This window comes from Vulpes vulpes, chromosome 14 (assembly GCF_048418805.1).
Source record: "Vulpes vulpes isolate BD-2025 chromosome 14, VulVul3, whole genome shotgun sequence".
NCBI classification, from domain to species: domain Eukaryota; kingdom Metazoa; phylum Chordata; class Mammalia; order Carnivora; family Canidae; genus Vulpes; species Vulpes vulpes.
The window spans coordinates 120,561,108-120,804,900 of record NC_132793.1 but is presented as its reverse complement, the minus strand read 5'-3'; the positions used below and the strand labels follow the sequence as shown (position 1 = coordinate 120,804,900).

Sequence of the window (243,793 nt, the reverse complement as noted above, 5' to 3'; positions counted from 1 at the left end):
TTATAAGCCATGCCAAAGATAATCAGGCAATTTATGGACAAAATTTGGTAACAAGACATCTAAATAGCCAAACAGAAATGTAAAGTGTCTCAACCCCCAAAAGATTTGGGTGATTCTGGTGATCTCAGGATTTTAGGCTTCTGTGAAAGGCAGGGGAAGGGCTATTCTAAGAAATGACTTGAAAAAAAGGAAGGTGAATTGAGTGTAACAAAGCTCCATTTATAAGGGTTGTGTCTTGTATTTTCCTTTCTTTCCTACTTTGCCTTCCCATATTTCATATATGTACCTTTTCAAGTATCAAATATTTGAGGGGCACCTGGGTGACTCAGTGTTTGAGCATCTATCTTTGGCTCTGGTCGTGGTTCCGGGGTCCTGGGATAAGTCCTACATCAGGTTCCCCGTAGGGAGCCTGCTTCTCTCTGCTGATGTCTGCCTTTCTCTCTGTTTCTCTCATAAATCAATCAATCAATCAATCAATCAATCTTTTTTAAATTTTTGAGACAAGTTTTTTTTTTTTTTTTAAGATTTTTATTCATGGGGATCTCTGGGTGGCGCAGCGGTTTAGCTCCTGCCTTTGGCCCAGGGCGCGATCCTGGAGACCCAGGATCGAGTCCCATGTCAGGCTCCCGGTGCATGGAGCCTGCTTCTCCCTCTGCCTGTGTCTCTGCCTCTTTCTCTGTGTGACTATCATAAATAAATAAAAAATTTAAAAAAAAGATTTTTATTCATGAGAAACAGAGAGAGAGGCAGAGACACAGGCAGAGGGAAAAGCAGGCTCCATGCAGGGAGCCCAATGTAGGACTCGATTTCGGGACTCTGGGATCACACCCTGAACCAAAGGCAGACGCTCAACCGCTGAGCCACCCAGGTGTCCCTTGAGGCAAGTTTTTTTTTTTTTTTAATATTTTATTTATTCATGAGAGACAGAGAGAGGCAGAGGGAGAAGTAGGCTCCATGCAAGGAGCCCGACGCGGGACTCGATCCCCGGTCTACAGGATCACATCCTGGACTGAAGGTGGCGCTAAACCGCTGAGCCCCTGGGGCTGCCGCCTTGAGGCAAATTTTAAGAGCAAGAGAATTGTATTAGGTTCATGGACCAGAAGACTATGCAAGCATGAAATTGTTATATATCCTAAGTGTTTATGTCCTCTTAAAGGGGGCCAAATCAAATATCATTAGTACTGTGTCCTGGCCCAAGTCTAGGATCTCTGGGTAATAATGTGTTTCTCTTCTTACTCTGATCCTGCCTAGATATTATGTAACCTGTGGGCTAATTTTAAAACTTAATTGCAAAACATACTCTATATAAAATAGTGCAGAGAAGTGGAAAATAACTCAAAATATGTAAATAGATATATAAAACACTTAAATTTTATATAAATTACTAAAATATGTAAATGTTCAAATAATAGAGCAAAAAACCATTGTTCATTGTTGCTTATATCTGCAGCTGGTCAATGACAGTAGCTGACAAGTGTCACCATTATGATTACCATTTATTACAAATTCACCTTCCATTAGCTAACACCTCAATAGATTGAGCAGCTTTTTATAGAACAGTAGTTTCCCTAGATTCCCACATACCCCTTCTTCCCACTATTGTGGAACAGTGACATATTTCCCTATTTGATAATATAGATAATTCGCCCCAATCAATCCTGTAACAGATCCCAGGGGCACCTGGGTGACTCAGGGTTTGACTGTCTGCCTTTGACTCAGGGTGTGATCCCGGGATTCTGGGATCAAGTCCTGCATCAGGCTCCCTGTGGGGAACCCGCTTCTCCTTCTGCTTGTATCTCTGCCTCTCTCTCTCTCTCTCTCTCTGTCTCTCATGAATGAATAAAATAAAATCTTTTTTTTTTAAGATTTTATTTATTTATTCATGAGAGAGAGAGAGAGGCAGAGACACAGGCAGAGAGACAAGCAGGCACTATGCAAAGAGCCTGACATGGGACTCGATCCAGGGTCTTCAGGATCACGCCCTGGACTGCAGGCGGCGCTAAACCACTGTGCCACCGGGGCTTCCCATGAATGAATAAAATAAAATCTTAAAAAATTTTTTTTGCAGTTCAAAAGAGGAAGAGTAGTAGACTAATGATTACAAATTACACTAGTATCTTTTGAGAGGAGAATCTACCTATTAGTCTATTGCACAGTGAATAATGTTGCAATCTCTATTTTTGCTCGTATGTTTTAAAGACTTATTTCTTTTAGAGAGAGAGGGAGAGCATGAGTGGGAAGGGCAGAGGGAAAGAGAGAGATAGTCCCAAGCAGACTTGGAGCTGACTCTGGAGCCCTGTGCAGGGCTCAATCCCATGACCCTGAGATCACAACCTGAGTCAAAATCAAGAGTCAGGACACTTAACCGACTGTTCCACCCAGGAGCCCCTCTATTTCTATTTTATTTTATTTTATTTTTGTCTGATTTCCCATCTATTTGTTTTGCAGTTTCTTTTCATTAAAAAAATTTTCAATTCTAGTGTAATTAACAGTGTTATATTAATTTCAGGTGTGCAATTTAGTGACTCAGCAATTCTATGCATTAATTAGTGCTCAGCATGATAAGTATCCTTTTAATCTTCACCTGTTTCTCTTTGCCCCCACCCATTTCCTCTCTGGTAATCATTAGTTTGTTCTCTATAGTTTGTTTGTTTGTTTGTTTGTTTGTTTGTTTGTTTGTTTAAGAGAGAGAGTGTGTGAGCAGGGGAAGGGACAGAGGGAAGGTAGGGGAAAGAATCTCAAGCAGACTCCCTGCTGAGTGCAGAGTCCCATGTGGGCCTCTATCTTATGATCCTAAGATCATGACTCTAACTGAAACCAAGAGTGGGACACACGACTGAGCCACGCAGGTGCCCCAGTTCTCTAGAGTTTAAAGTGTCTATTTTTCATTTTGTCTCTTTTCTTCATTTGTTTCTTAAGTTCCACATGTGAGTGAAATCCTATGTTGTCTTTCTCTGACTTATTTCACTTAGCATTATGCCCTCTAGATTCAACCATGTTGTTGCAAATGGCAAGATTTCATTCTTTTTTGTGTCTGAGAAATAAATATACACACACACACACATATATACACAAACGCACACACACACATATAATAGCATATATTGATATATAGCATATCTGGTTTATTCATTCATCAGTCAGTGGACACTTGGGCTGCTTCCCTAACTTGGGTATTGTAAATGTTGCGGTAAACTTACAGGTTTATCTATCTTTTCTTTTTTTAAGATTTTGTTTATTTCTTTGAGACAGAGGCAGAGACACAGGCAGAGGGAGAAGCAGGCTCCATGCAGGGAGCCTCATGCAGGACTTGATCCTTGGACCCCAGGATCTTGGTCTGGACCAAAGGCAGGCGCTAAACTGCTGAGCCACCCAAGTGTCCCACACATATCTTTGCAAATTAGTGTTTTTGTACTCTTTGGGTAAATACCCAGTAGTGGAATTGCTAGATATAGAGTAGTTCTATTTTTAATTTTTAGAGGAAACTTCATACTGTTTCTCACAGTGACTGTACAAGTTTGCATTCCCACTAAACTGTGTGAGGGTTCCCTTTTGTCCACATTCTCACCAACCCTTGTTCTTTCTAGTGTTTTGTGTTCTAGTCCTTTTGACAGGTGTTAGGTGATATGGTAGTTTTGATTTGCATTTCCCTGATGGTTAGTGATGTTGAACATTTTTTCATGTGTTTTTTGGCCATCCATGTCTTCTTTGGAGAAATACCTGTTCATGTCTTCTGCCCATTTTTAATTAATTAATTAATTTTAGAGAGAAGATAGTGGAGAGGGGCAGAGAGAGAGGAAGAAAGAATCTCAAGCAGACTCTGCATTCAGCGCAGAGCCCAATGAAGAGCTTGATCTCATGCCCTCAAGATCATGACCCAAACTGAAATCAAGAGTCACTCAGCTGACTGAGCTACCCAGGCACCCGTCTTCTGCTCATTTTTAAATTAGAGTATTTGTTATTTTGGTGTTGAGTTGTATAAGTTCTTCTTTTTTTTTTTTAATTTTTATTTATTTATGATAGTAACACACACACAGAGAGAGAGAGAGAGGCAGAGACACAGGCAGAGGGAGAAGCAGGCTCCATGCACCGGGAGCCTGATGTGGGATTCAATCCCGGGTCTCCAGGATCGCGCCCTGGGCCAAAGGCAGGCGCCAAACCGCTGCGCCACCCAGGGATCCCGTATAAGTTCTTAATATGTTTTGATACTCTCTATCAGAGATGTCATTTTCAAATATGTTTTCCCATTCAGTAGGTTGTCCTTTAGATTTGTTGATTGTTTCCTTTGCTGTGCAGAAACTTTTTTTTTTTTTTTTTTAGGATTTTATTTATTTGTTCATGAGAAACACAGAGAGGCAAGAGACCTAGGCAGAGGGAGAAGCAGCCTGATGGATCTGGGGACTCCATCCCCAGATCTCGGGATCACGCCCTGAGCTGAAGGCAGACACTCAACTGCTGAGCCACTCAGGCATCCCTGTGCAGAAGCTTTTTATTTTAATGTATTTCCAATAGTTTATTTTTGCTTTTGTTTCCCTTGCCTCAGGAGACCTATCTAGAAAAATGTTGCTGTAGCCAGTGCCAGAGAAATTAATACCTGGGCTGTCTTCTAGGATTTTTATGGTTCAGGCCTCACAGTTTTAGGTCATTCATCCATTTTGAGTTTATTTTTGTGTATGGTGTAAGAATATTGTCAGGTTTCATTCTTTTGCCTGCAGCTGTCCAGTTTTCCCAACACCATTTGATGGAGAGACTTTTTCCCATTGCATGTTCTTGCTGCCTTTATTGAAGATTATTTGACCATGTAATCATGGGTTTATTTCTGAGCTCTCTGTTCTGTTCTGTTGATTTTGGTATCTTTTTTATTTTTATTTATTTATTTATTTATTTTAGGTATTGGTATCTGTTTTTATGCCAGTACCATACTGTTCTGATTACTACAGCTTTGTAGTGTATCCTGAAATCTGGAATTTTGATACCTCCAGTTACTTTTTCAAGATCGCTTTGGCTATTTGGGGTCTTTTGTGGTTCCATATACATTTTAGGATTCTTTGTTCTAGTTTTTTTTTTTTTAAGATTTTATTTATTTATTTATGAGAGACAGAGATAGAGAGAGAGGCAGAGACACAGGCAGAGGGAGAAGCAGGCTCCGTGCAGGGAGCCTGACATGGGACTCGATCCTGGGTCTCCAGGATCAGGCCCTGGGCTGAAGGTGGTGCTAAACCACTGAGCCACCCGGGCTGCCCTTTGTTCTAGTTCTGTAGAAAATACTGTTGATATTTGGTAGAGATTGTATTAAATATGCAGATTGCTTTGGGTAGCATGGACATTTTAATATTCTTCCAATCCATGAGCATGTCAAGTCTTTCCATTTGTGCCATCATTGTTTCTTTCATCAGTGTTTTGTAGTTTTCAGAGGATAAGTCTATTAGTGTATAGAAATACAGTGAATTTCTGTGTATTGATGTTTTATCCTGTGACCCTACTGAATTCATTTATCAATTCTAATAGTTTCTTGGTAGAGTCTTTAGGTTTTCCTTTTTCTTTCTTTTTTTTTTTTTTTTAAAGATTTTATTCATTCACCTATGAGAGACACAGAGAAAGAGAGGCAGAGACACAGGCAGAGGGAGAAGTAGGCCCCATGCAGAAAGCCCGATGCGGGACTAGATCCTGGGTCTCCAGGATCACACCCTGGGCTGAAGGCGGCGCTAAACCGCTGAGCCACCCAGGCTGCCCCTTTTTCTTTTTTGTTTTAAGATTTTATTTATTTATTTAACAGAGACTGAGAGAGCATGAGTAAGGGGAGAGGCAGAGGGAGATGGAGAGGACAAGTAGACTCCCCACTGAGTGCAGAGACCAACATAGGGCTCAATCCCAAGACCCTGAGATCATGACCCGAGCTGGAGTCAGATGCCTAACTGACTGAGCCACCCAGGAACCCACTAGATTTTTATATATATAGTATCATGTCACTACAAACAATGAATATTTTACTTCTTCCTTAGCAATTTGGATACCTTTTAATCCTATCTCTTAACTGATTGCTATGGCTAGGACTTCCAGTATTCTGTTGAATAAAAGTGGTGAGAATGGACATCCTTGTCATGTTCCACATCTTAGGGCGAAAGTTCTCAGTTTTTCACTATTATCATTTTAATTGTGGGTTTTTCATAGATGGCCTTTATTATGTTGAGGTATGTTCTGTCTAGACCTATTTTATTGAGTTTTTTTTTTTTTTTTTGATGAATGGATGTTGTCCTTTGTCAGATGCTGTTTCTGCATCTATTAGTGTGATCATATGGTTTTTATTCTTTCTCTTAAGAAATGTGATGTATCACGTTGATTGATTTGCAGGTGTTGAACCTTACTTGCATCCAAGGAATAAATCCCATGTGATTGTGTTGAATCATTTTTGTAATGTATTGCTTGATTTAGTTTGCTAATATTTTTTGAGGATTTTTGTATCTATTTTTCTTTTTTTTTTAATTTTTATTTATTTATGACAGTCACACACACAGAGAGAGAGGCAGAGACACAGGCAGAGGGAGAAGCAGGCTCCATGCACCAGGAGCCCAAGGTGGGATTCAATCCCGGGTCTCCAGGATCACACCCTAGGCCAAAGGCAGGCGCTAAACCGCTGCGCCACCCAGGGATCCCTGTATCTATTTTTCTGAGAAATTGGCCAAAGTTCTCTTTTGTGTGTGTGTTCTATCTGGTTTGGTATCAGGGCTGGCTGCTGCCTTCATAGAATGAATTTGTGAGCTTTCCTTCCTCTTCTGTTTTTTGGAATAGTTTGAGAAAAGTAAGTGTTAACTCTTCTTTAAATATTTGGTAAGGGGCAGCCCCGGTGGCTGGGATCAAGCCCATGTTGGGCTCCCTGCTCAGTGGGGAATCTGCTTCTCACCCCTCCACATGCCCCTCCCTGCTGCCTGTGATTTCTCTCAAATACATAAAATCTTTTTAAAAAAATATTCTCATAAAAAAAATATTCTCATATAATCATTTATATTTCTATGAGTTGGTTATTTTTCCTCTTTCATTTCTGATTTTATTTGAGTCCTCTCTTTTTTGTTCTTGCTGCTGTTGTCTGTTTCTGTTTTGATAAATCTGGCTAAGGGTTAATCACTTTTGTTCTCTTTTTTAAGATTTTTAAGATTTATTTATTTATTTTAGAGAGAGAGAGTGTGAGTGGAGGCAGGGGAGAGAGAGAGAAGCAGACTCCCCACTGAATGTGTAGCTTGATGCAGGGCTTGATCTCAGAGCCCTGAGATCATGACCTGAGTTGAAATCAGAGTCAAATACTTAACCTACTGAGCCACCCAGTGCCCCCCTTGTTGATCTTTTCAAAGAACCAGCTCCTGGTTTCATTAATCTGGTCTAATTTCTTAGTTTCTAATTCATTTATTTCTGCTTTGATCTTTATTCTTTCTTTCTTTCTCAGGTTTGTTCTTTTCTTTTCTAGCTCCTTTAGGTGTTAGATTAGGTTGTTTATGGTGTTTTCTTGTTTGTTTGTTTGTTTTTGCTTTTTTTCCTTTTTTTAAAGATTTTATTTATTCATGAAAGACAGACAGAAAGAGAAGCAGAGACACAGGCAGAGGGAGAAGCAGTCTTCATACAAGGAGCCCGATGTGGGATTCGATCCTGGTACTCCAGGATCACGCCCTGGGCTGAAGGCAGGCACTAAACCACTGAGCCACCCGGGGATCCCCCCCCCCCCCGCTTTTTTTTAATTTTTGCTTCTTGGGGTAGGCCTGTAATGCTATAAACTTCCATCTTTCTTTTTTTTTTTTTTAAGATTTTATTTATTTATTCATGAGGGACACACAAAGAGAAGCAGAGACATAGGCAGAGGGAGAAGCAGGTTCCCCGCAAGGAGCTCTATACGGGACTTTATCCCAGGACCCTGGGATCATGCCCTGAGCCGAAGGCAGATGCTCAACCACAGAGCCACCCAGGTGCCCCAAACTTCTCTCTTAGAACAGCTTTTGCTGCATCCCAATAATTTTGGACTGTTGTGTTTTCATTTTCATTGGTCTTCATGTGTTTTTTTTTTTTTTTTTTTTGTCTTTGATTTCTTGGTTTACCCATTCATTGTTTAGTAGCATGTTATTTAACCTCCATGTCTGTTTTTTCCAGATTTTTTTTCCTTGTGATTTCTAGTTTCATAGTATTATGGACAGAAAAGATGCATGGTATGACTTTACTCTTTTTTAATTTGTTGAGACTTCTTTTGTGAATCTATTCTGGAGAGTGTTTCATGTGTACTTGAAAAGAATGTGTATTGTGCTGCTTTAGGATAAAATGTTCTGAATATGTTAGATCCATCTGTTCCAATATGTCTTTCAAAGCCACTGTTTTCTTGTTGATTTTGTTTGGATGATATATGCATTGATGTAAGTGGGATGTTAAAGCCCCTACTGTTATTATATTACTATTGATAACTTCCTTTATGTTTGTTATTAGCTGTTTTATGTATTTGGGTGCATAAGTGTTTACAATGGTTATACCTTCTTGTATTGTTCTTTTTTTTTTTGGTATTGTTCTTATTATGAATTTATAGTATTCTTTTTTGTCTCTTGTTACAATCTTTATTTTATTTTAAAGATTTTATGTGTTTATTCATGAGAGACACGCTGAGAGAGGCAGAGACACAGGCAGAGGGAGCAGCAGGCTCCTCACAGGGAACCTGATGCAAGACTCGATCCCAGGACCCCAGGATCACACCCTGAGTCAAAGGCAGATGCTCAACTGCTGACCTACCAGATGTCTCCAGTCTTTTTTTTTATAAAAATTTCTTTTTTTAAAATTTTTTTATTATTATTTTTATTTATGATAGTCACACAGAGAGAGAGAGAGGCAGAGACACAGGCAGAGGGAGAAGCAGGCTCCATGCACTGGGAGCCCAACGTGGGACTCGATCCCGGGACTCCAGGATCGCGCCCTGGGCCAAAGACAGGCGCCAAACCACTGCACCACCCAGGGATCCCCAGTCTTTGTTTTAAAGTCTATTTTGTCACATAGAAGTATTGCCACCCTGGCTTTTTTTTTTTTTCATTTCCATTTGCACACTTCTCCACCCCCTCATTTTCAATCTGCATGTGTCTTTAGGTCTGAGATGAGTCACTTACATGCAGCATGTAGATGAGTCTTGCTCTTTTATCCATTCCATCACCCTATGTCTTTTGATTGAAGCATTTAGTCTGTTTACACTGAAAGTAGTTATTGATAGGGCACCTGGATGGCTCAGTTGGTTAAGTATCTGCCTTTAGCTCAGGTCATGATCCCAGAGTTCCAGGATCAAGCCCTGCATTGGAGTCCCTGCTCAGTATGAAGTCTGCATCTTACTCTGCCCCTCACCCTGTTGGTATGCTCTTGCCCACTCTCTTTCTCTCTCTCAAATAAATAAAATATTTTTTAAAAAGAAAGTAATTATTGATAGATATGTATTTATTGCCATTTTGTTATTTGTTTTATGGTTGTTTTTTAGTGTTTTTTTTTTTTTTTTTTCTGTACCTTCTTTCTCTTGCTCTCTCATGGCTGACTGGCTTTCTTTAATGATATAGTTGGATTCCTTTCTTTTTCTTTTTCCATATCACTGATTTTTTATTTGTGATTACCATTAGGTTTATATATAATAGCTTATGCATATAACAGTCTGTATTAAGTTGATGGTTCCTTAAATTTGAACCCATTTGAAAAGCACTAAATTTGTACTCTTCTTCCTTCCACCATGTTTTAGGTATAAATTGTCATACTTTATATTCTATTATTTTGTGAACCCCTTGACTGATTTTTATTTTATTTTTTAATTTTTATTTTTTATTTTTAAAAAAAGATTTTATTTATTCATGAGACAGAGAGAGAGAGAGAGAGAGAGAGAGAGAGAGAAAGGCAGAAACACACAGAGGGAGAAGCAGGCTCCCTGCAGGGAGCCCAATGTGGGACTCAATCCCAGGACTCCAGGATCACACCCTGAGCCAAGGCAAACACTCAACCGCTGAGCCACTCAGGCGTTCCCCACCTTGAGTGGTTTTAATAGAGATACTTAATTTTATTGCTTTTGTGCTTCCTTACTTTTCTTACTCCTGCTTATGATCTTTCCTTTCCACTCAAGAGTCCCCTTTAACATTTCTTGTAGGACTGATTTAGTGGTGATGAATACTTTTTGTTTTTGGTGATGAATACTTTTAACTTCTGTTTGTATGGAAAGCTTCTTTTTTTAAGATTAAAAAACAACAACAAGGGCAGCCTGGGTGGCTCAGCGGTTTGGCACCTGCCTTCAGCCCAGGGTGTGATCCTGGAAACCTGGGGTCCAGTCCCGCATCGGGCTCCCTGCATGGAGCCTGCTTCTCCCTCTGCTTGTGTCTCTGCCTTTATCTCTGTCTCTCATGAATAAATAAATAAAATCTTTAAAAACAACAACAACAACTTTTAAGTAATTTCCATATCCAATGTAGGGCTTGAATTTATGACCCTGATATCAAGAGTCATATGCCATCAACTTACCCAGCCAGGTGCCTCTTGTCTAGGAAACTCTATCTTCTTTATTCTGAATGATATCTCTGCTGGATAGAGAATTCTTGGTTGCAGGTTTTTTACTTTCAGCACTTTGAATATATCATGCCACTACCTCTGGCCTGTAAAATTTATGCTGAAATCATAAGCTGATAGTGTTATGGAATTTCCCTTGTATGTAACTGTTTTCTTTTTTTCTTGCTGCCTTTAATAGTCTCTATCACTGTTTTTTTTTTTTTTGTCATTTCAATTCCTGTGTATCTTAATGTGGACCTCTTTGGGTTGGTTTTGTTGGAGGCTCTCTGTATCTCCTGGATCCTTATTTCTGTTTCCTTCATTATTTAGGAAGTTTTCAGCTATTATTTATTTCTTCAAGTAAATTTTCTGCACCGCTTTTTGTCTCTTCATCTTCTGAAATCCCTATAATAAGCACATTATGCTTATTTTAAAAAAATATTTATTTACTCATGAGAGAAACAGAGAGAGAGAGAGAGAGAGAGGCATAGACACAGGCAGAGGGAGAAGCAGGCTCCATGCAGGGAGCCCGATGTGGGACTTGATCCCGGGATGTGAGATCATGCCTTGAGCTGAAGTCAGGTGCTCAACCACTGAGCCACCCAGGTGTCCTCAAACTACTGCTTCTATGCTCTATCTCAGTGGGGCTGTTTGTTGTGCTCTCTCTTTAAGGGTGGGGACTCAGTTTCCTCTCACTCCCCTGTCTCTCCAAGAGCCAAACCCAGTGATTTTAAAGTTCCAGGTGTTAAGCCCCACTGATCATAAGAACTGGAAGTTAGGCCTCTCTGGTTTTCAAAGCCAAATGTTAGAAGAGATTCATCTTCCAAGTGCGGATATCTAGTACCCAGGGTGCTTGATGTGGTGAGGTCTGCTCCTGTCCACTCCACATTCGAGGAGTCCCCCCCCCCCTTCCCACAGATAGGCCTGTGGGTCCATTTGGCTCCTGACTCTGTCTCCACCCTCCCTACTCTCTTTGATGTAGCCTCTTAGCCACATTTAACTGTGTAGGATCTGTTCTGCTAATCTTCAGGTCATTTCCTGGGTTATTTACACTGATGTGGGGGCTATCTAGGTGAGTCTGTGGGACGAGGTGAGGTTAGGGGGAGCCTCCTACTCTTCTTCCCTGAAGTTCTCTTGCAATTTCTGTTTTTTGAGCCTAAGTTCTTCAAATTTATTAATGGTATTGTCAGAGTCTTTTTTTTTTTTAAAGATTTATTTATTTACTCATGAGAGACACAGAGAGAGAGAGAGAGAGAGAGAGAAAGGGCGGGGGGCAGAGACACAGGCAGAGGGGAGAAGCAGACTCCATGCAGGGAGCCTGATGCGGGACTCGATCCCAGATCTAGGGATCACGACCTGAGCCAAAGGCAGGCGCTAAACTGCTGAGCCACCCAGGCGTCCCATGTCAAAGTCTTTTTAATTGTTAAAAAAAGACTGTACTCAGATTTGTTATCTATCCTCACTCACAGTTAAGCAAAGAACACTATTTTAATTTTGAAAAGAATTGCATGAAGCAAGAGACCAACAAATTACAGGGAATCTTTTTTTTTTTTTAAGATTCTATTTATTTATTCATGAGAGGCACACACAGAGAGGCAGAGACAGAGGCAGAGGGAGAAGCAGGCTCCATGCAAGGAGCCCGATGTGGGACTCGATCCCAGGACCCCGGGATCATGACCTGAGCCAAAGGCAGATGCTCAACCACTGAGCCACCCAGGTGTCCCACAGGAAAATTCTTAAGGATAAGTTAATGTGTGTTAGAATTTCATAAAAATCCCATGTCACAGTATATTCCTGAAATTATTTTGCTTTTCAGGATTGAGTCTAGCGATTTCAATAGAGAAGAATTCAAACACAAAACCTCCCAGGTTGTCATGTAGAATGAAGAGACTGATATAACTGAAGTATAGTTTCTTTACCTGAGTATTTTGAATCTAGGGGCTTCTGTCTTCTGCCTAGAAGGTGCAGAAAGCTGTAAAGAGGGTAGTTACTACCCTAACAGGAAAAAGCAAGATAATCCACAAAGTCATTTTCTTGAACCCATCGGAAAATTGATGTAACCAGTTTAAGCGAAGGTGCCTCAGACACAAGGAGATTTCTCATCTACTTATGAATTCTTTTACATGGTCATTCATCAACACTCACAAGGACTAGTGGGCCCAGGTGGAGACCAGAGACAAGCCCTTCTTGGTAACACAGGCTGGGGAGGTGAGCAGTTGCTGCTGTGTGAAAGAAACCAAGCCCTGCCTGGACTCCTCTTCCCTACATAACAAAACTTGTAGCTGCTGGAGAAGGAAAGCAACCTCAGAGTATAGATGAAGATCAGATAAGGTTGGGGAAAGAAAAAGAAATCCTTGTCCCATAGAGAAGGGGGCAGAAAACCATCGTGAACCAGATCGTTAGAGGCTCCTACTGCTGGGAGATCAGAGGAAGCCCCATCCCTTAGATGGTTTGTTACCAGCAGATCCATTTTCTGGTGAGGCTTCTCTTTCTGGATCACAGCTGGCCATCTTCTCATTCTGTCCTTAACATGGTCTTTCCTCCATGTGTACAGCTGGAGAGAGAGTGCACAAGTGAGTTCTCTAATATCTCATAAGGACAGGAATTCAGAGGAGAAGAAAGTGATCAGTCATAGTGCATATGTTGGCCCCTTGCTTACAGATACAGTCTTTTGTATCTTTGGTTAGTGAAGTCAGTTGTGGCAGGACTATAGTGGAGAAAACGTTTTCTAGGCCTGCCTAGCTGAGAACCAGAATCATTCCAGCATGTAACCCTGTAAGGAGTGGAATTCACTGATGAGAAGGGTGGTTTGCCTGCAAATTCAGTTATTGTTAATAATGGTGTTTTTGATATGATTTGGATTTGACAGTCTGGTACTTAAGCAGACGCGCATTGTTTGGCATAAAGATTTTTTGAAGATGTCTCATTTATCTATTAAGTAATCTCTACGCCCAATGTGGGGCTTGAACTTAGACCCAGAAATCAAGAATCTCATGTCAACCAACTGAGCCAACCAGGTGCCTCATGTCTCATTTATCTTAAAATTTGTTAAGGTATAACTTACCATAAAATATAATTCAATGATTTTTAATAAACTTATTGAGTTTTAGAACATTTCCATCACTCTGATAAGATCACATGAGCCCACTTACAGCTAATCCTGGCTCTTAGACCTAGTCTCAGGCAACCACTATTCTACTTTATGTCTATAGATTTGGCTTCTCTGGATATTTTATATACATGGCAGCATATAATATGTAGTTCTTTAGGTCTGGCTTTTTTCACAAAGTATACTGTTTCTAGGATTGATCTATGTTGTAGCATGAGTAGTATTTCCTTCCTTTCTATTGCTTAGTATTCCATTGTATATACACTTTTTGTTTGCAAATTTGATATTTTTATATAGATCACATTATTTTTAAAGATTTTATTTATCTATTCATGAGACACACAGAGAGAGACAGGCAGAGGGAGAAGCAGGCTCCATGCAGGGAGCCTGATGCAGGACTTGATCCTGGGACTCCAGGATCACGCCCTAGGCAGAAGGCAGGCACTAAACCACTGAGCCACCCAGGGATCCCAGTATAGATCATTCACCAGTTGACGGAGTCACATCTTCATTTGCTTAGGATGTTTGCTGAAGGTGTATATGGAGGCAATAGAATCTAATAGGTAGGGATCCCTGGGTGGTGCAGCGTTTTAGCGTCTGCCTTTGGCCCAGGGCGCGATCCTGGAGACCCGGGATCGAATCCCACATCGGGTTCCCAGTGCATGGAGCCTGCTTCTCCCTCTGCCTGTGTCTCTGCCTCTCTCTCTCTCTCTGTGACTATCATAAATAAATAAAAATTGAAAAAAAAATTTATAAAAAAAAAAAAGAATCTAATAGGTAGTATCATCTCAGCTTCTCCCCAGTGTCTTATATTCAGTATCTGTTTCCTTCTGTGCCCTTATTTCTGGCCTATTGTTGGCATCTGGTGGAAAAGCCTAAGCAAGCAGTGCTGAGGGGCACCTGGTAGGCTCAGTCTGTAGAGCATGCATGCAACTCTCCATCTCATAGTTGTGAGTCTGAGTCCCACATTGGGCATAGAGTTTCTTCTTAAAAAACATTTATTTATTTATTCATTCATTCATTCACTCATTCATTCGTTCATTCATGAGAGACACACAGAGAGAGGCAGAGACATAGGAAGAGGGAGAGAAGCAGGCTTCTTACAGGGAGCCAGATGTGGGACTTGATCCCCGGACCTGGGATCATGCCCTAACCTAAGCTGAAGGCAGACGCTCAACCACTGAGCCACCCAGGGGTCCCTAGAGTTTACTTTAAACAAAAAACAGGGCACCTGGGTCATCTCACTTGACTTATCATCCGACTCTTGGTTTTAGCTTGGATCTCATTTGTGGTATCGAGCACCGTATTGGGGTCTGTGCTCAGCATGGAGTCTGCTTCAGATATTCTCTCTCTCTCTCTCTCAAATAAATGAATAAATAAAAGTCTTTTTGAAAAAGAAGAGTTGGGGATCCCTGGGTTGCTCAGCGGTTTAGCGCCTGCCTTTGGCCCAGGGCGCGATCCTGGAGTCCCGGGATCGAGTCCCATGTTGGGCTCCCGGCATGGAGCCTGCTTCTCCCTCTGCCTGTGTCTCTGCCTTTCTCTCTCTCTCTGTTTGTGTCTCATGAATAAATAAATAAAATCTTTTTTAAAAAAAGTAACTGAATTGTGTAGTCAGATTGTTTAGATTTAAACTCCTGGTTTTTTAAACTGCCCCATTCTTAACTGAGGAGACTTAGTTGGGGTTATTGTTTAACTTCTTTGAGCTTCAATGGGGTTTATAAAATAGAGATGATATAGTAGCTACTTTATGGCTTATTGTGAGTATTAAATATGCCAGTATATGTACAGTGCTAAGCTTTTGATAAAAGTCACTTTTTATTAGCTCTGAGTATGGGAGAGGGAACTAGATCTTAGGGTAGAACAAATATCTTCTGTGCTTCATTTTCTTTATAGTTAAAACACAGCCAGGGCAGAGTAGGCAATCAAGGACTGGTACTCTCTGATTTTTTGGTTAGGGTGGGAAAAGTGCTTAGTGGCCATTTTCAAGAAGCGTGACTGATCCTTGCCCCATGAAAGGGGGGGGGGGGTGTTCATGAAGTGAGGTAAATGAAAAGCATCTCGGTGTTTCCTAAGTAGGAAAATATTCAGATTTCCTCCACACAGTCAACCAGTGCCAATACAGATGAAGGCCCACGTGGCAGTCTTGACAGCCTACAATGCTGAGTCCCCTTCATAGCCTCTAGAACTCCCTGACTGGGCTTCCCTTGGCATTGCCCTTCTGAGTAACTAGGAGATACTCAGGAGGAACCCTGATATGCTTCTGAGGAACCCATTCTCCAGCAGTCAGGTTTGGCCTCCTAAACTCTGCATTATTTTAAGGTACCTTTCCATCACCACCTCGTTGCTTTGAGGTACTCAACCCAACCTTTCCAGGATTCCTGTCTGAATTCACAGAGCAAATGTGTTCTTTGCATGTCACCAATGTGTGCTCTCAGAATTCAGCTTTTCTAGGAGCAGATAGAGATTCTAGTTGCAATACCAGCCCTTTCTGAGCCTCTTTGCTCAATTATTATTGTTGAAAAATATTAATCACAAGCAGGTATATTAAAATGGATGTGAACTAAGGCAGAAATCTTTCCAGTCTGTTCCTTCCCATATTCAGAACTCTGTTCTCCCCAAAGCCAAAAGGCAATGAAGGCCATGTTTGCACCATTGCTTGCTTCTTGTCTCTACTAATTATTATGGAATATTTGTAATTGCTCCATCCTTCCATAGGCACTGTAATATTTAGGTAGTTTTCACCCTCAAAACACAATGCCAAAATTATCAGTAAGATAGAAATGCATCAGTGAAGATCAGGTGTTTAGATAACAAGCACTTTGTTGCCATTTATGTTACTATTGTCACAAAAAGAATTAGCAGGAGACTAGACACGATTTGGATTATAAAATATTTGTGAAAGTTTTTCTCTGACTCAGCTTTGGAGACTGGGACCTGCTTGACTATCATGGTATGGTCGATGCCTTGTGATTAATAAAAGATCCTACTTGGGAGTATGTGTGGAAAGCAATGGGATCTGTCTACTTTTGATCCCAGTGATCTACGACTTCTCAAAAGAGGCAGGCCCTGCTGCTCATAATGATGAGATTCCATGGGCAGACCAAGCTGCCCAGTGGTCAAAAAATGCAGACCTGCACCTTCTGGGCCTATTCTACATAGGACATTTAAAAGAACCTCTGTAAAATGGTTACAAGTAAAGCAGTTTTAGGGGTACCAGCCTTCTGCCTTTCAGTTCTTAGTCTGAGGTAGGTTGCAAGGGGGCAGGTTCCTCTTGTGTTCTGAAGCTGGTCTATCTCTTGAAGGGTGCACTCCATTGTAAGCTAGGTGAAACCAGATGGCAAAACTAACACTTTTGAAGAAAATGGTCTCAGCAACTTTTTTGGGATGAGGGTTGTATGGCTATCGGGGCAAATCTTTTAAGAAGGCTGAGAACAAACCTAAAAGGCGCTTCAAGGGGACACTGTCTGGGTCTCCATCAGAATTTGCTTTTTTGGAGAAGTATAGTAAGGCCCTGTGGTTACAGAGAGTTTGTGCAGAGAGGCGACAGGAACTGTCAGCACACTCAAATTTGTGTTTGGAAAGGGAGTGCACTCAGGATAGCGGGTGAGCAAGGTTTGGGGGCTGGGATGAGATCTTCCATAGTTTGCAGATGGAGTAATGCTTCATGCATGGGAAGTGCTCAGGCAGTGTTTGCCCTGCTGAACTAGCAGGCTTCTTTCTGTTCCTTCCCAGCTGGAGTTTGTTCTTCTTTATGATCACCTCTGCCTGGGGATTCCTCAACCTGAAGAACCGGGTTCAGCATCAGATCCAGCTTACTGTGCGTGCGGCAGTGGCTTGTTCAGCTAAATCCCTTTTTTGAGTTCTCTCTATACAAAGGGTAGGTTTTCTGCTTCTACAGCATCTCTCAGGGCTCTGAAGTTCAGACAACATATCACCTAAAACAGTCACATCTGCCTATGTCGTGCTGTTTTATATTGCTAGTTCTTCTAACAGCTCAAAATAGTTTTTCCAGTGTGAGCCCCTGCCATATTGTGTACCCTTCAATGTTCTGATTGGCTTCCAGACTTGGACCTTGTTCCTTGTATGTATAAATGACCTCCAGTTGATTGCTTTCCAAGCTTCTCCCATAATTGGACACAATGTTATTTCCTAAAAGGAATGGATTTTATTCAAAATGCATGGTCTTTGCTAGAGAACAGGAGTAACTAGAGAATGAGGGGAAGTAAAGGGCCTTCAGCTGGCGATCAGGATTGATAAATATTATTTGAAAAAGACCCCCAAATTGAAATCCTGATCACATCTGGTCCATATGCCTTAGAAATGGGACTCACATGTTCCTGTTGGCCTTTCATTTCTTTTTTTGAGAGAGAAAGTGCATGCACAAGGGGGCGGGGGGTGGACACAAGGCGGAGGGAGATGGACAAGTAGACTCCGCGTGCAGTGTGACGCAGGGCTTAATTCCAAGACCCCAAGATCATGACCTGAACCGAAGTCAGATGCTTAACCCACTGAGCCACCCAATCGTGCCACTGGCCTTTCAAATAAGACACAAAATGAAGTAAAGAAGGTTTATTACTCTTATGAAATTGAAAATTTAAAGCTCTGGTTTACAGGCTGAGGAGGTGTGTGATTATGCACATTCATTTCCATTGTTCTACAGTGTTACTGTCTTACAGCGAACTTCTTGTGAGCAATGCCATCATTGTTGAGGCAGGCTGCAAAGCTTGTTTTCAGACTGTTAGAGACTTGTTGGTCTCCACTGGTTTCTATGAACAGTTTATCCACTTGAATAGTGAAGACAGAAACGTCTTGACAGTACAAATATCAAGGTGTAGAATGATAATCCCATGGAGGGTGAAATACAGAACCAGGCAGGATAGCTAGCTTTCTTATTTCTCATTCTGTCCATTTCTTATTTCCGATACATGTAATCTGCTTGCTGTCCATCAGTTTTTAAACTAAATGTGCATGTCCAAAATTTGCAATAAATAGATGTTATCATAGTATAAATGAAAGGCCACTTTTAAGTTCTTGGGTTAAAAAGGAACTTCTAAAGTTTCCCAAATGCTTATCAGAATTTATCATCCATTATGCTCTCCCTCAGTCACTGTAGGTCAGATCAGAGTATGTAGCCAAGAAGTTTGAAGGTTTTTTTTTGACTTATGATTACATTTGATTTCTCATGAGGATATGCAGACTCCAGATTTCAAACAGAAAATATGCAGATATTTTATCAACTTGTGACATACCAGGGGGTACATGAATATTCAGGGTTCCACACTACTATATAATGCTGCATTTCTTGGTTTTATTTGAAACAATGCATATTTTTAGCATTTTATGGTAGGATTTTACACTCATCATTTACACAAATTACAAGGTTCTGCTTCAAGTCTTTAAAAAAATTTTTAAAAATTCAGCCCATGTGCAGCACAAGAATATGCAAAACTACTTTACATTATACACACTTTTTATCAAAGGAGATACAAAATTCTGGCTTGTAGTTTTAGACAAATACAAGAAGCTTCAAACTAGACACAAAGGGTTAACATTAATTCTCAAATATAAGTCTGCACTTTGTGTTGTATTTCTCTGAGATGTGAATATCAAATTCCTAAGGGATTTAACATTTTCCTTTTTCAAAGGAAAACTGACAAATGTCCCTTAAGTCCCTCCCCATCATCTCAATCTTTGTATCATCCTACTCTCCCTTCCCTTAGTGCCAGATGCTTGCATCACATTATGAAACCAGAGGGGCCATTTACATACACCTGCGGACCAGATCCTTTTAGCTAAACTCCTCTCCTGCAAAAATCGATGCAGCCACAAACAGATGCAAATGGGTCTGCTACATTGTTAAATAGCACTAGGTAATCTAGTCAGCTGTGATGCTGAGTAATCAAAAGGAGTTGAAAAAGAAGGTCCCTACCAGTGTGCTTTTTTTTTTATTGGTGACAGGTCAGTGGCCTTGTGAATCAAGTTGTCTGATGCTAAGAGCACTTTAAAATCTTTCTAAATATACACGTCCACTGTTTGCTTGAGGGACTTCTCTGATGCTTATGCATAGATATTCTTTTTCAGCATGTTGGAGGCAATATTTTATACTTCTAAAGGGTAATGAAGAGGCAATAAGAAGAGCAGGGCTTTTCTTGCCCTTTTAAAAAGGTATCGTTTTCTATCACTTGTATTCACTGTTCCCTAACCATCATCTGATACTTACATGTGTGTACATGCATATTTGAAAGTTACCCATCTTTCACTGAGTCAATATACAGCCAACTCTTGATTATCTAGGCGATCATACGTGACATTTACTACTAGCAGATTTCACATTTAACATAATCTTTTATTTTGACATTACTCACATTCGCTGTTTTACATGCCTGTGGACTATAGCGTCTCAAGACGGTTCTAGTGCACGTGTCGTTTATGTCTTCTGACCCTCCTAGGAACGTGCAAGGCAGCTGAGTGAGCACATTCAGTTATGGTTTTGAGAAAGAGCCTCAAATGAAGACTGGGGGGCAACAACTCTTGAGCATGAGAAAGGATCAATTACAAGTTCCTCCTGAATCAGCTCTTGTAACATACTTGCTTTCATTCAGTTTACAATTTAAATTATGACTGCAACTCAAAATCTGAGGCACAGTCACTGTTTTATATAGATAATGGAGAGTTGACTGTAATCATGTTCTTTATGACTTTAGCCCTTTCACATAAAAAGAAACAAAACATAATATGATAAAGAGATTAAAAAAGACTACCATATGACCTCTAGAAGCATTTATTTTATGCAAAAAACTTAAATATGATTATGTGTACACAAAAAGTGCACACATCACCTATGCTGAACAATGCCAAGAAACAATATATCGATGCAACAGTTGTCTTCTAAAATAAACATAAAAACTGAGCCCAGACTGGCAGACAAAAAGCAAAATACTTAATTCCCAATAGCACAATGCTGAAAATTGATGGCAATCCTAAACACCTCCAACTTTCCTTACAAAGCTGCCAAAGTCCAACTATTTAAAAAAATTGACTTTTTTCTTTACATCAATAATAAAAATCTGGTGACAAACATTATAAAACCAAATGCTGGGCAGTCTTTACTCCTTTAAAATTCCAAATATTCCAACATAATCACAGGAGTAAAAACCTTTTTAAAGTGATATGCTTTATGAAACAAACAACAATATGTACATTTATTGCAAATTATATTAAACTAAAATGGAGGGGAAATCAAAATATGAAGTGATATGAAATCAATAATAATCTTAATTATTTTCTCACTCTGATAAAAATCAGAAAGCAACATTTATAAAATTGCCACCACATCACTTTTCATAGCAGGGAACTGAAATCTGTACATCTCATTTTTGCAGAAAAGTAGGCAGGCAGAAAGAATTATACATAAAAGTTTCCAAAAGGAAAAACAAAGAAATATTTAATCTGATCTCTTTTCTTCTAAAAAATTAATTCAGTAGACTTCTATTTTTTTTTTCTTGTGTAACACGGGAATTCCTGGCTCTAAAATTGATGAATTTTCAGTGTCAGTGTAAGGACATCCTGTTACTTTCCTTAAAATAAAAACTGCAGCATGGAAATTAATGGTATATTATGCCTTTAAACTCCAGATATGCAGGAACTGGAACCAAGTGTTAAGCAATTTGCTTAATTATTGACTTTTCGTAAGAAAAGTCTAGGGGGAAGGGTAGAATAGAGTTGCTTTTAGCCTCTCTCTCTCTCTCTCTCTCTCAAGAGTTTCTCTGTACATTTCCATCAAAGGACTTGTGGTCATGTGAAAAGGAAGTAATAGTTTCTTTCAGTTTTCAAGGCAGAAAGTGTGTTCTGAAGTTAACTTCATTTTCTGTTCAGGGACATTGTGAATCCAAGTTCTTGCAGAAGCTGGAGCCTGTGCTTCTGTTTGGCCTTCATTTTCTCCCTTTGCAAATGAGTTTTCTTTTTACCTTGGGGATGGGAATAGAAGAAAGCAAAGTTAGAAAAGATGCAAACAGGAAAACAAACCAAACCAGAATTACTTCATTTCTACAGTTATTATCTAAAAATCTCAAAATAGGGCAGCCCGGGTAGCTCAGGGGTTTAGCGCCGCCTTCAGCCCAGGGCCTGATCCTGGAGACCGGGAATCGAGTCCCACGTCGGGCTTCCTGCATGGAGCCTGCTTCTCCTTCTGCCTGTGTCTCTGCCTCTCTCTCTCTCTCTCTCTGTCTCTCATAGATTAAAAAACAAAGCAAAACAAAACAAAACAAAAAAAAAACCTCAAAATATTTTTTCCAGTTTTCACCTGAGACCTTTACTTATTTTAAGGAATCTTTCTCTAAACTACATATAAACACAATATACCAATGAAGTTTTTATTTTCAACCATTAGGTGCTGCTATCCAATGGCAGATTTGCTTACCATAATAAAACAATAGAAGCTATTTATTTGAAATAACTGTAATTTGTTATTACAATTATTTCAAAATGGTATTACAGAAAAAAAGGTACTGGGCAATTATGGCAAAATGAATTTATATAAATAGCAAAAGAAGTTCTAACTTCCAAACCAGGTAAACACATACATTTTACTTTCCTTAAAAGCTTCTGAGAGAGACAGAGCACAAATGGAGGGAGGGGCAGAGAAAGAAAAACTGAAGGAGAAGCAGACTCCCTGCCGAGCACAGAGATCTCAGGACCTTGAGATCATGACCTGAGCCGAAGGCAGGCGCTCAACCGAGCCACCCAGGTGCCCCAAACACATATATTTTAATATGCTTAAAACAAACAAACAAACAACAACAAGGAGGAAAATTTACTTTAATCCTGTGAAGACGTTAGAGGAATGAAATCCCCACTGGTCCCGTTTTCCTAGTAAGGAGAGAGAGTCTGATCTCTGGAAGCATAAGCATGGGAATGTGGTCTCTTCTTTCCTCTAATTCCTCTTTGGAAAGAGAATAATCCATCGAATAGGTGAGGGGCGAGGGGTGGGAGGAACTAAGCATGCTGGACTTGTCTTCTCCTAGATTTGTATCTTTTGCTTCCAAAAGGGCCATTCTGGTTTGCCTGTGGTTCAATTTAGAGGCAAGGCATTTGTAGCCACCTGGCCTGTCATTTCCACATTTTTTGTCAGCCGTATCAGTATTAAAACTGTGTCTCCGGGACACCTGGGTGGCTCAGTGGTTGAGCGTCTGCCTTCAGCTCAGGGAGTGATCCTGGGTCCAGGGATTGAGTCCTGCACTGGGCTCCCTGAGAGGAGCCTGCTTCTCCTGTGTCTCTCATGGATAAATAAAATCTTAAAAACCACCTCAAAACCAAAAAAACTGTGTCTCCTCCTCAACAATTTCAAACTTGGGAGAAATACAAGGGAGATATTTACCTGTATTCCACTACATATATATTTTATTAAGATGACAATGCTTAAAAACAAGCTAAGTGATTAAGATCTTATAGAGACTTAATTTGTTATGATATATAAAGCAGATTTAATAATATGATATCAAAGAATACTCTATAAGTTGCTGTTGCACCTTTGGAAAGCTTCCATTTACCTCATACCTCAGTATGTTCCGGGCTGCTCTCACAGACTTTTAAATGATCTAGATCACTGAAAGAATTTGCTGGATTTGATTCTGTGTCACAAAGTGAACTGCCATCACATCAAGTACCTGGCTTCTAAAAGATGTCATACTAGTTTGATAAAATTCACCTGCTACTGAAACTGAATAAGTATTCATATCAAACTAATATATGATTAACATATGAGGATACATATTTAGGGGTTCCTATAATTTGAAGATATGAATCTATTACATGGTTACATGGTACCTATGTACCATGGTACATATGATTAACATATGAGGATACATACTTAGGGGTTCCTATAAGTTGAAGATATGAATCCATGTAATGACAGGAAACTTTCTGAGTATACAAATCAGCACAGGAAATAGGAAATTCTTTGCTTATAAAATAGAAATTCCAAAATTCTTGAACACTCCCACACCAAGCATACCGAACAAAACATATATATTTTTTAAACATTTTATTTATTCATTCATGAGAGACACAGGGAAGCAGAGACACAGGCAGAGGGAGAAGCAGGCTCCATGCAAGGAGCCCGATGCAGGACTCGATTCCAGGACCCTGGGATCATGTCCTGAGCCGAAGGCAGACATTCAACCACTGAGCCACCCAGGTGTCCCAGTGAACAAAATATATTCATCAAAGATGGGAAAATAATAGTCTGTTTTCCTATAGATAATTTCCTTATATTTAGTTTCCCCAGAAGTCCCAAATTTAAGCACTGTTTCTCCACTGGTGTTTCCTGATAATTTCCTTGTAACAACTTTAAGGCCTTAAGTCTAATAAAACATACTGGTGAATCAGCAGACCTATGCAGACACTTTTTCTTTTTCTTTTTCTTTTTTTTTAAATTTTTTATTTATTTATGATAGTTACAGAGAGAGAGAGAGAGGCAGAGACACAGGCAGAGGGAGAAGCAGGCTCCATGCACCGGGGGCCTGATGTGGGCTTCGATCCCGGGGTCTCCAGGAACGCGCCCTGGGCCAAAGGCAGGCGCCAAACCGCTGCGCCACCCAGGGATCCCGCAGACACATTTTCAATGCAAAATGTTTGGAATTGTTTGACATCTGGATAATAGCTCAAAAACAAAAAGGAAAAACAAATTAACTTAATAATTGAAATGATGATCTATCCTTCACTCAAAACTCAGAAAGCCAATGTTAATTATCCGGTTGTCAGATACTGTTTCCTGACCATAATACACAAATGGCTAATTATTATAAATAGGGTAAATTCCAGGAGTTTTCTCAAAAGTAGTAACAATTCCAAATATAGCCTCTGAAAGGTGATGCTAGCATAGCTATAGATTGGCTACCTTGAGGAGATTCCTACTCAGAAGGACAAAGGAATACATGGAGTTAAGAAGATCAGGGTAATGTCAGGGGGGAGAGGCTCTTTTCAGCTGTTACTGTGAAAACCTGTGGCCAGAGCAGGACTGGACCATCTGAGAAGTGAGAAATTATGCAAGTGAAAAGTTATGAAGAATAATGCAAGGTTAAGAAAAAGACTGAAGTGGCATGTGAAATTAGAGAGCAGGGGCAGAGAGAAGCACTAGGGGTACTGGGCCTTATTTATCAAAGTCTTACACTCAAGCTTTGAGTCCAGGGGTGAACAACTTCAGTGCAGCAATTTAGATCTCACTCCACAATGCAAAGCCTTTAGGCTAGGCTTTGAGTTACCAAGGCAATGAGTATCATTCTGGAGTCATCCTTGGCTCACAGATTTAGTGTTTGATGGCTCTCAGGTTTGGCAACCCCATTTCTTTTAGTAATTAGTTGGTTGAAATTTTAATGACAACATTAACAGGATGATTCAAGGTGTTGTCCTAGTTTTATGAGAATTTAATCGTATGACTTTAATCTGTATGTGATCATCACTAGGTCTCAGGAAAATTCAGGTGGGATGTCAAATCAATCACAGGTACTACCTGCAGTTAATGAAAAGTATGTTTACTTTTATTTATCTTTTAAGTAAACTCTATGCCCAACGTAGGGCTCGGCCTCATGATCCCGAGATCAAGAGTGGCATGCATTACCGCCTGAGCCAGCCACGTGCCTCAATGAGAAGTATGTTTAGAGTCTTATAGGAAAGTGAAAGCTACAGTCCCACCATGAAATAAAAATAAAGCTGGTACTGTCAGGATTTTGATGGTTTAACATTTCTCTTAAGTTGAGATAGTTAAAATATCAGCTGAATCACAAATAAGGAACTTTTGTTTTGATGTATCTACTCCATGATTTGGTGGTAACTACACAGTATCTTTTATATTATTACACAGTATCTTTTACATATTAAGAGGAAAAACAGGGACTCCTGGGTGGCTCAGTGGTTAAGCATCTGCCTTCCGCCCAGGGCGTGATCCTGGGGTCCAGGATCGGGTCCCACATCAGGCTTCCTGCATGGAGCATGCTTCTCTGCCTGTGTGTCTTTCATGAATGAATAAATAAAATATTTAAAAAAAAAAAAAAAAAGAAAAATAGAGTTCTGAATGTTCACAGTTTAAAAATGTTCCAAAATGCTGTGTAAATTAAGAGAACCCACCACACTGAGGTGGTTACTAAGGGATGCGCCTGGATTCGAAGCTTTGCTCTGCAGGACACTGGCCAGGTGCCCTGAGACAGTAGTCTGTTTGGGTCTCCTTATCTTTAATATAGGGTTATACTTACTTCAAACTGACTGCTGGCAAGGCAAATATATAGTTAACAACCTTTCCCTATCATTACTATTATTTATGTTGATATATAGGCCAAGGACTACCCCAATTATCTTCTACACATTATTGTACCTAACTTTCATCAGTCTGACAATGTTGTTAGCATTAGGTGCTTCATTTACTTTAAGTGTGCCGTTTTCAAGAATATCTGATCTACTGCTTGGTTTGTTCCTCTCTGATGCTAAATGCAGGGGCTCTCATTTGCACATACTCTGAAAGAGGTTAAAAAGAGGACTACAGTTGGTCTGTTTGGCTTAACCTGTACTTTTTTTTTTTTTTTTTTAAAGATTTTATTTATTTATTCATAGAGACAGAGAGAGAGAGAGGCAGAGACACGGAGAAGCAGGCATCATACAGAGAGCCTGATGTGGGACTCGATCCTGGGTCTCCAGGATCACACCCTGGGCTGAAGGCGGCGCTGAACCGCTGCGCCACCGGGGCTGCCCTTAACCTGTACTTTTTTTACGTGAATCTGAGCCCCATGATGGGTACAGAGGTTACTTAAATAAATAAACTTAAAAAAATAAACAAGCTACCTTTTTACATAAGAGTTAAAAAACTCCATTACGGAAACTATTACTCATATGAACTACATTAGCTATTTAAGATATATAAGAATATAAAGTACACAAGAATTTTCAAAGCACTCTCTCTTACACCAGTTTTGTGTACACATGCAGTGCCTTAGAATTAAGATTTAATTTTATCTTACAAGGACAATATAGCATGGCAGTTACAAACTCTGGAGTAATATTGCCTGGGTTTAATCCTGGCTGCACTATTCATATAAGCAGAGATGAAAAGCTGTATGGGGCCTCTATGCCTGGGTATCGTCCTTTTTGTAAGCTGAGAATGATACAACTTACCACAAAGAGGGGTTTTAAGGATTTAATACATTAACAAGGAGCTTAGAATGGAGCCTGGCTTATAATAAGTACTATATTAGTGTTAGCGATCATTATTCCTATGTAGCAGTTTTTTGGTGTAAAATTTATATGACCTAATATTTATCATTTTAACCATTTCTTTTTAAGATTTTATTTCTTTATTGGTGAGAGACACACAGAGAGAAGCAGAGACACAGGCAGAAGGAGAAGCAGGCTCTTTGCAGGGAGCCTGATGCGGGACTCGATCCCAGGACCCTGGGATCACGACCTGAGTCAAAGGCCGACGCTCAACCACTGGGCCACCCAGGTGTCCCATTTTGACCATTTTAAAGGACATGGTTCAGTGGCATTAAGTACATGCACAATGTTGTACAATCATAGCCATTTATTTCTAGAATGTTTTCATCTTCCCCAAATGAAACTCTGTACACCTACTGAACACTAAAACCTACCCCTCCTCGTCCTGGCAACCACCATTCTACTGTCTGTCTCTCTGAATGTGATGGCTCTAGGTACCTCATATAAATGGAATCGTATAGTATCTATCCTTTGGGGTCTGGCTTATTTCACTTAGCATCATGTCCTTAACAGGTGTCGGAATTTCACTCGGTTTTATGTAGTACTTAAAAAAAAATTCTTATAATTTCCTGTATCAATCAACAGACCTAATGTGAAACTTTTTTGGAGTTGACAAGCTAGGGAAATAAACTCTGTGAGGGCAAGAACCTCAAAACTATCATTTTGGATACATCTGTATTGTCAACACCCAGCATGATGCGAGCATTCTTATCAGTTGAGTATTTGTTGAAAGAACGAATGAGAAGTACCAGGAGCAATACTGATGGTGCCTATAAGGCATTCAATTCTATGCAAGAGGTGATCATGAGCAGTGATCTTTGACTTTCAGTGATCTTTCAGTGAGTGAGCTTTCACTGAATAGTTCATCAGGATTCCAAGCTGAAGTCATAATGCTAGAATGAGAGGGCAGAGTTGTATATTAGGTTTAGGAAAAGGTAAAAGGAAACTTGGGAGGAAGTTTCAGAATGTACTTCTATGTTTTGTTCAATTAGTAGCAGACAGTTCAAGCAGAAGTTTCTGAAGTATGTGTGCAAAATATCTGATCTATTCTACTGAATTAACACAGTAAACATTGTCATGAACATCTAATTTAACCATCTAACTTCACTGAGAATATAAAACCATCACAGAACTTGTTTTGACTAACATAGTCCCCCCACCCCTCTCAACCTAACAGCCAGCATACTTGAGACTTCTTTTTTTTTTTAATTTTTATTTATTTATTTATTTTTTTATACTTGAGACTTCTAAGGTGCTTTTTCACTGAAGACATTTTTAGATTTTCAAGAAGGCTCAATGCTATTTTTAACCAGTCCCTGGCATGTAAACCATTTTTGTTGGTTTAACGATACTGAGGTACATGGTGTAGCAAAAGCAGAGCAATGGGTTTTACAATGCCCTAATCAGAGACAAGGTCTGGTTGCTATTGAAAACATTTTCAGGGACCAAGTAAGTAACTAGATATTTTGCTTAGAAGGCAAAAAGACAGTAAATGAGAGGTAAGGTAAGGTGGCTCAAGTGGCCTATGTGTGATGATCAGTACTAATAATGGAATGGCTAAAACAGAATTTCAGAAATCCTTTAGAAAATTCTGGCCATCTTGAAGGAAACTGTTCAACTTTTGTGTAACTGAAAAGTGTATTAAGGGGTAGAGAAACTAGAATTCAATGATTACAATGATGACTACTTATTCTGTGAAAGGCACTTTTTTAAGTGCTTTACGTTTACTGATCCACAGTCCTTTGAAGAAGGTATTATTATACTGTCTTACTGAAGACAAAGAGGAGGTTGAGGTTAAATAAGACATTCTAGGTCAAAGATCCAGATCTGAGGAGAAAAATAATACATTTGCCCCCAACTGCTTTCAGTACTACACTTATTAGTCCATAAAACTACAAGTGAGTAGGAGAAACATCCATTACTTAGATCAGGTTTGGGTCTGGATCTGCTCCCATGAGATGTTGTAAAAGGTAGCTAGAGACACTTAAAATGTAAGAAAATTTAACGTGAATGGTAATTTAAAAAAAAAAATGTACTTGTTAACACATATGCTTCAGGCAACACTGTACTTTATAAAAATACTGAAGCAGGATGGTAAGATCATCCTGAGATGATCAAAACTCTTTCCTAGAAGAAATTCAGATGTTTGTCATCTAAGCTCAAGGGGAGATGAGTTAGGTACAGATATACAAGGAAAAAAGCAGAGGGCAGGCCAAGTGTGAAAGGAGCCAAGTTCCAGGTCTCCCGCTGGAACACGACCATTACACGGTAGAGAAGCTGAAGTCTCAGCCTAGGAATGATCAAAGATGAGCAGCTGTGAGGTTGTTTCACTGGAGATTGGGGGTGGGGTGGGGTAAATTGTTGATTTATATTAAAATTAACTCTAACAAGAGCAATTGAAGAGTAGGATATACCTGTTTGTGTGTCATGACTTCTGTCTTATGCTTTCTGAGACCTTTTTACCCAAAAAGGTAGCCCTTTAAATTAAGTAAAGCCCATGTAACTATGTGAAGGATACCAAGCAAAATATAATACCATCCTTGCTAGTAAGCAGAAATATCACAACACGATATCCTAATTAAAAATTAACCAAAAGAAATAAGACCTCTCTTCAAACTGGCTTCCCGGAGGTTATGAGATCAAAATAAATGCCACTATAACCTACTCAGGAAAACCAAGGGCAGTTTTCAGTCTCAAATACCTAGGTGTGGGGGTAACCGGCACAAACTAAAAATAAAACACAATGTCTAAATTAACAGTTCAGAAAGAATGGTGTCCATTACCTTTGTAAGTCAATCTGTCTTTCTGCTGGTACTGCCTTTTTGGCTACATCTTGCAGTTTGGGTGCTTTGGCATTACCTGCTTCCAGACCCCCAGGGCTTTCCTGACTGACCACAGCTCTCTTTCTTCCCTTGCCAAGAGGTTTGTTTATGTCATCATTTTTGGTTGCATTGCCCTGAGATTCAGACTTGGGTCGGCGTCCTCTCCTGGGTTTTGAAGGGGCAGGTGGTCCTGATTCGTCTACTTTCTCATCTGTTTTTTGTTGAATGTTCTCTGTACCAGCTGCTGCTACACTTCTCTTCTTTCCTCGGTCACTGCTGATGTTGCCCTGGGTAGTCTGATCAGAATTAATCTCCTAAAAGAGCACAAAAGAATTCTGTAAATGCAAATTGCTTAAATATCAATAATCTGTACTGGAAAGTAGTATTTTTTTGAAAGTATTTTTGAGTAGCTGGAATTCTAAGGCTTCTAATGAACTGCTTGCTTATAGAGTCCCTTGTAGAATGCAAACTCCTTGAGGGTAGGGCCTGAGAGCGGTGCCAATCATGGGGCTTGGCACATATAATCTATCTAATAAATGCTTATTGAAATGTATGGTGGTATACATACTCAGTTTTGCTACCACATTCATTCTACATAAAAAGGTCCTTTTAATCGGTGGTATGCTCTATATTTATCTAAACTTTTTTTTTTTCTTTTAAAGATTTTATTTATTCATGAGAGACACAGGGAGAGAGGCAGAGACCTAGGCAGAGAAAGAAGCTGGCTTCCCGCAAGGAGCCCAATGTGGGACTCATTCCCGGACCCCGGGATCACGCCCTGAGCTTCAGCTGCTCAACCAATGAGCCACGCAGGCGCCCCTAAATTTATCTAAACATTTTAAAAAGGGGGAGTATGTTTGCATAATTGAATATGCTCTTTACCTATGATGCTTTTTTGTCTAGAATAACTTCTGTAATTCTATGACACAAAGTTCTTCAATTTCTCACTCTACTCATACATTCTAATTTTTGTCATTTTTGCTGTAATCATTAACCTTCTACTGTTTTCTGAACATTTTTTCTTTTTAGTTTACTAAATATACATATTAATTCAACATGTTCTAGTCAAAGATCCAAATCTGGGTCTTTGTTCAAAATAATAAAATCCCATTTTAATATGATAGATATAATGGACTTCAATAGTTTTTAGAATCAAAAGTGACTTTTATACAAAGGTTATTTAGGAATAATAATTTTAACTGATTAAAGGAAAACAAACAAGCACTATCATTATCCAAAAAATCAGTCTATATCTTTTCCAATTAATTAATTTCCATTTCCCCCAGAAAATCTTTTCAGAACATCTGAGTAAAAATGATAAATCTTTTATGTTTCATGAAAACTCATGAAAGTAGTAATTTCAGTGAAAAAATTTCACAAATCAGTGTTTTACTTTAGGGTTTATTTTACTGTGTGTGGTTTTTTTCTAAGATTTTATTTATTTATTTGAGAGAGAGCGAGAAAGCACAAACAGGGGAAGCAGCAGAGGGAGAGGGAGAAGTAGGCTCCCCACCGAGCAGGGAACCCAACATGGAGCTTGATCCCAGGACCCTGGGAACATGACCTGAACCAAAGAAGCCCAACCGACTGAGCCACCCAGGTGCCCCTTATTTTAATTATTTATCTTACTGTTAATCTTCATTTTAAGAGAAAGGATAATACCTGAAGGAGTAAGAATAAGGTCATCCACCAGAATTAAACTGTAAAACACCACAGAATGGGTCAGAGAAGAAAGAGGCAAAGCGTCAGCCTGGGGAAAGACAGTGATTCTAGGATGACAGGAGGGTTAACAGGATGACCGGAGGGTTAACAGGATGACCAACTATTATTAACCCTGCAGTTGGAAGCATTCATTCAACTGAATGCCTAGCAGGTGCAGTGGCTGCTGAACACAGATCAGGGAAGAAAACTGACAGTGTTTTTGTCCTTATGGAGATTAGCATGGTAGTTGCTAATTTTTAAAAAAGTAAACAAACATTCAAGTACAAAATATCCCAAGTGCTCAGAGATCAAAGAACAGGGCATTGATTTTTCAGGGCATGAAAAAAATCAGAGGGAGCCTCAATTCTAATTGGCTTTTAAGGAATATTTTTTAAAAATATAAAAGCAGGACATTCATCACGTGAGAAGTGCTGTATGCTATACAGAGAAAAGAGGACCATTAAAGTATCCGAAGAGGGAAAGAACTTGGAAGAGACAAGGAACGTGAATTATGAGGGGTGATAGGAGAGGGATTCAAGATAAGGTAGGAGAAGAGCACAAATGCCTTACAGGACAGGTGAAGAAATCTGATTTCATTCTAAGTGCTCATGTAAGTCACCAAAGGACTTTCAATAGAGGACAAATTTAATCCAAATTACATTTTTAAAAGATAAAATTGGCTGCTGTATCGTGAATGGATTGGAAGGGAGCAAGAATATTAACAAGAAGGTAAAACTACTACAGCCATCAGAAGTTAAGTTACGTAAGAAAAAGATTATTTAAAAATGGGTAGATCTCAGGTGTAATTCACAAGGTAGTCAACAAAAATACTGGTATAAAAATGTAAATTAATATAGTGGGGCATTAGATTAGTTTTGATTTTTGGGACTGAAAGAAATGAAAAAGAACCCTAAAATTTGTTATTGGTGGGCATATAGAGAAAAAAGCACTTACACCTTGATGAATAGCAATGTCAGGTGTTCCACTTTTTCAAGGAAGCAATACAGAAATATCTAAAATCTGTAATACATTTTACTCTTTGACTCAGCAATCCCACTACTAGGAATTAAGTCCATAGAAATAAAAATCACCAGGTAAATGTCTGATGCACATTTAATTTTTAATGTAATATTGTTTGTAGTGGCAAAAAAGGGGAAAGGAAATATATACACATACACACACACAAAGTGTAAATGCTAAAATGGGGGAAAAAGACTTTTTAAAAGTAAAAAGACTAAAAAGTAAAAATGACTTTTTAAAAGTAAAAAGATTGCATTAAAAATCCTGCACATAACTGTATTTACACATTTATGAATATTATGTGAATATAAAATTAAAGAACTCATGTATAAGGCAAAGGAAAGGGGAAACTCATTGGGCAGCCACGGGTAGGAAGAAAAAGAAGATTCCTTAAGGACAACACTGGCAACACTGCTTGCCTGAATCCATGGGATATGTTTTGTTTCTTTTTCCCTTACCCATCCTTCATATTACAATTTGATTTCTCTCACAGTGTAAATAACAGGAGAGAATGTCTCAATTTTTTTTTTTAAACATTTTATTTATTTATTCATGACAGACAGAGACAGAGGCAGAGACAGAGGCAGAGGGAGAGAAGCAGGCTCCATGCAGGGAGCCTGACGCGGGACTCGATCCTGGGTCTCCAGGATCACAGCCCAGGCCGAAGGCGGCGCCAAATCGCTGGGCCACCGGGGCTGCCCCCAATTTTTTTTTTTTTTGAGAGAGAGGGGGAAGGCAGTGGAAGGGGGGGGGGAGAGAGAGCTTAAACAGGCTCCACACCTAGCCCAGAGGCCAATGTGAGGCTTGACCTCACAACCCCGAGATCATGACCCGAGCTGAAATCAAGAGTCAGACCCTTAACTGACTGGGCCAGCCAGGTGCCCTAAGAATGTCCTGATTGTAAACACCCACATCTAGTTTGCTGGGTAATTTTGATTTTTACCATATTTTTAAAAAGATTTCATTTATTTATTCATGAGAGACAGAGAGAGAGAGAGAGAAGCAGAGACAAAGGCAGAAGGAGAAGCAGGCTCCATGCAGGGAGCCCAAATGTGGGACTCGATCCTGGGACTCCAGGATCACGCCCTGGGCCGATGGCAGGTGCTAAACTGCTGAGCCACCCAGGGATCCCCAAGACTGTTTAATTCTATACAAGAATCCCACAATAGTCAAGTCTATTGGTTTCTGAATTCCAGAGTTTGGTAGTGAGAGGCTCCCTGTTAGCTGAATCTACTGACATACTGAAGTTCAGATAACAAGCAGCAAGAGGTTGAATAGTGAGAGACTGATCTAAAAATATATCCTCATCTATTCAGTTTGAATTCAGATAATAAGTTTGCAGAGCTGAGCTATTGCGGGGTAACTGTACAGTCCTGTGTTTATGTACCCGAGGGTGATTCCTAAAACATTTGATGAATATTATAAATATATGGTGGGCAATAAAAACACAAGTATATCAAGAATATGATTCTGTGGAAAAAGAACAATAGTATTTCCATACCATCCCTACTAAGATAAGTTACCAGTTTCATTCTATAGTTAAACAGAAGCTTAGAGAAGTCAAGCAACCTGCCTAAGTAAACACACAGCCAACGAGTGGCAGAGCTAGGATTCAGACTCAGGTTTGTAATTCTCCTACCAAGCTTTCTCTCCCGCCACAAAATTAAGAAATTAGATGCCATAATTATAAGGTCAACAATAAAGAATGTGGCTATTAAACAAAAAAATATATTTTAAAAGCTTAACTCATAAATTTAACTTTTAAATTAAAAATATAATAGAAATCAAACTGTTCACATCCCTTAGTGGAGTCAATAAACTTTGAAAGATCTCAAAAACTCTCAATTCCTAGTCTTTCAAGTTTTGGGAGTATTAGTGTGGAAGAAGGGAAACTGTTAAGGGGTGTGGGTGACCACCTAAACTCTTGAAATGAGTAGTGATATAGGCTGAATCATTTGTTAGAGAGTGGAAGCATAAACTATAGTGAGAGGTGGTACATGCAAATATAGAATATGTAGTATTTATCAACTTGTCAACTGTGGGCTTCTTACATCTACCATGAAACTTTGGGAGAAATCCATTTGTTAAATTTTACCTTATTCTTTACTGGGTCAATATTTTTTACAGGTGTGACAGAAATAATTCTCACAGGGTTCTCTTCATTTTCACTAACTCCAGTTTCTACTGCCTCTGAACTTTGTTCCCTGTTGAAGAAAAACAAACCAAAGCTTCATTATTTCACCAAATGGACAGAGAGCCTATCCTTTCACTATACCAATAAGGAAACAAACAGAAGCTCAGGCTAGTTTAGAAGTCCAGCCAAGTGAAGCAACATTAGCAAGATTCAGATCTTCTGTGGTTATAGATCATTGCTAAATTATACCGTGTTATTGATTCCCTTTAGCCTTACTAATATAAGGCACAAATGACTGCCTAAAACTATCTGATAAGATTAGCTGTCAAGAAACAAAATCATACAATCATTTTTAAGACTTTCTCTTGGGGGTAGGAAACTCTAAAACAAACTAAAAATACAATGATAAAGTGAGTGTATAGTATAGTTGTTTCCAGTCTGTGTGTTTTTTTTTAAGATTTTATTTTTAAGTAATCTCTGTGCCCAACAATGGGGCTTGGACTCAAACCCCAGAGATCAAGAGTGCTTCACTAACGGAGCCAACCAAGGAGCCCCTCCAGTCTGTGTTCTTAATGCTCTGCAAGGGAGGGGGCAGCTGTTTGAGACCTACTATTTCTGTAAACCACATATGCTCCATGTTAATTTATCTTATATTTTGGGGTTCTATTGCTAAGAATGTGTTTAAAACAACACCAACTGAGTTTATACTTAAAAATTCATGAGTAAGAAAAAAAATCTTTAAAAGCTTCAATTTTTAATGTTGATAAAAGTAGGGTCAGGTGAAAATTTTTATGCAGTGGCTACCATGGTAAAGACTTGTTAAAATACACATGGAATATTCTTGTAAGTAGAAATGCTACAACAATGTTATCTTAACTCATGTTATACTAATTTGATTGGAATAAAACTTAAAAAATATATAAAATTTTTTTTTTAAGATTTAATTTATTTATTCATGAGAGACAACAGAGACAGAGAGAGAAGCAAGCTCCATCCATGCAGGGAGCCCGATGTGGGACTCGATCCCGGGTCTCCAGCAGCATACTCTGGGCTGAAGGCGGCACTAAACCGCTGAGCCACCCGGGTTGCCCTATAAATTCTATTTCTTTAAAAGAACTAATGTGTTGTTTCCTAATTGTTAACTTTTCTTTTTTTTTTTAATTTTTATTTATTTATGATAGTCACAGAGAGGAAGAGAGAGAGACAGAGACACAGGCAGAGGGAGAAGCAGGCTCCATGCACTGGAAGCCCGACGTGGGATTCGATCCCGGGTCTCCAGGATCGCGCCCTGGGCCAAAGGCAGGCGCCAAACCGCTGTGCCACCCAGGGATCCCAAGTGTTAACTTTTCTTTCATAAACACTTCCATGTAAATTAATTATATTAGAAATTCTTACATCTGTTTCATTTAACTTTTTTATATGTTTGCAACGTTAAATGGGTACAAAATGGAATTGTGCACTCTGAATTTCCATCATTATTTATATTTAAACCCATTGCTTTTATATTTTACAAAAATGTTTCCTAAATTCTATTTTTGTGATCTAGTGCTTTAGGCAAAAAATAAAAGATGAACCAAGTAATGAGTGATAGTAACAAAAATAAGTGGAGAAAAAAATTGCCTTGATCGATTTCCGGTTGAAGGGTTCAGCTCTGAATTTACATTAATATTGCTTCCAGTCTCAGCTCCAGTGCTTCTTACATATGGTTTCCTTCCTGTTGCTGATAAAGGCTTGTTTACTGCACCTAGTACTCCAGCAGGTTTTGGCTAAAAATTACACATATGCATGTTATTTTATACCTTACTGTAAGGAATTCATATAAAATTAGATACATGTAAAAGATACTGTTTAGCCTAAGCCAAGGAACTGCTGTTACGTTGGGAAGTTAAATTCTAAATTTATTAGAAATTAGAATTCTGAAAAATCAAGTTGGTCTAAATACAATTACAAGTCATAGGCATTACTTCTATTTAAAAACAACTTGGCAGTATTTAATTATTCCTTATTGTTCAATCAAAATAAAAAGTGCCTCTGAAACACACTGAAATACATAACAAATAAGATATAATAAAATGTCTTACAAATAAACTATTAAATGTATGTAGTAATAGACACATTTTTTTTTATCAAAAATTACTTTTGCTCTTTTAAGGGTTATAGAATACAAATTATCTAACTCATTAATACTTTAAAATCATTTCTTTTTTTAATCTTACATATCTAAACTTATTATACCATTTTTTGAGAAAATCTGCTTTGTGGATTCTGAGTACTTTTAAGCTTACTAGTACTGATAAGAACACATGGTCTTATTCAAGAGTCATTTATGGCAGAAAAAAGCCTGAGAGAACAATGCTTTAGATGCTACAAACCACAACACATCCCTAAGAATCAGGAACTATAAAATCCATGGGACATTTAAAGGTTATTTCTAAGAAGAGAAGTAATATACACATGAGATAAAGATTTCCGAATTATCTAGTACATAATACCTTTCCTGTTAACAGAAGTACTCTGGTCTCTTCTGAAATATAACTCTTGTCATTACAGAAATCCTGTCCAAGAAAAAAAAAAAAAAAAAAAAAAGAAAGAAAGAAAGAAAGAAAAAAAATCAAGTGAACACGTGTATTTTTTTACTGTCTAAGTGAGACTTTTCAGGCACTGTGCTTACAATAACAATTATATTTGAGCTAGCATAACATATTAATTCCTCATATAAAGCAAATTTAATGAACCATATTATTAAGTGTAGCTTTAACTCAATGGCACATAAGACTTGGCAAATACCAGAACTCAATTAAGTTATTTAAGTTAATCACATTTTATTTATTTACTTTTTAAATATTTTATTTGTTTATTTGAGAGGAGACACCACAGAGGGAAAGGGAGGAGAAAAGGCTCCCTGCTGAGGAGAGAGCCCAACTTGGGGCTTGATCCCAGGACCCAAGGATCATGACTGGGGCCAAAGGCAGACAACCAACGGACTGAGCCACCCAGGTGCCCTTAAATCACATTTTAAATAAAACACATTCCTATTTTTTTCATATAGTTCAGGGCAGTCAGTCTCCAGGTTATTCACTGAACTACTTTCTCTACTGTATAAAATCTACTTCATTTGGAATTCCAAAGCATCCAAAATGGTACAGTGCATATATTAGGCACTCAATATTCACTAAAATAACTCCACACTGGATCTCAAGCAAATTATTCCCATTGAAAAATTGTAACTTTAATTAAAAATATTATATTTCTTAGAACCATAAGCAGACTGTCCAAATCATATAGGTAAATACACTGCCAAAATATAATTAAATGAATTATAATGTTCTTTGGCAGCAGTGATGTTTACGTTAATAGAGTTAATGTGGACACTGATGGTACTTTCTTGAAAGTTTCATCTATATGAAACTTAAGAATTCTTTGAAATTTCTGTTAAGTATCCGGGTAATAGCACACAGATAAATCATGACAGTGTCACATAAGTATTCACTATGACCAATAAGTTTATTAATTTCAAAAAAAAAAAGTTTATTAATTTCAGTAATCTCACTTAAAAAATAATTTTTTCTTTTCTCTTATTAAATTTATCTTCACACTGTTGTTATAGGAAAGAACAGAAGGCTTAAATTTGCCCATCAAGAAATCACAAAAAAAGAAGAAAGAAAGAAAGAAAGAAAGAAAGAAAGAAAGAAAGAAAGAGAAAAAGAAAAGAAAAAAGAAAAGAAAAGAAAAGAAAAGAAAAGAAAAGAAAAGAAAAGAAAAATAAATAAATCACAGTTTTGGCATGTGTTCCAGGCACAGCTGTATCTTTTTTGGGGGGTGGGGGACAAACACTTTTATGAAGCTAAAATAAATGTCACAAAGCCTGGGTACTAAAGTTCATTCACTTTATTCATTGAGATATATTATGGCCTCACTAGGCTCATTATCTTAAATACTTAGTTTCCTAGAGTTTAAATTTATATCTTTTTTTTTAAGATTTTATTTATTCATTCATGAGAAACACGGAGAGAGAGCGGTATAGACACAGGCAGAAGGAGAAGCAGGTTCCCTGCAAGGAGCCTGATGTGGCACTTGATCACGGATCGTGGGATCACGCTCTGAGTCGAAGGCAGATGCTCAACCACTGAGCCACCCAGGTGTCCCTAAATTTGTATCAGATTAAAAGCAACATATCAGAAAAGGAAATGAAGAAAGGCATTCACTGAAAACAGAAAAAAGTAGTTCTTAAGAAGGATAAAAACACTGTTTCAGGGCAGCCAGGGTGGCTCAGTGGTTCAGCACCGCGTTTATCCCAGGGCATGATCCTGGAGACCCGGGAGCGAGTCCCATGTCAGGCTACATGCATGGAGCCTGCTTTTCCCTATGCCTGTGTCTCTGCCTCTTTCTCTGCGTCTCTCATGAACAAATAAATTTTAAAAATCTAAAAGAAAAAAAAACACCAAAAACACTGTTTCAGATATCAAAACAAATCCAACTAAAATTAGGTTCTAGTGACAAAGAGCAATTTAAATTATTTTTTAAATAGGCTTCACACCCAATGTGGGGCTTGAATTCACAACTCTGACATCAAGAATCCCCTGAGAATGAGAGTCACATGCTTTACTGACTGGGCCAACCGGATACACCACATCAATTTAATTCCTGATGATGGGATCACTGTTTTTTTTTTAAGATTTTATTTATTTATTCATGAGAGTCACACAGAGAGAGGCAGAGACACAGGCAGAGGAGGAAGCAGGCTTCCCGCAGGGAGCCTGATGCTGGACTTGATCCCAGGACCCCAGGATCATGCCCTGAACCAAAGACAGATGCTCAACCACTAAGCCACCCAGGTGCCCCTGGGATCTTATATGAAGATTCTATCTGGGTACTTAACTATTCTGGTCACGGTAACCCTAGATCAACAATAAAGTAAATTTAAATTTAATTCAAGAGGGATCGCTGGGTGGCTCAGCGGTTTAGCATCTGCCTTCGGCCCGGGGTATGATCCTGGAGTCCCACATTGGGCTCCCTGCATGGAGCCTGCTTCTTCCTCTGCCTATGTCTCTGACTCTCTCTCCCTGTGTCTTTCATGAATAAATAAATAAAATCTTTAAAAATAAATAAATTTAATTCAAGAGCTCAGGTAGGACTATTTACATAAACCAGTATATACTCAAGTAGAAGGCAAAGAACTTTGAATCTTTATTATCAAAAACTAGGGGCGCCTGGGTGGCTCAGTGGTTGAGCATCTGCCTTTGGCTCAGGGCATGATCCCGAGGTCCTGGGATTAAGTCCTGGATCAGGCTCCCCACAGGGAACCTGCTTCTCCCTCTGCCTATGTCTCTACCTCTCTTTGTGTCTTTCCATAAATAAATGGATAAAATCTTAAAAAATAAACAAAAAAATCAGGCACAGTAAGTGCTGAATATCAAATAAAGAAAATCTATTTAAAATTTTTGTCAAAGTATGGCACTGAAAGTAGGAAGCTCCATTTCCTGGTATGTTTTTTTTTTCCCCCTGGTATGTTCTTTTGTAAAATACTCTAAAAGGGAGATTATTACCCTGAATGTTCTGAAGTGTATCTTCAGGTTTGAAAATGTATAGAATTAAAAAAAAAATTTTACAATTAAGGGCGACCCGGGTGGCTCAGCGGTTTAGCGCCGCCTTCAGCCCAGCGCGTGATTCTGGGGACCCAGGATTGAGTCCTATGTAAGGCTCCCTGCTTGGAGCCAGCTTCTCCCTCTGCCTGTGTCTCTGTCTCTCTGTGGGTGTTCTTGTGAATAAATATATAAAATCTTTAAAAAATTTTTTTTCCCCAATTAAAAACATATTTTTATTCTGGGGGTGCTTGGCTGGCTCACTTGGTAGAGCCTGTGACTCTTGGATCTCAGGGTCCCGCGTTCAAGCCCCATTTGGGTGTGGAGCCTACTTAAAAAAAAAAAATTAGGATTCTGTTTTTTAAACAAAGCACAGGAAGGTTAAACTTCCAAATACTTCCTCAAAGCCAGAAATAAATACAAAAATTTTTTAAAAAAGGTTTTATTTATTTATTTGACAGAGAGAGAGAGAGAGAGAGAATATGCACAAGCAAGGGGAGCAGGCACTCCTAAAAAAAGTTTTTAAATTCTGATTAGTTGGAAAAACAAAGAGCTTTAGTTAGCTGGTAGGTAAACTTACTTACGTGGAAAACTTAATTTGCTGATAGCAGAACAAATATATGATGTATTAATTATTACTACCATACACTGAATACTTACTAAATGACAAACTGTTATAAAATTATAGACATAATATTAGTAATTGTTCATAGGTATTATCACTTGGATTTTAGGGAGATAGAAACTGAGGCTTGGAAGAGTTAACTCGTCTAAAGTCTCTTAAGTTATAAGCAGTTGATTAGAATACAGGTTTATCGGGGCAGCCCAGGTGGCTCAGCAGTTTAGCGCCACCTTCAGCCTAGGGCCTGATCCTGGAGACCTGGGATTGAGTTCCATGTCAGGCTCCCTGGGTGGAGCCTGCTTCTCCCTCTGCCTGTGTGTGTCTCTGTGCCTCTCTCTCTCTCTCTCTGTGTCTCTATGAATAAATAAATAAAATCTTAAAAAAGAATACAGGGTTATCATTTGGTAAGACCAATGTTAATTCTAACATTATTTCATACATATTATATATTTTATATATATTTACACTGTACCAAACATTTATTTCTTGCCTGATAAAATACACTGTTTTAATAAAGTGAGATTAACACGTTCCTGGGTAGCTCTCTGTCGGTTAAGCGTCTGCCTTCAGCTCAGGTCATGATCCCAGGGTCCTGGGATTGAGCCCTGCATGAGGCTCCCTGCTCAACAGGGAGTCTGTTTCTCCCTCTCCCTCTGCCTGCAGCTCTCCCTGTTTGTGCTGTCAAATAAATGAATACAATCTTTTTAATAAATAAATAATGTGATATTAAAATAATTTAAGAAATCAAAAACTCTTACATACTAGAAATATTGAGAAGGAATAGTTACATAAGAACATCAACTTTGATTTGCATTCTACTCTGTAAGGTGAAAATGACATTTTTTTTTTTAAAGATTTTATTTATTTGTTCATGAGAGACACAGAGAGAGAGAGAGAGAGAGAAAGAGAGGGGGGGAGAGAGAGAGGCAGAGACACAGGCAGAGAGAGGCAGGCTCCATACAGGGAGCCCGACTTGGGACTCGATCCTGGATCTCCAGGATCAGGCCCTGGGCTGAAGGCGGCGCTAAACCGCTGAGCCACCTGGGCTGTCTGAGAATGACATTTGTTCAGGGAGACAATCTCCCATTCCTTGATACAAATACAAGGAGGTATTTCTTACTCCGTAGTCAAGACAATCCACTATTTGCCACTCAGGTTGATGGTAAGTGAAATTTAAATCAGTTTAGTGTGGTGGTAGAACAATGAAGAAAAAATATTACCTTTTCAGGTTGTGTAAAAAATTTCATTGGAAGGACTGGATCCTTTGGTGAATCTGCATTGCACAAAGCACTTTTACTATTTATAACACACAGAGCCACATCACATACTGTATAAAGTTTCTAGGGAAGAAAGAAAGAAAGATCTTATATAACTTTCAGTAGCACAAAGTAACCACAAGTACCAATTCTACCGGATGCATAAAATGAAATCAAAAGGTTATGTGGGTATTCCTTGAACATTTCACATTTATGTTTACATTTCTTCTTTATGTGCAGCCTCCTGGTAAGCAATAACAAAAAACCCTTTACCTAATTAACATGAATGCCAAGTATGCACTAAAAACAAATAAACCAAACTAAACCAAGGGAAACATACAAAAAGGAATATTTACTTCTCTGTGTAACTTACTAAAAGTTCGTAAGACAGCAGAGTAGTAAATTTTATTAGTTTTTATCTTCTTGCTCTGTAGAAGTTTTAAAGTCCTTTTCCAGGTAATAAACATTCCTCAAATAATAGAATTCAATTATAATAAAATACAATCAAACTGACCATAAATACATTTTTACAAACATTCTGTAATCTAATTTATTATGTAATGGGAAGAACAAGTGGGACAAGGATTGTAATATTTTTTCCTGTAATTATCTTAATACAGACTGGCCTAATACATATCTTACTTCATTCATCTTGGATTCATCTGGAGACTGGGCATCTTTTGTTAACTTGATGTTCTCTGCCATCTTCTTCATAAATGCATGGCTATTGTTTTCATTCTTTGTCATTAAAACTTCAAGCATGAACCATAGGCACCTAAATGATAAACATACTTGCCTATAAAAAGAGGCTAAACGTAGGTGCTTTGCTTAAAATGAATTAAGTATCTTATTAGGAAGGTCTGTTGTCTGGATATAACAAAATAAGAGAAAATATAAACTAAATCATAAAATATTAAAAATAAAAAAATAGCTTAATACAAGAAAGTCTGACAGTTTCATGAGGCACATAAAGATTCATTCTATAGGTATTCAATAGACATTTAGATGATTCGACATGTATCATCATTGCCCAGCAATGGTGAGAAAACCAGCAGGCAGCAAAGTCTTTCCATTTTGACTCTGCAAACTATGTAGGTCTAGGTAGGGCCTGTTTATATTAAGTTTCCAGGATAAATCTCAGGCACCCATGGGACTTACTGCTTTACTGCATCAACAGAGGACAAACCATTTGATGATAATGTATGCATACCTCTTTGCCTATATTCTATGTAAATGTTTTAAAAGACTATTGTGAAGGGGAAATTCAGCACTAGGTTAGTGGAGTTCATTTTTAAAAGAACCATGTTTTAAAAGAACCATTAAATGGAGTCCTTCAGGCTGAAATACAAGGACAAGACTAGACTGTTAACTAAAACCATAAGAAGAAATAAAGAACATTAGCAAATAGTAAAGATAACCACATAAGTAAATATAAAAGCCAGCATTATTGTACTTTCAATGTAATTATTACTCAATGTATTTGCCTTTAAATACATAAAGTAATAATTACATCTATATAAAAGGAAATAATGTAAAAAGATATAATTTCTACCACAATTACAATACTAAAGGAAAGGAGTAGAGATGTAAAGGACAAAGTGTAACTCTTGAAACTAAGCTACTTTTATTCAGTCTAGGTTGTTACAAGTATTATTTGGAATCTCTAAGAAAATAACTAAAAATATACAGAAAAGAGGGGAATCAAAAAGGCTCATTATAAAAAAAATCTAGATATAAAAAAGAGAAGCTGTAATGAAGGAAATTAAGTAACATATATAAGGCAGAGAAAGCAAACAGCTATATCGCAGAAATAACTCTTTATCAGTAATTACTTCAAATGAAAATAGATTAAAGCCCCCAGTTAAAAGGCAGAGGTAAGAAGAATGGAAAAAGAAGGGAGGAAAAAAAAGAAAGATCTATCTATATCTATCTACAAGAGATTGTTTTTTTTTTTTAAGATTTAAAAAAAATTTATTTATTCATGAGACACAGACACAGAGGCAGAGATACAGGTAGAGGGAGAAGCAGGCTCCCTGCATGGATAAATAAATATCTCTCATGAATAAATAAATAAAAATCTTAAAAAAAAAAAAGAAACCCAAACCATAAAGCATCTGAAAGTAAAAGGATAAGAAAAAAATTTTTTTCCATGCAAATAGTAACCAAAAGAGGGCTGGTAGCTATTTTATGATCAGACAAAATAGACTTAAAGTAAAAAAGGATTATAAGAGACCCAGAAGTACTACACTGATAAATGGTTCAATTCAGCAAGAAGATACTATCATAAAACACATACAAACCTAACAGAGTCCCAAAATTACATGAGGTAAAAATTGACAGAATTAAAGAGAGAAATAGATAATTCTGTGAAAATAACCAGAGATTTCAATACCTTATTTTCTTCCTTCCTTTCTTTCTTTCTTTAAAAGATTTTATTTATTCATTCATGAGAGACACAAAGTGAGGCAGAGACAGAAGGCGGCTCCATGCAGGGAGCCCTCATGCGGGACTCGATCCTGGAACTCCAGATCACACCCCAGGCAGAAGCTCAACCACTGAGTCACTTGGGTGTCCCTATTTTTTTTTTCAAGACTTATTTCAGAGAGAGAGTGTACACGTTTGAGAGAGTACAAATGGAGGGAGGGGCAGAGGGAGAGAATCCAACTCCTTGCTGAGTGTGGGGCCTGATGCGGGGCTCGTTCCCACAACCCCAAGATCATGACCCATGCACAAACCAAGAGTTGGATGCCTTGGGCCACCCAGGTGCCCCTTCAATACCTTACTTTCAATAATGGATAGAAAAGCCAGAAAGAAGATCAGTAAGAAACAGAGAACTTGGTCTGATTCAAGATGATGATGTAGTAAGAACCTGAACTCATCACCCTCAGGAACATAGTGCCCCTACAGCTACATATGGAACCAATTTCCTCTTAAAAAAACCTAAAGGCTAACTGAGTGATGACTATACATTCAGCAAACAAGAAAAAACCACATCAAAGTGGGTAGGAGAGGCCGGGACACAATCTAACCATGAACCCCCACCCCTGGTGCTGTGAACCACAACTTGGAGAGAACTTAAATACCTGAAACTTCTTCCTAAGGAGTGAAAGGTTCAAACCCCACACTGGGCACCCTAACTTTTAAGATAGGAACATAAGAGATGAGTCCCCCTAGTGGGTCCCACAAGTCTGTAGCAATCTGAGAAATGCCTCTAAAAAGGGTTTGTGTACTGGAACTGACTTGCCCCTGGGCCCAGCTCAGAAGAAGCTTAAAGTGGAGAACATTAACCTGCTTAAAGCCTCCACCTGAAGGGCAGGCAGCTAAATTAACTTACACATCTAGAAGCCTGCTGGAACACTCTCCAGGGATGAAGCATTCTCCCTTTGCCGTTTCCCAGAAGGGAACCTTTACATGTGTCTGGTGCCCTGACTTTTGTGGGTGTTGCCCAAGAGGACATCTCTTAAACACCTGTCTCTAGAGAACAGAGGTGTTTGCGTTTCTGGTCACATGGGAGCATAATAATCACCTAGACAGGAGTTCATAACCCTCCCCTGGTGCCCCAATTTTTGTGACTGCTGCCAAGGAATACTTCTACATCACCTGACACTGGTGGCCAATGGGGCGTACATTCATGAGTCCCCAAGGACTGTAACCAATGCACAAAGAGTGCCTAAACAGCTACCAGCTACCATCCCTCCCGGGCACAGCAAGAGGCAATTGACCCAGGAGCTTAGTCTTTCTGTGCAGGAGGCCTATTAGCTAATCATCAGAATCTGAGGGGCAGACTTCTAATGATAACAATCATCTGGAGGTTGACTGATATCCTTTCCAGAGACCTCTGAGGGCAGGCACTAATTTTCATGCTCACCCTCTGCCATGCTCCAGAGGGCCAGTGTCTCCTGGAAGGGGGCTTTCCATCTGGTGCCTGATGCTCAGGGGGCACCCCTTAATCACTTGGCTCTGGTGGCTGAAGGAGCTTGCATCCTGGATTTTCCAGGGACTGTGTTCATCAGAGGGATGGCCCTTGGCAGGCTACCACCCTCAGGATGCTGCACAGACAATAGACTAAGGCATACCTTGAGTTTCCTGTGAAAAGGCCAATTGGTCCTGGAGCTTTGGACTAAGGGCAGGACTCAGGTTTCACAAACATTTAGTGGCTTCTGGTGCTTCCTTAAAGAACACAGGCTATAAATGCCATCTTGGTGCTCTTGGTCTTTCTCCAGTTTGTTGGTATCTCCCAGAATGGAGGCCATATACTTGTCCGGAACCTCTATTTTTATGAATGCCACCAGGGGGACATACCATACCTGCCTGGCTCTGGTGGTCAGTGAGGCTTATGCTTGTGGCCCCTGAGAACTGTATGTATCTCCATACTTTTAAAAGCAGCTGCCTAAAGGTCTGGGTTCCAGTCAGCCTGAATGTAGATGCAGAGATCCTCCATTATGGGACACTGACACCTCTTGCCACATCCTTAACTACTGAGAACTATTAAAAATAAAACAGGCTGCTTGACACACTCAAAGCTTTGAGGGATGACTGAGAGCTGGGGAAGGACCAAATGAGAAGGTTCAACTCCTGTACAAGGTCATTCCTTCAAGACTAGAAAAGATGTTCCATCTACTGTACAGAAACCAATACAGAGGGTCAAGCAAAATGAAGAAACAGGAATATGTTCCAAGTGAAAGATAAGCTAAAACCTCATAAAAAAAGCCTTAAGGAGGGACGACACCTGAGTGAGTCAGTGGTTGAGTGTCTGCCTTTGGCTCAGGGTGTAATCCTGGGTCCAGAGATCGAGTCCCACATCAGGCTCCCTGCATGGGGCCTGCTTCTCCCTCTGCCTCTATGTGTCTCTCATGAATAAATAAAATCTTAAAAAAAAACCACACACACACACACACACACACACAAAACCCTTAAGGAACCTAAGAAAATGTATTAAGAGTTCAAAGTAATGGTCATAAAATGCTCACTAAACTGGGGAGGAGACTGGATGAACAGAGTGAGAACTTCAACAGGGAAGAAATTATAACAAAGTGCCAACCAGAAATCATAGAGCTGAAGAATATAATAATGGAACTAAACAATATAATAAGGGGGTTCAATAGCAGACTAGATATGAAACATAAATTAAGGATCAGTCAACCTAAGGATAAGGCAGTGGAATTCACCCAATCAGAGCAGCAAAAGAAAAATAATGATATAAAAGGTGAAAATAGCTTCAGGAAGTGAAAGGATATCAAATGGACTCATATTTGAACTGCAAGCTTCCAGAAGAGCTGCTTCTTCCAGAAGAGCTTCCAGAAGGAAAGGAAGAGGCAGAATTATTATTTGAAGAAATATGCCTGAAAACTTCCTAAATGTAGGGAAGGAGATATACACCAGATTCAGGAGGCCCAGAGAGTTCCAAAATAGATGAACCCAAAGAGACCTACACTAAGACACATTACAATTAAAATGTCAAAAGTTAAAGACAAGGAGAGAATATTATAAGCAACAAGAGAAAAAAATTGTTACATATAAGAGAATCCCCAAGGACTATCAACAGATTTTTCAGCACAACCTTTACAGGCCAAGAAGATATAGCACAATATATTCAAAGTGCTAAAAGAAAACAACCAAGAATACTCTACCTTCCAAGATTATCTTCCAGAATGGAAAGAGAAAGAGTTTTCCAGAAAAGTAAAAGCTAAAGGAGTTCATCACCACTAAACTGGTTGTAGGAAAGATGTCAAAGGGACTTCTTCAGGCGAATAAGGGCCCTAATTGGTAACAAGAACACATGTGAAACTGGAAAGGTAAATATATAGGATAGTAAAGGTAGGGAATTACTTATAAAGCTAGTATGAAGGTTAAAAGACAAACGTAATAAAAATAACTTTGATTCAATAATTAGTTAAGGGAAATACAAGATAAAAAGATGCAAAATGTAAAATCAACACCATAAAACGTGGGGAGGAGAGTTAAAATGTTGAGACTTAGAATGGGATCAAACAAGTTGTTAGCAACTTAAAATAGACTGCTATAAGTTGTTATAGGTAAGCATCATGGTAACCATAAATAAAAACCTATAGTAAATACCCAAAAGATAAAGAGGAAGGAATATAAGCATACCACTAAAGGAAGTCATCAAACCACAAAGCAAGTGAACAAAAGACTAAAGGAACAGAGGAGAACTACAAAAACAGCCACAAAACAATGAGCAAAATGGCAATAAGCACATACATATCAATAATTACCTTGAAAGTAAATAGATTAAATTCTGTAATAATAATAAAAAAAAGAATGGCTGGCTGGATAAAAAACAAGACTCATCTATATGCTGCCTGCAAGAGAGACACCCAATGAAGAAATGGAAAAAGAGGGCAGCCCGGGTGGCCCAGCGGTTTAGCGCCGCCTTCAGCCCAGGGTGTGATCCTGGAGACCCAGGATCGAGTCCCACGTCAGGCTCCCTGCATGGAGCCTGCCTGTGTCTCTGCCTCTCTCTCTCTCTTTCTGTGTTTCTCATGAACAAATACATAAAGTCTTTAAAAAGAAAAAAAAGAAGTGGAAAAAGATATTACAAGCAAATACAAACCAAAATAAAACTCTGGTAGCTACACTTGTATCAGACAAAATACTTTAAACAATGACTTGTAATAAAACACAAAATAAAACACAAAAAAGAGTGTTATATAATGAGAAAGGGAACAACAAAGAGGTAGATTTAACTTTTGTAAATATTTATGCACCCGACAGAGGAGCACCTAACATATAAGCACCAGACCTAAAAGGAGAAATACAATAATAGTATTTAGATAATTATTATAATTTATTATATATAGGGACTCTAATGCCTCTATTAGTTCAATGAACAAATCATCTAGACAGAAAAATCAATAAGGAAACATTGATCTGGACAGCTCTGATGGGTCAGCGGTTTAGCACTGCCTTCAGCCTAGGGTGTAATCCTGGAGACCCGCGATCGAGTCCCACATTGGGCTCCCTGCATGGAGCCTGCTTCTCCCTCTGCCTGTGTCTCTGCCTCTTTCTCTCTGTGTCTCTTGTGAATAAATAAATGAAATCTTAAAAAAAAAAAAAAAAAAAAAGAAAGAAAACATTGATTAAACGATGTGTTAGACCAGATGGACTTAATAGATATTTACAGAACATTCCATACAAAAGCAACAAATATGTTTTTCTTTTTTTTAAAATACATGTTTTTCTAAAAAAAAAACAAAACATGTTTTTCTTAAGTGCACATGGAACATTTCTAAGATAGATCATATGTTAGGCCACAAAACAAAGTCCTAGTGATTTTAAGACTGAAATAATATCAGGCATCTTTTTCGACTATAATGGTATGAAACCAGAAATTAACTATACAAAGAACACTAAAAAATTCACAAGTATGTAGAGATTAAACAACATCCAACCAGTGGATCAGGAAAAAAAATCAAAAGAGAAATAAAGGATATACCTTGAGACAAAGATAGAAATGTAACATAACAAAATTTACAGGATGCAGCAAAAGCATCTAACAGGGAAGTTCTAACAGTGAAGTTGATAGCAATAAATGCCTACCTCCAGGAACAAACTAAGTTTACACCTTAAAGAAGGGGGAAAAAGAGAACAAACGAAGGCCAAAGTTAGTAGAAGTAAGGAAATAACAAAATTTAGGGAAGAAATAAATGAAATAGACTAAAATAACAATAGGAAAAAAATCAATCTCTTGATGAGACTAAGAACTGTTTCTTTGAAAAACTGAGCCAGACTGACCAGAAAAAAAAGACTACTCAAAGTTATGACTGATATCACAGAATACAAAGGATCATAACAGAATGCTATGAAAACTCATATGCAAACAAATGGAACAACCTAGAAGAAATGGATAACTTCCTAGAAATATGTAAATTAACCAAGACTGGATCATGGAGAAATACAAAATCTGAAAGACCAATTACTAGTAAGAAGATGGAAACAGTACTTGAAAACCACCCAAAAAACAAAAGTCTAGAACCATATGGTTTCCCTGGTGAATTCTACCAACGCTCAAGGAAGAATTAATACCAATCCTCAAATTCATCCAGAAAAGAGGAGGAAACTCTTCCAAAACATGTCACAAGGCCAGCACTACCCTGTTACCAAAACCAGACAAGGATGCCACAAAAAAGAAAAGCTAGAGGCCAATATCCCTGATGAACACAGACGTAAAAATTCTCTCCAAAATATTAGCGAACTGAATTCAACAGTACATTAAAAGAATCATATACCATGACTTAGTGGGATTAATTACAGAGATTCAAGGATAGTTCAGCATCCACAAATGAATCAATGTAGTATATACCACGTTAACAAAATGAAGGGTAAAAATTATACAATGATCTCAATAGATGCAGAAAAAGTAAATGACAAAATTCAGTATCATTTTATGATAAAAACTCTCAACAAAGTGGGTATAGAGGGAACATACATCAAGATAATAAAGAGCACATATAACATACTCAATGGTAAAGAGCTGAAAGCTTTTCCTCTAAGATCAGAAGTAAGACAAGAATGTCTGTTTTTTTCCACTCTTTACCACTTTACCACTTTTATTCAACAGAGTATTAGAAATCTCAGCCAGAACAATCAGGCAAGTAAAAAAAAAAAAAAAAAAAGCATCCAAATTGGAAAGAAGTAAAACTGTCATTATTTGCAGATGAGATATTACATACAAAAAATACTCAAGACTTCATAAAAAAAACTGTTAGAACTATTAAATTCAATAAAGTTGCAGAATACAAAATACACAAAAATATATTGTATTTTTTACACTAATAATTATCAGAAGAGAAATTAAGAAAATATTCCCATTTATAAGTACACCCAGAATTCCTAACATCTAGGAATATAGTTAGCCAAGAAGATGAAAGATTTATATATTATAAACTGTAAGACATTAATGAAAGATACTGAAAAATGCAAAAATGGAAAGATATTCTATGTTCATGGGTGGGAAGAATATTGTTAAAATATCCAGGGATCCCTGGGTGGCGCAGCAGTTTGGTGCCTGCCTTTGGCCCAGGGCACGCTCCGGGAGACCCTGGATCGAATCCCACGTCGGGCTCCCAGTGCATGGAGCCTGCTTCTCCCTCTGCCTGTGTCTCTGCCTCTCTCTCTCTCTCTGTGTGTGACTATCATAAATAAATAAAAATTAAATAAAATAAAATAAAATAAAATATCCATACTATTTCAAAGCAATGTGTAGAAAAATGCAAAAATGGAAAGATATTCTATGTTCTTGGGTGGGAAGAATATTGTTAAAATATCCATACTATTTCAAAGCAATGTGTAGATTCAATGCAATTCTGCATTTTTTAGGGGACACCTGGGTGGCTCAGTGGTTTAGCGCCTGCCTTTGGCCCAGGGTGTGATCCTGGAGTCCTGGAATCGAGTACCACATCAGGCTCCCTGCATGGAACCTGTTTCTCTCTCTGCCTCTCTCACTCGCTCATGAATAAATAAATAAAATCTTAAAAAAAAATTCTGCATTTTTCACAGAACTTGAAGAAATAATTCTAAAAATTTATGTAAAAGACTCTGAAGCCAAAGCAAATAGTGACACAATATTAAGTTAATAACTTCCACAATGTTAAAGACCAGTTTGAAAAAATATTATTTAATACTTCAAATGACATGGTAACTTAAAAATAACTGTTTAAAGATACTAAAAAATGTTGCTCGCTAGACAGAACAAAAAAATATGTGCCAGTGATTTCAATTCTAACTCCAATGACTTCTTTTACGTCAATATTCTTTTCACAACAGTTATCTTAATTTTAATCCTACTTCCATGACTGCTTTGAATCTGAAATATGCTGAAATGTCCTCTAACATAGACTTTGTGGCAAAGTCAAACATCATGTTTTCATTTTATGGAAGTGCTTTCTGGGATACCCCCAACTAAAGGTTTTTAATGAAAAAAATTTGTAAATACAAATGTAAATATTTACAAAATAAACATGAAGAACTGGAAGACATTATGGGAATTAACTATTTTATCTCCTGCATTTTATAGGTACAAATGAGGGCCAGAGAAGTATTTAATTACACAGCTGGGACTAGAACCTAATTATGTGGCTTCCTAAAATACAGATCAACTAAAAACCTTAAAGAAAATTATTTTTAAAAATGCAGACTTGGGGATCCCTGGGTGGCTCAGTGGTTTAGCGCCTGCCTTTGGCCTAGGGCGTGATCCTGGAGTCCCAGGATCGAGTCCCACGTCAGGCTCCCGGCATGGAGCCTGCTTCTCCTCCTCCTGTCTGTCTGTCTGTCTGTCTGTCTCTCTATCACAAATAAATAAATAAATCTTAAAAAAAAAAATGCAGACTTGGGGATCCCTGGGTGGCTCAGCAGTTTAGTGCCTGCCTTTGGCCCAGAGCACAATCCTGAAGTCCCGGGATCGAGTCCCGCATCGAACTCCCAGCATGGAGCCTGATTCTCCCTCTGCCTGTGTCTCTGCGTCTCTCTCTCTCTCTATGTCTATCATGAATAAATAAATAAAATCTTTTTAAAAAAATAAAAAGATAAAATAAAAATGCAGACTTATTTTCAAGCATTTGGAATAGACAATACTACTAGAATGATGTATTGGAAATAACAATGAAATGACAAGACTTCAAAATGTAAGGAGCATGACCCAGTGCTTAACAGTAATGTTGGACAAGATATAACATCTCTTTCAATGAAGATATTGACACATTTTGGGACACCTGGGTGGCTCAGTGGTTGCGCATCTGCCTTAGGCCCAGGGCGTGATCCTGGAGACCCTGGGTTGAGTCCCTCATCAGGTTCCCTGCATGGAGCCCTGCTTCTCCCTCTGCCTGTGTCTCTGCCTCTTTCTCTTTGTGCCTCTCATGAATAAATAAATAAAATCTTAAAAAAAAAAAGATATTGACATGTTTTCAGTAATGAAAGCTGCAGGAGGCAGAGATAAATGTTGATTATATCCTTAAATAAGATCAGGAATAAGGTCACACATACAAAAATCTTAATACTTTTAAATACAAGTTGAAGCTTACAATTTAAGAGTACAAAGCAAAATCATAGTAACAGAAGAGAAAGTAAATATTGGTTTAAAGTTTCTTGAAGGTTGGAGGCAAGGCAATCAATGCGGTCGCTGCTGGGCACAACTGTTCCACCTTGTCTTCCTCAGTGCAACCCATTACTCAGCAAATCTCTGAGTAATGAAGAAAACCTGAAAACATTTGGGAAATTAAACAATCCAAATGACTATGGGCACAATTATAAAGACTGATCAAATTACAGGAATGGTTATGAATTTGACCGACCTCAAAGAGTACATGGAGGAGACAATTATGAAGGCCCTTGATCATTAGAATCTGGATCTGGATGTGCCATGCTTTGCAGATGCTGTAAGCACGACAGAAAATATAGCTATATATATCTGGGAAAACCTCCAGAAATTTCTTCCTCTGGGAGTTCTTTATAAAGTAGAAGTATATGAAACTGACAATAATGTTGTCATCTATAAAGGAGAATAGCTTTTTGGAGTTAATACTGTAGAAAAACTAATTTCTTTCAAAGGTCTTTATACCCTTGGACTATTAAGAAGTCATTGCAAAAAAAAAAAAAAAGTCATCACATAATTGTTACACTTCCACATTGTGTTCTGGAGTGCCTGATTTTTTGAAATCACTGTAGGACCTGTTGTGAATTCAAATCTATTTTAAAATTAAACTTGTAAAAAATATTCTGAGTATCACTTAGTCTTTGTATCTGTAGATTAAAATCACTTCACTTCAGTAAAATGTTGTGGTGTGGGATTTAAAAGGAAAATAAATCAATCCTTGTTTTTCCGTAAAAAAAAAAAAAAAAAAAGTCTCTTGGAGGTCATTTGTAGGCAAACTTAGGCTGCCTCTCACTCTTTCACTCTATCATGTAAAGTCCTATTTTACATAAATAACACTTCTTCAACAGTGTTTTTTAATTATTGTTTACTTGCCGTCTTTCTACTAGATACAAATCTGTGACTGGTGTTAACAAACTTCATTTTGTATTACCATAATCTTGCCACAGAATATGTATATATATTTTTGTACATGTATATTTTTAAGGCATTATCTTTTGAGTTTGAAAGTTCAGTTTCAAGGAGAAAAATTTTACTACGTGGCTTTCTAAATTATTGAAATGAGGTAACTTAAAACCATCTTAATACAAATAGTAAAAATAATATAAAAACTAAAATAACCAAACCAACCTATTTCAAAGACTCAGCTAATTGCAAACAGGAAACAAAAGAATCAAAAAGAACTTGTCAGGTGAGAAAAATTTTGTAAGATGAAACTTATAATAAATAAACTACAGAGGAGTTTTTATTCTAATGGGAATAGTAATACAAAAAAATTATCTTTTCAATAAGTAAAAATAATTTTTAAAATTCTTGAAAATCAATACGACTTACTCTTTAATATCACGAAGCTGATCAACATCTTGTGATCTTGTAAAATCTGGATCATGGGCTAGCAGGTGAATCATGTATGGAACTACATATTCAGGCAACAGTGATAGTAATTTCTCTAAAGTGAAAACATTATTATTAACAATAATAATAACAGCTGTTATAAAATCCCTCTCTAGTTTGCAATCTACTTCAGTTTCCATCTTTTTCCTCAATTATTTAAAATTAGAGGCAACATGCTATCCAGATGATACTGAAATACATGTCAGTGTTGAAAGCTATTAAAGCCAAAAGGATAATTTGAGATTATACAGTGGGACCTTGGTAAAGCTGGGAAAATACTTCTTTATTCTCTGACACCCGAGCAAAGTATTTAAATCAAGCCACACTGCTGATTCCCTAAGAAAAATGCAATTTCCCTAAACAGTGTTTTTACACCATAAATAGGACTGAGAAACCAGGATTTTAGACATTAAGTATATCACAACTACAGGAATAGCATTCTACAAAAATTATGGTGTTATTATAAATACACTACAATGGAAATATATGAAATAAACCCCACCTACAAACTGATATACTGACAAGATACACTGGCACACTGGGAACTTTCAAAATTACTTACCAGTAGCCATGGGGTTCTGTTTAATGTACTCCCTGCGTATACTGATATTTTTTAGTAAACACTGTCGTGCATGTGCTCTTCTCTCCTTCACAGGATCTTTGGCACACAAGGCAAAGATCGCCATATATTCCAATGGCAGCAGTAACTTCACGAGAGCTTTATGCAACTTCTGGGCAAATATCTGCCTTACTTGGTAGCACTCATCCTACAGCAGCACAAAACCATAAATACTTGAATAAAAATGTTAGTACTTTTAAAATCATGACAAAATAACCTAGTTAAGAAAAAAACTGGCAAACATTAAAGAGCAGTTTGTTTCAAATGTCTTCATTTAAAAAATAATGGTAATTATACTGGAGAATAAAAAACAATACTTAGAAGATACTTAGAATAGTTGTAATAGCAATTCCTTTTGTGCACACAGCAAATGGATCTGTATCCACAGAAAGTAAATGTATTTAACTTTGAAGGCCAAGTGATTGACAAAAATAAGAGGAGTACTTACGTTAATAACAAGTGCACAGAGCTGAAACTGTTCTGGAGTTATAATTTCATGGTAACAAGGTTCCTGAGCAAGCTTCATTATGGCACTACCAGCAGCTAATCGCAAGCGAGACATATCAGATTTACTATAAACAAACAAAAAAGAAATAAACATTTCCTATAACCATTATCATTCACAACAATGTTTTGATCCCTTTTTGTGTGTTAATGTCTTTAGCATAATTTATGCTTAAGTTGACATAATGTACAAATATCTGGGAAAACTACTTTGAGTCCTTGAACTCAACGCAAGGAAAAAGGTTCAAATCATTGTGACTAACGACAAATTTATTTATCTTCATTTTTAGTTATGTTCTAGTGTAGATCCTCTACCACAGCCAAGCAGCTCCGCTTAGGATCACAACTTAACACTAATTCCAATGTCAGTAAGAACCATTTACATCAGGAACGGTATTCCTCATTTTAAGAGGAATACACATCCATTGTAGAAAACTTGATTAAATCATCCATATTTCCTAGTTTTTAAATGCATGTACATACACATGCATATGCATATACACACATACACTCACCCCCCCCCCCCCCCCAGAAATCTAGCTTAAGCCTACACGTCTGATGAAATAGAGGGGCTAGCAATTAGGAGTTGATTTACACTACAGAAGGGGAGGTATCAGAAAAATATCTAAAAGGAAAGAATATGGGAATGAGAGCCAGTATCTATCTGGGCTACTAGTCTCTGGGGCAGACTTTGTAGCAAAAAAAAAAAAAAAAAAAAAAAAAGGAAGTCCAGCATTCCCAGTCCGGCCCAGTATGCCCAGTAGTTTATTACCTAAATGGTAAAATGTGACAATGAATGGGATGAAAGGACAGTTTTATTTCAACTTCTATGTGAAACATACTATGGTTATGACATTTTGAAGACTTCAGGAAATGTGGAAAGCTGTCGGAGTCCACCATTAGCATACAAGAGGAGAAAACATGGCACTCTTGGACAATAGGATTATCAAAGTGAACATTGATATTCTTGAGGGAACTTCAAATGGCTTCTAAGACAAATAATTCAGGAATTTAAATAAAAGTAACTACCATCTGGGTGCTTAAGTCTGTGCTAGTCAGTGTGTGAAACTGTCACAGGCTTTTTCTCATTTAATTTTCACTCTGTAGGATGAGGAAATTGAGGCTTAGAAAAGTGGTTTATATAAGTTCACACAGCTAGTAAATGGGAGTGTAGAGTTGTAGAAGTTTCTGATTCTAGAGCCCAAGTTAAACCATGGGATATGTAATACCTAATTAAGACTTGCCTAATTATTTCATGATTTATGTGTGTTCCACAATTAACCATTTGCCTATTTTCTATGATGATAAACAATGATGAAAAGAACATGTCCGTATATATGTATTCGTAAGATTCCTTTATTTCATGAGTATAAAAATAGTCAAAATGGTAACATTTATAAGGATCTAGACACAAAATACCAAACTATCCAGCCAAGATTGTGCCAATTTATGTTCAAAGGAGTAATGAGGAGACCCATTACTCTGAACCCATAAAAAAAAAAGTGATTACTTTAAAAAATATTTTTGCTGATTTGAGAGGCAGGAGGTATTGCTAAGTTTAAGCTGTATTTAATGTATTTAGTGATGCTAAACATTTTTTAAAAGGTAAACTGATAATTTATAGTCTCTATCTCTATTGGAGATCCTGCCTATTTATCACTGATTTCTAAGAGCTCATTATTAAGCCTTTGCCATAGTTTCCCCAAATATAAAACTTCTCATTATCCCTAACTCGGCTCTAATCTTCTAATCTGTTCCTACAAAAACTACCCTTGGCTTATTCTATGATTAAGATAATTTTCCATGGTTTTCTTCAGTTTATCAAAGCATTCATCATCTCTACTATAATTTGCTCAATTCCAAATCTCCTCACTGAATGCATATTCTTGGAAGGAGAGATTTTATACCTTTAAATAAAGCACAGCAGTACCTAGGATGACAGTGCTCAATAAATAATGAACGCATAAATTTAAATTTATGTTAAATGTAACCTGTAATAACACATTTTAGAGGAGGAACACATCACAAGCAGAATTCTATAGTTTTATCTGTTGGTACTCCTGGACCCTTAAGTCAAGAATTTGAAACAAATACGATCATGAAAAATTTGTTTTTATTTTCATCTTAAAATGAATAGAAAGAAGAAATGGTGATTTCCAAAACAGTGAAAATGTGTAGAAATGGAAACAATTTGTTTTTCTCATTCACAGAACCCTGTTTTAATCTTTTGCAAACCACCAGAAAGGCTGTAACTTTTCCTCCTTTAAACCCCTCCACTGAAGCTTGTATTCCTTTCATAGTACCAAGTCACTCCACTTATTCAATCACTATACTACAGGGGCAAAAGGTAGGAACTGAATCTTACTTGTTTTCGCTGCAATGCCTTTCATGGTGTTTTGAAAAGAGTAGTATTTCAACAGATATTTGCTTAAGTAAACTAAATTTTGAAGCCAACTGTAACATATAATGATTACAACTAAACATTTACTAGAAAAATCTGGTCTTTAAAAGTGAAAAGAAACATTCCATCATTGAGATGAAAACCCCAAGTGAGTATATTAGATCTGATCCTGAGTGTTGGCAAACTGAATTTAAATAAAATATTAAAAAAAAAAATTCTGATCCTGAAGCATATGGTACAAGATTCAATATTAATTAGGTAAATAGTTCCTATGTAAGTTCTACCAACATTTTGAGCTGTAAAAATTGGAAAGGAAGAAAGATCTCACCTGATCCTCTTTTGCTCTGTCAGGTCACCCTCACTAACCAACATCGCTGATAATAATCGAAGAGTTGAATTGGCAGATTTAGACTGGTTGTTTTTCATACCCAACAGCCACCTTACCAGAAGTTTAATTGCCTGTACCTATAAAATATTAACATGCTAAAAAAAGAAAGGAACTTAAAATTCCAATTAGATGGAAGATTAATTTATGTCAAATAGATTAGTGAGGTTGCTTAATTGCTGGTAGACATGTTTTATTAAAAATGTCTGTGGGATAATGATAACAGTAAGAATATTTATTCTTTTAATCTATAATATGCACTTTTCCCAGAACTGTACATTAACTTATTTGATGTCCCAAGCAAGCTTACAAGGCAAGTGTTTTTATTTCCAATAGATAAGGCAACGAGACACATTACTACGATGGATAATTTGCCTAAACTCTGGCTTGTGAACCCAGGCTTTTCACACTTGCCCAAGATTTTCAAATTATTTGAAAATACATTGTTTAAAAGTAACTTTTTAAACTATACCTAGTATAGTGATTAAAATGAGCTATTTAGATAGATGTTAATTTTTTTATAAGTACTGCAAGAAGTATCTTGAAGAAATCATTAAGTCTGATTCTATCTGACTATCCTGATTTAAAAACTAGAAGATTGCATAATTATTTGTGGTCATAATTACTTGGAAGTTTATACTCAAAAGAACGCTACCAATACACATGAAAGAACTAGCGAAAGGATCTAGGTGCTATTTACGATATTTATCATAAAAAGGAAAAAGGAATTGATGGAACACGACTAGGAAGCTACAAAGGGTGAAAAATATTATCAATGAAGATGGTAACAAATGAGTCTTGCTTCAATCCCAATATTACACTTTAAAAATTACCTTTACTGAAGTAATTTTGTATGTATCTAAAGTTACCAATTTGATGACAAGCATCTGTTTTGCCAAGTTAATATTCCTATTTTTGTAGAGTTGTAGTGAGGTTAGATCTGAGATGCTTCTGAGCATCAACATTCCACAAATTTCTGTGTAAAACAGCCTCACTGAAATTTAGCAAGCAGGAAGTTCTACAGAAGATGCTGACATGTATCTATATGTAAACAACTCAATGAGGACTACAATTTCTTTGAGAAACATAACTTTTGATTTAAAAATAAGTACTTCATGCAACACAAAAGTTATCAAGGCCTATACAAATTTACCTTTGCTAGTACTTCGGGGGAAACCTCTTCATCTGGAGACCATAATTTTCCATTCTTCTCACCTGTTGACTATAGACAATTGAATATATTTAACTCTTAAAAACAAAAGCAATTTTAAGGTTTCCTTCATTAAGTTTTTCATGCCGAACAATGCAGTGCTCTAGGAAACCTAGCGGAAAGTCACCAGAACTTGAAAAAAGAAGAACAAAGTTGGAGGACTTGATCTCCCTGATTTCAAAACTTACTACAAACTTATAGTAATTAAGACAAAATGGATGGTACTGACATATATGGCCATATAGACCAATGGAATGAAACAGAGAACCCAGAAAACCCTCACATATATGGCCAATTGATTTTTAACAAGGTTAAGACCAATTACTTCAACAAATGGTACTGGAAAAACTGGATATCCACAAGCCAAAAAAAAAAAAAAAAAAAAAGATGAACTTCTAACACATAAAAATTAACTCAATATAGAGCTATAGATCAAAGATCTATTAATTTAAGAGCTAAAACTATTAAAATCCTAAGAAGATGATACAGGGGAAAATCTTCATGATCTTTGATTTGACAAATATCTGACAAGGGTTTAATACTCAAAATATACAAAAAATTCTGACAACTCAGCAACAATAAACAACCCAATTAAAAGCATGCAAAGGACTTTAAATGTCCAAAGAAGATACACAAATGCATAAAAGCACATGGGAAAACAAAAACAAAAACAACCTTCTACATTGTTAGTCATTAGGGAAAGAAACACAAACCCTAACCACAAGATACTACTTCACATCCACTAGAAAGGCCATTATCAAAAACACAGAAAAGAGTAAGTATTGGCAAAGACGTGAAGAAATTGGAAGACTTGTGCCTTGATAGTGGGAATGCAAAATGGTACAGTCACTGTGGAAGATAGTTTGGTGGTCCCTCAAAAAGTTTAACAAAGAATGACCAAGTGACTCAGCAATTCCATTCCTTAGTATATACCAAAAAGATCTGAAAACAAGGTCACAAATGTTCAGATCAGCATTATTTGTAAAAGTCAAAAGGTGGGAAGAAACCCAACTGTCCATCAACAGATGAATAAACAAAATGTAGGCTATACATACATCATTTTGCATAAAATGAACTTCTGATACATAATACAAATGAACTTTGAAGTCATGATGCTAAGTGAAATATGCCAGGCACAAAAGGACAAATATTGTATGATAAGAGGCATCCAGAAGAGGCAAATTCAAAGTCAGAAGTACAACAGACGTTACCAGAGGCTGTGGGAAGGAGACCATGGGGATTACTGGTTAATGAATACAGAGTCTCTGTCTGAGATTGAAATGTTTTGAGGAAAAAAAAAAAAAAAGGTTTTGAGAAAATGGTGGTGACAGTTTCACAACAATGTGGGTACATATTTTAGGTGGTGGTTTGGGTCATTTTGGAGAGCTGTTTGGCTTTCCTGGGTATACAGTAGGCGTACACGGTATTAAACTTGTTTTTTAAAAAACAAAACAAAACAAAACAAAAACACCAACCCAACAACAAATATAGGAATGCTGGTGTATTAGTGTAAGTGAACTGTACACTTTAAAATGGCAAAAATGCCAAAAGTTTATATTATATATAAAATTTTACCACGCAAACAAAAAAGAGCCACCTTAAACTACAATCTAGGTATTTAAGAGGTGTCTTAAATTTCACGTTTGTTGCTATTCACATCTATCAACAGTGCAATGAACAGCGAAAATGTTAAGTGGGAAATGACACTTAAGCCATGCTCTTCCATTCTTGTCTATTACATCCAAATCGGGGAAGTTAAAGAGAATGGAATGCATTGGCAAATGTCTTTCTAAGTTTGGATATCAAAGGCTTCAAGACTATTGGATCATGTGGAAGGAATAGGTAAGCTGGACAAATTGGCACTGCATTGAATGTCATCCACTCCTTGACCAAGTAGGCCATAAACTTCATTACATCTATTTGGTAAAGCAGTGATTCTTAATCAGAAGTGTATTTCAGGAATCACTTGGGGAGCCTTTTCAAGCTATAAATTCCCAGGCTCCAACCCAGGGCTAATAAATTAGCATGCGCGCACATACACGTGCACATACCCACCAACCCACACACTTCAATAACTAAAATAGAATATGGGCCTCATGCCAAAAATGCAATGTCATTATATTTCAAAACATTAGTTAAAAATCCACTTATATTTTTAACAACATCTGATAAAATAAAATTCTAGCATTCCAGTAAATTGTCCTTCAAATGTTAGGATAATAGCATTTGACTTATATTTTTTACTTCATGATTCATCCATCTCATGTTCTCATTTTTATTTTCTTAAATGTTAAGTTCTTGTAATAGCTACATGAAGTTAGGATGTCATTTGGAAATTTAAATAAATAAATAAGGAATGAAAACATAATAATTGAAAAGGAAAATAAGAGAAGCAGAAATGTTTCTGTAATAAAGATATAAACAGTTTTAGCCTCATTATTCTAAATTTAATTAAATTATAAACTTACCCTGTCATTCATTAGCAGATCTTTCACAATAAAATTTGCTACTACAGATTTCATTGGGGAAGCAAATTGATCTGGTGCTAACATAGAAATGTGGCCCAATGAAACTAACGGAGTAATAAGTTGTTCTGGTACATCAGCATTCAGACTCCTACTGAGTGGCTATAAAAATAAAATAGTCAAAATTACCAGTTTTGTCTTATAAAAATCTAGACATTCTATGGAAACAGTAAATGTTCCTGACATTCTTAAATTTATTGTGCTCAAACAAATCTGTTGTAATGATATGATCAAAAGTAACTTCAGCCATATTAGATGCTTGATTCTTAGTTCAACTACTGAAATTCAGGGAGATTGAAAGAATCCAGAAAGGGGGAAAAATAAAGAACATATCAAAGGCAGAAGTAAAAACAAGAACATTTCTGTATCATCAAATTAGCATTAAAAGCCTACATTAATAGGCTTGTTTTATTATTGGATTTCTTATCCTGTAGGGACATTTTAAATGACCACAGACCATAAATAAGCATTCACTGGGTCCTGTTGATACTATATCCAATTTATAATAACACATAAGAGTACTAATTGATCTTACTTACTCTTAGTACCTTTCTAGTAGTGGAATCAGGCCAAGGATTATACATAAGAAAAGACAAACAGGACTAATTTTCAGGTAGCGTTGTCAGGTACTTTAAACTGGGTAGTTCAAAGTTACCTACTTATACTTTCTGAGGTTATGTGGACCACTGAGCCAATAAAGCTAAAATTAAGTAAAATATTCTAACACAAACACACAAAATATTCTTCTATATGTAGTACTTGAACACATAATGTGATCTAGAGGCTGAGAATACAGTACTTAAAAAAAAAGAGAAAGAGAATCCCTACTCATAGAATTTATAGACTAGGGTGAGATTAAATAGCTTAAAAAAAAAAAACTACCTTCTATCTTGGTCAAACCACACAGCATAAAAATAAAAATCAACACAAACACATCCTATATATTATATATACCTCAAAAATCTGTGCAAGCTGGACTTCTTTATTTGTGAATATGGCATGTATACAGTGAACAGCCTGTTTTGCTTGATGTGGAGTACCTCTCTTTGCTTTCTGATGTAAAATGGGAATTAAGGTTCTGTAAAAAATAATATCATAGTTAAAAAAAAAAACAAACCATATACCACAAGTAGTTCTTTTGGTTTCTCCTTCTTCCTTTCCCATAACTGTTTGGATGTATGCTAATAGAGAAGCCTCTCTTATTTTTTTTTTAAGTTTATTTATTTAAGTAATCTACACCCAAAGTGGAACTCAAATTCCTGACCCTGAGATTAAGACTTGCATGCTCCATCAGCTGAGCTAGCCAGGCACTCTGAGCAGACTCTTAAAAATTACTTCATCTATAGAAAGATTTAAAGCTCCTTATCTGTCCCCAACTATAATCCAAGAAACACAATGTCTCGAGAAAAGGCCTACTCCAGGAGACAATTTTTGTTTTAGAGACACCTCATGAACATGGAGAAATAAACAAGCCATCCTTAATTTATAGTCTAAAACTTGCCACATGCTATTTTTATATTCACCTTCTAAGTACATACTCCTAATTTTCCGCTTTACTTCCACAATCCCATTCAGTTATTTTACAGCAGTCATGGAAAAAAGTAGTAAAAGGTCGAGTTTTATTAAAAAACTGAAATGATACCAGTGGAACACAGTATGCAAGGATACAGACATACATATATTGGTAGAGGAGTAATAAAAGCATTGAATGATTATTGAGAGCTTGTGCCAAGCACCATTTTAAGTGTTTTTACCTGGATTAATTCAATTAGTCCTCATAATCACCCAAAGAGGACTATTATATTAAACAGATAAGAAAACCAAAGCACAAAAATATTATTTATTTAAACTTAAGTTAATAGAGTTAGGATTTGGTGGAGTTGGGGTGTGAAGAGGTGTACTTCTGTTCCAAAATTCATGCACTTAACCTCCATATTGACATTGAAGATCAAAGTAAAACAATCTTTCCATAAGGCAATATGAATATACACATTAAAGTATTAAATGCTGATATGGGAAAACACTGTATGAAGAAAACAGCATGTGTGTATCAACTTATAAAAGAACAGGTATACACATCAAGCAGATAAAATACTCCTAAAAAATATTGAAGTGTTAATAGTGACTCTTTTTCTCCTTTACATTTCCTAAAGTTTAAGCTTTTTACAATGAACATATATGTATTTTTTTTTAATCAAAAGAAAATCTAAAGCAAGAAAATTTAAGAAAAGATACTTGTCATACATTTACTGTAGTGGTCCTATTTTCTAGATTATTAGGTCATTGGCGTCAAATACAATGGTGACAAAGGGTCCTCTTATGAAAACAGGAGGCTAGACATTAAGAGCAATACCCCAGATCCTGGGTCATGCACCTCAACCAAAAAAACTGGAACGTATGTTAGTCAGTATAAATCTAATTTGACATTTATGAGTATTCCACATTTCTTTGTATGCAGGTTTAGAATGGTAAGGTAGGGATTTCCATACCCAACTAGTCTCCCTAACTGAGCACTGTTTAATTCTTTTTTTTTTCCCCCACAGACTCATTTATAAGTAACAGTTCTTATAAATAACACAAGTAACAAAGGAAGACATATTATTAATCAAATTGTTGTTAAACATATTATTAATTCTTAGCCTAATGAAATGATGACACATAACAACTTTAACCTTTTTCCTTGTTAGTCTAGTGTGCTATAATCCAAAGATGCCATCAAGATTGTTGAAGCCTGCACTGTCATGCTTCTCTGCTCTTAAATGATTCTCTCCTTCCTTTCTTCATTATTCTTAAGAACAAGAGGTTTTATTCCTCGTCTCCAAAGTTAACTATTCTATCTATTCCCATCTTACCACTGTTTCATTTGGGATGGAATTCCTTTAAGAATAAATCCTTTACCTTAAAAAAGGTTTCTCTACATTGAAAAACTCACCAGAAACTTTATCCTGCTATGCCAATTATTTTTTTCAATGTACAAATATAAAGATTATCATCTCTAGGCTATAAACTCTTTGAAAACAGGGACTGATTGTGGTAATTCTTTTATGTTAGCCAGTACAGTTCTGAGAATGAAGAGAATGTACAATAAATATTGACTTATTTTTCTCAAATTAAACTGTTAGCTCACAAATTTAATAAAAACTTTAGAAGTCAGGAGTCTTCTTGTCCTATTATTACCCTGTGAAGAAAAACTGGTTTGATTTGGATATATCCAGAACTATTTGCATATACCCTGAACATCTGATTCAACAGCTATCAGCAATGTGATTTTCCTCCAAAAGACATCTCCCACATCTTTTGTCTAAATATAAACTCTCAGCACAAGTTTGATCCTAAGGCAACCTCTTTAAGATGCCAAAGTAAAAGTATAAAAATGTATTTCATTCTTATGATGAAAGGGGAAAGGTAATCTTGAGGGAGAGATTAAAATTATAAAAGCACCACTGCAAACAACCAAGCAACTAATAAGATACACGATTAAAGCACACTACTTGATTATCCCATTCTTTGATGAGACATGAAGGTAGCAGCTATTGAATTTACATAAGCGGGAGGAAAAAAAAACGAACATTCATAGATAAGGAAGATGTTATTAATCACAAATTCTAAGTTCTGTGAAAACTCTTGATTATTAGTATTTAAAAATAATCCTGTTATAGACAAAATTTCAGTTTGTTCTTTTGCCTAATTTCTTCTTCTGTTTGTTCTTCTAATGGTAGAGGCGGAGCACAAAGCAGAGAAAAGATGAAACAAAGAATACAGAAAAGTAGCTTTTTTTTTAAAAAAGTAAGCTCCAAGCCCAATATGGAACTTAAAAGTCATGACCTTGAGATCAAGAATTGCTCTACTGATTGAGTCACCCAGTTGCAACCAGAAAAGTAGCTTCTGAGTAAAAGTTCTCTTTCCTCTCTTCTATCTTCCTCCATGAAAGGGGAAAATGACTGTATGGCTCCCACTCTTAAAACACTTTTGTGTTTACCATGAGAAAAAATATACTCACGATCGTATCTGGGGTAGGTCTGTTTCTATTTTGTGGCCTGTATTTCTAAAAATTTGTATAGCAGCTTCTGCTACCTTGTCATCTTCCATTCTGAGGCACTGTAACAGGGACTCATATGTCTCTGCAGAGTGGAACGAGGTAGGATGTGTGAAAGACAGAACCTAGAGGAATAGATACAGCTTTAGAAGTATAGACAATGGTTTTAATCCATTAAAAGAAGAGAATTATTTTCTAATATGAATACAATTCAAAATACTGGGCTGTATATGCTAGCATACGGAATGAAGATTTTATTTCATAGCCTCCTTTGCAACTTATTACATTTAATGAGACATTAATAAAAATATTGTGAAGATTTTTTAAGAGAGCTGATTTATAGCCCTTGCCTTATTTTCTTCTTCACCTTATCTATTCTGATACTGGGAATGCAGAAAATGTGGCTCCATTCTTATGGATTGTGGTATTGTGATGTGAACAAAATATTAACACAGAGCTTTATTTCGCTGGCAAAAAGATACTCCATAAGGGGTATTTTAAGTGGAATCCATCACAAAAAGTTCACTTGTTACACCTATAAACAAGCCATAATTGTGAACTTTTATCATGATTACAAACATAAATAATTATTCCCTTATTTATTCCTACATAAGTCCCAGTACTAAGACATTTACAGCAATTTAGACACAACATGTCTACAAAGTTTACTTTCCAAGAAGTGGAAAAAATTTAGTTAGCATAGTATCAGAAATAAGGGCTAAAAGTAGAGAGAGAAGTCGGGGGCAGGGGGTGCAGTATTTAGTCTTCATCAACTATTCAATTAGCATTTATTTACTGGGTTATAAAGTATAGAGATTGTCTCATTTGGTGAGGTTCTTGTCCATAATATTTAGAAAACATATTGACATGTTACTAATAAGTTGATAATATAATACCTTATAAAAGTTTTAATTACTTACAGAAAGAAAATGGAGAATCAAATCTGAAAACCTGAATCAACCCATTAAAGATGTTTCTTAAAGATGATTTCATTTCACTCTTAAAAACTACTTAAAAATATAATCTCATTATTAAAAATATACTTAAAATACTTCTCATTAAGCATCATATCAATTCTTCCCATAACATTATATTTAAGACCATTCCAATACAATCCCATCACTCTTTTCTATATCATGTCCACTGCATTGGTTAGTCTCTTCTCCTTCAGTTTACATATTGTAATCATCTAAATATTTCTTTGCCTTCAATTTCCTCTCCTCTTTACTCTGTCAAGTGCTGTTATCATATTAAAAGCCCGAATGAAAGACCCTGATAATACCTTTCTGCTCCAATAGCATTCCACAATCTCCAATTACTCCCCAAAGCAATCTTTTTCTCTAGTCAGGCTAGATTCCCAACAATTCCTAATATATGCCAAGAATGATTTTCTTTGATGATACAGCACTTCCCTTAGACTAAATCATATCTTGTCCACAAAGTCTTGTCTGACCCAGTCTTACTAATTGCTCTATTCTCTGAATTCCTTGGCATAAGAATATAAATATGATTAGCAATTGTTTAAAAATTCTCTGATCAGACAGATGCTGTCATAAAATTTCTGTGAGCGATCCTACTACTCCAGATGAAAGGTAAGACTAGATCCTTTAAAACATACTGTTACAAGCACATGTTGTTAAAATACAGGCATGCAAATGATGAATGAAACAGCAAACCCCCCAAACATTATTATTTTAAAATGTGAAACAATTACATTATTGTAATGTAAAAAAATACATTTTTATAAAATATTATTTCTGCCACAAATGTTTAATCTTTCAAATAGTTCCCAATGAAATTAAGTCCTACTCTTGCATATCCTTTTTTTTTCTTGCATATCCTCAAGGGAGTTCAAATTAAAACTGTGGAAATGCATGGAGACAAAATTATCTCAAAAGTACCTTAAGAAGTTCAAGTCCCGAACGAATAGCTGTATCTGGACTTACACCCTCCTCTTCATCATCTGCTGTCCCTTCTATTGATTTATTCATCAGTTTTACCAGTGCACTATAAAAACAAGAAAATCTAAATTAGAAACCATACTAGATTAGTAACTATATCCTAATTGCATCATGGCAGGATACATATAGCATCTAAACATCAGACACAAATATGTTCCTAGAGAAAAAAGTTATTTTGTGACTTTTCAACTTTTTCCCTATTTGACAGCTGAGCTTACTTTCAGTTTATCTCCCCAGAACTCTGCCCAAACTCCATTTGTAACTCTACTGAAAACCAACAAAATTGAAATGAAACAACACATACTGGAAATAGAATTTGATATTGATTTCTATATATAAAGAAATCATTTACAATCTTAGGAAAAACAATAAATAGATGGAAGTTGAAAAAAAAAATAGATGGAAGTTGTTAAATTGACAAATAAGGGATCCCTGGGTGGCGCAGCGGTTTGGCGCCTGCCTTTGGCCCAGGGCGCGATCCTGGAGACCCGGGATCGAATCCCACGTCGGGCTCCCCGTGCATGGAGCCTGCTTCTCCTCCCTCTGCCTGTGTCTCTGCCTCTCTCTCTTCTCTATCATAAATAAATTAAAATAAAAAAAAAATTCAAAAAAAAAAAATAAATTGACAAATAAGTCACTAAAAGAAAAAAGCAAATAATTAACAAAAATCATGGACAAAGACATTTAAATTAATCTCTGGTAATCAACTTACTGAATCAGTAATTCCATTACTAGAAATTTATAACAAGAAGCAGTTCATCAAAGGCATCATGTTATATTCATAAATAGATTAATCAGTTAAAAACCATTTAATTACAAAAATACAGATTCTAAAGGGCACATGAACCCTGATGTTTATAGCAGTATTATCAACAATAGTCTAATTATGGAGAGAGCCCAAATGTCCGTTGAATGATGAATGGATAAAGAAGTGATACATATATATGTTCCATAATATACATATACTCAGTCACCAAATAAATAAATAACATCTTGGCATTTGTAACAATGTGGATGGAGCTAGAGGTTAATTATTATTACTTTATTAGGCTAATAAGTCAGTCATACCATATGACTTCACTCACATGTGGAATTTAAGAAACAAAAGATGAACATATGGGAAGGTGAAAAAGGAAAGAAAAAGAAAGAGAAGGAAACATACAGTAAGACATTTAACAATAAAAACAAACTAGGGTTGATGAGGGAGGTGGGTGTGTTGGGTGTTGAGGGCACTTATCATGATGAGCACTGGGTGTTGTATATAAGTGATGAAACACTAAATTCTACTCCTGGAACCGATACTAACCAATGTTAACTAGAATTTAAATAAAAATTTTAAAAAACATTTAATTGTCCAACATTATAGAATTATTTCTTCAAGTACACCTAAACACCACAAAGTAGAGTATTACCTGGTCAATAAAAATCAGGCTATGTTGCAATATGGTACTATAAGTATAAACAGATGTGATTTTTGGTTTTGAGACTGCTTCCTTATCAATGAACTGAGAAATAATACTACCTTATTTTGAGGACACTGATTTTTTACAGCAAATGGCCTAATACATAGCAAATATTTAACAAATGGAAGCTAATCATAAAAGCTTTAGGTTAAAACTTTTTCTCTGGAAAAATATGCTTATTTTAGTCAAGTTATTAAAAAATGTAAGTATAGGGCTGCCCGGGTGGTTCAGCAGTTTAGCACCGCCTTCGGCCCAGGGCTTGATCCTGGAAACCCAGGATCGAGTCCCATGTCGGGCTCTCTGCATGGAGCCTGCTTCTCCCTCTGCCTGTGTCTCTGCCTCTCTCTCTCTCTCTCTCTCTCTCTCTCTCTCTCTCTCTCTTTCTCGTCTCTCATGAAAAAATAAAATTTAAAAAAAAAAGTAAGTATAAAACATAAGATACACATATATCTATATAATTTAAAGCAATTTTAGTACTTTTCTTTCCTTTTTAACATCATAAGAATAATTTCAAAATCTTAGTATCTTTAATTGATAAAACTTTATTTTTTTGGAAAACAAATTAGGGATATGTATATAAACATTAGCCTGAAATAAAACTTATCATATAATTCACCTATTTAAAATGTGTAATTCAATGGTTTTTAGTGTTTATTCACAGAGTTGTATTACCACAATCTAAATGAATTCTCCCGTCCTTTTCCAATTTATTTATTTATTCATGAGAGACACAGACTGAGAGAGAGAGGCAGAGACACAGGCAGAGGGAGAAGCAGGCTCCTCGCAGAGAGCCTGATGCAGAACTCAATCCCGGATCCCAGGATCATGACCTGAGCTGAAGACAGGTGCCCAACTACTGAGCCACCCAGTCGACCCTCAAAGGTATTTCAATATTTAAAATTCCTTCATTAAAAACAACAAAAGAGCCTTTTTCAAGTTTACTCCCTTCCAATTTAATTTTTCTCCTTTTTTTTATTTTTATTTTTTTAAGATTTTATTTATTTACTCATGAAACACACAGAGAGAGAGAGGCAGAGGCAGAGGGAGAAGCAGGCTCTAAGCAGGGAACTCGATGTGGGACTCAATCCCAGACCTCCAGGATCATGCCCTGGGCTGAAGGTGGTGCTAAACCACTGAGCCACTGGGGCTGTCCCTCCCCTTTAAAGATTTTATTTATTTATTCATAAGAGACACACAGAGAGAGGCAGAGACATAGGCAGAGGGAGAAGTAGGCTTCCTGCAGGGATCCCAATGCAAGACTCGATCCCAGGACCCCAGGATCACACCCTGAGCCAAAGGCAGATACTTGACTGCTGAGCGACCCAGGCATCCCTCTTCTTTACTTTTTATAGCTAATCTGTCCACAATGGCTGTCCCACATCCAATTTATTTCCTAAAGCAGAGTTTACATTAGAAGTGTGACAGGGTATTTACCCCTTTGATTTTCTCATACCTAAAGGTGGCTGAGTGAGAACCTAGTGGGAACCTGTTGAGCTAAACCAGTCACTTCTGGGCATCAGCAATTTTCTCTGCTCAAATATTATCATTTTCTTCGTGTATCATGGTATTGTGTTGTGAAGAACTATGTTAAGCTCTTCTTAATCGTTTGTCATCTGGGTTTGCCCTTGCTACCCCCAAACTATTCTGGCCACTGTGATGTTTTTCCTTTTTCTAAATCCAATGGATGCTTTTAGTATCTATTTTACTTCTGGGGAACATATGACCCCTCCATCTTTTAGTCCGTCTGACCTGTTCTCACTCTTTCCTGATTTTCCTTCCACTTTTGACCATGCCTCCTTAAAAAAAATCTTTTTAATTGAAGAACTGTCATGGTAATATATTGGTTACAGGTATAGAGCACAGTGATTTGGTATTTATAAACATTATGAAATAGTCACCACAATAAGTGTAGTTACCATCTGTCACCATTACCACATTGTTAAAATTTTTAAAAATTCAATGAATTCTTTATCTTCTCCTAGCCTCTTAATTTTCCTTAGGGTTCAGTCCTCGCCTTTTTCTTTTTAAATTTTACTCTCTTCCTGAGGTTTCAACCATTATTACAATCACTACTTCCTTTTCAACCACTATCTAAAGACAACTAACTGGAGCATGCATATGTGTATCTGTATCTATATAAACACAAGGCTGGAGAAAATATACTAAAGAAAAATTGGTTATATTTAGGATGATTTTCTACTACCCTCATTCCTTTATTCCAAAATCCTTCATTATGGTGAAAGTACATGCAATTTTCTAACTACTTTTTGATTCCTTCTGCCTTTGTCTATTTTTTCTTTCTGGAATAGATCCTAATGTTCATTTGGTAATTACTATGTGTAAGGCATTGTGCTAAGTGTTTTATATATCCATGTCATTTAAGCCTCTCAACAATTCCAGTTGTTATTGTATTGTAATATACTATTTTTATTTTAAAGGTAAGGAAATTAAAGTTCAGAGTAGCATAAAAAATCTACAGGGCTAGTGGCCTGGGTTGCTTCTTCCTCTGCAATATTCATCTGGCTACCCTACATAATTCCTACTGATCTTTCACTACCCATTTTATGTGTGATCTATTTCAGAGCCTTCCCTAACAACAAATCTATCCCACACAATTTGGGTTATGTAACTATCCTTCTCCAGTTACCCAATGTATTTTATAAACTGCTCCATTAAACATACATTAAATGAGTAAATAAACCCTCTATTTGCAAATTAATAGTCCATGAAGATTTAGTTACACAGAAAGAATATTATATGACATATATATTTGTCATTAAAATAAATTGGAATTTTGCATAAAATTAGTCTCTCAGAAATTCTAACCATAAGTTGATTTTTCTAAGCTAAACATTCATGATGTTACTGAAAAAAAATGAATTTTTGGTCTTTTAACACTGGAGATCAACCATTAGCGTATTATAATTTACTAATAAAATCCCGTAAAGCCTCATGGAAACAAACAGCAAATGCACTATATGTCTCTTTCAAAGTCAATATGCAAAAGCAAGAGTACTAGTACATGTACTTTATCCTTGATTTATCCTATTAATATCAAATGGCATAGGGACACCTGGGTGGCTCAGCAGTTGAGCACCTGCCTTCAGCCCAGGGTGTGATCCCGGAGTCCTGGGATCGAGTCCCACATGATTCATGAGAGACAAAGAGAGAGACAGGCAGAGGGAAAAGCAGGCTCCATGCTGGGAGCCCAATGTGGGACTCAATCCCAGGACTCTGGGATCATGCTTTGAGTTGAAGGCAAACACTCAACTGCTGAGCCACTGAGGGGTCCCGATAAAAAAAAATCTTAAAAAAAAAAAAAAATCAAATGGCATTGAGCAAAGAACACTGATATTAAAAATAAATCTACTGGTGGGAGTGTAAATAGTATAGCCACTGTGGGAAACAGGATGGAGGTTCCTCAAAAAATTAAAAATAGAAATACCATATGATCTGATAATTCCACTACTGGGTATTTACCCAAAGAAAAAAAATACTAATTTGAAAATATATATGCACCCCTAGGTTTACTGCAGCATTATTTATAACAGTCAAGACACAAAAGCAACCTAAGTGTCCACTGATAGATGAATGGATAAAGAAGATGTGGGGTGTACACACACACACACACACACACACACAGAGGAATATTATGCAGCCATAAAAAGGGATGAGGTCTTGTCATTTGCAACACAGGTTGACCTAGAGGGTATTATGCTAAGTGAAATAAGTCAGACTGAGAAAGACAAACACCATATGACACTTACATGTAGAATCTAACAAAACAAAACAAATGAATAAACAAGCAGAATCAGACCTATAAATACAGAGAATTGATGGGTGCCAGAGGGAAGAAGGATGTAGAGATAGGCAAATGGGTAGATATAGAAGAGTGGGAGATATAGGCTTCTAATTATGGAATAAGTTACAGGAATAAGAGGTACAGCATAGGGAATATAGTTAATGATATTGTAATATCATTGTATGGTGACACATGGGAGCTATATTTGTGATGCACTACAGCATACGGTGATGTTGAATCACTATGCTGTACACCTGAACTAATGTAACATTGTGTATGAAGTATATACCCCAAATCAATCAATCAATCAATCAATCTATGGTTTTTGCCCAGCTATGAATAAACCACTTACTCTCTGAAAACCTTAGTTTTCTTATTTGCAAATAAGGAAATTAAATAAAAAGGAACTCTTAGTCAAAAAAGAAAAAAAGCAGACTAACGTTATTAGCTGAATTGTGTACCCCCAAATTCATTTGGTGAAGTTTAACCTCCAGTATCTGATGTGATTGTACTTGAAACCAGGGCCTTAAGATAATTAAGGTAAAATGAGGTGAAATGTGTGGGGCATTATCCATTATGACTATTGTCCTTATATGAAGGAAGATTAGGGCACAATGTGAGACCTTGTGAGTAGACAGCAAGAAGGAGGCTATCTGCAAGTCAAGGAAAGAGGCTTCAGAAGAAATCAAACTTGCTTACACCTCTATCTTGGACTTCAAGCCTCCAAAACTGTCAGAAAATTAATTTCTGTTGTTTAAGTCACTCAGTCTGTGGTATCTTATTATGGTAGCCCTAGAAAACCAACAGAGTTGGCATTTCAATACAACCACGCAGTAATTCACATATGGTGAAATAAGTAATAGCTAGAATCAGCTCTCCTAACCCAAGGCTGTTTAAAAAGAGAACCAATTAAAAAAAAAAATCAAAACAAAAAACCCCCCAAAGATAGAGAACTAGTAAATGCTATGCAGCAACCCACCATGAAAAGGAAGACATATAGCTTATCAAAAAAATGATTAGTGCAAGGGAAAAGTATTCACAGATGTTTACAATAGAAAATCATAAAAAACAACTAAAATGTATGAAATTACAGAAAATACTTAATAAAAAATAGCTGTCAATATCTATTATGCCAGGTTGCTTAGTTTTTATATTATCTCTAATTCTCACAACCATCTAACAGGGAGATGTTACACACATATTGAAGTTAAAAATAAAATGAGAAACTCAGATAAATTACTGGGCTTCTTCCAAAGCCACAAAACTGGTATGCAGTAGACACATGTTATGAAACCAGATTAGTCTAATGGCAACTTGTGCTCTTTTCAAAGTACTATTCTGTTTTCACATATCTCAAGTGAACAGTGATATAATACATAGTAAAAGAATGTCGTGTGGCCATCAAAATAGTTAAGAAAATTCAAAGTCTGATCGATAGTCTATAGATATAATTCTGCTTTCTCCATTCTTAATGTTCTAGGTTTTAATGAGCACATATAGGCTAAAGATAAAACACAAGGACCTTTAAAAAATAAAAAGCAGTGAAGTAAGCCAAAAACTAGAAAACAAGCAGGCCCTTCATTCAAGTTGAATGATATGTGCTTCTGCCATTAAAAAAGTATACAGGAAACCTTTTTAGGTTTTCTTAGGGACCCAGAATTTAAACTTACAATACTGTGGTTAAAGATTATATTCCATTTTTGAGTGAATTTATTTCCTAGCTTACCTTATGGCTTCTGAATCAATGTGCACAGGTGCAATTCTTTCCAACAGAAATTTGACCATCTCTAGAAAAGGATTTGTTGGCTGCTTAGGATTTGCAAGTTTTCGAGCTATTTCTCTCTATAGAAAGGAAAGATTTTACCATAAGTAAAATTTACTTTCATATTTCTCAAAATAAAAATGATTATATGTATCAAAAGCACTTAACGATTCAAAACCAAAAGAATCTGCTTTAGACCTGACCAAATCTCTGCTCTAAACCCTGACTAAAATTATATACTCATGGGATACTCACTGCAAAATATGGACTATGAGGAACAGAAAGGGGATGACATGGTATGGTTTTGTTTTGTTTTGTTTTTTTTTTTAAAGATTTTATTTACTTATGATAGACACAGAGAGAGGCAGAGACACAGGCAGAGGGAGAGGCAGGCTCCATGCCGGGAGCCCGATGTGGGACTCGATCCCAGGACTCCAGGATCGCACCCTGGGCCAAAGGCAGGCACTAAACCGCTGAGCCACCCAGGGATCCCCCGACATGGTATGATTTATGCCTCCTGTCTTGTATTTCTTCCATGAAGTTATTGCTTAGTAAATAATCTTTTTCAACTGCTCTACTTTCAAAAAGTTAACAATTTATACTTTCATGGGTATGTCATATTAGTTTATTTCATAATAATTAGTTTATTTCATAATATTGTAATTTATTTCAGTTAATAATTTTTTCTTAAAGAGGGGAAGATTCATTCATTGTGTATTTATAAAGTGTTTTTAGGAAGAGCATATTTGATTTCAAAGATGATGACATATCAAATAGCTCCTACAAAGAAAACACATTATTGATGGAATTTCTAAAGAATATATTAGTATTTAATGACTAAGAGCCTGATTTTACCAAAGACAAGGTTAAATTTACAAAATGCTGGGTTATTGGGAAAAGAAGTTTAATAATGAGCCTTTTAATTGAATATCTCTGATGAGTAAATGTAAATTTTGGCTGAGAAGATAATACATATTAAAAACGCTTTCCAAACTATAAAGCAATTAACAATAGTCACTTTATATATTTTTTTCATAAAAAAAGAAGAAAAATCAGTGATATACATTCAGAGTGACAAGGGAGAAAAAAATTTCTACTGTAGTTTCAGTGACATCTTGACACAAATTAATTATAAAGACAATATTAGATACCATCCATGTTTAAGCAGTGTCTCAGGAAAACATTAATCATTACAAGATGCCAGATATATTTTGCAAGCTGTAATTAGCAAAATTTTAGAAAATAAAAATATTTTAGTCGTGCTCAGTCCTTATTACATACTTTGCTTTAACTCATAGGTAAACATTTTAAATCTGAATTTAAGTATGTTACTATCTTTTGAAATCAAACTTATTTTCTGTGGGTCTCTCCCAAAGAGGATTTTTTTTTTTTATCCGTAGTATAAAATTTAACCTAAGATGAAGTCAGTGATCATTTAATACGAAATCTACTGGAAAATTGCTAGACAAAGTATACAGTCAGTTCTTTGGAATACATTACTAAAAAAGGAAAAACTAGGAGAGACAGTTAATGGTAGAAAAAATAAAGGGAATATTAAAGGAAAAAAGAATAATTCACGATTATCTAAATCCAGTAAAAACACTATATAAAATATACCTATGTATAAACAATAACACTAGACACAATTAACTTCTATTTTATTTTACTTTTAAGTAGGCTCCATGCTCAGTGCATTGTGAGGCCTGAATTCACGACCCTGAGATTAAGACCTGAGCTGATGCTTACCTGACTGAACTACCCAAGTGCTCAACATAATCAACTTTTAAGACCTGATATTTAAAAAAAAAAAAGACTTGATGTTTTTGTATTCCAATATAACCTTACATTTAAGTAATTCCTCATAAAAATATTTTATGTATGTAATATTTAGGTACTGTCTCATAACAATTATATGTGATAATCTTAAGTGATACTGTGGGTAATCAGCAAGCCAAATTAGTGGCAACAAAAGCCAACTAATTAGTTTGAACCAACAAATAGTTTCCTTGTTCTTTCCATAAGAAAAAAAATACCCACACATACACCCAAGGCACAAAGAGAAACATCTAAGACCAACATGAAATTTTATAACTGAAGAGTAGTTGACAAAACTTCAAACAGAAGTAATCATTTATGACGGCAGAAAGAATTAAAAAAAAAAAGAATTCTTTCTGCATCCCCGACAATGTTTCCAAAATTTCTCATCAACTATGCAGCTTGATACTACTACTGATATTTACAAATTACATAAATTGTTTAGTATATTAAGCAACCTTAGGGAATATAAAAAACATAAAGAAATAGTCCCTGTTTTCTTTAGGATTTTTTATTTGAGAGAGAACGCATGTGCACACATGCACAGCAATGGGGGAGGGGCAAAAGGCTAAGCAGACTCCTTACGTGACAAAGGAGCCAGGGGTAGGGTTCAATTCCAGGACCCCTGAGATCATGACCAGAACCAAAGTCAGACGCTTAATGGACTGAGCCACCCAGGTGCCCCAATCCCTATTTTCAACAAGACTATATATACATATTAATCTTGTTATTATAAAAATAAAGTTTAAAAATTCTGCATTTAGACGTTCTCTTTGTTCCTTTTTTTAAAATTATTTATTCATTTCAGAGACAGAGAGTATGAGCGGGGGAGGAGGAATAAGGGCAGATGGAGAGGGAGAAACAGACTCCGCACTGAGCAGGGAGCATGACTCAGGGCTCCAATCCCAGGACCCTGAGATTTTTTTTTTTTTTTTTTTTTTTTTAGGACCCTGAGATTATGACCTGAATTGAAGGCAGATGCTCAACTGACTGAGCAACTCAGGTCCCCCTCCTTCCTCTTTGTTCTTCATACATTTTTTTCCTTTCTCATTTTGACAATAAAAAAAAGTTTGTTAAAAAAACAGCATTCTCTCTATACACATTTGTTGTCCTAATCAAAATGGCTCCTAAAGGGATCTAACATTAACAATATTTTTTGCAGTTAGAATCAGTAAACTAGACAAAGCAATTTCTCACAAGAAGCAGTTTCTAAAGGTTTAACTTTCATGTTATAGTAGCCTATTGTTTTTGGTTCCAGGATATAATTCAGTGTGTGTATGTGGCGAGGATCTCCCCACCAACAAACAATTCTCTGGACCCCAGCAGGATGTCCTACAATTCAACTCAATTCTGACACTGTCTATCCTGAGACAGCATCGGTTCCCACTGGTTAAGGGTTCAGTCTTAAGCGACTGCCTCCCCTCTCCCCACCAGACCTCAGTTGTAAGCCCAGGTTGTTACCTATTCTTCTGACCAACTGGCTACCCCCTCCTTTCTTGGGTCTGATGAACTTGCTAGAGCAACTCACAGAACTCAGAGCAATATTTTACTTAGCAGATTACTGGTTTATTATGAAAGGATATATAACTAAGGAATAGCTGGATGGAAGAGATACACAGGACAAGGTATGTGGAAAGGACAGGGAGCTCCTGTTCTGTGAGCTTGCCACTCTCCCTAAATCTTCACATGTCCATCAACCTGTAAGTCTCTCTGAAACTTGTCTTTTTTCAGTTTTTAATGGAGGCTTCCTTACAGAAGTTTGACAGATCAAATCACTGGTCACTGGTGACTGAACTCAATTTCCAGTCCCTCTCTCCTTTCCAGAGGTCAGAGGATAGTTCCAATCCTCTAATCATGTGATTGGCTCCACAAAGAACCAGTCCTACCCTTAGGGGAGGTCCAAAAGGCACCTCATTAACATAACAAAAACAAAACAAAAACATCTTTGCAGCTCTTAGCACTTAGGGAAATTTAAAGGGTTTTAGTTCTGTGCCAGAAATGGGGGACAAAGACCCAATATATATTTCTTATGTTAATCAGGTTACACCTTCTATCATTCTCACTGAACTATAGAAAAGTTAAATTAAAATAGGAAGCATTTGATGATTGTTACTGAATAGCATCTTTCTCTCCCCTTTCTTCTTTTCTTCTTTTACCTCCTCCAGGAACTATACCTATGCTAATATATACCAACCAGCCTTGAATTTCAGACTTCTAAACACAACTGCTGAGAGGCCACACACCATTGTTTTCCTACCCTTCTCTTGGCTATCCAATCACTCAAGTTAGAAATACAGCAGTCATTCTTGATGTAGTGGTCTAATCCCTATTCGTCCTTTAAGATTCAATTCAGGAATCACTTATTCTAGAATAAGGTATTCCCATTTCCACTCCTGCCTGGGATGGCTGCTTTTTTGTGTGTGTTACCAAAGCATATGATTCTATCAGAATACTTACGATACCATGTTCTTGACCGAAATACTTGTCTGCCTCTGTCACCTAATTGCAACCTCAGTGAGAGACCACATATAATACAATTTACTAAATTATGCAGTGAATTATAATGGTGTAAGCTTGATCAAGGGACAACCCAAAATTTAGCCTTCAGAAGATATAATGTATATTTGGATAACTCTGTAGGGAAGGTTAATTAAGGTGCAGTCCATGAACGACTCATATCTGAATCACTTTGTTAAAAAGAGAGATTCAGGATCCCTCTCCACTTATTTTAAGAATTCCTTGTGTTTGTCATAAATACGTAATACCGTAAGAATTACTTTTCATTTACATCTTATAGGGCAGTGCAAGGGGTCTTGTATTAGGTCATATTTAAAATTTCATTTTATCTTATTCTAACAATCATGAGGTAGATAAAACTTAAAGATGAAGAAAAGGAAGCTCAGAAATATTGAGTAAGTTACTAACAGTCAAAATGGTAGTAAATAGCATACTGAAATTCAAACCTAAGACTGTCTCAAATGCTCAATGAGTAAGCTTCCTGGAAAATCTTGACATTCAAGTCATAGGGAGGGGTGCTAGGGCATAAAATAGCAACCAGAGCTCATGCTATGCCAAATATGTGATCCTTCTCTAGAACCAAGGTACAGAAACTCAAAACCTAAAGTCCAAAGGGAAAGCAAACCTATACAGCATATATCCTAATGCCATTGCTCATGCTTTCTCACTCACTATAGCATCATCTATATATGTATTAATCCACAGTATGTGTCTATTGTTATTCCTTGCTCAAAGTATTAGATCTCCATTCCCACAAATTCTGTTACTGAGTAATGCTACTGTTACTGAGTAATGTTACTGAGTAAGAAGTGATTGTCATTTAGAAAAAAAGGAAGTGGTAGTATATACATATAAGCAGGGACACAGCTCTATGTAGCTCTCAGAATGAAAACTACATAAAATGACAGAAACTAAATTTTATATTTGTGTATTTTTTTATTCTTTTCTTCTATTCTAGAATGAAACTATCAGGAAAAAAGGAATGTGATACTAGAAGGTATATATAACTAGTACCAGTAGCCCTTAGGGAGAAAAACTAAATGATATAGATATAGATATTCTGAAAAATAGCAAAAACTTTATGAACAGCAGTCATTTTCCTGAGTGTTTATTTTTTTTTCCTGAGTGTTTAAAGGGTATTATAAATCCTATTTTTAGATGAAAGAATATGTAGATAAGTTAAATAATATGCTCAGAATACACAAAGCTAATGTAAAAGCCAGAAAATATATTACTGTGAAAAATTCACCAAAGAAAATAAAGAATATGAATAGCAGAAATCTTTTCTTCCAGAATAGAGTTCTATTAGCTATTGCATGGACCATTACTTAAAATATCCTCAGAATAATTTCCCTTCCAAAAAGCACCATTACCATGCTCTTTCCAGGGCAACTGCTGTGCTCATCTCTACTTTCCTGGTTGCTAAAATCAGGAGTGCTGATTGGCTATACTGCATGGCTGTGGTATTCATCCTGAGATATTTTGGTTACAAACATCTGTTTTGCATATACTTTTTGGATTTGGAAACTTAGATATTTATGGTCTGACAAATAGTAGGAATTCATGTTACTGCCATTTTTTCAAAGTCAAGCTCAATTTCTGTTTTCTTAGACCAAAAACACCACTTGATTATTCTTTCTCAAGGTCATTTGTTGAGCAGTAGTAAGTTTGTACTGGCTCTTCCGGCAAACAATGGAATGTATAGAAAGAACACTATTTAGGACCTATGAGATCTAGACTCTACCTGCAGCTCAGCCACAATCACCAGCTATAAAATACTGGACAAGAAACCTTAAAATTCAATGTCTTTATTTGTAAAATGAAGTGGTTAAACCAACTCTTTATTTGTAAAATGAAGTAGTTAAACCAACTCTCTTTCTTTTTAAAGATTTTATTTATCTGAGAGAGTGAGAGCAAGTGAGCCCACATGTGCAAGCCAGAAGAGGGGCAAAGGGAGGAGAAAGAATCTCCAGCAGACCCTAGTTGAGCATGGAACCTGATGCAGGGCTCCATCTCATAACTCTGAGATTGTGACCTGAGCTGAAATCAAGAGTTGGGTGTTTAATCAACTGGAGCCTCTAAACCAAGTATTTCTAAGGTCCTTTAAAGATATTTCTTTCTTTTATATATTTTTTTTAAGAATTTATTTATTTATTAATGAAAGAGAGGGGGAGAGGCAGAGACACAGGCAGAGGGAGAAGCAGGCTCCATGCAGGATCCTCTCCAGGATCAGGCCCTGGGCCGAAGGTGGCGCTAAACCGCTGAGTCACCTGGGCTGCCCAAAGATATTTCATTCTAGGATCCAATTATATTAGCAGATACCCTGCAGGTCATAGTATTCTGAAACTATAATTCTAGATGCCAAAGAAATTAATGAAATCTTTAAACATTTGCAGCAAACTACTCAAAAGTACAAAGGCTGAGGAAGTCTGGGCACGTGGCATATCCTTATCCCTAGGACCAAGAGGAGTCCACTGTTCTCTTCCCTAAATTAGCTTCTCCTTAGCTCTTCCTAATTCCGGGTCTTTTTAGATCTACTTAGGTAACTAATATCCCTAGAATGAATGAAAAATACCTATTCTATGCTCTCAGACCACGTTGTATATACATCTATTATAGCCCTTATCCCTTTATCACATAAATAATTATGACACTCTATTTCTTTCTACAACAAACTATACATAAATATCTGAAATAATTTTCTTTTCTCTTATTCTTTCTTTTCATTCATTCATCTCTTATGTAAGCCTCGTCCCAAACATAGCAGTTATGACATACGTGTAATACCACAGAAATACAATTTATTTAAGTCCTAAAGGGCATCACAGGGCCAGGTATTAGGATATATATACACACATACACATGCAAAATCTTCTAACAACCCTATGAGGTCTTTAACATTTAAACATAAGAAAAATGAGGCTGCAAAATATTGAAGAACTTACTAAAGGTCACACTGGTAGTAAATGGTATAGCTGAAATTCAAACACAAAACTCTCATAAAATGCTGAATAAATGAATGGATCAAGTTTTCCTTCCTGGTATTTTCAACGAATATTGGTTTTCTATAAAATAAAGAATCCAGGAATAGAATGTAGACAAAAGCCTAAAAAGGGATTATCTCATCTATAAATGCATATATGGTGATATAACCATTACTAAATTTTTGATAAGGTTTACTTCCATGTTAACACATGAGTGAAGAAAATGCATACATACATAAGGATTTAGAAAATTCTATTTACTTAACAACTGTCTACTAAATACAAACGTACTGTCTTTCTCAATTCCTAGCAGCAACCTCCCTGGCTTAGTTCTCTAGGGGTTTTCCTGGAATGTGGCTAAACAGTGGTAAGAGAACTAAGCTGACCACAGATATACTCCTGGGTAATTTAGGGTTCGCTAAATTGTTAAATAACACAAATAATTTATGCAAAGCAGACTTTAGTAAAATATAAATTTCAACAAGCAAAGCTAAAAGAACACATGTCGAAGTATCATTTACTAACCACACAAACATCTGCCTGTTTGCATGAACAGGTTGGGCTGATTAGTAACTCCAGCTGAGACCGCAATTTCTCATCATCACCAAGGACCTGGTTAAATTTCTTCACAAAATCTTGTGCTTTCCCAGGGTCAGGCAAATTCTCTATAAAATTGAAAGAGAATCAGTATTATAAAGAAAAACTACTAAACCAAAAGTAAGCTTTCTAAAAAATAATATGGAGCTATCAAAAGACATCAGCTTAATTGGTTCTCAGAAATAAAATTAAGAGGATTATTTTCTCTTACTTGGTATTAAATTGATAGTTCCAGTGTGTAAATTATTTGTTTTGATGTTTACACACACACGCACACACACACAAAGAGAGTGAATAAACAAACTCACTTGCTATGGTCATCAGTTTTCCAAACATGGCAGAACAGTTAGCCTCTGACTGAAATTTAAAACAAAAACAAAAGAAGTCAAATGTGCTACCAAATTTCTGTAAGAAAATCCAAAATTACAAATTTAAAGCAAAACAAAACAAAAAACAAAAAACATCACAAACCAGCCACAAGAAAATCTACACCCTAAATTGATAACAAAGAATTATGGAGTAGCTAGTTACAACAAGCAGAAGGAAAGGTGAGGTCAGAAGGAAGTTCTTTAAAAACTAAAAAAGAGTACATAACTTCCATAGGAAAAACATTTTGCCAGAAGACTGAACTGAAGATAATCAAAACAATTATCATATCAAAATTATTGTGAAACCATACATCAAAGAAAATTAAAAATGTGAAGAGTAGAGAAAAATTTCTTCCTGAATAGTTCTATTAACTATTTTGTGGCCTATTACTTGAGAATATCACCTCGCTTCCAAAAAGTAATTCCATATAGTCCAACACAATAAAGTATTACTTTATTACTAAATTTGTATGGAATTTTAGTAATTTGAATTAGAAATTGGTAAACTATGGTCCTATGGACCATCTGTTTTTGTTAAAGGTTTGCTGAAACACAGTCACATTCATTCATTTACAGATGGTCTATGACTGCTTTTGTAATTTTATAAAGGCAGAGTTGAGCATTTCACCAGAGACTTTATGGCTAGGAAAGCCTAGATTTTTACAATCTGATCATTTACAAAAAAAGTTTGCCAACCCTTGCTTTAGCATCAATAGACCCTTGAAGAATCTCTAAGATTCCCTAGTTAAGAACATCTCTTCTAGCAAACACATTTAGAAGTATATTAGAAAGTATACTAAGAAATTATACAAGTTTCTTTCCCTCATCTTCCAGAAGACTTATTTTGTTAATTTGACTTTGCCATATTTATAAGATTGGTACCTGATATGATACTGACTCTACACTGAGGGACCCAAAATCATGGAGTAAAAAAAAAAATCATGATTTCTCATAACATTTTATCTTGAGGTTTAATTATAATTATTTGAAAATTAATGAACAATGTATAAATTCTTAGTATCTAAAATGATAAACTAGAAATTATCATTTCTTTGTTCATGCTACAAAGTAAGATTTTGTTATATTCTCTACAGTGAAAATTTAACTTGGAAAACTACAGAATTTATGCATTACTGACATTTGGAAAACAGAATAGTTTTTACCTGCTTCATAGTAGGTACAGAAAAACTGAATAATGACATAACAAACTATTAATTTAAACAAATCTTGAACCTACTGTAGGTTGCTTGTGCAAATCCAAGAGTTCTCGTACATGACTTCGAAGCATGTTCTGACATTTCCACATTTCATTGAGAGCTCTGTTAATAAAGTTACAAATATGAAAAAATATGTAATATAACAATTCTGGTAATTATTCAACTTTACTACTTTTCTTGTTGCATGGTATATATCTATACCATGCTTCTACATCTACCTAAAATTTTAAACACCAGTACCAATAAATTTTTATTTATAGGATTAAGTAAGGCAGGTTAGTTTAAAATGGTAAATAAAAGGATTCTTATGAGAAAAAATATTTGAGAAGTTTAGAAAGATGAAGAGGATCTTTCTAGGTAAATGAAGGGACTGAAAAGACCTTTTTTTTTTTGTTTTTTAAAGATTTTATTTATGTATTTGAAAGAGAGTGGGAGCAAGTGAGCACAAGCTGGGGGTAGTGGCAAAAGGAGAGGGAAAAGCAGACTCCCCTCTGAGCAGGGAGCCAGACCTGGAGCTCCAACTCAGGATCCAGAGCCAAAGGCAGAGGCATAACCGACTAAGGCACCCAGGTGCCCAGGGACTAAAAGACATTCTAAGCAGAATCAGAATGTTATAGTACCAAAAAAGACAAAATGTCATCAAAATGGTTGGGATAGAAAACTTTATTTATTTATTATTTTTTAAAGATTTATTTATTCATGAGAGACACACACAGAGAGAGCCAGAGACACAGTGGGAGAAGCAGGCTCCATGCAGGAAGCCCGACGCGGGACCCGATCTCAGGTCTTCAGGATTACACCCTGGGCAGGCCTAAGCCCTGGCAGGCTAAGAGATACTTATGCATAAAGAGCTGCAGAAATGAACTTCTTAGAAATGATGTAGATTCAAGACATCAAATTTAACTTGAGTGTCCTTATTCTTCTAGCTTCCTTTCTTTCCATGAAAGCAGATTTTCTTCTTTCACAAACCCAGTCCATAATTCCAGGTGCCCAGAAGGATCTCTGAGACATTAGTCTATATTAGAGTATTATTTGCCAATATTTTGAACTATAAAGAGACCAAAACTTTAGGCCAGGGATTTACTACCCAAGGTGAGCATTAGGAATCATTTGTAAATTTAAAAAAAAAAAAAAAAAAAAAGGCTAATGGCTCCTAATGTAATACACTAATGTTATAACATGACCTCTGTAGAATTTCTGCTGAAAATGCATAATCTCAGTCGAATAATGAGGAAACCATGGATGAAACCAAATCGAGGGACTATTCTACAAAACTAGACTGGACCATGCATACTCTTCCCCGATCATCAAAGTTATCAAAGACAAAGAAAGACCAAGGAATAGCTCCAAATTAAGAAACTAGTGACCTGACAACCAAATATGCAATCTGCAATCCTAAAAAGGGGGGGAAAAACCCCATAAAGCACACTATTGGAACAACTGAGGAAACTTAAATACACATTAGGTTAGACAGTTATATCAGTGTTAAACCTCTGGATTTTGATAAGAGTTACATAAGAAAATATCCTTGTTCTTAGGGAATATACACTGAAATATTTAGAGCTAAAGGAATCTAATGTCTGCAAATTACCCCCAAATGGCTCAGAAGAAAATATTTATGTAGAGATAAAGAAAAAGTATATGCAAATCGCAAATGATAGCGCATATGATGAATCAGGATAAAAGGGATATCATAATGTTTTGTACTATTCCCACAACTTTTCTCTAAGTTTGAAATTATATGGAAGTTAAAAGACAAATACATAAGATATCATATACAAATATTATAAGTATAATAATACACACATACACACAAGCTGAGGTTCTTTTCAGAAGAATCAGAATTCTCAACAGGACATTTTTACTTTTTAAAAAGCTTTATTACTGTGGAGGACCACACATCCTAGCAAGCCTTGGACAGCTGAAGTTTATGCCAATTGCCTGATCAAAAATATTAATAGTGCCTTTCAGTTTAAAAAATATCCCAGTTCAAACAATCAATCATGTGGTCATTCTACATAGAGGTGATTTTGATATGCTTTCCTAAAAAAGAAGCAGTATTAAGTTCTTAGAATTAGTACTGTAAAGCTCCAATAGTGTAATTTAGATCCCCTTCAACAGGTAGGGGAGTAATTTTGATATGGGGATTTCTTTGAATCCCTGAAACTATATTACCAACCCAGTTTCTAAATATGTCTACACATTTGGGAATATTTTTTGCTTTTAATTTATCTGAACTTATAAAATGTTTCTCTATAAATATTTATCTGAAGCTCTCTTTTTTGTCTTAAAAGAGTGTGCGCAAGTGTGCGAGGGTAGGGCGCAAAGGGAGACAAAGAATTGTAAGCAAGCTCTACACCCATCATGGAGTCCTACCCAGGGCTGGATCTCATGACCCTGAGTATCATGATCTGAGCCAAAACCAAGAGTTGGATACTTAACTGAGATACCCCTGAGGTTCTTGATTCAACCAGAAGAAGCAACAACCCTATCAATAATTAGATAAGGTGAAGTCGTTTTTACAAAATTGTTAACTCCAATCATTTAAAAAGTAACTTACTTAAAAAAATAATAATGAAATAAAATAAATAAAAAGTAACTTACTTGACAGCATTTGGATCCAAACTAGCGTATAAATAATACAAGCATTTCATCCTCTCTTCTGTTTCCAGGTTGTGGGGGACAAGATACTGAGCAAAGATTTTCTCTACCAACAGTCTATGAAACAAAAAATTCCAGTAACATAATTATTGTTTTTCAGAAGGAACAGCCCTTTTATATTTTAACCATCTCCTGCAAAGATACCAGACTTATGTGTACAAATACAAAGGAAAAGATTAATAGGTGACCAGACCCTTGCCTTCAAGTATGGTTTTTATTTGGTGGTGGTTGTTTTCTTGAGAAAACTCTATTCTCAACATGGGGCTTGAACTCACGAAATTAAGAGTTGCATGCTCTACTGACTAAGACAGGCAGGAACCCCGGAATACAGTTATTTTTAAAGCTGGAGCAATGGTTGCTATTTGTGGCTTTACTTTTTAATTTGTCAGTATGGGACATTTGTTCTACAAGGGTTATATGTTATTACTAAACACAGGGTTGCTAGGCTGTTCCAGCTCTTCTTCACCAGTCCTGAGATACAGGAAATTACTTAACACTACATATAAAGCTATGATCAAGAACAGCTAATTCTCAAAAACAAAACAAAACCCCAACAACACACAAAAACAAACAAAACACTAATTTCTTCCAATTACAGTCCAATTCTTTTCTCATGTTGTCATTTAAAAAAAAAAAAAAATCAAGGGGATCTCCCTTCATATTACTTCCTGAAAATTTAGCTTTTCCTGTGTACATCTGATCTCCTCTCCACAGTCTAAATCCCTTATTGATACTGGAATAACCTTCTTGCTAAGCTAATATTTATTATTCAATATCACTAGAATGAGACAATATAAGAAATCCTCATTAATCAATGAAATACACAGCCAGTGATACTAAAGTAATCAAATTCTATAAAACATTGCAAAGTATTTTGCAAAAACTAAAATCATTACAACCCAATACAGAATTATAAGTAACATTAAAAAGTTGAAAACAACATAAGTCCTTATCAGAAGAAAAAAAAAAATTTGTAACTAAGTATGGGGATGGATGTTAAGTTGACATACCCTGGTGATCTTTTCCAAGTATATACAAATACAGAATCATTACGTTGCATACCTAAAACCAATGTAATGTTATATGTCGACTATACCTTCAGCATCATTATGTTCCATACCTGAAACTAATGTGTTATATGTAGACTATACCTTAATAAAAAAACATCACTGCTTCTATTGATACCTACAGTGTTGCAAAAAAGTAAAAATAATAACTAACAGTTACTGAATAGTCCCATATTGCCAGGCATTGGGCTAGGAACATTTAGGTTCATTTTTAAATTTAATACACGTAACCACCTTGTAAGGGAAGCTTTATTATTACATTTTAGATAAAACTAAGATGCACAAGAAGTCAGCTGTGCAGAAGCACATGTCTAATAAGGGGCAGAATGAATATCTGGTCTCTGGTCTGCCTCCAAAGCCCATAGATATTTCACTAATTATGCTACTTAACAATTTCTGCCAGAGTCTTATTTAAACATAGTATGTATAAATACATAGAAAATAATTTCTTAATCTAGAAATAATTTAAAAACTAAAAAGTAAATTGTTTAAAAAATTAAAAGCACTTTTATATTCGACCATTCTACCAATGTCAGACTCACTTGTCATCGATGCTATTTTGATAATAAATATGCAAAAGTTTGTCCTTTATCCAGCTGACTTTCTCTGCAGCTTCCTTTCCTGCTTCACCATGAAGACAGTATTTCTTATAGAGCTGAGCCAGACCCATCATAGCTTCTTTTCTTACTCGCCACTAAAAAGTATAAAGTTCATTGGATAAGTGAGATACCAAACTTCAGTATAATAATCTGCAAAAATTGGCATTTCTTCACTAGGCTGTATAATCAGACTTATACATACATAAACTGGCATAATATTTATTTTCCTAAGAAGCAACATATTGCTTTATCAACAACTTTGAATACATTCCTATTTATAAATCAGACTATTTTAAAAATTGCCTAAATACTAACTCACCAATTTTTTATTTCCCTCATAGCCAAGCAATCAGTAGTAAATCTTAGAGATGATTTCATTAGATTCCATCTAAAAAAATTTGCCCAAGTTTTAGCAGTGATGAAATGGTAAAGAAGAAAGAAGAAAGTACAGATTTACTCTGTAACCAAAAGCCCTATCATCTGGAATGTTTTATCCTAATTACATTCCTTTTGATATTAACTTAGAATAAGAAGAATAGAATTTAGTATCAAGATCCTAGAATTACAAAGTTGGAAAGCACGTAATTATTATTTTTTTAAGATTTTATTTATTTATTCATTCATGAGAGATACAGAGAGAGAGAGAGAGAGAGAGAGAGAGGCAGAGACACAGGCAGAGGGACAAGCAGGCTCCATGCAGGGAGCCTCGCGTGGGACTCGATCCTGGGTCTCCAGGATCACACCCTGGGCTGAAGGCAGCACTAAACCACTGAGCCACTCAGGCTACCCTAATGATTATTTTTTTCGTAAGAGTTGACTTATTTATTTGAGAGAGAAGCACGAATTAAAAAAGAGAGAGGATGGTCAGAGGGAAAAGCAGACTCCCAGCTGAGGTGGAGACCCAGGGCTGAATCCTGTGACTCCTGGATCATGACCTGAGCCAAAGGCAGACGCTTAATCAACTGAGCCACCCAGGTGCCTCCTTAGTGATCATTTTAAGTGGACCTTACTTTATAGATTAAAGGGGCAAATGATTTACCTAGCCACATACTAGTTAGTGGAAGAAGACTCTTTGGGACTTCTAAAGACTGGAAGAGTTTACTAGGAGAAAAGAAAGGTGGCAGGAGGAAGGCAGGAAAAAAAGGAGACCATAAAAACCTACAGTTAGAACCACGACAGTGAGACAGAATTAAAAAATAACCAAGAAAAATATTTGTCTCAATAACAAATCAGAGTATATAATCTTTGTTTATTTACATTAATATAACTTTATAATTTTTTGTATAATTTCCTCTTAGGCAAGATGAATGAAACTATGAAACTTTGAATGAAACAAATGAAACCAAAAAATGTAAGCAATGCAATCTAAGATTAATTCCTGTCCCCATATTTTATACAGGAGAAACAAATTTCAGAAAGGCTATACCTAAGATCATCTAATTTATTACACCAAAATCTGGGACCTAAAATGTCCAGTAGAAGCTATTTAACCACATCATGCAGCCTCAGGAAGACTCATGTATTCAACTATTTCAGAAACTATAAACAAACATAAGCAGAATCAGGAGTGAAAAATGTTTCTAAAAGGAGGAAATAACACAAAAGGTTAAATCTTAAATCAAGTGTGTGTATGGAGGTGGGGGCAAGCAGGGGGGTTACCAGCTAACCATTAGTAGAGCATCATTTCATTTAAATTAAACTTTTAAATTTAAATAATTTAAATTATTAAAGTCAAGAGGAAAAACTTGTTCAAAGTTATAATTACTGATACAGCTGAACATATTAAACACTGCTCATTTGACGTTATCTGCCTCTGCTAACAAAAGTTATTAGACTTAAAAACTATCTCTTGCTATATTTTATAACCAAGAAATACAATTTTATTCTGAGACTATTGGTAAACGACACTAGTTTTAGGAGGACAGTGTGTTTTCAACCTATACCTCAAATAAAACAGCACACTACAAAAGTAACTTTTGTTGAAGACATTAATACATTTAATCAGCCTGCCCTGCATGTTCTCTTGCTTACAGTTGACACTATTCCTTAGCAACTGCTTTTGTTGTTCTCAGTACTACTCTTCCTTTTCAACTCATGTTTTTAACTAACCACAGAAAGGAAATCACACAAAAAAGTAAATGAACATACATTCTGCCCTTAGCTGGGCATGGAAATATAGAAATATCACTCTCATATAAAGTATGCTATTCTTTTAGTTCAATGAATGACAGATCCAGCTAAGTATATACAACATGATCACTTTTGAAAATGCTAACTATAAGAAAAAAACATAGGTGATCAATCTTTTGAAATTCATCATATAAGTGAAAAGGTAAAATAAGACTTTAGAAATCATTTAATAATTTTACTTATTTAGCACTTTAAATTTAGTAAATTACAAAAGAATAAAATTCCTCAGATCTTACCCGTTTATCCAGTGTTCTTTCTCTTACAAAGCCAAGTAGTTGATCATTTACTAAGGCAAGGTCTCTTTTGGCAGCTGTTATTATAGTAACAATGACATCATGACGAATAGCCTCTTCGGGATCATGGGATCTAACTTTCAAATATTCTGTAAGAAGAGAAAAAAAAACTAAAGCTAAATGTTAGCTATGTTAGCTATGTTATGTTAGTTGTCATGTTCAGAATGACAGAAAAGACTAATGTTTTAGGCTTCTATCCATAGTGAAACAATGTTTGTAAAAAGCGGCATGAATTAAAATCATTTTTGAGGTGGCAATACCCTACATAATCAATCACAAAATAAACTATACCTCATTATTTGCTACTGAAGAGTCATACATCTTTTTTTTTTTTTTTTAAAGATATTATTCATGAGAGACACAGAGAGAGGGGCAGAGACATAGGCAGAGGGAGAAGCAGGCTCCCCGTGGGGAGCCTGATGCGGGCCTCAATCCCAGGACCCTGGGCCAAAGGCAGACACGCAACAACTGAGGCATCCCAAGGGTCATACATCTTAATAAAATAATGTATTTTTACCTCAACAATTCTGGAAAAGTTAAAGCACAACACATTAACTGATTTATATATTCAGAACTTAAGATATAATACAAATTAAAAGAAAAATAGTAAAAAATGCTTATAGCAAGGTTGCTGACAGGTATATTTCTGTACATTACACAATATGAAATATAGAATAACATTCTATGATCTCTAAAAAAGATTCCTAAATAATTATAATACAAACAAAACCAAAACAAAAAGTGTTTCTTTTCTTGGTAAACAATATTTTGATAAAAGCATTTATTTGCTAATACCAAATAAGCAGGTTCAAACGCTCTATGTTCAAGTGGAGAGTGAGAAATTCTAGTGTACTCCAGGAGATAATCGCTTTCTGGCTTATTAAAATAGATTATGTTACTATATTTAATTACCTCATAGGTATAATGATTTGTGCCCAAACCACATGTGTACCTCTTCAAACTCTGATTTCCAAAAAATTCTAAAAGATTACAGTATGAAGATTTCAAATGTAATTTTACTGTATAAATATGAAATCATTTGTTAGCCCAGCACAGATAAAAATCTGAAATAGTGCCAGAGTAAAAACCTATTGAGATACTAAATTTAGGTCAAAGGCTACATCTAAAATATATTTGTGTGATTATTCTCATATTTGTAATAAATTAGCCAGCTTACCTGTGAGATCCTTTGCTAAATCTGGGTGATTCATTAAACAGTGACTGGCAAATTTCACACTTTCTAATCTCACAGGAACATGAATGTCATTAAATCTACATGGAAAAAGTTGCTAAAGATTAGTTTTAAGGCAAAATAATCATTTTTTATTAAGGCACATTATTATGTAAGGGCCAATAAACAACAGTTACTGAATAGAAAGAGTGTTATCATTAAAACATTTTCAAAAACGTTTACCATTCTAAGATAAATGAAAGTATATGAACACATCCCCCAATCCAAATGACACACTTCGTAGAGCCCCAAATTTAAGAGCTAATTATGATGCAAAAAATAAATATTTAAAACTTATAAAATCTACTTGAAAAAAATTTATAGGGGGAAAATGCTGGAGGAATAAGAGGTAGGAAGCAAATCATAGGAGAGTTAGAGCCAGAAGTTCAAAGATGCATGTGTCATACTGCTTTACAACAAAAAAACGTTTCATATCCTGGGATGACTTGTATTAAAGTACTCTTTTAAAGGTCGAGTATATTATAAAAATGCAATAAATATGAAACACCACATGGAGATCCAAAACTGCACATGATAAAGGTAAACTTAACTCTCAAATTTAAAATGGGCTATTCATTCATTCATTCATTCATTCATGACACAGACAGAGAGGCAGAACCACAGGCAGAGGGAGAAACAGGCTCCCCACACGGAGCCCAATGCGGGACTCTATCCCTGACCCCGGGATCATGACCTGAGCAGAAGGCAGGCACAGAACTGTTGAGTCACGCAGGCATCCCTTATTTATTTATTTGAGAGCTAGAGTGAGTAAGAACGCAAGCCAGAGATGAGGCAGAGGGAGGAGCAGACTCCTCAATAAGCAGGGAGCCTTATGTGGGGCTTGATCCCAGGACCCTGGGATTATGACCTGAGCAGAAGGCAGCCACTTACTGACTGAACCACCAGGGGCCCCTATTATGGGCAATTTTAAAAACATTTGTTAATCACAAATAATCTGTTTTTAAATAGCAAGAATTATTTTTATTTTTGAGTTAATCTCATAAAATAACCAGTTAAAGTCATTTAATAAATGTCTCTCTCTGGGATGCCTAGGTGGCTCAGCAGTTGAACACCTGCCTTCGGCTCAGGGCATGATCCTGGAGTCCCGGGTCTAGGTCCCATATAGGGCTCTTTGTGTGGAGCCTGCTTCTCCCTCTGCCTGTATCTCTGCCTCTCTTTCTGTCAGTCATGAATAAATTAATAAAATCTTTTAAAAAAAATGAATGTCTTTCTTTTTTAAAACATTCCATTTATTTGAGAGAGAAAGAGTGAGCACGAGCAGGGGGAGGGCAGAGGGAAAAGGAGAAGCAGACTCCCTGCTGAGCAGGGAGCCCACCTTGGGGCCTGATCCTAGGATCATGACCCCTGCTAAAGACTGCCACTTAACCAACTGAGCCACCCACATGCCCCAAAAATGTCTTAATAAATAAAAATTTAAAAATATATTTTCTTTCCTATGTAAAGATAAAAATTACAATAATTTTATTTTAATAAATCTTGGATTTAGGATTTATAAATTTTCTAACAGCCAGAGAAAAATGAAAATATTACCATTTATGATCAAGTAAATTACAAAGTATCAAAACACTTATTGCTAAATAATTAAGGAAAATAATACAGTGAAACATTATATATTATATACATTATACATTAGTAATACATTAGTAACACTTCAATGAATCAGAGACTGATTATTAGAAAAAGCAGTGAATGTAAAATTTTGAATATAAAAAGCCTCTTATGGTTGACTTACTTTTTACCGGTAATTGTTTTGCTCTAAACATTGAGGCAATCACAAGGACAAGACCACTTCTCTGTTTATTGACAAGTACAGTTGCTTCATTCTAAGTTCTCATAAGATCAAGTTTAATTATTCAAAATAGTCAGCATTTATAGACCTTCAAAATGGTCTGTTCTGAGCAAATTAAGATGGTGTCAGAGGTTTCTCAAATATTAAAATATAACTGACAAATCTAACTTGGAATTATTATAATGAATTTACTTTAAGAGCATTTCTAAGCCCACCTTCTAAATCAGTTGAATTAAACAAGATGAATCTAAAATATTCTCCAGAAAAAATAAAACAAGACAAAATCAGAGAGGGAGACAAACCATAAGAGACTCTTAATCATAGGAAACAAACTGAGGGTCGCTGGAGTGGAGGAGGGTAACTGAGTGACGGATATTAAGGAGGGCACATGATGTAATGAGCACTGGGTGTTATATAAGACTGATCAGTCACTGATCTCTACCTCTGAAACAATACATTATTTGTTAATTAACTGAATTTAAATAAAATTTAAAAATAAAAAAATAAACTTAAAAATAAAATATAAATGTTTTCCAGAATACTAACAGTAAAACTGACTTTTCATGCTTTGAAGCAAAGAAACATGTAAATGGAATGCAAGAGCAAAGATGATAAATTTCAGATTTTTCAACCTTACCATCAAGTTGAATAGATTCTAATAATTCAAAGTTCTTGAGATAGAACATTAAAAGTTATCTGAATGAAGACCAATGTCATTTTCAATTTCAAAATCATACAATACCATATTAGTTCACAACATACATCATTCCATTAAATAAGCTATAGACCTAAAAAAATAAACACTAGTAAATGAATACATTACTAGACAGAAGAATGGCATGGAATGGGTCATTATATCTTCAGTTTCATGATTTAAAACTCTTTTAATTTAAAACTCTTAAGATGGAACATTCTCAATCTTGCCTATTTTTCTAATGACATTATTTTAGCACTGAAAGATTAAAAAGTGTTACATGTTAAATAATAAGCACCTTCATAAAAAAATCTGATCTATAATTTGTTTTCCAAGAAAGACAGCAACACAGATACTAAAAAACACCTACCAATTAAAGTTTTGATATGTGTGATTTTAATCAAATGGACCATATTGACTGGCCTCCAAAACATAAGTTAAAATCCATGGAATTGTATGTTCCTTACCGTCCAAGAAAACACTGCCAAAGAGGACGATTCTGTGTTGCCAAATCAGAATCTTTAGAACCAAACAATTTAGCTAAAAGTCGAACAACAGCTAATCGCTCTTCTCCATCATTGCTCTAAGGAAAAAGAGAAAATAAATGAAGCCAAGGGTTTATTCATCAGATTACAAAAAACAACGTAATACATTCCTGAGAAGCTATTTCATATTTCCACTTACAATGATGAGAACTTTAAAATATCATATGCTCACATTTACTATGTGGAAATTAATGTGATTCCATGTAGACTGGTTCTTTGTTCTTCTTTCACAACCCCTCCAACTGCTAATTTATGCCTACTTCACTGTTTGTCTGCAATCTATACAGACATTGTAGAAAAATGAAGATAATCATTCAATTCTTTTTTTAAAAAAAATTTATTTATTTTTTCATGATAGACATAGAGAGAGAGAGAGAGAGAGGCAGAGACACAGGAGGAGGGAGAAGCAGGCTCCACGCTGGGAGTCCAACGCGGGACTCGATCCGGGGACTCCAGGGTCGTGCCCTGGGCCAAAGGCAGGCGCTAAACCCCTGAGCCACCCAGGGATCCCCTAATCATTCAATTCTAACATTCCCCTAGGAGTCTCAGAAAAAATTCTGTGAAGGACAAAGCTACAAATAATTCCCACCCTAATAAATTTTTCCTCTTTTTTTTTTTTTAAGTAGGCTACATGTCCATTGTGGAGCCCAATGCATGGTGTGAACTCACACCTTGAGATGAAGACTTGAATGCTTAACCAACTGAGCCACCCAGGTACCCCCTGCCATAGTAAATTTTCTTAGCTCCAACATAAACTCTATCAGTTAAGATTTTGGTATAAGAAATTTTAATCAAGGATCCCCTAACTTACTGGAGAACCCAACACTGAAGAATGTCATGATTCAAGAAAACTCATTTTAAAAGAAGAACAAGGGATCCCTGGGTGGCGCAGCGGTTTGGCGCCTGCCTTTGGCCCAGAGCGCGATCCTGGAGACTCGGGTCGAATCCCACATCGGGCTCCCGGTGCATGGAGCCTGCTTCTCCCTCTGCCTGCGTGTGTGTGTGTGTGTGTGTGTGTGTGTGTGTGTGTCTATCATAAATAATAAATAAAAATTTTAAAAAAAATAAAATAAAAGAAGAACAAGAATGGTAAGAAGATTTAAAAGATCAGGTAAATCGAACACTATAAAAAATCCAAATTTAGTTTGAGGTTGGTTTTTTTTGATAAAGGCCTCAAATTTTCTTATCCTGAATCAAAATATGCTATGAATTGTTTCAGTTTCACTAGTGATGTCACATCTTAATATAAATTATTCTGAAACCATATGGTGTGTGAAACTTTAAAAATCACATATCACTAGCAAAATAAAGGCAGTAACAAAAAGCAATTGGTAACTTTTTCAAGGATTCATATAAAGAGTAATACCAGAATGCTAATAAAGAAATATTTATGGAAAAAGACAGCAAGTTAAAAAAACAAAGACTACAAATAGCTATGAATAGCTTATCTTTCAGGAATAGGAGTTTTGTGGGCTAAAATAGGCAAACTTATCAAACAGAGGTAAAAATGAAAACTGTCTCAAGGTTTAACAATAATAATTACAAAAATGATTTTTTCTGACAAAGTTTTTCTCAAGTAATGAGAGAACAATGTAGATTTGGACCTTTTTAGTTCAATCAACAAACCAATATGAGTTATTTTTTTTTATTTTTTTTTTTTTATTTTTTTTTTATATATATATATATTTTTTAATTTTTATTTACTTATGATAGTCACAGAGAGAGAGAGAGAGAGGCAGAGACACAGGCAGAGGGAGAAGCAGGCTCCATGCACCGGGAGCCCGACATGGGATTCGATCCCGGGTCTCCAGGATCTCGCCCTGGGCCAAAGGCAGGCGCCAAACCGCTGCGCCACCCAGGGATCCCGAGTTATTTTTTTTTAAAGAAAAATGTCAAAAACTAAAATAAGTGGAAGTTTTCTTCTATTTACAAGTGACTATTTCAGTGGCTTAGTGATTATTTCAAATGATGTAACATTTTTAACCTATATTTTTAACTACTGAAACTGAGTAAAAACTCACCCCACCTTTTTAAAATTTAAAATATACTCCTTGAGTAAGACTGAAATATGATTATAATAATGGTAAATTGTTTTTGGTGCAAAAATCATTTGATGTCTTTGAGGTGGTATCTCCCTCAGTTTACTTTTAGTCCACACATAGAAACCTACAAATCTAGTTCTTAATTGCTTCCCACCAACTATCATGTTTAAAGGACTGAAGAGGCATGACTTTTCATACTCAGAGTCTATGAAGAGATTGAGAGAAAATATTTTAATGCCTTATACCTAGAAATAATTTGGTATGGAAATATCTTTAGGCTGTTGTTAAAATAAACTTTTAATATTAAAAATAAAACAAAATCTTGTTATCCATATAATATTTTTCATGTAATAGAGTTTCTTAGCTTGATACAATATTCTCTTATACTACAATAACAAATGTTTATAATGAAGACAATACGGACAATATTTTTTCCATTTTTTTGGAGAGGGAGGGAGGGGGAGAGGGAGACATACACTCTTAAGCAGGTCCCATACCCAGTGTTCATGAGTGGAGGCGACAGAGGAGTGAGGGAGACAAGCATACTCCACACTGAGCACTAAGTCCAATGGGGGTTGGCAACAATGAGATCATGACCTGAGCCAAAAGCAAGAGTGGGATACTTAATACCAACTGAATCACCCAGGTGCCCCCAGTATGGATAATTCCTAACCATCACGTATGTATGCTGAAAGAGTCTGAAAATTGGAGTTCTAATCCTAAGTCTGTTTTAACTGTGCAACTTGGCAAAATATTTCATCTTAAGTTTTTCATCTAAAAATCAGAACTATAAATAAATAAATAAATGAATGAATGAATGAATAAATAAATAAATAAATAAAAATAAAAAACAAAAATAAAAATCAGAACTATAATGTTGGTCCTAACTACACCACAGTTTGACTTAAGGATCAAATAAGATACTGGATATCAAAAACCTTTCATAAAGCCTAGAATATTAAGCAAATGTAAGCTGTTATCACCCATAGTTCAACTGGGATAGGGGATTGAGGGTCAAGACTTTATGTTTTTTTGGGAGTTATAAATCCCTTACTTAGTTGGCTATACAAAATAAGATATGCCCCAAGTCATACAGTAAAACTTTTGTCCTTGATCTATACTATGGAAGATTCATACAGTTGTGACTAAGACCCTTTGAGCACTCAATCTGAAAGCTTTTGATGTTCTAAGACATACCTACCTAATAATAGTATTTAATAAAATATGTATTATAACGGATAATGCCACTTTTCATATCTATTATTTGTATCACTGTGTTTATCAGATATTCCATAACTAGGACACTTAGAATTTTCACATGTAATTCTCCTATCACACCCAGATTAGAGACTGTTTACTGAAATTAAAAATGTAACTAAATGTAAGAAGATAAACTGAACTCACATTTTATTCTTTTTAAAGAGGAAAACAATATTTATATCTTTTACAATTCTATATAAATTTTTCTCTTAAAGCTTAAAGGACTTAAAAATTATAGTCAGTCCTACCTTTAGTTTGAATTCAAGCTGCGGCATGACAGACAATAATAAATGAGGATCTATTGCAAAAAGTTCCTGAATCAGATCAAATACATGTTCTGACAAATCACTTACGGACGATCTTCCCAGCACCAGGACTTGATTGAAAAACTAAAGGAGATTTAAACAAAAATAAAACATTCTTTTCACTTAAAAACGGACAGACTTTTAATAAATGTGAGTCTAAAAAAGATATAATTAGGCATTACATATACAAGTGAAAGGGATGAAACAAAACAGACATTTCAACTACTAATATATAATGGAATAAGTCACTAAAACAGAATAAATTTCTAAATATCTAGCTATGAATGTTACAGCGAAAAAGGTAAAAATGAATTTGTTAGCTTTTTCCAAATTGAGATGGTATTTCTAGAAATCTTGACTTTCATAAAAACAAAAGAGCTTAAAGAATTTTATAGAGAAATTTCCTTCTAACAGAAAAACTTTAAAGTCTCAATCTTTTTGCATTTTACTTAAGTCTGATTAATTAATCATGAGTGTAGTAATAAAGACTATGTAAAGGTGGGGGCTAAGTTTTTTTTTTAATACCCAGAGAAAATAAAATAACATTTAACTCAGAAGACCAATAGAATAAAAAAGTGATAATTTAAAAGAATGCTAGAATAATCAAAAGCTCCTCCCTGCCAACACATACACACCTAGAAAAAAGATATTTAATTTAAAAAAAATTAAAAATGCTAAAGAGGTAGTTCTATACAACTTAGATAGTACATATTTCTGGCAGTATCATCAAACAATGTATTTCCTTTGAAAAGGAACACACATTAGAAGTTAGAAAATATTTATACTGACTATGCAGACCCTGGAAAATATTTTTTTTAAAGTTTTAACAAGATTAAATAATGTACTTATGAAAAATGAATACCAACAGAACACTAATTCTGGAAGGATAAATGAAAGTCTGTTGGCAATGATTATTTCTGAGAAGTGAGAACAGGGTATTCAGAGTTGAAGAAAAGACACCATTCACAGTATATTCTTTTGTGAAAAGAAACTTTCCTTTCACCATGTTTAAATATTAACTTGGTAACAAAAATAATACTAATACTTCATACCATTAAATTAATATACTCTCACTTAGGTTTTTAATATGTGGAAAATAATTCAACCATAGATAAATGCTACATTCACAAAGATAATCAACTACTAAAGGAAAAAAAACTGCTAAAGGAAAACAATGAAAACTCTAAATGTAAGATAATAAGGAAATGGTTAGGTAAACTACGTATATATGTCAACTGAAAGAAACATTTATAGTCATTTATATTATAAAGAAATAATTTCAAAATACAGAAATATATATTAATATAGATAATTCAAAATTTATATAGAGTGTGAAAAAGTTATGATGTGAGCAAATGTGCAACAGAATGAACTGTTACATTAGGAAGAATCATAAATTATTCTAGATTATTGATTTTTAAGTAGAAAAAAACCTTGAATACAGTAAAAAAAATGTATTTTTGTTAATATATAACTACCTAAGAAAAGATTTCATAGGAAAGACTTAGAAAAATAAAGATACAAAAAAAGGAGAAAGTGAAAGATATCAGCATAATCAGGAGATAAAATAAACACAAAGGCAGCAAAAGGGATGAGTTAAAGGTAATTTTTTTTTTTTTTTTTTTTTTTTTTTTAGTTTTTATTTATTCATGAGAGACAGAAAGAGAGAGAGGCAGAGACACAGGCAGAGGGAGAAGCAGGCTCCATGCAAGGAGCCTGACATGGGACTCGATCCCTGGTCTCTAGGATCAGGCCCTGGGCTGAAGGTGGTGCTAAACCACTGAGCCACCCAGGCTGCCCCTATAGGTAAATTTTTATAAAATATCCTCTATTTTATGCCATCTAAAAATAATGTCAAAGCTTATACTTTATGCTGCTTTTGGGCACATCTGGATATATCAGTTCTTTCACGTATTTGTTTTAAATAGATGAAATCGTTTATACACTAAGGAAAACTATATGTGAAAGGCCTCAATAAATTAATACAATGGATTAAGAATTATATAATTATGGAATAAATATGAACAGAAATACATACATTGGCAATGCATGCCTCAATGGTCTGGACTGTCCTTTTCAATAAGACTTTTGCAAGGTCAAAGGACTGTTTATTTAAGTTCTGAAACACAATAAAAATACACAAAGTTACAAATGAATTCGTGAATTTATGAGACAACCATGACAGTACTATAATTTTCAAATCTACAAACCATAAAGCAAAATATATCACTGAATCCCATTCAAGGTTTTATTCGATATTCTTTAGTCAAGTGGTCTTAAATGCAAAAGTTGCAAATACTACAACTCTAAATCAAAAACTAAAATATATTACACAGCCAAAAGCCAAACCCTATATCATGTTTAGTTTTATTAAACTGAAAATGGACCCAAGGCTTTTTGGGTTAACCAATTTGAACTGCCAATTATGCCCCCATATCTAAATGAATTTACACACATATACCCTGTCTAACCCACCATCCAAAGTACTTCATTGTCTAATCAATGTGTGATCTAAGAAAGAGTACACCTAGAAAATGTTAAGAAAAATACTTGGTCAACTAGATACTTTTGAAACCTGAAAGTTATGTTTACTCTTCAAGATTCCCAGTGTACTGTAACAAATTAAAGGGTCTGAGAAAGGCCATGGAAAAGACATATTTAATTTTTAAAAACTTATTTGGAAATGGATTTCTTATTTTAAAAAGTACCTGTCAACACCTCTATACTTTGATGTTTTGGACAAAAATGAGATTTATTCACCATCATCTTGCACCTTTCCCAAAAAAGGCTAGGAAACCCTATACTCTAGGTGAGTAATCAGCAAACTTCTCTTGTAAAAACCCAGATGGTAAATATTTTAGGCTTTTTGCATCCTATAGTTACTGCTGCAACTACACAATTCTGCTGATGAGTGTGAAATAGCCAGAGACAAAATGAAAATGAGTGTGGTTGAGTTCAAATAAATCTTTATTTACATAAACAGGTAGTGGACTAGATTTGGTCCACAAGCCATAGCTTCTTAACTTTTTTTCCATTGGCAAAAGGATAAAATTAGTTCAAAATTAAGCTTTCTATTTCCTGAAATGGTAAATTTTACCATTCTATTTCCTAAAATGGTAAATTCCTAATCATAAAAATATTGTGAATAAAAAAAACATATATATTTTCTGACTAGAATATAAACACCAAATATGTTATCTATTCCTCTAGTTTTTCCTCTCTTATTTTGCCTGACATATACGCTGCCCCCCCCTTTGTCATACTCTCAAAATTTTGGCCAATTATAGATTTATTTGAATTAATAAAATGCAAATAATACTTGGAGGCAGGAGAACTTCTAATTAATTGCCAGTGTAACTGGATACATTGTTCATACATCTGATAACAGGTCACTGAACCATTAGAGGAAAAGAGCAAGAGGGTAAATATCAACAGTAAGGTAGGACTGAGTACAGCCCTGTGGTAGGGCTTGTGGAAAGCTAAGTCCTTCAGTTCCTTAGGAAGAAGTAGCAGAGAGGAACAGAAAGAAGAAACAGGGAGAAACATACAGCTGTGAATCATCTCTTTGCCTTTAACAGTAATCATACAGTTCCAGCTTCTGCCCTAATCTTTTTCTGAAAATGTTCAAGAAAAATGGATTCTGAAAAGAAATACAATCCCTATGTTCCACCATCTGTGTTACAGAGGAGGAAATACATTTTCCTTCCCGCCAAAACCAACATAAAACCCCAACAAAACAAAACACCTAACCAAAACAGTACTCTCTCTCCTTCTAATTCCCACATTACGTATGAGTGGTGAATGTGAAGGATTTTTGTGTTTCAGGAAATCGGCAGTACTTCACTGAATGAAAATCTTCTATAATACATGTTAATAAATCTTCTAAAAACAACAGCTATAAAACTGATGTGTTATACTATTTTATTGGGGCTAGAAGTGATAGTGGGAATAATTATGTGAAATCATAAATGGTGGAAAACAATTATTTTTCATGTGTCTAGTACTATCTTTAAACATTAACCCTTAATATCTTCATATTATACAGACCTTATGTGCAGGAATGAGGTTAATAAGAATGGAGTCCAGTAATTCTTGAGTAACTCCATCACCTTCCATGATGATAGAACTCATCAAGTCTAACATGTGCATTTGTACCTTCTTATTGTGGCTATTGCTTTACAAAAAAAAAAAAGGAAGAAGAAGAAAAGGAAATAAAATCAGGCTTACAAAAATAAAATTATACTTCCCAGTTTAAAACAACTACCTCAGATAAATAATTTCATTTGAAAAAACCATGCCATTTAATGGCAAAGAAATTTTGACTGCTCTATTTACTTTCTCCCTCTGCTGACTATAACAACAGCTGTAAGGTATTGTTGTAAAGTATCTTACAAAACCAAAGTCCTCGAAAATGAATTAAGTCACTACACAATTAGAATTCAAAGGTGAGTTAAAGTCAACCAAATGAAAACATCAACTTCAAAGGACATCTTTGCTTACATGTCCCCAGATTTTAAAAAGTGATAAAATGTTAATTAACAATCAAAAAAAAAGCACAAGATAATGAAAGTAGACAGTTTTTCATCCTTTTTATCCTTTTAGATCTTAATACATTCCCCAAAATAAAATTATAAACACCAAAAAACCCCTCACCTAATATAAGTAATTTCTGCTATAAAATCTTTGTCACTAGAGGTTTTAGTTCACCGATTCTGAAAATCCAAAATCGGATATAAAATGTTTACCAGAATTTATGACTAGGAGGTTCTGAAAATATCATTTCAATATCTCACAAAGAATTTCAAACAAATGGGGTAGCTCTGGTGGCTCAGAGGTTTAGCACCACCTTCAGCCCAGGGCCTAATCCTGGAGACCTGGGATCGAGTCCCACATCAGGTTCCCTGCATGGAGCCTGCTTGTCCCTCTGCCTGTGTCCCTGCCAATCTCTCTCTCTCATAAATAAATAAAATCTTAAAAAAAAAAATCTTAAGAAAAAAAGTTTAAATCAAGACAAAATTTTAACATCACTTATGTATCTCTTAATTTTAAAAAAATAAACCTGAAATAAAAATAATGTATGAGACCTGTTGAGCACTTGATGATAAAATGCAGACAAAAACTTAAGTGGGTGGAAAAATTCCCACATTAGATAACCCTGTTTCTCACAACTTTTAGAAAGATACTCCCATTGCATGTCCTCTTCCAAATATCCTATTTTACCTTACTAAAAGCCAAAGTTATGAAGGATCAGCTATGTAGTGTTAGAGAGAGTGTATATGGGGGAAAAAATAGAAATACTCAGCTTGATGCAAAAAAACTGAAGAGAGCATTTAACTCTCAGACACAAATGTACTTGGGGATGGGAAAGAACCAAAGTGAAGAGACACAGAAACAGACTTAAAATGGTTTCTACAGGTTGCAGTTAAGATACAATAACTGTGAAAGGATTTATCTTCCTACCTGAAACTAAAAAACTGAACAAAATATATGAAATGACAGTTTTTAGACACTGAACATCATGCACATGTGGCTGAGAGAGGGAAACATTTTCCCAACTTAGTGGCTGGTAAGTTTCCCCGCTGCAGTGTGGGGAAGGAAGATCCTGACAGAACCTAGAGGCTGAATGTGGAAAGACTAGAGTTCACAGGGCAGAACGTCAGAAGGGAGAGACCTTCTGACAGTAGGTTTGTAAAGGGTATCTGAGTCTTCAAGTGCTCGCTTACTGATCAGCACATGCACGTGAGGAAAAGTCTTGCGTTTGGTAAGGGCACCACCTGAAAGGAGCAGAGGGAATAATCCCTGGAACAAGGGTCTTAGAATAGTGCATGTTCCAACCACAGAGAATATCTCACAACTCATAGGGCATCTTGTAATCAGATTGGTAAACCCACATACCCAAGCTCAACAAGCCCCAAGCACAAGAAAAAGAAAGAAAACTTCACCATGGTCATAATTAAATTGTTTAAAACCAGTAACAAAGAGAAAATCTTCAAAGTGGGTAGAGAAAGAAAAAACGATACATCATGTACAGAGGAACACAGATTAAAAATGATAAAAACTTTTCATTAGAAACAGTGAAAACCAGAAGATGGAATAGCATCTTTAAAAGTACTGAAAGAGGGATCCCTGGGTGGCTCAGCGGTTTAGCGCCTGCCTTTGGCCCAGGGCGCGATCCTGGAGTCTCGGGATGGAGTCCCGCATCTGGCTCCCGGCATGAAGCCTGCTTCTCCCTCCTCCTGTGTCTCGGCCTCTCTCTCTTTCTGTGTCTATCATAAATAAATAAATAAATCTTTAAAAAAAAAAAAGTACTGAAAGAGAAAAAGGAAAAGAAAAAAGCCTATCAACCTAGAACTTTTTTTTTTAAGATTTTATTTATTTATTCATGAGAGACACACAGAGAGGCAGAGACATAGGCAGAGGGAGAAGCAGGCTCCATGCAGGGAGCTCGATGCAAGCCAGACTCAATTTGACCTGAGCCAAAGGCAGACAGACAGACACTCAGCTAAGCCACCCAGGTGCCCCTCAATCTAGAACTTTTACCATGAAAACAACCTTCAAAAATGAAAGTGGAATAAAGACATTTTTAGACACATAAAACTGAAGAATTCTATCGGCACCAAACCTGAACTATAAAAATGTTCTGTTTTTTAATATTGTATTTATTTATTTTACAGCGAGACAGAGAGAAAGAGAGCACACGCACAAGCAGGGGGAGCAGAGAAGGGAGAGGGAGAAGCAGGCTCTCTGCTGACCTGAGCCAAAGGTAGTCACTTAACCAACCATGCCACCCAGGTGCCCCTGAACTATAGAAATATTAAAGGAAGTCCTTCAGACTGAAGAAAAAGACCATCACATAAAAACCTGCATTGACACAAAAAAATGAAGAACACCAAATATAAATCAGTGAGCTCCTCTTTCAAAAGGCAAATCTTCTATTTATTTATTTATTTATTTATTTATTTATTTATGCAATTCTTTTTTTTTTTTTTTTTTGCAAATCTTTTTTTTAAAGATTTATTTACTTATTTGAGAGAGCACGGGCACGATCGCGCATGAGCAGGGGAGGGGCAGAGGGAGAGGGAGAATCTTCAGACTCTCTTGGGAGCAGGGAGCATAATGCAGAGCTAAACCCCAGAACCCCGAGATCATGACCTGAGCCAAAATCAAGAGCTGGCTGCTGAGTAACCCAGGTGTCCCCAAAAGGCAAGCCTTTTATTTACATATAGCTTGTTGTGAATTAATTAGATAATTAAGTCAATAATAAACTTAGATCTTTAGATTCAGGAAATAAAAATATTAACGGATCAAAGAAAGGTGTGTGCATATACAAGTAATTGTGAGAAGAAAGAAGTATAACGGCTGAATGGAAGTGGACTTAAGTGGATAGTTAAGGTCTACTACTGGGGCAGCATGATGACAATTTTAAAAGTTTTAAAATTTTGTTGGTGATTCTAATTTTAAAAGAAATTCTCTTCTCTATATTCATATGTCTTTAAAACGCTGTTCTTCCATGAAGATATGGAATCTATCTAACCCAATCTCCAAATATATCTAACCCAATCTCCAAATCTGGACTTAATTATGTGCCTTCCCTGGCCAATGAAATGTAAGTAAACATAAAGTGAGTAGAGGTTTAAAAAGTGCTTGTGAGAGAAAGCATGCTTTTTCTTGCTACTGTTGAAACTCAGTCAGCATTTGAGAAGGCCTGGGTTAGCCAGCTGGATGATGACAGTGTGAGAGAGACACACACACACACACATGACCTTACTTGTCCTATTACTTCAGCCAATTGCCAGATGTCCTGCCAAATGACTGCATATACAGGAGTGAGTTCAGCCCAGACAAAAAGAACTGCTAAACAGAATCAGGAGTTAAATAAAATGGGGTCTATTTTAAGCTAACAATTTTGGGGTTGTTTTATCATGCAGCAAAAGCTAACTAATACAAAAGGTAAAGTTTATATATTTTATCATTTTTTATAGGCCTCTAATAAGTTGTCAAAGGAAGCTTTTTTTTTCATGTAGTCTCTTTATAAGCTTCTATTTCTATACCAATTCAGTCTAGTTCTTTCCTGTTTATTCCAGGTTAAATTCTATTCCTACCATTCTAAGGAAACAGAAAACATGACAGCATAGAATTCGTAAAAAGTCTATAGAAAACTCTAAATGTGTGCTGCCAAAATTTACCATTAGTCAATAGTAATTTGGCCATCGAACACCTGTAGAATGGATAGAGCCACAAGTTGAAATACTAATGCTTTTGGGGGTGCCTGTGTGGCTCAGCTGATTGAGCACTGGACTCTTGTTTTTGGCTCAGGTCATGATCTCAGGGCCGTGAGACTGAGCATCATGAAAGGCTCCATGCTCAGTGGGGAGGCTGTTTGAGACTTCTCTCTCCCTCTGCCCCTCCCACTGCACCTACATTCATGCTCATGCTCTCTCTCTAAAATAAATAAATCTTAAAAAAATATATATATAATAATAATAATAGTGCTTTTGGATATTGTGAGATAAAGTATTATCAAAATAAATTTCATTTGTTTTTTTTTTAACCTTTCTTAATGTGGCTACTAGAAAATTTAAAATTAATGTAAGATATATTATGTTTGTATATAGTGCAATGCTACAGAACACATCTCATAATAATGCTTGGTTTAGTATACAAAAAACCAAACCACAACAAAACACTGAACTGAAATCAGAGTTTAGGCTCTTCTGTTCAGTGATTTGTCCTTGGACAAGCCACCATACTCCTTTTCCTTATGCATTAATTTCTCTATTTCTATAAAGAAAGAGCAATGCTCAAGGTTTTTTCTAACTTGAAAATGAGAAGTCAGTAAGCTTAACCACTGAGGTACTATGATTTACAGCACTCACTAATGGTACTTAAAATACTTAAAATTTCCACTTCATAATTTAGTATTTCATTACATAAGGTTTCACACCATTTTCTTTTTTAAGAGTCAACTAATATAATTGATATCTAACTTGAAACCGTAGTATAAAGGCAGCTTTCAGACAACAGATTTGCTTATTTTCCTTTTCATGTCAAGTCTAAGGAAAACATTTCATTATAAATCTAAAAGATCTTAGTTATAGTACATGATGCTTCACTATGCACAGCAAGAAAAAGAGACAAACAGAAATGCTTAAAAAATAACTTACTTGATCACTGAGAAGAGAGTCCTAAAAAGCTGAATAAAAATTTCATTGCAATCTTCCAATTCGAAGCAGATGTTATAGGATTTAACCCAAGCTAAGTTCTTAAATAAATAAATAAATAAATAAATAGATTATTTATACTTGCACAGAATGGTTACACAAAAGCAAACTCATTACTATAATTTAATTTTTAGAATTACAAATTTATATTAAAGCTTATAAAGGTCCAACTATATAAAGCTGTTAAAGTTGTTATATACTCTGACCTTTAAAAAGACATATATGTGTTGGCATTAACCTACTCTAATGAAAAAATATTAAACTGTTAAGAGATTAGTAGACATATATACATACTAAATATAAGGACTGGTGAAAATTAATTCAACTTAAACCCTCTTCACATTAGAAAAGAATAAAAACAAAAAGATGAAAACAGACGTTCAAATAACATAACAGATTTTCCAGTGGAATGTATTTTATCTTAAAAGATATTTTATTAAGTGGGATTTGTATAGAACAAAAAAATTCATCTTACATTATAAAGTTTCTGTAAGGAATTTTCTATTACATGAGTAGTGTGATATTTATTAAATTTTTTTTTACCTCTAATAAATAAAAGTATCTATTAAACTGTGGACTCTTTGTATCCTCCAAACCTTTTAATTGTCTGGTAATAAACAAAAATATGTCCTGTTAAAAAAAATGATAAAATTAATTTAGATACAAATACTTATCATTCACAATATACTAATAATAGTCTCTCTATACATATTCTCCATTACATACTACAATAAAAGAAAATTCTCCTTAGCCAAATGACTTGGGATTGGCTTAGTCTGTTATTCCAAATAATGAGAATAGAGCAAATTATATAAAATTATATCTTTCAGAAATGATAATAAAAATTATTACTGCCATAAATTTCTAGGCTTTCTCATTCTCAAAAAACCATAAGTTCTACATCTTGTTGTCCTTTCTTCTATTACAGAACTTCCACTTTACTATCTTCATTCACCTTGCAGCATGGTAAACAATTATCTTCATTTTAAGGACCTGGACAAGAGTTTTTCCATTACTACTTCCTATATGAAAATAGTAATTTTCAGTATGTAGTTTGAATTTGATGTGTAGTTATAAATTTGTGTGGAACAAAAACAATAACAGACTAGTTGAAGAGTCATACTTTTCATGACAATAGTGTGCCATTTCTTTCTTTTTTTTTTTTTTTTTTTTTTTAGTGTGCCATTTCTTAATAAGCTTTCTTTAGAAGTTTTAACCCAAAATAGAATCAATATGCAAAAAAATGACTTTAGGACAACTGAAAAGAAAGAAGTTCAAAATATTAAAATTTATCAAGAAGAAAATTATTCAGAATATGAAGTCAGCTCAAAAGATCAATTCAAAAGAGTTCCTTGAACATTTCAAACAAAGGCAGAAACCTCCAAGATAAGCATAATATAATTCTGCATGTAATGTGCAAGGGGAAATAATCATTTGAATATATAAATTCCGTTACACTATTGTTTTAAAAAAAAAAGTGTCACTAAATCCACTTCTATCTCTTCAATTCATCCATCTGGGCTTTGTGATGGGTTATCATGAGGGTCACCTATGAGCAGACAGGGACTAATTTTAATTTTGATCTATACCTTTCAATGCCTCAATAAAAATACCAGTCATTTTTGTAGATATGTAATAAATTTTAACTGAATGAATTCATTTTTATGAATAATAAAAGCTATGTTCCTAAAGGTAAGCTGAACTATAAAAGTGAACTAATTCTATAAAGATTATATTTACCTTAAGTTTATCATGGGAAGTATATGGAGCTTCTGGGGCATAGATTCGAAAAATGTCGGCCAAACAACATGCTACAAGGAGACGCACATCTTTATTGGGATTCCTGAGGAAAAATTCAGATGCAAGATGCAAGGCTAGTGGGAGATACTGCTGTTTTTCATCTTCTGAGTCCTGATCCATATCCATAAAAGTTTTTACTACCATCTGTAAAAATATATATATAAAAAAAACATACTCAACTCCTGATACTTAGAAATTAGTAGTAGACATATGTTTTTAAAAACTCATGTCCATTAAAACACAAACTAGTAATCAGTTACTATCAAAGGATTCACAATCAGTTTGTGTAAATCTTCAATTAAGACTCTAATCATTTTACATCTAGTCCAGGTAAAAAATTCTTAGCCTCATACATACAATCAAATTCATCTGATATTTGCAACATCATCATCAATTATGTTTCTTTTATATTTTATTATCAAAGCTGCCTTGATTTCACACTTTAATAGGTTTTGCATTTCAGAGAAAACCATGTTCAAGCATTTTTATGTAGTTTATGATTAAAAGCTGTAATTATAAAATAACCTGTTACTTACAACTACAAAATTAACAAGTGTACATTTTAGAATCACTATAAAACAAAAAGGTCCATGCTCGTGAACTGGAAGAATGTTGTTAAAATGTACATACTACAAAGCAATCTACAGATTCAATGCAATTCCCATCAAAATACCAATAGTATTTTTTCACAGAACTACAACAAAGAATCCTAAAATTTGTAATGAACCACGAAGTACCCAAATTGGCAGAGCACTTCTGAGAAAGAACAACAAAGCTCGAAGTATCACATCCCAGATTTCAAGGTATACTACAAACTAAGGTAATTAAAACAATATGATTACTAGGGGATGGGGAAAATGAGTGAAGGGGAGTTGGAAGTACAGGCTTCCACTTACGGAATGAATAAGTCATGGGGATGAAAGGGAATACAGTACAGGGAATATAGTCAGCGGTATGGTAACAGATGGTAGCCACACTTGTGGTAAGGACAACATAATGCATACAGCTGTGGAATCACTATGTTGTACACATGAAACTAATATAACATTGTGTGTCAACTATACCTCAATAAAAAGAAAAAAGAATTTAAAAAAAAAACCCAGTATGGTACAGGCACAAAACAGGCCAAAAATAAACCTGTGCTTCTATGGTCCATTAACCCACCACAAAGGAGGCAAGAATATATATTGGGGAAATGACAGTCTCTTTAATAAATGGTTCTGGGAAAACTGGACAGCTACATGCAGAAGAGTAAAACTGAACTACTTTCTTATAACATATACAAAAATAACATGGATTAAAGACCTAAATGTAATACTGAAAACCATAAAATTCCTAAAGGAAAACTATAAGCAGTAATCTCTTAAACATCGACCTTAAGCAGTATTTTTCTGGATCTGTCTCCACAGGCAAGGAAACAAAAGCAAAAATAAACTGAGACTACATCAAACTAAAAGGCTTTTTACACAGCAAAAGAAACCATCAATAAAACAAAAAGGCAACCTACTAAATAGAAGATATTTACAAATGATATATCTGGTAAGGGGTTAATATCCAAAATATATAAAGAACCCATGAACTCAACACCAAAAAACCCCAAATAATCCAATTTTTTAAAGTGAACAGAGGACCTAAATAGACATTTTCCAAAGAAGATATACAGATTGCCAAAAGACACATGAAAAGGTGCTCAACTAATCACTAATCATCAGGAAAATGCAAATGAATAAAATGTAAAAAAAAAAAAAAAAAAAAGGGCAGCCCTGGTGGCTCAGCAGGTTTAGCGCTGCCTCCAGCCCAGGGCGTGATCTAGGAGACCCAGGAGGATCCAGTCCCACATCAGGCTCCCTGCATGGAGCCTGCTTCTCCCTCTGCCTGTGTCTCTGCCTCTCTCTCTGTGTCTCTATAAATAAATAAAATGTTTAAAAAAAAAAAAAAAAAGAAAATGCAAAGAACAAGGCAGTATTATCTCATACCAGTCAGAATGGCTAGTATCAAAATGGCAAGAAACAAGTGTTGGAGAGAATGTGGGGAAAAGGAATCCTCGTGCATTGTTGGTGGGAATGTAAATAGGTGCAACCACTGTGGAAAACAGTGCTGAGGTTCCTCAAGAAATTAAAAATAGAAATAACATATGCCCCAGTAATTCCACTTCTGGGAATTTACCTGAAGAAAATAAAAACACTAATTAGAAAAGATATAGGCACCCCTATGTTTACTGCCACATTATTTATAATAGCCAAGATACGGAAGCAACCTTAATGTCTACAATAGATAAGTGAATTAAAGAGATATACAAACATACATGCACACTTAAACACTAGAATATTAATCAACCATAAAAAATGAAATCTTGCCATTCATGGAAGCATGGGTGATCCTACAGGATATTATGCAAGGTGAAAGAAATCACACAGAAGACAATCTTATATGTATTGAATTTTGTCATTTTTTTCTGTGCCTGCTGAGGTGATCATATTTTCTTCCTAATTCTGTAAATAGAGTAAATCTCACAGACTGGTCTTCTAATTTTAATCCAAGTTTCTATTCCTAAAACTAATTCTAGATCTAAGTTTCCATTTTAAAATAATGCCAACTAGGTCATAACACTTGTGCATTGCTAGATTTTTTTTTTAATTTTATTTATTTATTCATAGAGTCACACAGAGAGAGGCAGAGACACAGGCAGAGGGAGAAGCAGGCTCCATGCAGAGCCTGACATGGGACTCGATCCACGGTCTCCAGGATCACACCCTGGGCTGCAGGCAGCGCTAAACCGCTGAGCCACTGGGGCTGCCCTGCATTGCTAGATTTGATTTGCTATTATATTGCTTCAATTTTTACATTTACATTCATGAAAGAAATTGGCTTATAACTTTAAGACAACTTTGCCCACGGTTTTTTTTTCAAATATTTAAAAATTTATTTTATTTTAGAGAGTGTATCTGAGAAGGGGAACAGGGAGAAGGAAAAGAATCTCAAGCAGAGTGCACTGAATTTGGAGCCTAACACAGGGCTCAATTCCATGACCCCAAGATCATGACCTAAGCCAAACCAAGAGTTGGACACTTAATCAACTGAGCCATCCAAACACCCCCAACCTTGTCCATTTTAGAAATGAAGTTATACTGACTTAAATTAATAAGTGATCCCTTTCCTTCTATTATACAGAAAGTTTATAGTAATACTGGTTTTATCTTTCTTCCTTAGTGAAGCTCAACTGATCAAAGAAGGAATCATAATGGAATTTAGAAAATATTCTGAACTGAATGACAATGAAAATATAAACTATCAATACTTGTGGGATGCAGATGAAGTTGTACTTATAGGAAATTTATAACATTAAATGTATACGTTACAATAGAAGAATGAAAATTCAGTGATTTATATTTCCATCCCAAGCAGTGAGAAAAATAGCAAATTAAATAAAAAGGAGGTAAAATGAAAGGGGGAAAAATTAAAACAGATATCAATGAACTGGAAAACAAACATACAAAAGAAAAAAACCAAACAATGACAAATGCTGACTGTTGAAAAGACTAAAAGAATTGACATGCTTCGGGATCCCTGGGTGGTGCAGTGGTTTAGCCCCTGCCTTTGGCCCAGGGCGTGATCCTGGAGACCCAGGATCGAATCCCACGTCGGGCTCCCGGTGCATGGAGCCTGCTTCTCCCTCTGCCTATGTCTCTGCCTCTCTCTCTCTCTCTGTGACTATCATAAATAAAAAAAAAAAAAATTAAAAAAAAAAAAAAAAGAATTGACATGCTTCTATAAGAATTAATCAAGGAGAGAAAGGCGGCACAAATTATCATTGTCAGGAATTAAAAAGAGGACATATAGATAAACCATTAGCCAACCTTATTAAAAAGAAGAGAGAGAAGACTCAAATTAATAAAATCATGAATGAGAAAGGAGAGATCACTACCAACACCAAGGAAATACAAACGATTTTAAAAACATATTATGAACAGCTGTACGCCAATAAATTAGGAAATCTAGAAGAAATGGACGCATTCCTGGAAAGCCACAAACTACCAAAACTGGAGCAGGAAGAAATAGAAAACCTGAACTGGCCAATAACCAGGGAGGAAATTGAAGCAGTCATCAAAAACCTCCCAAGACACAAGAGTCCAGGGCCAGATGGCTTCCCAGGGGAATTCTATCAAACGTTTAAAGAAGAAATCATACCTATTCTACTAAAGCTGTTTGGAAAGATAGAAAGAGATGGAGTACTTCCAAATTCATTCTACGAGGCCAGCATCACCTTAATTCCGAAACCAGACAAAGACCCCACCAAAAAGGAGAATTACAGACCAATATCCCTGATGAACATGGATGCAAAAATTCTCAACAAGATACTAGCCAATAGGATCCAACAACACACTAAGAAAATTATTCACCATGACCAAGTAGGATTTATCCCTGGGACACAAGGCTGGTTCAACACTCGGAAAACAATCAATGTGATTCATCATATCAGCAAGCGAAAAACCAAGAACCATATGATACTCTCATTAGATGCAGAGAAAGCATTTGACAAAATACAGCATCCATTCCTGATCAAAACCCTTCAGAGTGTTGGGATAGAGGGAACTTTCCTCGACATCTTAAAGGCCATTTACGAAAAGCCCACAGCAAATATCATTCTCAATGGGGAAGCACTGGGAGCCTTTCCCCTAAGATCAGGAACAAGACAGGGATGTCCACTCTCACCACTGCTGTTCAACATAGTTCTGGAAGTCCTTGCCTCAGCAATCAGACAACAAAAAGACATTAAAGGCATTCAAATTGGCAAAGAAGAAGTCAAACTCTCCCTCTTCGCCGATGACATGATACTCTACATAGAAAACCCAAAAGCCTCCACCCCAAGATTGCTAGAACTCATACAGCAATTTGGTAGTGTGGCAGGATACAAAATCAATGCCCAGAAATCAATGGCATTTCTATACACTAACAATGAGACTGAAGAAAGAGAAATTAAGGAGTCAATCCCATTTACAATTGCACCCAAAAGCATAAGATACCTAGGAATAAACCTAACCAAAGAGGTAAAAGATCTATATCCTAAAAACTATAGAACACTTCTGAAAGAAATTGAGGAAGACACAAAGAGATGGAAAAATATTCCATGCTCATGGATTGGCAGAATTAATATTGTAAAAATGTCAATGTTACCCAGGGCAATTTATACGTTTAATGCAATCCCTATCAAAATACCATGGACTTTCTTCAGAGAGTTAGAACAAATTATTTTAAGATTTGTGTGGAATCAGAAAAGACCCCGAATAGCCAGGGGAATTTTAAAAAAGAAAACCATAGCTGGGGGCATCACAATGCCAGATTTCAGGTTGTACTACAAAGCTGTGGTCATCAAGACAGTGTGGTACTGGCACAAAAACAGACACATAGATCAATGGAACAGAATAGAGAACCCAGAAGTGGATCCTGAAATGTATGGTCATCTAATATTCGATAAAGGAGGAAAGACTATCCATTGGAAGAAAGACAGTCTCTTCAATAAATGGTGCTGGGAAAATTGGACATCCACATGCAGAAGAATGAAACTGGACCACTCTCTTTCACCATACACAAAGATAAACTCAAAATGGATGAGAGATCTAAATGTGAGACAAGAGTCCATCAAAATCATAGAAGAGAACACAGGCAACACCCTCTTTGAACTCGGCCACAGTAACTTCTTGCAAGATACATCCACAAAGGCAAAAGAAACAAAAGCAAAAATGAACTACTGGGACTTCATCAAGATAAGAAGCTTTTGCACAGCAAAGGATACAGTCAACAAAACTAAAAGACAACCTACAGAATGGGAGAAGATATTTGCAAATGACATATCAGATAAAGGGCTAGTTTCCAAAATCTATAAAGAACTTATTAAACTCAACACCAAAGAAACAAACAATCCAATCATGAAATGGGCAAAAGGCATGAAGAGAAATCTCACAGAGGAAGACATGGACATGGCCATCATGCACATGAGAAAATGCTCTGCATCACTTGCCATCAGGGAAATACAAATCAAAACCACAATGAGATACCACCTCACACCAGTGAGAATGGGGAAAATTAACAAGGCAGGAAACAACAAATGTTGGAGAGGATGCGGAAAAAAGAAACCCTCTTACACTGTTGGTGGGAATGTGAACTGGTGCAGCCACTCTGGAAAACTGTGTGGAGGTTCCTCAAAGAGTTAAAAATAGACCTGCCCTACGACCCAGCAATTGCACTGTTGGGGATTTACCCCAAAGATTCAGATGCAATGAAACGTCGGGACACCTGCACCCCGATGTTTCTATCAGCAATGGCCACGATAGCCAAACTGTGGAAGGAGCCTCGGTGTCCATCGAAAGATGAATGGATAAAGAAGATGTGGTTTATGTATACAATGGAATATTACTCAGCAATTAGAAACGACAAATACCCACCATTTGCTTCAACGTGGATGGAACTGGAGGGTATTATGCTGAGTGAAATAAGTCAATCGGAGAAGGACAAACAGTGTATGTTCTCATTCATTTGGGGAATATGAATAATAGTGAAAGGGAATATAAAGGAAGGGAAAAGAAATGTTGGGAAATATCAGGAAGGGAGACAGAACATAAAGACTCCTAACTTGGGGAAACGAACTAGGGGTGGTGGAAGGGGAGGAGGGCGGGTGTTGGAGGGGAATGGGTGACGGGCACTGAGGTGGACACTTGATGGGATGAGCACTGGGTGTTTTTCTGTATGTTGGTAAATTGAACACCAATAAAAATTAATTAAAAAAAAATAAAATAAAAAGAGGACATATTATCCATCCTAATAATACATGGGGAGAGGAAGGGGCTGGCACTGAAAAATACTCTCTGAATAATCCTACTTCTATGGAAAGAAACTGAATCTGAAATTTAAAACCTTCCCACAAAAAAAATACCCAATGTTAGATGGCTTCACTTATGAAAAGTCCCAATCAAGACAACTATGTATAGACAGGCATACGACTGGTTACTCTGCTCAGTATACCAAGCTTCTCCTGACATTCTGTTGTTAGCTTTGTATCTTGGTTTGATTATGCAGTCTGTAACTAGTCAGTGACAGTCTATTTACTGTTAAGTACAAACATCTCTGTGAGATATTAAGCCTTATTTCTTGCTTATCTATTAACATTTTGGTAGAAATTGTTATCTAGTTGGAATTAATGATACAATACATTAATATGCATTATTATAATAATACATTAATAATATAAACACCGGGATCCCTGGGTGGCGCAGTGGTTTGGCGCCTGCCTTTGGCCCAGGGCACAATCCTGGAGACCTGGGATAGAGTCCCACGTCGGGCTCCCGGTGCATGGAGCCTGCTTCTCCCTCTGCCTGTGTCTCTGCCTCTCTCTCTCTCTCTCTATCATAAATAAATAAAATTAAAAAAAAATATAAACACCTGAAGTTTAGGGATTCTTAAAGATAAAGAACACCAAATGTGAGTTGTGAAAGGATCAAAGAAAATCTTAACATTAACTTAAAGTAGGACTAGCCAGGTCTCCTGAAATTATCTGATTAGGCTCCCTTTCACATAAGTCATCTAATCTCAACCAACAAAATACTCAAAACTTTTATTTATGGATGAGTAAACTAAGGAACAGTTTAAATCCTCATGCAAGCTGACAAAAGCCAAAGGAGAGAACATGCAAACCATAGATATTTTGAAGGCCACTGAAGTGTTTGAGCAACAGCATAATATGGTTAGATTTGCATTCCATGAAAATATCTTTTTAGTTACGAGGTAGCCAGAAAATGAATGTCCCACTCAAGGTGGATGAATCCATCAAAGCTAACTCAGCCAAACTCTGAAGTCACTAGTGACATCTTACAGAGTATTTTGAAGCAATCTGAGCACATTCAGTGAGATCAAGAAAGATAAAGTAAGAAGGGTAAACTATACTCCTAAATGCCATAACTAAGGCCCTTAAATTTTATAGGAAAATTATACAGGACATGGGAGTCATCAAAAATATTTCTCAGTAGTAAAGTCTATGTATTTGCCATCTATTGCTATGTGACAAAATACCCCCACACTCTGTACCTTAAAACAATAAATATTTCTTTGTCACAATTTATATGGAAGCAGAATCAGAGAGTAACTTAGCTAGATGGTTTTGTTTGAATTCTCTAATGAAACTCTAGTCAAAGTTATAATCATCTGAAGGTCTGATGAGCCTACCAGATATGCTATGAAGGTAGTAGCTCATTCCATGATTGTAAGACAGCACTGGATTTTGGCAAACGACATCAATTCCTCTCTTTGGGGGCTCTCTCCATGGACAGCTGCTTGAGTGTCCTCATGGAATGGCAGCTGGCTTTCTCCCAGTGAGTGATCCCAGAGCGCCAAGTCATTAATAACAATCTTTTATGACTAACCTCAAAAAACATACACTGTCACTTCTACAATAGCCTAATTAGTTACTCAGGACAGCCCTTCTGATTAGAATATAAGGGAATGAGGATCATTCAGGGCCATGTTGGAGGCTAACTACCATATTATGTCTCCTCATATTTACATCTTGTTTAGTCCTCTCTCAAAAAGACACCGGGTTTGGTCATGTGGCTTATTTTGACCAGTGGGACATTAGAAAGAGTAACGCAAGGAGAGGCCTGATAACTACATACATATAGATGCTGGAATGCTCCCTACTGGAACCCAGCTACCACAGTGTTAGGAAGACTGGACTATCCAAGAAAGAAGAGACCATGCACAGAATCCTAGAAAATGAGACAACACACAGAGGCAGACTGCATAGAGAACTCAGAGTCCTAGTTGAGCTCCCAGCTAAATTTAGCTTGTAAGAGTAACCCAGGCTGACACCATATGGAGCAGTAATATCACAGAACTATGAGAAATAATAAATAATTTTAACCAGCTAGATTCTGTTTTACTATATAGCCAACAATGAACTGAAACCACATCCATTCTGCAGTTTTTAAAACATGCCTTTCTGTACTGCAGAGGCAGGAAAGCTGAAAATTATATATCCTGAGCCACCTTACAATAAAGGTCATACTTGTAATTTGGTTTAGATAATCAGAAGCACTTATTCATGATTTGGAAAATGGAAATGTGGAAAAGGTTGTGTTGCTATTCTTTCTGCCCTCTTTTTGGCTGGCAGCTATGGAATGAAGGCATTTTGTGGTATGTGGTAGCAGGAGCATTAACCTTTGTGAAGACTTACAGGAAGGATATATCCATTTTGTGCTGGTATTGATCTATTAGATGTGTGAGGTTCTGGAGTAATTATTATGGCAATGGTTTACTCATGACAATACTTCCAAGAGATAGGTACTATTATCATCCTTTCCTTATGGATAAGGAAAGTTGTGCACATCTAGGTCCTGGGTCACATAGTCTCAGAACAAGATCAATACCAGCACAGAAGGGAAGGAAGAAAGTAAAAGAAAATATTAGAATGCACCACATATGATAAGGGTATAAATATAGTTGAAATTTGGTTTCACATACATGACTGACCTGGGGAGCACAGTATGAAGTATGTTTCTCAGCATGGGTTGTGGTTCTGGAGATGGATGGTGCGGATAGTTGCACAACAATGTGAATGAACTTAATACCACTCAACTGTATGCTTAAAAATGGTTAAAATTTTTTAACATAAAATACATCTATGTTATGTATATTTTACCATAATTTAAAAAATCAGTACAAATGACTTCTAAAACTGGGGAGATATTTTTCTTAGCTACACGTTAAGTAATGTTACAACCAAGTGAAATAAACACAAATACATCAAAACATGTTAAAAAATAAAGTTCAGGATGAAGTAATAATAGTGTAATAAAAAATAAAATTTAAAAATCTGATCCTTTGGAACCAGCTAGTTTTTTAAAACTTTCTGAAAGGAACGCTATCACATCACACAGAGAATCATAAAATATAGAAAAGTATAGCATGCATGACCTAACCGGGCATAAACACAGAAGAGGAGCACTATTACTGTCCCCATGAGCCCAAACACAAGCATCAAAAATGGAATCTTAAAGAACTATTCAGTGTTTTTGTTACAAATGACTTTGCATTTATATAGGACACTAGAGTAGGCAGAGAGGAAAAGAGTAAAAGTGGAAAAAGTTAACATCTGAAGAACACAGGAGGCTCTTTTTACTATTCCTGCAGCTTTTCTAAGTCTGCAATTATATCAAACTAAAAAACTGAAATTAAATTCATTTGCCAAAGTATAAGACAAACATACATATATTAATAGTTGCAATGAAAGTTTCACCAAACAAGACTTGCCTTAAAAAGAAGTTTCTGGTTTTAATAAAATGTATTTATCACTTCATCATTAGCTTGATATAGAGATGTTACAGATATGAAAATACAATGATACAAAATATTCTAATTCTACTTTCATTAAAAAATAAATTACAGGTTTCTTTTACCTAAGTTTCGTCAGGAAAATAATTTTTGTCTGTTATCAGCTGTATCCTCAATGATGAGAACAGTGATTGGAACAAAGTACGTGGGGCATACACTTATTTTTTTTTTTTAAAGAACACTAAAATTCACAAAATGCCTCTTTAACATATACTCTGATTACATATATACATGAATGTTAACAATATATACATTATGACCCATGATATATATTCCTACCATTCTGGCTTAAAACTTACTCAGTTATAGATTATTAATCAGTAAGTTAACATCTGTTTCCCAGAAGTTTATTTAGAGTTTTAAAGTAAATATAATCCTAAACATGGGTCAATAGCAAGGGTCACAGCTGGAGGGGAGTGACATGGAAATAAGGATTGAGGAGAAATGGAGAGCCCATGCCCAACTAAAGACAGAGCTGGCTTTAGCTAATTACTGCCAGGTGACAATGCAGTAAAATATTGCAAATTCATCCAGGTGATCATGACACACAAAATCTTAAGAGAAACATTTGAGAATTTGAGCAACTCCAAAAAGTTCAAACTATCACAAAGGAAAAGCAAAACATGTCTACATGCTCTATGTGGTCCTCAAATCAACAATCTACAAATTGTTGGAAATATTTTAAAGGAAAAATGTTCAGGGGCCTGGGTGGGTCAGTTAGTTAATTGACCCCTTGAGCCCTGCACTGGGCTCCATGCTCAGCAAGGGGTCTGCTTGAGATTCCTTCTCCCTCTGCCCCTCTCCCTAACTTGCATGCGTGCACAGTTTCTCTCTAAAATAAATAAATAAGGGATCTCTGGGTGGCTCAGCGATTAAGCGCCTGCCTTCAGCCCACAGGGCGTGATCCTGGAGTCCCAGGATCGAGTCCCACATCAGGCTCCCTGCATGGAGCCTGCTTCTCTCTCTGTCTGTGTCTCTGCCTCTCTCATGAATAAATAAATAAAATATTTATAAATAAATAAATAAACAAACAAATAAATAAATAAATAAATCTTTTAAAAATGTATTTATGACATTCAATAGAAAGGATTCCTTAAGACACAAAAAGCACTAACAATAAAAACTGATTCTTTTGGGACACCTGTGTGGCTCAGCGGTTGTACGTCTGCGTTCACTTCGGGGCATGATTCCGGGATTTGGGACAGAGTGCCACATCGAGCTCCTTATGGGGAGCGTGCCCTTCCCTCTGCCTATGTCTCTGCCTCTCTCTCTCCCTCTCATAAATGACTGTCTCTCATGAATGAATAAAATCTTAAAAAAAAGAACAACACTGATTCTTTCTATAAAACTAAAATTAATGCATTATTTATTGAAAGGCATCACTAAAAAATTTTTAAAAGATATGCTACCAAATGGAAGCAGGTATTTGTGAAAGGCGTAACAAAGAACCAGTCTAGTACATTAAAGAATTCCTAGAATTCAGTAAGAAAAAGAAAACCCAAAGGTAAAATGGACAAATGACTTGCTAGACTAAGCACTTCTTGAAAGAAACCCAAATAGTCAATATAATGATGGACTAAATCCCATTCATGGCCAAGGAAATGTCAAGTAAAATGACAGTAAGAGAACTGACATTTTAGGGACACCTGGGCGGCAGTTGTTTAAGCATCTGACTCTTGATCTCAGCTCAGGTCTTAATCTCAGGATGGTGGACCAGCCTAATCAGAGTATAGCCAGGCTACTTTTAAAAAGAAAGAGAGAGACCTAACTAACATTTTAATAATACCAAGTTCTCTGATCTGAGAATATAGATTTCTCCAATAATTTAGGTTTTAAAATCTTCTCTTCCAGCATTATTTTGTAGTTTTTAGTACACAAGTCTTGCACGTTTTGTTACTCCAAGTATTTTATCTTTTCAGATGCTACTATAAATTTAAAATTTTTTTCATTTTTCCAACTGTTGGTTCCTAATACATAAACAATTTTTGTATGTTGGGCTTATATCCTATCATACTGGTACACAGCTCTACTGGTTCTGGTGGCTTGTTTCTGCATTTCTTAGGGATTTCCTATAAACACAGTAATATCACTCACAAATAAGAACACTTTTTATTTTGTCTTTTCTAATCTGTATGCCTTTCCTTTCCTTACTGCACCAGCAAAACCACCAGAGGGGTGGCTGGGTGGTTCAGTTTGTTAAGCATTGGACACTTAGCTCGGGTTTCAATCTTGATCTCCAGATTGAGTTCAAGCCCCATGTGGGGCTCCACACTGGGCATGGAGCCTACTTTATTTTTATTTTTATTTTTTTTTTTTTTTGGAGCCTACTTTAATAAAAAAAAACAAAACAGGAGCACCTGGGTGGCTCAGCTGGTTAAGCATTTGCCTTTAGCTCATGATCCCAGGATCCTGGGATTGAGCCCTGCTGAATAGGGAATCTGTTTCTCTCTCTCCCTCAGCCCCCTATTCATGTTCTCTCTCTCTCTCTCTCATAAATAAATAAATAAATAAATAAATAAATAAATAAATAAATAAATAAATAAATAAAGATATCTTAAAGACAAAATAAGAAAAACAAAACCAAAACCCATCAGAATATTGAAAAAAAATGCTAAGAGTAGACATTTTTGCCTCTTTCCAGAGCTTAGAAAGCACTTGGTCTTTCATCATAAAGTATTATATTAACTGGTGTTTTCTGTAGATGCCTTTTATCAACTTGAAAAAGCTATCTTTTATTCCTAAAGTGCTGTTAGTTTTTATAATAAATGTGTTGGATTTGTTTGCTCAAATACTTTTTCTACAGTTACTGAAATAATAACATGGGTTTTCCATTTTATAATGTTAATATGTTGAACTACATTAATACTCAAAGTTTAAGCCAAGTTTGCACTCCTGGAATAAGCCTGACATTGCAGTCATTAGATCGTTGTGTTATGTGTGGTTTTTTCTTGTTTTTTTCCTTCTTCTGGTTTTTATTTGGCTGGCTGGATCTGCTCTAATACTTTGTTGTTCATTAAGGCTCTTGATCTGTAGTTTTCTTGTAAAGCATGTTTTGTTTTGATATTAAGTTAATATCAGCCTTATTAAGTCAGAAGTGTTTAATCTATTTTCTGAGTTTTTGTAGGGTTGGTATGATTTTTCCCTAAATGTTTAATAGAATTTGTCAATGAAGTCATCTGGGTCTTTATTTTTTTTTTTATTTTTTATTTTTTTATTCTTCTGGTTTTATTTTTATTTTTTTTTTAAATTAATTTTTATTGGTGTTCAATTTACCAACATACAGAAAAACACCCAGTGCTCATCCCATCAAGTGTCCACCTCAGTGCCCGTCACCCATTCCCCTCCAACACCCGCCCTCCTCCCCTTCCACCACCCCTAGTTCGTTTCCCCAAGTTAGGAGTCTTTATGTTCTGTCTCCCTTCCTGATATTTCCCAACATTTCTTTTCCCTTCCTTTATATTCCCTTTCACTATTATTCATATTCCCCAAATGAATGAGAACATACACTGTTTGTCCTTCTCCGATTGACTTATTTCACTCAGCATAATACCCTCCAGTTCCATCCACGTTGAAGCAAATGGTGGGTATTTGTCGTTTCTAATTGCTGAGTAATATTCCATTGTATACATAAACCACATCTTCTTTATCCATTCATCTTTCGATGGACACCGAGGCTCCTTCCACAGTTTGGCTATCGTGGCCATTGCTGATAGAAACATCGGGGTGCAGGTGTCCCGACGTTTCATTGCATCTGAATCTTTGGGGTAAATCCCCAACAGTGCAATTGCTGGGTCGTAGGGCAGGTCTATTTTTAACTCTTTGAGGAACCTCCACACAGTTTTCCAGCATCTGGGTCTTTATGGCAAATTTTAGCTGCAAATTCAGTTTATAAAGCTATCAGGTTTTCTATTTCATCTTAAGTCAATTTTGGTAATTTGCATTTTCCAGAAATATATCCATTTTATTTAGGATATTGAATTTACTGGCATAAACCTGCTCATAATATGCCTTTATTTTCCTTTTAATGCCTATACTGTACCTTTTAAAATCTACACTGACACCTTGTTTTGTCACTGACTGCTATTTTTTGTCGTATTTTCTTTTTTTCCTTGATTGGTCTAATGTAGTGGTCCCAAGAAAAGAGGAATGAATTTGCCATTCACCTTCAGGGGACATCAGATGGTGTCTAGAGACACATTTCTTAGTTGTAACATAGGGAAAGGGAGTTCTATTGGCATGTAGTAGGTAGAGGCCAAGGATGCTGTTAAACAATGCATAGACAGTTCCCCACAACAACCAATTACAGGATAAAAGAGTCAATAGGGCCGTGGTTGAAGAACATGATCTAACAAGAGGTTTGGCAATTTTATTGCTCTTTTCAAAGAATCAACTTTTGGCATTACTGTTTCTCCCCACTGTTTGTCTATTTTCTTTCTTTTTCTCAGCATTGAGCCTTGAACTCATGACCCTAAGATCAAGACCTGGAGCTGAGATCAAGAGTTAGACACTTAACAGACTGAGCCACCCAGATGCCCCTGTTTGTCCATTTTCTTTTTTCTTTTCTTTTTTTAAAAATTTATTTGCGAGAGTGAGTGCAAGAGAGAGAAGAGCAGGGGAAAGGGCAGAAGCAGACACCCCATTAACCAGAGAACCCAATGCAGGGTTTGACCCCAGGCCTCTGGGTTCATCACGTGATCCAAAGGCAGACACTCAACTGACTGAACCACCGAGGCACTCCTGTTTGTCCATTTTCTATCTAATTGGTCTTCATTCTTTATTAAGTTCTTCTTTCTTCAGATGTAATCTGATGTTCTTTTCCAGGTTCTAGGATTAGAAGCATATCACTGATTTTTTTGTTTGTTTGTTTAAGACTTATTTATTTATTCATGAGAGACACACAGAGAGAGGGAGAGAGAGAAGCAGGCTCCCTACAGGAGCCTGATGCGGAACTCGATCCTCGAACTCCAGGATCATGCCCTGGGCTGAAGGCAGATGCTCAACTGCTGAGCCACCCATTTTAGACTGTTCTTTTTTTTTTTTTAATTCATTCATGAGAGACACAGGGAGAGAGAGAGAGAGAGAGAGGCAGAGGGAGAAGCAGGCTCCATGCAGGAAGCCTGACGTGGGACTCGATCCCGGGACTCCAGGATCACACCCTGGGCTGAAGGCAGGTGCTAAACCACTGAGCCACCCACGGATCCCCTAGACTGTTCTTATATAAGCATTTAAAAGCATATCAGAATAAACTTCTCAAAGAGAACTGCTTTAGCTATATCCTAACAATTTTTCTTTAAAAGAAGAAAATTAAATTTAATAGTCTACCTTACAGGAAATCTACAGACATGGAAATTCCCTATCATAACAAATCATGATATCATTTTCATTAAGCTCAAAATATTTTCCAGGGACACCTGGGTGGTTCAATTGGTTAAGCATTTGCTTTCACCTGTCAAGATCCTGCGGCCTGGGCATCAAGTCAGATGGGCTTCCTGCCCAGCACAGACTCTACCTGCCTCTACCCCTGCTAGTGCTCTTCCTCTCAATGACAGATAAATAAAATCTTGAGGGGAAAAAAAAGTTCAAAAGATTTTCCAATTTTCTTTGTGATTTCTTCTTTTATTATTTTATGTTACTTAGAAGTATACTGCTTAGGGGTGCCTGGGTAGCATAGTCTGTTAAGTGTCTGACTCTTGGTTTTGGCTTAAGTTATGACTCAGGGGTGTGAGATGGAGCCCCACATGGGCTCCAAACTGAGCATGGAGTCTGCCTGAGTTTCTCTCTCCCTCTGACCCTTGCCCCAATGCTCTTGTGTTTTCTTCTCTCTCAAATTAATAAATCTATATAAAAAAAAGGAAGTATACTGCTTAAATTCCAAATACTTGGGTATTTTCTGGATTTTTCTTATTAATTTCTCATTTAACTATCTGTGTTATCCCTATGTATAATATGAATCAAATTAAATATACCGAAATTTCTTTAATGGTCTATCTTAGTGAATAATTCATATGCACTTAAAGAAAATGTAGAGTTCTGCTGTCATTGAATGTGATGTTCTATAAATATCAATTAGGTCAAATTCATTGGTATGTTAACTCTTAGACAGCCCTATTAATTGCTGTCTACTTCTTTAATAAGTTATTGAAAAAGGAATGTTGATATTTCCATGTATAATTGTAGATTTAATTATTTTTTGAAGTAATCTCTTACCCCTCAATGTAGGTTTTGAACTTATGACACCAAGATCAAGAGTCACATGTTCTATGGACTGAGCCAACCAGGCACCCCTATTTCTCCTTTTCAGTTTCCATCAGTTCCTATTTCATAAATGTGGAAGCTGTTTTAGGTAAATATATATTTAGGACTGTTGTTTTCTTAGTGCAATGATCCCTTTATTAATAACATTATGAAATATTCTTCCTTATCCTTGGTAGTACTATTTCAAAGTTTACTTTGTTTCAAATATTGTCATTGTAAATTCCTTATGATCTGCATTATCATGGTGTATCTTCTTCCAATCCTTTTTTTTTTTTCTTTTTTTAAAGACTTATTTATTTGAGGGATGCCTAGGTGGTTCAGTGGTTGAGCATCTGCCTTTGGCTCAGGTCATGATCCTGGAGTCCCACACCAGGCTCCTCGCTTCTCCTTCTGCCTATGTCTCTGCCTCTCTGCGTCTCTCATGAATAAATAAAATATATTTTTTAAATTATTTATTTGAGAGAGAGCAGGCATACGAGTGAGTGCATGTGAGGAAAAGGGCAGAGGGAGAGAAGAGAAAGAATTCTTAAGCAGACTCCCCACTGAGTGTGGAGCCCAACATGGGGCTCAATTCCAAGACCCTGAGATCATGACCTGATCAAGAGTCAGCCACTCAACTGAGCCACTGAGGTATCCTACTTCTTCCAACCCTTTTACCGTGGAAAACAAAAACAAAAATACCACAGGTTTACTGAGGTATAATTTATAAACACTTCATGTTTTTTGGTGTCCGTTTCTATGAGTTTTGACAAGTACACAGTTCTACGGCCATCACCACCATCAACACACAGACTATTTTCCAACACCCTAACACCTTCCTTTTTGTCCCTCAGAAGTCAATTCTTAACTTCTTCCTTAGCCCTTGACAATCCCTTCTACTGCTGTCCCCATAGTTTTACCTTTTCCAGAATGTCTATAAATGGAATTACATGTATGTTGTTGTTTAAGACTCAGCTACCTTCCCTTTTTAAAAAAAAAAAAAAAATTATTTATTTATTCATGAGAGACACACACACACAGAGGCAGAGACACAGGCAGAGGGAGAAGCAGGCTCCGTGCAGGGAGCCTGACGTGGGACTCAATCCCAGGTCTCCAGGATCACTCTCTGGGCTGAAGGCTGCGCTAAACCGCTGGGCCACCCAAGCTGCCCCAGCTATCTTCACTTTGCAAACTGCATCTGAGATCCATCCATGCTGTTGCATGTAGCAGTTAATTTGTTCCTTTTACGCAAGAAGTATTCCTTTAGAAATACAATTGAAATACACTGTATACACAGAACATATTTTATAGGATTTCAATCATTTCAATTTTTTTGCGGCATGCTGGCCTAGTATTCAGACCGTTTTGACAATTATGAAAGGAGCCACTATAGGTATTTATGTATAGGCTTTTTTGTAAATGCATTTATATTACATCTCTGGGGTAAAAACCTAAAAGTTAGATTGCTGGGTTACAAACTAACTGCATAATCACTTTTATATTCATAACAAATCAACAAAACATTTTCCATGGTCACTGTATTATTTTCCATTCCTATGAGCAGTGATGAGAGGGGCAATTGCTCAGCAATCTTGCTGAGTCAGCTTTAGTTTTCTGTTTATTCTTAGCTATACTAGTAGGGGTTTAGTAGTATCTCATCGTGGTTCTAATTTGTATTTTCTTTCCTTTTTTTTTTTTTTTTTTAAGACGTCAGAGGAGGGAGTCAATCTCACAACCCTGAGACTATGATCTGAGCTGAAATCAAGAGTTTGATGCTTAACTGATTGTGCCATCCAGGTGCCCCTTAATTTGTTTTCTAATGAAATTAGACTAATGGAATTCAAAACTGAGCATCTTTATTTGCTGTTTAGACATTTACTTGGTGAAGTGTCTTGTCAAATCTTTTATTTTATTTTTTTAAGATTTTATTTTATTTATTCATGAGAGACACGGAGAGAGAGGCAGAGACACAGGCAGAAGGAGAAGCAGGCTCCATGCAGGGAGCCTGACGTGGGACTAGATCCCGGGTTTCCAGGATCACACCCCGGGCTAAAGGCAGCGCTAAACCACTAAGCCACTGGGGCTGCCCTATTCTTTTTTTTTTTTCTATTACTTAAGTTTTGAGAGTTCTTTATATATTCTGGATACCAATTTTTTTTTTTTTTAAGATTTTGTTTATTTAGTCATGAGAGACACAGAAAGAGAGAGGGGTAGAGACATAGGCAGAGGGAGAAGCACGCTCCACACAGGGAGACGGATGTGGGACTTGATCACCAGACTCCAGGATCATGCCCTGACCTAAAGGCAGACGCTCAACCACTGAACTACCCAAGCATCCCTGGATACCAATTCTTTATGTATTTTGCAAATATTTTCTTTCAATGTTTGGCTCACCATTTTAAGTTTCTCAACAATATAGAATGCTTTAATTTAAGGACGATTTAACTAAGGAAGTCCAATTTATCAATTTTTTCTTTTATGGTTTGTGCTTTTTGTATCTGACCGAAGATATATTTGCCTAAACAAAGGTTACAAAGATTTCCTACTAAATTTTTTGTAGATGTTCTGTAGGTTTTAGGTTTTTACATTTATGTCTATAATTTATTTTGAACTAATTTTTTTAAATTTATTTAATTTATTTATGATAGTCACAGAGAGAGAGAGAGAGAGAGAGAGAGAGAGAGGCAGAGACACAGGCAGAGGGAGAAGCAGGCTCCATGCACCGGGAGCCCGATGCGGGATTTGATCCCGGGTCTCCAGGATCGCGCCGTGGGCCAAAGGCAGGCGCCAAACCGCTGCGCCACCCAGGGATCCCTATTCTGAACTAATTTCTATATGTGTTCTAAGTTTTATGTAAAAGTATTCAGGCGTCATTTGCATAAAAGGCTATTCTTTCTCCATTAAATTGTATTGGCAGGGATCCCTGGGTGGCGCAGCGGTTTGGCGCCTGCCTTTGGCCCAGGGCGCGATCCTGGAGACCCGGGATCGAATCCCACATCGGGCTCCCGGTGCATGGAGCCTGCTTCTCCCTCTGCCTGTGTCTCTGCCTCTCTCTCTCTCTCTGTGACTATCATAAATAAATAAATAAAAATTTAAAATAAATAAATAAATAAATTGTATTGGCATCTCTGTTGAAAATAAAATTGACTGTAATGTGTAGGTCTGTTTCTGGACTCTATTATGTTCCACTGATCTATATTTCTATCCTTTACTACTATCATATAGGTTTGATTACTGTAGCTTCACATTATTAAATTTTGAAATCTAGTAGTGTGTGAGTCCTCTAACATAGCATAAAAATAGGAAGAATATATGGACACTTTACAAAAAAAAATTTATACAATGCTGGCAGGAATCTAGAATGGTGCAACCACTTTGGAAAACCAGTCATTTTTCATAAAGTTAAAGATACACTTAAAATCAAAGACAAAAACTCAACCCTAAGATTTGTATGGAACCTGAAAAGACCCCAAATAGCCAGAAGAATGTTGAAAAAGGAAACCAAAGCTGGTGGCATCACAATGCCTGACTTCAAGCTATATTACAAAGCTGTAATCACGAAGACAGCATGGTACTGGCACAAAAACAGACACATAAATCAATGGAACAGGAATAGAGAACCCAGAAATGGAACCTCAACTCTATGGCCAACTAATCTTCAACAAAGCAGGAAAGTATTCAGGTGTCATTACCCAATGGAAAAACAGTCTCTTCAGTAAATGGTGATGGGAAATTGGACAGCCACATGCAGAAGAATGTAACTGGACATTCTCTTATACCATACACAAAGATAAATTCAAAATGGATCAAAGACCTAAATGTAAGACAGGAATCCATCAAAATCCTAGAGAAGAACAGAAGCAGCAACCTTTTTGAACTCGGCCCCAGTAACTTCTTGCAAGACACATATATAAAGGCAAGGGAGACAAAAGCAATAATGAACTATTGGGACTTAAACAAGATGAAAGACTTCTGCACATTAAGTAAACAATCAACAAAACTAAAAGGCAACCTAAAAAAATGGGAGAAGATGTTTGCAAATGACATATCAGATAAAGAGCTAATATCAAAGATCCATAAAGAACTTATCAGGGACGCCTGGGTTGCCCAGTGGTTGGGTGTCTGCCTTCGGCCCAGGGCGAGATCCTGGAGACCTGGGATCGAGTCCCTCATAGGGCTCCCTGCATGGAGCCTGCTTCTCCCTCTGCCTGTGTCTCTGCCTCTCTCTTTCTCTGTGTGTTCTCATGAATGAATAAATAAAATCTTAGGGAAAAAAAAAAAAAGGAAGTACAATTCCTGTTTAAAAAAAAAAAAAAGAACTTACCAAACTCAACACCCAAAAACAAACAGCCCAGTCAAGAAATGCGCAGAAGATAGGAATAGACATTTCTCCAAAGAAGACATACACATGGCCAACAAGCACCAGAAAAAATGCTCCACATCACTTGTCATCAGGGAAATACAAATCAAAACCACAATGAGATACCACTTTATACCAGGCAGAATGGTTAAATTAACAAGACAGGAAACAACAAATGGTGGGAATGCAAGCTGGTGCCGCCACTTTGGAAAACATTGTGGAGGTTCCTCAAGAAGTTGAAAATAGAGCCACCCTAGATCCAGCAATTGCACTACTGGGTATTTACCCCAAAGATATAGATGTAGTGAAATGAAGGGGCACCTGCACCCCAATGTTTATATATACCAGCAATGTCCACAATAGCCAAACTGTGAAAGGAGCTGAGATATCCTTAGATGAATGGATAAAGAATATACATTGTACATATACAATGGAATATTACTCAGCCATCAAAAAGGATGGATACCAACCATTTACATTGACATAGATGGAACTGGAGAGTACTATGCTGAATAAAATAAGTCAACTGGAGAAAGACAATTATCATATGATTTCACTCCTAAGTGGAATATAAGAAATAGTGAAAGGGATCATAAGGGAAGGCAGGGAAACTGAGTGGGGAAAAATGAAAGACGAAGACAAACCACGAGACTCTTGACTCTAGGAAACAAAGGGTTATGGAAGGGGAGGTTGGTGGGGGGGGATGGAGTAACTGGATAATGGGAATTAAGGAGGGCACATGATGTGCTGAGCAAATTATATGTTGGCAAATTCAATTTAAATTAAGAAATTAATAAAGTAAAATAAATTCCACCCTTAAGTACTTACTGAAAACAAAGTTCACACAAATACAATGTTCATAAAAGCTCTATTCAGAATGCCCCAAATTGTAAATAACCAACTATCTATTAACAGGTAAATGAATGAATCCATTGTGGTATACACAAAGGACTACTAATAACAATAAAAAGGACCTCATATAGGCAATACCATAAATAAATCTCAAAAATATGCTAAGACAAGATAGCCAGACACAAACAGGGAACAGAGTGGGATTTAAAAGAACTGGAGGAAACATTTGGGAGTGATACCTATGTTATCTTGATTGTGATGATAGTTTCAAGGCTGTATATATATATATTGATGTCAAAACTTGTCAAGCTTTCACCTTGAGAGCAATTCGCTGACTAGGTGTACTACATTTCAGTTCAGTTCTGACAGTAACTACCTGGTATTAGCACAAATCCCACAAGTTAAAGGACAAAATCCTTCACAACACTGCCCCACTTCTGGTGCCACCTACAAGTCCTGGAGGCCACTTATATATCTTTGAGGTTCCTACATACCCTTCAGGTTCAATAATTTGCCTGAACACCTCACAGAATTCATCAAAAGCACAATGCTTATAATTACAGCTTTACTATAAAGGATGCAACTCAAGAACAGCCCAATGAAAAAGACATTTGGGGAGGAAAGAGAAAGACAAAGAGCTTCCATGCCCTCTTCTGGTGGAGTCCAACACACCAATGTGTTCACCAACCAGTAAGCTCCCCTGAGCTTTGGTATCCAGAGGTTTATTGGGGTTTTAGTATATGTGCTGCCGAAGCGAGCACTACTGGAGTTTTAATACAGGATTAAATTATTGTCATATGGGGCAGCCCCGGTGGCTCAGTGGTTTAGCGCCGCCTTCAGCCCAGAGTGTGGTCCTAGAGACCCTGGATCAAGTCCCAAGTCGGGATCCCTGCGCGGAGCCTGCTTCTCCCTCTGCCTGCCTCTCTCTCTCTCTCTCTCTCTCTCTCTCTCTCTGTCATGAATAAATAAATAAAAACCTTAAAAAAAAAAAAACTATTGTCATATGACTGAACTCAAACTCTAGCCTCCCATCTCTTCCAGGAGCTCAGGTGGCATAAAGTTCCATCTCTAACCATGTGCTTGGACTTTCAGTGACCCTATTAAATTAATAGTTTAGGGGCAGGCCAGGAGTTGCTTAATTAGCATAACAAAGATATTCACTTGACTCAGGAAATTCCAACCATTTTTGAATCTCTGTGTTAAGAACTGGTAACAAAGACTAGATGTATTATTATATCATATTGTATACTTTATTGTATTTCTCAATTATGAATCAATATAGCTGGTTTTTTAAAGTCCTTGCCTTGGGGAAAGAGTAAAGTAAAAGATCTTTTAGCTTCCTCACTGGTAAAAATTAAATCAACATTTTAAAAGTCCAACAAAGAAAATGAGAGCTCTCATTCACTGTCAATTAGAATGTAAACTGGTACAACCACTTTGGTGTTTTCAGTGAAGTACAAGACATGCATATCCAATGACACAACAATTTCACCTATGTAGGTCTATGTCTATGCCCTAAAGCAGGTTGTACACATGTATACAACATATGCATACAAGTATATTCATAGCAAAATTATTTGTAAATGCCAAAAAAACTAGAAATTGAATGTCAACAGAAGACTGGATAAGTAGTACAACAGAGTACTATACAGCAATAAAAATAATTGAAAAACCAATATAAGTAATAACATGGACGGAGCTCAAACACAGTACTAAATAAGATGTATACCACAAGGAACTAGATGATGTGATTCCATTTACATTAAATTCAAAAACTAAAACTAGAAAAAAAATCAAACTATATTTTTAGAGATGTGTACATAGACAATGACACCATAAGCAAACCAGAAGACCACACTGATATAGAGCTTATAAAGTTCCTGTGTATTGATATTCTATTTCCTTCCTTCTTGATTTCTTTTTTTAAAATAGGCTCTAGGCCCAGTGTGGAGACCAATGCGGAACTTGAACTCACAACTCTAAGATCAAGACCTGAGGTAGTATCAAGAGTTGGACACTTAACTGAGTGAGCCAACTGAGTGCCCCAATATTCTACTTTATTTATAGGTTCACTTTATAGTTACTTATTAAACTACAGTCTGTGTATTTTTGTTTGCTATATTTCATACATAAGAGATACACCATAACAAATGTATATACCTTCAGTAAAATAGTTAATAGCTATTTTTAATTACATAAATAGTTAATAACAAATTTTTAAGTGTTAGTCATTGTTATTTTAAAAATTATTCTTTTTTTAGGAATGTATTTTGAAATAATGAAATGATATAATATTTGAGGTTTGCTTCAGAAATTCACTATTCTATTTTGTCCATTTGTGGTTTTGATTGTCCCATAATGAAGAGTGACAAAGTTTAAAAAGTAATATTACATGTACCACAAGAATCTCAGATTTCCTTTAAAGTAACTAACCTTTTATTTTTATATTTTTTATTTTTTATTTTTTAAAAAGTTTATTTATTTATTTTTTTTTAAATTTTATTTTGTTTATTTATGATAGGCACACAGTGAGAGAGAGAGAGGCAGAGACACAGGCAGAGAGAGAAGCAGGCTCCATGCACCGGGAGCCTGACGTGGGATTCGATCCTGAGTCTCCATGATCGCGCCCTGGGCTAAAGGCAGGCACCAAACCGCTGCGCCACCCAGGGATCCCATATTTTTTATTTTTTAAAAGATTTTATTTATCCATTCATGAGAGACACAGACAGAGAGGCAGAGACACAGGCAGAGGGAGAAGCAGGCTCCACGCAGGGATCCTGATGTGGGACTTGATCCCGGGTCTCCAGAATCAGGCCCTGGGCCAAAGGCAGGCGCTAAAATGCTGAGCCACCCGGGCTGCCCAGTAACTAACCTTTTAGATAATAAATAAGGACTTCAAAAATTTCAACCCCATTAAAAATGAGAGGAATACTAGGATAAGAAGAGAGAAAGAGGTATAGAGGGAGAAATGGAGACCAAGAGTTAACGGCAGTTTTAGGACTAAAAAATAAAACCTGCACCTCAGGATTACTAATCTAATAATACTTTTCTGAAAACTATTTTAATTCTCATATGCCAGGCGTTTAAGTTTTCAACACTTTCTTTTCATTTATTATTCTCTGTCTTTTCTGCACTAGGACTTTTAAATTCTGAAAAGCAGTAAATGTATTCATTTGTGCAGTACAGAATCTATAAAACTGTACTGATACACAGCACTCTATTTGTTGGATTATGAAACAGTTCACACAATCTCTACATGTACACCATCTTTAACAAATCAAATCTATCTTTCAAGAATGAAAACATGTAAGCTTGGGAGTTAAAACTTAATGGTTTTTATATTAATATGGTGACTCACTAAGTATATACATGGACTGCTAGATGTGAATGAGTACTGAGTTGTTGGCCAGCATGTACTCCTGTTCACTTTCATATAATTATTTGTAACATAAATCCTTCTATCTAATGCACATTTGAGGTGAAACCTGAGAGAAGCAGGTGAGGCAGGGGCACAGTTAATGAATGCATAAACCATCAGAACTACAAAAATAGTCTATCTAATACACATTCTGATTTTGGAGTTAAACAGATTAGAGTAACTTTTAGGTCTAGTGCTCAAAGTTTAAGTGACATATTGACCAAATTTATCACATTATTATTATTATTGTCTTTTCTCTGCACCTAGATTTTATATGTCTTTCAAGAAAACTTCAGTATTCTTAAGATCCCTGACTGCTTATCTCAAAAGTGAGTTACCTTCATACTGAATACAGTTTATAAAACTTACATTCCTTTTTACACCCTTCTTACACAATACCCTATTTTAGTCTAATTCTCAAAATCAAACTCAGTGATTCTAAGTTATTCTTAAAGCATCTATTTTGTTACAATTCAAATAATGGATCCCAATGACCAATAACTTCTGACATTTAAAACATAATTTACACTCTTACCTTACTTTTATGCATGTATATATGCATACACACATGTGTGTATATATGTATATAACCATGTAAATATCCATACACTTATTAATATAAAACGTTATACTGATTTCAACTCTCCACTCTAGTCAAACTACGTTTGTTCATTATTTTCCAAAAACAAAAACATCTGAGCATCTTTTTTTCTTTTTTTTTTTTAAAGATTTGATTTACTTGAGAGGGAGTGAGCACACACTTGCATACACATGTGCTTGACTGGAGGGGAGAAGAGAGGGAGAGAGTATTTGAAGCAGACTCCATGCTGAGTGCAAAGCCCAACCTGGGCTCAATCTGACCACCACAAGATCATGACCTGAGCTGAAACCAAGAGGTGGACACATACCACGGAGCCACCTAGATGCTCCCATCCTAAGCATCTTTAAGGCTTTGCACAGAAAAAAGAAAGAGCTCGTGATGAAAGTGCAACACTTACTGAAGAAATACACGAATATGCTCTCAAACCGCTTTTACCCTAACTCTACTCCTCACTTCAAAATACACTCTTGAGGGCAGCCCGGGTGGCTCAGTGGTTTAGCGCCACCTTCAGTCCAGGGCCTGATCCTGGAGACCTGGGATCGAGTCCCACATCGGGCTCCCTGCATGGAGCCTGCTTCTCCTTCTGCCTGTGTCTCTGCCTCTCTCTGCGTGTCTCTCATGAATGAATAAATAAAATCTTTATAAAAAAAAATACACTCTTGATTAAAATATCACCCACTCTAAAAGTTTATGCCCAAATTCTACTTCCTCTTCTTCTTCTTCTTCTTCTTCTTTTTTTTTTTTTTAGAGAGAGAGGGAGAGAGAGCTTAGCTTGTACACGGGTAGGGGGGAAAGGCAGAGGGAGAGTAAAAGACAGTATCTTACGCAGGCTCTATGCCCAGCATGGAGCCCCACACAGGTCTCAATCTCACAACTGTGAGATCATGACCCAAGCCAAAATCAAGAGCTGGATGCTTAACCCAGAGGCACCCAGGTGCTCCTCTACTTCCTTTCTTGAAGCCCATTTGACTATCTTTGTCCGAATGGATCACTGACTCAAACTGAAAACGAAGTCCAATTACAAAGCAAATTACATTACGGTGTCCCCTTGCTGTGCTTATTAACATAAAAATCATGTATCCTCAAGAAGATTTTTATCTCCAGTAAGATAGAAGTGTATATTTTTGAAGCAAGGAAATGTACTAGTATACTTTTGACATGCTCTAGACTTTAGTGGTGGACCAAGTCTAAGAATGGAAATCTCTGAAATTTTTATTTGTCAATAACGATACAATTGGGATCCCTGGGTGGCGCAGCGGTTTGGCGCCTGCCTTTGGCCCAGGGCGCGATCCTGGAGACCCGGGATGGAATCCCACATCAGGCTCCCGGTGCACGGAGCCTGCTTCTCCCTCTGCCTGTGTCTCTGCCTCTCTCTCTCTCTGTGTGACTATCATAAATAAATAAATTTTTAAAAAATAACGATACAATCAATATAGATTTTAAGACTAAGTGCTAACATTAAGACAAAACAAAACATTAAAAATAGAACTACCATATGATCCAGCAGTTCTACCTCTGGATATTTATCTGAAAAAAACAAAAACACTTACTTGAAAAGATATCTACACCTTCATGTTCACTGGACCATTATTTACAACACTCAAAAGATATGGAAACAACTTAAGTGTCCACAGAAGAATGGAAAAAGAAATTGTGTTTTTTAAACACACACACACATACACTCTCTCACACCAGAGTGTTATTCAGCTATAAAAAAGAATGAAATATTGCCATTTGCAAAAACATGGATGAACCTTAAGAACATTATGCTAAGTAAAGTAAGTCAGAGAAAGACAAATACCATATAATCCCTCTTATATGTGGAATCTTTAAAACAAAACAAAACAAAAACAAACTACAAACTCAGTGACACAGAAAACAAACTAGTGGTTGCCAGCGATGGGGGGTGAGAAGTGGGAGAAATGGGTGAAAAAAAAAATTTTTTTTTTTTAGTTTAAGTTGAATAATTTCCAATTTAAAAAGAAGAAAAGCAAAAAATCCTGCATCTGGGCAAGAAGGAAAAAAACCTACAACAAAAAAGCATTACTATAGCTATTTCATTCAATTTCAACAAATTAAGTTATTCCCCAGAAAAAACTCACTAAGCTGTTTTACTAATAATAAGCAGAGATTACCTGATGACACTATTTGTTTTGTTACTAATATGTTTAGTCGATGTTAGTATTCTTTAATGAGCAAGGTTATTATTTCATATCTAAATTGAGTGGTATACAAAAGTTAGATGCTACATATACCACCACTATCCTCTTGAACTCCAACCCCAAATCTATTCTTTAGGCCCATTCTATTAGTCCCAAACCATTTCATAAGCATATACTATAAAATTACACTTTCAATAATTCCTGAAAGTTTCTAAATTAACTGAAATGTTTTATTACATTTATTTCCACTTTTAAGATAACCCAGTACTATTAGTGTTCTAAAAATAACCTGAATACTGACTGTAACAGAGACAGTCATCACAGAAGCTATTTTAGACTCAAGGGACATTTACAAGGTCTAAAATATAAGTAGCCTTAAAGTCTAAGAGTTTCACACTTGTATTGAGGCTTCAGAGGTTTTGACTTTGGTTTTAACATAATCTTAGATATGCTTGGGGTCCTTTTGAGGTTGAAGGATAAATTGAGTGAAGGTAACATTATACAAACTAATTAATTATTCTATAGTTTGATCCTCATATAATAAAGAAAATTCTCAATGAAAGCATATTTTTTATAGAAAAAGTAGCTCTAATAGTACTACCAGCTATCATTTATTGAGTTTTTGCTCTGTGTAGGCATATTTTAAGTAATTTAAATGTACTATTAACTCCTCTAATACAATAATTACTTATGGGAGGGCATTATTATTAACATCTCCATTTAACAGATGAGGACACTGAGGCTAAGTAATTTGTTCAAGAAAATAAAAATTCAAATCCAAGCAGAGTGGCTTAACATTCTCATGTACCTCTTACCACTCAATCTATACATCATATATAGTATAGTATAGCAAGACAAGTGGTTATCCAAAATAACTACAAAAAAATAAAATATGTATACATACAGAGAGTATGTTATAGAAACTACACTATTAGAGTGTTAGAAGTACTAAGTGGTTATATTCCCAAACCAACTCAAAAAAGCCTATTTTTCTCACAACTTAGTTAGGTGAAGACTATAGTAGAGAATTTAGATGGGAGCAGATGGCCACTTAATACATGCTATTAATATTTTAACTTCAAGTTTTCTAGCTTTCCTTTTCCTAAAGGTGGATTATTTGCCTTATTCCTAAAATGATCAATCATTTGATTGCTCAAAAACATAATAATAAGTAGCTGGCTTATCCTAAGGTTAAGTGGATTAAAATTTGGCAGAAAGAAGAAGAAAAATGAGGTTCAAGCAGATAAGTGTATATATGTGGGAAAAAAACAGATGGAATTAATTATGGCACAGAAGTGAAAGCCAGAGAATAAGCAATAGTAAGCACAGGGAAATTCGCTTAGGGGCAAAATGAAAAGGGAATGGTGGAAAAAGAGTAGACAGTGGCAGGGAAGCAGAACTGGGCAAAAGCTTCCTCTATCAGTTGCCAAAAACTACTTCTGCCCAGAAGAACTTGATGATTGCTACAGAAAGGGAAAATCAAAAGCTAGTTCTTTGGAAAGGTCAACAAAATGGACAAACCTTTAGCTAGAAGACTAAGAAAAAAGAAAACTCAAATGACTGGAATCAGAAATGAAAGAAGGGATATTACTATTTACCAAACCGAAATAAAAAGGGTTATAAAGGAATATTATGAAGAACTGTATGTTAATAAATTAGACAACTTAGAAGAAAAGCATAAATTCCTAGACAAACACAAGCAACTCAAGAAAAAAATAGAAAATCTGAATAAACCTATAACAAATGAAGAGACTGAATTGGCAATCAAAAATACACACAAAGAGGGATGCCTGGGTGGCTCAGCGGTTGAGCATCTGCCTTCGGCCCAGAGTGTGATCCTTGGAATCCCAGGACTGAGTCCCATGTCCGGTTCCCTGCAGGGAGCCTGCTTCTCCATCTGCCCGTGTCTCTGCCTATCTCTCTGTGTCTCTCATAAATAAATTTAAAAAATCTTAAAAAAAAAAAAAATACACACAAAGAAAAGCCTAGGCCCAGATGCCTTTACTGCTAAAGTCTACTGATCATTTAAATAATTAATACTAATTTCTCCCACCAAACTCTTGCAAAAAATAAAAGATGGTGAAACACTTCCAACTCATTTTATTAAGTCAATATTAACCTAATTCCAAAACTAGACAAAAATATCCCAAAAGGGATGCCTGGGTGGCTTAGTGGTTGAGTGTCTGCCTTCAGCTCAGGGCATGATCCCAGGGTCCTGGGATGGATTCCCACATCTGGCTCCCCACAGGGAGCCTGCTTCTCCCTCTGCCTATGTCTCTACCTCTCTCTCTTTCTCTCTCTGTGACTATCATAAATAAATAAAAATTAAAAAAAAAAATATGGATGCAGGGCAGCCTGCATGGTTCAGCGGTTTAGCACTGCCTTCAGCCCAGGGCCTAATCCTGGAGACCCGGGATAGAGTCCTGCGTCGGGCTCCCTGCATGGAGCCTGCTTCTCCCTCTGCCAGTGTCTCTGCCTCTCACTCTCTCTGTCTCTCTCATGAATGAATAAATAAAACCTTAAAAAAATATATATGGATGCAAAAATCTTCAAGAAAATACCAGCAAACAAAATCCAGCAAAATATAAATGGAATTATATATTATGATTGAGTGGGATTTATGCCAGGAATACAAGGTTGGTATATCATTTGAAAATCAATTAATGTAATACATTATATCAATAGAATAAAAAAATCATATTATCATATTAATAGATGCAGAAAAAGCATTTCACAAAATCCAACACCCTTTGATGATAAAAATACTCATGAAACTAGAAGGGAAATTCCTCAATATGATAAAGGGTATTTATAAGAAATGCACAGCCAACATGATTCTTAATGGTGGAAAACTGGATATTTTCCCACTAAGATTAGGAAGAAGGCAAAGATGTCAGCTTTTATCACTTCTATTTAACATTATACTGAAGGTTCTAGCCAGGACATACAGGCAAGATAAGACATAAAAGCATCCACATTAGAAAAGAAGTACAATTATCTTTCTTAAAGATTACATGATCTTCTATACAAAAATGCCTAAGGAATTCATTATAATCAATTAGAATAAAGAAGTTTAGCCAAGTTGCAGGATCCAAGATCAGTGTACAAAAATAAATCAAATTTCTAAATACGTGGAATAAACAATCTGAAAATATTAAGAAAACAATTCCACTTACAGTAGTATCAAAAGAATAAATTATATTTAGCATTTAAGAAAGAGAGTGTACAACATATAATCTGAAAATTACAAAATACTGTTGGAAGAAATCAAATATCTAACTAAATGGAGAAACATCCCATGTTCATGGATGGGAAGAATTAAGCACTGTTAAGATGGCAATAGTTTCCAAATGGATAAACACATTCAATGAAATTTCTCATCAGAATTCAAGCTGATTTCTTTGCAGAAACTGACATGCCAATGTAAAATTTACGTGGAAGTGCTAAAAAATGCTAAAGAACAACTACTTATTATAAAGCAACAGTAATCATGATGGTATATAAAGTTCTCATCAGAAGGAAAAAAATTTAATATTTTTTAAGAGATCTGAGGGAGAGAGAGAGCATGCTTGAAAGAGCGTGCAGGCACAGAACAGGGGCAGAGGAGAGTCCCAAGCCGACTCCCACGTGGGGCTCAATCTTATGATCAGGACCAAAACTAAGAGTTGGTCACTCAATCAACACAGAGCCTCCCAGGTGCCCCCCTACTTCCAAAAAACATTTTTACATCTACACAAGATGACAGATATTAAACTTATTGTAGTTATCATTTCACAATACATGTAAGTCTAGTTATTATGTGGTACACCTCAAATTTATACAGTGTTGTACATAAATTATATCTCAATAAAACTGAGGTAGGGTGAAGGGCAGTGAGGTACTGGCACAAGGAGAGACAAACAAATCAAGAGGAATAGAATTAAGAGTTCAGAAATAAACCCATAGATTAATGACGCCAAAACCATCCAATGGGGAAAGAATTGCATTTTCAATAAATGATGCTAGGAAAAGAACAATTTTTTCAACAAATGGTGCTGGGACAACTGAACACTCACTTGCAAGAGAATAAATGTGGACCTGCACACAATGTTAAAAAATTAACAATTTTTTTTTTTTTTTACCAATTTCAGTTTCTTGAATACTTTGATCAAAACAGTTCAAAGACCTACATATAAGAACTAACACTATAAAACTCTTTAGGGAAAAAAAAAAAGGCATAAATCTTTGTGACCTTAGTTTGGCCAATGATTTTTAGATGACACCAAAGTGTTAAAATTGACAAAAGAAAAAAAAACTGTAGTCTTCATCAAGATGAGATATTTGTACTTCCAAAGATATCATCAATAAAGTGAAAAGACAACCCACAGAATAGGAGAAAATTTCTGCAAATCATATGCCTGATAAGGAGCCTATATCCAAAAAATATATATAAGAACTCTTACAATTCAACAATAAAAAGACAAAAAACCCAATTTAAAAATGGGCACAGGACCTGAAGATATCTCTCCAAAGAAGATACATAAATGGCTAATAAACACATTAAAATATTCTTGATATCATTAGGTATCAGGAAAATGAAAATCGAAACTACAAAGAAGAATGCCTGGGTGGCTCAGTTGGTCAAATGTCCAACTCTTAATTTCAGCTCAGGTCTCATCTCAGGGTTGTGAGAGTTCAAGGCCTACATTGAGATACCACTTCACATCTACAAAGTTAGAAAGAATCAAAAAGTCAGATAATTACAAGGGTTGAAAAGGACATGGAGAAACTGGAAAACTGGAACCCTCATATACTGGTGAAAACATAAAATGGTATTCAAACTTCGGAAAAGTTTGTCATTTCCTCAAAATGACTAAACAGTTACTATATGACCCAAAATTCCACCTTTAAAAGCAAAAAAAGTAAAAATGTATGTCTACAGAACAATTTGTACACAGATGTTTAGAGCCAAAAGGTAGTATCAGCCCAAATGTCCATCAACTGACAAACGGATAAACAAGATTTGATATATTCACACAATGGAATATTTGGCCATAAAAAGGAATGAAGTACTGACGCTACAAAATGGAGGAACCCTGAAACCATTATGCTAAGTTAAAGAAACCACTTATGACAGACTACTATGATTGTTATATGAACCATCTGAAACGTACAGAGACGGAAAGTAAATTAGTGATTGCTTAGGGCTGGAGGGCCATATGGAAGTGACAGCTAAAGATATACGGTTCCTTTCTGAGGTGATAAAACTGCTCTAAAATTGACTGTGGTGATGGCTGCACATATCTGTAAATATACTAAAACCAGTGATTGTACACTTTAAATGGGTGACTTGTATGTGAATTCTATCTCAATAAAGCTGTTTAAAAAGAAAATACAGATGGATAAAAATGAACTGGAGAGATCTCCTAAAATCCTCATATTTTTCTACAAAAATATTACTATAAATGTTAAATGTGTAGTTCCTTTAAGGCAATGAAAAAGGCTCAACTGACAAATCAATGGTTCATAAGTCACCTTCCAACATTAGGAAAGAAAGTGACTAGAAGGGAATAATTGCCCTAGATCATGTAAGCCAAATAAACTAACCACAGCTTTTCCTATATAACCACTGGAGATTGACATCTATACCATTTATTACTCTTCCCTAACAAGTTCTAAACAATTTGGAGGGGGGTGAGGAAAGGACAATAAAGTCACCTAGACAAACTATGAAACATCATCAAGGCTCAAAGACAGCACAATCTGCAAGGTACAGTGCTTTCCTTCTATAAAGTAAAAAAAAAAAAGCCCAGGGAATCATCAGTACTGTGATATCACAAAATTAAAGCGGGAGTGGGGAGAAGAACACATTAAATTGTAGTGTATATACTATATTATCCTTTACTATAAATGTAATGGAGAGAGAAATAGACTAAATTGCCTGTTTTCAACAGAAGAAAAATTTAATTCAGAGAAAAGACTTTATATACATCACTTGTTGGTAGAGTATCCAAGAGTTAGACATAAATCTACAGATTCTCTGTAGAGAACTCCCAGACTAAGTTTAAACTTACAATTCACTCTAGATCAAATCTAGTTATACCCTGGTATTATAGTTCCTGATTCATAAAGGGACCATATATCCCAATTTGCCTCAGATAGCCCTAGTTCACACCTGTTATCTCAGCATAATTACTAAAACCTCCTGTCATCAATTTATTTCATCAATGTTTTTCCTTTTTATCCTGCTTGATCCATATCTGGAACCCCCTCATTAGAAACTTTTACTTCCAGTATCCTTGACTGTAAAATTTTCTTTTCAAAACAAAATATTCTGTCTCCCAACTTCTCCATTTTTTAGTTTTATTAAATCTACCATTTGCCTTTAATCTGAACACTAAATCTTCTATCATACTCTATAGCCAACTCCCTCACACCCTTACTTATCTCTGTTGGCCCCCACACACAAATACATCATTTCAATCATGCTATAAGAATACTACACACACCTCCTGGATTTGGTAATTCCTGACTTTCAATCTCCAATCCAGAGTGGTTTCTACTGGCTGAGTCCACCAGATAAGCAATGCTAACAACTGATGAACATATACATCCATTCTACCTTGAAATCTGAAACAGATCTCTTCCTTACTGCAGAGAAAGAATACAAATTAAATTTGAATTTATTCAGACCACAGGTGTGAATTCCATTCTGCCTCCTAATAGGTATGTGATCTGAATAAATTACTTTCTATGCCTGTAAAACAAAAACAAGAATACAACCCTAAAAGACTGTGATATTTAGAGATAGTGAACATGAAGTTCCCAGTGTTTGGCATGTATTGGTCTGTAATAAATAAAAATTACCGTATTTTACTAATCCTAGGACCCATTTATTAACATGTTTGATACTGAAATGTGTCTTAAAATCAGTGGTCTTATGAAAAGTGACAGCCAGAAATAATTGTAAAAGAACTGTTGTCTGCACTTATACAAACTTCAGTTTGAAAACCTTGGGCTGATAATGCCTGATAAAATCTACAAAACACTAGCACCAAATCTTGCAGCATTAAGTGTTAATACCTTGGAAGAACATCTCAGAAACAAAAATGGAGCACTTCATAAAGATATTCTGGGGGTGCACAGATGGCTCAGTCGGTTAAGCATCTCATCTGCCTTTGGCTCAGGTCATGATCTCAGGGTCCTAGGACTGGCTCCTTGTCGGGCTCCTTGCTTGGCAGGGAGTCTTGCTTCTCCTTCTCCCTCTGCCCCTCCCCATTTGTGCTTTCTCTCTCACTTGCTCGCTGTCTCTCAAATAAATAAATACAATCTTTAAAAAAAAAAAAAAACACAGACTTTATCAAGTTCTTCTCTTCCTCTTCCTCCTCCTTCCCCAGCGATTCCTTACTCCTCCTCCTCCCTATTCCTCCATTTCCTCTTCCATCTTTAAAAAAAAAAAAAGATATTCTACATTACTAATACTTTTGATGAAAACAACACAATAAGGAAAAACATAAATGTCAGTATCTAGTCAAAAGTAAGATTTAAAAGGGTCAAAAATCTGAATGCGAAGATTTTCAGAATGACAGCCAATTTATTTCATTTTCCTTGGTGTATGTAAAAATGTGAAAAAATTTTGTATAAGTTATCTATATGAGCTCTTCCAACAAGATAAAAATTTCCATGTGTTTAAAAAAATCATCAGGGCAGCCCAGGTGGCTCAGCGGTTTAGCACCACCTTCAGCCCAGGGCATGATCCTGGAGACCCAGGATTGAGTCCCGCGTGGGGCTCCCTGCATGGAGCCTGCTTCTCCCTCTGCCTCTCTCTCTGTGCCTAAATAAAATCTTTAAAAAAAAAAACAATAAATCATCAGATCATAATTTATTTGGTAATCTTTTTGATAGTGGACTCATATCTATGGAATTGACTGGTTTTCTGCCTGTCACATCACTAAAGGCTAGCCTGATAGTGCAGTGGAATGGTTCACTGTTACAATAGCATTTGAGAAGACAATGCTCTGAAATGGTGAGGTTCTATTTTATAAGATGTGACATATGCTCTTAATTTGTGACCGATAAATTATGCTATTTCTACAGTACATGGGCCTGGAAATTGAAGGCTGGAAATTAGAGTGCCTCTTCCATTATATCTAATACCCATACTCAAAAGACTTTTTGCTTCTATCCCTAAACCTTTTGGTCTGCTAGTTAGAGATTTTGGTTTCCATGAGAAGAATGCTTGTATTATAGGACAGAATGGTTACACTAAACTAAAGCTGAGACTGTCACCTGCCTGTTTGGACTATTCAAACCACTGCAACAATCCGTAAAGAAGTTTACTATGATGACTAGTGTGACAGATCCCAAATTACTATGGGAAAACTGGCTGCTACTATGCAATTGGTGCAGGGACAAACAGGTTTGGAATTTAGCAGATGGGCTAGATAGTGTTGTCAAACTAGTGGTGTGTGAATAACCAATCAGGTACTGCTCTTAAAAAAAAAATTCCAATACAATTGTAAAATACAAAATAATGCACTTAGATGTTGCAGCAATAGCAAACTGCCTATCAAAGTACGTTAACCCTCAATTTCTGCCTTTATCCTGTTGTGCAGAGGTAACATACCCCTCAATAGCTAAGGCACTTCTTAGGATTTCTGTATGCAATATTAAAAGTTCATAAGAAACTACAGTGTCCTAATAAGTCAATCCCTAAGGGTTTCAGTCAGACCCTTTGAGAATGAAGTTTAAGGACAATCTACCAAGTTAAAAATAAAACCAGAGCAACCCCAGCTGAGGTACTGGGTGAAGGCAAAAGAAACAGAATTGGTTATGGAAGAAGGAAGTTAATTAAGGCTCTATGGCAAGTACAAAAATGAGGGCTAAAACAGCTATGCAATGCTGGTGTCCCTGCTTGTTAACATCTGTGAACTGTTGTATTAACTACTTTTCTTTTCCTTCTCTTTAATTATTTTAGACAAGGACTGTCAGTGGTTTCTAATATATGTTTAGGGGACTAACTTTCTGTAAAGGACAAGTAAATATTTTAGGCACCTGGGGGGCTCAGTTGGTTAAGCGAATGATCCCTGATTTTGGCTCAGGTCATGATCTCAGGGTTGTTAGACAGAGCCCTGCATCTATGACCAGCATGGAGCCTGCCTAAGATTCTCTCTCTCCCTCTCCTTCTGCCACTCCCCTGCCCATTCTCTTTCTTAAAAAAAAAAAAAAAAAGTAAATGTTTTTAGGTTGTGCAGGCCATAAGGTCTCTGTCATAACTACTTAACTGCTGTATCAGTATGAACGCAGCTATAGACAATATGTAAACGAATGAGTATAGCTGTATTCCAAAGAAACTTTACTTATAGACTTTGAAATTAGTATTCCATATAATTTTCAGGTATCATGAAATATTCTTTTGATCCCTCCTCAACCACTTAATAATGTAAAAATAATGAAATTAGTATTCCATATAATTTTCAGGTATCATGAAATATTATTCTTTTGAACCCTCCCCAACCACTTGATAATATAAAAATAATTCTTTGCTTCCAAGCCTACAGAAATAAGCAGCAGATCAGATATGACGAACTCCACTCAGGCTATTCACGTAGAATAGTGTTTTAACTAAAAAAGCAGTTACCACCCAGAATTGGGTATGTTATCACTTAGAAATTGGCCCATGTGACTATTGAGAGTATCTGGAAAGAGAAGAGAGCATCTTCATTTTTAAAAGAAGAATAGGTGTACCTTGTTAGATGAAAACATGAAATTATTATTCTTGTTCTGTGCAAGTTCAAATCATCAGAACAGTGTGCTAATTATTTACATAGCTAACTCCAAATTCACCCTTCTATACTCTGTGATCTGATGCTGAGACTGGGATTCTGGAAAATGCATTGCACAGACTTCTTTGACAGGAAGCAAACTGATAAAGAGGGCAGGAAGAGAGAAAGAGGACTTCTTTCTTGTTTTTCTTGCTATTATTGCCAATGTCACTCCAGTAGTCTTTAGCTTCTTTTAGCACTCAATAGCTCAATAGCCCTTAATTGATAGTATTTATTATTTTTAAACACTGAATAGCTTCAGAAAGTAGCTTTGACTACAGACTTGGTAATGTTTCTCAATGAATTCAGCTGTAACTACAGAACTGTTATGCACTTATATGTGAAACTTACACATTATAGTAAAGTTATTTCAACAAATAACATTAGCTGAATCACAAGAAATGTCAAGCTCCTTCTTATAACTGCCAAAAATTATAACAAAAAGTGAGATCTTCATTTCCAAGCTCAAATTCCAATTCCACCAGCATTTTTAGGACCTTAATGCACAAGCCAAGGAAACTTCCATATTTCAAAGGCCATTTCGTTTTTTTTTTTTAATTTTTATTTATTTATGATAGTCACACAACACACACACAGAGAGAGAGAGAGAGAGAGAGAGAGAGAGAGAGAGAGAGAGGCAGACACAGGCAGAGGGAGAAGCAGGCTCCATGCACCGGGAGCCTGACGTGGGATTCGATCCTGCGTCTCCAGGATCGCGCCCTGGGCCAAAGGCAGGCACTAAACCACTGTGCCACCCAGGGATCCCCAAAGGCCATTTCAAACTGCAATTGAGGAGCTTCCATCTACCCTTCAATTGTAAGCAGTTAATCTGCAAGTTAATGACACGCTAAAAGGCAATTATCATGAAAAAAAATCAAAGAATTCTAATTCTGTAAATGCCTCCCAAGCAATGAATATGTTAAAATCATATACTCATAAATGGGTATCAATATTTGGGAATATCTAGCTCTGTGAAAAAACTTTCAAATGAAATACACAAAACTTCATTATAGATTAGCATTAAGGGACGCCAGGGTGGCTCAGTGTTTGAGCAACTGCCTTTGGCTCAGGTCGTGATCCCAGGGTTCTGGAATCGAGTCCGAAGTTGGCTCCCCATAGGGAGCCTGCTTCTCCCTCTGCCTATGTCTCTGCCTCTCTGTCTCTCATGACTAAATAAACAAAATCTTAAAAAAAAAAAAAAAGATTAGCATTAATAGGTGAACACCTGAAATCAATTTTGGTGATAGGGAACACAAACTTTAAACTTCAATTCAGTGAATGTTAGTCCCACACACCACCCCCCAGAATCCTATTCTTCTCATTAATAGTCTGTGTTACCAAAAAATGTACTGAATCATTATTATGTTTTGAATTTTGTTCAAAAAAATTGTGGAAATTTGTCCTCCTTTGTGTAAGTACATACACAGCATCTTTTTGACTCACAAAGCATAAAATATTTACTATCTGGCCCTTCAAAAAGTATACCTACCCAAGATACATGAGTCCTTGACTCTACCTAAAAAACCTCACACAATGTTAAAGTGTTATTCAGAAAGCAAAAAACTATTAACCGAAACACCCATTAACAATAGTTCAGATAAATAAATTTTGGTATATTCATATAGTAAAAAATTATTACTGCACCCCATAACAATAAGGTTGAATCTCTGACATGGATGTTTTAATAAATGGCCAGACATAAAAATACATACCACATGATTCTATTTGTACTAAGTATGATGGCAAAACTTTCAATAAGAGATTAGAAGAGTGTCTATCTCTAGGGAGGAAACATAAGTCAGCCTGCTGGGGTGCCAGAAATGTTCTGCATCTGGTCTGAATTGTGATTGCATGTAAATACATATAAAAATTAGCAGAATGTTACCTTTAAGGTTTATGTATTTTACTATATGATCTATATGATCACGTCCTAAATCTCTATGACTTTGTATTTTTTTAGGCTGTATGTGCAGCTGAAGATGACATCAGAAAAAGTAGGGAAGCTTGAAAATAAATCAACAGGAATTATCAAATTTGAAGAACACAAAGAGAAATGACTGAAAAAAGGTAAAGAGCCCCATTAATCTGAGGGCAATATTAAAAAATCTAATATGTGTGTAATTGGATCCTAGGAAAGAGAAATGACCAAAAATTTTCCAGATCTGCTGAAAGACATAAATTTACAGATCCAGGAAGCTCAGTGATTCCAAGACAGGACAAGTACAGGAGAAACACGCCCCTTGTAACACAATAGTGAAACTGCTGAAAATCAAGAAAAGAGAAGTATCTTGAAAGTAGCTAAAAACTGCAGATTACATACAATGAACAAAAATACATATAATCACTGACTTCTCATCTGAAAAACTAGAGAACACAAGATAGCGGAATTACATCTTTAAAGCACTGAATCTGTCCACCCAGAATTTTATATCCAAAAATATCCTTCAAAAAAAAAAAAGGTAAAATAGACATTTTCAAATAAATAAAAACTACTAAAATTACCTCAGCAAATCCTCACTAAAATATACGCTAAAGGGAAGTTCCTCAAACTGAAGGGATATTATAATCAGGTGGAAAATCCAGCGTTTGGGAAGGTGCAAGAAAGCAAGAAACGGTAGTAACGGTAGTAAGTGCTCAAATAGGAAAGACTATTTCCCCCTGCAACTTATTTAAAATACTCAACTGTTTAATGTTGGGCTTATAAATATATCTGTGACATAAAGGGAGGAGGATAAATGGACCTATACTGATAAAAGATGATTACATTTTACATGCAGTATAAAAATAAAAATGTAAGTCTATAAAAGTTAAGGATGAGTTATTGCAGGGCACTGGGTGGCTCAGTCAGTTGAGCATTTGCCTTCAGCTCCGGTCATGGTATTAGAGTTCTGGAATGGAGGTCCCCATCAGGCTCTCTGCTCAGCGGGGAGTTTGCTTCTCTCTGCCCTCACGCTGCTTGTATGCTCTCTCTCTCAAATAAATAAATAAAATCGTTTTAAAAAGGTATGTATTGCAATCCCTGTGCAACCACACACAGACACACAGAGCAAAAAGGTCTGCCTAGGGCAGCCCCAGCAGCCCAGCGGTTTAGCACCGCCTTCAGCCTGGGGTATGATCCTGGAGACCCAGGGTTGAGTCCCACATCAGGCTGTCTGCATGGAACCTGCTTCTCCCTCTGCCTGTGTCTGTGCCTCTCTCTGTGTGTCTGTCATGAATAAATAAATAAAATCTAAAAAAAGGGGGGGGGGGAGTCTGCCTACAAAACCAATAATCAGAATTCTAAAAAAATAGCAAATTAAGATAAAAGACAGGAAAGAAGGGAAAAATAGATGAGACAAATAGAAAAAGTACAAAATGGTAGACATATATCCAACCACATCAATTAAATGTGACTTACTCCAATCTAAATGCAAAAATTGCTACAATGGATAAAAACAGGGATGCCTGAATGGCTCAGAGGTTTAGCATCTGCCTTCAGCCCACGGCATGATCCTGGAGTTCCGGGATTGAGTCCCACATCGGGTCTCGGGTGAAGTCTGCGTTTCCCTCTGCCTCTCTGTCTCTGTCTTTCATGAATAAATAAATAAAATCTTAAAAAAAAAAAAAAGATTAAAAAATAAATAAATAAAATGGATAAAAACAGTAATAAAAAAATTTTTAAGAGCATGAACTAACCATACTCTGGATGCATGTTAAATATAAAGACACATAGGTTAAAAGAAAAAAGTGTAGAACATATAATGCAGACAAAAACTATAAAAAGGGTGTTTAGACATTACGAACATTTTATAATGAATGCTAAAATGGCCAACCTATTAGAAAGATCTAACAATTATAATTCCAACAATATTTGCCTTACAACAGAATTAAAAAACAAATGAAAGAATAATCAACAGGATTAAGAGAGAAATATACAATTCCACAATCACAGTTTGAGGTTTTATCACTCTTTCTCAGCAGCAGAATGAGGCCAACATTTTTAAAAAATCAGTGAAGACTTAGATGATGAATAACAATCTCAATCCCCTGACAAAATGGACACTAAATGACCACACAGAACACTGTATCCAATGAACAAATTACACATTCTTTCCAGGTGCACATGATATGCTTACCAAGAGATGCCATACATGAAGCCAAAAAACCAAATCTTAACAGATTTCAAAAGACTATAATCTTACAGAATGTTTTCTAATCATAGAACTAAATTAGAAATCATTAACAATCATATATTTACAAATACTCCAAATATCTGGAAATTAAATCACACATTTCTGAAGAACTCATAGGTTAAAAAAAAAATCACAAAGAAAATTAAAAAAAAAACATTTGTAACTGAATGGTAATGAAAATGTCAAAACTAGTGAGATGCAATTAAAACAGTGTTTTGAAAAAAATATTATATAGCTTTAAAAAGCTTGTCAGGACAGTGATTCTCCACCAAAGTGGTTTTGCCCCAAGGAGACATTTGGCAACATCTGAAAACATTTTCAGATGACAAAACTGGAAGGATGGAGCCTGCAACTGGCCTCTAGTAGGTACATTTGAAGGATAGTACTAGATGCCCTACAATGCACAAGACAGCTCTCCAAAACAAAGAATTACCTGATCTAAATTGTCAAGAGTGCAGAGGTTGAGAAAATTCTCTATATGAAATAGAGAAAACAGAAATCAATAGAAAACAATAGAGAAAATGAGCAAAACCAAAAGTGAGATCTTTGAAGAGTACCAGATTTGACAAACCTCTTGCTAAACATATCAATTTAAAAAAGAAAACCAACATGAGGAATGCAACAGGGAGAATATCACCACAGACCCTACAGACATTAAAAGGATAATATTATAATATCTACTTTACGTGGACAGAACTTAGAAGAAATGGACAAATTCCTTGACAATAAATACAGCATTACCATACATTGTTGGTGAAGCTGTAAAATAGGACAATCACTCCTGTGATTGACTAGCAGCTGCTCACTAAATTAAACATTATCTTATGATCCAACAACTGCACACCTAGGTACTTACCCAATATAAATAAAACCATATGTCCAAAAAACACTTGTACACCAATGTTTATAGCACCTTCATAATGGCCTAAAGCATAAACAGTCCAAATTTTCATCAATACAAGAATGGTAAAACAAATTGTGATATTCATACAACGGAATAATATGGAGACATGAAAAGGTACAAATAATACATGCAATAACATGGGTGAATGTCAAAAACCCTATGATAGGGATCTCTGGGTGGCACAGCAGTCTGGCGCCTGCCTTTGGCCCAGGGCGCGATCCTGGAGACCCGGGATTGAATCCCACATTGGGCTCCCAGTGCATGGAGCCTGCTTCTCCCTCTGCCTGTGTCTCTGCCTCTCTCTCTCTCTCTCTCTGTGACTATCATAAATAAATAAAAAACAAACAAAAAAACAAAAAACAAAAAACAAAAAACACTATGATACATGATAGAGGACTTGCACAAAAATATATAGTACTATACAGCTCTATTTACATGAAGTTTTAGAAGAAGCAAAACCAGGGGATCCCTGGGTGGCTGAGTTTAGTGCCCGCCTTTGGCCCAGGTCGTGATCCTGGAGTCCCGGGATCAAGTCCCACGTTGGGTTCCCTACACAGGGCCTGCTTCTCCCTCTGCCTATGTCTCTGCCCCTCTCTCTTTGTGTCTCTCATGAATAAATCAATAAAATCTTAAAAAAAAAAAATTTAAGCGGGGACAGCTGGGTGGCTCAGCAGTTTACTGCCTGTCTTCCGCCCAGGGCATGGTCCTGGAGTCCCGGGATCCAGTCCAGTGTCAGGTTCCCTGCACGGAGCCTGCATCTCCCTCTGCCTGTGTCTCTGCCTCTCTCTGTATGTCTCATGAATAAAATGAGAGACAAATACAATAAATAAAATCTTTTAAAAATAAAATAAAAAATTATAAGTGTGGGGCACCTGGGTGGCTCAGTGGTTGAGCATCTGCCTTTGGCTCAGGTTGTGATCCCAGGGTCCTGGGATCGAGTTCCGAATCAGGCTCCCTATGGGGAGCTTGCTTCTTCCTCTGCCTATGTCTCTGCCTCTCTGTATCTTTCATGAATAAGTAAATAAAATCTTTAAAAAAATTTTTAAGTGTGATTACCACTATGAGGCTGGTGGAGGGGCAGGGACTACCTAAAGGGGGCATGAGAGAACTTTCTATGTTGATTGTAATGTTCTGAATCATGAGAAGAGTTTGGGTTGTACATGAGTAAGCATCGGTTAAAACTCATCAAACAGTACAATTTTTTTTTTTTTCAAACAGTACAATTAAGATATGTACATTACCCTCCAACACAGAAAAACTATACCATGAATTCCAATTAATGATGTTTGTGCTAAAGTGTTTCAGGGTAAAGTATACTGATGAAACAGATGTACTTATTCATACATACACACGCACACAATAAAACAAAATATAGCAAATGCAGTTCAACCAGATAAGAACTAATTCAATCTCTCACACTAATAACCTGACAAAAGAGATGTTTACTGCTGTGCACAATTATTATTTACCGCAGTCCGTATTTTTATACATCATGTCCAGCATTCAATCAAAAACAGGAGGGTAGGAGAGAGAAACCTACTGCCAAGAGATAAACAAACAACAGAAGCATACCCAGAAATGACACAAATGCTTAAGCTATCAGAGAGGAACTTAAAATAATTAAAATTAGTATGTTCAAAGATATAGTTGAGGGCATCTATAACCAACTGGGTGGCTCAGTCAGTTAAGCATCTGCCTTTGGCTCAGATCATGATCCAGGATCCTGGATCAAGTCCCATGTTGGGCTCCCTGCTCAGTAGGGGGGAGTCTGCTTCTCCCTCTGCCCCTCCCTGCTGCTCATGATCTCTTTCCTCTCTCACTCTCTGAAGTGCTCTCGCTCTCCCAAATAAAAAAAATCTTAAAAAGAAAAACAAAAAACAAATCCAAAGATATAGTAGATAAGGGGGACAACATCTAATAACAATGGGGAATTTCAGCTTGTAAACAAAAACTGTATCAAACTGCTGAATATTGTCAGACTGGAGACTCAGTAGGAAAAGAGAAAAAAAATGGGGAAGAAATATTTGAAGAGATAACAGTCAAATACTCTTCAACAGTAACTAAAACTGAATTATACACATCTAAGAAACTCCAAGAACCCTAAATCGGATATACACAGAGAAATACACAAAAGACACATAATGGTCAGAAAAAGGAAAAAAAAATCCTGAGGGCACCCCTCTTACGAAGGGATAGGGCAATTTACTATTTCAAATACTTTAATCACCATCATATATTTCAAGCACTGCCAATTTGAAAATAAAGTGAAGTGATAAGTAATAAAACCAAATTCTTAATATTGATGATTCAGGAGTCCCACAGGCAAAAAAAGAAAAAAAAAAAGTCCCACAGGGATCGTATCACATACGTCAATAAAAATTATTAGATTTGGAATGCCACACACTTGAAAATGCAAAATAGCACAATCAATGCTTACTGACTCTTCTATTTTGGAAAAAAATCCAACTCCTTTTAGTAAAATCTATACAAACTAATAAATTTTTTTACAACTCTAATATGCTATATTTGTAGCTGTCAGCTCAAATTAAGAAGACTAGGATGCAATGAGATTTCATTTGGAAACCTAGAATGTCTGCTTTCATAAGTAAACAATCCCATCAAATGACCCTATTTGCTAATTACGCTTGGGGATTATTTTGTTAAAATTACATTTGAATAACTACTAGTAAAATCATACCAAAAAAATGTAGATTGAGGTGCCTGGGTGGCTAAGTTGGTTAAGCATTCAACTCTTGATTTTGGTTCAGGTAATGATCTCAGGGTTGTGAGATCAAGCCCAACATCTGTCTCTGTGCTGGGCATACAGCCTGCTTAGGATTCTCCCTCTCCTCTGCCACTCCTCTCCCCTTTCTCACACTCTTCCTCTTTCCTTCCCTCTCAAAAAAAAAAAAAAAAATTTAAAAAGGTAGATTAATAGAGTTCTAAATAACAGACTAACATCATATAACGTACAAGAGATCATGGTATACATCATTGCATGCCTTCCAAATAAATTTAAATGTTTTCAGGATATAGCTAAATTTAAAATAATTAGGGAGTGAAGTTTGTTTCTGGGCACAATTTAAACTTAATGTAAAAATCCCAAAACTAAATTTAAAGATATTTTTTAGACAAAATATTTGAGAATAGTTAATATGAAATTTAGCAATAAGGAAAGTAAAATAGGAGCAGCCCCGGTGGCGCAGCGGTTTGGCGCCGCCTGCAGCCCCGGGCGTGATCCTGGAGACCCTGGATTGAGTCCCGCGTCGGGCTCTCTGCATGGAGCCTGCTTCTCCCTTTGCCTGTGTCTCTGCCTCACTCTCTCTCTCTGTGTCTCTATGAGAAAATAAATAAAATTCTTTAAAAAAAAAATAGAAATAAAAAATAAAAAAAGGAAAGTAAAATATAGTGGGGTTCTCAGAGTATATATATTCCCTGTATCAAGAACACCAGAGTGGCTTAATGAAAATGCAGGGGGAAAAATGCAGAAAATTGAGACTACCCCTAAACTACTAAATTGGGGGTAAATGGGTGGGAGATTACCAAGTATCTAATTTTTTTTAACTAAGTGTCTAATTCTTAAAAGGCACCAGGTGATATTTAAAAACTCTAAAAATCTGAGAACCACTAATCTAGATTAATTAAAGCATTCTGATTATGTCCAACATTTAAAATCTTCTGCATCCGGAGTCGGTGCGCATAGGACGTTTCTCGCACCCTGACTCTGGCCCCCCGCGAGAGCCTGTTTGTGCTTTAGTGTCCTGTGCACACCTTGCAAGCGACGGCGCCACGAGTCTGACTTCCAGCGTACGAACTGAATGGATCGCAGCAGTTACTATTGCTGCTGGGACAGCTGCAATTGGTTATCTAGCTTACAGAAGGTTTTATGTTAAAGATCATAGCAACAAATCTATGGTAAACCTTCACATCCAGAAAGACAACCCCAAGATAGTACATGCTTATGACATGGAGGATTTGGGAGATAAAGCTGTGTACTGTCGTTGTTGGAGGTCCAAAAAGTTTCCATTCTGTGATGGATCTCACACAAAACACAATGAAGAGACTGGAGACAACGTGGGACCTCTGATCATTAAGAAAAAGGAAACTTAAATGGACAGTTTTGATGCTGCAAACCAACTTGTCATGATGTCATCTGACTGTCTAATTAGAATGACTACCACCTCTGTCTGTTCACCTCCCCTGGGTTCTAGATGTGATGTATTGCAAATTGCAGCTTTCGTATTCACAGCATTTGCCTTATTTGTTGAACCATCGTGGTGCACATTTGTTTAAACAAAAAAAGGAAAAAGTAAAAACCAAAAAATAAAAAAATAAAAATAAAAAATAAAAAATAAAAAATAAAATCTTCTGCATCCAGTTAAAACCAGAAAACGTGGCACTTAAAGCTCCACTTTGGCCAAATAAAAAAAGTCAAAATTAGGAATATTCAGAGGACAATAAATTCAACTTAGATAAAAAAAATAAGTAACACTAAGTAATGAACATTTCAGATTTTCCACGGTAAAAAGCATACAAGAAGGGAGGAGGGAGATACAGGCAGAGCAGAGACAATTTTTAGGTCACTGAAAATACCGTAGATGTTTTATAAAGATGGATATATGTCAATATATGTTTGTCCAAACCCAAAGAATGTGCAAGACCAAGAATAAACCTAAGGTAACCTATGGACTTTGGGTGATTATGTATGTGTCAACATAGATTCATTGTTGGTAAGAAGCATAACATTCTGGTGAGTGGTTCTGATAATGGGGGAAGCCATGCATGTGTGGGAAAGAGAGATATATGGGAAATGTCTATACCTTCTATTCAATTTTGTTCTGAAACAAAATTGCCCTAAAGAATAAATTCTTTAAAAAAAATCATGTTTTGGGACACCTGGGTGGCTCGGCGGTTGAGCGTCTGCCTTTGGCTCAGGGCGTGATCCTGCAGTCCTGGTCCCGGGATCGAGCCCCACATCGGGCTCCCCACATGGACCCTGCTTCTCCCTCTGCCTACGTCTCTGCTCTCTCTGTGTGTCTCTCACGAATAAATAAAATCTTAAAATTTTTTTTTTAATTTTAAAAGTTAAAAATCATGTTTTAGAGATTATTTAATGATATGGATATATTCATGCTATACTGTCTCACGAAAATCAAAATAATACACTTATAATTATAAATTTCTTTAAAAAATTTTTTAAAAAGGAATATGGACTTTGGGTGATGATGATATGTATTAATGTCCACTGACTATAACAAAAATACTACTCTGGAGCTAGATATAATGGGGAGGGAGGGTCGAGAGGGGAGACAGAGTTGCTGGAACTCTGTACTTTCTACTTACTTTTGCTAAGAAGTAAAATTACTATAAAAAGGAGCATCTAGGGGATCCCTGGGTGGCGCAGCAGTTTAGCGCCTGCCTTTGGCCCAGGGCGTGATCCTGGAGACCCAGGATCGAATCCCACGTCGGGCTCCCGGTGCATGGAGCCTGCTTCTCCCTCTGCCTATGTCTCTGCCTCTCTCTCTCTCTCTCTGTGACTATCATAAATAAATAAAAAATTTAAAAAAAATAATAATAAAAAAAATAAAAAGGAGCATCTATTAAAAAAAGCATTAAGTGAATAATAAAGTATAGAAAATATAAAGAACAAGTGAGACAATGGTATATTATAATCTAAAAAATGTGGTAAAATATCAACTAAAGGATGAGAAATTAATAAAATAGACAAAATCACATAGCATTACTTCTAAGAGATCTAAAATCAATTTTATCTTATTACTGCCTGATGATTTTATTTAGTTTTTTCAAAACTATTTAGGTATATGCTTCAAGAAGAAAACCATCTTCTAAACATTTGCCAAAAATAAACTAGTCCTCTTATACATGCTGAACCAATCATTAAACATTTTTTTATTCAATGATTTTTTTGTACAATGAAAAATTTACCTCTACTTATTTTATAATGGCTAGATGAAGGATATTCAATTCAAGTATTTGAAATTATAGGACAATTATACATGGCCACTGAACTTAATTTTCAAGTATTAAACTTAACAATTTGGCATCAGTTTATTAAAATTTACTTAAATTCCTACCACAAAAATTACAAAAAATTTTGAAAAAAACACAAAATGTTATAAAAATCCAATTCATATGATAGTCTAGTACATAACATTCTACTAACCACTCAAAATTTTACTCATCCACAGTCTTCACACCTAGTGTCATATGACTAAACTCTCACCAACTAACAGATTTATTCAGACAATATCAATTAGAAATGGATTACTATTCAACCAAAGATGCTATCTGGTCTGGAAATGAGGACAAAAAGACCACAAATCAGCAACAAAGGTGGTATTCATGTGTAAACAAACTGCTTGGTCACTTAGCTTTGTTAATCATGCAAAACTAGGACTTAGACACCAGACTCTTGCTCAAATGTGTGAGAGTTAGTTTGTGCTTTTTTTTTTTTTTAAACTCAAATTCCTTTCTTTGGCATTTAAGGATTTTAACAATTTCAAGAGGTACCTTCCTCTTTTTTTCTCCCAACTACTCTTTTTTAAGATGCGTTAGCTCTAGCAAAACTATTCTCATTTTCTTCAAACACACCAAGTATACTTCTGCCGCTCTGTTTTTGTCTCTATTTGTCTGGAATCTGTTACCACATCAAAGTCCGAGTCTTCATATTCCAGTCCAACTATCACCTTTTCCATGAAACTTTTCTTGACTATCAAAATTCATAGTATCTCTTCATCCAAAGAAACAAATGCAATCCTAGCACATAATTTGTATTTAATTTATAAATTATATATGATAATCTTAAATATTCTTTCTTCATATAAGTGGAAATCCATTCCAGTGTTATTCTAGAATAAATCTAGTTTCCCTCAGTGGACTAATGCCATTCAAGGGCTGATTTTAACAGCACCAATCACAGTGCTCCTACCTTGGTAGGAAGTTTTCAATGTTTGATCTTAATGATAATTTTAAAACATGAAAAATAAAACATATTATAGCAGTTCCCAACTTTTAAAATATCATAGGGGCATCTAGCTAGTTGAGTCTGCAGAGCATGTGACTCTTATCTTGGGGTGGAGTTCAAGCCCCATGTTGGGGGTAGAGAAGAAAGGAAAAATTAGAATATCATATCATATACAAAAAAAAAACACATCAATATTTGTAACCTCCAAATATGGAGTCCTTCCAATTCCTGTATTAAGGCACACCTGTAACTGTGTAAAACCACACCTGGGGGGGGGGGGGGGGGGTGAATGGGTAACAGGCACTGAGGGGGGCACTTGACGGGATGAGCACTGGGTGTTATTCTGTATGTTGGCAAATTGAATACCAATAAAAAATAAATTTATTATTAAAAAAAAAAGCACACCTGTAGGGAAACCCTGCATTAATTTAATAAATTAAATGCAAACAAGATGATTAGTAAATTCCTTGGTTATTTTTGTGTTCAGCTTTCTATTTCAACCATTACCTAGAAACCTCTTGATTTGTTGTCTTTAGTAAATAAAAACTTATTAGGCTTTTATACAATGTATAAACTCTACTCATTTTATCTTTCTGAACAGGGTATTCAGCTGGACATATTTCCATGTACCAACAACCTCAGCCAAGTAATGTTTAACTTAAACATTAGTTCTGAAAATAGAAGCTAATAGAAACAAAATTCATTAATGACCTTAAACTGAACTACTCTCCTACTGTGATAACGCATCAGTTTTTTTCCTTGGTGCTAATATTCTACATACCAATGCACCTTATTTTATATATGATTTTTAACATATCTTCACCTAATTTCTACTTAATTTAAGGTTTTGAATTAAGACCTAAGTGAGACTTGATGATTTCAATACCACCTTTGTTACTAACATTTGTCTCCATCTCCACCCATCCTCACTTCTTTAAACAAACTAAAAAACCTAGAAACTAAAAAAGTCACTCCATTCTGAGCTTTTAAGGAGCTCTAGATAGGGTTCTTTACCCCTCTGAACTCAATGTGACATGTAAGTTTAATCATTCCCATAAAGAACTCTTGTTGCCAGGAGTTATTAAGACAGCTTTTTTGTAACATTAATTTGCCAATTTGCTAATTTAAAAGTAGGCATTACTTTAAATGAATGAATGAATGAATGTAAACATTACTTGAGAATACATTATGAGACTGAGCATTCTTATACTAGTTGGTAGAAGTCCAAAATGCTACAACCCCGTATGGAGAGGAATTTGACCACCCAAAACAAAACACAACATTCATAAATGTACTGTTTAACTCAACAATTCCACTCCTAGAAATTTACCCTGAAGATACACTTCTACAGATACAGAACACGTGAACAAGGTTAGCATTAGCATTATTTGTAATAGTAAAATATCAGAAACAACCTCAAATGCAACAAGACTAGCTGAATAAACTATGGCACATTAACAGAGTACTAAAACAACATGAAAAAGAATTTAAAAAAGATTTCCAGATAAGGAAATTTCCAAGTGAAATGAGTGATTTCCAAGTGGGAAAAAGCAAAGTACAAGAGAGTACAATCAGCAATCTACGTTTTGAATAAAAAGGGAGAAAACAAAGAAAGGAGAGACCACAAACTGATGAAAATGATTGGATTTATTTATTTTTATTTTAGAGAAAATACACACTTGCATGAGTAGGAGGAGGGGCAAGGGAAAAGAAAGAGAAAGCCTCCAGCAGACTCCCTGCTAATAAGCATGGAGCTGCCAATGGGGTTGGGGGGGGAGGGACACGGACAGTGCGTGGTAGGAAGCCTTGGATCCCAGGTCCCCAAGATCATGACCTGAGCTGAAATCAAGAGTTGGTCACTCAATTGAGTGAGCCACCCAGGAACCCCCAAAATGATTACCTATAGTGGGTGTGTACATAGAAATGAAATGGACGGGGACACCTGGGTGGCTCAGCCGTTGAGCGTCTGCCTTTCGCTCAGGGTGTGATCCCGGGATCCAGGATCAAGTCCCATATTGGGCTCCTTGTGGGAAGGAGCTTCTCCCTCTGCCTGTGTTTCTGCCTCTCTCTCTCTCTCTTTCTCTGTGTCTCTCATGAATGAATAAATAAAATCTTATAAAAAGAAAAGAAATGAAATGAAATGGAAAGGATAAAGATGGGAGTAAGGCTTCTGAAAAATATGTTTTTTTAAGGTATGTTTTTATATAGTACTGACTCTTGAATTATGTAAAATTAAATAAAAAGAAGAAAATAATCCTTAAAACTGAAATATAAATATTCCTATAACTCAGCAACCAAAAAACCCCAAATAAACCAATTAAAAAATGGGCAAAGGGCTTAAACAGACATTTCTCCAAAGAAGATACACAAATGGCCAAAAAGAATAAAAACATGCTTAACATCACTCATCAAGAAACTGCAAATGAAAACCACAATGAGACATCACCTTATACCTGTTAAGACAGCCACTATCAAAAACACAGAAAATAACAAGCACTGGTGAGGATCTGGAGAAATTGGAATCCTTGTACACTACTGGTGGAAATGTAAAATGGTACAGATACAGCTGCTATGGCAAAAAGTATGGGGGGAGGGTCCTCAAAAAAATTAGAAATGGAATTATCATATGATCCAACAGATATATTCTGGGTATATATACAAAAGAATTGAAAACAGGATCTCAAAAATTTGTATGCATACCCATGTTCACTGCAGTATTATTCACAATAGCCAAGCAGAAGCAACCTTTAAATATCCATCAACAGATTACTGTATAAAGAAAATGTGGTATATACACATAACAAATTATAATACTGCCTTTAAAAAGAAGAAAATTATGTCATATATTACAAAATGGATAAGCCTTGAGAACCTTAAGCTAAGTGAAATAAACCACTCACAAAAAGATACTTTGTGATTCCTTTTATAAGCTATCTAAAGTAGTCAAACCCCTAGAAACAGAAACTAGAATGGTAGTTGCCAGGGGCTGGGAAGGATGGGGAAAGGAGAAGCTTTTCGGTGGGTACAGAGTTTCAGTTTTGCAAGATGAAAAAGTTATAGAGATCTGTTGTATTAACAATGTGAACGTGAGGGATGCCTGAGTGGCTCAGCGGTTGTGCATCTGCGGGCGTGGGCCTTCAGCTCAGGGGGTGATCCTGGAGTCCCGGGATCCAGTCCCACATTGGGCTCCCTGCAAGGAGCCTGCTTCTCCCTCTGCCTATGTCTCTGCCTCTCTCATGAATAAATAAATGAAATCTTTAAAAAAAACCACAATGTGTACATGAAAAGGGGCAGAGGGAGAGACCCACAATGCACATAGTTAACAGAGCTGTACTATAGACTTAAAAATGATTAAGATGGTAAATTTCATGTTATGTGTTTTTTAGCACAAATAAAAAAAATCAAGCAAGAATCACATTTATTAGTGGAAATAAAAAGTATTCTGTGTGTATAAAAATTGGGATACAAACAAACCACTTGTATACAAATTTCATAACAACAGACAAAAGAATTCAAATTCAAGTAACTAACAAATAGGCACTCTATACAACCTTAGGGGGACAACAACAAAAAAAAATTCTTGCAAGGGATACTGGTAGAGTATTGAATTTTTTTGAGCTTATAGCAGGGTAGTACAAGAAATAAATTTCTCAAAGTTAAGGGAAAACAGGGTTTATACTGTAGGAGAAGGATGATACAAACATGGAATGCAGGAAGTTTAGGAAAAACTGTGGTGTAAGCTCTGCCCCCAACATGGGGCTTAAACTCACAAACCCAAGATTAAGAGTCACATGCATGGGCGCCTGGGTGACTCAATTGGTTAAGGGTCTAAACTCCTGATTTGGGCTCGGTCGTGGGATCCAGCCTCAGGACAGGCTCTGGGCTCCAGGCTCTGGGCTCAATGCAGAGTCAGCTTGTCCCGTTCCCTCTGTTCCTCCTTCCTGCACCCTATCCCTTTAAAATAAATTAAAAAAAAAAAAAAAGAGCTGCATGCTCTGTTGACTCAGCCACCCAGGTGCCCTTGTGGTGCTGGATTTTAACTGAACAGAATGAACTCATGATTTAAAGTATATATGTACATTTCCTAGCTCTATACACTGAAAGGGCCTGAAAAATTACACTTTACTACCAATGCGAACACAAAGCGTATGCCCAAACCTTGGTTTATAAACACCACTCTCTAACTAAAATGCAAATAAGGCTTTCTGGTAAAAATGACCTATCCAAATCTGGGTCAAGAAAGCACAAAGTGAACATCTTGCACCAGAAACCAAAGAAGTGCTCAAAGACTCAGACATGTCTAAAAGACACTAGATGTTTCAAAAGGACACCAAAGCCAGAACGATCATTTTGTGATAATTAGACTCTCAAAGGGAATAAAGACAGTAGATTATAAAACACTGAATGAAGAATCCATGAATAAATCCAGAGTCCAAATACCCTGTGAGAGAGCCCATGTAGAGAAGCCCTCATAGATAGGAAAAAAGGCCCAGAGGAGTTCAACCTTACAGCTGTTCAAGTGTTTGAGAGAAAATAGCGTGGATCTTCTAGACCAGTTTAGACACCAGCTAAATACTACTGAATGAGCACAGTAAGGAATATGGAGAAGAATAATCAAATCAAGCCAAGCCAGCCCAAATTCCCAAGTCACAAAATTATGAGATAGAGAAGAAATGTTACTGACGGATGTCAAAAGGTAGAAGCAACCCAAGTGTCCGTTGACAAATGAATGGATAAACAAAAGATGTTTTATATATACACAGTGGAATTTTATCTAGCCTTAAAAAGTAAATTCTGGGGCAGCCTGGGTGGCTCAGCGGTTTAGCACTGCCTTCAGTCCAGGGCATGATCCTGGAGACCTGGGATCGAGTCCCACATCAGGCTCCCTGCATGGAGCCTGCTTCTCCCTCTGCCTGTGTCTCTGCCCCCCCCCCTCTCTCTCTCTCTCTCTCTCACTCTCACTCTTTCTCGTGTCTGTCATGAACAAATAAATAAAATCTTTAAGAAAAAAAAAAGTAAATTCTGACACATATCATATGGATTAACCTTGAAGACGTGCTAAGTGACACAAGCCAGTCACAAAATAACAAATGTTATATGGTTCTACTTATACTAAGCTCCTACAGTAGTTAGACTCAGAGATACAAAGTAGAAGGTGATTGCCACTGCTGGGGGAAAGGGGAATCAGAGTTACTATTTTAAAAAAAATTTTTTTTAATACTTTATTTATTCATTTGAGAAAGAGAGAGAAAGAATGAGCACAAGCAGAGGGGCAGAGGGAGAAGCGGACTCCAGTTGAGCAGGGAGCCCAATGCTGGGCTCAATCCCAGAACCCTGAGCTAGAGGCGGACCCTTAACCACTTGACCTACTGAGACACCCAGGTGCCCTAAGAGTTACTGTTTAGTGAGTACAAAATTTCAGTTGGGTAATATGAAAAAGTTTTGGAGATGAATGGTAGTGATGGTTCTACAATAATGTAAATGTGCTTGATACCACAAAACCTCTTACAAATGATTAAAATGGTAAAATTTATGTTATATATATTTTGCCATAATAAAATTTTTTTTTAAACTTGCTGTTTTCAACCACTAGGTAGTTTGTTACACAGCAACCAATGAGCAGAATAGTTCCTCTACACAAATGCAAGTCTAAAATAAAAACTGCTACAGTTAGCATTAAATACAATATTGGCTATATTTTAAGGCTTCCTTTTTTTTTTTTTTTTAAAGATTTATTTATTCATGAGAGACATACACACAGAGAGAGGCAGAGACACAGGCAGAGGGAGAAGCAGGCTCCTCACAGGGAGTCCGACGTGGGGCCCGTCCTGGATCCCGGGATCACTTAGGGCTTCATTTTAAGGAATCTTGCCTATTTAATATTTTTAATTTCCTAGCAGAATCTTCCACAAAGAAGATTTAATATAAATACTAAAATAAGATATATGGACAGATTTTAGACTGGAGGTTACATACTGAATTATATATAAAATGAACATCCTATGTGGCATTTAGGGATAAATAAAAATCTTTCATGGAAGTGAAAATAATTATAACCAAAGTAGGTACTTTTGGGGTCCACCTGGAAAAAAAGAAGGGAAAGAATTCATGGCTTTCCTGCCCCTAATCTATTCTTCCCCTCTCACAACCTATTTTTGATGAGAAAAGAGATGCCCTACTTTAAATCAAGCCCACCATATCCTAAATCCTAACTTATATCAAACAAACCATTCTATAGAAAGCAGAAGTGAGAGTGTGGGGCAGAGGGAATGGTTGACACCAAGAGAAAGGTGACAGAAAAATACAAAGAAAACACAGAAATAACACCTAGTGGGAGAAAAATGGGGGACATATTCAGAACAAAACCTTATTTAATCTCTCCTAGGTCTTAGCACCAAAGTAATAAGAATTTTGATTCTGTGACTGAATGAATGTGGCAGATTTAGGTATAAAGTTAATAGCCAGAGAACTGTCTGGGGTACTGAACTCTGAGACCAGGTAATAAGAAGTGGATATAAGAAACAATCTTCAGGGCCCCTGGTGAACTCAGTCAGAGTGTGGAACTCTTGATCTCAGGGTTATGAGTTTGAGCCCCATGTTGGGTGCAGACATTACTTAAATAAATAAGCACTTAAAAAAAAATCTCTGGGGACGCCTGGGTGGCTTAGCGATTGAGCGTCTTGCCTTTGGCTCAGGGTGCAATCCCAGCTCAAGGTGCAATCCCAGGATCCAGGATCGAGTCCCGCATCGGGTTCCTTGCGGGGAGCCTGCTTCTCCCTCTACCTATGTCTCTTGTCTCTGCCTCTCTCTCATGAATAAATAAAATCTTAAAAAAAAAAAAAAAAGTCTTTGGTCTGTCCCTCTCCCTAAAACTCAAGGCTTATCAAGGACCCTCTAGAGTGACAGAACACGAGAGACTCCTAACTCTGGGAAACAAACAAGGGGTGGTGGAAAGGGAGGTGGGCGGGGGGTGGGGGTGACTGGGTGATGGGCACTGAGGGGGGCACTTGATGGGATGAGCACTGGGTGTTATGCTATATGTTGGCAAATTGAACTCCAATAAACAAACAAACAAACAAAAAGGACCTTCCAGGGTGTCATTCTGGTTAAGCATCTGCCTTCAGCTCAGGTCACAATCCCAGGGTTCTAGGATCAAGCCCCACATGGTGCTCCCTGCTTCTCCCTCTGCCCCTCCCCCTGCCTATGCTCTCTCATTGGCATGCTCACTCTGTCTCTCTCTCAAATAAACAAATCTTAAAAAAAAGAAAGAAGAAAGAAGAAAGAAACTTCCACTTTCAAAATAGCAAGAAAGGAAGGAATGTGAGTGGCATGTAGTTCTATAGTAATACATGATCTGAAACAGACTGTATATAACAAACTGGGCAGAAGTACTTAATGGAACTTTGTACAACATTGTTTGTGTCATAAAAATTAACAACATGACTGGCACATTAGTTTCAGAATCCTTAACTATATAGAAAGAAGGCTATTTGTGAACTATAGATCTTAACGCTTAATGTAACACTGGTAGTAAACAATCCTCTGCCCTTTCCAACAAATAACTAACTTATCTAAGTAACAAAACTGTCTACTTATTTATTTTTAAAAGTAGGCTGCATGCCCAACATGGGGCCTGAACTCAGGACACGGAGATCCGAGTCACATGCTCTAACAACTACGCCAGCCAGGCAATCCTAAGCAACAAAATTGTTAATGATAATTTTCAGCTTTCTGTAACTAGGGTTAGTCACAACATCTGAAACTCCAATTTCTTCATCTGGAAAATTAGAACAGAACCAAATAACCTTTAAGCTACCTTTTGGTTCTAAAATTCTAAATACCCAAGTTATCATCTCTGGTATTTAGTCTCAGGTAAAGACTTAGTTGCAATTCAAAATATTTTCAAATTATCCTTCATTTTCAAAAATAAAAATATTTCTCTAATCCAACATTATTTTTTCTAATCCAATATTAATACAAAGTATTTATTCATCCATTGAATAAATATTTGTTGGGCACCTAACTATGTGTCAGGCACTAAACTTGGTGTTGGCAGTGTACAAAAGTAAACAAAAAGAGACATTGTACCTGTATTCATGAAGCTTACATAGAAGTTGGGGAGACAAACCAAATAAACATGTATAAATGTAATATCATATCTGTAATAAATAATATGAAAGGGTTAAAAGAACATGTAATGAGGAATCTAAGAGATTTTCCCTAAAAAGAACAAATGAATGACAAAGATGAACAAATGAATGACAAACGAAGTTGAGAAAGAGTACACATATAGGTTACATAACGTGTAATCTGTCTAGGCAGAAATGAACATGGCATCCTGAAGGAACTGACCAATGGCCAGTATGACTGGACATAAACATATTTAGAGTAACTTCTTGGAAACTGAAATTAAAACCTATCATACATATATAAAAGTGTATCTTAGCTGTTTAAGAACTATTTTCAAAAAAAAAAAAAGAACTATTTTCAAGAAAGCCTCAAAGCATTACAATTGTTCCTAATGTTAAAAAAAAAAAAAAAGTGCCCTATATCTCCTTGAAAAGAGCAAATTAACTCATTGATTTCCTTCTCTTTTCACTTCACCGCTTTCAATTGCATAATAAAAATCACAACTTCTTAGTTCTACTTAGTTTAGATTCCTCTGAAGAAAGTCAGTTATAAGAATGAAAATAAATATGATACCATTGCCCTGGATCTGCCACTATCACTCTATAACTGATCTTGGTACATGTTAGTTGGCTACTCTGGGCCTAAATTTTCTCATCTGTGAAATACAGGGAGTTCTAGAATTTAAGATTCTTCTAACTCTAAAATTATGGTTCTATTATAAAAATGTTTGTGCCATTCTTGAAAACCGAAGGGAGTGGACCAAACATCTCTGCATTCCATGGACTAAGATACAGCATTTGAACACTGTCGCTATGTTATAATAAAAAAACTATTGAATTTATAAAATTTGCCCATTATTAAGGATCTAATAACACAAAAACTTATCAAAACTAGTTAAACATTGTTAAAAATCTATGCTTCCAATGAGACAGTACTACTTTAACTAACCAGGGATCCCTAGAAATCACAAAATCAAAACACTTAGAAAAACAGGAGCAGGGCAGCCCGGGGGCTCAGCGGTTTAGCACTGCCTTCTGCCCAGGGTGTGATCCTGGGGACTGCTTCTCCCTCTGCCTGTGTCTCTGACTCTCTCTGTCTCTCATGAATAAACAAATAAAATCTTAAAAAACAAAACAAAACAAAAAAAAACGGGCAAAACAAAATCATAAGATTCTTGAGAAAAGCAAAATTTTAGCAAGACATTCAAACTGGTTAATATGCATGATATGCATGTTAATTTTAACTTCCAAAAGAACTCATAACAAAGGATATCCTAATCAAAGCTCATTCTAGATTTGGTTATATGTCCATTTATATAACAGCATTTCTGATATAGGGTGGTAACTTTTTAACCAGATTATCCCATCACTAGAATTTAAGATTTCATATTCTTGATATGAAAATAAAAATTAAAAGATCTATAAATTGTTTACTTAACAGCTTTGTATTTCACAATTTTTCAGCATCTCCAAACATTCAATATAGCCTTAAGAAGCATCAATTAGGGGATCCCTCGGTGGCTCAGGGGTTTGGCGCCTGCCTTTGGCCCGGGGCGCGATCCTGGAGTTCGGGGATCGAGCCCCACATCGGGCTCCCTGCATGGAGCCTGCTTCTCCCTCCTCCTGTGTCTCTGCCCCTCTCTCTCTCTAGGTCTATCATAAATAAATAAATCTTTAAAAAAAAAAAAAAAAAAAAGAAGCATCAATTAAGCACCGCACTTCACATATAACCTTTAGTATCAGGTTTATTTTAATGGAAGGTATTGTGTGTCCTTTTCCCTCAAAAGAGGCAACAAATTGCAGAATCTAATTAGATTTTTTAAAAGCTAAGTTAAGGAATACTTTAAATACTCATTAAGCTCTCATAACATCATAAAAATTTACTAGGCACTATACTAACCTTTAGGAACAAAGGAGCAAGATCATACCCTAAAAATACTTTTATCAAGTTGCCTAAGGTAGAAACCCTGTCAACATTGTTTCTTCCCTCACCTCCCACCAAGTCTGATTGATTCTAACGCTGAAACATTTCTTGGATCCTTCCCTACCTCTCTTCCACTACCATAGCCCAACCTCAAGATTTCAGCATCTTTCACCTATACTACTACCATTAGCAGTTTCCTAGTTGGACTCCCTGCCTCAAGTCTTTCCCTTTCCTTGCCTCAATCTAGCCCCAATTGTGACAACCAAAATATTTTCAGCGCTGACAAATGTTCCCTGGGAGTCAAAGATGCCCTGGCTGAGGGACACCTGGGTGGCTCAGTCCGTTAAGTGCTGGGACTCGATCTCAGGGTCATGAGTTAAGCATGACAGCCAGTGTGGAGCCACTTAAAAAAAAAAAAAAAAAAGGGAAAAAAAGAAAAGAAAAAAAAATGAAGATGCCCTGTCTGAGAAATACTCCATCAAGTTGCTCTCTTAACAAGAACAGCACTTATCCTGTAAGGCTGTAGGCATAATCAATGTCCATGCAACAAAGCAAAAAGCTGATCAACATAAAGCTGAAACTTACAACCCTGATCTTAGGATCACCATGGTTTAAATAAGCTAACTAAAAAAAGAGCTAAAATATTCTCTCTTAAAAACCCCTTTGAATATGCAGACATAAATCATCACCTTACTTCAAGTCTGAATTGTGAAGTCAGTACATTCTGTGAAAGTTCAACCATATTAAATTCATATTTAAGCTTCCGGATATTAGAAAATTGTGACAATTTAATAAAAATGCTTTTGTGATTGGTCTCCTCGGAAAGTGATGGAAATAGGACCCTTCCTAGGCAGCTATTGCCTAAACTTAAGATTGTAAGCTACTTTGAACAGTATTCTCATAAATATTTCTAGAAAAAGTTATATATATATATATATATACACACACATATATATATCAAAAAAAAAAAAAAAAAGCACATTCTTAGGTTTGAAAAAACAGATACACTGCTTTTAATTTTCCATGATTATGTCCCTACAGAACCAAAGATACAACCAAGATCATACCTCTCAGAGGGGGTAAAAAAAGGAGATGATAAGATACCTAAAACAAACAAACAAAAAACCCTGGTAGGTGAAACTGTAAAGGCCAGGCCTAGCAGTGCAGTAATAATACCACGGTAGGATGAGAGAGCACCTCCTACCACAAACGTCTCAAGTGTGAACACTGTCCAGACGCTTACCTTCAGTCGCTTGATCATTTCATCGGTGGTGATCTTGTCGGTGATCTCCTTTACCCCCGGGGGGTAAGCGATCTTCCCGTCTGCACTCACGACGCCACAGAGGGCAGTGGCAGGCTTGGGCTGCGCGGTGAAGTCCATCCTGGGGGACAACTTTTCTTTCACAGTCCTCTACCGGCCTCTATCGGTCAGAAAACAAAAGTTCAGCGAGAAAGGGGAGACTTTGTAACCTCTTTTTTCATTTCAAAAATCTCTAATCTGCAAAGGGCCCTTTCTCCACGGAGGCCGGGGACTCGGCGGCGGCCCCGCCACTCGCCCCTCCCCGGGCCCAGCCCCCGGCGGCCGCCCCGCCACCCCCACTCACGCGGGCCCCGCCGGCCCCGGGCCCCAGGGGCTCTCCGGCACCAGCCGCCGCGGCCGCGGGGAGCGCCGAGCTGCAGCAGGAGTTTCCCATTCCGCCTCTCACAATGAAACCCACCCCGGAGCACCGAGGTCCGGAGTTCGGCAGCCGCCCGAGCCCGGCGAGGCCCTCACGGCCCCCGCTCGGTCGGAGAGAAGCCCCGAGTCCCCGCCCGGCCGGTCCCCTCCGGGAGAGGAGACGCGAGGCCTATAGGGCTCGGCTTAGGCCGCAAAACTAGGGACCCGAACGGACCCGCACGCAGCGGCGGCTCCGGGAGACGAACGCCTCTGCCGGGCCGCGCCTCAGGACCCCCGGCGTCCCCGCCACGCTCCCGCCCCTCCCCTGTCCCGCGGGAGGGGAAAACAAGCCGCCCTCCACCCCAAACCCCACGCCAGGAAGCGGCTGACGCGGCTCCGCACTTCACATTTTGTTCCTTCAACTTCGGCTGAGGGACCCCGGCGGCTTCTCTCGCCCCCGACCGCTCGGCGCCGTCCAGCGCTGCCGAGGCCTGACTGGCACCTCGGGCAGCCCCGCCGGGCCTCGGTCCCGCGCCCCCCCCTCCGGTCTCCCCTTCCGTCCCCTCCCTCCACCAACCGAGGGCGGGAGCCGAGCCGCCGCCGCCTTTACCTCCTCCTCCTCATGCGGGCGGAAGGTGCATCGAGCGCCCGAGCCTCTGTCAGGTGGTTGTGCCGCCGCCCCTCGTCGGGCTGCACACAAAGCGGCTCCGCGGGTCCCGCCGCCGCCGCCGCCGCCGCCCGCCCCGGAGCGGCGCTGGGGCTGGCGGTGCCGAGGAGGAGCAGCCGCCGCGGGGGGAGACGCGGGGCGAGTGTGCGCTGGGCGGGGAGACACTGCCGCTCTCCGTCTGGCCGAGGAAGAGCAGCCTCGGAGAAGGCTCCTCCGGGAGCGGGAGCGGGAGCGCCCGCGTCCGCCCGGGACCCCCGCGGCCCGCCGAGCCCCCCGCACCTCGCGCCGGCCGGGTCCGCCGACCGGGACCCGGACGCCCCTCGCAGCGGCGCGCGCCCGGCCGTCCGTGCCCCCGGGAGCCGGCCCCTCGCGCACACACCAGCCGGTCACGCGAGCGGCGCGAGAGCACGCGAGAGCAGGGAGCGCGCCTCGCTCCCTCCCCTTCCTCCGCCGGCCGAGCCTCCGCCTCCCTCGGGCCCGAGGCGGCCGCGCGCGGGGCGGACAGCGCCGCCACCCGGTTGGCGCCAAGACTCGCCGCGCAGAGCGCCTCTGGGAGCTTTGGACCCGAAGGGCGAGCGGAGGAGGGGCCCCTGTGGCGGGAAGCGGACCGGGTCCCGGAGGCCCGTGTGAGGGCAGGCAGGGCGACCCGAGCCGTACGTTACGCCGCGAAGAGGAGTTCAAGACTTTTCGGGGTCATCCTGAGGAGCCGGGGCGGAGCTGCTTGCAAGACGGTTAATTACTCGATGAAAATGAACTGATTTCCTCCCCGGGGACAGAAGAGCTGCGAACTGAGGAAAAAGTTTTACCACATGGCACAACGTGAGCTGCTCGTTCCTGTTCAGACAACCACCGGGGTTTTTGCCTTCTCCTCTTTGGATTTCTAAAGTCGATATTTTGAAAGCTGCAAAATATGAAGGTAGCTTTTTTTTTTTTTTTTTTTTTTTTTTTTTGAGTCCAGTAGTTCTCCAAGAAGGGTCTGAAACGTAGGTTCCTGGGCTCCACTCCCAAACCTAGAGAATGAAGGAAGATCTCTGAAGGACACCCAGAAGGAAGCATGTTTACAAAGTAGCTGGATGAATATGGAAATAATAATAATTTTTTGAGGTTTTAAATACACCCGGAACAACTTTAACTTTCATCCATAGGAAAACCCAATGCACCGGGTTTCAGCAGTTTAATATTAAAAAATAATAATAATAAAGAAGAAGCAAATGAACCTCAGATGCACATGTATGGGAAGATGAAGTCGGAAAAAAAAGAATACAATAGTGTGAAATAGCATTCCGCTCTTGAAACTGACCACTACCGTAGTTTAAAATTATATTCGATTATTATTCTTGATGAATGAATATCCATTGGTCTTTTTTCCACATCCTTTACTTGGTCAGAAAAATATTAAAGGTACTGTACTCACTGAATTGTTTTCCTGCTATTACACAAGGGAGCAATCATCTTGGAATGGACCTGGCCATAGCTGCTGATTGGCTAGAACTGCCCAAAAGTCAGTGCTTTGTTCTGGGGCATTTATAGGAGCAGACAATCCATTTAAGTTGGTCTTCATCCAGACAATTAAACCGACCAAAACCTTCTCTCTCTTAGGTGCTCCCTCTCAAGGTGTTTTCTTCTTTAATCTGTCATACTAAAATAACAAAAGAGTGATGCTTTTCGTTGTCATTTTTTTCCCTGAGTGATTTACCCACTATTAAATGGAATGTTGTATATGCTCAAAAATTTTAATTTTACAATTTATGACTTTGTTAATATTGTTTGACTTTATAAACACAAGATTAGTAAACCCTAAGGATTACAGCACAAATTGAATTCAGGGGCGCCTCGGTGGCTCAGTTGGCTAAGGGATTGAGTCTGGATTTCAGCTCAGGTCATGATCTCCGGGTTGTGAGATCAAGCCTCCTGTTGGTCTCTGCCCTGGGCATGAAGCCTGTTTCAGATTCTCCATTCACTCTCTCCCTCTCCCTCTGCTCCTCACCCCCCCCCCCTTAAAAAATTAAAATATAAATAAATGGAATGTATACAAATTTCAGGAATTCTGAAATCTCTGCTTTTAGCCTCCTTTCTTAAACATTTGTTTCCACTTGCAGTAAATGAGAAGGGATATATTTATTTGTGCTACAATTATTTAGAGTGCCTGTTTAGGTGGGCACCTGAGCAGTTCTTCCAGTTAAATGTCTGCCTTCAGCTCAGGTTGTGATCCCAGGGTCCTGAAATGGAATCCCATATGGAACTCCCTTCTCAGCAGGGAGTTTGCTTCTCCCTATGCCCACTTCCTCACACTCCTTCTCTCTTGCAAAAATAAATAAATAAATAAAATCTTAAAAAAAAAAAAAAAAAAAAGAGTGCCTGCTATGCTAGGCATTGTTTTGGGCACTTAGAAAAAATTGGTAGTGGAGAAGGGGACAGAAATCTCCATCCACCCTGGTGGAATTTAATTTGGGGAAAAATAGATAAGAAAATAAATAAATTGCTATGGAGGAAAATGGAGTAGAAGAGGAATGCAAATCACATGTAGACTTTTAGGCCCTTGGTCTTTGGAAGGACTTTGGCTTATACTATGACTGAAATGGGGAATTATTGAAGTATTTTAAAGAGAGAAGTGACATGATATAATTTATGTTCCATGAGCCAGGCAACCTTAGGCAAATTACTTAGTCTTTCTGTGTATTATTTTCCTCCTCTGCAAAACAGGGATAATAGTTTCTCTGAGGTTCATTATGAGAAATAAATAAGTTGACATTTGTAAAGTGCCTAGAATAGTAACTGGCACATACTAGGCTCTACATAAGTTTATATATATATATATGTATACATATATATATATAATGAAAGAACCATTCTAGCTTCTGGGTTGAAAACAATATAAAAGTGCAAGTATAGAATTAGATTAACCAAGTGTAAGACAACTATAAAAATCCCAAGGAGAGATAACAATAAGGACCACGTAATAACAGTGAAGATGATGAAAAATGTGACTATGAAAAAAAGGAAGAAAAGAAAAATGTGACTATGTAACACTTGAAAATGACTACTGCAACCAGGAACTGAATTTTTAATTTAATTTAATTTTAAAATTAGTCACTTATAGCTAGGTGACTATTGGACAGTGAAGTTCTAGAGTATAGAGTTTGGAGGAATGATAGACCAGATGAGGGTAGAAGATAAACTGTTCATACTGAATGCTACAAATGTGAGCAGAGTGATAGTTTAAAAGGATGAATTGGGATAATAGGAGACTAAAGCTGTGTACAGTGAAAGTGGACTAAAGTAAAGCTATAATCAAACAGATAAAAATGCAAAAATATTTAGGATATTTAAGGCAGTTTTTGCAGGTAAGTCTATTCTGTTTATCTGAAATTATTTATTTGCTTTTCAATTTGAAATATAACAAGCTAAATCTGTCCTGAGGATTTTCACAAATTATACATATGAATCATCCATTTACCTCTGGTCATAGAGAATTAACCATCTGTCATAATCACTATGGGACTTGAAAAAATGGTGCTTTATTTTAGTGTCTTTCCAAATACCACTGACATTTTGGCTTAGATTCGCTAAAATTTAAATATATTTAGGCATATAATAATTATCTATCTGTAGTGAGCTAAATAAGTTTGACATGTCTCACTAATGACTGATAAAGACAAAAAATATGAAGTCTGAATCATTTTGCTCTAGTATGACCAAGACATAGATGGTTAACTTGTTTGTCATAGTAATTTAAAGATTTTATTTGAAAAAAAATAAATAAATAAAGATTTTATTTGAATTCTAATATCTTAGTCTCCATGCACTCTCACTTCAGTTTTTTTTTTTTTTTTAAGATTTATTGATTTATTTATTTAAGATAGACAGAGAGAGAGAGGCAGAGACACAGGCAGAGGGAGAAGCAGGCTCCATGTCGGGAGCCCAACGTTGGACTCGATCCCGGGACTCCAGGATCGCGCCCTGGGCCAAAGGCAGGCGCCAAACCGCTGAGCCACCCAGGGATCCCCTCACTTCAGTTTAAAGTGTGATGTCTGGCCCACACCATTAGTTATATCAGCTTTCTTAAAGTTGTTTACTCAAAATTATTATTTAACTAGTAGGGAAAACAAACGAAAACTAAATATTTTCAAAATATAAAAGAAATAACAGGTATAAACAACGCGAGTAAATCTTAGTGGCCTAATATAACTTGTTTATGACATTCAAAAGCAAAGCGCAGGGTAGTGGTTACCCCTGGAGTACAAAGGGAAGGAAGGAACACAAGGGGCCAAGATGGGATAAAAAAAAAAAAAAAAAGATGGGAGAATGAGTACACACGTAGATATATTCCTGTTAAAGCTTTAGTCTTGGGCAGAGTGGTGGCTTCACATACATTCATTAAATGATATGTGAATGAATGTGTGAATGAATAAGGGTAATCCATGCACTGATAAGGGATGTTTTTACAACCCAAGGTTTACGATTAAACCAACTCAGGGCATCTGAGTTCCAGAAGAGAAAAAAAAAAAAAAAAAATCATAGGATGACAAACTCAAGAAATTTTTAAAATTTTATAATTTAATAGTTCTGGAAAGTATATCCCCCAAAGTCAAAGAAATTCTGCCCTCTTCGGATAATTTTTTTCTAATAGTGATGGTAAAATGAGAAATTTTTTGGAGTTATGTTTTCTCAAATTGCTTGCTTCCTCAAGTTGCTAGTATTAGGCCAATAAATGATTATAAGACTGAAAGAATTTTCACGGTAATTAAACTTTGAACAATCACATTACAGTGTGTTTTTATTATGAAGCTTGGGATGTCAGACTCCTATTGTTTTATATGATTAAAATAATTAAGAAAATAAACTTATGACAAATACTTCTTCATTACAGTAAGGGCAGAAGAGATTCATTTATCGAAACTATTGAGAGGATAATAATTGCCTCCCCTCCTGCAAACTCTTTTAAGAGAGTGGTTTGTATCCCAGCCCTACATATTCTCTCTCTCTCTCTCTCACACACACACACACACACACACACACATACACACACACCTGACTGAGCATGCAGTGGCACCGGAAACAAGAAAATGCAGTCCACAAGCTGAGCTGAGCCAAACAAAATATCATGAGACAGGCTGCGAATGAAAACTCAGCAACAGATAAAATTTTAGCTCAATTATATCCGTACAAAACAGTAGCAGTCTTTATCTACTTATGTGTAGGCTAAGGAAACCTGACATACCCTAATTTTTGTCCCAATGGTTCTGTTTTCCTGGGACTCCCCATAAGAGTTGTTTCCTTACAGTAAAATCCCTTTTATCCAAGATAATTTGACTGAATTTCTGATCTTTCACCACTAAATATGACTTGATTTAGAATTGACAACTGGACTTCATGAAATCTTTTTTTTTTTTTTTTTTTTAAGATTTTATTCATTTACTCATGAGAGACACAGAGAGAGGGGCACAGACACAGGCAGAGGGAGAAGCAGGCTCCATGCAGGGAGCCCGATGTGGGATCGATCCTGGATCTCCAGGATCACAACCTGGGGGCGCGAAACTACTGAGCCACCCAGGCTGCCCTGGACTTCATGAAATCTTTTTTTTTTTTTTTAATCTTTTTTTTTTTTTTAAAGAATTTTATTTTATTTTATTTATGATAGTCACAGAGAGAGAGAGAGGCAGAGACACAGGCAGAGGGAGAAGAAGCAGGCTCCATGCACCGGGAGCCCGACGTGGGATTCGATCCGGGGTCTCCAGGATCGCGCCCTGGGCCAACGGAAGGCGCCAAACCGCTGCGCCACCCAGGGATCCCGACTTCATGAAATCTTAATCATGATCCATGAACCCAGCTTTACTGAGTCAAACAGTACCCCCCAAATTCTTGTCCACCTGGAACTTCAAAATGTGATCTTATTTGGAAAGTAGGTTCTTTGCAGATATAATTAGTTAAAATGAAGTAATACTGGATTAGGGTGGGACCTAAATCCAATGACTGGTATTCTCATAAGAAGATATGCAGGGAGGAAAGCCCGGTGACAACAGAGATTGGCATGATGTAGCTGCAAGCCAAGGAATGCCGAGAATGACCAGCAAGCACCAGAAGCAAGGAAAGAAGCAGTGAAGGATTCTTTTCTTGAGCCTTCAAAGTGATTATGGCCTTACTAACATCTTGATTTTGGACTTCTGGCCTCTAAAACAGTAAGAGAATGAATTTCTGTTCTAAACTTTTACTTGTTATAACAGCTCTAGAAAACTAATACATCAGCCATGTGTAAAATCTGTCTTAAAGTAGATTGGTTAGCAGCTGTATGAAAGCAAAAGCATGGGGTGCCTGGGTGGCTCAGTTGGTTAAGCATCTCTCTTCCACTTGGATCACGATCCTGGGGTCCTGCTTAGCAGCAAGCCTGCTTCTCCCTCTGCCTCTCCCCCTGCTCATGCTCTCTGTCTTGTTCTTTCTTTCTTTCTTTCTTTCTTTCTTTCTTTCTTTCTTTCTTTCTTTCTTTCTATAAATAAATAAATAAATAATAAATAAATAATCTTTTTTTGTTTTGTTTTGTTTTGTTTTATAAATAAACAATCTTAAAAAGAAAGGAAGAAAGGAAGCAAAAACATTTTACCTCCTGAGAGACAAATTTCATCACTTTCATTTTTGGACCTAACCCTTTGCTTTTGAAAGAGACCTATAGAACATTTATAAAGCTGTGACCAACAGTTTATCTTATTTCTACATTTTTTTCAGTCATACTAAGCTTGTAAGCCTCAATTTATCTCCAGAATCTGCATTTTAATTTTTCCATTTTCTCACATTCTTAGAAATAAGAACAATATGCAAGCAAATATTTAAATAATTACAAAACTACGATGGAGAAACTGCAAAAATGGAACTGTTGGTTGGCAACCAGCTTCACCAAGCTTTGGCTCAAAGTGTTCATTTGTCATCTTATATGCAAAAGTCTAAAATTGGAATTTTGAAAGCAGTTTAGAAATGACAATATATAATGTTCTAAATGAGGCTGTGTAAAATTGAGTGAAGTCATAGCCTGTTTAATAATAAAATCTTTTGTGTTCACTTTATTAATTAAAAATTTTTATAAATGGAATATTTTCTATGACTTATAACCATCAAGTGTCATTATAATAATAAATGTGGCAGACTGGAGGAATAAATAGCTGAATTTCAAATTTCTGGTTTAACTGGAAATGTAACCACATTAGAACTGGTAGCCAGAACTATCTGACTTGTCCAAGGAATGTGCCAAGAATTTGCACAACTTTGCCTTCTGAATTTTTTTCAAGTAATTCCAGAAACTGAATAGTTCTTGGACTCTGGGCTACCTAGATAGATACTGTTTTGGAAAAACTCTTCAGAGTTCAATTATGTCTAGACTTGTCTAGCTAAAGAAAATTAAGCAGGGAATCTGCAGAAAAGTTAGTAAGAGCTGTTTCACCTTTTTTTTTTTTTTTTTTTAAAGTAAGCATGGAGCCCAACACAGGGCTTGAACTCATGACCCTAAGATCAAGATCTGAGCTGAGATTAAGAGTCAAACACTTAACCAACTGAGCCACCCGGGTGCCCCAAGAACTATTCTACCTTCTAATCATACCTGAGATTTACCATGATTTTCAGGGGATAGTACGTTTCCTATTAATTGGATCCTTTTTTTTTTTTTTTAAGATTTTATTCATTTACTCATGAGAGACACAGAGAGGCAGAGACATAGGCAGATGGAGAAGCCACCTCTCTGCAGGAAGTCGGCTGCAGGGCTAAATCTGGGACCCTGGGATCATGCCCTGAGCCAAAGGCAGACCCTCAACCACTGAACCACTCAGGTGTTCCTAACTGAATTCTTTGACAAATAGGTCAGTTATCTTTTCAGTCTTTAGAAAACACAGGATAGTGACCATAATGGGGAATCTTTTGGTGTTTGAACATAACCCAAATGCCTCAGGGCTGTCAATCTGAAAACCACTTTAAATTTCAAAACTGTAGAGGCACCTGGGTAGTTCAGTGGTTGAGCGTTTGCAGTTGGCTCAGGTTATGATCCTAGGGTCTTGGGATCGAGTCTAGACTCCCTACAGAAAGCCTGCTTCTCCCTCTATGTCTCTGCCTATCTCTCTGTGTCTCTCATGAATAATAAATAAATAATTAAAAAATACAAATAATAAATTTCAAAACTATAGATATAGAATCAGTGATTTATTGAGCCAAACACATACTGAGACTAGAACTTTCCATGAAAGTTAGATGAAATTTAATCTCTATGTGTATTTTAAAAAATTCAGTGGGAAGTGGCAAGTTAAGAACCTTTGGGTTTTGATACATTAAACTAGTTAGCACTTACTACTTGGCAGATGAATGTTGAGGATGCAGAGGTGACAAGATATTATCCCTGAATTCAGCAGGCAATTTGAAGTTTTCTTGTGTTTTTAGTACTATATTATCATATATTTGTGCTATCCTAACTTACTAATTTGAAAAGCAGAAGTCTGGATAGAAGATAGTGGAATTGGGATGAGGATGGGGAAGTAAGAATTGTCTTAGGTGTAAACAAGGAGAAAATGGTAACCATTTCTCTCTCCTGTTAATGAGGTTATGGGATATGCTTTTCTCTTTCTTCATACTTTCATGTATTTTCCAAGCTGTCTGCAAAAAAATTGTTCAGAAAAAAATGGTTGCAAAATATTTAAAATTGAAAAACAAATTTATTTTTTTTTAAATGTGACAGACAAAATCTATATCTAATGACATATCTAAAGTCTTACCATAATCCCTAGCACCTAACAGAGGCTTAATAAATATTGGCATTATTATAATTGCTGTTAGTTCTCTTTGGTTGCAAGGAACAAATAAACTAAAAGTAGCTTAAGCAAAAGATAGATAGATAGATAGATAGATAGATAGATAGATAGATAGAATAGATGGGTAGATAGAATAGATGGGTAGATAGGTAGATAGATAAACAAGGTAATATCTCAGGGAACCCAAGAGCAAAAATTATAGCTATACCTTAAGAAAGGAATGGAAGTAAGAACTGAAAAGTCATCAGGATACAGTCTACTTCCTTCCCAACACCTGCTTCGTTCTTTGCTCTTCGAAGAGACTTCCTTCTTTGCTTTTCAGTTCACATGGCGTGCAGAAGAGAACTACCTCTCATCTTCTGACTCTAGAACTCCTTCATCTTTGATTGGCTTAGACTAAACTAGAATTTCTTAGGCTAAATCCCAAATGCTAAAGACAACAAATTTAAATGTTTTTTTTTTTCTGTAGGGTTTATCATCAAGTATACTAATAATTTACTTATTTATTATCTTTAGTGCTTATAGTTTGTCTTTCCAGGAGCCCATACCTAGTGTAATCAACTAGGGCCAGAATGGCATGTCTAAAATGCACTCCTAGGTGAGCCATTGCTAATAATTGGGAGTCCAACAGCAATTTCAAGGTTAAGGAAGGATACTGGGTCATGGACCAGGCATATCCTTCAAAAGATCTCCACCAGTTTTATCTCTCTTAAAGTAGTACCAAAACAATGGTCTTTGTATTTACACACACACACACACACACACACACACACACAAAGTTCCTTATGTAAAAAAAAAATTTCCATGAGCATTGTTTAATTATTCAAATGTGATTTTCAGAGTTTTGACTTCTGTAATTTAAAAAATTGGATATATTATTCACATTTTAATAAATAATACTTAATATGTATTAATGAGTTCAAAATTTATAACACAATCTTTTTTTTCATAAAGTGAAACAGAAAACTATTATCTACAGGAAACGCCATTTCTGTACTCTGATCTGCGTCCCTAATTCTTTCGCTGTTATTGTGGCAGGACAGACATTCTTTTCCTCTCTGTATGTGCTTCCCTTCCTGGAGCATAGCACATACCATGAGAACCAGAAGGGCATTTGGCAATGTGACTGAATGATGAGGAAGGGACAGAGACCCCTTTAGAATATTAACACATTGGGAGAGGTCAATCTTGTAATGTGAAACGGCTGATTGTATGTACTCCATTAGTGGGATCTGACACACACCAGGTCTCATCTAGAGTAGAATAGAGCTTACAGCCTGTGCCAGAGGTGAAAAGACCTAGGATTCTGGGGAAGGGATGCAGGTGTCATGGAGAGAGAAGAAAAGAAAGGGAGGGGCCAAAGGTGAGGTTGCTTTTTCTTTGTTGGCAGTGAAAGAGATAGTCAATTAGGGCAGCACAGTAGGCCTAGATGGCAGGACCCAGGCCCATTGATGGTTTGGCAGGCTTTTATGAAAAGAGTAAAGGGACCCTTTCCAAACCCTTATTCCCTTGTGGCTCTGAGTTAGGAGATTCCACACTAAATTGGAGCCAGGCACTATTGTGTAGATTCTGCTACAACATAAGTTGTGTGAGCTCAAGGATCTTTTTTTTGTTCACAGTTGTGTGCCAAACACCTAAAACAGTGCCTGGCACCTATAGGCACTCAATAAATATTTGTTCAATTGAATCAAAACACCTTGGGCTATGTATACATGTATGACTGGCTAAGAATATGGTTGTTTGATATTGGATGTACCTCTCCTTCTTTCCCTATTCAAAACATAGTTCTAGTATTTCATTAGAAATGAAGTAGGGGTGCTTGGCTGGCTCAATCAGTAGAGCATGTGACTCTGGATATTGGGGTTGTGAGTTTGAGCCCCACATTAGGGATAGAGATTACTTTTAAAAAAACTTCCCTTGGGCCGCCTGGGTGGCTCAGTGGTTTAGCACCGCCTTCAGCCAAGGGTGTGATCCTGGAGACCCGGGATCAAGTCCCACATCAGGCTCCCTGCATGGAGCCTGCTTCTCCCTCTGCCTGTGTCTCTGCCTCTCTCTGTCTCATGAATAAGTAAATAAAATCTTTAAAAAAATAAAAAGTTTTAATAAAAATACCATAGCTTTACTAATGTATAACAATATAGAAATTCATGTAAATAAGTATCTTCTGATCATATTTGTACATGGAACTGCCTAGACAGGATCAGGGGTAGTTTATTATTCAGTCAAGTGAACTGTTCTAAGGTGTGAGTCTATCACTCTGGCTTAAGAAGTTTTAAAATGGAATTTTGGAAAGTTTTCCTAAAAAATTTCCTTGGCCAAATGACTTAAAAGGTTATTCAATGACATGTTATTTTAGTGTCTATTGCACTATGCACTATGCACTCCTCAGCTGACTCCCATGAAAGGATGAGAGACATGGTCCATGGAGGGCTTGGTTGGAAAAAAGTCATCTCATCCTGTCTACACCAAGGGTTTGTTACTGAGTCAGATGTGTCAATCCTGGCTGTACTCTTAGGATAAACTTTCTCACCAGGCGCTCCATTTTCTTGCAAATAGAATTCCTTTAGCTTTTCCCATCAGTTTACTAGGTGTCTCCATACATATACACAGTGGACAAAACTTGAACTGAGGCTGGAAACCCATCATCATCATCACTATCGTCTTACCTCTGTATAATTCTTTAGAGCTTAAAAAGTGCTTTCACATTTAGTATATTGTTTAATGCTATCAACAACCCAGTGAGGTAGGCAGAGATAGATTTACCATGAAGGTAATGAAGTTCAAGTTTAGCACCCTCGGGGAAGGACCTTAGCAGAGTCACACTGTTGTAAGATTTTGGAAATTTTGGAAAATTTTTAACAAGAGATTAAGACTACTGTCACTATCCACTCTGACTACCCTCCTTAGCACCTCCCTCATGTTGGGAGGCACTGGCGTGCCCTTAGGCATTTTTGGAATCCAGCTGAGTTTGGATACACTTAGTTTCGATCTAGTGGAATGTAGTCATGTAGTTTGAAATCACTTTTGAGCTAAGTTATTGCCAGTTGTCTCAATGTGGAAATGGTTTCCAGGAACTCTTCTACTGCAAGCTATAAATGAATGCTGACAATGCAGAATATTAAGATTTGTCACTGAACAAGACATCTTCAGATGCCTTGTAATGTTTGTACCTCATACATGAAATAAACTTGTTAGGGATTTCCCAAATGTAACGACAATCCTAAAACTTTATAAGACATTACTAGAACACATTGTGGAGCCAAAATAAATGTTTTAAAACTAGCAAAGGTAAAAAAACAAAAAAACAAAAACAAAACAAAACAAAAAAAAAACTTGAATACTTAAATTAGAGATAAGACTAGATAACTTTTCATTCACTATATAGAAAATAATATTACAAACATGATGAACACCAGGTGATATAAGGAATTGTTGAATCACTATATTGTACTCCTGAAACTAATTTAACACTATATGTTAACTAACCAGAATTAAAATAAAAACTTTCTTTTTTAAAGATTTTATTTATTTATTCATGAGAGACATACAGATAGAGAGAGGCAGAGACACAGGCAGAGAGAGAGAAGCAGGCTCCATGCAGGGAGCCCAAATGTGGGACTCGATCCCGGGACTCCAGGATCACGTCCTGGGCGGAAGGCCGGTGCCAAACCACTGAGCCGCCCAGTGATCCCCAAATAAAAACTTTTTTAAAAAGGAAAATAATATAAACATTATAAAACCATTGTCATATAAGAAGGTGATCAACGATCACTAAGTGTTTGGAAAATGAGTATATGGAAATATTCATTCCTTTGGCTGATTGTTTAATCCACAAACATTTATGATTTGCCTACTACGTTTTGAAGAATGGTAATGGGGAGTGGAAATAGAGCAGTGAACAGACACAAATAGTCCCTGACATTGATATAGTCATAATTTAAGGTGGAGAAGGCCCCTAAGCAGTAATAATATCAATAATTGTTTATTTATGACTAGGATAATTGTGAAAAAGGGAAGTATTAGATGTTCTGAAAACTAACCTAAGTCTAGGTAGGTTTCCTTGGAAAAAAAGAATATGTAAACTGTAAGATTTAGTTTGGATTTGGTGGAATGTATTTATGTAGTTGGGTTTTTTTTAAGATTTTATTTATTTATTCATGAGAGACACAGAGAGGCAGAAGCACAGGCAGAGGGAGAAGCAGGCTCCATGCCCGTTGTGGGATTCAATCCTGGGAATCTGGGATCACTAGCAAAGGCAGAGGCTCCCCATATTTATGTAGTTATGTAGTTTGAAATCACGTGCTAAGTCGTACCTTAGCAGGCGTCCCCATATTTATGTAGTTATGTAGTTTGAAATCACGTGCTAAGTCGTTGCCAGTTGTCTCAATGTAGGAATGGAAGACAGAATGTCTTGATGTAGGGGAAGATAGAATATCCTACTGGGGGGAAGAAGAGGAATAAAGACTGGAGTGGAAAGGTACAGTACTTGTTGATGTCAAAGAACCAAAAGAATGCCAGTGTAGCTAGCTTGTCATAACAGTGGGGAGAGTGATGAATGAGTCCTACAAATTAGTTTTCTTATTCTAAAACTTAGCAGAAGTGAAACTTAGAGTATATAATGTATATGCTATGCTTTCGTATAAGGCTTCTTTAACTCAGAATAAAGTTCTTAAATTTGATCCATGCTGTTGCATATATTTGTAGGTATTTGTTGCTGAACATTATTCTGTTATATACTAAAATGTATCCATTGACCTGTTGATGAACACTTTAGTTATTTATAGCTTTTGGCCATTAAGAAGGGAACTGCTCTGAACATTTTTGTATGAGATGTGGTATTTCTAGTCCACTGTTTTTCTCTTCACTGTGGTAAAAACACAAGAATATGCTATGTGTTGCACAGAAGTTTTAATGAAAGTGCAAAGAACAGTTTAATACCTATCTGTTCCTTTTGTTGACCTTATGAAGGTACTTGGGTTCTAGAGTCTACAGATTAGAAGATCTAGGTCAGGTAATTCAACACGGACGTGGCAGCAGCTTGGCCTGAGTTCCACATTAACAACATTTGATACGTGAACCATACTTTGAGAGGGAGGATGTCCATATAGGAAAATATTCTCGGGCAGCCCCAGTGGCGCAGCGGTTTAGCGCCGCCTGCAGCCCAGGGCATGATCCTGGAGACCCTGGATGGAGTCCCACGTCAGGCTCTCTGCATGGAGCCTGCTTCTCCCTCTGCCTGTGTCTCTGCCTCTCTCTCTCTCTCTCTCTGCATCTCTATGAATAAATAAAGAAAATCTTTAAAAAAAAAAAAAAAAAAAGGAAAATATTCTCACTGATGCCTGAAGGTGGGGAACCTATCTTGTCAACACACCCTCCAGTCTAAACAGGAATCCATAACTACCTGAGAGACTCTTTATCCCCTGCCAAGTGATTTAAGCTCCTTTCCCCTTGACCCTTTCCTACTTCCCCTAAAGGACTGACCTAATAATAATGATCTGTAACTCTAGCTTTTCTGAATGCTTTCCTGTGATGCTTTTAGCTAGCGTATCTGCATATTCAGCAGAAGCAGTCCCAGCAGTAAAACAATTCCTGTGCTGAGGCCTGCTATGGAAAGTCAACTGCTATTCTCTAGTGCCTCTCTGACCAATTGTTCCAATTTTAGTCACTGATCTGTGACTTTATTTTAATTTTTTAAAAAGATTTTATTTATTTGAGAGAGAGAGATAGAGCGAGCACATGAGCAGGGGTGGGATGGGGTGGGGGAGGGGCAGAAGGAGAGAGAGAGGCAGACTCCCCACTGAGCCGAGAACCTGACACAGGGCTCCATCCCATGAACCTGAGATCATGACCTGAGCTGAAGGCAGATGTCTAACGGACTGAGCCACACAGGTGCCCCTGATCTGTGATTTAAATTGAAGTACAGGGGTGTCATGGCTCTGTTGGTTAAGCTCTTTGGTCTTTCAGCTCGTGTCTGTGATCCCTGGGTCCTGGGAAATCCCTGCTCAGTGGGAAATCTGTTTTTGCTCCTCTGCCAGCACCTGTGCATGCTCTTTCTCTCTCAAATAAATAAATAAAATCTTTATTTTATTTATTTATTTTTTTAAGATTTTATTTATTTATTCACAAGAGACACAGAGAGAGAAGCAGAGACACAGGCAGAGGCAGAAGCAGGCTCCATGCAGGGAGTCTGATGTGGGACTCGATTCTGGGTCTCCAGGATCACATCCTGGGCTGAAGGTAGCGCTAAACCGCTGAGCCACCCGGGCTGCCCTATAAATAAAATCTTTAAAAAAAATAAATTGAAGTACAACCATGAAAGTATTAAGAATATCAGTTTTTGGTAACTTTATTTTTGTAGTTAACAAACAAAGATGGTATTTTGAAGCAATTTTTTTTCCTTGAGAAGAAACCTCTTTCTTGCAGGAATTTTCTTTCCAGAGAGTATTTCTATGCTCTTTTAATACTTTACATTCTATTTGTTTCTGCTGGATTTCTATTATATTTTATACTTTTTTTTTTAGCTCAAAGTCAACACCCACCCCAGCCTCCTAGATAATTAATCGTTTTCCCACATTTAACTAGTGCAGCCTATCCCATTATCTTCTATATTCTCTGGATTTCTCTCAAATGGATCTTTATGTGCTACTGAAAGAGTTCTTCCTTTCAGCCTTTCTTTTTTAACCTCTAACTACCCACTTTAGTGTGTATAGTAAGTAATAAGGAGAGCTTCTTTATCTGGTAATATGGTGAACTGATAACTGGGAAAAATCTCCCTACAAAACATCTAGAAGTGCTGGATAAAATATAACATTCTTTTAAATGAAGAGCTAAACTAGCAAGAAAGTAGGTGTAATAAACTTGCATAATGGCCAGAAATCACTCCCGCTCCAGTATGCATGTGCCTTTGCAGTGTGACTTTGCTGCTTGTCTCAAGACATAGTCTCTACTTCCCTCACCCTTTAAACCTGGACTGCCCTTGAATTCTGACACCAGCTAGTGTGCTGCAATACAATTCTATCCTAACGTTAACCATCTAGAGTTACTATCAGAATCCACAGGTGAGAGGGCACAATTTCCAACAAGATTACTCCACTTTCTAAAGTGGATGCCAGCTTCAAGTGGAGTCCCCCAGCCACCTGCTCCTGTGACCAACTAGCTATGAATCTGGGAGGGTTCCCATGACCCCTTCTCCCAATCAAGTTTGGTAATTCATCAGTATGATTTACAGAACTTAGGAAAGTGCTATACTTAACAATAACAGTTTTGTTATAAAGGATACAAATCAAGGCCAGCCAAATGAAGAGACACATTAGTTCAGTTACAGTAATGGGTAACTGATACTTGAGAGCCAAAAACAAAGACGGTAAAGTCAGAGCAGTAGGCAAGTGAGCTCTCAGATACCCCTGCACCAAGGTTAGATGGAGTTTTCCCATCATGATAACAACAGGACTTATATTTTAACAAGGCTGTGACATCTCATGACATAGGAAACTGGAATAAAGTCCCCTTAATAAAGTTGATGCTTTGAAAAGCTACTCTAAATGATAGGTAGACTAAGAGAAATTCTGTTCCCTGGCAAAGGGAAAGGATAAAAAAGCTTGTCTGTCTTAGTCTGGGATTTAGACAATAAAAAGGAAGTATTCTGACTGAATTTATAGCTATTAACCTTATTTGTCCACAACTAAATTTGGATTTTGAACGTATATCATCAGTGTATTATTATCAGTCTGGGAACTTCCAGTTAGAATTTAACATAAAAAGTGTCCTGTGGAGGCACCTGGGTAGCACAGTTGGTTAGGTGGCCAACTCTTGGTTTTGGCTCAGGTCATCATCTCAGGGCCCTGCATCCGACTTCCTACTCAGCAGAGTTTGCTTCAGGATTTTCTTTCCCTCTGGATCTTGGGATCAAGTTCCACATCAGGCTTCCCATAGGGAGCCTACTTCTACCTCTGCCTTTGTCTCTGCCTCTCTCTCTGTGTCTCTCATAAATAAAGAAAAAAATTTTTTTTGTATAATATAAGGATAAAGCTTTATTTTTGCTTATGGATATCCAACTGTTCCACCCCATTTGTTGAAAAGATTACCCTGTCTCCATTAAATTATCTTGGGACATTGACCATATATATGTGAGTCTATCTTTGGAATCTCTATTCTGTTCTATTGATCTACATGTCAATCCTATACCAATATTATACTCTCTTGATTACTGTAGCTTGACAGTAAATCTTATAATCATGTTGTATGAATTTTTCCAATTTTGTTTTTTTTACAATACTGTTTTGGGCTATTCTGGGTCCTTTACATTTTTATATAAATTTTATTTACTTATGTATTTAAGTAGGCTCCATGCCGATAGGGCACAGAAAACACACCCCATGAAAGAAAACATTTTTTATAATAATTAGAAATTATTGCTCTTTGAAAAACACTGTTAAGAAAATGAAAGACAAACCACATACTGAAAGAAGATATTTGCAAAACACGTATATGATAAAGCACTTGTATCTAGAATACATTTTTAAAAATATTTTATTTACTTATTTTAGAGAGAGAGAGAGAGAGAGGGCACGTGAATGGGGGGAGGAGCAGAGGGAGAGGGACAAACAGATGCTGAGCTTGTGGCATATCCGGACTGCCTGGGTGGCTCAGCAGTTGAGTGTCTCCTTGGGCTCAGGCGGTGATCCCGGATCTGGAGTCCCTGGATTGAGTCTTGCATCAGGCTTTCTGGGAGGAGCCTGCCTCTCCATCTACCTATGTCTCTGCCTCTCTCTGTGTGTCTCTCGTGAATGAATAAATAAAATCTTAAAAAAAAAAAAAATTGTGGCATGTCAATAAAATGAATAAATCACTGATACACTTAACAGAGTATTAGAAAAATTATGCCAAATAAAAGGATCAGAAACAAGACTGATTATATGATTCCATTTATATGAAATTCTATAGGAATCAAAAGTGTAATTACATAAAGCAAATCAGCGGTTGCCTGGATGACAGAAGAGGATTAACTACAAGGAGGCACAAAGGAACTTTTTAGGGTGATAGAAATATTCAATATCTTAATTATGGTTGCAGTTCCATGTCTGTTTACATTTATCAAAACTCATTGAATTGTATGTACACTTTAAGTTAGTGAATTTTATTGGAAGTAAATTATACCTCGGTAAAGCTGATGAAGAAAAGTGACTTGATGTCAGTAAAAACTTCTACAGAGAGACATATTCTTAACTCAGGCTTCACAAGATTCCCGAAGGTAAAACCTAGCTGAACATGAGGTTTCCATACAGAAATTTCAAAACATAGAGGGAAGCTCTAGCCTCCATAAATAAAGAGAGACACAATAATCATCAAAGCAAGGCACCCAAAGATGGCAGATACCTATTCAGTAGAGAGCATAAATATAATTATTTAATATATATTATATATAATAAGGAATTGAAAATTTCAGAACAAAAACAAGACATCAAAAAAAGACCAGAGCATTGAAAGCATTCTTTCCTCCAAGAAAAAGAAATAGAATTTCTTCAAAAATATAATTTCTAAAAAGGAAAAGGTAAACATTGAAATTTTAAAAATTATGGTCAAGTCTAATAGCTGACTAAACTAGCTAAAAAGACAGTTAAGGAATTAGAAAATTAATCTAGGGAAAATATATAGAATATAGTATACAGAGGTAAAGAAACAAAAAAACATAAAAAGAAACATGGCAAATAGAGCAAGAAGACCTCAATATATTCGTAATATGGGTTCAGAAGCAAAGACTATAGTGAAACAGAATAGCCAATGAGAAAATGACTCAGAATTTTCCCAAATTAATGGATGACGGTGAATAAAGAGTAACATGGCTTACAAGACTTCAAATGATAGCCCTTCTTAACTTTTTAATTTCTTTCTATCATTACTCCTTTAACTTTACACTTCACTTATATGCTAGGATAAACAATACAAGAGGAAGAGCAGCTTGCTTGTGGAAATAGCAGAATATTGTTTGTGTAATCCATTTCAAATTAGTGTTTTTCCTTGCACCCTGAACTTTGTGCATATTGTTCTTTCTATCTAAAATACAATGTTTAGTTGATGTGCCATTACACAGATCACACCTCCCCCCTCCACTCCACTATTCTGATTAAACAGCTGGAGTCTTCATTTTGTGGTTAAGGGACAGGTTATCTTCTTCCAAGAGTTTCTTTACTCCTGATAAATCCAATAACCCCAGGCGTTTACTCAGGCCTGTGAATAATGACCTTAAAGAAACCAGAGAGTCTGTTCCATTTGCTCTTTATGGATTGCTGGGCCAGCCATGTCAAGATCCTGACCACTGAACTTTCCAAGGAACCTTGGGGGCTGAAGCTCAAATGTCTACCTCTGAAACTGAGAGTATGCCACTGCTGCCATAGCTACCTTTCTACCACTATAGCAGGAAGACGCTGGAGGCTCAATATGGTATTTGTCTAAGCCTATGCCCAAGGATGTGTCACCACTACCTGTCCTCCCACAATCTCAACAACTGCTCTCCACAAACTCCCTGTGCATTTCCTGTATGACCCCTGCACATATGAAAGTTGACAACAAAGTGAGAAGTCTCTTTGGCTTTTCACTATACTTGACCCAAATCACCACAGACCCCAAATCCCAACACTTAGTTCTTCACATACACACAGAGCACAGAACCAATCCTTGTCCCCATGGCAATCCCCCAGGGCCAGGATTTTGGGCACCAAATCCTAATAATTCTGTCTCCTTTTGTTTCATGATGTTTTTCCTCCTTTCTGCAACCACTATGGCTTTGATCCTAAAAGTCACATCATAGCGAGTTTGAGTCTAAGTTTTAAGGCCAGAAAACTCTGGTTTGTACCTTACTAGATACTTAGGATTTTTGGTCTTTAGTTTCCTCTCCTATAAAAGAGAGAAATAATAGCATGTATCTCCTAAGATTATTTTGAGGACTAAATTATATAATGTGTGTAAAGTTCCTGAAACGAGGCCTGGCATTGGGATGCCTTGGTGGTTCAGTGGTTGAGCATCTGCCTTTGGCTCAGGGTATGATCCTCGGGTCCTGGGGTCCAGTCCCACATCAGGCTCCCTGCAGAGAGCCTGCTTCTTCCTCTGCCTATGTCTCTGCCTCTCTCTCTCTTTCATGAATAAATAAATAAAATCTTAAAAAAAAACAAACAAACAAGGCCTGACATTAGTAAATACTACCCATACACCATTAGTAAAGGTGTCTCCTTTTCCTCCTTTCTTCTTCTTAATTACCTATGATTAAGTCTAAATATTTCATGAATAAATGTGTCTACAACATCCCTGTCTCTTAAAGTAGAGCTGGCTCTCTCACACATAGTTTACCTGTGAGTATAAGCTCTTGTCTCTGGTATTCACTCAGAACATTCTTGTTCTTGTTGTCCAAGCGTTTTTGATCGTTTGATCCAAATTTATATCAGACTTCTGGGTCTTTCTGAAATATTTGGAATCATCTCACAACCCAACCAGTCCCAGGCCAAATGCCACTTGATTTCAACTTCACATTCTTTTTTTTTTTTTTAAGATATTATTTATTCATGAGAGACACAGAGAGAGAGAGAGAGAGAGAGAGAGAGAGAGAGGCAGAGGGAGAGGTAGGCTCCATGCAGGGAGCCCAACGTGGGACTCGATCCCTGGACTCCAGGATCATGCCCTGCACTGAAGGTAGATGTTCAACCGCTGAGCCACCCAAGAATCCCCTCAATTTCGCATTCTTACGTGATTTTGGTGTAGTTGACTTTCTTATCAGTCGGCCCTGTCTGGGTATAATCTAGGCCAAATTCCTCTCCCTTCTTTGGACCCACAACTGCTACACCCCCAGTTCCACTTCAGTTTTTGAGGACTAGACATAAAGACCTCTGGTATCCTTCCCTGCCTTCTTTGTCATTTTCCCTTCTCCTACTTGCCTTCTATCCTTTTTGACATCTTTGTATGTCTACCCATGCTGTTTGCTCTCTTGGCCACATGGAAAACCCTCAGCCCTGTTTCAAACATTTCTTTTTTGATATAGTCTTGCTTGACTCTCCTCTTTTCTTTTCCTCCCATGTCTGATTGAACTGGTCCCAGAGTGGTGCCAGGCGTGTAGTTGGAGGTCAGTGAATATTTGTGGAAAGGCAGCCCATGAAAGACCGTTACTTCCAGATTCCTGGCCTTTCCCTTGCATCCAGCTTTTCAGATCTTGTATTTTTTTTCTTTGATTTTGTGAACTACTCTGATACATTTCAGGTAATTTTCTTTTTCTTTCTTTTTTTGCTTAAGTTAGCCCAATTTGTGTTATGTTGTGTGCAATGACTCCTAATTGATGCATTGATGCACACGTGTGTTGCTTTTATAATGAGAAAAAATGTTTTCTTTTTAAAGATTTTATTTATTTATTCTTGATAAACATAGAGAGAGAGAGACGGGCAGAGACACAGGCAGAGGGAGAAGCAGGCTCCATGCAGGGAGCCTGACATGGGACTTGATCCTGGGACTCCAGGATCACGCCCTGGACCAAAGGAGGAGCCAAACCACTGAGCCACCCAGGGATCCCCGAGAAAAAATGTTTTCTATGATGGAAATATAAATAGATTCCAATTTGATCAATTGTTCATTGGGCAGCTATTTTGAGTGAAGTGAGGATCTTCACATTCACCTATTATAGGAGAGCTGAAATTTTCAGGATTTTCAATAATGAAGTGAGAACATGAGAGATGGAGGCAGAAACTCTGGCCAAGACGTTGGCAAAATGCACAAAGGAATTTCGCATTAGGGGCCTCTCCAGAGAGTGCATCCAATTTAAGTTGAATTTAATCCCTCAATTGGCATCTTTGGAGAGGTACCTATCCCTGAATTTATGAGAAGTAGGCAGATTATCTTTAAAATGGCACTCTGCACAAAAGAGCTTCGCAGAATGTCCATTGGAAATTATATTTTAAAAAAATTAAGTCTTATATAAAGGGTGAACTGAGAGATCCCTTTCTTGATTTGACTCTGAAAGGAACATAAGATAGGAGAACAATGATAAGAGATTTAAAAAGGAGATGAGAGGGAAACTAGATAATCTGAAGAGGCATTGCACCTAAATATGTAAGGTATAGATATAGTCCTAGTTGTGCCTCCACCAATGTGTGAGAAAGAATTAAATTCAGTTAAGTTGTAGAGCGCCTGGCCGGCTTAGTCAGAAGATCATACAACTCTTTTTTTTTTTTTAATCATACAACTCTTGATCTTAGGGTCATAGGTTTAAGTTCCACGTTGGGTGTAGAGATTACTTTAAAATAAATAAATAAATAAATAAACTTGAAAAAATTCAATTAAATTATCCATTACCAAGTCGTTAAAATCTTAGCTTTATTGCAGTCAGGCCTAGCTGCCATTAATGTTTGGGGGTCAAACACTGCTATTTCTGCTCTTGTAAAACTTGCCACCTATACTATAAAGAAGTCTAGGGAGGCCACACAATGCCATGAGATATTTCCTAGGTCTTTGACAGATAACTCTTCTTCCTAATTCCTGCTCCAATCTTGTGTCATTCTATGGCAGTTGCACTCAATTGAGGGTGTCCCTTAGAATTTTTTAGAACCGGTTTTTTTTTTTTTTTTAAGATTTTACTTATGTATTCATGAAAGACACAGAAAGAAAGAAGCAGAGACACAGGCAGAGGGAGAAGCAGACTCCCTGTGGGGAGCCTGATGCAGGACTCAGTACTCCGAGATCATCACCTAAGCCAAAGGCAGATAGATGCTCAATCACTGAGCCACCCAGGTGTCCCTTATTTAGAACTTTGTAAAAAAAAAAAAAAATGCATGTTTATCCCCAGCACAGACCTACTAAATTAGAATGTCTGAGATTAGAGTTTCTTCTTGTTGTTTTTGCTTGTTTGCTTTTAATCATTTTTTATAGAGATAAAGTTAGCATACAATGAAATGCAGAGATCTTAAATGTTTGGTTCAATAAATTTTGACAATCACATACACTCAGTAACTACTACCCAAAACAAGATAAAGAACATTTCATTCATCTTCAAATTCCCTTATGTCCAGACTAGTCTGCTCCAGCCTACCAAAGGCAACTACTCTTCTAATTTCGATCACTATAATATAGTTATGGGATGCTAGGATTTTTAAAAATACAAGTAAGTGCCATGAAGTATAGCTACATGAACAAACATGAATATATCTCAAAAACGTTAAGCAGCCCCCCCAAATTTCAGAAAAACCCAAGAAATTTATTTCATTTGTATAAATCATATACAAATTAAAAGTAGGCAAAAATAATCATAACTTTTCTTTAGAGTAATATATGCAGGTAGTAAAAATATTAAGATGTACATGGGAATGATGATCATTAATTTCAGGATAGAAACTGCCTTTTGTAGAGTGGAAAGAACTAAGAATAGGGAAAAACACTCTGAGGTTTCAACACTGTAATATTTTATTTCTTAAGAGAGTATGGGGTACATGGTTGCCCTTTATATTATGATTTGTACCTTTCTTTATGTCTGCAATATTTCATAATAAAGTAATTAAAACTTCACAGAGGGTTTTGATGTGCATGCTCTTATAATCTCTAGACTCCAGAAATATTCAACATTTTAATAATTATATAAGTAAACATATTTCAAAAAATAGAATTAATTGTGCCATCTGTTCAAAGAGTGATTTTTTAAAAAGTTTTATTTTAATTCCAGTTAGTTAACATAACCACTGTATATTATATTAGTTTCAGGTATATAATATAGTAATTCAACAGTTCTATACATCACCCAGTGCTCATCATGACAAGTGCCCTCCTTAATCCCCATCTCCTATTTCACCCATGTACCCCTCTGGTAACCATCAGTTTGTTTTCTATAAGAGTCTGTTTGTCTCTCTCTCTCTTTTTTCCCTTGTTCGTTTGTTTTGTTTCTTAAATTCCACATATGAGTGGAATCATATGGTGTTTGTCTTTGACTTATTTCGCTTAGCATTATTTTTTTTAAAAGATTTTTATTTATTTATTCATGAGACACACACACACACACACACACACACACACACACACACAGAGGCAGAGACACAGGCAGAGGGAGAAGCCGACTCCATGCAGGGAGCCTGACACGGGACTCGATCCTGGATCTCCAGGATCAGGCCCTGGGCTGAAGGCGGTGCTAAACCACTGAGCCACCCGGGCTGCCCTTGCTTAGCATTATACTCTCTAGCTCCAACCATGTTGTTGCAAATCCCGAGATTTCATTTCTTTTTTATGGCTGAAGAATATTCCATTATATTTATATACCACATCTTCTTTATCCATTCATCTACTGATGGACACTAGGGCTATTTCCATAAATTAGCTATTGCAAATAATGCTGCTATAAACATAGAGATACATGTATTTCTTTGAATTAGTGTTTTTGTATTTTTTGGGTAGATATCAAGTAGTGTGATTACTGGACTGTAGGATAGCTCTATCTTTAACTTTTTGAGGAACCTCCATACTGTTTTCCACAATGGCTGCACCAGTTTGTATGCCTATCAACAGTGCACCAGGGTTCTTTTTTCTCCACATCCTTGCCAACATATATTTCTTCAGTACAAATTCTTTTTACCTCGCTACTCACTCAAACATAAGATGTGGTTTTAACCTCATGATCTAAAATGGCTGCTTAGGGGACTCCTGGCAGCTCAGCGGTTGGGCATCTGTCTTCGGCTCAGGGCGTGACCCCGGGGTCCTGGGATGGAGTCCCGAGTCGGGCTCCCCGCATGAAGCCTGCTTCTCCCTCTGCCTGTGTCTCTGCCTCTCTGTGTCTCTCGTGAGTAAATAAATAAAATCTGAAAAAAAAAAAAAAAAAGAAAAACAATAAATAAAATGGCTGCTTAGTCTCCAATCATCATATCCTCATTCTAGCCAGTCAACAGAAGGGACAAAGGGAGAAATGCTTGCTCTTTCCCTTCAAAAATACTTTCAGATATTGCATACATAACTTCTACTTACATCTCACTGTCTAGAATTTAGATATACCACATAGTTATATGGGAATTTGGAAAATGCGGTCATTATTCTGGGTGGCCCCATGCCCAGATGAAAATCAGAGATTTTATTACTAAGAAAGAAGTGAGATTAGTGAACCAAATATATAAATCTTATTATTTTATTATACATTACTATGTTTATTATACTGTTATATTATATATACTAAACTGCATATTAATATTATATAGCATATATAGGATGGGTATTACATGTATTATATATATATTTTTAAAGATTTTATTTATTTATTCATGAGAGACACACAGTGAAAGAGAGGAAGAGACATTGGCAGAGGGAGAAGCAGATTCCATGCAGGAAGCCCAATGTGGGACTGGATCCTGGGACTCTGGGATCTTGCCCTGAGTCAAAGGCAGACGCTCAACCACTGAGCCACCCAGGTGTCCCTATATTTTTATTTTTAAATGAATACCAGGAAAATGTACTATAAAATGTTTTTCTTTATTTATTTTTTATTTATTTATTTATTTTTTTTTTATGTTTTTCTTTAAAACAAAGTTTATTCAGGGGCACCTGGGTGGTTCAGTCACCTAAGTGACAGACTCATGATTTCAGCTCAGGTCATGATCTCAGGTTTGTGAAACTGAGCACCATGTTGGGTTCCTTGCTTACATTGGAGTCTGCTTGAGATTCTGCTAGAGATTCCCTCTCCCACCCCAACCCCTGATCATATGTGCAGGCACTGAAAAAACCCAAAGTATACTAATATTTTCCTTTGTAAAAGTCTTTCTTGCTTGTCTACTGTGAATATAACATAGTAAGTTTTTAGAAGCATGTACTCTAGAGCAGAATAACGATGTCTAAATCATGGCTCCATATTTTATTTGCTGTGGCTGTGTAACTTCTAGTAAGTCACTTAATCTTGCTAGCCACAATTTCTTCATCTGTAAATGAGGATAGTAATAGTGCCAAACTTATGGGGTTGCTGCAAAGATGATATGTATTGATACACATAAGCACATACAACAGTAAGTGCTCACGAGTGCCTGGCTGACTCAGTAGAGCATGTGACTCTTGATCTTAGGGTCGTAAATTCAAGCTCACATTTGATGTAGAGATTAAAAGTAAAATCCTAGGGAATCCCTGGGTGGCTCAGTGGTTTGGTGCCTGCCTTCGGCCCAGGGCGTGATCCTGGAGTCCCGGGATCAAGTCCAACATCAGGCTCCTTGCATGGGGCCTGCGTCTCCTTCTGCCTGTGTCTCTGCCTCTCTCTCTCTCTCTCTCTCTCTGTATCTCTCATGAATGAATAAATAAAATCTTAAAAAAAAAAAAAAAGAAAAATCCTAAAAAAAACCCAAAAAACAAAAAACCCTCAAAAACTGGTAAGTGCTCAATGTTAACTATTATTATTTATGGTTGAAACTTTTAGAATATTCAAAAAATTAGAAAGAGTAAAGAAAGGTAATCCATAATCCCACTTCCCCAAAACAACCAATATTAAAATGTTGATGTATACTTACGACTTAAGTGTTAAGGATATTTTATACAATTGAAATTCTTGTATATATTATTCTTTTTTTTAACTTTATTTTTTTTTAAGATTTTATTTATTTATTCATGAGAGACACACACAGAGAGAGAGAGAGGGAGGCAGAGGGAGAAGCAGGCTCCATGCAGGGAGCCTGATGTGGGACTTGACCCTGGGTCCCCAGGATCAGGCCCCGGCCGAAGGCGGCACTAAACCGCTGAGCCACCCGGGCTGCCCAAAATTCTTGTATATATTATTCTTACTCTGCTTTGGTCTGAATCTACTCCTCTCCCTTCTTTATGCTGCTTTGTGTCCCTGGAGGTGGTCTAATAAGTACTTCATCAGTAGGTTTACTGGGTTCTCCGAATAGGTTTGGCCAATAGGGAACAGAGTATATATTTCAATTTCTTTCTTTGAAGGATTGCTGTGGGTTGGCTGTGTCCCTTTACTGAAGGTCCCAGCTCCTGTCAGACCCTTTCTCTCTCCACATACTTACCCTTTCTGGGGTCTCTCTTTTAGGCCTAGGAATGGTAGCAATTGTTGACAGACCCAAAGTACTGCAGTAATCCTTATTGGTTTCTCCTAGCCTTTTGTAAATAATCCCTTTATTAAATCCCCTGAAATTACCCAGTTTGAGTGTACCATGTCCTTTCTTCTAGGACTCTAAGACATAGGAAGATAAGAATTTTTTCAGAGAGATTATTTTGGTAGCTGTAGAATATTCTATAGTGCCAATGTACCTTAACACCAATAGCAAATTACTTAACATGCACGCAAGTCAAATTCCTTACAGACACCACCCTATTCATTCCTTAGCACCCCTAGGGACTGGTATTTTACAGATGAGGAGACTGTGCCTCAGGGGAGTCTGAAAATTTACTTCCCTGAGGTCATAGAGCTGATAAACAGCAAGGTTAGTCTTACTTCAGAATCTATATTCTTTGCACTAAACCCAGTGGTTCCAAAACTCAGCTAATCATCAAAGAATCTAAGGACTGTTTTCCTGTGTCCATTCACAGAGACCATAATATTGTAGCTCCAGAGGGAGACTCAGAAATCTCTACTTTTATAAAAGTGCCTCAGGGGATTCTAATAATCCGCTAGATTTGGAAATAAGTTACCTAATTTTAATATACTTATGTTTCCCTTATAGAATATTTGGATCATCTATACATTTTGCTGTTATAAGAAGACTGCAGTGAAGATGGTTATGTATAAAGCTTTGCCTGTATTTAGTATTGTTCACATAGGATGAGTCCAGAAGAGTGATTAGTGAATCAATGATGTAAATATTTTTAAGATTTTTGAAATGTTTCATTCACATATTTACTTATTCAGCTACTCAAATATTCACTTAAAAATTATGTTTCTTTCTACAAATATTTATTAGACATTTGTCATGCACCAAGCACTGTGCTAAGGGTTTGAAATATAACAGTGAGCAAGACATATAGTGGGGAAGATGGATATTAATAACAACAAAAAACAAAATACTGAAGTTGTAATTGTGATAGGGTATCTAAAGGAAAAGTAAAGGGGAATATAACCCTGGTTTGGAGATGATTAGTGAAGATATTGCTGAAGAAATGATATTTAAATTTAGGCTTGATGAAAGAGTAGAAAAGTTATGCAAAGAGAAAGGAGAGGGCATTCTGGGCAGAGAAAACTGACATACACAAAGGCTCAAAGGTGCAGGGGAACTTGGAAAATTGCATAAAATTAGATTTATGTTATCATATGGCTATGGATATACTGAGTTTTTGACAATGTTAAGTTTTGAAATAACCAAATGTGTGACATCTGAGTGAAGATATGTTCAATCAGGAGTTAGAGATAAGAATCTAGAGTTCAGAAGAGAAGTCGTGTGTAAAGAAATTAATTTAGCACTTGAAGCCATGGAAATGGATGGAATGTACAGTGTAAAGGAAAAATATATATAAGGTCAAGAGCAGAGGGCTAATGACTGAACCTGGGAGACTCCACTGTCGCAAAGCTGGGTAAAAATGTCCCAAAGGAGGGGCACCTGGGTGGCTCAGCGGTTTAAGTACCAGCCTTTGACTCAGGTTATTATCTCTGGATCCTGGGATCAAACCTGGGTTCAGGCCCTGCATCAGGGTCTCTGCTCAGCGAGAGTGCTTCTCCCTCTCTTGCTCTCCCTGCTTGGGCGCTCTCTCTCTCTCTCTTTCTCTCTCTAAAATAAATAAAATCTTAAAAAAAAAAAAAAAGTTCCAGGGTAGCCCAGGTGGCTCAGCAGTTTAGCGCCACCTTTGGCCCAGGGCATGATCTTGGAGTCCGGGGGTAGAGTCCCACGTCCGGCTCCCTGCAGGGAGCCTGCTTCTCCCTCTGCCTGTCTCTGCCTCTCTCTCTCTGTGCCTCACTTTAATAAAAACATATATATATATAAAAAAAAAGAGTTCCAAAGGAAAGCTGAAAACCAGTGACCTAAGAAGGAGGAGGAGAAAACCAGAAGTGTTGAGTTGAAGGGAAAAAATGTTTCACTTGAGCAATGATAAAAATTAACAAAATAAGTTCTTGAAATGAGTTGAAAAGGGACTACTGTGCACAAAATGATATCCCAATAATGAACAGAGATGATCACTGCAGCACTGTTTATGGAAATAACTTGATGCATTGTGATTTAGTCATACACTGTTATCCTAAAAAGTTGTGCAGAAGTTGTACTAAACTACAAGTATCAATATGGCAAAATATAAAAATTAACTTAAAGCAGATCACAGATTCAAAAGCAAAATGTAAAACTATAAACTTCTAGATGAAAGCAGGAGAAAAATCTCTGGAACCTATCTTGGCTTGATGAAGAATTCTTAAATATTATACCAAAAACATGACCTGTAAAAAATTTTGATAAATTGGACTTTTTCAAAATTAAAACTTTTGTTCTGATTTTCAAACTACATATCTGATAAAGAACTTACATTTAGGACATATAAAGAACCTCCAACATTAAAAAAAAAAATTCCAATTAGGGATACCTAGATGGCTCAGTGGTTGAGCATCTGTCTTTGACTCAGGTCATCATCCCGGGGTCCGGGATCAAGTCCCACATTGGGCTCCCAGTGAGGAGCCTGCTTCTCCCTCTGCCTATGTATCTGTCTCTTTCTCTGTGTCACTCATGAATAAATAAATAAAGTCTTTAAAAAAATAAAAATTAAAAATTAAAAAAATCCAGTTAGAAAACAGGTAAAAAGGGTACCTGGGTGGCTCAATCAGGTAAGTGTGGGACTCTCAATTTTGGCTCAGGTCATGATCTCAAGGCTGTGAGAAGGAGCCCTGCATTGGGTTCTGAGCTTAGGGTGGAGCCTGCTTGAGATTCTCTTCCTCTTCCTTTGCCCCTCCTCCAACTCACACTCTCTAAAAAAACAAATAAGCAAAATCTTAAAAAAAAGAAAGGAGTAAAAGGTGTGAAGAGATTACTAAAAAAAATACTATGTTAATGCAAGTGAGGTGTTCAACTTCACTAGCCATTAGTGAAATGATAATTAAAGCCATAATGAGAATTACTACACATCTAATAGAAAAGACATAATAGGCAAACAAAAAGTAATGACAATAGCGAATGCTGATGAGAATATAGAGAAGCTAGATTGCTCATACATTAACCACATACATTAAACATATTAATCACACAACTCAGTACTTGCATGCTACGCATTTATTATGAAGAAATAAACATTTATGTCCACATATCAACTGTATACAGATATTGATAGCAGCTTTATTTGTAATTGCCCTAACCAAAAATCACCAGAATGTCCCTCAATAGGTGATTGGTTGAATAAACTGGTATAAAATGGATGTACCATACCATGGGATACTTAGCAATAAAAAAAAAGGAGTAAACTGGAGATACATGTGACAAGGGCATTATTATAAGTGAAAAATCCAGTCCCGAAAGGACATATGCTGCACAATTCTATTTATATAACTTCCTATAACTGACAAAATTATAGAAATGGAAAATAAATTAGTGGTTGTGAGAGTTTTTAGGGTATGTATATAGGCTACAAAGGGGGAACACAAGGAGACATCTGTGATAATCTAATGGTTCTGTATTTCAATTGCAGTGGTTACACATAATAAAGTGGTATAAAGCTATCCAAACACATTGTACCAATGTCATTTTTTCTGGTTTTGATATAGTGCTATAGTTATATAAAATATAACTATTAGGGGAAATTGGATGAAGCATTCACAGGATCTCTCTGTATTGTCTTTCCTCCCTCCTGTGATTCTATAATTATTTCAAATAAAGAATTTTAAAAATGTAATTATACATAAGAGGCAAGTTTTTATTTTATTTTTTAAAAGATTGTATTTATTTATTCACGAAAGACACAGAGAGAGGTACAGATATAAACAGAGGGAGAAGCAGGCTCCCCAGAAGGAGCCTGATATGGGACTCCATCCAATGACCCTGTGATCATAACCTAAGCAAAAGGCAGAGATGCTCAACCACTGAGCCACCCAGGCATCTGAATAAGCAAGGTTTTATTTTTTATTTTTATTATTTTTAATATATATATTTTTATTGGAGTTCGATTTGCCAACGTATAGTATAACACCCAGCGCTCATCCTGTCAAGTGCCCCCCTAAGTTCCCATCACCCAATCACCCCATCCCCTGCCAACCTCTCCACGAAAAAACAAGTTTTTAAAGATATATTTATGTAAAATTTTAACAAAAAAAGCCATAGTATATATTGTATAGGTTTACATACATTTACACCTGCTTGAATTAAATGAAATTGTTTATTTTATACTTCCAAAGGATCAAATATTAAAACTTCGTATAGTTAAACCTAATGGTAAAATTCAGGTACATACAAAGATGGTAATGAGGGACGCCTGAGTAGCTCAGCAGTTGAATGTCTGCCTTTGGCTCAGGGCGTGATCTTAGAGTCCCAGGATTGAGTGCTACATTGGGCTTCCTGCATGGAGCCTGCTTCTCCCTCTGCCTATGTCTCTGCTTCTCTTTCTCTCTATGTTTCTCATGAATACATAAATAAAATCTTTTTTAAAAAAGATGGTAATGATACACATCAATTTAATTAATTTTTAAAAAGATTTTATTTATTTATTCATTCATGAGAATAAAGACAGAGAGAGAGTCAGAAACATAGGCAGAGGGAGAAGCAGGCTCCCTGAGGAGAGCCTGATGCAGGACTTGATCCCAAGACTCCAGGATCATACCCTGAGTCAAAAGCAGATACTCAACCACTGAGCCACCCAGGTGCCTCAATACACATCAATTTTAGAATAAAGACTGCCTCAGAAAGTAGAGAGAAGAGGTGGGAATGAGGCTTCTGATGGATCCAAAAATTAAGAAAAACTGAGAAGTTTGCTTGCAAAGGGTAGTGGTGTGTTAGTAGATGAAAAGATGGAGTTCAGATTGGGGTTTTTGTTTTGTTTTGTTTTGTTTTTTTTATGTTGGAAAAGATTGTAACTTACTTGGATATTGAAGGAAAATATCCAATAGGGAGAAGTTGAAAATCCATTCAGGGAGGCCTAGCTGGCTCAGTTGGTAGAGCATGTGACTCTTGATCTCAGGGGCATGAGTTCAAGCCCCACATTGGGCATGGAGCCTACTTAGAAAAGAAAAGAAAGGAAAGGAAAAGAAAATCCAGTAAGAGATGGCAATTAGTCCAAACGTAAGGTAAAGAGTCATCAAAGAGGGAGTAATTGCATAGGTACTGGAAAGATTGAAGATGATGCTTAATGAGTAGTAGAAGACTGACTATAGTCTTTTATGGACAATGGCCAAACCATATGAACATGGAATTGGACAATAACCAAACCGTATATGGCAATAGAATTCTGACTGTAACCTCTGCATCAAAGGGCTTGAAATGATCAGGACTTGGTGAATGACTGCTGGTCTCCCTATTTGTTTATTTATTTATTGGCCCTCTCTTCCAACTCAGAACAAGAGAGTGCCACATGTGCTCCCTAAAGATGTCTCATTTCTAGCTAGAATGCCATCAGCTTCCTCATGCCAACAACCACCAATCAGAACATACCTGGAGCCTTCTTCTTTTTTTTTTTACTATAAAGCTTTCTTGCTTGCCATTGAGTCTCTGCCAAAAGCAAGTGATGGTGGCTGACTCCTTTGCTATAGCAAGCTCTGAAGAAATAACCTGTTTGTTCTCCTTTGGGTGACATTCCTTTATGTCCACAGTAGAAAGGTTGAATTCATGATTTTGAAGGTAGACTTTATGACCCTCCAAGTGAGAAATTGAGGTAGAAGATGGTAGAGGTGTATTTGCTCAGATGTTTGGGGAGGGACAGGAATGACAGAGCCTTCAGCTCAACAGGCCTGGAGCCATGCCAGGCGTTGACCAAGAAAGCCTCAAGGCAAGCCCGGGAGGTCTGTGGGAAGAGCTCTGGGTCAATGGTACTCACAGGAGCATGGTGGAAGAAAGGCCTGCAGGTGGAATTTATAGTGTGTGTGGAAGACAGAAAAGACACATGTCACAAAGAATTAAAAAGTGAAGTACCTGCTTCTTACAGGCCTGGGCAGTAGAGGTAAAAGCTGATCCTTCTGGGTCAGGGTTGGGAGAGACCTGAGGCCTGCTCCTTCCTCAAAACCACGTCTGGCTTGGGTATAGCTGATGGCCCCAAAGTCCTCTAGATGGCCTCCATGGGATTGTCCAGGAGGCCCAGCTGCCCTCTCCAGATGTGCTAGGAGACTGGCCCCAGTCCCGGCTGGGCCCAGGTAGGGCCTGGATTCCTCGAGTTAGATGCAGTCCATGGAATTCTCAGGTAGGAGCCCAGGAATGCAACCTGGGAGACCCAAGCCTTTGATGGGAACACAGCTGAAGGGGAGGCCGCAGCCCAGGGTGGGGTCCTGGTTCTCTATGGCCTCTAGTCTGTCCATGTTGTCCCAGTTGATGTGGAAGCGGGTCACTCGGGGGTTTGAGGCCAAGATGTTCCTCTGGAGCTGAGAGAAGTCTGGCTTCAGGAGTGGGTTCTCCCGCAGCTCGGGATTGGGGTATTCATTGTTGACTTAGTAGCCCACACGGATGAACTTCTGTCCATGGTAGGTGCAGGTGATGAGGACCACGGTCACACCCACAGCATCAGTCTCTGGGATGAGGGATGGGTTGGGGGCATCAGCCTGAAAGATGAACATGTGCCTCCCTCCTGGGACAGGGCCAACTAGCACAGAGTCCAGGATTTGGTCAAACTCCTCACTCTCAGCTGAGCCAACATAAATGATCTTCCATTTTAGGTCGTCCGCCAGGGCCTCATTGCACTCAAAGCTGATCTTGAGCCGGAAGGGGCTGTGGAAAGGGCTCGGATTCTCCAGCACCGCCACGTTCAGCACAGAAACCTTGGCCATCGCCTTGCCGGGCCGCGGCAAAGGCCACAGCTGGGGCCAAGCCTGCGCCTGAGTCCTCTGCGGTCAGCGGGGTCTTTTTTTTTTTTTTTTTTTTTTTTTGAACTAACAGAATTATTTACAGACATTGAAAGAAGATGATGTCAAGAAACTTCAGTACTTTCCTTTTTTTTTTTTTTTAATGATTTTATTTATTTATTTATGAGAGACACAGAGAGAGAGAGAGAAAGAATGGAAGAGACACAGGCAGAGGGAGAAGCAGGTTCCATGCAGGTTGCCTGACGCAGGACTCGATCCCAGGTCTCCAGGATCATGCCCTGGGTCGAAGGTGGTGCTAAACCGCTGAGCCACTGGGCTGCCCGATGTCAAGAAACTTCAAAGACAAATTTTGGATGGATTATCTTTGTAGATATTAAAATCGGCTGGCTTTATGAAAATATGACTATGGCCAAAAGTACTAACGTCTTCAATAAATGGAGTGGCTGGAAAGTCAACAGTAGCAAGAGATAGGCAGGAGTGGGGTGGCACTGTCTTCACACTGCCTTTAAGGTAGTACTTCAAGTCTTCCAATAAAGGAATGCTAGTAGGTTGAGGATTGACAGTGAAAAAGAGTAATGATCTCTGTCCTAACAGTGAGTGGGGGAAGCGGATATTGGAGTAAATGTGTTAAGAATCAGGGAAGTAAGTGTGCTATGGAAGTACCCCAAGATGATATCTAGTCAAGATTTTGTTTTTGTTTTTTAAGATTTTATTTATTTATTCATGAGAGACACACACAGAGAGAGAGAGAGAGAGAGGCAGAAACACAGGCAGAGGGAGAATCAGGATCCATGCAGCGAGCCCTATGTGAGATTCGATCCCAGGACTCCAGGATCACACCTGGGCCGAAGGCAGGCGCTAAACACTGAGCCACCCATGGATTCCCGTACTCAAGATTTTGAGGGCAGGAACAGCCAGAGATTTCCTGGAGGCAGTGATAATTCATACTGTGTCCTGAAGGATGAGCAGAAAAGCACAAGCATAGAGAGGGTTTCATTGCTGTACCAAGCACCATACTGTCTTAATTACTATGACTTTATAGTAGGTCTTTATAGGACAGGTTCCTCTATGTTATTCCTCTTCAGATTGTTTTGGTGCTTCCTAACCTTATTCTTTCTCATTTCAATTTTATTTATTTATTTAATTTTAATTTATTTACTTGTTTGTTTATATATGAGTAAGAGTACACCCAACATGGGGCCTGAACTCACTACCCCAAGATCAAGAGTTGCATGCTCTACTGACTGAGCCAGCCAGGCATCCCATTTTTAGTTTCAATTTTATTTATTTATTTATTTATTTATTTATTTATTTATTTATTTAATTTTTATTTATTTATGATAGTCACACAATGAGAGAGAGAGAGAGGCAGAGACACAGGCAGAAGGAGAAGCAGGCTCCATGCACCGGGAGCCCGATGTGGGATTCGATCCCGGGTCTCCAGGATCGCGCCCTGGGCCAAAGGCAGGCGCCAAACCGCTGCGCCACCCAGGGATCCCTAGTTTCAATTTTAGAATACACTTGTCAAAGTTTCACAAAAATCTGATAGAATACACTTGTCAAATTTCACAGGAATCTCAATCGGATTTTCGTGCCTGCATAGAACTTAAGCCTCTTTCTTCTTATTGAATTATTACATATTCCTTAAGTGGCAACTTTAAATTTTACCTTCCTCAAGAAGGCCTTCCCTTACTTCCTAGATAAAGTTAAATTTCCTTGCTATGTATTTCCACAGAATCCTGTACTTCCCATTAATTAACACAAATCAGACTTAAAATTCTTTAGTCAAAGTCTGTCTCCTAGGCTAGAAAGTTCATAGGGACCACATCTGTCTAGTTCACCACAATATCCTCTAGCACACAGTCTAAAATAGTTCATGCTCAAGCCATACTTTTTTTTTTTTTAGATTTTATTTATTTATTCATGAGAGAGACAGAAAGAAGCAGAGACACAGGCAGAGGGAGAAGCAGGCTCCCCAACCCTGATGTGGGCCTCATTCCCAGGACTCCATGATCATGACCTGAGCCAAAGGCAGATACTCAACCACTGAGCCACCCAGGGGCCCCCAAGCTATACTTTTAAAATTTTAAATTAAAAATGTAAAAGAGGGATCCCTGGGTGGTGCAGCGGTTTGGCGCCTGCCTTTGGCCCAGGGCGCAATCCTGGAGACCCAGGATTGAATCCCACGTCGGGCTTCTGGTGCATGGAGCCTGCTTCTCCCTCTGCCTGTGTCTCTGCTTCTCTCTCTGTGTGTGTGTGACTATCATAAATAAATAAAAATTTAAAAAAATAAAAAATAAATTTAAAAAAATGTAAAAGAGCGAAGGCCCCTGGGTGGCTCAGCGGTTGGGCAGCTGCCTTCAGCTCAGGTCGTGATCCCAGGATCCAGGATGGAGTCCTGCGTCAGGCAGTGGGGAGCCTGCTTCTCCTTCTGCCTGTGTCTCTTCTCTCTCTTTGTCTCTCTCATGCCTTGTCCATTTAACAGGAGAGAGATCAAAGAATAGTTAGTTGGTGAGACCTAACAGAGCATTCTTCTATTATTATTATATTCTTCTTCTGTTGTTATTACTAATGATCTATTACTGCTACTTCCTTTTCTTTGTAAAGTAAGAGATGAGGGGAGTCCATACTCTAAGCCAGAGGCAGTGGGATTGGAGGTGGGAGAAGAGCAGAGAAGAGCTGTGAAGAATGTACATGTGGACAGAATAGGGGAGCCAAAGACTCCCTGAGCGGTATTAAAGGTCCAGTGGATATTGGGGACCATGCATTCATACTGGTCTCAATCATACCAATCTGCACAGTATGGTTTTTCTTCAGGTGTCCATAGCAGCACAGATCTACCTACAGATGATATTAAATGTTGGATTGATACAGGCTGGGATTTTTGCCAGACTGGTGCCAGTGAAGGACAATCGAACTGATGAGTTCAAAATATTGGTCAAAAGCAGTTGAAAAGAAGAAAGGGAGACAAAGAGACAGACAGACTAGAGACTAAAAGGGCATTTGGTCTGGTTTGTGAGAGTTTTCTCTTCCAGGTTTCCCAGCTATGTTTCCAATCCATGGGTTTAAGAGATTCCCCTGCATCATTATGGCGAATTTTCTTTTTTGGCTAAAGGGAGTTGGAGGAGTTTCAGTTTCAAAATAGTCTTAACTAAGAAAATGTAATACAGACTTTTGTACTTCTCATACTGTGTTTTTGTTTGTCTTGTTTTAGGAGGTTTAGATGTAATGTAGAGCCAAAGTTGATCAGCTTTTCAAGCATTTGGGGCATTTCTGTTGAAATCATCTAACAGCTCTATTGCATAAAAGGCTCAGCATTCTGGCAGATGATTTCAGAGCCTCTGGGGCTTGGAGTCAACCAGTAGGGTTTGCAGGGATTCCTGCCTCCTTGTCTTACTGTTCCTATTCAGAAGCAGCCAGGACTTTATGCCTGGAGCTGCTGGGGTAGAGGGACAGATCCTTTGATTGGCTGAGGATCTTGCTCTGGGAAAAGGGGAATGTGAGCCCTCTGTTCTTCGCTATATCCAAGATCTTTCCTGACTTGTTTCCTATTGCAAAATGAATCACTCTTGAAGTAGGTCAGCAATGCCGCAGTCATCTCTTTCCAGGCTCTACCACTTCAAGATCATATCACCGAACCTTGTGTCTTTCTTCCCAAAGCCATCAGAGACAGGTTTACCAAAACATTTACCTTCTGTTTCCTACTTCATACAGACAATACTAGAGACTAACAACATGTTAGTTGGAGTTGTTTTTGGCTGCCTGTTTTTGGATTTACTTGATTGACATTTCTACAAGGCATTTAGTTTTAGCTTCCAACAACAATAACACGCAAGCAACTCTCAGTCTCCTTTTTTCAATTCCTCCTTTCAATTTAATAGGCTGCTCCCAAGGCAGGTTCTAAAACGAGTGCTTGGTATGCAGAAAAGGTTGTAATGTTATTAATTTAAATCCCATCAAGTGATATGTCATGATTTATTTAATTATTTCTCTGGACATTAGTTTATGTCCACATTAATGGACATTTAGTTTATTTTTGCTATTTGATTTTATAATTAATTACTGTAAAAGATATATTTATGCATAAACATTTTTCTGTATTTAGGAAATATGGGATTCCTCCTCAGCTTTTCAGAGTTTTCAATGTAAATATTATCTACTGCTAAGCCTGAAAGTGTAAATGATATTTAACATCTGCCCCTTTTTTCCCCTCTGCTTAGTTTTCTTTGAATCTCTGATCTCTGTAAAATGCCTGTTAATTCCATTTTATGCACTATCATTGCCATTTCTTCCCCACGTAGCCCTTCCTCCTGGAGGTATTTGTCTTCCTACTTGGATCTGTACTGATTTCTTTCTGGATCTACTACACAGCAGTCATCCTTGGACTATCCAGTTTCCTGGATCTGATGACTTCTCTTTCTCGGTTTATTATTATAAATAATTTTGCTAGAGTGTATCCTCTATTTTGCTAGAATGTATCCTCTAATGCCATCCTGATGAAGAGTATAAACATTTTAATACTATGTATGTCTAAATATATCTAAGTTAAAAACAATTTTTTAATTCTGTACTTTGAGGACAATGATCCATTATCTTCTAGCATGCAGTGTTGTGGAGAAATTCAACATGATTCTCTCAATCTTCTGTTTATGGGTTTTTTCCTTTGAAAGTTTCTAGAGTCATCTCTTTTTTGGTGTTCTGAAATTTCAAGTTGACATGTCTTAGTGTTGCTGTTTTATAAATGTATTATATTGAGCATTCAGTATGTTCTTTTTTATTGACGTACAATTGACACATAGATTAATTAGTTTTAGGTGTACAACATAATGATTCCATGATTGCATGTTCAATATGCACTTTTAAACTGGAGACTTGGGATGCCTGGGTGGCTCAGTGGTTGAGTGCCGCCTTCCGCCAAGGGCATGATTCTGCAGTCCCAGGATCCAGTCCCACATCGAGCTCCCTGCATGGAGCCTGCTTCTCCCTCTGCCTGTGTCTCTGCCTCTCTGTGTGTGTGTCTCTCATGAATAATAAATAAATTAAATCTCTAAAAAAATAAATAAAAATAAATAAACTGGAGACTTGACCTTTAAAAAAAAAAAAAAGGGCAGCCCGGGTGGCTCCGCAGTTTGGCACTGCCTTTGTCCCAGGGCGTGATCCTGGAAACCTGGGATCGAGTCCCACGACGGGCTCCCTGCATGGAGTCTGCTTCTCCCTCTGCCTGTGTCTCTGCCTCTCTCTCCCTCTGTTTCTCTCATGAATAAGTAAATAGAATCTTTAAAAAAAATTAAAAATTAATAAAAAATAAAAAGATTTTTTTATTTATTTGAGAGAGAGAGCATAAGTGGGAGGCAGAGGGAGCAAAAGAATCTCAAGCCTACTCCACGCTGAGTACGGAGCCTAAAAGTGCTCCATCTCGCTACCCTGAGACCACACCCAAACCTAAACCAAGAGTTGGTTGGATGCTTTATCAACTGCACCATTCAGGTGCTCCATTGATCTTTATCTCTGGGAAATATTCTTGTGCTACTTCCTTATAATTTTGTTCCCAACGTCCTCTCTTTGGGGAACTCTTTTATTTAGATATTGAAACTCTCAGATTAATACTTTAATTTTGTTATCTTTTTTACTTACCCTCATTTTAAATTTTTAAAATCACCTTTTGTTTCTAATTTTTCTTCCCCCCCCACCCCCCACCCATTTCATTTCTCTCCTTTTCTTTCCTTCCTTCCTTCTGAAAGGATTTAGTCTTATTTCATGGAATTAAAATCTTATCTCCCTGATAATATTAATTACTTTTACCATTTGCATTATCTGTTTCCTCTGAGTTCTTTTTCTCCTCCTTTGGTTTATTTGTTTTGGCCTCTGTCTTTACTGTTGGAAGCTTTCCTCGAAGATCTGGTGATCCTTGGATGTTTGTTCAGGTTTTTAAATGAATCACTGCAAAGCTGATTGGAAACTGTGTGAGTGGGCAGGTCTTGTTAGTTTGTGGGCTTATTTTTAGATTGAGGAGGTAGTCAGCCAGCTTGTGGGTGTGGGTGTGGTCCCCCAAATGTCAGTATGTGTAGGTATTTTCTCTGTAGCAATTTAGTTTATGGAGAGAGAGCCTCTAATCTGCTGCCTGAGAAAGATAAACCTGGCTGGTGGTGCCTCTAACACAGGGTGAGGTAAGGAACTGAAGAGCCTCACCATTCAGTGGGCAGACTTTTATTAAAGCCTCATCCTGCCCTTTTCCTGCCTGGTGCTCCCCCAAAGTCTCTTAGGTTGTTTCTCCCCAATAAAGTACTTGTAGAAGTTGGGGAGGGGTGGTTGCTTCACTGATAGGAGTGGAGGAAGGCTTGTAGGGCTAACTGCTTCTTTTTTCAGTTTTTTTTGGACACCTCTCATTGCTTTCAGTGCCCTATTCCTTCCAGGGTACAGGCTTCAATTGCTAACTAAGCCTTTCTGGAGTGGGTTGTATTGCTGTTTCTTGAGAGCATTCTCCAACAAAGGTTGGTCTTTTCTGCTCTGCTAATTTTTTTTTTTTAAGATTTTATTTTTCCATTTACGAAAGACACACAACGGGGAGACAGAGACATAGGCAGAGGGAAAAGCAGGCTCCTCGCAGGGAGCCCGATGTGGGACTTGATCCTGGGACTCCGGGATCACACCCTGAGCCGAAGGCAGAAGGTCAACCGCTGGGCCACCCAGGCGTCCCTCTGCTCTGCTAATTTAGTTACCATTCCTTCTCCTGCTTATTGTCTTCATATATTGTGGGTTGGGGGTACAGATATTTCTTAGTTTTGTTGAAAATGGGGTTAGTGGGGGTGGGACGGAAAAAATGGGGTTTGTGTTTCTGTTTCCCGTTCTGTTTGGAGATTTTCAAAGAAGAGATTAGAAAGGTCAATGCTCAGCCATCTTGATTCTGGAAATTGTGAAGGTGACATCCTAGCATTTGCCTTGATCACCACTATCCAAACTTACTTGAAAAAAATACAAAAGTTGGGATGCCTGGGTGGCTCAGTGGTTGAGCGTCTGCCTTTGGCTCAGGGAATGATCCTGGGGTCCTGGGATCGAGTCCCACATTGGGCTCCCTGTGGGGAGCTTGCTTCTCCATCTGCCTGTGTCTTTGCCTCTTTCTGTGTGTCTCTCATGAATAAATAAATAAAATCTTTAAAAAACATACAAAAGTATTTTGAAAACAATTCTGTCTGCATGTATTCTTTGCTCAGTGGCAATGCCAAGCAGTATTATGCCTAGCTATACTGGAGCCTGAGACAAAAAGGAAAATTAGTAATACCAATCCTATCTTATTTAAAGTCTTGATATTTTGTTCATTATGGGGGATTTTGTATCAAATTTGAGTTTTAAAAATATTGCATTCAAGTATTATTTGTCTTGATTACTGAGTTTTTAAATTTTATACCCTATCTGAGTGACTTCCTTGCTACATCCTAGTTCTTAGAGGCAGGTATCACATACTTGATCAGCTCGTGTCCTTACCATAAACCACTACAAATAAACATATAATCTAAGTAAAAGCAGCCTGCTTGTTGTGCAAACTTTCGGCTTCAAGAGAAATTCCACAGTCAACTTTTCAACCAGTTTGCCTTTCTTAGAGCTTCTACATATTCTTGAGTCCTCTCTTTTGTTCGTAGCAATAGTTGGTCTCTTCTAGGAAATATAGGGTTGTCAAAGTGAGTTCCTCCCAGTATAATTGAGATATCAGAATTTTATTGATACATGTTGCAAAATATAGAAGGACCGATGTGGCACTGCAATAATCAGGTCCGTGGCTTTTTCTGCTAAGATGCTGTGACAGCAACAGAATCGGAAGCATTTCTTCCAATTTTTTTTGGTGTTATTTGCTAAAAAACTTGTGATGAAGTAAAAGAAGTAAAACTTCTTCGGGTATTTCTATACCTACTATTAAATATGAGCTGGTGTTGGAAAAGGATCCTCCCTTCTTAATTACAAGATTTTTGTTGGCTAAGTGGAAGATCGAGGAGGAAGGTGTTTGGGCTGTTATGGGGCATGAGTCTGAAATGAGAGTGAATTTTTTTATTCTTTTGAATTCTTATTTTAATTAGCTATGGTGGTGTAGGTGAGTCTTTTAGACCACTGTGCATTGCCACTTGGGGAACAGTCATGTTAAAGGTATAGGGGCAGAAAAATTTTCCTTTCTTCCCTTTTATGTTCTTTACCTGGGCTGATCATCAAATTGACATAAGACAGATTAATAGGACAAAAACAAGTTAAATTTCTTATGTTCCAGAGCCCCAAAGATCTGAGGCTCAGGGCATGTGGGTAGTTGGGGCTCATATGCCATCCTCAGCTAAGGAATGGGAGAGTTGCCTGGGGCTTCAAAGGGGAGGAGGGTAATTCGCAGGTCGATAAGAAAAGCATGTTTGGTAATTAGCTGTTGTCCTGCTACACAGATAAGTCTGTCAGATAAAAAGTTGTCTCTGGTAATAACTGTCTTTCTGGGCCAGGGACCCTATCTAAATTCTCTTAGGGAGGGGCACCTGGTGACTCAGTGGTTGAGTGTCTGCCTTTGGCTCAGGTGATGATCCTGGGGTCCACACAGGGAGCCTGCTTTTCCCTCTGCCTGCCTGTCTCTACCTCTCTCTCTCTCTCTATGCCTTTCATGAACAAATAAATAAAATCTTAAAATAAATAAATAAATAATTTAGGTAGGTAAAGGAGAGGTAAAAGTTTGTCTTGGATCGAGTCTCGATTGACTTCAGCTCAAAATAACCCAATGCCAAAGTAGCACATTGTGGGGTGGCATATTCTACTTGCCTTCAGTCCTGCCTCTGAAACTTCCCCAAGAAGTTTTATAGTCTAGGGATGCCTGGATGGCTCAGCGGTTGAGCGTCTGCCTTTGGCTCAAGTCCTGATCCCGGTATCTGGGGTAGAGTCCCACATCGGGCTCCTTGTGGGGAGTCTGCTTCTCCCTCTGTCTCTGCCTCTCTCTCTCTCTGTTTCTCATGAATAAAAAATAAAATCTTAAAAAAAAAGTTTCATGGTCTAGAAGTTGAGTTGGTAGATTGTTCTATCTCATTGAACTAAACTGTTACTACTAAGGGTAGGTCACTTCACTTACACAGCTGTGTCTCAGTTCAGGAAGCAGAGATGTGAGTGGGTTCCCAAAGTTAGAACTGTGGTTCAAACAGTCAAGTATTTAATAAAAGGATTTGTATGGAAACAAAAGAAAAACAAAGGAGCAGATTATAATCTCAGCGTCTGGTTTCTGAAGGCAGATAATCAAGAAACCTTTTATTTTTTAAAGATATTTATTTACTTATTTGAAAGAGAGAGAGAGAGAGAGAGAAGGAGAGCACTAGAGAGAGAAAGCACCAGGGGAGAGCAGAGGGAAAGGGAGAAACAGGCTCTCTGCGGAGCAGGGGAGCCTGATGCGGGGCTCAATCCTAGTACCCTGGGATCATGATCTGAGCCAAAGGTAGATGCTTAACCAACTGAGCCACCCAGGTGCTCCTGAGAAGCTTTTTAGATGTCAGGCTTGAAGCATCTTCAGATGGCGTAAGAGCTGGCAGGGACAATCTGATAGCTTTTCCTGGTTTGTGGTTTGATGCCTGTAGTACCTCTCTGAGTAGCCAGACAGCAACAGGCATGAAGACTGTCCATACATGAGCTGTTGTGGTGATTTCTCTGAAGCTTATAACAAGTTGTTTAGCTTACATGGCTTTGGGGAACGGTGGTGTTAGTTTTCAATGATTCCAAATCAGAAGGGTGAGAGAAAATTGAAATTAGTTTGGAGAGTTGTGGCCAAAAATTGGAGGAAACTAGAAGAATTCAGGATCTAGTCCATTTAGTATAGGTAGAAAACAAAACCTCAAAGACAATTAATAACACTAGAATTTTATATCCACAAATATGTTTTACTGAAGCATAATTTTTCTCTCTCTAATCACTCCCACTTTTCAAAGATAACCACAGTGAGATGAGTTTGTTTGCAAATTGAGTCTAATTTCAATAAAGTTGGCCTAAAAGTACACAAGAATAGTGATTGATCATATAGCCTCTTTTAAATCTGTTTTGCTGGGACTTTTCATTAGGAATCTCAAATTAGACTTTTTTTTATAAAGACTTTATTTATATGAGTGACAGAAAGAAAACACAAGATGGGGAAGAGTCAGAGAGAGACCTAGGACTCTGGGATCATGACCTGAGCCAAAGTCAGATACTTTACTGACTGAGCCACCCAGGCACCCTCAGATTGGACTTTTAAAAGCCTCTTTTTTTTTTTTTTTTTTAAGATTCTATTTATTTATTCATGAGGGACATAGAGAGAGGCAGAGACATAAGGCAGAGGGAGAAGCAGGCTCCATGGAAGGAGCCCAATGTGGGACTCGATCCCGGTACTCTGGGATCATACCCTGTGCCAAAGGCAGATGCTCAACCACTGAACCACCTAGGCTTCCCTTAAAAGCTTCTTCTTTTTTTTTTTTTTTTAATTTTTTTTATTTATGATAGTCACACACACAGAGAGAGAGAGAGAGAGGCAGAGACACAGGCAGAGGGAGAAGCAGGCTCCCTGCAAGGGCATCACACCCTGAACCAAACAAAAGCCGAAGGCTCAACTGCTGAGCCACCCAGGCATCCCATAAGATTTATTTTTAAATAATCTCTACACCCAACGAGGAGCTTGAACTTTCGATCCCAAAATCAAGAATTGCATGCATGCTTTACCAACTGAGCCAGCCAGGCACCATAAGATTTAGCTTTCTTAAGCAAAAATTGGGTAAAGACAACACGAGAGATTATTTTGACCAAAAGAACTCTTTGTTTTCTAGGCAGATTACTTTAACAGGTAAAGAAGAATGTATAATCTCCTATTAAGAGCAGACCAATAGTCTAAAAAATGTTGTCTTTTTAACAGAGAGAAAGTTAAATTCTAATTTTGCATGAGCTTACTTTTCTTATTAAAATTCATTCACTTAATTAAATCTATTTCAGACTTAGCCAGTCCTGACCATGCATAAAATTTCTTTTTTTTTTTTTAATTTCTAAAGATTTTTTCTCCACAAACCTACAATTTTCAGATTTTGTCTTATGTTTTCCTTTCTTTCCCATTTTGAAATAACCAGTCTCTCTTTAGGACAAAACAAAAATGCATTTCTCTTCCTCATACCTCTTTTTTTTAAAGAAAAAAAGATTTTATTTATTTATTCATGAGAGACACAGAGAGAGAGAGAGAGAGAGAGAGTGCTCGCGAGACACAGGCAGAGAGAGAAGCAGGCTCCATGCAGGGAGCCCAATGTGGGACTCAATCCCCAGTCTCCTGGATCGCACCCCGGGGCTGAAGGCGGCGCTAAACCACTGGGCCACCGGGGCTGCCCTCATACCTCTTTTATTGAAAACACACATAGGCATACACACACACAAGAAAACACACATTCTATTTTACTTGGGTCCTTAGATGTTTGCCCTATTATTTCTAGTAGGTTTAATTATATATATTAGAATTTTTTTAACAAGGAGATAACATTTAAAAAATGTTTTAATTCCAGTATAATCAACATACAGTGTAATATTAGTTTCAGGGGTACAATATAGTGACTCAACAATTCTATATATTACTTAGTACTCATCATAATAAATGTACTCTTTAATCCAATCACATATTTCACCCATCACCCCATTTGCCTCTCTTCTGGTAACCAACAGTTTGTTCCCTATATATGTTTTTGGGGTTCCTGGGTGGCACAGTTGGTTAAATGTCCAAGTCTTGGTTTCTGCTTCTGTCCTGATCTCAGGGTCATGAGATTGGGCCCCATGTCAGACTCTGCACTCAACACAGAGTCTGCTAAAGTTTCTTCCTCCTTCTCTCTCTGCCTCTCCCCTCCTCCCTCACTCTGTCTCTAAAATCAATAAATAAATATTTTTTTAAAAAGAGTCTGTTTGGGCTGCCTGGGTGGCTCAGCGGTTTAACGCTGAGTCCCATGTCGGGCTCCCTGCATGGAGCCTGCTTCTCCCTCTGCCTGTGTTACTGCCTCTCTCTCTCTCATGAATAAATAAATATAATCTTAAAAAAAAATAGTCTGGGGCAGCCCCCGTGGCGCAGCGGTTTAGCGCCGCCTGCAGCCTGGGGTGTGATCCTGGAGACCCAGGATAGAGTCCCACATCGGGCTTCCTGCATGGAGCCTGCTTCTCCCTCTGCCTGTGTCTCTGCCTCTCTCTTTGCTCTCTCTGAATGAATAAATAAATAAATCTTAAAAAAAAAAAAAACACAGTCTTTTTTTTTAGTTTTCTTTTTTCTCTGTTCATTTGTTTCATTTCTTAAATTCTGCATGAGTGAAATCGTATTTGTCTCTGACTAACTTATTTCGCTTAGCATTATACTCTCTAGATCCACCTGTCATTGCAAATGGCAAGATTTCATTCTTTCCTATGACTAATATTCCACTGTATATATACATCACCTTTTTTTTCAAGATTTTATTTATTTATTCATGAGAGACAGAGAGAAAGAGAGAGGTAGAGACAGGCAGAGGGAGAAGCAGGCTGCCTGCAAGGAACCGGCTGCAGGACTCTATCCCCGACCCCAGGATCACGCCCTGAGCCAAAGGCAGATGCTCAACCACTGAGCCACTCAGGTGTCCCAACATCATCTCTTTTTTATCCATTAATCTATTGATGGACATGTGAACTACTTCCATATCTTGGCTATTGTAAATCATGCTGCTATAAGCATGTATCTTTTTGAATTAGTGTTTTCATATTCTTTGAGTAAATATCCAGTAGTGGAATTACTGGATCATATGGTAGTTCTATTTTTGATTTTCTGAGAAATCCCCATTCTGTTTTCCACAGTGGCTGCATCAGTTTGCATTCCTATCAACAGTGCATGAGTATTTCTTTTTCTTTACATCCTTGCCAACACCTGTTGTTTTTTGTGTTTTTAATTTCAGCCATTCTGACAGGTGTGAGATGATACCTCATTGTTTTGATTTGCATTTCCCAGAAAATAAGTAATGTTGAGCATCTTTTCATTTATCTTTTGGCTATCTGTATGTCTTCTTCAGAGAAATGTCTGTTCATGTCTTCTGCCATTTTTAAATTGGATTATTTGTTTTTTGGGTGTTGAGTAGTATAAATTCTTTATTTATTGTAGATACTAACCCTTTATCAGATATGCCATTTGCAAATATCTTCTCCCATTCAGTAGGTTGTCCTTTAGTTTTGTTGATTTGTTTCCTTTTGTTGTGCAGAAGCTTTTTATTTTGATGTAATCCCAATTGTTTTTATTTCTCTTGCCTGAGAAGACATATCTAGAAAAATGTTGCTATCGCTGATGTTAGAGAAATTACTGCCTGTGCTGTCTTCTAGGATTTTTATGGTTTCAGGTCTCACATTAAGGTCCTTAATCCATTTTGTGTTTATTTTTGTGTATGGTGTAAAGAAAGTGATCCACTTTCATTCTTTTCCATGCAGCTCTCCAGTTTTTTCAATACCATTTGTTCAAGAGACTTTTTTCCTAGTGCATATTTTTGCCTCCTTTGTTAAAGATTAATTGACCATATATTCATGGATTGTTTCTGGGCTCTCTATTTTGTTCAACTGACATGTGTCTACTTTTGTGCCAGTACCATACTGTTTTGATTACTGTAGCTTTGTAGTATATCTTGAAATCTGGGATTGTGATACCTCCAGTTTTGTTTTTCTTTTTCAAGATTGATTTGGCTATTCAGGGTCTTTTGTGCTTCCATACAAATTTTAGGATTATTTGTTCTAGTTCTGTGAAAAATGTTGTTAGTTTTTGATAGGGATTGCATTAAACCTATAGACTGCTCAATCCAAGAACAAGGAGTATCTTTTCATTTGTTTGTGTCATCTTGGATTTCTTTCCTCAGTGTTTTGTAGTTTTGAGAGTACAAGTCTTTCACTTTGGTTAAGTTTATTCCTAGATACTTTATTGTTTTGGTGCTATTGTAAATGGGATTGTTTTCTTAATTTCACTTTCTGCTGCTTCATTATTAGAGTATTGAGTGCATCAGATTTCTGTATAGTGATTTTGTATTCTGTGACTTTACTGAATTCAGTTATCAATTCTGGTAGTTTTTTGGTGGAGTCTTTTTTTTAAAGATTATTTATTTATTTATTCATGAGAGACACAGAGAGAGAGAGAGAGAGAGAGAGAGAGAGGCAGAGACACAGGCAGAGGGAGAAGCAGGCTCCATGCAGGGAGCCCGACTTGGGACTCGATCCTAGGTCTCCAGGATCAGTCCCTGGGTTGAAGACGATGCTAAACCACTGAGCCACCTGGGCTGCCCTTTGGTGGAGTCTTTAGGGTTTTCCGTATATAGTATCTCATTTCATGTCATTTGCAGATAGTGGGAGTTTGACTTCTTCCTTATCAATTTGGGTGCCTTTTATTTACTTTTTTTCTTGTTTGATTGCTATGGCTAGGATTCCCAGTAATATGTTGAATAAAAGTGGTGAGTGTGGACATCTTTGTCTTGTTCCTGATCTGAAGGTAGAAGTCCTCAGTTTTTCACCTTGGAGTATGATGTTGGCTGTGGGTTTTTCACATATGGCCTTTATTATGTTGAAGTATGTTCCTTCTAAACCTACTTTGTTGAGGGTTTTTCTAATGAATGAATGCAGTACTTTGTAAAATGCTTTTTCTGCATCGATTGAAATGATCACTGTTTTTTATCCTTTCTCGTTGCTGTGATGTCTCACATTGATTGCAAATATTGAACCACACTTGCATCCCAGGAATAAATCCCATTTGACCATGGTGAATGATTTTTTTTAATGTATTATTAAATTCAGCTTGCTAGCATTTTTGTTGAGGATATTTGAATCTATGTTCATTAGAGATATTAGTCTGCAGTTCTCTTTTCTTATAGTGTCTATCTTGTTTAGGATCAGGGTAATGTTGGCTTCATAGAATGAATTTGGAAGCTTTCCTTCCTCTTCTATTTTATGGACTAATTTGAGAAGAATAGGTATTTACTGTTATTGTAGAATACATATATTAGAATTTTTTTAAAGATTTTATTTATTTATTCGTGAGAGACACAGAGAGAGAGAGAGGCAGAGACACAGGCAGAGGGAGAAGCAGGCTCCATGCAGGGAGCCTGAAATGGGACTTGATCCCGGGCCTCCAGGATCGCGCCCTGGGCTGAAGGCGGTGCTAAACCACTGGGCCACCCGGGCTACCCATGTTATAATTTTTTTAACTTCATTTTTGTGAAAAGATGAACTGCCTTTTGTATTAGCATTCTGTGGCCTGGCAATTTATAAATACTCTTTATAATTTGGGGGAACATGCTTTCTCATAGTAAATTTCTCAACATAGCACAAAACATGTTTATGAATATATCCAAATATCTTTAGTTGCTCTGTAAAAGGAGGCAAAAAGTAGATAAGCCTATGTCCAGCAATTAATGTGTTAGTATTTTATCTTAGTTGGAAATGATCTGGATATTTAACAGATTTTAACTCACTCTTTAATTTACCTTAGCAAAATTAAAGGCTTCAGATTACCACAAAGATTTGGGGAAACTATTTTAAAAAGTCACTTAGGGGAACCTGGATGGTTCAATTGGTTGAGTGTCCAACTCTTCTTGGTTTTGGCTCAGGTCATGATCTCAGGGTCTTGGCATTGAGCCCTATGATGGCTCTGCACTGAGCATGGAGTCTGTTTAAGATTCTCTCCCTCTTAAAAAAAAAAAAAAAATGATTCTCTCCCTCTCCCTCTGCTCCTCCCCCTGCTCACAAGCACAGATGCATGCTGTCTCTTTCTAAAATCAATCAATAAATAAAATCTTTTTTTAAAAAGTTCATCTAAAACTTTTTTATCCTACCTATATCTATTTAGTTTACTTATTCTTAACAATTATGCTTAGGCTACCCACACAGACTTCTTGAGATATTAGACAAAGTCAGCCATCATACCAACCTCTTTTTCTTGCTGACAAATTTTGTAAGAGATAACATGTACTCAAATTTTGTACGAGATAACATGTACCTTTAGGAACCCTAGATAGAATAAAAGTGTTATACTTAATTCTGGTAACCCTGAAGAGGTATCTATTTTAACTAAACTAAGCAACTTAAACTGGCTTCAGTATATTTTCCCAGATTATATGAACCTGAAAAGCATTTGGGTTAGTTTCTATTCTATTTCTGAAAAATTTTAGGAAGACTTAATTTATATAAACTAATTTCTTTAAGCTAATTAAATGAACTCTTTTACAGATTAATTTTAGTATACCATCTGGAGGTAGGAAAATGCCTCATATTTATAACACATGTATATATAGACATACAAATAGACCGAAACAGAGATGTTATAGCTTCCGTTTTAAAATTACTGCTATGACTCAGGTACAATAATATAAGACTCACTAGTTATAAGAAAAGTTGCATGTAAGTCATATTTCTGGCAAATGGAATAAATTTATGCTACCTGCTCAGGTGGTTAAAGCCTTTTTAAAACCAATATTTCTGGAGGACGCTTAGGGGCTTTTTCATTTGTCTAAGTTTCAAATGACCTTTCCCTCTTTCATTCTTCTTCTCATAAGAATTACTTCCCTGAAGTTTGTACTTTATAGAAATGGCCTAGATAAGTCAACATTTACATCACAAAAGCATAGAGAAAGAATACATGCTTCCCCAAGAAGGACTTTGGTTTTCCGAGGCCAATATTTATAAGCCTTTTGACATCAACTGGGGAGATTTGGAAGTTTGTGAAAAGGAATAGGTGAACTTTGAACTGCTTCCAGAGCTGTATTTGTAGTTTAGTGAAAATTTGTAAGATAAGTATGGTTGCTCTCAGTTCTTCCAAGAATGGGGCTGCCCCTAAATGACATCGTAGGTCAATTCACCCATCCAATTATTATCTTTGATTTGCTTCACAATTCAACCTTGGACCACTTTACCTTAAAGGGGAAAGCCTCTATTATTGCTTCTATCAGCCCTTGAACATCAGCCTTCAGCTGATCACCTGTAGGAAGGCCTATGAGAAATTCTAGTCATCTGTTTCCTCTGTTAATGGCAGTGGTGGGGTGGGGGTGGGGGGGCTGGGGGGGATCCTCAGGGAGCTATTTGGTTTATTTTAACTATAATTATGGGCGGGATAAACACCTCTTAGCAGATAATCAAGGCCACTATGAGTGGAGTTGTGAATGGCTAGTGATCTTTCAAACTCTTCTCTAAACTTGGTAGGAACTTTTGAAAATGGAGATAAAGTGGCCTTATAATTTAAAAGATCTGATGCCGTCCATAGGACGTGAATTCTTTGTAGTGGGGATCTAGAGTACATCCACAAAGGACATTACATAGGAAGGCCTAAACCTGGTAGAGCCAGATTACAGAGCCCTGGAAAGTAGAAATGGTAAGAAACAGCAAAGTGAGCCCTATTGCCTGTCTTGGATGCTTCTGCTAAATTCAATTTCTGGCTTGCAGTATTTACATTTGCATTTATATGCTCTGAGCCTGAAGATTAGGTTGAAGTGCTCTTTGCAAATCTTGTAGGGAGAGTTAAAACAGGCAGATGGGGCCAGATTTTAAGAAGGGGAATTTACATTGGATGTAGACATTACTTTTTGTTCTAAGTCTGATTTCTGTTCTTTCACCTTGTTAAGGGAGTCTCTAAGCTCTAATACTCTTTTATGTCCTCTTTAATTTGGTCTTTCCATCAGTACTGAGAAGACAATTGTTTAGGATGAGAGCTCTCTAAAATTTTTTCTTTCAAAACTAGCCAATTCAAAGGATCCATCATCTAGCCATTGACAAATAGAATCTTAATCTCAATAATGACTCAAACCAATATGCCTTTTGACAGCTCAACCAAGAACATAAAAGGCCTTTCAAAGGGCAGTGCAAAAGATGTGGCCCTCATGGGATCCAGAAAGTTCACCAGAGCTAGCCTAAGAAAGGAGAGACTTTTATTGTCACCGGTGGTAAGAATGGTATGGTGAAAACAGTATCTATCTCTGGTTTCCCACAAGAACATGAGATGCCGGGCAGCCCCGGTGGCTTAGCGGTTTAGCGCCGCCTTCAGCCCAGGGCAGGATCCTGGAGACCTGGGATCGAATCCCACATTGGGCTCCCTGCATGGAGCCTGCTTCTCCCTCTACCTGTGTCTCTGCCTCTCTCGCTCTCTCTGTCTCTCATGAATAAATAAATAAAATCTTAAAAAAAAAATAAAAGAACATGAGATGCCCCCAGCCACAAACTCGCTATCTGTGACACCAAGCAGATGCTACTGGAATGGGACTTTCCTAGCACTACTAAGACAATGAAAGTTGAGATGACCTTATGGACTGGACTCCTTATGACACAGTCTTCTGAAAGCTGGCACAGTCAGATAAAGAGAATGCTGCCTTATACAGGACCCAGTCCAGCTCAAGTCAGATCCAGTATGGTTTTTTCATATTGGATCCACAGCCTGTTTGGCTGTCTGCCAGATACATACTGGTGCAGGAATCCTGTAATTGATGGAGACCAGAAAGAATATTCTCATTTGTCATAAAGCCAAGCTCTCAGGACATGGAACATGATGACAGAACTAAGGAAAAAAAAAAAATAGTGACCATCTTTGGGAGGAAAGGGATCAATAGAAATCAAGAGTACTCATACCAAATCTTTACCAGAGTCACTACACACAAGGAACTTGGTATATACAAGTATTTTCTCCTGTCAGTCTATGTTTAGAAAGAGAAAAGGAGGGCCACCTGGTTGGCTTAGTCAGAGAAGCGTGTGACTCTTGATCTCAGGGTTGTGAGTTTGAGCCCCAGGTTGAGTATAGAGATTACCTAAAATAAAATCTTAAAAAAAAAAGAAAAGAAAAGAAAAAGAAAAGGACTCTCACCACCCTTGCTTCCAATGGATCCTGCAGGCAGAGATTCCGGAGACTGACATGTATGAATTCTTACCTTCTGCTGGCTTTTTTCAGACATCTTAGGATTTCTCAGTTGCAGTAATCTGAGAGTAAGCAATGTCAGCCAGTGTAAGTCCCTTCACAACTGCCAACTATAAGAATGGGAAATTTGGGGATCCCTGGGTGGCTCAGCAGTGTGGCACCTGCCTTTGGCCCAGGGCGCAATCCTGGAGTCCCGGGATCGAGTCCCACATCGGGTTCCCTGCGTGGAGCCTGCTTCTCCCTCTGCCTGTGTCTCTGCCTCTCTCTCTCTATGTCTATCATGAATAAATAAATACCACCTTTAAAAAAAAAAAAGAATGGGAAATTTTCCCCTTCTCTTATGTTCTTCTGCTGGTCTAATCATCAAGTTGACATAAGACAGCTCAACAGGACAAAAATAAGTTAAATTTCCTATGTTCCAGAGGCCCAAAGATCTGAGGCTCAAGGGCATGTTGGGTGGTTGAGGCTTATATGCCATCCTCAGCTAAGGAATGGAAGAGTGGCCTGGGGCTTCAAAGGGGAGGAAGGTAATTCACAGGTTAATAAGAAAAGCCTGTTTGGTAATTAGCTGTTGTCCTGCCACACAGTTAATAAGCCTGTCAGATAAAAAGTTGTCTCTGGTAATAGCTGTCTTTCTGGGCCAGGCCTCCTATCTAAATTCTTTCAGGTAGGTAAGGGAGAGATAAAGTTTGTCGTGGGTCTGCTGGGTCTTGATTGACTTCAGCTCAAAACAATCCACATGTCAAAGTGGCACATTTTGGGGTGACATATTCCATTCTCCTTCAAAGGCATTCTAAGGCCTTGTGTGCTCATGGGAAATTATAATCATTTGGGGATGCTCTGTCTATAAGCCATAGAGGCACCATAGTTGAGACACTGGTTACCTCACCTTACTTGCCGTATTAACACCTTTGAGGAAGATCTAAAGAAGTGCTACCCAGAGTACAGTGTGCACTTGTGGGTTACAGTTCTTTTTTTTTCTTTTAAATTTGAATTCAAGTTAGTTAAAATGTAGTGTAGTATTGGTTTTAGGAATAGAATTTAGTGATTTATCACTTACATATGACACCCAGTACTCATCCCAACAAGCGCTCTCCTTAATATCTGTCACCCATTTAGCCCATCTCCCCTCTGACCTCCCCTCTAGCAATCCTCAGTTTGTTCTCTATATTTAAGAACCTCTTAGGGTTTGCCTCCCTTAGAGTTAGTTTTTGAATTAGTATTACCTGTCTGTGTCCAGATAATCATGGAAATTGAGAACAAGCATTTAGAAACTTTTATAGCAGTTTGACAATAATTTATGTCTGTTGAATCTAATGATAAAAATGTTAGGTTGTATTTTGATGTCTCGTTTTAAAAAATATTTATTTATTTGAGAGAGAGAACACACGCCAACAGGGAGAGGGGGAGGGACAGTGAGAAGGGGAGGGGCAGGAGGAGGAGAAGCAGACTCCCCACTGGCCAGGGAGCCCAATGGGAGGCTTGATCCCAGGACCCCAGTATCATGAGCTGAGGTGCAGAAGCTTAACCAACTGAGCAACCCAGGTACACCCTGATGTCTGTTTTTTAAATAATTTTCTATTAATTAATTTTCACTGTATTTTACAGTAGTATCAGTTGGCAATGGATTGGAAAGAAAAAACATACTCTCTGGGCTCACATATACATCAAAGGGCAGAAATCTTTGGGACAATCTTAAAATTCTTACTGGAAGTAACCAAATACCTAGCAGGATTTGTGGCATAAAATAATCTTGGATTGGAGAAAAAAATTGTGTAGTGAATGTAATGATGTTTATCTTTTTGATTGGCCATAAAGAGAATAAGATGGCTCATTCAAGTTTTGCTGGGGGAGAAATAAAAGGAAATAGGTTGGTTTGGCCCACTTAAAATTAAGTAAATTTCATTTTATTTATTGGTCTCATTTCAAGCATTGCATGTATATTAAATGTTTTCTATAAGCAGGGAAACACTTGTTAAACCTAAATATTTTTTGAGACAGATCACAAACGACGCACAAAAAAAATATTTTTTTGCTGGGTTAGTTTATCATTTCAGATATAAATTAATTCTATCCTCCATATTTACTTAATAGTTCTGAAATATGACACATATTGCTAAAAATATTCTTTCTAGCATTTTAACCATATTTTCCAAAAAATAAAAATTGATACTCAAAATAATTTTTTTTAAAGATTTTATTTATTTCTTCATGAGAATACACAGAGAGGAGAGAGAGGGAGAGGCAGAGGGAGAAGCAGGCTCCATGCCGGGAGCCCCATGCGGGACTGGATCCTAGGTCTCCAGGATCACGCCCCAGGCTGAAGGCGGTGCTAAACTGCTGAGCCACCCGGGGTGCCCGATACTCAAAATAATTTATATTCTTTTCAGATATATCCGTTTTAGAAACACTCTTTTATATCTAGAAGTAAAAAATTCATACATTTTATGTTTTGTGTTAAGTACCAACTATATGAGGAATATCCATCTCTAATGTTTCGTTGTCTTTTTTTTTAAATTTTTTTATTCATGAGAGACACAGAAAGAGAGGCAGAAACATAGGCAGAGGGAAAAGCAGGCTGCCTACAGGGAGCCTACTGTAGGACTTGACCCCAGGACCTAGGATCACTACTTGAGCCAAAGGCAGACGCTCAACCACTGAGCCACTCATGTGCCCTGATTTACCAGATTTAATCTATCCATTTATCAGTTGATGGACATTGACTTATTTCCATTTTTGGTCTATTATTAATAATGCTGCTGTGAATGTTCATGTATATTTTTGAGAGGACAAATTGTGTTTTTATTTCTTTTGGGTATATACCTGGGAGTGAAATTGCTGGATCATATGGTAATTCTATGTTTAACTTTTTGAAAAACAGCCAAGTATTTTCTGAAGAATTGCACTATTTTCCATTCGCAACAGCAGTGTGTAAGGGCTCCAATTTCTCCACATGCCTTCCAAACACTTTTTATTGTCCACATTTTTTATTGTAGCCATTTTAATGGTATGGAGATTAATGGATTTTACCTCAATCAGAACAATATCCAGGGCGCTTGGGTGGCTCAGTCGATAGAGTATGAGACTCTTGTTTGTTTGTTTAAACAGTACGTCCAAAATACAAATATGACCAACTCACTCCCATTCAATGGTCCCAGTTGTTGTTGTTGTTGTTTTTCAGTATAAATTGTAAAGTTGTAATATAGCATAGGTGGCCTTCCATGTTACTATCCCTACCTCCCTATCTGTCTCTTTACCCTCCTGTTCCGCTGCTCCCATTCCTTGCATTTTATACTCTGGCAATACTGAATAGCTTGAAGTTTTCTGCATGCTCTTTGCTATCTCTAGCCCTTGAAACTTTGTTTCTTCATTTCTCTCTGCCTAGGGCTCCCCCAATCCCGCCACCAAGCCTACACACACACACACACACACACACACACACACACACACTTTGCTTTGCCCAATTTATACACATGCTTTGAGACTCTACTTAGGTTTTCTTTTCTCATTAGCTCTTCTCTAAATTCCCAAATGTTATTATTTTTTTCTACTGGGTATTAACTTATTAGTACAACTATCCTATGACACACAAACTATTATTATCCTAATTTTATACATAGGGAAACTGTCCATTAGAAAGAATGAGAAACAGAGATATTAAGTAATTTGCCAAAAGTTACACAGTAAGGGAGTAACACAGATAAAATTAAAAGTCATTTTTCTGTGCTCTCATAGGAGCCTTGCATACATGGGCTCTTTATCTCATTATCATCTCCTTAATATACTCTTAATTCAATCATTCATTCATTTAACTATTCATTCTTTAAGTATTTATTTATAGTATAACATACATCAGCACTATGGCAGGTGCTAGGAAAGCAGTTTTGATAAGTTAGATTCTATATGGGACCTCACTGAACCTAGAGTATAGTGGGGCATACAAATAATTTGATTAAATGGATGTGTGTTATGGTAGCAAGTAGCAGGGAGACATAATCAGTAGTTAAGGAAGCATGGAAAAATTATTTCAAAACCGAGAAGGATAAGAATCATAGGAGGTTAGTGAGGTAAACATCTTATGATATTTGGCTTGGAGTAATGGATAGCATGTCATATTATATTGTATCTTTTTTAATCCCCCAAATTAGTGTCTTAAGAAACACACTATTATCTTCTTATAGTTTCTGTGGTCAGAAATTTGGAAGTGACTTTGTTAGGTGGTTGTGGCTCTGGATCTCTCACAAAGGTACCATCAAGATACTGACGGGGGCTGCAGTCATCTGGACATTTAACAAAGCATGACTGGAAGATCTCTGAGATCTTCCACATGGCTATGGGCAGGAGCCGCAGTTCCTCACAACTAGGGTCTCTCCCTAGTGCTGCTTGAGTATCTTTGAAATATGACAGCTTTCCCAAGAGCATGAGATCCTAGAGAGAGCAAGGAGGCCATGATGTCTTTCATGACTTCATCTTAGAAGTCATGTAACATCACTTCTACCAACATTCTATTCATTAGAAGTGAGTCACTAAGTCTATCTACCCCCATCTCTAAGAAGAAGAGAATTAGCCTAAAACTTTTTGAAAGGAGCATCAAAGATTCCATAAACATATTTTAAAATCACCACTACATGTTTGGGGAAATGACAAAAAAAAGTTCAGCATGACTAGAATTAGACTCAAAGGAGGAGAGTAATGATGATTGAAGAGAAGGCTAGTGACCAATAACATTGGAAAAGTGAGCTGGGCCCAGATTTCTTATTGCTTTATTAATCATGTTAAAATTTAGTTTTTATTTTAAGGGCAGTGGGAAGCCATTGAAGAGTTTTTGTTTGTTTGTTTGTTTGCTTAAACAGCTTTATTTAGACATTATTCATAAACCATGTAATTCATCCATTTAAAATGTTCAGTTCAATGGCTTTTAGTATATTCACAGAATTGCATATCTATCACCACAATCAATTTAAGGACATTTTCATTATTCCTAAAAGAAACTGGTACCTCTTAGTTTATCCCTCATCCCATCTCTCCCTCAGCAACCACTAATCTACTTTGTGTCTCGATAGATTTGCCTATCTGGGGCCTTCATATAAGTGGAACCATATAATATGTGGTCCTTTGTGACTGGCTTTCTTTTACTTAGTGTAATATTGTCAAGGTTCATGTTGCAGCATGTATCGGTAATTCATTCCTTTTTATGACTGAATAGTATTCCATTGCCTGATATAGCACATTCTGTCTATCAGTTAGTAGACATTAGAGTTGTTTCCACTTTTTGGCTATTATAAATAATGTCACTATAAACATTCACATTCAAGGTTTTGTGTGGGCATGTTTTCATTTCTGTTGGGTATATACCTAGGAGTGGAATTGCTGGGTCATGTAATAACCATGTTTAATTTTTTGAGAATCTGTAGACTATTTTTCAATTAGGTGCAGCATTTTACATTCCTCCTAGCAATGCACGAGGGTTTCCAATTTTGGGAATTCACATCCTTGCTAACACTTGTTATCATTTGTCTTTTTGATGACAGCCATCCTAGTGGGTGTGATGTGGCATCTTATTATATTTTTAATTTGCATTTCTGTTTTAAAATATAGGTTTTGTTATTATTCAAGTATGGCAAGGTCAACAAATCAGACTGTCATGGAAAAGAGAGCTGTCCTACTCACAGATCACAAGAAGAGGGGTTATATCAAGCCCTGCCTGAGGAAGCCAAAAGGGGAGGCACCAGGTTAGGGCAGGAGGGGAGGAGAATGTGGGCAAGAGCTTATACTATGGTTTCTGTGGGAAGAAAGCAAGCAAGGTGGGTAAGTAGGGTTAGAATTGGCTAGGCTGAATAATTTCCACAGGCTCTGCAATGCTGAGAGAGTTGCTCCTAGTTGCCTGGTACCTGGTCTTGGGGTAATTAGGGTAGGAAAATACTAGTCTGGAGTGTAAGAGTCTGATAAAGGAGTGGTTGAAGGTAAGGACTCTGGATTGGTTGGTTTGCATATGAAAAGCATATGCAGGCAAGTCCTTTACTGTCTAAGGGTTGGATCGCCCTGGGAGGGACAGGTGCTTCAGCATTAGCATGACCCCCAAACGTGAAAGCCTCAGAAATGCATGGTAAATTAAAGTCCACTGATGGCTAACGCTGTCAAGTATCTTTTCATGTGCTTATTGGCCATTTGTATATCTTTTTTTGGAGAAGTGTCTGCTTGGATCCTTTGCCCATTTAAAAAATTGGGTTATTTGTCTTTTTATTTTTGAGTTGCAATAGTTCTTTGCACATACTAGCTACAGGTCCCTTATCAGATATATGATTTGCAAAGAAATTTTATTCTGTGGATTGTTTTTTGTTTTCTTGATGTTGTCATTTGAAACAAAAGAGTGAGAGTTTTAATAGGAAAGTGACCTAACCAGATTTACATTTTACAAAGAATACTCTGCAATATAGCTAATTGTGTGTGGGTGAGCAAAGGGTATAATACAGAAAAATCATGAAGGAAGCCCAGGAATCTTTGGCTTGGAAACTTTAGGACACATTGCAAGTGTAATTAAAAGAACACTAGAGATGGATTTTCCTCATTAGTTGGTACTTTAAACAAAATTTAAATATATACATTTCTAACTTCTGGAGCTGAAAGAAATGCAATCTAAATGAAACATAACAATATTTAATTATTTTTTATTGAGAGAAACCAGGAAATACTGTTTAGATAAAAGGAGTTCATTGCTACAAGAAAAATAAGTGTTTTTCTGCTCTGAAAGTGTTATAAATTTTTATTTGATTTAAATTTTATTTAAATATCTAGTATTTAAATACTAGAAGGTGTGTCATTTTCAGCAGAGTATCACATTTCAGAATTATTACTGAACAAAATATGAAACTCAGTATGAAAAATGATTAATTCATTCATATCTAAAGTCTTAGACTAAGTGAAGGGAAAGAGAGTTTTAAAAAGCGTTTGAGGGATCCCTGGGTGGCGCAGCGGTTTGGCGCCTGCCTTTGGCCCAGGGCGCGATCCTGGAGACCCCGGATCAAATCCCACATCCGGCTCCCGGTGCATGGAGCCTGCTTCTCCCTCTGCCTGTGTCTCTGCCTCTCTCTCTCTCTCTGTGACTATCATAAATAAATAAAGATTTTAAAAAAATGTTTTTAAAAAAAAGCGTTTGAAAATAGGCTTATTGAGAGAATCATGTCTGATGATAGGTTAATAATTGAACATGTTATGTCTAAAGTTCCTCTGAGATATTCAAGTAAAGATTGGCGAAGAGGCATTTGGATATATGATTCTGGTGCTTGCTGGAAATATCTAAATTATAGTTCTAGATTTTAGAATCATTTTCATGGATATGGTAATTATAAAATATTGGGTGCATTGAGATAATTCAGGGAGCTGGACAGTAAGAATGGAAGAAGGTCGGGCAGCCCAGGTGGCTCAGCGGTTTAGCGCGACCTTCAGCCCAGAGAGCCTGATCCTGGAGACCTGGGATCGAGTCCCACATCGGGCTCCCTGCGTGGAGCCTGCTTTTCCCTCTGCCTGTGTCTCTGCCTCTCTCTCTCTCTCTCTCTCTGTGTCTCTCATGAATAAATAAATAAAATCTTAAAAAAAAAAAAAGAATGGTGCTGAAAAGAATCAGGGAAGCACCATCCTCTGCAGCAAAAAAAAGAGGAACTTGGAAAAAACAAGAGCATTAGCCAGAGAGCTAGTAGAAAAGTCTCCTGGCCTCCTAGGTGTCAAGGGAAGAGAGAGCTTCATGCACCCTGTGAAATATTTTTTTTGAGAGGTCAAGCAAAAATTCGCTTATTGTAAGAGTACAGAGATTAGAAGTGATCTTAATAAGAGTAATTTTGGAGGAATAGTGAAGATGGAAGTCTGTACAATGAGTTTAAGAATGAATATAAGAGGAGGGATTGGAGATAGTGAATATAGAACTATTCAACTGCCCTCAGTCCTAAAGACTATAGTAGAATGAGGATATGGGATGAGAGAACAGTGTTTATCATTTGGGAGAGGGCTTGAGTTTTAAATGCAGCTAAGAGGAAGGCATTAAAAAGATTTAAAAATAGGGAAGCCTGAGTGGCTCAATGGTTGAACGACTGCCCTCAGCTCAGGGTGTGATCCTGGAGTTCCGGGATTGAGTCCCACAGCAGGCTCCTGCAGGGAGCCTGCTTCTCCCTCTGCCTGTGTCTCTGCCTCTCTCTTTCTGTGTCTCTCATGAATAAATAAATAAAATCTTTTACAAAAAGATTTTAAAAATATATTTAGTGCCATTTTATTACTTGCTTCTTTGTTTCTGGAGATTTTCTCTGTTCCTTTCTATCTCTGTCACTTTTGATCTTCCCTTTCCACTCAAAGAATTCCCTTTAATATTTCCTACAGGGCTGGTTTAGTGGTCAGGAACTCCTTTAGTTTTTGTCAGGGAAACTCTTTATCTCTCCTTCTAGAGTGGCAGTATACACCTGAAACTAATATTACTAACTAGTATGTTAACTAACTGGAATTTAAATATAAACTTTAAAAATGATTAATTCTACTTACACTTTAATAAACGAAGATGTTAGTTTAAGAAAAGATATTAAAAATACAAGTGGGGCAGCCCCGGTGGCTCAGCGGTTTAGCGCTGCCTTCAGCCCACGGTGTGATCCTAGAGACGCGGGATCGAGTCCTACATCGGGCTCCCTGCATGGAGCTTGATTCTGCCTCTGCCTGTGTCTCTGCCTCTCTCTCTGTGTGTGCCTCTCATGAATAAATAAATAAAATCTTTAAAAAAAATACAAGTGATCAATATATGGACTAGATACTGTAAGACTAAAGACAAAAAACCTACACAAATACCGTGCTTAGTAACTGTTTCTCACATTGCTATGGGTTAACGTTCTCTAATTACTTTATGTGTATACTAGGATTGAACCTATGAGTGTATGTATTATAGATAATGACAGCCAGGTTTCTCATTGTTGGAGAAAGAAGTTACAAATAAAGGAAGAGAAAGGCTAGAAAGGCTAGAATAAATTTTGCGATCTGGAATCGATTGTGTCAGAAAAAAATAGGTTATATATATATATAAACTCGAGTTTATATATATATATAACCTATATATATTTATAAACCTATATATATATGTATATATATATAGAGAGAAATATAAATGGGTGTGCATATGTGCATTAATATACATACATGAAATTCCTTAGCTCTGTTCATTAGGAGGGCCTCTGTTCATTAAGACACTTTAGTAGCAATGAGCACATCTAGCACCCAGATTGGTTCTTAAATGCCATTCTTTAACAAAGGGAACCAGGGGAACAAAGGGAAGTTCTCTTTGGAGAAGTAGTCGATTCCAAGGAGCCTGGAATAGCTTGTGGTACAAGAAAATAAGGAAGTACTTTATTTATTTATTTATTTATTTATTTATTTATTTATTTATTTATTTTGTAAGGAAGTACTTTAAAAAGGAAGTGGACATGGGTCACCTGGGTGGCTCAGTGGTTGAGCATGTATTTGCCTTTGGCTCAGGTTGTGATTCCTGGGGTCTTGGGATTGTACTGAGTCCTGGATCAGGCTCTCCACAGGGAGCCTGCATCTCCCTCTGCCTTTGTCTCTGCTTCTCTTTCTGTGTCTCTCATGAAGGAATAAATAAAATATTTGTAAAAAAGAAAAAGAAGTGGACATGTCAAAAGGATACAGAAACTAGCCTGAAGGCGTTCCCAATGGCCAAAGTTGAACAATTTTAGAAACAAAATAATGATAATATTGAATTATAACCCATAGTATAAAATAAATATTTGTAAGTCCATACTGACATAAATATAATTAAACAAATAAATTAGGGAGAAAACATAACTATTCCTCACAGAAAAATTCCAGTTAATAAGTGTAGAATGAATAAGGGAAATATACAGTCTGTATTAGGTAAATACAACAGTAATAGTTTTTTTTTTTTTTTTTTTAACAGTAATAGTTTTAAGCAAGATCCACCAATGCATGGTAAAATCAGTGAGTGGCAATTTGAGCAGAACAGGATTTTTGCATAGTCTCAAAGTAACTCAAGACTTTTATCCATACAAAGAAAAAAATAATAACTACCTGGTCGCTGTTAGTTTAACCAAGTGATCAAGATTAATACCATCAGTAATAAGATGTATGGACATCATGTACCCTCTGATATGATGCATTGAGAACACAATATCACTTTTATGGTATTTTTGCCAAAAATGCATAACTTCAACCTAATCATTAGAAAATATCAGACGGATGCCTGATTGAGTGGTTCAGTGGTTGAACGTCTGCCTTTGGGTCAGGTTGGGATTCCTGGGTCCTAGGATGGAGTCCTGCATTGGGCTTCCCGCAGGCAGCCTTCTTCTCTACCTATATCTCTGCCTCTCTCTGTGTCTCTCATGAATAAATAAAATCTTAAAAAAAAAAGAAAGTATCAGAGAAATGAAATTGAGAAACATTTTACAAAATTACTGCCAATGCTCATCAAGGTCATGAAAGACAAGAAAAAACTGAGAAAATGTCATAGCCTGGAGGAGACTAAGGAAACCCAATAATAAATACAATATGGGATCCTGGATGGGATCCTGAGACAGAAAAAAACAAAACAAAACAAAACATTAAGGTAAAGATTAATAAAGTTTCAATACTGTCTATAGTTTACTTAATGGTATATAGCATGTTAACTTTCTGTTTTTGATCATTATGCTATGGTTATACAAACTGTTAATATTAAAGGAAGCTTCAGGGGATCCCTGGGTGGCTCAGTGGTTTAGCACCTGCCTTTGGCCCAGGGCGTGATCCTAGTCCCGAGATCGAGTCCCACATCAGGCTCCCTGCATGGAGCCTGCTTCTCCCTCTGCCTAGGTTTCTGCCTCTCTCTCTCTCTGTGTGTGTCTCTGATGAATAAATACATAAAATCTTTAAAAAATAAAAAAAATAAAGGAAGCTTCAGTGAAAGATGTACATGAACTCTGTACTATTGTTGTGACTTTTCTCTAAATCTAAAACTATTTCAGAACAAAACATAAGAACCAACAACCACCAAAAGAATAAAGGTGAAGGGTGGGATCTAAATCACAGGGTAGAGAGTACTCCTGGTTTTGAGAAGGCATGTCTCTCCCATGGAACCAAGAGGGCTGGCAGAAAGTATGAGTGGTCATGGAGGTAGGTTTACTGAATTGATGTTAGGAAACTGGTGGGTGGAGTGCTTCAAGGGAAGAGTAGGGCTGTACCCTCAATGTCCACCACAGGGCTTGCCATAGAGTAGGGACACAACAAATATTTATTGAACCAAAGAGGCTGGGACTTGTGTCATGATTATATGATTTCTAGATATGATCTTGGACAAATTATTTACTCTCTGTGTCTCCATTTTTTCTGAAAATGGGAATGATAATTCCAGTTGTTGAGTTAGAAATTAATATATATTTTCCAAAATCTATTTCCTTTTACTGGATACACAGCTAGATAATGCTTCCCAGCCTCCAATTATGTTAGATGCCTACTGACCCATACGTCATTGGCTTTCAATATATAGTTAATGAAAGAATATAACTGTTGATATATCCCATTATAAACTTTGTTGAGAGGGCATCTATGTGGCTTAGTCAGTTATGTGTCTGCTTTCGGCTCAGGTCATGATCTCAAAGTCCTGGGATTGAGCCCCCTATTCCCTCAAAGAAAACCTGCTTCTTCTCTCCTCCCTCCTTGTGCTCTCTCTTGCTATCTCTCTCTCTCAAATAAAATCTTTTTTTTTTCTCAAATAAAATCTTAAAACAACAACAATAACAATAAAACTTCGTTGTGTTACCAGTTATTCTTTATCTTGATCCAAGATGATATTTCATCTTGCCATGGACATAGTTAAGACCAAAAGATAATTTCCAATAGATAATTTGTTGTAAAGAATATGATTTTTTGGGCAGCCTGGGTGGCTCAGTGGTTTAGCACCGCCTTCAGCCCCGGGCCTGATCCTGGAGACCTGGGATCGAGTCCCACATCGAGCTCCCTGCATGGAGCCTGCTTCTCCCTCTGCCTGTGTCTCTGCCTCTCTCTCTCTCTCTCTCTCTGTGTCTCTCATGAATAAATAAATAAAATCTTAAAAAAAAAAGAATATGATTTTTTACACAGATCTAACAGAAAATGATTAATTCTTCACTAATTATGAGCCATGGAAAAAAGCCATGTATTCTTAATCCTCTGACATTAGATAGAACTGGAAGGAAATAACAGTTGTGGAAAAATTTGCGAGTATTTCTTCCTTTTTCTTCCCCCACCATTCATCTAATTTGAGGATACGCTATTATTAGAAACAGTATGAGGGCAGAGGGTTATGTTGTGGCTAGAGCATGGGAAAAATGAATTGCAACCATCAAAAACTTGCTGACCACTGAGGTGGGGTCCTCTGGGGTTGTAGTACCTTGGATTAAGCCATCAATGATTTAGATTTTGAATCTCAATTTTTCTGGTTCAGTTAACATGGTAACATCACTTAAATGAATTAAACGAATCCAGGGATTCTCATGCCAACCAATTTCTTGTGAAAATAATATGTAAATCAGAATACTTATTTACTAATTTACGATGATAAATGAAACCAAAGAGCAGACTGTATGTTTTATCAGCTGCTTGATACACTTTCTTTGTAGGAAAATCTATATGGAAAGCCATATAGTTATAATCAGAAAGTTTTCTGGTAAACAGGAATTTGGAGCAAGAAGACTTAGATATATAATTGTAAGGCCAGGATTATCAAATTATGATAACTGAACACAACCATTTCAATGGTGAGAACAGACTTGCTAAGGTAGGGTGGCTTTTTCTCTACTGATATTTTCTTTTATGTGGATGGAGTTAGGATGGTATAACTCTGAGCTACTCACTATCCCTTTCCCCACCCAGAGAAGGGAGAGTGACATCTAATTGGTAGATTTGGGAATAATAACCTAGGCATCTTGCCTCATTTCCTCTCTTTTCCTTGAGTAAGGCTGCTCTCAGAGAGCACATACTTTTCTCAGGATTTAAGACTTACTTGGTTCAGTGTGATGCCCAGGGCCAACTTCTCCATTAGACATGATGCGACCAATGTCGAGGATCTAGCATACTTTCAGGTCCCTAAAATGTTTCATTTTAAAATCAGAAGGAAAAGAAAAGAACTTGTAGGCCAAAGAAAATGTTTAAAATATAATATTAGGGGATCCCTGGGTGGCTTAGCAGTTTAGCACCTGCCTTCGGCCCAGGGCATTATCCTGGAGACCCTGGATCGAGTCCCACGTCAGGCTCCCTGCATGGAGCCTGTTTCTCCCTCTGCCTGTGTCTCTCTCTCTCTCTCTCTCTGTGTGTGTCTCTCATGAATAAATAAATAAAAATCTTTAAAAAATAAAAATAAATAAAATATAATATTAATATATTTTTGTTTATATCAGTGTCATAAAGTGTAATTAAAATTTTTTCAAATTAAAAAAAAAATTAAAAAAAAAGGGATCCCTGGGTGGCGCAGCGGTTTGGCGCCTGCCTTTGGCCCAGGGCGCGATCCTGGAGACCCGGGATCGAATCCCACGTCGGGCTCCCGGTGCATGGAGCCTGCTTCTCCCTCTGCCTGTATCTCTCCCTCTCTCTCTCTCTCTCTCTCTCTCTCTCTGTGACTATCCTAAATAAATAAAAATTAAAAAAAAAAATTAAAATTTTTTCAATGAAGGAGGTACCCATAAAGGCAGAAGAGCCACTGGCCCCATGCAAGACACAATGTGGCTTTGTGCTTGCCTGTGGAACAGGGTAGGGAAGTCCAATTCAGGGCTTCAGGTGACAGGACAGTTTGGTTCTCTGAGCTACATCCTCCAGTTAGCCCTTATCAGCTCAAGGTGATATTTGACCCATCATTTACCTTACACTTGCCCTTTACTCTCAGTCTGGATAGGAAAAGAGGGCTATTCACTAGGCCCCCTGAAACCAACAATCGAATACTGAAAGAAAGACTGGAGAATTTTTGATTGAAGCTAAAAAGACTGGAGAATTTTTGTAAGCACTCCCATACAAGTCAGTCTTTGCAAAAATACTCTTATTGAACTTCCCTCTTTTATGCCCCAGGCAGATCAAATCCTTCTACATCCTGGCATTAGCCAAAAGAAAAATGAAGAAATGTATTGACATGATCCTACAAATGATGACCGATTTCTGCTTTGGAACAGGTTTTTAAATTTTCATTTTATTTATTTGGCAGAAAGAGAGAGAGAAAGCACAAGCAGGGGGGCAGTAGGCAGAGGGAGAAGCAGGCTCCTCCTGGAGCAGAGAGCCTGTCATGGGGCCAGATCCCAGGACCCTGGGATCATGACCCAAGCTAAAGGCAGACACCCAACCAAATGAGCCAGGCAGACGCCCTGGAACAGGTTTTTTGTTCTTGATGTTGTTAAGTTGTTTTTGTTTTTTTTTTTAAAGATTTTATTTATCCATCCATGAGAGACACAGAGAGAGAGAGGCAGAGACAATGGGGGAGAGGGAGAAGCAGGCTCCCTGTGGGGACCCCAATGCAGCACTTGATCCTAGGACACTTGGATCGCGACCTGAGCCAAAGGCACTCAACCATTGAGCCACCCAGGCACCCTGTTCTTAAGTTTTTATTTTAATTTGAATTAGTTAACATACACATAACATGTATGTTTCTCTGACTTATCTCGTTCAGCATTATACTATCCAGCTCTATCCATGTCATTGCGAACATATAGTCACTTGGGCTGTTTCCATATCTTGGCTATTGTAAACAATGCTGCAGTAAACATAGGGTGCGTGTATCCCTTTGAATTAGTGTTCTTGTATTCTTTGGGTAAATAACCAGGAGTGAGATTGCTAGATCATAAAGTATTTTTATTTTTAACTTTTTGTGGAACCTCCATACCGTTTTCCTCAGTGGCTGCACCAGTTTGCATTTGTATCAACAGTGCACGAGTATTTCTTTCTCTTTACATCCTTGCCAACACCCATTTTCTTGTATGGTTGATTTTAGCCATTCTGACAGGTGTGAGGTGATCTCATTGTAATTTCGATTTGCATTTCTTTGATGATAAGTGATGATGAACATCTTTCCATGTGTCTGTTCTCCATCTGGATGTCTTCTTTAAAGAAATGTCTGGGAACACCTACGTGGCTCAGCAGTGGGATGCCTGGGTGGCTCAGCAGTTGAGTGTCTGCCTTTGGCTCAGGTCGTGATCCTGGAATCTGGGATCGAGTCTCACATTGGGCTCCCCACGGGGGAGCCCGCTTCTCCCTCTGCCTATGTCTCTGCCTTTCTCTCTTGTGTCTATCATGAATGAATAAATAAAACCTTAAAAAAAAAAAAAGAAATGTCTATCCACGTTTTCTGCCCAATTGGTTAATTGGATTATTTGTTTTTTGGGTGTTGAGTTTTAAAAGTTGTTTATATATTTTGTATACTAGCCCTTTATCAGATACGTCATTTGCAAGTGTCCTCTCCCATTCTGTGGGTTGCTTTTTTGTTTTGTTGATTGCCTCCTTCACTGTGTAGCTTTTTATTTTGATGTAATCCTAATAGCTTATTTTTGCTTTTGTTTCCCTTATCTCAAGAGACATATCTTGAAATAAGTTGCTATGGCTGATGTCAACGAAGTTACTGCCTGTGTTCTTTTCCAGGATTTTTATGGTTTCAGGTTTCATATTTAGGTTCTTAATCCATTTTTGAATTTATTTTTGTGTCTGGTGAAAGAAAATGGTCTAGTTTCATTCTTTTGCCATGTTAGTGTCCAGTATTCTCAATACCATTTGTTGAAGAGACTGCATTTTTCTCATTGGCTATTTCTTCTTGCTTTCTCAAAGATTAATTGACCATATAATTATGGGTTTATTTCTGGATTTTCTATTCTGTTTCTTTCATCTATGTGTCTATTTTTTATGCCAGTACCATACTGCTTTGTTTACTACAACTTTCTAATATGACTTAAAGTCCAGAATAATTATGCCTCCAGCTTTTCTTTTCTCTTTCAATATTGCTTTGGCTATTCAGAGGCTGTTGTGATTCCATTCAGATTTTAGGATTGTTTGTTCTAGTTCTGTGAAAAATGCTGTTGACATTTTGATAGGGATTTTGGAAATATGGGCTTCTAAACAGGTGTAGGGTTCGCATTTTTAGTTCTGCTATGTCACTAATGTATGAGCTCCATAAAGGTAATTAATTGCTCCTAGCCTCAATCCTAGAGCAGGAACAAAGATGTTCACTTTAGAGAACCACTGTAAGAATTACATTGTAACAATATGGATGAAAATATCTAAGTAAATGCTTGATACATATCAGAGGCTTAATAAATATTAGTTTACTCTCTAACTGAACTAAAAGGATTATAGATGTTTTCTAACTCATTTTTGTTCATTTGTAAGTAATAATGCTTTAATTCTATCATCAGTCAATTTTTAAATTGAAGTTAGCTAAAAACTTCAATCATTTTGAGAATCACAATTGTAATTGGCTTAAAGCTAAAACTCAAAGAAACGTATAAGGGTGTTTTTTGTTTAAAGATTTTATTTAGGGATCCCTGGGTGGCGCAGCGGTTTGGCGCCTGCCTTTGGCCCAGGGCGCGATCCTGGAGACCCGGGATCGAATCCCACATCGGGCTCCTGGTGCATGGAGCCTGCTTCTCCCTCTGCCTGTGTCTCTGCCTCTCTCTCTCTCTCTGTGACTATCATAAATAAATAAAGATTAAAAAAAATGTTTAAAAAAAATAATAAAGATTTTATTTATTGGGATCCCTGGGTGGCTCAGCGGTTTAGTGCCTGCCTTAGGCCCAGGGCCTGATCCTGGAGTCCCAGGATCCAGTCCCATGTCAGGCTCCCTGCATGGAGCCTGCTTCTCCCTCTGCCTGCTTGTGTCTTTGCCTCTCTCTCTCTCTCTTCAAAGAAAAAAAAAGATTTTATTTATTTGTTTGTTTATTTATTTATTTATTTTAGAGAGAGAGAGGACATGCAAAGGAAGGTGGAGATGGGGGGTGGGGAATCAAAGGGGGAGAGAATCTGAAGTAGACTCCCCGCTGAACACAGAGCCCAGCAAAGGACTGAATCCCTCAACCATGAGATCATGACCTGAGTTGGAACCAAGAGTCAGATGCTAGATAACTGAGCCACCCAGGTACAAATGTTGGTAGGAATGCAAGCTGGTGCAGCCACTCTGGAGAACAGTATAGAGGTTCCTCAAAAAGTTGAAAATAGAGCTACCCTATGACCCAGCAACTGCACTATTGGGTATATACTCCAAAGATACAAATGTAGTGATCCAAAGGGACACCTGAACCCCAATGTTTATAGTGGCAATGCCCACAAGAGCCAAACGATGGAAAGAGCCCAGATGTCCATTAACAGAAAAATGGATAAAGAAGATGTGGTATATATTTATAATGGAATGTTACTCAGCCACCAAAAACATGAAATTGTGCCATTTGCAAAGACGTGGATGGAACTAGAAGATATTATGCTAAGCGAAATAAGTCAATTAGAGAAATACAATTATCACATAATTTCATTCACATGTGGAATTTAAGAAACAAAATAGGGGATCATAGGAGAGGAAAGGAAAAAATAAAGACAAAATCAGAGAGGAGGACAAACCATAAGAGTCTCTTAATCATAGGAAACAAACTGAAGTCACTGGAGCGGGGGATGGAGGACGAGGTAACTGGGTGATGAACTTTAAGGAGTTCATGTGATACAATGAGCACTGGGTGTTATATACGACTGATGAATCACTGAACTCTACCTCTGAAACCAGTAATACATTATATGTTAATTAATTGAATTTAAAAAAAAATTTTTAAAAGCCAATATTATTTTCCATTTCACCTTCCTACTCCCCTTAGGAAAAATGACAATGAGCTTTTATGTATGTCTTATCTCAGAAAAATTGCCACAATTTCCTTGATGAGGACTGTGTCTTTCACTTTTACATTATCCCTAAATTCTCAAGAAATATTGGTTGAAAAAAGAAGAGCTCCTGATATTTATTTAATGTTATTTAATTTTTCAATGGTATTTCAATGATACAAATAAATTGTGCTCTTCTACCCCTTAGTGTATATATAACATTATTCTGACTTTACAGCAGACATAATTTGATCATCTTGTTTAAATTCACTTTATATTAAAAGATGTATGGGGCACCTGGGTGGTTCAGTTGGTTAAGTGTCTGGCTTCAGGTCATTATCCCAGGTTTCTGAGATGGAGGACAACTCCCCATCAGGTTTCTTGCTCAGTGGGGAATCTGCTTTTTCTGCCTCCCTTTGCACCTCCCCAGGCTCCTGCTCTCTTATGTGCACTGCTCTCTCTCTCTTTCTCAAAAAAAAAAAAAAAAAAAAAGGCATATAAACACAAATTAAGCTTCTATGCTGCAATCCTTGGAATGTACATTACAATATCAGGCTCATACAAAATATATTTAACTTTGTTTTTAGGCTGCTTTAACTCTGGGAGCTGCTTTACAAATACCATTCTGGACCTTCTAGGAATTTCCCAGGTATTTCCTATTTTTTCAATACTGGGAAGGATGATATAAAATAAATAGTACTATCCATAGATTTGAAAACATGGAAAA

The 243,793-nt window shown here is 37.2% G+C and overlaps 2 protein-coding genes, 1 non-coding gene and 1 pseudogene across 4 annotated transcripts; 2 read left to right on the top strand and 2 right to left on the bottom strand.

Annotated features, from left to right (window-relative positions):
- Positions 1-18,190: 18,190 nt before the first annotated feature.
- PDS5A (PDS5 cohesin associated factor A) lies at positions 18,191-173,077 on the bottom strand. 2 transcript variants are annotated; one of them, XM_025997865.2, is made up of 33 exons: positions 172,611-173,077; positions 171,587-171,764; positions 110,360-110,563; positions 109,163-109,249; positions 108,563-108,660; positions 103,446-103,572; positions 101,437-101,517; positions 99,342-99,482; positions 95,714-95,829; positions 92,689-92,783; positions 91,455-91,600; positions 88,972-89,123; positions 87,306-87,419; positions 84,722-84,803; positions 83,425-83,473; positions 83,045-83,184; positions 75,168-75,283; positions 68,117-68,222; positions 66,180-66,340; positions 63,134-63,257; positions 62,123-62,281; positions 59,598-59,666; positions 58,388-58,524; positions 55,603-55,726; positions 55,098-55,302; positions 54,476-54,590; positions 42,676-42,808; positions 41,998-42,117; positions 37,066-37,128; positions 36,194-36,339; positions 34,535-34,643; positions 29,680-30,032; positions 18,191-21,603 (listed from the first exon to the last, which is right to left on the bottom strand). In XM_025997865.2, exons 2-33 carry the CDS (start codon positions 171,722-171,724, stop codon positions 21,600-21,602), a joined length of 4,014 nt encoding a protein of 1,337 aa, XP_025853650.1. In that variant the 5' UTR covers positions 171,725-171,764; positions 172,611-173,077; the 3' UTR covers positions 18,191-21,599. The 2 variants fall into 2 exon arrangements, with proteins under 2 accessions (XP_025853650.1, XP_025853659.1); XM_025997874.2 differs by lacking the exon at positions 172,611-173,077 and adding an exon at positions 172,403-172,545.
- On the top strand, positions 154,366-157,574 carry LOC112918514 (CDGSH iron-sulfur domain-containing protein 1). The gene is made up of 2 exons (XM_072736370.1): positions 154,366-154,428; positions 156,996-157,574. The coding sequence occupies exons 1-2, from the start codon at positions 154,366-154,368 to the stop codon at positions 157,413-157,415; spliced, it is 483 nt and encodes a 160-aa protein (XP_072592471.1). The 3' UTR covers positions 157,416-157,574.
- Positions 173,078-204,470: 31,393 nt separating the features above from the next.
- On the top strand, positions 204,471-204,543 carry TRNAK-CUU (transfer RNA lysine (anticodon CUU)). Its single transcript has one exon. It is a non-coding gene; the product is annotated as a tRNA-Lys (tRNA).
- Positions 204,544-205,695: 1,152 nt separating this feature from the next.
- On the bottom strand, positions 205,696-206,306 carry LOC112923255 (histone chaperone ASF1B pseudogene; annotated as a pseudogene).
- Positions 206,307-243,793: the final 37,487 nt, after the last annotated feature.

Coding starts and splice junctions, on each gene's coding strand:
- LOC112918514 (XM_072736370.1), top strand. CDS start 154,366: ATGAGGCTGGTGGAGGGGCAGGGACTACCTAAAGGGGGCATGAGAGAA. Junction 154,429..156,995: donor GAGAACTTTCTATGTTGATT/GTAATGTTCTGA, acceptor CTGCATCCGGAG/TCGGTGCGCATAGGACGTTT.
- PDS5A (XM_025997865.2), bottom strand. CDS start 171,724: ATGGACTTCACCGCGCAGCCCAAGCCTGCCACTGCCCTCTGTGGCGTC. Junction 91,601..92,688: donor TTTAGCAAAGGATCTCACAG/GTAAGCTGGCTA, acceptor CTCTTCTTACAG/AATATTTGAAAGTTAGATCC. Junction 55,303..55,602: donor TCTGTGCACTTGTTATTAAC/GTAAGTACTCCT, acceptor GTGCTGCTGTAG/GATGAGTGCTACCAAGTAAG.